At 44.0% G+C, this 271,727-nt stretch overlaps 2 protein-coding genes across 2 annotated transcripts in view; both read right to left on the minus strand.

Moving 5' to 3' along the window:
* Nucleotides 1-51,155, minus strand: part of QSOX2 (quiescin sulfhydryl oxidase 2) — a 188,063-nt gene extending 136,908 nt beyond the window's left edge. Inside the window, exons 1-2 of the mRNA XM_030207617.1 lie at nucleotides 50,877-51,155; nucleotides 27,807-27,907 (exon numbers count right to left, since the gene is read on the minus strand). Of these exons, the coding sequence (XP_030063477.1) occupies nucleotides 27,807-27,907; nucleotides 50,877-51,153 (378 nt within the window). The 5' untranslated portion in view covers nucleotides 51,154-51,155. The remainder of the gene's footprint in view (nucleotides 1-27,806; nucleotides 27,908-50,876) is intronic.
* Nucleotides 51,156-78,321: 27,166 nt separating this feature from the next.
* Nucleotides 78,322-239,360, minus strand: LOC115473023 (centrosome-associated protein 350-like). Its single transcript, XM_030207618.1, has 32 exons — nucleotides 239,277-239,360; nucleotides 238,498-238,645; nucleotides 238,255-238,340; nucleotides 235,686-235,729; nucleotides 232,054-232,156; nucleotides 230,881-231,016; nucleotides 227,898-228,493; nucleotides 225,667-225,795; nucleotides 222,839-222,937; nucleotides 216,488-216,625; nucleotides 206,800-207,419; nucleotides 203,036-203,130; nucleotides 200,441-201,147; nucleotides 198,245-198,341; nucleotides 194,865-195,025; nucleotides 174,816-174,913; nucleotides 174,261-174,371; nucleotides 169,074-169,207; nucleotides 161,648-161,718; nucleotides 152,178-152,317; nucleotides 149,350-149,537; nucleotides 147,668-147,755; nucleotides 142,751-142,897; nucleotides 117,251-117,419; nucleotides 113,408-113,508; nucleotides 106,973-107,079; nucleotides 105,590-105,675; nucleotides 101,792-104,706; nucleotides 95,996-96,337; nucleotides 90,055-90,198; nucleotides 82,656-82,781; nucleotides 78,322-80,939 (listed from the first exon to the last, which is right to left on the minus strand). The coding sequence occupies exons 2-32, from the start codon at nucleotides 238,506-238,508 to the stop codon at nucleotides 80,784-80,786; spliced, it is 8,145 nt and encodes a 2,714-aa protein (XP_030063478.1). The 5' UTR covers nucleotides 238,509-238,645; nucleotides 239,277-239,360; the 3' UTR covers nucleotides 78,322-80,783.
* Nucleotides 239,361-271,727: the final 32,367 nt, after the last annotated feature.

Below are 271,727 nucleotides of genomic sequence, written 5' to 3' on the forward strand. Positions count from 1 at the left end.
TCAAGTCCAGAGAGCATAGCCAATCGTTTTGCTGAATCATGGGGAGAAGGGTGCCCAGGGAAAGCATCCTGAACTTTTCTTTACGAGATATTTGTTCAGGGCCCTTAGGTCTAGGATGGGACGCATACCCCCTGTTTTCTTTTCCACAAGGAAGTACCTGGAATAGAATCCCAGCCCTTCTTGCCCGGATGGCACGGGCTCGACCGCATTGGCGCTGAGAAGGGCGGAGAGTTCCTCTGCAAGTACCTGCTTGTGCTGGAAGCTGTAAGACTGAGCTCCCGGTGGACAATTTGGAGGTTTTGAGGCCAAATTGAGGGTGTATCCTTGCCGGACTATTTGGAGAACCCACTGATCGAAGGTTATGAGAGGCCACCTTTGGTGAAAAGCTTTCAACCTCCCCCCGACTGGCAGGTCGCCCGGCACTGACACTTGGATGTCGGCTATGCTCTGCTGGAGCCAGTCAAAAGCTCGCCCCTTGCTTTTGCTGGGGAGCCGCGGGGCCTTGCTGAGGCGCACGCTGCTGACGAGAGCGAGCGCGCTGGGGCTTAGCCTGGGCCGCAGGCTGTCGAGAAGGAGGATTGTACCTACGCTTACCAGAAGCATAGGGACCAGTCTTCCTTCCCCCGAAAAATCTTCTACCTGTAGAGGTAGAGGCTGAAGGCTGCCGGCGGGAGAACTTGTCGAATGCGGTGTCCCGCTGGTGGAGAGACTCTACCACCTGCTCGACTTTTTCTCCAAAAATGTTGTCCGCACGGCAAGGCGAGTCCGCAATCCGCTGCTGGAGTCTATTCTCCAGGTCGGCGGCACGCAGCCATGAGAGCCTGCGCATCACCACACCTTGAGCAGCGGCCCTGGACGCAACATCAAAAGTGTCATAAACTCCTCTGGCCAGGAATTTTCTGCACGCCTTCAGCTGCCTGACCACCTCCTGAAAAGGCTTGGCTTGCTCAGGGGGAAGAGCATCAACCAAGCCCGCCAACTGCTGCACATTGTTCCGCATGTGTATGCTCGTGTAGAGCTGGTAAGACTGGATCTTGGCCACGAGCATAGAAGAATGGTAGGCCTTCCTCCCAAAGGAGTCTAAGGTTCTAGGGTCTTTGCCCGGGGGCGCCAAAGCATGCTCCCTAGAACTCTTAGCCTTCTTTAGGGCCAAATCCACAACTCCAGAGTCATGAGGCAACTGGGTGCGCATCAGCTCTGGGTCCCCATGGATCCGGTACTGGGACTCGATCTTCTTGGGAATGTGGGGATTACTTAGTGGCTTGGTCCAGTTCGCAAGCAATGTCTTTTTCAGGACATGGTGCAAGGGAACAGTGGACGCTTCCTTAGGTGGAGAAGGATAGTCCAGGAGCTCAAACATTTCAGCCCTGGGCTCGTCCTCCACAACCACCGGGAAGGGGATGGCCGTAGACATCTCCCGGACAAAGGAAGCAAAAGACAGACTCTCGGGAGGAGAAAGCTGTCTTTCAGGAGAGGGAGTGGGATCAGAAGGAAGACCCTCAGACTCCTCGTCAGAGAAATATCTGGGGTCCTCCTCTTCCTCCCACGAGGCCTCACCCTCGGTGTCAGACACAAGTTCACGGACCTGTGTCTGCAACCTCGCCCTGCTCGACTCAGTGGAACCCCGTCCACGGTGGGGGCGTCGAGAGGTAGACTCCCTCGCCCGCATCGGCGAAGCTCCCTCCGCCGACGTAGTCGGGGAGCCTTCCTGGGAGGTGGCCGCGGTCGGCACCGCACGCGGTACCGACGTCGGGGACCTCAACCTGGGCGATGGGCCAGCCGGCGCCACGCTCGACGGTACCGGAGGCGCAAGCACCGCCGGTACCGGAGGGGTAGGGCGCAACAGCTCTCCCAGAATCTCTGGGAGAACGGCCCGGAGGCTCTCGTTTAGAGCGGCTGCAGAGAAAGGCTGAGGGGTCGATGCAGGCGTCGACGCCAGAACCTGTTCCGGGCGAGGAGGCTGTTCTGGGCTGTCCAGAGTGGAGCGCATCAACACCTCCTGAACAGAGGGTGAGCGGTCCTCTCGGTGCCGATGCCTGCTGGGTGCCGAATCCCTCGGCGACCCAGAGCTCTCGGTGCCGACACGGGGAGGAGACCGGTGTCGATGCTTCTTCGACTTCTTCCGAAGCATGTCACCGGAGCTCCCCGGCACCGACGAGGAGGACGTAGAATCCATCCGTCGCTTCCTCGGGGCCGAGACCGAAGAGGGTCGATCCCGGGGGGGCTGTACCGCAGGAGCCCTCAGGGTAGGAGGAGACCCACCCGAAGGCTCACCGCCACCAGCAGGGGAATGGACAGCCCTCACCTGCACTCCTGACGATGCACCTCCGTCCGACGACATCAGCAGACGAAGTCTCGGTACCACCGACGTCGATACAGTCGCCCGATGCCTCGGCGCCGATGCAGAGGTCCGATGCCTCGATGCAGTCGATGGAACGGCAGCCAAGGAAGATGGTCCGGACGCTGACGACGTCGATGCACTCGATGCCTCCGGTGCCGATGCCGACGAAGAGCCCGAGAACAAAACGTTCCACTGGGCTAATCTCGCTACCTGAGTCCGCCTTTGTAACAGGGAACACAGACTGAGTTCTGAGGGCGGTGCTGGGCCCCTAGACACTGAAGACACGCAGAGTGCCTATCAGTGAGCGAGATTACCCGGGCGCACTGGGTGCACTTCTTGAAGCCGCTGGAAGGCTTCGATGTCATGGGCGGAAAAATCACGCCGGCGAAATCAAAAGCCGAAATGGCGAAAATTGAAGCACCAAAATTTAGAGGGAGAAAAATCTCGACCGAGGCCAAAAGAGGCCTACCCCGACAACGAAAGAAAACTTACGGGGCAAAAACTGGAAATACGGGAAGGGCAGAAAACCCGAAAGGGTCTTCCGGAATACTACCGGAGCGCTTCCCGAACTTTTGCAAGGTAAAAAAAGGACAAAAACACGTCGAAAAGGACGCGCGAGGTCGACTCTCTGGGGCACGAACGGCGTAACACGACCGTACCGAGTGCGGACGAAAGAAGACTTGTTCGGCTCGAGCCGGTTTCGGGCGGGAAGACGGCCGCGCATGGGCGCGCGAGGACTAGCAAAGGCCTTTGCTAGTAAACTTTCCGATGGAGGGGGCTGCCGAGGACATCAACCCATCAGTGAGAACAAGCAGCCTGCTTGTCCTCGGAGAAAAATAAGTTTGGACAAGTACCTGGAGGAAAAGTCCATAGTCTGTTATTGAGATAGACATAGGGGAAGCCACTGCTTGCCCTGGGATTGGTAGCATGGAATGTTTCTACTATTTGGGTTTCTGCCAGGTACTACAGGATATTGGGCTAGATGGACCACTGGTCTGACCCGGTATGACTACTCTTATGTTCAAAGACTAAAATCAATTTGTTTTTACCTGTTCCACTCCACTCAGGATTTTGCAGACATCATACCACCACCCCACCACCCCAACCGTCTATTCATCAAGTTGAAGAACTCCAACTTTTCTTTCCTCATATGTGAGTTGTTCATCCCCTTAATCATTTGTATAGAGAAGGATAACAAATGATTAAGGGGATGAACAACTCACATATGAGGAAAGAATTGAAGGTATACTTTTCTAACCCTGCTACAGCTTTTTCATGATGCAGCGACAAGAACTGCATGCAAAACTCAAAATTCGGTCACACTATAGAGTGAAACAGGAATTATTAGAAAAGGAATAGAGAATCGAACAAAGAATATCAAAAGTCTTTAACATTCTATTTGTTTTTTTGCTATTGCTGTGAACCAAGCAGTAGATTTCAATATATGGTCCACAATGACACCTAGATCTTTTTCCTGAGTGGAGACTCCTAATGTGGAGTCTGCCATCATGTAGTTATACTTTGGGCTATTCTTTCCAATGTGCATCACTTTGCACTTGTCTGCATTAAATTTTATCCGCAATTTGTTACAGTCCACATATGACTTAACAACTTTCAATAATTGTGATCTGCAAATCTGATCACCTTACTCGTCATTCCCATTTCCAGATAATTTATAAATGTGTTAAAAAGCACCGGCCCCAGTGCTGATCTCTGGACTCCAGTAATCATCCTCCTTCATTGAAAAAAAACCACCATTTAACCTTATTCCTTGTTTATTTTTTTGTCTTTTAACCAGGTCTCCTTCCCATGGCTTTTTACTTTCCTCAAGAATTTTTCATGAGGTACTTTATCAAATGCTTGCTAAAAATCTATATACTCTAGATTAACTGTCTTACACCCCATTAACTAAGCTGCACTAGCGGCTGCCATGCGCTAATGTCGACACAAACCATTAACTTTGAATATGCTGTGTTGGTATTGCTGTGTGGCTTAGTAAACCGGGGGGGGGGGGGGGGGGGTTAGCTATTTACATATTCATTCATTCCTTTTAAAAAAAATGGTAGGTAGGCTGTTAGATAAATATATTAGAGGAAAAATTTAGTTTGTATTAAAAAGGAGGTTTTTTATTTTTTGCTTTTTTTTTTTTTTTCCAAGGGACAGTCCTTGAAACAGCCTTAGGGCTATACATGAGTCATGTTGGTAGAGATCCCCAGACAACAAACTAAGGGCACTGTGTACTAAGCCATGCTAGAGGCACGGTAGTGTTTTTAGAGCACTAAGCATTAGCATGCGCTAACCGTGTAGATGCCCACAATATTCCTATGAGCATCTACACAGCACGCACTAAAGCGAATGCTACATACCTGTAGAAGGTATTCTCCAAGGACAGCAGGCTGATTGATCGGAGGGGCTGCCATAGACATCACCCATTCGTGAGAACAGAGATCTTCATTAGCAACAGCGTTTGCTAGCCCTCGCGTGCGCATGCGCAACCGTCTTCCCGCCCGAACGCGCTCGTCAGTCCAGTACATAAAGACATAGACAAAGGAAGACACAACTCCAAAGGGGAGGCGGGCGGGTTGGTGAGAACAATCAGCCTGCTGTCCTCGGAGAATACTTTCTACAGGTATGTAGCATTCGCTTTCTCCAAGGACAAGCAGGCTGCTTGTTCTCATGAATGGGGTATCCCTAGCCCCCAGGCTCACTCAAAACAACAAACATGGTCAATTGGGCCTCGCAACGGCGAGGACATAACTGAGATTGACCTAACTTATTCAACTAACTGAGAGTGGAGCCTGGAACAGAATAAAAATGGGCCTGGGGGGGGGGGGGGGGGGTGGAGTTGGATTCTAAACCCCGAACAGATTCTGCAGCACCGACTGCCCGAACCGACTGTCACGTCGGGTATCCTGCTGTAGGCAGTAATGCGATTTGAATGTGTGGACAGAAGACCACGTCGCAGCCTTGCAAATCTCTTCGATAGTGGCTGACTTCAAGTGGGCCACTGACGCTGCCATGGCTCTAACACTATGAGCCGTGACATGACCCTCAAGAGTCAGCCCAGACTGGGAGTAAGCGAAGGAGATGCAATCTGCTAGCCAATTAGAGATGGTGCGTTTCCCGACAGCCGCTCCCCTTCTGTTGGGATCAAAAGAAACAAACATTTGGGCGGACTGTCTGTGGGGCTATGTCCGCTCCAGATAGAAGGCCAATGCTCGTTTGTAGTCCAATGTGTGCAGCTGGCGTTCAGCAGCGCGGTTATGAGGACGGGGAAAGAATGTTTGCAAGACAATTGACTGGTTCAGACGGAACTCTGACACCACTTTCGGCAAGAACCTAGGGTGCGTACGGAGGACTACTCTGTTATGATGAAATTTGGTATAAGGAGAATGAGCTACCAAGGCTTGAAGCTCACTGACTCTGCGAGCCGAAGTAACTGCCACCAAGAAAATGACCTTCCAGGTCAAGTACTTCAGATGGCAGGAGTTCAGTGGCTCAAAAGGAGGTTTCATCAGCTGGGTGAGAACGACATTGAGATCCCATGACACTGTAGGAGGTTTGATGGGGGGCTCTGACTAAAGCAAACCTCTCATGAAGCGAACAACTAAAGGATGTCCTGAGATCGGCTTACCTTCCACACGGTAATGGTATGCACTGATTGCGCTAAGGTGAACCCTGACAGAGTTGGTCTTGAGGCCAGACTCAGACAAGTGCAGAAGGTATTCAAGCAGGGTCCGTGTAGGACAAGAGCGAGGATCTAGGGCCTTGCTGTCACACCAGACAGCAAACCTCCGCCATAGAAAGAAGTAACTCTTTTTAGTTTAATCTTTCCTGGAAGCAAGACCCGGGAGACACCCTCGGAGAGACCCAAGGAGACAAAATCTATGCTCTCAACATCCAGGCCATGAGAGCCAGAGACCGGAGGTTGGGAAGCAGAAGCGCCCCCTCGTTCTGAGTAATGAGGGTCAGAAAATACTCCAATCTCCACGGTTCTTTGGAGGACAACTCCAGAAGAAGAGGGAACCAGATCTGATGCGGCCAAAAAGGAGCGATCAGAATCATCGTGCCTCGGTCTTGCCTGAGTTTCAGCAAAGTCTTCCCCACCAAAGGTATGGGAGGATAAGCACACAGGAGGACTTCCCCCCAATCCAGGAAAAAGGTATCCAACGCTAGCCTGCCGTGGGCCTGAAGTCTGGAACAGAACTGAGAGACCTTGTGGTTGGCTCGGGTAGCGAACAGATCCACCAAGGGGGTGCCCCACACTTGGAAGATCTCGTGTACCACTTTGGAATTGAGCGACCACTCGTGAGGTTGCACGATTCTGCTCAACCTGTCGGCCACACTGTTGTTTACGCCTGCCAGATATGTGGCCTGAAGACACATGCCGTATCGGTGAGCCCAAAGCCACATTGTGACGGCCTCCTGACAGAGAGGGCGAGATCCGGTGCCCCCCTGCTTGTTGATGTAATACAAGGCAACCTGGTTGTCTGTCTGAATTTGAATAATTTGATGGGATAGCCGATCCCTGAAAGCCCTTAGAGCGTTCCAGACCGCTTGTAACTCCAGGAGATTGATCTGTAGACCCTGTTCCTGGAGGGATCAACTCCCTTGGGTGTGAAGCCCATCGACATGAGCTCCCCATCCCAGGAGAGACGCATCCGTCGTCAGCACTTTTTGTGGCTGAGGAATTTGGAAGGGATGTTCCAGAGTCAAATTGGACCGAACTGTCCACAACTGCAGGGATTGAAGAAAAATGGTGGGCAGCTGGACTACATCCTCTAGATCCCCAGCAGCTTGGTACCACTGGGAAGCTAGGGTCCATTGAGCTGATCTCATGTGAAGACGGGCCATGGGAGTCACATGAACTGTGGCCGAGCAATCTCAATATCTGCCGAGCTGTGATCTGCCGAGATGCCCGCACCTAGGAAACGAGGGACAGAAGATTGTCGGCCCTCGCTTCCAGAAGATAGGCACGAGCTGTCTGAGAATCCAGCAGAGCTCCTATGAATTCGAGTTTTTGAATTGGAAGAAGGTGGGACTTTGGATAATTTATCACAAACCCTAGTAGCTCCAGGAGTCGAATAGTCATCTGCATGGACTGTAGAGCTCCTGCCTCGGAGGTGTTCTTCACTAGCCAATCGTTGAGGTAAGGAAACACGTGCACTCCCAGTCTGCGTAGAGACGCCGCTACGACAGCCAGGCATTTTGTGAACACCCTGGGCGTGGAGGCAAGACCAAAGGGTAGCACACAATACTGAAAGTGCCGTGTGCCTAGACGGAATCGAAGATACTGTCTGTGAGCTAGCAGTATCAGGATATGAGTGTAAGCATCCTTTAAATCTAGAGAGCATAGCCAATCTTTTTCCTGAATCATGGGAAGAAGGGTGCCCAGGGAAAGCATCCTGAACTTTTCTCGGACCAGATATTTGTTCAGGGCCCTTAGGTCTAGGATGGGACGCAGTCCCCTGTTTTCTTTTCCACAAGCAAGTACCTGGAATAGAATCCCAGCCCTTCTTGCCCCAGTGGCACGGGCTTGACCGCACTGGCGCTGAGAAGGGCGGAGAGTTCCTCTGCAAGTACCTGCTTGTGCTGGAAGCTGAAGGACTGAGCTCCTGGTGGGCAATTTGGAGGCTTTGTGAGCAAATTGAGGGAGTATCCTAGCTGGACTATTTGAAGAACCCACTGGTCTGAGGTTATGAGAGGCCACCTTTGGTGAAAAAATTTTAACCTCCCCCCGACCGGTAGATCATCTGGCATGGACACTTTGATTGCGGCTATGCTCTGCTGGAGCCAGTCAAAAGCCCGACCCTTGCTTTTGCTGGGGAGCTGCAGGGGCCTGTGGAGGCACACGCTGTTGACGAGAACGAGCGCACTGGGGTTTGGCCTGGGCAGCAGGCTGGTGAGGAGGATTGTACCTACGCTTATTAGAAGAATAGGTAACAGTCCGCCTTCCCCCATAAAAACGTCTACCAGTTGAGGTAGATGCTGAAGGCATCCGGCGGGAGAATTTGTCGAAAGCGGTGTTCCGCTGGTGGAGCTGTTCTACCTTTTCTCCAAAAATATTAACCCCCTGGCAAGGAGAGCCCGCTATCCGCTGTTGGAGCCTATTCTCCAGGTCTGAGGCACGCAGCCATGAGAGTCTGCGCATCACCACACCTTGAGCAGCGGCCCTAGACGTGACATCAAAAGTATCGTAAACACCCCTGGCCTGGAATTTATGACACGCCTTCAGCTGCCTGACCACCTGCTGAAAAGGCTTGGCTTGCTCAGAGGGGAGCTTGTCCACCAAGTCCGCCAACTGCCACACATTGTTCCACATATGAATGCTCGTGTAGAGCTGGTAGGACTGAATTTTGGAAATGAGCATTGAAGAATGGTAGGCCTTCCTCCCAAAAGAATCCAAGGTTCTAAAGTCTTTGCCCGGGGGCGCCGAAGCATACTCTCTAGAACTCTTGACCTTCTTAAGGGCCAGATCACCACACCAGAGTCGTGAGGCAACTGAGTCCGCATCAACTCCGGGTCCCCATGGATCTGATACTGGGATTCGATCTTTTTGAGAATGTGGGGATTATTAGCGGCTTCACCCAGTTTGCCAGCAATGTTTTCTTGAGGACATGATGCATGGGTACAGTGGACGATTCCTTAGGTGGCGAAGGATAGTCCAAAAGCTCAAACATTTCAGCCCTTGGCTCATCCTCCGTAACCACAGGGAAGGGAATGGCCGTAGACATTTCCTGGACAAAGGCCACGAAAGATAGACTCTCGGGAGGAGAAAGCTTCTTTCAGGAGAGGGAGTGGGATCAGAAGGAAGACCGTCAGACTCCTCATCTGAGAAATATCTGATGTCTTCCTCTGCTTCCCACGAGGCCTCACCATTGGTGTCGGACACCAGTTCATGAACTTCTGTCCGAAGCCGTGCCCACCTCGACTCCATAGGAACATGGCCACGGTGGCAGCGTCGAGAAGACGACTCCCGCACTGGCGGCGATGGAGCTCCCTCCATCAATGTCGTCGGGGAGTCTGCCTGGGAGGCAGCCGATGCCGGTACCGTATGGGAGACCTCACCACGGACGAGAGCCTAGCCGTCGCCTCAGTCGTCGGTACCGGAAGCACACCCAGTACTGGAGAAGGGCGCAACAGCTCTTCCAGGATCCCTGGAAGGATGGCCCTGAGGCTCTCATTCAAAGCGGCTGTCGAAAGAGGCAAGGAGTCCGGTACCGGCGACGAGCTGCGAATCTGTCCAGGATGCGGAGGCGGTACCGGGCTGTCCACGGGGGAGCGCATCGACACCTCCTGAATGGAGGGTGAGCGGTCCTCCCGATGTCGACGCTTGGGTGCCGGTGGCACAGGCGACCCAGAGCTCTCGGTACCACGTCTGGAAGGTGACCGATGACGATGCTTCTTTGCCTTTGCAAGAAGCACATCACCGGTACCTCCCGGTATCGAAGAGGAGGACGTCGAATCCAAACGTCTCCTGTGGGCCGGGTCCAAAAGAGGTCGATCCCGGGGGGCCTGTACCGCAGGAGCCCTCGAGGCAGGCGGAGACCTACTCAAGGGCTCACCGCCACCAGCAGGGGAATGGACAGCCCTCACCTGCACTCCGGAAGACGAAGCACCCTCCGACGACATCGATACCAACGATAACCTCGGTATCGTAGACGCTGGATCACCGGCAGAAGAGCTGGGTACCGCAGACGTCGACGCACCGATGACCTCAGTACCGAAGACGTCGAAGCACTGGACGAGGCCCTGAACAACAGATTCCACTGGGCCAATCTCGCCACCTGAGTCCGCTTCTTCAAGAGAATGCAGAGAGTACAGGCCTGGGGGCGATGCCCGGCCCCCAGACACTGAAGGCAAGAAACGTGCTCGTCAGTGAGGGAGATAATCCGGCTGCACTGGGTGCACTTTTTGAAGCCGCTGGCAGGCTTCGAGGACATGGGCGGAAAAATCACGCTGGCGAAGTCAAAATTCGCGATGATGGCTAATGGCACCAAAAAATTTAGAAAAAACCCGTATGGGTGGCGAAAAAGGCGGCGCCCAACAACGAAAGGAAACTTAAGGGAAAAAACTCGACGTAAGGGAAGTTTTTTTTTTTTTTTTTTTGAAAACTAGAAGACACGACGGAAAAAGAGAAAACTGGACACTTCCGAACGGAAGAACGCGGCGAAAAGACGCGAGGGGTCTCCTTGGGACACAGACCAACCAAAAAACAGCCGACCTGAGCCGCGGAAAAAAAAAAGACTGACGAACACGAGCGCGTTCGGGCGAGAAGACGGTCGCGCATGCGCACACGAGGGATAGCAAACGCCGTTGCTAGTGAAGATCTCTGATCGGAGGGGCTGCCGTGGACATCACCCATTCGTGAGAACAAGCAGCCTGCTTGTCCTCGGAGAAAAACACTAGCACACCTTAGTAAACAGGGCTCTAAAATTCAAATGAGTATTGAATTTTAAAAGTTTTTGAAAAAAAAACCAACAAAAAAACCCATTAATGATTATAAAGTTTGAGATATTGAGTTTAATATGATTTAGGCTGGGAAGAAAAGCTTTATAGATCAATGATAAGGAAGGTGTATTGATCCCAATAGCAATAAAAATGTTAAGCTATTGAGTGGCATCGCAGAGGTATTTTATTAAGGATTATTTCTCTAGGGGCCCTTTTACAAAGGCGCACTAGCATTTTTAGTGCATTGCTAAAAATTCATGTGTGCTAAACGCTAAGATGCCCATTATATTCCTATGGGCATCTTAGCATTTAGCACATGTAAATTTTTAGCAATGCACTAAAAACTCTAGCGTGCCTTTCTAAAAGACCTACTAGGTGTTAATACGGTGGAGACTAGATTTTTAGAAGAAGTAAGCCTTAAACATCCTGAGTTAAAAAAATAAATAAATAAAAGTAGCATGTTGGTGATGCAAAACTTCCCTTGGCTAAATCCATGTTGACTTTGTCCAATTAAGCCATATCTATGTGTTCAGTAATGTTGTTCTTTATAATAGTTTCTACTGTTTTGCCCAGCACTGACATCAGGCTCACTCCCAGAAGCATTGATCACTTTACAATTTTCAGGTACTGTGGACAATTTTAATAATGGGTTACAGATTACTAATAGTAGAGCTGCAACTTCATTTTTGAATTATGTTAGTTCTTTGAGGGTGTTATGTCATGTGGTCAAGGTGATTTACTAAGGTCTTTAGTTTGTCAGTTTGTTTATTACATCTTCCAGGTTCACCAAAATGTTTCAGTTCCTTTATTTTAAATTCCATTTCTAGCATGGGTAGCTCCCTAGCATCCTCCTCAGTAAGCTGAGGGTGGGGGGGGGGGGGGGGAATGTGAGCCTATGGAACGGTGAAGGTAAATGAAAAGGTTGGCAGGAGACAGAAGGGAAGAGGTGGAAAGAAAAAGAAAAAGCAGGGTGAGAGTAGACTGAAGGGAAGGAAAGAGGCGAGATACACCATACCAGTTACATATATCCCCTTATGTTCACCGATATATAAACAGATCCCAACTCTGCACTTGTAGACACTCATCTCCCTCCCCCCCCCCCCCCCAACTCAAAAAAAGTGAAGATACATACCTGTAGCAGGTATTCTCCGAGGACAGCAGGCTGATTGTTCTCATGATTGGGTCAACGTCCGCAGCGGCCCAGGAAACTGGCAAAATTTTGCAAACAAAATAAAAATCTCTCTAGACCACTCCGGCGCGCGGGCAGAGCGCACCACGCATGCGCAAATGGCTTCCCACCCGCGGCACGAGCGTGACATCGTCGGTTTAATAAAAAAGCAACCAGAGAACTAGAACAGCTCCAAAGGGGAGGTGGGTGGGTTTGTGAGAACAATCAATCAGCCTGCTGTCCTCAGAGAATGCCTGCTACAGGTATGTATCTTCACTTTCTTCGAGGACAAGCAGGTTGATAATTCTCACAGTTCCCTTCTTTTGGCACTCTATGTAAAGAATAGCCAAAAAAAAAAAAAAAAGGCAAAATATGGGTACAAGGAAAAATGTTTTATTTTAAATCTGAGTTCTAAGAAATTTTGGCTGTCACACAAGTTCTCTCAATATTCTTCCACCCTTGCTCTAAGGCAAATACATTGTCAAGCAAACACAAAAGGCGGTACTTGGATGTCTTGAAAGACCCTGGGTAAGTAGACGGTCACAAAGGATCATACACTCCCACAGGAACTATTTCCATCCCCATGGGATTCCTGCACACCCTATTCCCATGCAGCTTACTAGACCACGACACAGCTGGGGAGGAAGCTGCAGTACAGCACACTGGTTGAAAATGCTGGTCCATACTTTGGAAAAAAGGCAAAAGAGCAGACATACAAGACATTAAAATATTTCCATGATGACCATATGAAGAAGGCGGGTTGTTTTCAATGAGGTGTCACAGAGAACTAAGAAAATACTTCTTCACAGACAATGATGGTAGATAGAAGAGCCACCCAGTGGCTGAATTTGAGAAAGCATTAGACATGTATAGAGGATCTCCAAGGGAGCAGAATGGATTGTACTCAGAAGTTAATTTAGACATGTGACTGAACAACAGGTCAGATGGTCTTTAGCTGCTGCCATTGTCTATTTTTAATTTATGTGAATACTTTCAGTTAAAATATGCACATACTTCTGAAAATTCAAAAGTACACAATGAGGGGCATAAAAGAAACGGGGACGACCATCTCTAAGGGCATCCCAGCGAAGGGGCGGGGAAATCCGTATTATCGAAACAAGATGGGTGTCCATCTTTCGTTTCAATAATACGGTCGGGGACACCCAAATCTCAACATTTAGGTCAACCTTAGAGATGGTCAGCCCCGGTTTTCGGCCACAATGGAAACAGAGGATGTCCATCTCAAAAATGACCAAATCCAAGGCATTTGGTCGTTGGAGGAGCCAGCATTCGTAGTGCACTGGTCCCCCTCACATGCCAGGACACCAACCGGGCACCCTAGGGGGCACTGAAGTGGACTTCACAAATTGCTCCCAGGTGCATAGCTCCCTTACCTTCGGTGCTGAGCCCCCCAAACCTCCCCCAAAACCCACTCCCCACAACTGTACACCACTACCATAGTCCGAAGGGGTGAAGGGGGGCACAGTGGGTTTCGGGTCGGTTTTGAAGGACTCACACATTTAAGCACAAGTGTAACAGGTGGGGGGGGATGGGCCTGGGTCTGCCTGCCTGAAGTGAACTGCACTCACTAAAACTGCTCCAGGGACCTGCCTACTGCCTACATTTTTTAGGGTGGGAGGGGGTTGGTGACCACTGGAGGAGTAAGGGGAGGTCATCTGGTCAGTTTGGGCAACATTTTGAGGCTTGGTCATGAAAAACAAATGTACCAAGTCGAGCAAATGCTCGTCAGGAACGCCCTTCTTTTTTCCATTATCGGTCGAGGATGCCCATCTCTTAAGCACGCCCCAGTCCTGCCTTTGCTACGCCTCCGACACGCCCCCATGAACTTTGGTCGTCCCCGCAACGGACTGCAATTGAGGGCACCCAAAATCGGCTTTCGATTATGCCGATTTGGGCGACCCTGAGAGAAGAACGCCCATCTTCCGATTTGTGTCGGAAGATGGGCGCCCTTCTCTTTCGAAAATGCCCCTGAATGTATTTCTAAACTCCAACTCTAGAACACCTGCCCCTACAGCCAGTAGAAGTAGGTGCAGAATGAGCTACTCTACTAAAGGGTAGGCAGTTTTATAAAGGTCATTTCCTAGGGTAATATAATGTACTCCATCTTTACCAGTTGACTATATTAAAAAAAATCATTAGTATGGGATGGCATCATACTGCTGCATCAACTTATTGCCTACCTATTAGGAACCGCAGGTTTGATTTTCTGAGAAGCACTTTGCCCATGAATATTAGTAATTTGTAAACACAATGTAACCCTAACCACACCAGTACTATTTCACAGCTACCTAGACAAAAGTAACCCTTCAAAATTACATTTTTTTGAAAGGGAAAAAAATCAATTTTTAAAGCAATACATAAAACTAGGGTTCTCAAGTGGGAAACCACTAAACAGATTCTTTGCCATCTACTACATCAATCTTATTTATAGAACTGTACAGGCCACCTTTTACCTAATACAAAATGGCATACAAATTACAAAAATACAAAACAAAGTGATATAGAACATTATAGGCTACGGTGAAGCAAAACTTTCCTAATCCGGCCCTGTGAATTTGTCTTAGACATCATTGTTGATCTTGGCAATTATTTAATTGCATGCAATTAAGCTCCTATTAACGGTAAGAGCAACAGGTTTAGTTACGTTGACAACTGCACTGTAGTCATGTGCTTTGTGTTTGCTGACAATGTATTTGGCCTTAGAGCAAGGGTGGAAGAATATTGAGAGAACTTGTGTGACAGCCAAAATTTCTTAGAACTCAAATTTAAAATAAAATATTTTTCCTTGTAACCATATTTTGCTTTTTTTTTTTTTGGCTATTCTTTACAGAGAGTGCCAAAAGAAGGTAATTGGGATCAATGAAAACCAATCTGTATCCTATTTCTACTTATCTGCATAACTCAACACAGAGGTAAATTTTATAGCGGGGCATCTATTTTATAACGGCAACATAGGAGACTAGCAGGCTCATTTTCGAAAGGGCGTCCAAAAAGCGACACAAAAGGTACATGGGCGCCCCCGTGAAAGAAAGTCACCCAAATCCAAAAATCGAAACAAGACCATAAGGGCGTCCTCAGCGCGAGGACGCCCATCTATGGTCGTCCCCTCAGGGGGCGTGTTATGGGCGGTGTTACAAGATGGGCGCCCCCAGCGTATAACGGCTAGCGAAATGGTTTCGCATGGGTCGGAACATGGGCGTCCTTAGTTAGACCTGAAATAAAAGTGATCAGGGTAAGGGGGAAGTCTTTAGACCCATTAGCGATTTAGTGCAGTTGGAGAGTGGCGAGAGCATTGTTGGGAGAGAAAGCTGAGAGTTTGTTGAGTACCTGTTACCTTTGTCTGTGTGCCGTAGTCAGAACGTTTTCACCCTCACCTGCCTCATTTATGTTTTACCTTTTCAGCTTTCCCTACCCCTTCTAGCCCCCAAACCCAGACACCACTACTCCTTCCTCTATCGCCCCCATCCCCTCTCCCTATCCCTCTCCATTCACTGTCCCAAAGTTCATAATTCATTCCTTTACCTGTTTGTAGTCTCTGTTTGTCTCTTTGTCCTGTGTACTGCTGCAGTGTGTTTGTGAAGACTGTGGTTTGCTGCTTGGAAAGTGAGTGGCTAGAGGGTGTGGCAGGAGAGTTTGTAGTGGGTCAGAGAGTGCTTGCAGTGTGGCTCTGCTGTGTGTGACCGCATTGTTTGTCGGTGGTGGGAGAGTGAGTGTCAGCTTCTGTTTGTTGCTGCTGTGTTTCACCAAGTTGGTAGGGAGAGGTGAGCACTGGTGGCACTGCATTGCATCTGTAGTGTGGGGAAATGGAGGCACTAAATGCACATGTGGCTTACATGTTGGAGGAAGCGGGGAGGCACCGGAGGTACTCACGCCCCAGTTTTCAGGCCCCATAGCAGTTTCCTAGACCTCACTGACCTGCAGTGTCTCACTAGGTACCGCTCTGATAGGGCTGCCATTCAGCACCTTTGTGACCAGCTCAAACTCCTCCTGCAGCCCAAGACCTGTAGGAACAACCCCATCCCTGTGCACCTAAAGATCACTGCTTATCTTTTCTGGCCACTGGGAGTTTCCAGTCTGTCCTATCTGTGAACACGGGTCTCACCCAGACTTCCATTTCTAACTGCCTCACCCAGTTCCTTGATGCCTTCCTTACCCACACCTCTGAGTAGATCACATTCCCCACCACCCCCCAGGCCCTGCAGAACAACATGGCTGACTTCTACGCCGTAGCTCGCTTCCCCTCGGTCATAGGCACCATTGACTGCACACATGTCGCACTCAGACCCCCACCCCCAGGCACGAGAGGCCACTTAAAGGAACAGGAAAGCACTCCATTCACTGAATATGCAAGTTGTGTGTGACGCCCAGGGGGAGATTCTAGATGTGTGTGCCCGATATCCAGGTTCCACCCATGGTGTCTATATATTGCAGCACTCGGGAATCTTCCGCAGGTTTGAGCGAGGGGAGATCACTGGCTGATGGCTCCTAGGTAAGTGCCGCATGGATCTGCTCAAACTATACCTCCTCCACCGGGCAACCCTCAGCACTGTCTCCCTCCAGCTCACTCCACAACCCACTATTCCCCCCCCCCCCCCCCAACCTCAACAAGGTACCCGCTCCAAACAATACACACTCATCTTTCTCATCCTGCTTCTCCCCAACGGTGACAGAGGCTACCCACAGCGGAGTTGGCTCATGACCCCCATAGTGTACCCACAAACAGGGTCAGAGGAGAACTACAACAGAAGACATCGGACCACCCGTAGCATCATCGAGCACATCTTCGGACAACTTAATAGGTTCCGATGTCTGGACCATTCTGGAGGGGAGCTCATGTACAGCCCCCAAAAGGTGGCAACGATATTCCTGACCTGCTGCATGCTACATAATTTGGCAATGCGCAGAGGACAGGCCCTCCCAGAAGAGCCACAGCCACCACAGCAGCAGGCCCCAGATGAACAGGATGAGGAGCCCCCTCCACCTCCTGCTCACAGAGCAGAGTGCACACCAGCTAGGGGTCAGAGCCAGGCAAAGACTGACAAGAGACAAGTTTTGTGTGAGAGTAAGTTGACATTTATTTCTATCACATAGTATTTACACACCACCACCACCACCATCACCCGCTCTGTACATATTCCCCTCCCTCCAACCCTCACCTCCCACCCCCCAGCATGTCCCATCACTTTCCCCGCCCCTCCCCTGGCCCCGTCCTACCGTGTTCCTTTGCAGCTGCTGCTGCAGGGGAACTCTGTTGAGAGTCCTCTGATGAGCTCCCACTCTCCTCCTCTGTGTCCACAAGGCAGCCTGCTGCCTCAGCTGCCCTGTAGAAGTCCGGCCACCTTGCGCTCTGTGGCTTGCCCTGCAACCTGGGCACAGGACCCAGAAGGGGAGCTGGCGTGGTGGCTGCTGGACCAGTGGCTGGGGAGGCTGAAGATCTCAAGCTCCTCTTCATAGCGGGTGGTTGCTGTGCAGTGGTGAAAGTGTAGACGCCAGTTGTTGCTGCATCAGGGCTGTACTAGGTGCTTTTAGGTCACGGCGTAGGCCCTCGATCGATGCTGTGCTCCAGCCGTTGGAGCTGCTGTACCACTTCACGTTGGGCCTGTACCACTTCCCATTGCACCTGGAGTGCTTCCCGTTGCAGCTCCAATTTCTGGCGCCGGTAGTCTTTTATGTGCACATTCTGGCCCAGCAATTGTGTGGTGAGACGCAGTAGCTGCCTCCTCTGGCTGGATGGCCTCTGCTGAGGAGGTGCCCCTCCTCTTCTGCATCTTCTTCTTCTTCAGTGCCACCATCGGCAAAGGCTGCAGGTGGTGGGGAGACAGCCTCTGCTGCAGGTGGTGGAGGGAGAGCCGGAGCTGCTGCTGCTGGGTCCTGTGTGGTTTCTTGTGCAGGTCCACTAGTTTGCTGTTCTGTGTGCTGGAGCTGGTGGCCACTAGGGCCAGCTTCTTCCTCTAATTGGCTGTCATCACCTGCATAGCAAAAGGGGAGGAAGTGTGTTGGTCAAAATAACCCACTTTTGTTTTTCAGCATTCATATACATAGCCCCACATGCAAAGACCCAGCAAAGAGATGGTGAGGAATGGGATTGGCAGGTAAGCCACAAATATCATTGTACATGGTACAGAGCTGGAGACGAGGAGCGCAGTGTACTACAGAGACTGATGTGGAAGAGAGCCACACAGGCAGGTGGGTAGACATAGAAATGTGGAAGGAGTAGCAGAGGACACAGTGGCTACAGCACAGAGGTGTGGAAAGGAGATATGCAGAGTTTGGTGATGGGGGAAAAGAGGAGGGAGTGGGGAAGGCCCCCAAAGCTGTGAAACAGTGGAAACCTACACACACATTGCTGGAAACCCTCCCCCCACTCCCCTCCCCCCAGCTACTCCTTGTGTCATGGTCTGTAATGAATAGTGATTTGTATTGCATTTGGTGTTCTCACCCCTTCCCCTACTGAGGAGCACCACACTGTCCCCCACTTGTGTTAAACAGAGTGTAGTGCAGCACAACACAACAGATACCCCAGCTTCCTAATGGTGAACCTACCTGAGCCCTCAGTCTGTACTGATGTGTCAAGGGACCCAATGCCATGGATCCCCTTCTGGGGCAAGAGCCCATGAATGATTTGCTCAATGGGGGTCAAGTTAGCAGTGTCATCTGCTGGGGGGGTTGGCACCAGCCTTCCTCCCAACATCACGTCTCAGCCGGCACCACTTCCGTTTGCAGTCTTCCACATCCCTGCTACAGTGGAAGACCACGTTGAGCCAGTCACTTACCGCCTCCCATTCTCTCTGCTTCGTTGTAGCAGCCAGCCTCTGGCCCGTGGGAGCAAAGAGATGTGTGCGCCTCCTCTGGATTTCCTGAACCAGCAGCTCAAATTCAGGGTCGCTGAAATTACCCTTGCGGGTGGATGGCAGCTTTGGTGCCATTGTACCAATGCGATGCAAAGAATCGAAAATACAGAGAAGGGCGCTTAAATACTCTCTCAGGGACGCCCATGTAAGAACACGATGGGCGTCCTCATTTAGATTATGGCTGGGGAACTATGGGCGTCCCCAGCTGCTCTTGTGTTTTGGGCATCCTCATTTCGATTATGGCTGATAATGATAAACTTCCCCAGCTGCTATTGTCGTTTGGAAGCTTGCATTTCCTTTATTGGCGCCTCTTTGAAACGGCTTTCTCTGTGATTGCACTTTAGAGGTTTTTCTTTAGATTATGGAGTGGTATTTCAAAGCGTTTTACTTTCAGTTATAGTAAACCTTGTTTTTGCCACTTTTTGTACACCTGTTTGTATTTGGGGGAGGGGGGACTTATTTGCCAATTCTTGAAAGATAACTGGTGTGTGGGCTTTGTACCTATCCTTTCCTAAAGATTTAAGGCTAGTTGGTAGCTTAGCATATACTCTCCATTCTCTACCCTCCAGGAGCTGCTTGCTGTGTGCGATATGCTCCCTCACTGCCCCCCATTCTCTCTCTCCTTTGTTGAAGCAGGCAGCCTCTGGTCCCTTGGAGCCAACAGATTCTTGCACCACAAGTTCAAGGTAAGCTCACACCTCTTCCCTTTCTGCTATGTAGGTGCTAAACAAACACTTCTTGCATCTTGCAGGACAGCTGGTCAAGAGGATTGCAAGAGACAGCAGTGGACTTAATACACTGCACTCTGAGAGCCATGATTGTTTCTACCCAATTCATTGTACAGATGTCTTGTTCTCTATTGGACACACTCAGTTGTGGCTGCCTGTGGGGTGGGGGAGGGGAAGAGGCCCTGAGAATGGATGTGTGCCATCCCTCATGGTCAAGGGCTCCCCATTCTCTGTTTGTTCTCTGCATTCAAATCTTACCTCTATTTTAACCAGGTTCACGGGTATCCACAGCTGATAGTTTTTCTCCCGCTTTGCACCTCATGTGTCTCCCCACTAGGTTCGATCCTTCTTTATGTGGTGAACCCCAGCCCCCTTTTATGAAGTGCCCACCCATTCTCAAGGTTGCTGGGGGGGTGGGAAGCATATATGCACTGAATGTCTTTTCCACATTATTCAACACAGTCCTACAATCCTCCACAGTTATGGAACAACAACATTTCTAAATTCTATCCTGCAAACTATTTCCAAGGTGGCCACAAGTGCGTGCCTACCACGGCCTTGAGCCCTTAAGTCATGGTGAGGGAGAGGGGTTCTGGTTACAGTTCCTGTTCTAAATTACCTGCAGGTGGCTATAGCTCGGTGCCTATATAATTGCTCTAGCCTGTGCCCTTCTGTACCTGATGTATTATATTGCAATTGTGATGAAGTAAACATCCATCTAATGCTTTTACCGTTGTTTTCCCTTTTCTCCTCAGCACTATATACCATTGCTGATACATTCAATGTGAAAAGATGACCCAGCTGTTTGTAGCTCATTCCTGGCCCTCACCAATGTGGTTTAGTTGTGGGTAAGGGTGTCTGGTGATCAGACAGCAAACATCGTCTATGCGCTACTTGGCAGATCACTAGTGGTAGACAACATATCTATTATTTACACAACTCTGTGCTGTGGGGCTCTATGGTAAGGGAGGGAGAGGCTGGATGGGCATTTCTGTTCCTCAACAGAAATGCCCACCCAGCCTCCCCCCTTACCATACAGCCATGCAGTTTGGAAGGAACAGGTGGCCTTCTGTATAGCCCACTTATCACACATATGTACCAAAGTTTCTCTGTCACAGTTCACCTGTCATGCAACCCAGATTGCTGACTCCTCTCACATCAACCCCAGCATTTGATAATACCACATATGCAGTGCACAAAGTACACACATAGACCCTGGTCAGTGCCAAAAGTGTAAAATTGTATTTAAACTATATACAAAAACAAACTATTTACAATTCCCCACCCCCATCATTCTCCACTCTCCTGTCCCTCCCATTGCCATTGCAGCAGCTCTATCACCAGCAGCATGAGCCAACTACAAGTCTGCTGGCGGTCCTCGACAGAGTGCCGCAGTGCTGCCACCTCCTACAACAACCAGTTGCTGCAGGAGTTGCAGTACTGCAGCACTGTTGTCCAGAGCTGGTGGTGTTGGTGGAGCTCGTGATGTTGGTGGGGGTGGTGGGTGCTGCTCCTCCTCCAGAGGAGGCATATCTGCCTATTGGTCCGCCTCTGCCTCCTCCTCCTGTGCCACCGCCTTGTGTACGTAAAAGGATTGTCTTTGAGATCATCAGCACATCCAACATGGCTTGCATAGTGCAGGAGCTGGCTGGCCTGAGGAGGGGGATGGGTAATGGTGTGTTGAGCCCTGGGCGTGCGAGGTGCATGAGATGACATGACAGGGAACCCTGGAAGCACAGAGTACACAGGATATGTTGGCAGACCACAGTCATTGGTCAGCAGCATATTTGCATTATGATTTGCGACTATGATTGGCTGACCAGTTTTTTTGTTTGTTTTTTTTTTTTGGGGGGGGGTTCTTTTGTTTTGTTTTTTAGGGGGGGGGGGCAAGCACATAACTTTAATATGAGGCAATGACATCCACTAAAAGTAGGACCTCAGGCAGGAATACCATGAAACTGTATCCACCCCAGAAAGGGGGATACAGAAGTGAGGCATGTCATCTCATTCATCGCAGAGGTTAGTTGGAAGTTGCAGCCACACTCATGGGAGGGTAGCTGCAACCTCAGGCCTTGATCTGGGACAGAGGTGCTATGACTTACTAGTTGCCTATTAGCCACATGGAAACTGATATTGTACACAACATTTGCATTATTAAATACATTTACAACTGAGTACAGGTGCCCTGTTTATAATACTTACGTCGAGCCCTGAGGTGCCGTCTCACTGCCCTTATCATATGGGGGAAGGGAAAGGGAATGGGACTTGATATACCGCCTTTCTGTGGTTTTTGTAACTACATTCAAAGCGGTTTACATAGTATATACAGGTCCTTATTTGTACCTGGGGTAATGGACGGTTAAGTGACTTGCCCAGAGTCACAAGGAGCTGCAGTGGGAATCGAACCCAGTTCCCCAGGATCAGAGTCCGCTGCACTAACCACTAGGCTACTCCTCCCGCTTGATTTGGCGGAACCTCCGCTGGAGGGAATTGAGGTCCCTCCGAATGCCAAATCTTCTGCAAGATATAAGTTTGTATACCAGGGGATGGACCTTCTTCCCTTCAGCACACAAATTCATTTGGAAATCAAATAGGAGAGGCACACAACACTGATGGGGGAGGGGGGACATTACATTGGTACAGGTGATGTCATTGAGGTGGACATGAGGACAGAGAGTACCGTTTGTGTGCAGTATTGTAGGGATGTGGGAATGGTTTTTCTTTGTAGTACATAGATTAATGAATGTGCATGTGGACATATCACCGATTACCCTTGAATGCAGACTACAGTTAGTGCTTACATTGCTGAGGGAGCTCTTATATGTGTAGCTAAAGGAGGGGGCCCTGATAGCCCAGGAGGAGGGGGGGGGGGAAGCAAACACTTACCTTTCCAATTTGTCTCTTATTTGACACCAGGCATGAATCGAGACAGTCCTGGGGGGCAGGTGGTGGTGCCTAAAAAGAATGCGCCGGTGCTTCACGCAAAGGTGCACTAGGCACAAATGAAATTTGGCTCACGCCTCAGAGCCATGTTTCTCAGTGAATAACCGTTGGAAAAATGGATGCCCATGCATGATGGACGTCCTTACATGCACAGTTACATATATGGACGACCATCCCATATATGGACGGGTCAGAACTAGGTCAGCCGAAGGACGCCCCTAGGCGGGCCTAGTAAGATGTACGTCCTTCAGCAGTGCTGCAAGAAACATGTCTTTGTTATTGTATTTTGCACATTAATACTCTTTATATTTCCCGTACCTGGATGTCTGCAACTACATGCACTACTACTACTACTACTATTTAGCATTTCTATAGCGCTACAAGGCATACGCAGCGCTGCACAAACATAGAAGAAAGACAGTCCCTGCTCAAAGAGCTTACAATCTAATAGACAAAAAATAAATAAAGTAAGCAAATCAAATCAATTAATGTGATCGGGAAGGAAGAGAGGAGGGTAGGTGGAGGCGAGTGGTTACAAGTGGTTATGAGTCAAAAGCAATGTTAAAGAGGTGGGCTTTCAGTCTAGATTTAAAGGTGGCCAAGGATGGGGCAAGACGTAGGGGCTCAGGAAGTTTATTCCAGGCGTAGGGTGCAGCGAGACAGAAGGCGCGAAGTCTGGAGTTGGCAGTAGTGGAGAAGGGAACAGATAAGAAGGATTTATCCATGGAGCAGAGTGCACGGGAAGGGGTGTAGGGAAGGACGAGTGTGGAGAGATACTGGGGAGCAGCAGAGTGAATACATTTATAGGTTAGTAGAAGAAGTTTGAACAGGATGCGAAAACGGATAGGGAGCCAGTGAAGGGTCTTGAGGAGAGGGGTAGTATGAGTAAAGCGACCCTGGCGGAAGATGAGACGGGCAGCAGAGTTTTGAACCGACTGGAGAGGGGAGAGGTGACTAAGTGGGAGGCCAGCAAGAAGCAGATTGCAGTAGTCTAAACGAGAGGTGACAAGGGTGTGGATGAGGGTTTTGGTAGAGTGCTCGGAAAGAAAGGGGCGGATTTTACGGATGTTGTAAAGAAAGAAACGACAGGTCTTGGCGGTCTGCTGGATATGAGCAGAGAAGGAGAGAGAAGAGTCAAAGATGACCCCAAGGTTTCGAGCTGAGGAGACAGGGAGAATGAGAGAGCCATCAACAGAAATAGAAAACGGGGGGAGCGGGGAGGTGGGTTTGGGGGGGAAAATGAGAAGCTCGGTTTTGGTCATATTTAATTTCAGGTGGCGTTGAGACATCCAGGCAGCAATGTCAGACAAGCACACTGAAACTTTGGTTTGGATGCAAGGTGAGATATCAGGGGTAGAAAGGTAGATTTGGGAGTCATCAGCATAGAGGTGGTAGGAAAAGCCATGGGATGAGATTAATGAACCAAGGGAAGAAGTGTAGATAGAAAAGAGGAGGGGACCAAGAACAGAACCCTGAGGTATGCCGACAGGCAGAGGGATAGAGGTAGAAGAGGATCCACCAGAGTGAACACTAAAGGTGCGGAGGGAGAGGTAGGAAGAGAACCAGGAAAGGACAGAGTCCTGGAATCCAAGTGAGGACAGGGTATCGAGAAGTATGCTGTGATCGACAGTGTCAAAAGCAGCGGAAAGATCAAGAAGAATGAGGATGGAATATTGACCTCTGGATTTAGCCAGTAATAGGTCATTGGAGACTTTAGTAAGCGCAGTTTCGGTTGAGTGGAGAGGGCAAAAACCAGATTGTAGTGGGTCAAGAATAGCATGTGAGGAGAGAAAAATCAAGGCAGCGGCGGTGAACAGCACGCTCAAGTAATTTGGAGAGAAAAGGAAGGAGGGAGATGGGTCGGTAATTAGAGGGACAAGTAGGGTCAAGTGAAGGCTTCTTAAGGAGAGGTGTGACCACAGCATGTTTAAAGGCAGCAGGGACAGTCGCAGTAGAAAGTGAGAGGTTGAGAATGTGACAGATAAAAGGAATAAGAGTAGGAGAGATGGCATTAAGAAGGTGGGTGGGAATGGGATCAGAGGAACAGGTGGTACATTTTGAGGAAGAAAGGAGAAGTGTAGTTTCCTCAATAGTAACTTCAGGAAAGGAGGAAAGGGAATGAGGGGAAGGAGAGAGAGGGGAACGGACTAGTGGAGGGAGAGCTGGTGAGGTAGAGAAAGCAAGGTTTATCTTTTGAACCTTGTTGTGAAAGAATTCAGCAAGGGTCTGAGGAGATAATGAGGGGGGAGTTGGAGGAGGGGGCACCTTGAGGAGAGAGTTCAATGTGGTGAAGAGAAGTCGAGGATTAGAGCCAAGAGAGTTGGTCAGTTGGATATAATAATCCTGTTTGGCACGTAAAAGAGCAGATTGGAAGGAGGCCAGCATGAACTTAAAGTGTAAGAAATCAGCAAGGGCCCGAGATTTCCGCCAGAGGAGTTCGGCGGAGCGGGTACAGGAACGTAGGTAGCGGATATTAGAAGTCAGCCAAGGTTGGGGTTTTGTACGCCTTACAGGGCGGGTCATCAAATGTGCAAGAGTGTCTAAGGCAGAGGATAGAGTATGCACTGTACTTGCGGACAACCAGATACATCAGAAAAATCCATAGTAATAAGGACGTCTTTCTCGTAAAGCTGCCGAAGGATTATATGACAAATGTTGGCAAGAGTGAATGTTGGGGGCGTCCTTTGGTGATTCTGGAAGATGGGCGTCCTTTTTTGCTATATTTTGGGCATGTCGCATTGCGATAATGTAATGTCTAAGGACATCCATACTATTTTTCGATACCTACCTGATTTTGGCCAAGTTCACGAAGGCGTCCTAATTCATACTTGTACCTTTCGAAAATACCCCTCTATGTGACATGCCATCATTTTCTATGTTTCCATTTAATAAAGACTCATCTGCACTAACTCCTAAGCTTTACAATCCCTCTCTCTCCTTCAGAGATCCTCTGAGCTTGTCTCATGCTTTCTTGAGATGCTTTCAGATACTGTCCTCATCTTCACCACATCCACCACCATTTATATAAAAGAAACATTTCCTTTGAATACGCCCGAGTCTATCCTCTCTCATCCTGTGACCAACACTTCCTTTCAATTGAAAGAGACCCCTCTCCTGTGCATTTACATCATGGAGATATTTCAATGCCTCATATCTCCCCCTCACTCTTCGCTTTTCATTTATTTGTATGTTTTGTTTGGAACCTGCTTAGGATGTAAGCAGTCTATAAATCCACAGAACAAACATACATACATTTAGGGGGCATTTTACTTAGACGCGCTGGCGTTTTTAGCGCGCGTTAAAAATAGGCACGCGCTAAACGCTAAAGACATCTTTAGCGTTTAGCGCGACTACTTTTAATGTGCGCTAAAAACGCCAGCACGCCTTAATACAAGACCCACCTAAGATCTTTAAGAGGCCCTATTACTAAAGCTTAACATGCGCTAAGTGCCACGTGGCTCATAGATATAAAACAGGACACGCAGGACTTAGCGCTACTAAGCTTTAGTAAAAGGGCCCCTAAGTTTGTCCCCATTGCACAAGTCTCATGTAAAATTTACAACCTGCTGCAAAAAAGGTGTAAATATGTGCCTGTTCTCTATGCATGCATACATCTAGTTTATAAAATATGTAAAATAGAACTCCACCCAAGCTATACCCTCTGGGAACACCTACTCACGAGCTGCATAAAGGATGAACTCTCTTTTGGGCCTTTGCTTTTAATGCACATGTGGGTGAGAGCACTTTTATAACAGCCCTTCTCCACATGTAAAACATGCTTTATACAACTACCCCTACATATTTACATTATGCACTGGAAAAACATGCGCTAACCTTAGTTATATCGAAGTGGTAAGATGATATCCTTTCCACATGCCCATGCACGAGTCTTTTTCCTATGCTGCAAAACTCACTCAAACTGACTAGCAACAGAATACTACATATACGCATACACAAACACACTCACAAAGACATAACAGTGAATCTTAGATACTGAGAATCTCCAACTTTAAAAGCAAGGTTCATTTCTGTCATGGTATATGCAAAACTAAATACACAAATTAAGCACTCTCTTAAATATCACATGCACAAATTAAGCACTCTCAAATACAAACACTCTTCCTTCTTATACAAAACCACCCACAGCTCTCACCTGTTACACATATACCCCCACCCTTCTCAAATCTCACACACACAAATCAATTTAAAAAATGATTCAGTTTAAAAGGTCAGCTTTCAAAACTGTGTACTCAACTGACTGTACCTTTCAGATCCAGTTGCTCTATTTTTAAAAACTGTTGCCTTTTTGCTATTTTCCCTTCTCTTGTGCATCTCAGATTTGTTTCATTTACTCTTTCAACCCAACAGATATTGAGTGGAGAAGTAGCCTAATGGTAAGCGAAGTGAGCTGAGATTCTGTGAAACTGGGTTCGATTCTCAATGCAGCTCCTTGTGACTTAACCCTCCATTACCATAGGTATAAAAACACTTTAGGTTGTTAGCCCACTTGGGAAAGAGAAAGTACCTCCGTATAATGTGATTAGTAGTAGTAGTAATAGAAAATGGTTCAAGAATGAGGATCTGTCTAGGAGCAAAATAATTCTGAAAATTTAAGAGTGGGATTAAGTTTGGCATAGAAAAAAAGACGCAGTGAACAGACTCACTGAATTTGAATATGGGTTCGATCAGACTAGGTGTTTTGGGGGAAAAAAAGTGCCTCCAAACATATACTATACATCTCTATTGGAAAGAAAGCTCTAGCACCTATAACAGAGAAAACTTAGATTACAGGGAAACATAGCACTCCCAGCCTCCACAAACCCTCCAAAAACTACACCTAGCCTCCCAAGTACCCCACTGATGCCAATCCATGCCAGAAAAGAAACCATATGAGCCTTGTTCTATGCTTTTCCCATTTATTGCTTTTGCATTCTATTTTGTCTTGCTTTAAGTGCATGTGCTCGTAAGGGGAGCTGCCACCTTTTTTGTTTTGCATATTTGTACTTTGTATTCACTTTTTTTTTTTTTGCTCATTTCCACTCCCCCCAGTCTCTCTGTGCTAGAGGGATGAGCCAATGCATAGAGCAGCACCTTCATGGACCACCCTTCCATCTCCTACCAAGCCAATAGTTGCTGTTCTTCACAGATAGGTAAATGGCAGATGTCAAGTTTTAGATTCTTGAGAATTTTCAATCCTTGCTTTAAAAAAATTTTATTTTATTAAAAAAAATTTTTCTACCTTAGGCCCTTGAAATAGAATTCAAAGCAAGATGTTTTGTTTTTCACAACATGTGACTATTTACCTTGAAGGAGGGATAGAGGTTAACACCAAAATCCCTGCAGGTCTCATAATTCCCTTCTTCAGCACAATCCAGTACTCCAATCCTAATGATGGCTTGCCAACCTGCAAAATGAAAAACAAAAAGCAGAACATAATAGTCATTCATGGTCCAGAAGACAACTCAAGTTACAGGAGAGAAAAGAATTGAAAGATGCTACTAAACAACAAAAAGTTTTCATAATGAAGCACCAAGGGTGAGAGAAAAAAATGACATGTTACCCGATAATATTCTTTCCTTTAGCCACAGCAGAAATCCAGAGACTTGTAGATTATGACCATCTATCAGCAGGTGGAGATAGTACCAAACTGAACTCTGCCACATAGTATGGTATAGTCATTCATGGGCAGATGATCAGAAGCAGGCGCTAGAGGCTATTAGTGCTACACCAGAGCCTACATTTGCTACTGTCCCATGATCAGAGCCCCCGAGCGCATGGAACAACACGCTCGCGGGCTCTGAACGTAACTAGCATGCAAATACATGCTAAACAGGGCTCTTAGCACAAGTAACATGCAAATGCATGGTAAAACTATTCCTCCTCAATGATCAGCGAGCAATGCGCCAAACATTGGTGTGCTGTTTGCTGCAAACCCTACGCCAGCTCCAAGCTGGCGTTAGAGTTTGCAGGCCATTGGGGAGGAATGGTGAGACCTGTCCAGCATGCATTTGCATGTTAGCAGGCCCACCCATTCCTGTCCCCCCCTGCAGGAGCAGGAATTCTAACCCCCCCCCCCCCCTCCAGTGCCACAGGGGTTGGAGGTCTGGTGGACCTCCAGTCCCCCCCAACCCAAGTTCAGGGGGAGGCTGGAGATCTGGTGGGTCTGCAGCTCCCCAAACCCCAGTGGGCCACAAATCAAATCCCCTTGACCTGGAGGTCTAGTGGCCCTCTTCCAGCAGCACCGCCTCAAAAATAGCAGCACCCAGCCCTGCCCAGTGACTTGTTCTTACTGGGCAGTGCCTACCTGCCTGCTGCCTACCATTCCAATTTTAAGCCTCTAATCCAGCTCTGCCGTTCTATCTATCGCTTAACACCTCAGTCACTACATATATACCCATAACACCTCAGTTACTACTTATGGCCCCTTTACACATTCTCTTCCTTGCCCTGTCCCTTCCTAATCTTTTTCCCCTCCCCCTACCGCTGTCTACCACTGGAACTCACTGCCCACCCATGTCCTCTCCCATCTTGATCACTACTGCAATACCCTACTCACCCCCCGTCCCTCACCACCTCACCATCTCTCCTGTCCCCCTCCTCCTTCCTAGCTCTCAACCTTCAACACTTCCTTCCTGCCATTAACCCATCCCCATTCCTCCTAAGCGCATCCCGTCTTCGTCGCCTTCGTCGCCCTACCTCCCCCACCCTCCTCCGCACTCTCTTGCTCCTCCTCCTGCTATCCGCAGGAGACATCAATCCCAATCCAGGTCCCCCACACCTGTCTTCGTCCTATCCATGCAAACGTTTCCGGGATGTCTCCAATCTCATATCTATTCCCCTCCTCCCCCCCCTCTTCCCTCCCCTTCTCATGTGCACTGTGGAATGCCCACTCGGTCTGCAACAAACTTCCCTTCACCCACGATCTCTTCATCTCTCATTCCCTTCACCTGCTTGCCCTAACTGAAACCTGGCTCTCCCCTGACGACTCTGCCTCAGTTGCGGCTCTATGCCATGGAGGCTCTCTCTTCTCCCATACTCCCCGCCTAGTTGGCCGTGGAGGAGGCGTCGGGTTACTACTCTCGCCCTCCTGTAGCTTCCAACCCCTCCTCCTACCACAGTCTCACTGCTTCTCATCCTTTGAAGTCCACTCCATCCGTCTATTCTACCCGTTGCCACTCAGAGTGGCAGTCATTTACCGCCCCCCTGATAAATCCCTCCCTTCCTTCCTCACCGACTTCGATGCCTGGCTTTCTGTTTTTCTTGAACCCTCATCTCCATCCCTCATTCTCGGAGACTTCAACATACACGTTGATGACCTGTCCAACTCTCACGCTTCTCAGTTCCTCACTCTAACATCCTCCTTCAACCTCCAGCTTTGTTCCACCACCCCTACTCACCGTGATGGCCATTGCCTTGACCTCGTCCTCTCCTCTTCCGGCTCACCCTCCAATTTCCACACCTCAGCTCTTCCTGTCTCTGATCATCACCTGATCACCTTCACACTTCTTCACCCTCCCCCTCAGCCCCGCCCAACATTAACCACTACTTCCAGGAATCTCCAGATTATTGACCCTCCCACCTTATCATCTAGTATTTCTAATCTCCTCCCCTCCATCATGTCCTCCGAGTCTGTTGACGAGGCTGTCTCCGCTTACAATGCCACTCTCTCCTCTGCTCTGGACACCCTTGCACCATCCACCTCCCGTCCCACAAGGCGTACTAATCCCCAGCCCTGGCTGACCCCTTGCATCCGTTACCTTCGCTCCTGCGCCCGATCTGCTGAACGCCTCTGGAGGAAATCTCGCACCCATTCAGATTTCCTTCACTACAAATTCATGCTATCCTCCTTCCAGTCCTCACTATTCCTTGCCAAACAGGACTATTACACCCAATTGACTAATTCTCTCAGCTCTAACCCTCGTCGTCTCTTCGCCACCCTTAACTCCCTCCTCAAAGTGCCCTCCGCTCCCACCCCCCCGTCACTCTCTCCTCAATCACTGGCTGACTACTTCCGCGACAAGGTGCAAAAGATCAACCTTGAGTTCACTACCAAGCCACCTCCTCCTCTTCACCCTTCAACCCTCTCCCTCAACCAACCAACCCAGACCTCCTTCTCCTCCTTTCCTGATATCTCCGAGGAGGAAACCGCCCGCCTTCTTTCCTCCTCAAAATGCGCCACTTGTTCCTCTGATCCCATCCCCACCAACTTACTTAACACCATCTCTCCTACTATCACCCCCTCCATCTGTCATATCCTCAACCTCTCTCTCTCCACTGCAACTGTCCCCGACACCTTCAAGCATGCTGTAGTCACGCCACTCCTCAAAAAACCATCACTAGACCCTACCTGTCCCTCCAACTACCGCCCCATCTCCCTCCTACCCTTCCTCTCCAAGACACTTGAGCGCGCAGTCCACAGCCGCTGCCTTGATTTTCTCTCCTCTCATGCCATCCTTGATCCGCTTCAATCCGGTTTTCGCCCTCTTCACTCGACAGAAACAGCACTTTCTAAAGTCTGTAATGACCTGTTCCTTGCCAAATCCAGAGGCCACTACTCTATCCTCATCCTCCTGGATCTATCCGCCGCTTTTGACACTGTCAATCATGACTTACTTCTTGCCACACTGTCCTCATTTGGGTTCCAGGGCTCTGTCCTCTCCTGGTTCTCCTCCTATCTCTCCCACCGCACCTTCAAAGTTCACTCTCATGGATCTTCCTCCACCCCCATCCCCTTATCTGTTGGTGTTCCCCAGGGATCGGTCCTTGGACCCCTTCTCTTCTCAATCTACACCTCTTCCCTGGGCTCCCTGATCTCATCTCATGGTTTCCAGTATCATCTCTATGCTGATGACACCCAACTGTATCTCTCCACACCAGACATCACCGCGGAGACCCAGGCAAAGGTATCGGCCTGCTTATCCGACATTGCTGCCTGGATGTCCAACCGCCACCTGAAACTGAACATGTCCAAGACCGAGCTTATCGTCTTTCCACCAAAACCCACTTCTCCTCTTCCTCCACTTTCTATCTCAGGTTGATAACACCCTCATCCTCCCCGTCTCATCTGCCCGCAACCTCGGAGTCATCTTTGACTCCTCTCTTTCCTTCTCTGCGCATATCCAGCAGATAGCCAAGACCTGTCGCTTCTTCCTCTTTAACATCAGCAAAATTCGCCCTTTCCTCTCTGAACACACCACCCGAACTCTCGTCCACGCTCTCATTACCTCTCGCCTGGACTACTGCAACTTACTCCTCACCGGCCTCCCACTTAGCCATCTATCCCCCCTTCAGTCTGTTCAGAACTCTGCTGCACGTCTCATATTCCGCCAGAACCGATATACTCATATCACCCCTCTCCTCAGGTCACTTCACTGGCTTCCGATCAGATACCGCATTCAATTCAAGCTTCTCCTTCTTACCTACAAATGCACTCAGTCTGCTGCCCCTCACTACCTCTCTACCCTCATCTCCCCTTACGTTCCCGCCCGTAACCTCCGTTCACAGGATAAATCCCTCCTCTCAGTACCCTTCTCCACCACCGCCAACTCCAGGCTCCGCTCATTCTGCCTCGCCTCACCCTATGCTTGGAACAACCTTCCTGAACCCTTACGCCAAGCCCCCTCCCTGCCCATCTTCAAGTCTTTGCTTAAAGCCCACCTCTTCAATGCTGCGTTCGGCACCTAACCCTTACCGTTCAGTGAATCCAGACTGCCCCAATTTGACTGCCCCTATCGGACCGACCGTTCACTTGTCTATTAGATTGTAAGCTCTTTGAGCAGGGACTGTCTCTCTTTGTTAAATTGTACAGCGCTGCGTAACCCTAGTAGCGCTCTAGAAATGTTAAGTAGTAGTAGTAGCTTCACATCACATAAGGTCTCACAGATCTCCATCCCCCCCGAACTTGTATTGGGGGGGGGGGAGGTGTTGGGGGATTGAAAGCCCACCGGACCTCCAGCCCCAGTGTTGCTGGCTTAGGGTGGGTGTACTAGGCCACCAGGGCCATGCTGTTTGGGGGTCTGGTGGTCTCATGGACCTGAAACCCGCTTTTGACAGCCCAGACCTGTCAAACAAATGTGGGAGGATTGTGCCTGAGCATGCTTCCTGCACTTTACCCTAAGATCAGAAATAATAGAACACACAAATTTTCATGCTATTATCTCTGATCATAGGGGCGGTAAAACCCCACACTAGTCCAGCTCTATTTTTAGAGCGGTTTGGAACAGCACAGGGTTTTCAATCATCTGGGTATCAATATTCTTCATGTCCAGCAGGCGATGAACGGTCTCTCACAAGCTCCTGGTTTCTCCTGCTTCTGTGGCTCCTGTTTCGGGTTCCTTGGTTCAGTTGAGCTTGGGGGTGTCTAGGCGAGTAGAGGTGTCCGACTTGGGTACACCTAGTGGTGTCAGGTCTCTCCTGTCACTTCCTCCCTTCTCCTCCTCACAGAACTATGTGTGTGTGGGGGGGGGGGGGGAGATAATGCTGGAAAAGAGCAAATGTGACATTCTGGAGGAGAGGGCGTGTCTCTGTGCTCCTGCAGCTGTCTGGATTTAGCCACCTGATCATAAGGCCTATGGGTGCTGGTAAGGCTGGCAAAACAGAGTATGAACTTTCACTCTTCCCCACTGTCAGGTTTGTGCTGTTCAGGTTAGTGACCTGCGGCAGTACACGCCTCCAATCTGAGCAGTCTGTATGTGGATTTTCTTGTGTTTTAGGGACAGTACCACTAGACCAGGGCAGGAGCAAATTTGGTGCACTTCTTTAAAATACCTATCTTCAGTCAGTGGCAGCCATTTTGGTCACAGGCTACAATAATGGATTGCTCTATTTCTCCTTTTTTCTTCTTTGCATGCTTCCGGGCCATTGTGGTGGAGATGGTGCCGGTTCCCTTGATTGGCGGAGGCTTTTTGTCTGCCTTTGTGGTTTCAGGTTTCTCACATGGTGAATTCCCGAACAGAAGCCTGGACCTTGCTGATCCCAGGTCACTCTCGGCTGTGCTTTCAGTCTGCAGTTCACTTCTCTTTGAGGCTTTGGCTATACTAATGTGGGCTGTCCTCTTTTCCTGGGGGGGGGGGGGGGGGGGGGGGGGGGGGGGCGGAGAACGTATTTCCTTCTTACCTCGAGCCAAGGAGTGTGTTTCCTTGCGGTTTCCTGGCCTGCCTTTTCCTGGCTGCATAGGCAGCCTTTTGCTTGTGCCAGCACTTGTAGGGGTGTTTGCTGCCCTCTGCTGCATTTACTCCAAGTGCTGGATTGCAAGGACCCTTGTCTTGGTAGCTGCGGCTCTATGCCACTTGGACTGCTTGCTTTTTTTTCCTTCCTGAGGCATGGTCATTTTTTCTCCTATCTGATGCAGGGGCAGCTGGTGGCCCATGTCCACGTGAGCATCTAGTGGTGTACTGCTACAGCAGCCGCCATCAGGGCACGTCGGTCATCCTGGCATGGCTTCCCTAAGGCGGTGATCCCATGCATGTTGGGAGCCTTATACTCATGGTTGGGACCTGTTTTTCAGTCCCTTGCAGCATTGTCAGCCTTCAGCTCCCAAATGCATTCAAGGACTGAATTCAGCATATGGCGGCATTTCCACTTCACAGTTCTCTGCACCTTTAGCCACCTTTGGGCCATTCCAACATGAGCAACTGCCCTTTACATTATTTAGCATTCGCACTATTTGGCCTTTGGGCTGCTGTAGCCTTGCGGCTTAGAGTAAGGGCTGGTCTCTCTCAAGAAAACAAAAAGACTAATTGGGTATATTGATGTTATTTCAGTTGCAATAGTTATGCGCTTAGTGCTCCAATCTAACGCACTGCCTCTTGCAAATTCTCATCTTATGTATGATGTCTGTAACTACATACAGACAAACCAAAAAATCAAATACTACATTCAAGAGGAGAGTAAAGCAGAGCAAAGAATGAAGCCTTCCTTCTCTGCATCTCAAGGACTTCACCATATCGCCCAATTGCTCTGGCAAATGATGGCCAGATCAAACATAGAAAATGACAACAGATAAAAATCACATGGTCTGGGCAGACTGCCCATCCCTACTATCCTTTCCTCTCTCAGAGATCATCTGTGCTTGTCCAATGCTTTCTTCAATTTAGATAGTTTCCCCCACCTCTGCAGGGAGGTCATTCCATGTAGGCACCAGCCTTCCATAAAAGTAATATTTCTTTGAATTACTTCTAAGTCTATCTCCTTCCACCTTCATCCTATGCCTCCTCATTTCAGTGTTTCCTTTCAGTTGAAAGACTAGCCTACTGTGCTTTTATGCCATAGAGATATTTAAATGGCAATCATATCTACACTCTCTTTTCTTCCAAAGTACATGTATTACGATCTTGAAGTCTGTCCCCATATACTTTATGATTGAAACTACTGATCATTTTAGTAAACGGCCCCTAAGCTGATTCCATTCTGTTTATATTTTTTGAAGGCATGGTCTCCAGAACTGTTCATATTACTCCAAACAAGGTCTAACTAGAAACTTATAAAGAGGCAATATCTATCACCTTCTTTTTCTTGCTGGCCATTCCTCTCCCTATGTACCCAAGTATCCTCCTGGATTTTGTTGTCTCATTTTCTACCTACTTAGCTAACTTAAGATCAGATATGATCATCTCTGAGAATCAACATACCTGGCATAGCAATGAGGTTCATTTCTGCCATGGTATTTGCAAAATTAATTAATTTTGAGGCATTATCCTGTGAGAAACTGGAAGACATCACCCAGAAAAATATCATATGAATTGTTTCTCTGGTTGACAAATTTTGAAAGTTGCTCTTATAAAAAGCAGAATATTTCAATGAAAGGTCTTCACCCAATTTGGAAAATGTGACCACCACTAATTACAGACATCAGTAAGATGAAGTATGACCTTGTACAACATAATGTGAAACCAAACCCCAAATTACTTGATAAAGACTATTTCAAAGTCAACAAAACTGAAAAAATATGATACTGCCTGTCCTAGAATCACAGATCAAATTTCTCTGGCTTCTGAAATTGCATTTGATCGCACAGGTACAGTTAATACACCCTCTCCCTCTGTCCCCTCCAGCCAACCGAAAAGGTTATATGACATGTTAATGAGCAACAAGAATATTCTCTGCTCTACTGGAACCGCATGAGATCACATCACTCACTGGTAGCCTGGTCAGACAGAGTTTGATTTAAAAAAAAAAAAAAAAAAAAAAAGGAAACAATGCATTGGCGGTGAGAATATTTAAATCAATTTAAAGCAGAATTCTTATTTCTATTACAAAAAAAAATCTTTAATTTGGAAACTCAGTTATCAGGACAGCAGAAGAAGGACTCAGGGTTTCTTAATCCAGGCCTCAGGACACACCTAGCTAGTCTGGTTTTCAAGATAGTCACCATGAATATGCATGAGATATTGGCAAACAATGGAGACAGTACATGTAAATTTCTCTCATGCATATTTCATTCTGGATATCTTGAAAACCAGACTAGCTTAGTTTGTCCACAGGACTGGGTTAAGAACCTCTGAACTATGAAATCTGAGAGCATAACAGACACACAGGTATTTTTACTTGTAAATTTACTATAATTCAATTACTGATCAAAACTGTCAGCCAAACAAAAGTCACATGCATTATTTTGAAAGCGTCCTCAATTTTGTAACGCAAGTCTTTTCTCTCCTGTCACTGAAGCAAGAAACTGTTTCCATGCTTCATTAAAAAGGATCAGATAGCCAAGAGACCCTGCAAAAATAAGTCAGAAGGCTGTCTTAGACTCACTAACCATGTAAGCCTTGAGAGATCAGTGAAAAAGACCTCAAAGTCTAAAGTCCGTTACAATACCTGATGTCACCCAGAGATTCACATCTGTGGACTCCACTATAACATAATCTTACAATTCACTTAACACTGCTTCCCGAACATCTGCTACAGAACTAGTCGTATGACATTTCATAAAATTATATCCTCTTCCAAATTAAATTAATTTTGCATATAAACTCCTAGTGTAGCAAGGGTGAAGCGGTGGTGGTGATTCGACAACCAGTCGCACAGCTGCCGGCTCTGCCGGTCCTCTGCCCCAGAACAGAAAGTTGATGTCAGAGGGGGCATGGGACCAGCAGAGAAGACAGCTCAGCACACCCACCTTACTTGGAAGGAGTGCTCCGCCCTGGGTGGCAACTATGGCAGGTACACCACTGTATATAAAAACTCATATGTATTTTATTGTTGTGCATTTATTGGAATGCACATTGCTTAGATCTCTAAATTAAGCAATTTATATATAAAAATAAGTAGGAACAGTATGCAAAAACCATGTTCATGATATTTTTTCTAATCTCTTTGCATGCACGTGTGTGTGTGTGTGGAGATGGGCCAGTTTGTATGGTGGTGGAATATTAGTACAATTGCAAGGACCAGTTTGCAGTCTGCTGGGCCAGGTGTGGGTTTGGGGGGGAGTAGAGAACAGGGAGAGGCAGTTTGAGAAGAGAATTCTTTAACCACTGTGTTTCACTATGTAAAAAGTTTCTATGCTACAGAAACCAGAACTCTTCCCATAGAAATGCATCGAGTCATTTTTTTTAGGGGGAGGGGAACCATGTCTTTTTACTGGGTTTTCCCATATGCCTAAATTTCATTTCATGGGGGGGGGGGGGGGGGGGGGGGGGGGGCTTATTTTGCCCCCAGATAGATGTTAACCCATTCTATAGAATCATTTCCAGCTTCTGTTGGTTTGTGAATATATATATATATACATATATATATATATATACATACACACACACACATATCAAACATATAAACGGCAAGTGACCGACTCACCTGCAAATGCGCAGTACAGACTTCCCTCTCTGTCCCGCCCTCGCGTCAAGACGTGATGACATCAGAGGGCGGAACAGAGAGGGAAACGGAGTCGGAGTCCCTGTCGGACGCTGCCACCTGGAAACGAACATCGCGCGCACCAACCTCCACCCTCCCCCCCCATCCCCACAACCGCTCCCGCCCTCCTCCGTATCAGGCCCCCTGTACTGACCTGACAGTGCCTCTCACCTCCGTGTGGAAGCTCTGCAGGCAGCAGCAGAGCGCTCTGCTGCTGACTGCAGCACTTTCACACGGAGGTGAGAGGCGCTGTCAGGTCAGTGCAGGGGGCCTGGCATGGAGGGGGGAGGGAGCGGCGGCGAGGAGGGTAGCTGGAAATCTCGCCCGTTTTTACGGGCTTAACGGCTAGTATATATTATATATATATATATATACACACACACACATATATATACATACACATACAGACGTTTCCAAGCATCAGAGAAAATAAAATACGCATAAATACCATCTGTACGCACAGAAACATGTACATCTTGTATACCCCAACTTCACATGCCTATATGAAGAAGGGAATCTCTACATGTGCTTTGAACTTATCTGCTCAGTATAATCACATCTTTGACTGGCAATCTTGCTGCTCATAAGTGAGCCCGTCTTAGACTCACAATCTTGCTGCTCATGAGTGAGCCTGTCTTAACTCTGAAAACACCAATCACAAGAAAACTGAAACCAGCCACAATCTACCATATGAGACAGTATTATCAGTTATAAGATCCCAATCTGACAACTGGCTTTATGCTTGAGGACACTAACGAATTGTTCAGTCTGCTCTGCTTTTGATTTGTTATCCCCTAATATTATGAAACCTAGCAAGCCTTCCACCACCTGCTTAAAAGGCACAGTCTAACAAACTGGGACTCTTCGAAGGTCAGCCATAAAGAAACACAAATAGGGTTGGGTGACCATCAGGAACTATAACACACAAGCCAGCCACAGTCAGAATGTGATCGACGGGAAGAGGGAGGGGAGGGGGAGGAGGAGGAGGAAGGATGAGAGACATACCTGTATTTTAATTGCAGCTTGACCTTATTGCTTGACTTCTAAAAAGGTTTCTGCATTTTTTTTTTTAAACCAGGAGGACGGGGCAACCAATTTTGCACTGCAGCTGTAAAGCAGGATTGCCAACAGTAGAGCAGGCACTGTGGTAACTGAGTATCCAGCAGCAGATGGACACGTAGCTATTGTGCTCCAGTGAATAAAACAATCTGTTGTAGCAAACAAAATGTTCAAAAAAATGATTTGGCTGCAGGGTATCCTGCTTCATTCTGCTTCCAGAACGCCCTCCTCTTTTCCACCTGTCCCAATCCCTGTATATACAATGAAAGGAGACTATAGAAGCTCATGCAGATGTCTTCTCCCTCTGATAATGCAAAGCCATCTCTGTTTAAATGCTCAGAGGGTTAAAGAGCAGCAGCTGGTATGCGGCCTGAACACTGCTGCTTCCTCAGTGAAAGTAAAATCCCTGTAGTAGGTCAGCACCCACAACCCTCCAACTTACACAAGTTTTTGTTTTGTTTTTTTGCTGTGAATCATCTAATCTATTTAAATTAAGCTACTTTCAGACAACAGATCAAGAGGACTCCCCTCCTTGATTCATCTGTAGCAGAATGAAGGAGACTGGTTTGAAGAGGCATGTCAGTAAGCAGTGAAGATAACTCACCCAAACTTGGGAAGGGAAGGGGGGCAGCTGCTACTGTGACAGCTCCTGCTTTGGCAAGAAAGTTACCTTCAGCTTCAACCAGTGAAGGAATCTAATTTAGTCCAGCCTGGTTGTGTTTTAGTTAGGGGAAGGAGAGGTAAGGGTGAAGTCAGACAAAAAAAAAAAGGAACCGGAAATAAAAATAGTAATCAGGGACAAGAGTATTGGTTAGCTTGCTGCAAGGGAGCTTTCTTTTAAATGCTCAGCAATTCAGTATCTTTATTTTTAAAAGATTTATAGTCCAATGATCCAGAACACTTCATTCAAGCATATCAAAGCACCTTATCGTATTGATACGCATATGATCCAGCCACAAGTAGAACACGCACAAATTGCGTGCCTATGTAAAAAAATAAACTCATAACACGTGTATGTTACAGGTGTAAGATATGACAGCCTTCTGTCAGCACCAGGGCCTTGCCCCCCTCTCTCAATGTGCATCCTGCATTTCTTCCTCCCCCTCATCCATAGTACTAGCATAATAGCAGCAATCCAGACAGGCAGTCTTCTGCCAACATCAAGGCATTTCCTCCTCTCCCTTCCTCCCCTTTCCCTGCATCTTACCCTCTATCTTCCTCTCCTCACAGTCCCAGGGGCGTAGCCAGACACCCAATTTTCGGTGGGCCTGGAACAAGATAGGTGGGCAGATGAACCCCTCCCCATCAACCAAGGTGATCTGGTCTCTCCTCCATTCTCTCACCTGCATACCATATGGTCTCTCAAACATACCCTCTCTCCCATATACCTTTTAAATAGGATTTTCACTGGCAGCAAGCAGCAACTAATACACACTGCTCATGCTGGCCCCACAGCCTTCCCACTGATGCAGCTTCTTGTTTCCGCATAGGTGGGAATACATCAGAGGGGAGGCTGTGGGACCAGTGCGAGCAGTATGTATCAGACACTGCAGGTGAAGACCTGCTATTTATAACGTATGCAGGAGGGACAGTTGTTGGGAGTTTTCAGCTGGTGGGACTTGGGAATTCCTGCCAACCACATCATAGGTGTGCTGCTACTGGGTGGGCCCGAGACCAAAGTAGGTGAGCCTGGGCCCACCCTTGGCTACGCCACTGCACAGTCCTCTGCATATGGTTAAACAGACTTCATTATCTCATGGCAAGGATGTTCTCCTATTAACAATTCTGTATTAATGAAGTAAATGTAACAAAAGAGTAAGAACTATCTGCAGAGGTGTAGCTAACTGCACTGCTTTATCTACAGTGCAGTTAATCCAAGGCTAATGTTTTCTCTGCGCTAACTGCAAGGTAAAATACTAGGGCGTAAGGTCTCCAAATGGATTAGTTTTGCGCATACCATGACAATAATGAACCTCACTCCCAGGCCAAGGTATGCAGAGTATGATCTCAGTCTCGCAAACTTACTTCTAACACTTACCATAGTACTTACATTGTGCCAAACAGAGCTTCCTTCTGCAGTAGAGAGATGCATGGGAACCTGCAGGATTCTTTGGAAGAGGCTTGGAATGCTCATTGGTTGAATAGTGAATACCACCCAAAAATCCATGGGAGGCTTTTAGGGCTGGGAAATAACAGGGGGTGAGAACAATTAAATAATAGCGTCAACTCCTTGAGGTGCGGGGGTTACGGGGGCGGACAGAGATGGAATGAATCTTAACAGGAAGACTCTCAAATATGAAATAAATGCACTCTGAGACCAACACCTCTATGACCAATGCCATTCTGGTATTTTTCACTTTTACCACTACATCCTGCTTCCTTGCATCCAGCTTTTTAACTGTGTTGGGATGGGGATGTCCCAGGTTATAATAACCTATTCATTCTCCACAGTTATTGATCACAATGCTTTTCCATTACAATGATGCTGTAATGTTTACAAAAAGTTTCCAATAAATGAGACGCAGCACCTTGTTGTGCCTTTCTGTATAGAAATTTCACACTATCAGCACTTCACAGCCAGCTATGAGATTAAAAAAAAAAAAAAGCTGGAGTTAATGATTAACACAGCCTACAGTTGTCTGTTGTACCAGACTTTTCTATACTTGCTCTGAAGCATTTCATCCATAATCCGCTGCCCTGGGCTGCAGGCATCACTCTGTCATCCTTAGGTTTCAGTTCTCCTCTCCTTAACCATACAGTTCTTCTTGGAGTAACACTTTACACTTCCTTCTGCATCTGTGCATTTGCCACTTGTTTGTTGATTTAATTCTTTAGAGAACTTTTTCTCCTGTTTTGCATACTCTGTTAGTTCCTTTCCTGTGCTTACAAGCCGATTTTCACTCATTCCTTCTGCTCATTAGAATGCCTGTTCCAAGTTTAATGGTGGAACTGGATTCTGAACACTTGCTTTCATACTTCAACACTTTTTGTGCATTTATATCCGCTGATACGGCTAAATAGGCCCAGAAGCCTATGATAGTAGCTCTATTATGTATAATCTCTTTCTATAAGGCTCATTCCTCCTTCAGCTCTAGGAATGTACAAGTCTTGGCATACACTGGTTCTTACTGGTTCTTGAATTTTATTCTGAAGGAAATTGTATCAAATAATCTTTACAGAGGAAGGGCAATACTTTTCTATGCATTACAGAACTGTTTAACCGTTATATTTTGTTATTTGAAGATATTCAATAGTAGATTATTTCAGACCAGTGTACAAGGAACACAACAGTCGAGATTCAAGAGAGCAGCATGTAGTAGGGTCCTAAAACGAACTGGGTCAAAAAGAGATTTAATAGCATGCACTTGTCATTAGGCATGATATGAGACAAAGAGTAAATGGGAATAAGGTACAATCTAAATTCTTCAATGAGGATATCAATGTGATGGGGTGACTTAGAAATGGGGCTGCAGTTGGTTGTGAAGAATACGATGATATCCATATTGTCTGTGATTTGTTCAGATTGAGTTTCAGTTTGATGTAGCTACCCATTAACTTCAGGACATCAAGGCAGCCATTCAAGGTGTGAAACCTAGTACTGAGAACAGAATATCTACAACCACCAGAAACTTAATGCCATCTGCAAAACAATGACTGAATTAAGGTTTCCAGGGGGCCGAGGAAGATACTTAATAGCCAAGGGGCAACAACTAACCCCTCACAACTCTCCCACTATCTTGCAAACTGCCCCACAAAGGCAGAACACAAAACATAATATAATGGTTGCTATGTGTACTGCCAACTAATATCTGTTGCCATGAGCAAGCCTGCGTTAAGTCATGGGCAAACTAAAAACACACCCAGAGTCCAAAATTTTGAGAATCCTTAATAAGATGTTCTCTGGACTCAGGTTAGGATTCACTACTTTTTTTTCCCCTCCAGTATTTTACAGATTTTTAGATTTATGCCCAAAAGCTTTAAAGATGGCTAACGTGTCTTGCCCATTTCCACAATAACCAGCAGCAGAAACTGTGAGCAGGATCCTGCAAACGGGAAGGCTGTAGGGGCAGAACATTGAAAGGCAGCACTAATCAGAGACTGAGTGGGATCCAGCCAAGGAAGGTAGCTATAGTTACAGAAAGGGATGTGGTCTTGTAATGCAGAAATTAAATTTCTGCATGCGATGAAAAATGAAAGAGAAGCAAAGCCACTCTCAAATGGGAAAAGCAATTCTAACAGGTGCAGCACAGCAATTATGGAATTGCACTTTTTAACATTCCTCCCTCATCTCTTCTCCCAGACAGAGTCAGCACAAATACACATGTACACAGTAGACAGACATGCAAACATACATGTACATACACAAAACAAACTTTTTTAAAAAAGGAGGACACACACATACAGCCAAATACATATTCATGCGCGCACACAGAAGAGTTGGAAAGAATTTCAATAAGCCATTCTGTATATGCTTTCCTCACTTGTTTTGAAAAGTTTCTTAATAAAATAGATCCACTCTGTATATGCCAGCACTTAACACATGTACTACTACTACTATTTAACATTTCTAGAGCGCTACAAAGTGTACGCAGCGCTGTACAAACACAGAAGAAAGACAGTCCCTGCTCAAAGAGCTTACAATCTAATAGACAAAAAGTGAAGCATTTAAATTTAAAATATTTAAGCAGTCAAGCACAAGAGAACAGTCACAGAAGGACTGAAGATGTTGAAGGGTGGTCAGTGTGATTAGGTGTAACTCTGGTTGGAGTAGTGGGAGAAGGTGATAGAAGAATAGAAATGGGTGAGGTAAAGTAATGAGTGGGTTAATAGGGAGGTTACATAAGACATGTCACTCTAGGGGTGGGTGGGTAGAGGGGTAGGGTAGGCGGGATTAAGTCTAAAGCAGGAGAAGGTATTCTCTGCAGCCTATCTGTGAGATGGAAAATGCTCTCTGAAGCTGCTGCTATAAGTTGTTAGTTTTCTCTCCCTGAAAGAGATCCAAGCCACACCCACGAAGTTCAAACTGTCAGTGGGGAGGGTGAGGGGAGGAAATGGCAGTGCTTGATGAAAAAGAGAGCTCAGTTTGATAGGAGATATACTATAGGATGTCATTCTATAGATAGAGAAGAGAAGGGGTCCAAGAACATGTATTCCCCAGTATCCCTATATATATTTTACAAAAGGCTCCGCATTCAGCAGCCTTCTGTAAAATACTCAGCATATTGTACACATCTCATCCTGGACATCTTATTTCCCTCCTAAGCCAAAAATGTACAAGTAGTCCCCTATATCATGTTCTCTATGTAATACCACTTGTATCTCTCATTCTGGAATGGCGAATGCCATGACGGAACAATGTAAGCCACATTGAGCCTGCAAATAGGTGGGAAAATGCGGGATGCAAATGCAACAAATAAATAAATATCAAGTTGTGAATGGTCTACTGGAGGTTGCCATGACAGAACAATGTAAGCCACATTGAGCCTGCAAATAGGTGGGAAAATGCGGGATGCAAATGCAACAAATAAATAAATATCAAGTTGTGAATGGACTATTGGAGGTCGCCATTTGCTTGACACGAGTATTACTAGGAAAATGAACCCCTAAATTACTTAATACAACTAAACTGGCACGGGTCCAAAACTCCATGATCAAACAGGAAGGTATTATACTTGTTCAAACCAATACCCACTCATCAGTTTTTCTAAGAATGGGAAGTTTAGCAATAGTCTACTGTTTTCTAATTTGGTGCGATCTAGAGATCCATCCTTAAAAGGTCCACAAATGATCTCATTAAGTAAGGCATTACTTATTAATGTACGACCAGCCAGTAACATTTGTTTAGCAGCCTCGATAAGCACAAAGGCCAAGGATCTGAAAAGCAAGTTGTGCATTTAGAACTCATCAGAATCTACAGATTGGAAATTAATGAAGTTCACTTCAGTGTATTAAATCCGAATAATCTTTCCAATTAACTCATCTTCAGTTATCATTAGCTTATTTCAAATGGCTTATCTTTCCAAAGAAAAACAGATCCATTACATCATAAATTATTTCTGGATCTTGTGGACAATCCCCAGGGCACATAAGCAGACTGGAAACCATCTGGAACAAATTACCTGGCATTAATACAAAATAAACTCTTGTAGTTCTAAAGTTCTACTTTATAATTAATCATCTGGGCTAGACAGATTTTTACCTGTACCCAAGTTAGATTTTTACCAGCATATTCCTAGCCTCTTTCCCTTTCAAATGTATAAACCTTTTCAGTAAGTTAAGGAGCATTTTTCACTTTCTGGGGTCTGTTCCCAAAAATAAGTTAAATTCTTCTGCTTGTGTTCAATGCTGCAAAAGAGCTACATTCCACAAAGAGTGCAAAAATAACATACTTGAGCCATTACTAGAGAGCTGCATGGGAATGGGGATTGTAAGAATCCCACGGGTAAGGAAGAAGCTGACACGGGATTCCCACAGGGATGGAAGAAGCTGACACGGAATTCCCACGGGAGTGTATCTCTGATGGCTCAAGACTGAAGCTTGGAATGCACAGAGAGGCATCTGGAACATCAGACCGAAGCTTGGAACATTCATTGGTTGAACAGTAAATACTATCCAAAATAAAACACAGAAGGCTGTCGAATTTAGGAGGAAACAGAGGGCTGCAAGTAGTACGAGTGGAGATAGAGGAGATTAAACTTGTTTGGGATGTGGAATACAAATGTCACAACTAAAATAATTGTGGGGATGGAACAGATCTTAGCAGGTGCGGGTTAGATTGCACTGGGGATGGGTGAAATTTCTGTCCCCATGCAACTCTCTTGCCCTTACCACCTACAAAACAGGTGGCAGTAAGGGCTCACATGCTAATTTTTGTTAATGGCCGAGTGCTAATGGCAACATTACCTTAACGGCTATTAAAGCGGAAAATGAAAAAAAAAAACGGCCATTTTCCAGCCATGGCAAAAAGTGGCCTTAGAGCTTTGCTACAGCTTAGTAACAAGACCCCTAAATCTAAAATCCAAACCCTACAATCAAGACACCTCTGTGCTCTGTACAACTCCACAAAAACAATTTCAATTTGATATGTTCCATGGGGAATTTACCTCTTGCTCCTTTGCATTTCCAGCTCAGAGATAGAGATGGTATCTGGCATAATACACTTTTGTTAGCAGTGGAGTGGAGCAACCTAATGGTTAAAACAGCAGGCACAGAACCAGGGTTCAAATTCCACTTACTCACTTTATAATCTTGGGCAAATCACTTAACCCCCCAAACACCTTCTAATATTGTGTATCTGGATTTTCAGAAGGCGTTTGACAAAATACCTCGTGAAAGACTGCAGAGGAAATCGGAGTGTCATGGGATAGGAGGTACTGTCCTATTGTGGATTAAAAACTGGTTAAAAGATAGAAAACAAAGTAGGGTTAAAATGGTCAGTATTCTCAATGGAGAAGGGTAGTTAGTGAGGTTCCCCAGGGGTCTGTGCTGGGACCTCTGCTTTTTAACATATTTATAAATGACCTAGAGATGGGCGTAACTAGCGAGGTAATTAAATTTGCTGATGACACAAAGTTATTCAAAGTCGTTAAATCACTGGAGGATTGTGAAAAATTACCTTATGAGACAGGGGGGTCTAAATGGCAGATGACATATAATGTGAGCAAGTGCAAAGTGATGCATGTGGGAAAGAGGAACCCGAATTATAGCTACATCATGCAAGGTTCCACATTAGGAGTCACAGACCAAGAAAGGGATCTAGGTGTTGTCGTTGATGATGATATGTTGAAGCCTTCTGCTCAGTGTGCTGCTGCAGCTAAGAAAGCAAATAGAATGTTAGGTATTATTAGGATAAGAATGGAAAACAAAAATGAGGATGTTATAATGCCTTTGTATCGCTCCATGGTGCGACCGCACCTTGAATATTGTGTTCAATTCTGGTCGCCGCATCTCAAAAGATATAGTGGAATTAGAAAAGGTGCAAAGAATGGCAATGAAAATGATAAAGGGGATGGGACGACTTCCCTAGGAGGAAAAGCTAAAGCGGCTAGGGCTCCTCAGCTTGGAGAAAAGGCGGCTGAGGGGAGATATGATAGAGGTCTATAAAATAATGAGTGGAGTTGAACGGGTAGAGGTAAAGTGTAGGTTTACGCTTTCCAAAAATACTAGGACTAGGGGGCATGCGATGAAGCTACAAAGTAGTAAATTTTGAAACGAATCAGAGAAAATTTTTCTTCACTCAAAGTGTAATTGGACTCTGGAATTCGGTGCGAGAGAATGTGGTAAAGGCGGTTAAGCTTAGCAGAGTTAAAAAAAAAAAAAGGTATGGACGGCTTCCTAAAGGAAAAGTCCATAGACCATTATTAAATTGGACTTGGGGAAAATCCATTATTTCTGGGATAAGCAGCATAAAATGTTTTGTACTTTTTGGGGATCTTGCCAGGTATCTGTGACCTGGATTGGCCACCGTTGGAAACAGGATGCTGGGCTTGATGGACCTTTGTTCTGTCCCAGTATGGCAATACTTATGTACCTCAGGTACAGAATGTAAGCCCTCCAGGGATTGGAACAATACATACTGTACCTAAATACAACTAGCCTTGAACAATGACAAAGGCATGAGCTAAATCCAATCATCCATAGATTTTTCCCATATTTTAAAATCAATCATCCCCCTACCAATGTACTGAGTCTGGTCATTGGAATAACACTCCAAGGTCGAGGATCAAGTGTCAGGACTCCATTCATGCCAACCACGACAATAAATCTTGTCACAGTTGGTGTCACTCTTGCACAACAGGTATGATAATCACTCCAAGAAGACTTAGCTCTATTGATTTGTCCTTTGAAATGGGAAAAGTACTATATACTTGTAAACTATTTTGAATTAATTTCTTCACTAAAATTACAAACAAATTTTATAATAAACTAGTAAAAGAAGCCCGTTTCAGAGCAAATGAAACGGGCGCTAGCAAGGTTTTCGTTGCCAACACCCTCCTCCCTCCCTGGCCAACCCCTTCGTTGTTCTGGCATTGCTCCGCCCCCCGCGTCTTGACGTTAGACGCGAGGGCGGGGCCCGGAGCGATTTCCTACCCACCCCCACCTCCCTGCCTGCCAACCCCTTCGTTGTTCTGCCATTGCTCCGCCCTCGAGGGCCGGGCCCGGAGCGATTTCCCACCCCCCCGCCTCCCTCCCTGCCAACCCCTTCGTTGTTCTGCCATTGCTCCGCCCTTGAGGGCGGGGCCCGGAGCAGTTTCCCACCCCCCGCCTCCCTCCCTGCCAACCCCTTCGTTGTTCTGCCATTGCTCCGCCCTCGAGGGCGGGGCCCGGAGCGATTTCCCACCCCTCACCTCCCTCCCAACCCCTTTGTTGTTCTGCCATTGCTCCGCCCTCGAGGGCGGGGCCCAGAGTAATTTCCCACCCACCCCCGCCTCCCTCCCTGCCAACCCCTTCGTTGTTCTGCCATTGCTCCGCCCTCAAGGGCGGGGCCCAGAGCAATTTTGGTGGCTTCACCACCACGAACCTTCGAACCTTTTTGAAGGAAATCAGAGCTTGGCTTCACTGACGTCAGTGTCCTCAGAACGTTGAGGGTGAGTTTTATTATAGTAGATATGTATCAGTGGGTTCAACTTTTTAAAAGCTGCTTTCATATTTTTTTAAAAATTAGAAAAAAAATGGACTTAGTTTTAACAGCATATTGTGCATTAGTTATTTATGGTTCAACAGGTTTCTTATTCTTTGAAATTAGCCTATAGTGCCACAACACCAGGATCTTTCATTCATTACTCTCCAGGGCTTTTCCACATATTATAACCCCTACCTTCTCTTCATAAGCGCTGACTCCGTGGGTGCTGTGGGTGCTCGAGCACCCCCAATATTTTACGGACAGGAAGTTCCCTTCCAGCCCAGCCAGAATTTTAAAACTACTATACTACCATCCGAGTTCCAAGGCCACCCCTCCCTCTGAGTCCAGTCCATCCGAATTTTAAAAGCCCTCTTCTTACCTCGCGTCAGTGAAAAGCGTGCACTGCAGTCTCATCGGCGCTTCAGCCTTCCCGTCTGTCTCTCGGCTCTGGTCCCGCCCTCATTTCCTGTTTTCGCAAGGGCGGGACCAGACCAGAGCCGAGAGACAGAAGGGAAGGCTGAAGCGCCGACGAGCCTGCAGTGCACGCTTTTCACTGACGCGAGGTAAGAAGAGGGCTTTTAAAATTCGGATGGACAGATGGAGGGGGGCCTTGGAACTCGGAGGGAGGGAGGGAAAGGAGAGAGGGGGGAGGGCTAGCGGGTGGGCCTGGAACTGGGAGGGGGGGGGGCTGGAACGCAGAGGGAGGGGTAGAGGGGCAGGGAATGCACCACCTGTAACATAGTAACATAGTAGATGACGGCAGAAAAGCACCCCCAATCATTTTGAAAAGTTGGTTCCTATGCTTCTCATGTAATCCAGTTATGATCAGAAACACATTTCTCACAAGAGCTAAAAAGTGCTTTTCAGCGAGCTGACCTTAGCAAGGGCTGTCCTCAAGAACTAGAAGGCCAAAGGGTGTTTCACAATCTGTCTCTTGCCACTGTTGCGGACATCTGTGTATACTCTAACATACCTTTTTACCATACATGTTCTTGAAATGCAGATCTTGGGCATAGCAGCAATTTAGACTCTTCCAGGTAATTTACTCCTGCTTTGCAGGAAAACTGCTCTGTTGCATCCAGCAGCAAAATCTCAAGTCACACCCATCACATCTACTAATAATAATTTACATAGCGCTACTTGATGTACGCAAAACTGTACACATTATATGCAGGTACTTTGTGTCCCTAGAGGGCTCATAATCTAAGTTTTGCAGGCAACTACAAGTGGGACACCAATTTCTTTCTGCTGCCTTGAGAAACATCCAATCTTTTCCTACTATTCTGATAATGCCATTTAACCAAGTACTTGATTGGGTTCTACGGACCACACCACTGTATAAAACCCTGTATGCACGTTTCCGAAGCCTGGCCAGATTTGGGCAATGGTTGACTTACTATGAAGCATCCTCAGATCCAGCCAGTAGCGAGAGAAGTAGCCAAGTGCTGCAATCAAACTAATCTCCCCCCCCCCCCCCCAAAAAAAAAAAATCAGCCTGTTATGGTTATTATTTTGTTGCTTTGTCAGATCAGGTTTGCCACTTCTCCTTATATCTAAATAAGGTTGACTGCTTGCTTATTGGCGATGTGTTTTAAGACAATAAGGCAAGAGCAAGAGATACAATTCAGTAGCATACCATGCATGCTTGACAGCTGGGGTGGATCGCCACTGTGGTTCCCCCCCCCCCAGGCACGTCACGTAACACCCCCATGGTGCATCACCCCACCACCCTTCCTCCTAGCAAGGAGGTGAACAGAGCAGTTGTGTGGCTGTCAGGTCTGCCGGTCCCCCACTCTGGGGCAGGAAATAGTGTCAGAGGGGACCTAGGGTCTCTTTTAGTGTTTCTGAAGATGTTTTGGAATAAAGTTTCTTAGACACCATCTGAAGGTTCCTTTTTTCCTCCACTGTTTTATATGTGATATACTCTATCCATGGAGGTGCTTTCCTCTGTTTTGTGACTGTCTTTCAAGTGGATTCTCACAGCAACCTTATCCAAAGCATGCTGGGAAAAGAAAAAAAGTTAAAGCCTATACAACTGTTTCCAAGCACAAAATACCTAGTCTTCAAAACATTTTTTTTCTCAGATGCAAACTATCCTTATGTTTCCAATTAAAAAAAGATAAAAATTACATAAACAAACCCCAATAACAAGCAATTAAAGCAGATTTTTGATGCACAGCAAACCTGTTCTTGTTTGTAGTCACTGTTTGCTTAGGAGCAGGCTCCTGCTGGACAAACACAGACAGTTCTCACATGCAAGTCGTTATAAGCTTTATGATTTGATAGCTCAACATCAGTCACACAGTCATTAAAAGCATAGATAGTTCAACATCAGTCAACAGCTTTATAAAAACATGTTCTACAATCAATCAACTTGGACTACTGGTAAAAACATGGGAAAATGCCTGTCTTTGCATTTTTAAAACCATTTGTAGTTTCCCCCCTCTGTGTGCATCCAGTTAGAAACATGTTTTTAAACAACAAAAGAAAACCACTACTACAAGATAACCCAGAGGGAGAAATCCAAAATACTGTAAATGCTCCAAACTATACTAAAAGGTAAAATGATAAAGGACCTCAGGAACACTAGTTAAAAATTCTAGTCGAAAATAATTCCCACATTCCATCATTGATCTGCTGGCCTATTGTTATGCTTCAGCTAGCTATCCCGCGGAAGTTTGAGGACGTAAAGCACAATACTTCATGTGCCCCCCCCCAGTACTACCCCATGGCTTCTGAGATGCTGAACGCAGACATATAGAGGAATGATAGATGCACACACTAGTGCACAGGGAAAGCACCCCGTCACTGCCACGGCAAGACCAGGACCGTCATAGCTCACCTCTCACGTCGTCGGCCAGGGCCTTCCAGGTGGGCGCGTAGTTGATGCAGTGTCCGCACCAGGACGAGTAAAACTCCAGCAGCCAAGCGGTGGGCGACTTAAAGAGCGCCTGTCTGACACTGCCGCCATCCAGGATGGTAAGCTGGTCCTCAGGGCCGTAGAGTTTCCGGCCCTCACCCCAGGCCACGGGGACAAAAAGAATGAAGAGAGGGAAAAGAACCGGGCTCAGACGCCGAAAGAGATACAAGGAGCAGCAGCCCCCGGCACTGGCCGCCATACTTGTTACTATGGCAGTGAAGAGAGGCAGCACCGCAGCACGGTAGCGAGCGGTGACCTTTCACCGGCCATGACGTCACGGTTTTGTAGGCGGGGCTCCAAATTCGACTTTCCTCCTTTGTGCCAAGCTTGAGCTGGAGGCGAAAGGAGGAGGGGGGTTGGTGCCTTAAACTACTTCAGCCTACTGCGGGGTCACAGGTTGGGGTTTTAAGAGAAGCTGTAAAAGGTACTGGCACTAGCACCACACACGCTCAAAAAACAGTCCTCGCATGCTTTTCATCACAACTTCCGTTAGAAACGATTTATTTATTTTTCTCCCAGTTACTACTTATGGCTCCAGTACACTTTTTCATCATGGTACTGTCCCTTCCTAATCTGTTTCTCCATCTGAAACCACTGTACGCTGCAGGAACACATTGTCCACCCTCTGTATTCATTATCTTACCATCTCTTTTTTTTCCTCTTCCTTTTTCTCAGCTCTCAACCTTCAACATTTCCTTCCTTCCATTCATCCATCTCCTTTCTATCAGAGTACATCTCGCCTTCGTCGCTGTCGTCATACCTCTCCTACGCTTCTTGCTCCTTCTGCTCTCCACTGGGGACATTAATTCCAATCCTGGTCCTCCACATCAGCTCTCATCCTATTTGTGCAGGTCACACCGTGATATCTACTACTACTAATTAACATTTCTACTAATTAACATTTCTAAAGCGCTACTAGGTTACGCAGCGCTGTACAATTTAACATGGAAGGACAGTCCCTGCTCAAGGAGCTTACAATCTAAAAGACAGGTGTACAATCTAAAGTTTACAATCTAAACAATCTAAAGACAAGTGTACAGTCAAAAGAAAAGTGTAGAGTCCGTCTGATAGGGCATACTATATTTCACGAAAGGTTAGGTGCCGAAAGCAGCCTTGAAGAGGTGAGTTTTCAGCAGAGATTTGAAGATGGGTAGGGAGGGGGCTTGGCGTAGGGGTTGAGGAAGATTGTTCCAAGCATAGGGTGAGGCAAGGCAGAATGAGCGGAGCCTGGAGTTGGCAGTGGTGGAGAAGGGAACTGATAGGAGGGATTTGTCCTGTGAGCGGGGGTTACGGGCGGGAACATAGGGGGAGATGAGGGTAGAGAGGTAGTGAGGAGCCGCAGACCGGGTGCATTTGTAGGTAAGGAGGAGAATCTTGAATTGTATGCGGTATCTGATCGGAAGCTAGTGAAGTGACTTGTGGAGAGGGGTGATATGAGTATATTGGTTCTGGCAGAATATAAGACGTGCGGCAGCGTTCTGAACGGATTGAAGGGGGGATAGATGGCTAAGTGGGAGGCCGGTGAGGAGTAAGTTGCAGTAGTCAAGGCGAGAGGTAATGAGAGCGTGGACGAGAGTTCGTGTGGTGTGCTCAGATAGGAAAGGGCGAATTTTGCTGATGTTGAAGAGGAAGAAGCGACAGGTCTTGGCAGTCTGTTGGATATGCGCAGAGAAGGAGAGGGAAGAATCAAAGATGACTCCGAGGTTGCGGGCAGATGGGATGGGGTGGATGAGGGTGTTATCAACTGAGATAGAGTGGAGGAAGAGGAGAGGTGGGTTGAGGTGGAAACACGAGGAGCTCGGGTTTGGACATGTTCAGCTTCAGGTGGCGGTTGGACATCCAGGCAGCAATGTCGGATAAGCAGGCCGATACCTTGGCCTGGGTCTCCGCAGTGATGTCTGGTGTGGAGAGATATAGCTGGGTGTCATCAGCATAAAGATGATACTGAAAACCATGAGATGAGATCAGTGAGCCTAGGGAGGAGGTGTAGATTGAGAAGAGAAGGGTCCAAGGACAGATCCCTGGGGAATTCCAACAGATAGTGGGATGGGAGTGGAGGAAGATCCATGAGAGTGTATTCTGAAGGTGCGGTGGGAGAGATAAGAGGAGAACCAGGAAAGGACGGAGCCTTGGAACCCAATCTCCAATCTAATTTCTGTTCCTCTCCTCCCCCCTTCTTCCCTGCCTTTTTCTTGCACTCTGTGGAATGCCCGCTCTGTCTGTAACAAACTTTCCTACATCCATGACCTCTTTATCTCTCGTACTCTCCATCTGCTTGCCCTGACTAAAACTTGGCATTACCCTGAAGGCTCTGCTTCAGTCGCGGCCCTATGCCATGGAGGTTATCTTTTCTCCCATACTCCTCGCCCAGTTGGCCACGGAGGTGGTGTCAGTCTACAACTTTCACCCTCTTGTAGATTTCAACCTCTTCTTCCACCTCAGTCTCACTGTTTTTCTTCCTTCGAAGGCCATTCCATCCGTCTATTTGCTCCTCTGCCTCTCCGAGTAGCAGTCATTTATCGACCCCCTGATAAGTCCGTTTCTTCCTTTCTCACTAACTTTGATGCCTGGCTTTCCTTCTTTCTTGAACCTTCATCTCCTTCCCTCATTCTTGGGGATTTTAAAATTCATGCTAATGATCCCTCTGACTGTTATGCTTCTCAGTTTCTTGCTTTAACATCCTCTTTCAATCTTCAACTGTGCTCCACTTCCCCCACTCACCAGAATGGCCAATGTCTTGATCTTATCCTCGTCTCAAACTGCTCACTCTCCAGTTTTTGTGCCTCAGTTCTTCCCCTCTCTGACCATCATCTGATAATTTTCACACTTAAACACCCTCCTCCCCAGTCCCGTCCAATCTTAACCAATACATTTAGGAATCTTCAGGCTATTGACCCTTCTACTCTGTCCTCCAGTGTTTCAAATCTCTTCTCTACCACTATGTTATCCAAGTCTGTCAATGAGGCTGTCTCTTCCTATAATACTATTCTCTGCCCTGGATACTCTCACTCCTCCCATTCCCCGTTCTGTAAAACATACCAAACCCCAGCCTTGGCTGACCTCTAGAATCCGCTACCTACGTTCCTGTGCCCACTCTTCCAAATGCCTTTGGTTAAAATCCCGTGCCCATGCTGACTTCATACATTTCAAATTTTTGCTGACCTCCTTCCAGTCTGCTCTTTTACTTGCCAAACAGGACTATTACATCCAGTTGACAAATTTATTTATTTACATAGCAGATGACAGCAGAGACCTGCCCGGTCCATCCAATCTTCCAAACAAGATAAGCTCATTACATATGGTATGTGTTACTTCGTATGTATACCTGGTCTTGATTTGTCCTTGCCATTTTCAGGGCATAGACCAATGTGTAATTAAACTGTGGAATTTGTTGCCAGAGAATGTGGTAAAGGCGGTTAGCTTAGTGGAGTTTAAAAAGGGTCTGGGCGGCTTTCTAAAAGAAAAGTCCATAGACCATTATTAAAATGACTTAGCACATAAGCACCGCCATACTCGGAAAAGACGAAGGGTCCATCAAGCCCAGCAGCGGCAAATCCAAGAACCCGGCACCCCCCCCCCCCCCCCCCAAAAAAAAAAAAAAAAAATCCACTGCTTATTTCTGGGATAAGCAGCATACAATGTATTGAGCTTTTTTGGGATCTTGCCAGGTATTTGTGACCTGGATTGGCCACACTGAGACAGACCAAGGATCCATCAAGCCCAGCATCCTGCTTCCAACAGCGGCCAATCCAGGTCTGCCCAACACTGTTCTTGTTCTAAAGTTTCTGAAGTTAATGTCAAAGTCCCCGGAAGGCTTCACTCCAGCCCATCCAAATCTATTCAGCCACAATCAGGGCACAGACAGTAGAAGTCTGCCCATCACTGGCATTGTTCTCCAGATTCTGAAACTGAAGCTGAATCTGTCCAGCCATGATCAGGGTGATTATGTATTCACTCCAGTGCTCAGAAGACTCTAGAAACTAACATCAAAAACACACTGCCAGGTCAGAGATGGCATTCAAGTTTTAAGTAGAGGATTTCTTCTGCATTTTTTACATTAAATTGCAGGTTTTTGGCTTCTTTTCAAAGGTGATAGAAGCCCTGTAGTGCTGATAGTGAGGTAAAAATAACATGTCTGCGAATCTGAGCAAAGCCGGGGACAAGAACAGGCATTGGTGCCTGTTTTCCTGCGCTTGTTGTGAGCCTCTTAGGGAATTTAAACTGGGAAAAAAATTGGGGGGGGGGAGCTTATATTTCATGGCACGGGGGAAGGGTGCTGATGTGCTCTTGCACTTCCTGTTTTGCTTGGTGCATGCACACAGGAGTTTTGCAGTAAGTTACATCAGTCACATTCCTCCTCCATGCTTTCGCTTTACTAGCATTCATAAAATTTACATAATTTGCTTTGGGCATTGGGGGGGGGGCTAGTTTTCTGCACTGTTCTTGTGCTATGGGATCTGCAGTCTTGCCTCTAGCGCTGGAGTTTTGAGCATCGGGCCCATAAGGTTAAAAGCATTACAGTACAGTTATATTTTACTGAAACTTTGATTACATAGCATGTATTAATTGCTGCAAAATGTCATTTTGATGCAAGACTACATGTTATTGAAATTACTCAATAAATTAACTAATTTTTAAAATCTAGAAATTGGGATTTGAGTCCCTAGGTATGAACACATCACTTGAGGGGATTTATTTCTTAGCCACCTGCAGCTCCTAGTAGGGGGTCCCTCTCTAAAGATGTTCTCTCCCCTGCAGCACACTGCTTTCATACTAGAACCTGCAACCTCCTACATAGGCACCCCGTATAAGAGGCCTGGGGAGGCTAAGCCTCCCCAGCCCAATCGTGGACTTCCCTTGGCTGCTGGCCGGGGCGCAGGTCTTTAGAAGAGATGGCCTCCTCCCCCCTCCCGTGCGAGTCTTGTACTTCCCCCCACTCTCACCCATCCGCGTGGTCATGGACACTCCGGCCTGAGGCGTTCTCCCTCCGATGCCGGCGATTCACATAGCCAGCCTTAATCTGCCTGTGTCGGAGCCTCTCCCTCAGATGCATCCCACCTCTGCGTAAGACAGGAAGTTGCATTAGAGGAGGCGGGACGCGTCTGAGGGAGAGGCTCCGATGCAGGCAGATTTGGCTATGTGAATCACCGGCGTCAGAGGGAGAACGCCTCAGACTGGAGTGTTTGAGGACAATTTATATGCAAGAGGGCAAAACAGGTCAGCAGAAGTGCAGCTGCTTTGCATGGGGTGGTTAGAACTTTGCAAAATTTGAGCCCTGGCTCTAGCTGAGAAGTCCTGATCTTTCTAGAGCTCAAACATTTTGTTTCCTTGCTAGGAAATTACTAGCAGACAGCAAAAACTGAGGCCTGTGAGATTCTAGAATGTGAGATATTCTGCTTCACAGTTGTTCAACTTTCATTTTAACAAACATGTTCTTTAATTTAAAAATATCTAATGGAAAGTGTTTGCAAAAATCAGACCTCGACCCCTGAGGTTTTAATCTTTATGGAGCAATGCCACCCTCAGTACATTTCAATAATCTAAAAGCAGTGATTTGCCCATCAGACTAGCAGATGACCGATCTTCACCTTCATTTTTTCCCTTATTTATTTATTTGTCTTAGTCCTGCATGATAAAAACCCCACGGCAGTGACAGTATATGGAAAGTCAATAATCAAGCTTGACAATCTATTTTGCACAGTGTTGCAATGGTGTCTTTTCATTAGAGCTTATAAAGTAAACAGAAAAACAAAGTCACCAGACAACAAAGGTAGAAAAGATCATTTTATTTTCATTATAGTGTTTGGAATATGTCCACTTTGAGAATCAGGTGCTCAACGTTAAAAGTTTATACTTATTTACTTATTTATGGCATTTTATCCCACAATGTTAACAAATCTATGTAAGCCACATTGAGCCTGCAAATAGGTGGGGGAATGTGGGATACAAATGCAATAAATAATAATAATAATAATAATAATTAAACATGAATTAGGCTGTTTTGTGGCTGTACATGAGAATTGTGATATGATCCCTTGTTTCATATTGTTGATGGTCTGCATTTTCCATATGGGTGGTATATTGGTGTATTAGGTTCTGCCCAGTGTAATATTTATGGTACAATAAGGTTCTGAGTGTGTTTTTGCACAAAGTTGTGCATAGTGTTTTGCGTTTGAGCGATTGTGGTTAGTATATGCTTTGAGCAACCACTGTATTCTTTGACATATGATACATATCTAATATCTAAATTTAATAAAAGGTATTAATTGTGACTTTTAGTTTTATTTTTTTTCTCTCTGTTATCAAACAATTAAGGATTTAAGCTCCACCCCTGGCCCCACCCCTAACCCCGCCCCCTTTAGCCTCCTCAAACAGTTGGGCCACCGACCGCCTATGACCTCCTATATTTGATAAAAGTTCTCTAGTCACTAGGCCACTTTTTTTTTTTTTAGACAATTTCTTCTTTCGAAAATGAGCCCCATAGTAAACTATGGAAAGTCTAAGTGCTTTGAAAATGAGCCCTTTGTAACTTTGTAAGTCTAAGTGCTTTGAAAATGAGCCCCATAGTATGCTATGTTACAATGTCAACCCAATATGCAATAAAACATTTTAATAGCCAGCATAGGGTGTATAGAAAAGATAGAGTAACTGAAGTTAGAAAATAAGGGGACTAATTTAAAGGAAGCTGCATGTGAAGTCAGAAAGGTGCTAAAATGTAATCTCAGCTTAGGTAGGAGTGGATAAACAGGTATATGCAGCCTGTAATTTTTTATTTTGAAACACCTGATTCTTGTCTGACAGACAGAATAAAAGGCTTGGTTGGTTGACTCAGTGGGTTAAGATCCTGCTCTGTAGAGAAAGGCTCCAGGTTTGAATCCTGCCGTTGTTGCGTGTTTTAAAATGTGGAACGAAGGAAAGAGCAGTATAAGGGGAAGAAAAAATGAAAGGGGGGTGAGAGTTGTTTTTCAACTCTGCCTTGACCGACAAGTGCACTCGGGGTCTGTATTTTTGATTCAAAGTAATTCGGTTTGTGTGAAAGATAAGACATAGCTCTAATTAATTTGGTATGTGAAGGGAGAGGTAGAGCCTGTTTCGAGTTCAGACTGGCCACCTGGACTGAGAAACATGTGACCACATTCCCACAGTATGGCTTAAATTCTCAAGCATTCTGTAATTTTCCTTAGCTCTGAACATGAGTTCTAAGCCTAATAAAAAAAAGGGAGTTTCTGTCAGTGAAATTGGGATCTCATCTGTGAGTAACGTATGTACTGCGCAGAGAACCATATTTCCTGGTCAAAGAAATTCCTGGCTTTTGCTGTGAACAGGGCCCCCCCCCCCCCCAGCTGATGATAAGAGCCTGGATGATGTAAGGACCAGTGATGTATGTATGTATAGATATGATGTATGTATAGTGTATTATTGCTTCTTTCCCTGGTCTAGAAACTCCTAGCATTGCTTGGATGTAGGGACCAGTGATGTAACTATTGTTTCTTTTTAACTATAAATAGGTATTGTAACATAGCATACTATGGGGCTCATTTTCAAAGCACTTAGACTTACAAAGTTACAAAGGGCTCATTTTCAAAGCACTTAGACTTTCCATAGTTTACTATTAGGCATATTTTCAAAGCAGTTTGGGAGGCTAAGTTCCATAGGTTTCTATGGAACTTTGGGAGGCTAAGTGCTTTGAAAATGAGCCTCTATGGGGCTCATTTTCGAAAGAAGAAATTGTCTAAAAAAAAAAAAAAAAAGTGGCATAAAGCAGCATTTGGATGTTTTTCTCACAAAAACATCCAAATCAGTATTTTTGAAACCTATTTTTATACATTTTTCTATGAAGTCCATCAGATGGGCATTTCGAAGGTGGGATTGAAGTGTGCCTAATACTAAGACATTTTACAGCTATAATGGAACAAAACAAAAACGTCCAGTACTAAAACTAAGACGTTTTGAGCTCGACCTCTTTTTAGAACAAAAAAGGTGCCCTAAAATGACCAGATGACCACTGGAGGGGATCAACTGACCCCCTCCCACCCCCCAAAGATGTGAATAAAAATATGACTTACCAGCCAGTATGACAGCCTCAGATGTTAATGTCAGGTCTATTAGAGCCAGGTTCTGACAAAGGAGGAGTGAGTGGGAGAACAGCTATAACATAAATCTGCACCAGTGATAAATAATAATAATTGATGTGATTTTGGAGTAATCTCAGAGTATAGTCTCACCCAAACGAGACTACACAAAGACAATTGGTGTCTCTACAGGTGGATAAGCTTCTCAATCATTGAACTACTCCACTGTTTTTAATTTTTATCTTGTGAGCAAACACCCTGTGCTCTGTGTTTGAACATAAACTGCGTGCAAAATAACTATCTTAAAATAGCTGTTCTCTCATTCTCTCCATCCATAGCATAGCACTCACTAACACCCAATTGTCATACTATGGAGGTACTCTCTCCTATAATGTTATCCTTTCTCCAATCACGAAAACAACTGATGTGCCAAAATGCCTCCGCACTCTTAATGGGATGGAGAAAAAATATATATACGTCATACTTCAATTAATAGGCACTTAGCTTGTGTTACAGTGGTCCACTTCTGATTAAGTACATAAGTACATAAGTAGTGCCATACTGGGAAAGACCAAAGGTCCATCTAGCCCAGCATCCTGTCACCGACAGTGGCCAATCCAGGTCAAGGGCACCTGGCACGCTCCCCAAACGTAAAAACATTCCAGACAAGTTATACCTAAAAATGCGGAATTTTTCCAAGTCCATTTAATAGCGGTCTATGGACTTGTCCTTTAGGAATCTATCTAACCCCTTTTTAAACTCCGTCAAGCTAACCGCCCGTACCACGTTCTCCGGCAACGAATTCCAGAGTCTAATTACACGTTGGGTGAAGAAAAATTTTCTCCGATTCGTTTTAAATTTACCACACTGTAGCTTCAACTCATGCCCTCTAGTCCTAGTATTTTTGGATAGCGTGAACAGTCGCTTCACATCCACCCGATCCATTCCACTCATTATTTTATACACTTCTATCATATCTCCCCTCAGCCGTCTCTTCTCCAAGCTGAAAAGCCCTAGCCTTCTCAGCCTCTCTTCATAGGAAAGTCGTCCCATCCCCACTATCATTTTCGTCGCCCTTCGCTGTACCTTTTCCAATTCTACTATATCTTTTTTGAGATACGGAGACCAGTACTGAACACAATACTCCAGGTGCGGTCGCACCATGGAGCGATACAACGGCATTATAACATCCGCACACCTGGACTCCATACCCTTCCTAATAACACCCAACATTCTATTCGCTTTCCTAGCCGCAGCAGCACACTGAGCAGAAGGTTTCAGCGTATCATCGACGACGACACCCAGATCCCTTTCTTGATCCGTAACTCCTAACGCGGAACCTTGCAAGACGTAGCTATAATTCGGGTTCCTCTTACCCACATGCATCACTTTGCACTTGTCAACATTGAACTTCATCTGCCACTTGCACGCCCATTCTCCCAGTCTCGCAAGGTCCTCCTGTAATCGTTCACATTCCTCCTGCGACTTGACGACCCTGAATAATTTTGTGTCATCGGCGAATTTAATTACCTCACTAGTTATTCCCATCTCTAGGTCATTTATAAATACATTAAAAAGCAACGGACCCAGCACAGACCCCTGCGGGACCCCACTAACTACCCTCCTCCACTGAGAATACTGGCCACGCAATCCTACTCTCTGCTTCCTATCTTTCAACCAGTTCTTAATCCATAATAATACCCTACCTCCGATTCCATGACTCTGCAATTTCTTCAGGAGTCTTTCGTGCGGCACTTTGTCAAACGCCTTCTGAAAATCCAGATATACAATATCAACCGGCTCCCCATTGTCCACATGTTTGCTTACCCCCTCAAAAAATGCATTAGATTGGTGAGGCAAGACTTCCCTTCACTAAATCCGTGCTGACTTTGTCTCATCAGTCCATGTTTTTGTATATGCTCTGCAATTTTATTCTTAATAATAGCCTCCACCATCTTGCCCGGCACCGACGTCAGACTCACCGGTCTATAATTTCCCGGATCTCCTCTGGAACCCTTCTTAAAAATCGGAGTAACATTGGCTACCCTCCAGTCTTCCGGTACTACACTCGATTTTAGGGACAGATTGCATATTTCTAACAGTAGCTTCTCAAGTTCATTTTTTAGTTCTATTAATACTCTGGGATGAATACCATCAGGTCCCGGTGATTTACTACTCTTCAGCTTGCTGAACTGACCCATTACATCCTCCAAGGTTACAGAGAATTTGTTTAGTTTCTCCGACTCCCCCGCTTGAAATATTCTTTCCGGCACCGGTGTCCCCCCCAAATCCTCCTCGGTGAAGACCGAAGCAAAGAATTCATTTAATTTCTCCGCTACGGCTTTGTCCTCCTTGATCGCCCCTTTAACACCATTTTCGTCCAGCGGCCCAACCGACTCTTTGGCCGGTTTCCTGCTTTTAATGTATCTAAAAAAATTTTTACTATGTATTTTTGCTTCCAACGCTAATTTCTTCTCAAAGTCCTTTTTTGCCCTCCTTATCTCCGCTTTGCATTTGGCTTGGCATTCCTTATGATCTATCCTGTTACTTTCAGTTGGTTCTTTTCTCCACTTTCTGAAGGATTGTTTTTTGGCTCTAATGATTTCCTTTATCTTACTGTTTAGCCACGCCGGCTGACGTTTAGTCTTTTTTCCCTTTTTTCTAATACGTGGAATATATTTGTCCTGAACCTCCAGGATGGTGTTTTTAAACAGCATCCACGCCTGATGCAAGTTTTTTACTCTGCGAGCTGCTCCTTTCAGTCTTTTTTTCACCATTTTTCTCATTTTGTCGTAATCACCTTTTCTATAGTTAAACGCTAGCGTACTTGATTTCCTAGTTTCACTTCCTTCAATGCCAATATCAAAACCGATCATATTATGATCACTGTTATCAAGCGGCCCTCGTATCGTTACCCCCTGCACTAGATTATAAGCACCACTAAGGACTAAGTCTAGTATTTTTCCTTCTCTTGTCGGCTCCTGAACTAGCTGTTCCATGAAGCTGTCCTTGATTTCATCAAGAAATCTTATGTCCCTTGCGTGTACAGATGTTACATTAACCCAGTCTATATGCGGGTAATTGAAATCCCCCATTATTATTGTGTTGCCCAGTTTGTTTGCGTCCCTGATTTCCTTTAACATTTCCGCATCCGTCTGTTCGTCCTGGCCAGGCGGACGGTAGTACACTCCTATCACTATCCTTTTCCCCTTTGCACATGGAATTTCAATCCACAGTGATTCCAAGGAGTGTTTTGTTTCCTGCAGAATTTTCAATCTATTTGATTCAAGGCTCTCGTTAATATACAATGCTACCCCTCCACCAATCCGATTCACCCTATCACTACGATATAATTTGTACCCCGGTATGACAGTGTCCCACTGGTTATCCTCCTTCCACCAGGTCTCAGAGATGCCTATTATATCTAATTTTTCATTTAGTGCAATATATTCCAACTCCCTCATCTTATTTCTTAGGCTCCTGGCATTCGCATATAGACATTTCAAACTATGTTTGTTGTTCCTAAGTACATCATGCTTAGTACTTGACAGTATTAATTGGCAATCTTTTGTCTGATTTTTATTGTTATTTAAAGATACCCGATCTACTACAATCTCTTTTGCAACCTCACTATCAGGATACTCTATCTTCCCTGTTATGGTGATATCTTTGAAAGATACCTTATCCCGAACCATGCTCTTTTGAGCGACTGTCGGCCTTCCCCCCATTTCTAGTTTAAAAGCTGCTCTATCTCCTTCTTAAACGCCGATGCCAGCAGCCTGGTCCCACTCTGGTTAAGATGGAGCCCATCCTTTCGGAATAGGCTCCCCCTTCCCCAGAATGTTGCCCAGTTCCTAACAAATCTAAAGCCCTCCTCCCTGCACCATCGTCTCATCCACGCATTGAGACTCTGGAGCTCTGCCTGTCTCTTGGGCCCTGCGCGTGGCACAGGTAGCATTTCAGAAAATGCTACCCTGGAGGATCTGGATTTCAGCTTTCTACCTAAGAGCCTAAATTTTGCTTCCAGAACCTCCCTCCCACATTTTCCTATGTCATTAGTACCCACATGTACCAAGACAGCCGTCTCCTCCCCAGCACTATATAAAATCCTACCTAGGTGACGCGTGAGGTCCGCCACCTTCGCACCAGGCAGGCAAGTCACCAGGCGATCCTCACGTCCACCAGCCACCCAGCTATCTATATGCCTAATGATCGAATCACCAAGTACAACAGCTGTCCTAACCTTTCCCTCCCGGGCAACATTTGGAGATATATCCTCGGTGCGAAAGGATAATACATCCCCTGGTGGGCAGGTCCTGGCTACAGGAGTACTTCCTACTTCACAAGGGTGATGCTCTCCTTCTAGGAGACCTCCCTCCTCCAAGGTAGCACAGGGGCTACCTGACTGGAGGTGGGACTTCTCTACAACATCCCTGTAGGTCTCCTCTATGTACCTCTCTGTCTCCCTCAGCTCCATCAAGTCTGCTACTCTAGCCTCAAGAGAACGGACACGTTCTCTGAGAGCTAGGAGCTCTTTGCATCGGGCACACACATATGACACCTCACCAATTGGGAGATAATCATACATGTGACACTCAATGCAAAAGACTGGATAGCACCCCTCTCGCTGCTGGACTGCTGACTCCATCTTAGTGTTTTTTGAGTTTTTCCGTAATTTAAAACTTGCTAAAGTATTAAGGATATCAGCCTATCACTAACTTACAGTTCCTCCTTTAAACCCCAATCTTCAAGTTCCGAAAGCACAAGCAAAATTTGTTCACTTACCAGAGAAATATCCTCTTCTCCCAGAGGCCCCGAGTGGATCGGAACGGACCTGGGAGTCACTCCGGCGAAGGCTATTCAATCCAGGATCCCCTCTTTCAGTGGCATCCCGTGGTCCTACCGATACTGCTTTAAATCGTACAGCATGCGCCGATGAAAAATTGCTGTCTTTTAAGCATTCCAACGCTCTGCTGTCTAATGACTTAATAATCTACGCTCTTTGTGAAAACTTGATAGTCCGCACTAGACCTCTGCAAGTTCGACTCTGCAGGGTTTTGAGTTAACTTTGTCAGGAACTTCAGAGATATATTCCAACAAAGTTGAGCTGGAAAAACGTGCCGCTCCTAGATTTTAAGATAGTTATGCTTTTGATTATACTGATTTGGGCGCCTTTGCAAGATGGGCGCCTATCTCCCGATTTGGGTCGAAATCTGGGCGCCCATCACTTTCGAAAATAAGGCTGATAGTAACCTGTGGAACTTTGTAAGTATAAGTACTTTAAAAATATGGCTCTATTGCCATACCTTGTACTGTTATTTGAATACTGTTTCTGCTGTAATTGTCTATTGCCTATGTTTGACTTATTCTTGTTATACACCGCCTTGAGGGAACACCTTCAAATATTATTTGGATTTGGATTTTAGACTCTCTAGTTTTCCAATCCCTGTTTAGAGGGGGAAAGAACCACAAGTATGGTAATGTGCAGAGAAGAAGAACTTATCCCATTTCCAAGAAGGAACTGATAGCTACAGTCACACTCCATGCCTAAGAAGTACATTTGTAGCAATGCGATCGCAGTTGCATTGTAAGGTCACTGAGCAGTGGCAGCTCATGCTGATTGGTTCCATCTGATGACTTCATAGGTACTATTGCATGGTATCACTAGTCACATGATGCACAGCAAAAGCTTATTCAAATAGCCAAGTTAAGGACATTCAAAAATTTTAAATGTGATGTGCTGAGTAAGTTGTTTGTAGCATACTTTATTCTGCAAGTAGAGGACCATCGAGAATACAGAACTGAAAGAGACAGATTACAGGAAAAATAAATGTAGTGTTTAACTGAGAAATAATCATTTTCTGTGCACAATAATGAGGTTAGTATCAAGATTTATTGACCCAGGAGGTTAATATTGATCAAAGCAATGCCAAGTAAAATATTAGACCTTGAAGTAGAGTAATCTGGAAATTGAAGTTTTACAGCTGGCTGAATAGGTCAATACATCTGAGTGCCAGAGGCTGCAACTCTTTTATGCATCACCGTTTGATAGGATTAAATAAGTCGGTTGTGTCCTGTGGATGCTTTTTATGCAGTAACTGTGGTACAGCTCCAATAGGCTCAACAGGGGGAAAACTACTTCTCAATCCAATAAAGCAATCAGCAGAAAAAATAGAAAGAATGATGGAGAAGAATGACCATCTAGCCTGTATACTCCTGCAAAGTAAGCCCACGCGTGTCGTATGTGATTTATCCTATGTGTTGTTGAATTTGGTATGATTTAGGATGTGCATTCATTTTCAAACAAAAGGAAAACGTCCACTGAAACCAGCTTGTTTCAAAACAAAACAAAAATGATTTCTTGCTTTATTGCAAATTGTTTAAATTTGTTGTGCATGTGTATAGAAATAAAGGTTAATAAATGAAAACAAAAAAGCATATTTGTGAGTAATCAAAACAAAATAAAATGGAAAATCCCAAAGCATGAAATGAAATAGGAAAATATAATGTTTGCACACCTGTTACAGTTTGGCTTCTACATTCTCAGCTGAGAGACTGATCTAGGTATGTAAATAATTATTTCCTTAAGTAACTCCTAAGGTCTGTATAGCTGTACAGCACGACTACCTGCTTTACAGCTTCTTTCTATTACAATCATAGTGCATATAAAGAGAATCCAGTATTCCCTGAATGGATATTATTTTAGAGCAAGTATTTGAATTCTAATCTTCTCTAATTCTATCAATAGGGCTGTATCTCTGAAGGTTCTACAGTTGTGGCCTCTTAAAAGGCTATTGTATAACTGGACACGTGCAAAAGTACATAAGTAATGCCACACTGGGAAAAGACCAAAGGTCCATCGATCCCAACATCCTGTCCACGACAGCGGCCAATCCAGGCCAAGGGCACCTGGCAAGCTTCCCAAACGTGCAAACATTCTATACATGTTATTCCTGGAATTGTGGATTTTTCCCAAGTCCATTTAGTAGTGGTTTATGGACTTGTCCTTTAGGAAACCGTCTAACCCCATTTTAAACTCTGCTAACCTAACCGCCTTCACCACGTTGTCCAGCAATGAATTCCAGAGTTTAATTATGCGTTGGGTGAAGAAACATTTTCTCCGATTTGTTTTAAATTTACTACACTGTAGTTTCATTGCATGCCCCCTAGTCCTAGTATTTTTGGAAAGCGTGAACAGACGTTTCACATCCACCTGTTCCACTCCACTCAATATTTTATATACCTCTATCATGTCTCCCCTCAGCTGTCTCTTCTCCAAGCTGAAAAGCCCTAGCCTCCTTAGTCTTTCTTCATAGGGAAGTCGTTTCATCCCCGCTATCATTTTAGTCGCCCTTCGCTGCACCTTTTCCAATTCTACTATATCTTTCTTGAGATGCGGCGACCAGAATTGAACACAGTACTCAAGGTGCGGTCACACCATGGACCGATACAACGGCATTATTTGTTTTGTTTGTTTGTTTGTTGCATTTGTTTCCCACATTTTCCCACCTATTTGCAGGCTCAATGTGGCATCCTCACACCTGTTTTCCATACCTTTCCTAATAATACCTAACATTGTATTCGCTTTCCTAGCTGCAGCAGCACACTGAGCAGAAGGTTTCAGTGTATTATCGACGACGACACCCAGATCCCTTTCTTGGTCCGTAACTCCTAGCGTGGAACCTTGCATGACGTAGCTATAATTCGGGTTCTTTTTTCCCACTTGCATCACCCTGCACTTGCTCACATTAAACGTCATCTGCCATTTAGCCGTCCAGTTTCCCAGTCTCGTAAGGTCCTTCTGTAATTTTTCACAATCCTGTCGCGAGTTAACGACTTTGAATAACTTAGTGTCATCAGCAAATTTAATTACCTCACTAGTTACTCCCATCTCTACATCATTTATAAATATGTTAAAAAGTAGCGGTCCTAGCACAGACCCCTGAGGAACCCCACTAACTACCCTTCTCCATTGTGAATACTGCCCATTTAACCCCACTGTCTGTTTCCTATCCTTCAACCAGTTTTTAATCCACAATAGGACATTTCCTCCTATCCCATGACCCTCCAATTTCCTCTGTAGCTTTTCATGAGGTACCTTGTCAAACGCCTTTTGAAAATCCAGATTCACAGTATCAACTGGCTCCCCTTTGTTCACATGTTTGTTTACTCCTTCAAAGAATTGAAGTAAATAGGTCAGGCAAGTACACTCCATGCTATTCTATATAGTAACATAGTAAATAACGGCAGATAAAGACCTGTACGGTCCATCCAGTCTGCCCAACAAGATACTTTATATGTATACCCAAATTTGATTTGTCCTTGCCTTTCTCAGGGCACAGACCGTAGAAGTCTGTCCAGCACTGTTCTTGTACTAAGTTCTGAAGCTAACGTCGAAGCCCCTTAAAATGTACACTCCAGCCCATCCCTAACTATTCAGTCACGATCAGGGCACAGACTGTAGAAGTCTGGCCCGCTCCCATTTGTTTACCAATTTCTGGCGTCACCACCCAATCTCCGCTAAGATTCCGCGGAACCATTTCTTCTAAACAGGATTTCTTTGTGTTTATCCCACGCATGTTTGAATTCCATTACCGTTTTCATCTCCACCACCTCCCGCGGGAGGGCATTCCACATATCCACCACCCTCTCCGTGAAAAAATGCTTCCTGACATTGTAATGGTATCAGTTTATTACTGAAATATGTAGCATATTTGCTGGATTATATATACACCAATATATTTGTGTATCTTTTAAAAATATATATTTGACACTGCAGCAGAGAAAATAGTCTCATTCCAAAAGCCCTCTTCCCTCCCCCTTTGGGGCCTCACCTTGCCTTTTCTCATTCCTCAAACAAAAGACTTAAGACTGCTTTAAAGTTTTAAATTGACTCTATTCCTCTGTCCTCCCACCTAACAAAAGATGGACTAAGGTGGGCACCTGAATAAAACAAAGAACTCAGAGGAGACCATAAACAGGACATTTGGTTGTCAAAGGTATACCTGCCCCTCCCATCAGCTTCCAGACATGTGCAGAAAGGAAGGACTTGTAATGTGTATCTGCCCCAGAGACTGAGCAGGACATCAAAAGAACATCCAGACTGTAAGTCTCGTGATGTCATAAGACATGGGACCAACTCAGGGGTCGTGTGCAGACCAAGATACCACAATGCTTTGCAAATGCTCAGGGGTCGTGTGGAAACCAGGAAATCAGAACAAAGATCCACATGGCATATGCTCCTGCAGATTGCAAGATATAAAAGGACAAGCTGTTTCCCAAGACTCAGATTCTCTTCAACTGCAAGCAAGACTCAGATTCTCTTCAACTGCAAGCAACTCAGATCCATTCACTGCAGAAGCCTTGATGCCTTGCTCCTGAAACATGTGCTCATCAACCAGCTGGACCACAGCATGCTTGTAACAAGGACTTGTGAGTAACATAACTTTTGATCTAGACCTGCTACTTTGTTCTATTTTTATGCACAGATTACCTGTAAAGATTCCTCTTAAAACCTACCTCTCGTGTGCAATTGTATATTAAATCAACCTTTTTTGAAGCTAAAAATACGGTCTCTTTGTGTTCTGAGTATATTGAAGCTATATATATATTTAATTTATTTAATTTATTGCAATTATCACCTTTGGTGATTGGTGGAGAAATTAATATCCTAAAACTTATAAATACAGCGCTTGCTCTTAAATTATAAGCAGTGGCGAGTTGCTCTCGAGCTATTTTCCCCAAAAATAAATCATTTCTTCCAACATATTAATTGGTGGAGAATGAACTGGTAACATATTAATTGGTGGAGAAAATACTGGTAACATATTAATTGGTACAGAACGTGGGCAGGTATTCTGTGCTTATAGAATGAGATAGCACTGTTCTTAAATTATATTTTTGTATTTTGCTGCTTTATAGAGAACTGAGTATCAGGTTTCATTAATTAAATTTCCGATTGATAAATTGATAAAGTTTTCAGGGCATTTAGAATATTTAGAATGCTGTGCTGGATGGATGTTTGGTCTTATTTAGGTACTTATGCACTCATGTACTTTATGTATTTCATAATCAAATCTTTAGGCATGCTCTGGCATAAAATAAAAAACAATTTTGCAGTTTCTGTTGAGGAGGACATAGATAACCCTACTTTGCCTAAGCAATGCGTAGAATCCTCGGGCCCCAATCCATGGACCCCTAGCGTAGTGCAGGACATTAGTAGCATCTCTGATATGGAGAGCAAATTCGAAAAATATTGTAATTTATATTCAATTAAGGAAGGGAGCAAGAGAATTTCTGCATGCACTTGGTTAATGTGGGCCATGTGTGAGAAAGCCTTAAGGGAACATGCAGAATTGAATGAGAAATTACTAGCCAAAGAGAGAGAATGTATGCAGATAGAGAATGAAAAGGAGTTCTTAATCACAATGACTAGTTGCTTAAGTTATCAAATAGATTCTCTTAAACAGCAAGTCCAACAGCAGGTAGCCCAAGAAAATCAAATGCAGACCCAAATTTTAGCTTTAGAAATACAAGCCAGCCAGGTTCCAGACTTGAAGCATTTAATCAGAGAATTAATACTGCAAACGCCACATATAGATGAGAATATTGATCATGTACACTGTCACAAGGAGATAGGAACCTTAAGACAAAAATTACAGGATGCTCGTATGCAGGTCTCAACCATTACGGGTCTCCCATGTGCTCCTCCAGACCCAAATACAGCTACAGCCATGCCTGTTTCAGCTATGGTAACAGTATCACAGTCCACACCCGTAGCAGGAGGTTCAACTAGAACCATTAGTTCTCAGACCCCCTCACAGCATCCAAAACCTCAGCACATATATGCACAACCTGTTCTGCAGTCTAATTTAAATGCTCATGATTCAGCTCCTCAGCACACTGGGCTGCATTCTGATCTAAGCTCCCATAGAAGGGAACCTCTAATAAAGAAATCAGCTCCTCAGTATGTAGCTACTGAAAACCGCCAGCAAGCATGTGACATTTTAAACTCTCATGTAGCCTTGCAGATATTGCAGATAGCTAACAATAAAAAGAGAAATTTGCCGCCAGATAAACAGAAACTTATAACTGCAAGTCCTGCTGGACCAGAAACTGACATTATTCTGTCAGCTCTTCCTGCAATTTAATTCCTAGAAACATGAGGAGATGCATCCAGCCTGGACTGGACTTCTCCACAGCATGACCCACTCTGCAGATGGCAGGGAAATCCAGGTGCTAATTTTTAAAATATGTTGGACTGGAAAATAGAAAAAGTTTTTGCAATGGCCCTTTGTAACACTGATAAGAATTAAAGATGTAGCTTCTATTGTTCTTTTAATTTTAAATGTAGCTTTTATTGTTCTCTTGATTTAAAATGTAGCTTCTATTGTTCTTTTAATTAAAAATATAGCTTCTATTGTTCTTTTGAACATTTAAGATTTAGTAATGTCTCTTTGCAATAAGTCAGATTTAAAATGTCTCTCTGTGATAGCTTCTGTTGTAATTTGTTTTTGATATAATATTGTTTAAGGATTTAGAAATGTCTTTTTTCTGATGAGTGACTCCCACTGGAGTTGAAACTAAAATACTGGGTAAGAAGTTTTAAAAATGCCTCCTTATAATAGGTAACTCCCGCTGGAGCTGAAACTTAATATTGTGCTTTAATGTGAATTAACAAGATATGCTTATTTTTATAGAAAAGAAACTAAAGCTTAAGAAAGTAAAGCCTGTCTGCTCTGCACGCTGCTGCTCGCATACAATGATATAAGATTATGGGAAGGAACTGTGAACAAGAGAGGGATCCCCCCCCACCAGAAACGGAGAGCCATGTGACCTGCTAAATTAATGTATAATGTGTTTTTCTGTCTTTTTCAGAGTTCGAGTGTAAATCTAAGATTAAATCTAAGATTTAATGGTGCTAGTAACTAATATATATATGGCTATCTCAGATATATTTCTAAATAAATAGATCCGATCCTGTTCTACTTATATTTTAAAAATAAACGGATCTATGCTGTTCTACTTGAGATAAAAACCATATATAATTTTGCTAATTGTTGCTTATTTCTAAATGAATGAGACTGCGGTGGTAATCCAGATGGATGCCGCAGGTGCTGCTCTTGATGCTTTTGTGCTTTATTAATTTTGCTAATTGTTGCTTAGTTCTAAATGAATGAAAATGCTTTGGCAAATCCAAGATGGATGCCGCGTACGTTGCTTTTGTGTTCTTGTGCTTTATTTGCAGGTTAAGCTCAATCCTGGATCTGGAATGGACGATCGGAGACCTAAAGGCCTAATAGAGTTCTTTGTTTGTTTGTCATGTGGTCTCCATGTTACATGTTTGTTTTATGTTATGGGGTACCAAGAAATTATACACAGACATTCATAGACCCTCCCTACTAACAGTCCCTCCATTAGTTCACATTGTCCAAGAAAGAAAAAAAAAGAGACCATTTTCAGTGGCAGAAAAGCTACAGAAAAGATTATCATACAAGCTACAGACATATATTAAGTTCTACCAATTGCTATCTAAGGTTATATATTCACAGGTGTATATTTGAAAATATGAGCAAAGGTTTCTCTTTACATGATCTATCAGGTACAATCAGTACAGGGAATATTTCTGACCTTTTTAGTGTACACAGCCAGTACGTGCAAAATGCTCTCTCTGGAATGAAATATTGGCTGTGTGCAAAGCACAATTAACATATCTTTTCTACATTCTTTACAACATTAAACACATGAGTATTGTCTATTAATTTGCTACATTAAACACTGCTAAAGCAGATAAATATGGCAACGTTTTACCACACTCATTACCCATAAAAGGTTTCTCTCTGAACAATAAAAAGTTTCTCTCTGAAAGGTAGTTCATGGCACTATACCATGACTCTGTTTTTATTTGGTCAATGATTAAGTAAATATTATTGCATAGGATTGATAGGAATAATTGTTTTGTGTGTAAATTATTATAATTGCATACATGTGTCTTTCTTGTTTCTAATGAAACAGTAGTATAATAGCTCCACATTTACACTCTTGCTTATCACTGCCGTGAATACCTCAGTTAGCCTCTGAAATAGAGAATATAGGGAAACATTCACAGTGTTAGGAAACATTCATAGAATATTTTTCCTTGGAATGTCAAACGCTGAAAATATGACTGAATAGATTGTTCCACCCCATTGCGGTGGTAAATTGGTCAATTGTGCACTCTCATGCTATTGATCTGGCTAGCATACTGGGTAAGATATCCTGTGGCATAAACTTGGGAGCAGCCTATGCCCCTGAGCAGGTGACACAAAAAGAGGTGGTCTCTGGAAATAGAGCAAAATGACACTTGTGTGGCTGAAGTCATATAAAGTGTACTTGCAATCCTATTTTAAACCAGAGCAAAGCCATACTCTGCCACCTGACTGAATGGAAGTCTAATGAAACTGACCACAGAAAACTTAACCCTAGCTACCTAAATGTAAGTCATGAGCAAACAAAGTAATAATGATGAGTCTTTTTGCTTATAACAGTCATATTCCAGCTAAGGACATATTCCAAGATTCATAGTGATGTGACATAGTAGATGACGGCAGGAAAATACCTGCACGGTCCAGTCTGTTCAATGTCCATTATTAAAAGATTCACCTCTTCCAGTACACATGCCCATGTAAACAGTTCAGTACCTTTGCTATTGTTCTTTTGATATTATGCTACTGTACAAGGTTAGAGTTGTTTTTTTAATTTTAGCTTTTATAGTTCATTTTATGGCTCTTCATTCCAATATATTAAAAATTTATTTTCACTCGGAGCCAAGAGAGGGAATGTAATGGTATCAGTTTATTACTGAAATATGTAGCATATTTGCTGGATTATATATACACCAATATATTTGTGTATCTTTTAAAAATATATATTTGACACTGCAGCAGAGAAAATAGTCTCATTCCAAAAGCCCTCTTCCCTCCCCCTTTGGGGCCTCACCTTGCCTTTTCTCATTCCTCAAACAAAAGACTTAAGACTGCTTTAAAGTTTTAAATTGACTCTATTCCTCTGTCCTCCCACCTAACAAAAGATGGACTAAGGTGGGCACCTGAATAAAACAAAGAACTCAGAGGAGACCATAAACAGGACATTTGGTTGTCAAAGGTATACCTGCCCCTCCCATCAGCTTCCAGACATGTGCAGAAAGGAAGGACTTGTAATGTGTATCTGCCCCAGAGACTGAGCAGGACATCAAAAGAACATCCAGACTGTAAGTCTCGTGATGTCATAAGACATGGGACCAACTCAGGGGTCGTGTGCAGACCAAGATACCACAATGCTTTGCAAATGCTCAGGGGTCGTGTGGAAACCAGGAAATCAGAACAAAGATCCACATGGCATATGCTCCTGCAGATTGCAAGATATAAAAGGACAAGCTGTTTCCCAAGACTCAGATTCTCTTCAACTGCAAGCAAGACTCAGATTCTCTTCAACTGCAAGCAACTCAGATCCATTCACTGCAGAAGCCCTGATGCCTTGCTCCTGAAACATGTGCTCATCAACCAGCTGGACCACAGCATGCTTGTAACAAGGACTTGTGAGTAACATAACTTTTGATCTAGACCTGCTACTTTGTTCTATTTTTATGCACAGATTACCTGTAAAGATTCCTCTTAAAACCTACCTCTCGTGTGCAATTGTATATTAAATCAACCTTTTTGAAGCTAAAAATACGGTCTCTTTGTGTTCTGAGTATATTGAAGCTATATATATATTTAATTTATTTAATTTATTGCAATTATCACCTTTGGTGATTGGTGGAGAAATTAATATCCTAAAACTTATAAATACAGCGCTTGCTCTTAAATTATAAGCAGTGGCGAGTTGCTCTAGAGCTATTTTCCCCAAAATAAATAATTTCTTGTAACAACATTAGTCCTAAGTCCAGGGCCGGTCTTAGGTAGGGGCAACAGGGGCGGTCGCACAGGGCCCCATGCTCCTAGGGGCCCCCCATCTCTGGAATGTCTGTCCTCCTGTCTCAGAACACCTTCTGGCTTCGTACCTTAATGTGCATCCACATTTCAGTAGAAAGCATTAGGTAGTGGTAGCGATTTTCATATCCTGTCAGCTGCCGAACCCAGAGCCTCCTACCTGCTGTGTCCCACCCCCTTTTGATGTCACTTCCTGCTTCTGCAAGGGCAGGATGCAGCAGTGAGGAGACTCTGGGCTCGGCAGCTAACGTGTATAAAAATCACTGCCGCTGTCTGCCGCTTTCAACTGAAACATGCTAGATGCACATCAAGATATGGGGTGAGATGGGGTTTTGAGAGCTCTAAACCTCCTTTTAATCTGATAAATTATGGCTTATGGTGGCGGGTGGGGCAGGCAGGGCGGGGGCCCCCATTGAACTGGTCTGCACAGGGCCCCACAATTGCTAAGACCAGCCCTGCCTGATTCTGCCCCCCTTCAACCTCAATTCATGTCCTCTAGTTCTACCGCCTTCACATCTCCGAAAAAGGTTCATTTACGGGTTAATACCTTTCAAATATTTGAACGTCTGTAAGGGGCCCTTTTACAAAGGCATGGCAGGCCTAACACTGGCCTACCGATGGTAAAAGGACATCCTGCTGTAGTTTGGCCATCAGCGTATGCTACTCCTGCAGTTAAAAATATTTTGTATTTTTTTGCCACAGGAGGTGTGTCTGGGAGGAGGAGAGTAGGTATGCATGCACTAATTAGATAGCATGGGCACATTAGCGCGGGAGTAGCACAGAAGCCCTTACCACCTCCTAAATAGGTGGTGGTAAGGGCTTCTGGCGGGAATGGCCATATACTGATGGGGAAATTAGAGCACAGCCATTACAAAAAAAGCCGAACACGACCATTTTGCTGCCATGCTAAAAGTGACTACAGCACGCAGGAAACCCATGCACTGATAGCAGCACCAGCCATTTTTTAGCTCGGCTTAGTAAAAGGACCCCTTAGTGTTGTAACATTTAACTGCAAGTCTCCAACATATAGTGGAGGATTGGCCTAGTGGTTAGCGCACCTGTCTTGCAATCCAGAGGTGGCCAGTTCAAATCCTGCTGCTGCTGCTCCTTAGATTGTGAGCCCTCCTGGGACAGAGAAATATCCAGTGTACCTAAATGTAACTCACCTTGAGCTACTACTGAAAAAGGTGTGAGCAAAATCTAAATGAATAAATAAAAAATATACATGCAATTTACAGAATTTTATAAGATGCACAGTGCATTTAGGGGTCCTTTTACCAAGCTGCAGTAAAAAGGGCCCTGCAGTAGCGGTGGCGGCTGCGGCTGTTTTTGCCGTGCACCTGGGCCCTTTTTGCCACAGCAGGTAAAAAGCCTGAAAAACCCATGACTATATGGTAAGCTTGCACTTACCACACGGGCAAGTGGGGGAGAGCACCTACTGCCACCCAATGAGGTGGTGGTAAAGGCTCCGGCGCTACCCCAATGGTATATATTTCTTTAAAATCCAGCAATGCCAGAAATGGCATGCGCAGGAGGCGGAACTACCGCTGGTGGCTGCGTTGGACCGGCGGTAGTTCTGGGTTGGCGCACAGCCACTCTTTAGTAAAAAGACCCTTAGGTGTGCCCACTCCATGATGAAGGGACCCAGCTCTCCCTTCCATTCCTGACTTCACCTCAGCCCAAACCAACATGCAATCATTTCCTAACAGACACCATTTCAGAATGAACTCAGCTTTTCTGTTCTCAATTCTACTTTATGCCTCTCTTGCTCTATGTCTATGGAATCCCCATCTCTCATGTCCCAAAATGAAATGAATCTGAAACTGAACTCAAGTCTAAATTGAACCGCTGTGGAGGTAATTTTATAACAGGGTACTTTTCCTCTTTCAACAGCTTTGGGAATAGTTCTGGAGTACTCTCCTCCGATGGCATGAAGTTGGATCTTGAACATTTGACAGCCAGAGCGGTCCCCATGCAGTGGGGATGGGATGGGAGGGGAGGGGGGGTGGGCTGAGTGTTGGGAAGTGGTTTTTGTCTTTATCTTGAAATTCTATGGTGATGTGAGTACCGTTATTTGTGGTTGTTCTTCAATAAAAATGATTTAAATATAATAGGGCACATATTAATATTTCAAAAAATGCACCTGTTTTATACATATTTTATAAAGGCAATTCAGTATACTCCCCCAACTTTTCCTGTCGGACTTTCATATGGTGAACACGGCATTCAGTAATGCTTTCTTTAGGTACCGGTCAGACACCCAACTCCTCATAGGTCCAATCATAGTAACATAGTAGATGACGGCAGATAAAGACCTGTACAGTCCATCCAGTCCACCCAACAAGATAAGTTCATAGCACGAAATATGATGTGATACTATATATTTATACATGATCTTGGTTTCTCCTTGCCATTTTCAGGGCACAGGCCATAAAAGTCTCCTGGAACTGGCCTTGTTCTCCAACTTTTGAAGTTGTCATTGAAGACCCACTCCAGCCCATCCAAATCTGTCCAGCCACAATCAGGACAGAGACCATAGAAGTGTGCCTGGCACAGCCCTATATGTCCAGCCATGATCACGGCATAGACCATAGAAATCCGCACAGCACTTGCTTTGCTTTCCCATTACTGGTGTTGCCATCTAATCACTACAAAGCTTGTTTGGTTCCATGCCTTCTATACAGAACTTTATAGATTTTTTATAAACTCAGTAACGTTTTCTTCATAAATGTGTGCATGTATTCTGTTCATGCCCGTTAATTTTATACAGTGCACATATACATCACAACTCAACCCCACTCCACCCAAACCACACCCCTGGGAATATCTACGCATGGATCATATAAAAGAGTTGTCTTGTATACAGATATTCAACTTTGCAATTTAATAATAGATATTTTCCACATGTAAAACATACTTTACAGCAGTGTCATAGCCAGATGGCCAATTTTGGGTGGCCTGAGACCAAAGCGGATGAGCACAACATTTCCTCCCCCCCCCCACCCTCCCCATGGTTCAGCTTCTCTCCCTCCCTCCCTCCCTCCCTCCCTCCCTCCACTGGTGATCCACCATCTCTCCCAATCTCTCAAGCCCCTCTGCCCTGTGTACCTTTTTAAAATGTAATTTCTGGAAGTTGCCAGTGGCAAGCAAGCAACTCACATACGCCGTTCACACCAGCCCCAGAACTCTCCCTCTGACAGAACTTGCTGTGTCCATATAGGTGGGACCGTGTCAGAGAGAAGGCTCTGGGGCTGGCACAAACATCATGTATGAACTGCCACTCGCTGCTGGTAACCTCTGAAAGTGACGCTTTTAAAAGGTACACTGTGGGGGGGGGGGGGTTGAGAGAGTGGGAGAGATGCTGGATCACCAGTGGGAGGAAGGGATGAGAGGTGCTGGGAGTCTTCAGCTGGCAGGGCTTAGGGATCCCCACTAGCTACAGTAAAAATGTGCCACTGCTGGGTGGGCCTGTGCCCACCTATTGCCACCCATGGCTTTTGAAACTGCTTTACAGATGGAAAATATTTCATTAACATTACCCTCTTCTTGTCCACAAAAGGAAGATAATTATTAATGAAATGTTGGAAAATCCAATAGGATCAGCTAAATGGGTCCAAATGATGCTAGCAGAGTGTGTGTTATCCAGTATTTATTAAGTACTTAGAAAATTAACAGAATTCTGTATATGAAGTATGAATATCCATGTTCACATTCTGAATATGTACAAGTTCCAAATATATTATATTTTTATTGTGTACAAGAACACATATAAATAGGTATTCTTATGATGCAATAAATAGTTATAAACAAAGAGCTCAATTCACTCAAATTTATTTTGGTTTCTAGGGGGCACAGAGCAGGAAGTATTTGGGATCTGCCAAGAAATATTCACCAGAAAACAAAAATTACCCACTGCAGCCTGAGAAAAATGAAATATTCAAGAATGGGTAGAAACGCAACCACAGATATTCCATTAATACCCATCGCACTGCCCACTGACATGCTCTTAAGACCTAAGAGGGATGATAACGAGGGTTATGCACAATGGACAATTTGCTTACGATTCATGGCCAGCCTGAAATCCACATAAAGTCTGTTTGCTTTATGTGAGTCACAGAGCCTCTGTATTGCATTATTATTATTATTATTTTTGCCTTAGGTACAAAAACTTAGAGGGGGTCCTTTACTAAGGTACGCTAATGTTATTAGCTCATGCTAAAAATCAGCTGGCACTAAACAATGAAGACGCCTAGCGTGAGCTAAAAACATTAGTGCACCTTAGTAAAAAAACATCCTTAGATTATGAGCCCTCTAGGGACAGAGAAATTACCTGCTAATAATGTGTGATTGTTCTCCACCTTGAACTTGATGGTTAAGTGGATTATAAATGCCAGAATTAAATTACTGACATAGGATGTAGCTGTGTGTATGTGATGAAATGGGCAAATATGATTCTATAAACATTTTTAAGCCCTGAAGCTGGGCAAAGCCATCCTAAAATTATTAAATTATGCTTCCTCGAATGCACAGGATTTGAATATATTAGTTAGGCAAATGGGGGTTTTTTCCTTGTTCATTGTTCCTGATTCACTATCATTGAGTTGCTTCTTGCATGGCACAACTACCTAAAAGACCATAATAGCTGTCCTTTGAGATGGACCAATGGTTCAATCAAGCCCAGCTCATCTCTTACAGCGGCCAGTGTGAGTCACTTGGAAGTAACAGGAATAGTAACTACTTTAATCATGGATTCCCCATGTTCTTTATGTGCTTGACCTCATTTGTGACCTATTTGAGTTATAATCCTGTTGTATTACCAAATGAAAGCATCCTGTTGCAGACTCTAGCTTTTTTGTAACACAAGTTCAGAGTTTCAGTTGGAAAATCATGTAGCAAATAAATTGAGGCTGACGTTTCTGATGATGTTGATGAAGTAGTGGTTAGAGCATCAGTCTGACAACCAGGGAAGCACAGTTCAAACCCCACTGCTGCTCCTTATGATCTAGAGCAAGTCATGTATCCTTTCATTGCCTCAATCACAAAATCAGATTGTGAGCCCTCCAGGGACAGGGAAATACCTAGTGTAACTGAAAACTCGCCTTGAGCTACTACTGAAAAAGTTGTGAGCCAAATCCAAATAAATAAAGTCCATTCCCTGTTGCTTAGTCCTGGAAGTATGAAGTGGAGACACCCAAGTCCAATCTGGCATTATTTACGGATCTGTCTTCAGAAACTTCTCTGAACCTTGTAACATATTTAATGATGGCAGATATAGATTAAATGGCACATCTGGTCATTTTGAAGGGCTGCAAATGATACATTTTACTAATTGTGATTGGCAAAGAGGGGCACCAACATTTAGGCGCCTAGAATGCACGTAGGACCAGAACAGTGCAGATCTGCACACATGAGTGTGCACATACCTGTGTGCAAACACCAATAGTCTGGCTCCATGCTATTCTATAAAATGGTGACTAAATGTGATGGCATGGAGCTTGCCATGGGCGGCTTAATGGCTGCTATAAGAGCTTGCGCCCAAAATATAAGCATATAAGTGCCTTGCTATTCATCAGTATTCTATAAAGAGAAGTAGGAACCAAATAATAATTACATTATGGAATATCATTTCTTTTTTTGTGTGTGTATGAGTTGATGTCTGCTTATGCTATGCTGGAATAAAAAGTTTGCTACAGTGAATCTGGAAGCTGAAGGATTAAATTAAAAGAAAAAAGGAAGCATGTTTGGGTTTGGGATGTGGAGATTTAATTCTGTGTGTCAATTTTTCACACATTTTCAGCTTTTGGAGAAGGACTTAGGAAACGTTTGGCTATCATGCCTAGTGTATAAAACAAAAAGACTCAGTATGTCAGCAGATAACTTCCTTCTATAAGTTAAGTCATGCTTCCTCCAGTGGGTGATTTTCTCTGGCACTGGTTGTAAAAGGGCTGTACGGTTTTATCTGACACATCAGCACAAACGTTAATGCTTTGTATCATAAGAGACATCACAAGCACTGCCAATTAACTCACTACAAGGCAATGCTGAATTTCACATTTGTAGCAGATTTCTTTTTTATCTTTTATTCTGATTTAAACAAAAAGAGAAAGAAAAGGGAACTATATTCTCAAATCTTGCAATTCCTAAACAGTGTAAATGCATTCAACAATCTGAGCTTTCTGGGGTCTTTCTAGTTGCTGCATTAACATGATCTCATAGTGATCTTTGGTAATTTCTATGATTACAGTGTATCTTTTAGAGGTAGTCTGTAATCATCAGCATGGATTTTGTTCTACCATTAACCAGGGACATGGGTTTGTCATTCAGGGGTCCTGTTACCAAGCTGTGGTAAATAGGGCCCTGCGGTAGCGGTGGGGGCCGTTTTTACCACAGTGGGTAAAAAGCTCCTAATAAAGACATGGCCACGTGGAAAAATTATTCTTACCATGTGGCCATGCAGGGGGGAGCACTTACCACCAACTTAATGCTACACTAAAAATTATATAATTATTTTCCATAGCGCCGGAAATGTTGCGAGCTTGAGGCAGAACTACTGCCAGCGGCCATGTGCCAACTCTTTAGCAAAAGGGCCCCCAGTGTGGTAGCACTTCACCCTTGCTCCTCAGACCACATTTCCATTTAATCATATATCCCATATATGCAAAAGAACCTCAGATGCATAAGATGAAACAAACAGATACCTTTATCTGAACAATCTCAGTCATAATTGTGTATGGTTGTAGTTCTTTTATCTACAGGATCACATAAAGTTCTTGATCTTTAAAATTAGTTTAAATGTGTGTTTTCCTCAGATATATCTTTTTCAGAATCTCAATGGTATCTGCAATCAGAGACTCAAATATGTCTTCAGTTATTTTCATCTTTACTGCTAGTTCATCCTCTGAGTACTCAGTCCATTCAGCTTCTTCTTTCTGAAGCTCTTGGATCTAAATGATATGAAAATACAGTAAATTTGCATGAGGGATGCTCAGTTTCCATTGGCTAGATAAACTGCACATGGAACCAATGGCTAGAGAGCTGGTCTGCTTATAATGTATTTCTGACTGCCTCTAATAGTAGATGACGGCAGAAAAAGACCTGCACGGTCCATCCAGTCTGCCCAACAAGATAACTCATATGTGCTACTTTTTGTGTATACCCTACTTTGATTTGTACCTGTGCTCTTCAGAGCACAGACCGTATAAGTCTGCCCAGCACTATCCCCGCCTCCCAACCACCGGCCCCGCCTCCCGCCACCAGCTCTGGCACAGACCGTATAAGTCTGCCCAGCACTATCCCCACCTCCCAATAGGGTTCAATAGTCATCAAACTGAATTAAGAAGTGCCATTTCTTCAAAACTAACCCCACCCATAACTTGAATGCACATATACAGGTGTTTGGAAGCAAGCTAAATGTTGTGGGTCACAGTTCAGACCACCCTGGGAATGCTCAGTCTCATCTGATGTTGCAAACATGGTAGCATATGGCCTGATTGATCAAAAGACCACTTGGAAATATCAAACACATGGTTATATTTATCTGTGTGTCATTATCTGCTGGTCAGTAGAACCCAGTCATTTTGCACATGCTATGTGCTAGGATCCAGTTTCAGCTATGCCAATAAGCACAAACCTGCTACCACTACTTTTTCCCCATAAATGTTAAAAATGTTTAGACTTCGAAAAACATGAGCATGCTTCCAAACTTGGAAACATGGAACCATAGGAGCCAACTTTTCAAAATGATTGGGGGTGCTGAAAATGTTTTTTTTTTTTTTTACAGGTGGTGCATTACCCCTCCCCTCCCCCCTCCTCTCCCCCTCCCTCTCCCCCTCCCTATCCCTCTCCCCCTCCCCCTCCCTCTCCTCCGAGTTCCAGGCCCCCCTTCCTCTCTTCCAAGTTCCAAGCCCCCCTCCCTCCCTCCCTCCGAGTTCCAGGCACGCCCTCCCTCCCTCTCCTGAGTTCCAGGCCCCCTTCCCTCCCTCTCAGGCCCCCTCCCTCTGAGTTCTAGGCCCCCTTCCTCCCTCCCTTCGAGTTCCAGGCCCCCCTCCCTCCGAGTGCCAGGCCCAACCCCAGCCCGACCTCTTCTCCCACAACAGTCCTCTGCCCTTGCCTTCCTGCGCGCCGCCCAGAATTTTAAAAGTCATCTTATCTCGGGATCCCGGCGGCAGCAGTGAAAGGCGAGCAGGCTCGGCGCTTCAGTCTTCCCTTCTCTCTCAGCTCTGGTCCCGCCCTTGCGGAAACAGGAAATGAGGGCGGGAGCAGACCTGAGAGAGAAAGGAAGGCTGAAGCTCCGAGCCTCCTCGCCTTTCACTGCTGCCACCAGGACCCCGAGGTAAGATGACTTTTAAAATTCTGGGTGGCACGCAGGAAGGCGAGGGCGGACCGGCGGAGGACTGTTGAGGGAGAAGACAAGAGGGCGGGCACCGGGCAGGTCAGGCTGGCTGGGAAGGGAACTTCCAGTTCCGACTTCCTGCGGGTGAAAATATTGGGGGTGCTCGAGCACCCACGGAGTCGGTGCATATGCATGGAACTTTTTTGACTTTTAGAATCACCAAAATGTCACTGCCTTCCTGACTAATAATCATAGACAAAGCATGATGTTACACTGTTTGCTGTAAATTACATAGCTTTTGAATTGGCATTTTACAGCAGTATCTTACCAGCAAAAGGTCCACTCTGTCTCTTCTATAGTTTTCAAATTTTGTAATCCGTTGGAGCTTTCTCTTTGTCTCTAAATCATTCCCTTCCAGATTCAAGATCTTAACAACTTCTTCCTGAATAAATGACTGAGTAAGAGAGTTGAGTTGTATCTTCTAACACAAAGACTAAAGGAAAGTTCTTACAACAGAGACTCAAGTACAGCAAAACTTCAGCTTTCATGTTTTTTAATTAAAAATTTTGGCAATAAAATAAAATTATATATATATATATATATATATATATATATATATATATATATATATATAAGATTACATTGGTCTATTGAAGCCAGAGTATACTTTAAGGGCCCTGTTTCCTAAGCTGTGCTGTAGGCACACAAGAGACATTCATATATTATGGGTGTCTCTAGCGTGAGCGCACGCTAAAAACAGTAGCGCACCTTACTAAACAGGGTCCTGAGTTAGATTGTTTTCTCTTTAAGGTTTTGCATGGTATAGCACCTGATTATTTGTATGATCATTTTTTGTTTTTTGTCGCTCCGAGAACAAGACGAAAAGGTGATGTTGGTTATGCATTCCCCTCGGCTAAGGGAAAGAAGAGATTACATTTATTTGAATTAAACCTGGCCTTTCAGGCAGCTAGGTTTCAGAATGATATTGCTGATATTTTTCATTCTTCTCAATTATATTTTGTTTTTTAGGAAAAGGATGAAAACCTTTTTGTTTCAGAAATACGTTTTCCGCTCAAATTTTTTATTTTATCTAATAGTGTTATTTTCTTCCCAGATAACTGATTCTGGTCTCTTGTGATTGTCTAACCAACTTTGAACTGTGAGATATTAGTGGGATATAAGACCAGTTTATTATTATTATTAAATTGCAGTTCAGTCATTAAGCTAATTGTAAGGCACATTTTAGAAAGAATGTACAAATCAGAAACTGCCTGCATCAGGAGTATAGGCAAAAAAAACATTTATAATGTAAATGTCCACAAACATACTTTGGGGCCCTTTTATTAAGCGGCGGTAGGCTCTACGCACGTGCAGCATGCGCCAAAATGAGACTACCGCCAGGTCAGCGTGCCCTCCTGGTGGTAATTTCAGATTTGGCACGTGCCTATAGCGCCTGGATGAATTATTTATTTATTTCCTCCTAAGCGCGCCGGTTCCAGCGGTAATCAGCACTTAGCACGCGCCAACCAGTCACCGCATGTGTACCACGTGAGCCTTTACCACTAGATCAATGGGTGGCGTTAAGGGCTCAGGCCGGTATTGGGTGCGCACTGGTTTCATTTTTACCACAGGCCTTTTTCCCATCCCATTAAAAAAAGCCCCATTTTTTGTAGATGCGGTAAAAACTGGCCCGGTGCGCACCCAATACATGCACCTACACTACCGCAGGTCACTTTTTACCATGGCTTAGTAAAAGGACCCCTTTGTAATTTAGCTCATCTGTTCTGTTCGGTTGTGCTTTGGATTCCCTCTCTTCTACTCCTAGCTATTGTTAGTAATATGTAATTTATCCTTAAAATCGAGCGTGGTACCGGAAGATTGGAGGGTGGCAAATGTAACGCCGATTTTTAAAAAAGGTTCCAGAGGAGATCCGGGAAATTATAGACCGGTGAGTCTGATGTTGGTGCCAGGCAAAATGGTAGAGACTATTATTAAGAACAAAATTACAGAGCATATTCAAAAGCATGGATTAATGAGACAAAGTCAACATGGATTTAGTGAAGGGAAATCTTGCCTCATCAATCTACTACATTTCTTTGAAGGGGTGAACAAATATGTGGATAAAGGTGAGCCGGTTGATATTGTGTATCTGGATTTTCAGAAGGTGTTTGACAAAGTACCTCATGAAAGACTCCAGAGGAAATTGGAGATTCATGGGATAGGAGGTAGTGTTCTATTGTGGATTAAAAACTGGTTAAAAGATAGAAAACAGAGAGTAGGGTTAAATGGTCAGTATTCTCAATGGAGAAGGGTAGTTAGTGGGGTTCCCCAGGGGTCTGTGCTGGGACCGCTGCTTTTTAACATATTTATAAATGACCTAGAGATGGGAGTAACAAGTGAGGTAATTAAATTTCCTGATGACACAAAGTTATTCAAAGTCGTTAAATCGCAGAAGAATTGTGAAAAATTACAAGAGGACCTTACGAGACTGGGAGACTGGGCGTCTAAATGACAGATGACGTTTAATGTGAGCAAGTGCAAAGTGATGCATTGTCACGTCCCTTACCTGTGCCGCTCTGCCTGCAGGGATGCCTCGCTCCACGAGCAGGAGAGAGCGGGGTATCGCTGGCTACGGGCGGCATGGTGGGGGAGTCTTGGCTTCCTCCTGGACGGCTCCGGTCCGCCGCTATGCAGCAGTAGCGTCTGGAGAGCGCCGACGCTGCCAAAATGGCCGGCGCACTCTAGCTGGAGAGTCTCTTCCGGGTGCGGGACCCAGGAGCATGGGGAACGCCTCTTCTGGGCTCGGATTGGCTGGTCGCGCCTAGGCTCCGCCCGCTCCTTGTGACCAGCCTATCCAGAGCCTCTTGGGCTGGTTGTTGGCCACGCCTTCCGGACAGCTGATGGTGGTTTCCCTGATGGAGGGGGCTACTTAAATCAGACTCTGACAGAACTCTTTGCTTCGGCTTCTGCTAGTGTGGATTCCTGAGTTCAGTGTCTTTGGATTGTGTACCTGCTTTGAACTTCTGTTTGGACCTGGACTTTGCTTTTGCCTGCCGCCTGCCTTGAACTTCTGTTTGGACCTGGACTTTGCTGTTGCCTGCCGCCTGCCTTGAACTTCTGTTTGGACCTGGACTTTGCTGTTGCCTGCCGCCTGCCTTGAACTTCTGTTTGGACCTGGACTTTGCTTTTGCCTGCCGCCCGCCTTGAACTTCTGTTTGGACCTGGACTTTGCTTTTGCCTGCCGCCCGCCTTGAACTTCTGTTTGGACCTGGACTTTGCTTTTGCCTGCCGCCTGCCTTGAACTTCTGTTTGGACCTGGACTTTGCTTTTGCCTGCCGCCTGCCTTGAACTTCTGTTTGGACCTGGACTTTGCTTTTGCCTGTCGCCTGCCTTGAACTTCTGTTTGGACCTGGACTTTGCTTTTGTCTGCCGCCTGCCTTGAACCTCTGTTTGGACCTGGACTTTGCTTCTGCCTGCCGCCTGCCTTGAACTTCTGTTTGGACCTGGACGTTGCTGTTGCCTACTGCTTGCCTTGTACCTCTGCTTGGACCTGGACTCTGCCTCCTGCCGCAAGCCTTTGGTTGGTCCTGGGAGTGGCCTTTTGCCATCTGCCTGCTGCACATCCTGCGTCCAGCCCTGTCCTCCTTGGAGGTTCCAGCCCTGATTCTTCAGGTAAGATCAGAACTGTCTGGCTGCCAGACGTTGTTTGGCACAGGGGCTCACAGATCGTGGTATCAGCCTGACATGCATCTGGGAAAGTGGAACCCAAATTATAACTACATCATGCAAGGTTCCACGTTAGGAGCCATGGACCAAGAAAGGGATCTAGGTGTCGTCTTTGATGATGCTTTGAAACCTTCTGCTCAGTGTGCTGCTGCGGCTAAGAAAGTAAATAGAATGTTAGGTATTATTAGGAAAGGAATGGAAAACAAAATGGGGATGTTATAATGCCTTTGTATCGCTCCATGGTGCGACCGCACCTCGAATATTGTGTTCAGTTCTGGTCGCCACATCTCAAAAAAGATATAGTGGAATTAGAAAAGGTGCAGAGAAGGGCGACAAAAAATGATAAAGGGGATGGGACGACTTCCCTATGAGGAAAGGCTAAAGCGGCTAGGGCTCTTCAGCTTGCAGAAAAGGCGGCTGAGGGGAGATATGATAGAGGTCTATAAAATAATGAGTGGAGTTGAACGGGTAGATGTGAAGCGTCTGTTTACTTTTTCCAAAATTACTAGGACTAGGGGGCATGCAGTGAAGCTACAATGTAGTAAATTTAAAACGAATCTGAGAAAATGTTTCTTCACTCAACATGAAATTAAACTCTGGAATTCGTTGCCAGAGAATGTGGTAAAAGCAGTTAGCTTTGCAGAGTTTTAAAAAGGTTTGGACGGCTTCCTAAAGGAAAAGTCCATAGACTGTTATTAAATGGACTTGAGGAAAATCCACTATTTCTGGGATAAGCAGTATAAAATGATTTGTACATTTTTGGGATCTTGCCGGGTATTTGTGACCTGGATTGGCCACTGTTGGAGACAGGATGCTGGGCTTGATGGACCTTTGGTCTTTCCCAGTATGGCAATACTTATGTAATTAAGTAAGTTACACACCATTTATAGAATAGTGCTTAGAGTCGATTTCTGTGCCAAACTTTGGGTGCAAGGATTTACACCAACTGAAACCTGGTGTAAATCCTGGTGCATAAGTTAGGTACGGATCCCCTGTATTCAGTAATACTGCATACATCTTTGGTGAACAACCTTGACCTGCCCATGCCTCTCCCATGGCCATGCCCCCCTTTTGAGTTGTGCACTATAAGATGTATGCATGGATCTTTATAAAATAACACATAGCACGATGTGCGCAAATCCAAATTGTCAGTTAAAGCCAATAATTGTTAGAACCCATTTATTAGTACTAATTGGCTCATTAGCTAACTTAGTTGTCCACGGATCTCAAGATATTGCACAATTTTGCATGTATAAATTTGCACACCATTTATAGAATCCTGGGGTTAGTGTCGTATGTTTGCCATTTTGGAAACGTATGGGCTCTGTTCGGTAAGTTGCACTGTAGGCACACAAATTTTTTAGCGTGCCCTAAAAATTAGCATGCATTAATGCTAGAGACACCCATAGGAATATAATGGGTATCTCTAACATAAGCATTCGCTAATTTTAAGCGCAAACTAAAAAGTTAGCGTGCCTGCAGCGTGGCTTAGTAAACAGGGCCCTATGTGTCTACATTTCCCCAATTAGGTACAGAGCCCACAATCATTCAGCACCCTCAGTTTTAATGGGGGGGGGGGGAACATTGGAGGATTAAAAAAGAAGACCTCTCCTAATTCTTCCTGTACAGCGCTGCCCAAAACAAGCGCTTTTGCAAAACCTAGGGATCAGCTGTAAATTACGACGTTGTTTTCAGAGCCCACAGATGTGCCTTCCTCATATGAAATGGGAAATACCATTTATTTTTTCTCCTGCCCAAATCATACCCAAGTCATATTGCATATTAAAATTTTGCACAGGTAAAATTGTGGATACAGCTTGTAAACTACCTAACCTTTACTGCCTCCCCCCACCCCCCTCAAGCAGCACAGTTAAAATATTTTCAGGCAATTGCTAAATAGTCAGTGTCAGTCATTAGGGGCCAGATTCTATATAAGGCACCTAAAAAATCTGCATGGTAAGCAATTCCACCTAAGCGTATTCTATAAGCAGCACCTAGATTTAGGCACAGTATATAGATTACGCCTGGTTGATATCCCAGCTCCTAAAACTATGAGCCTCCATTCAGGGACTGAACCGTGCACGGGGCAGGGCCGCCTCCACCGCCCCCCTGGATCGCAGCCACCCCACACACACAATTGTCGCCACTGCCCCCCCCCCCCCCCCAGATTGCTGCCACAAAATACCTTGTTTGCTGACGGGGATCCCAAGGCCCTGCCAGCAGAAGACATCTTCCTCCAGCGCTGTTCTTCTGCTGATTGCCTGCCCCTGTGGCTGCTTTTCTCTCAGGGCATGCTTGGTTTCAAAACCGAGCATGCGTCCTGAGAGGAAAAGCCGCCATTCAGCTGGGCAGAAGAGCAGCGCTGGAGTTGCTCCTCCAGGTCCATCCCAGCCGCCAAGGGGGGCCTGGCCACGGCGCTAAGTTTTCTCTCTCCTGCTCCTGTTGGGACATGATCACTCGGATCCCAGCAGGAGAGAGAGACCCTGGTGCCAGGCCCCCCTTGGAGGCCCGGGTCCGGGGAATTTTGCTCCCCTGCCCCCCCTCTTGGCGGCCCTGCCTCCATTTACACCAACAAAAATGTGGCATAAATCCCTGCACATATATTTCCACACACTGGGCTATATTCTATAACAATGTGCATAAATTTAGGAACACCCACAAAATGACCATTTCTCTACCCATAGCCATGCCCCTTTTGAACTGCAAGCATTAGAACTTAGGTGCAACTCATTTCAGAATACGCTTAGCAAGTTGCACACGCAAATTCTAATTATCGCCAATTAGTGCTCATTATTGCTTGTTAAGTGCTGTTATCAACGCTGATTAACTTGTTAAGCCAATTAAGTTACACGCGTTGTTATAGAATATGCCTGGATTTCAGCACGGATCTCTAGGCCTACTACATAGAATCCGGCAGTAGGTGCCTATTTTTTACTATTTGTAAAAAGTCTTTTGAGACTCTGGGTCTCTTTTACTAAAGTTTAGCGCACACTAACAGACATTAACACATGATAAATGCTGCGCATCCTACTTTTTACCTGTGGGCCACGTTAATGTTCATAAGTGCACGCTAAGCTTTAGTAAAAGGGTCCCCTCTGTTATGAATCGGAACAGAATTTCTCTATTTATTTACAAAGTTTGCTTGCCCACCTTTCTAACCTAAGGGGCCCTTTTACTAAGCTGCAGTAAGCACTTGCGCATGCTTAACTCGACTGAAAATGACTTGCTGTGGGACTCACTCAGACGTCCTACAGTAAGTTCCAAATCAGCATGCACCAATCCAGGCACTAATAATTTTTTGCATTTTTTTTTGTGGGAGGGGGCAAGTCAGGGGGCAGAGAGTAGGCATATCTGTTCTAATCAGCACTGCTAACCTTACTGCACACTAACTGGTTAGCATGAGCTCATACCACTTATAAAATAGGTGTCAGTAAGTGCTTATGCGGTAATTCATTTCAATTGACGCATTCTAATGACAACATTAGCACATGGCCATTAATAGAAAAAATAGAAAATTGGCCATTTTCCAGCTGTGGTAAAAATGGCCTTAGCATACGGGGAAAACCCCACATAAGGGCTCGCTAAAGCCACATTTTACCACAGCTTAGTAAAAGGACCCCTTAGTTAATCAAAGTGGTTTACAAAATAAAATGAAAAATAGGATAACAGTATCTGTACTGAGACTATTCAGAATCCACTACAAGCATCACCATGGTTATAGCACAAGGAATTGAACTTTGGGCTTGGAGAAGAGGCATGGCTATAATAACAAGTGCTCATCTTTTATTTAAAAAGAAAAAAAAAAAAAATTAAAAGAAGCAGATGAAAATATAAGATATAAAGGGCAAAAGGTTTCTCAAATTCTATATTTAGAAAAGAAAGACTTAAGGCAAATATTAGATCAAAAGAACAGAGGCAAGAAAGAGGCAAGTCAACCTTTTAACAACTCTAGCCAGGATTGCTAAAGTAAGAGTCATATGATAAGCGAAGGCATTCTGTACCTTAACTTCATTAACATCTTGTTTTCTGAGAATGTGCTTAGAACACTGGGTACTCATCTTATCTTTCAACCATGGCTGTACGCTTGAACTCCTAGAGGGCTCAGATCGAGATTGCAGCAGCTCATACGTCAAATCAGATATGACCTGGGAAAATAAAAGCAAGAATGACTGCAGTGCTCCCAGCCCTGACGTCTCACCACGCACAATTTACTAGTATTTTTTTTTATAATTTGTGGCACATATGATTTGATTCACCCAGGTGCTGAGATGTATTTATGCTTATATTTATTATGTCTGATATACCGCTTAACTTGTTTAGAACAAAATGGTTTACAAAAAAATTGTAAAACAAGAAAGAAATCAGAACACCATTTTTGATAGAAATACCAAACTTATTTACACAAGATACATACAGGGTGAGGCAAAAAAAAAAAGTACCCCCCTGACGGTTTTTTTTTTTTTTTTGCTGTTTTCTCAGCAACCTCTTGGAATTTCAGTGTGAAATTTTACAGCTTTATTTGTTGTTACTATCTACGTGTATGTGCCAAGTTGAATAAAATTATCTTGAAACATGGCAAATTTACAGACTTTTTAACATGACCACATAGCGATTTTCATGCGTTCAAAAAATGTTTGCACTGTAAAACTATTAAAATGAGCTACAAGATTACTGTTAATAATGTCACAGTGGTGTAGACTTTTGTGTGAGGAGCAATGCTGGAGGCCTTTCACAAGCTTCACCCAAAGGTACAAACAATCGCTGAACTTAAGGAAGCAATGCAGATGATCTGGGACGACCAATCAACAAGGCTGTTAAGAACTTACCAAAAGTGACTGAAGGCCTGTGTTGAAGCTTGGGTGGACACTTTGAGCATTCATAGTGACTGTGAAATTCTGACACATTGTTAATTGTATTATTTGAATGACATTATTTTACTGTGTTTTAGCTTGAACATTTTTAATGCACTAAGGGCCCTGTTTACTAAGGTGAGCTAGCATTTTTAGCGCGTGTACAAAATTAGCACATGCTGTGTAGGCACCCACAGGAATATTGTGGGCACCTACACAGCGCGCGCTAAAAGCACTAACGCGGCTTAGTAAACAGGGCCCTACAATCGCTAGGTAGTAACACTAAAATGTCAGTAACATAGCTTAAGGTAATTCATATGTTGTTTACTTACGTATTATGATTAAATAAGTACATAACCCCTCCGAAGGGACACCACCTTGTAGTGGTGGAGGGGATTCTGTGTTTCAATGACTCAGAGGGCTATGCTGAAGGGTTACCCATATCAGACAGGCCTCTGAGGAGAAACCAGACAAAGAGTGTCCCAAACTGGGAGAGTGGTAACATGGCGACCTGAAGTTCGTATATCCAATGGCCCAGTTGCCCTCTGAAGTTTCGTATTCTTTACGTAAATTTCCTCTCTGCAAGTTACCATAACTGAGAGGAAGGGGACAACTGGCGGTCAGCCAGCATTTTGTCCCCTGAGCAGCAAGTGCGGGACCGCTGCGCGACCAACTGGGATAATCAGGTTAATACCACTTTTTTTTCTGTTTACTGTTTAATTGATCTCCTTGTCTTGTTTCACTCTCCCTATTTAGTGGTCTAAGGAAGAGAATAGAATTACCTGACTGAAATAATTCCTATATATTATTTTCTCTGTATTTCCGGCAAGTTGTTTTATCACTTGTAAAAATTTAAATGGTTATAAATAAAAAATTTAAATAAGTACATAACATTTCTTGTTGAAATTCAAAGAAGGTGCTGAGAAAATGGCAAAAAGTTGTTGGTTTTTTTTTTGCTTCACCCCATATATACTCACCTCTTCAATGCTGCCTTCAGCACCTAACCTTTTGGAAATCTAGACTGCCCCACTTTGTCTGTACACTTGTCTTTTAGATTGTAAGCTCGTTCAGCAGGGACTGTCCTTCTATGTTAAATTGTACAGCGCTGCGTAACCCTAGTAGCGCTTTAGAAATGTTAAGTAGTAGTAGTAATATACCAATCTTTCAAGTTACCATTTATTTGAATGTGTCTTGCAGAACCAAATTTCTATTGGAAATTTGTTCTACAATCAGCGGATAAAAATATTCACATCCCATGATAAAAAGCACACAGCTTAGACAGCTTTTATACCATAAAGAAATGGAAGAAACCACTTTTATGCAGTTATCAGGCAGGGTCCCACTTGGCATTGTATAATATTTTATCAGTTTCATTACAGTCCATCTATCATCATTATCCCCATCCTCTACACAGAGTTTCCTACATCACCAACATCTGGAACTGGATATAAGTCATCCACTGAGCATGATCCTGTCTTCACTTCAAACTGAGGGCAATAAGCACTTCAACTAGCTTGCTACCCCATTTAAATATAGTCAAAATCAAAATACTGATGTAGTCATATTCCACAGAATTCAAGAGGCAAACAGCAAAACCAAAGAAAATTTAAAATACTTCATTCTGGGTGAAAGCAAAGATAACTCTCAGAGGGGTCCTTTTACAAAGCCGCTGTAACAAGTAGCCTGCAGTAGTGTGGGCATGTCTTTTAGGCATGCACTGGGCCATTTTTTACCACAGCTCGGGGAAAAGGCTATTTTTTTAATGGGCCGGGAAATGGGCCTTATCACAGAAAGGGTGGTGGACACGTGGAATGGCCTCCCAGTGGAGGTAGTGGAGATAAAGACTCAGAATTTTAATAAGCCTGGGACAGGCATGTGGTATTCCTTAGGAAAAGGAGGAGATAGTGGTTACTGAGGATGGGCCGATTGGATGGGCCATTTGGCCCTTATCTGCCATCATGTTTATATATTTCTATCTATATCATGTCCCATCCCCTTTCCTTTTCTCCTTTCCCTTTCCCTTTTATGGCAACCACTTTTTGGCAACCCCCCCAAATTTGCCCTCCAAAAACTAGCTCCCTGATATTCAGCACTATTTAACCAGTCCGAACGTCTGCTGACCAGTTAAATAGTACTTAACTGGCTATCTGCTGATATTCAGCAGGGGAAACTAGCTATCCCCTGCTGTATATCCCTGGTTAGCAGCTAGCCGGTTATATTGCACAATATAATCGGCTATCTGCCGATTTTTAAAGCGAGTTTAGAGGCCATATTTAGCCACGTGAAAACATGGAATATCTTTGGACAGTTTCAAGATAACCGGTTAACCCCCCCTGTTTGCTAAGCTGTGCTAGAGGCTGCTGTGCACTCATGCCGACACAGCTCATTCAAAGTGAGTGGGCTGTGTTGGCATTAGTGCACAGCAGCCTCTAGCATGGCTTAGTAAACAGGGGGGGGGGGGGTAAGTCTGAATATCTATTTTGCCGAATATCTTGAAACCGACCAAAAATAAATTGGATATTCAATGCCGGTCACTGGAAATGGCCTGGCATTGAATGGGCTCAGCGCTGACCGCGGGAGTTAGACGGTCTAAATCCTGCGGTCTAAAAATTGGCCTCTATATACCTAATCATGTATTTATATACATCTTATTAACCCTTTAGTGTCTAAATGGCTTATTACGGGAACATTAGACACTAAAGGGTTAACTGCCTATCCAGTAAGTTTCAAAATCATATAGAAAATTTTTTTAAAAAGCCCAAGAAATTACACAGCATATAATAACAAACCACACACACATAACAGAACAAGCGACACAAATTTGAGTGGACTGAGCCGAACTGTCTGGTCACATGAGGTCAGATATAAAGGGGCATAATCGAACAGAAACGCCTATCTCCATGGGCATTTATCTCCGAGAACGGGTCCATGAAGGGGCGGGCCGAACCGTATTTTCGAAAAAATGGATGTTTTTGAGCTGGGCGTGGGAGGGGCCAGGATTGGTAGTACACTGGCCCCCCTGCTATGCCAGGACACCAACTGGGCACCCTAGGTCAGTACGGTGGACTTCAGAAAAAGCTCCCACATGCATAGCTCCCTTACCAAGGGTGCTGAACACCCAACCCCCCTCCCCCAAAACCCACTACCCACAAATGTACAACACTACCATAGCTCTTAGGGGTAAAGGGGGCACCTACATGTGGGTACAGTGGGTTTTGGAGGCCTCCCATTTACCAGCACAAGTGTTACAGGTGGGGGGGTTGGGCCTGGGGCCACCTGGCTGAAGTGCACTGCGGTACCCACTAAATGTGCTCCAGGGACCTGCATACACGCAGGCCTCTAGGACTGGTTGCTGCTATATAACATTGGCACACCAGTTGACACCTGAAGACTAATCTCTCCGAAAACGTCCTTTATTGGAATAACCGCCTTTACTCACAGTTAACTGTAGATCAGAGGTTGTGCCCCACTGGCAACTAGTCTCCCTGGTACTGAGATGAGCAGTAGGTCAGAGCTGGCAGAATGCTGTACAATGCCCTCTTTCAGCCACATTCAAGGGAAGAACTAAGTTCTCTAACGTGGCTAACACAGGAAAGGGAACTAAAACTGGCTTACAAAAATGGCCACTACTGCATGGACTACAACAGGAAACACAACAGGGCACACTCTGACCCAGTAGGCAGGGGGAAAAGCACCATGGGAGAAGAGCCTACCAACTACCAACATCGTGAGACTGTAACACAAGCTAATGAAATCACGGAGCCCAATACCCTACACCCACCACAATGCAATGCTGATGTGATTTCTCAGGAAATCTCAACTACCCCCAACTTGACATTTCGTTCTTTAGATTGTAAGCTCTTCTGAGCAGGGACCGTCCTTATTCGTTAATTTGTACAGCGCTGCATAACCCTAGTAGCGCTCTAGAAATGTTAAGTAGTAGTAGTACTGCACCCGAGAGCCACATCTGACCCAGGGAAAGGCTGTGACAGGATCGAACACATTCTGCTGTCATGGAGGTGGGTATGGCATTTGAGGCTGGCATACAGGCTGGAAAAAAAGTTTTTAAAGTGGGGGTTTTTTGGTGGGAGGGGGTTAGTGACCACTGGGGGAGTCCGGGGAGGTCATCCCCAATTCCCTCCAGTGGTCATCTGGGCAGTTAGAGCACTTTTTGGGACTTGTTCGTGAAAAAAAAAGGTCCAAAAAAAGTGACCCAAAACTGCGGTAAAAACATCTTTTTTTTTTTCGATTATCAGCTAAAGACGCCCATCTCTCCTTGGCTGATAACCACGCCCCAGTTCCACCTCCACCACGCCTCCGACATGCCCCCGTCAACTTTATTCGTTTCCGCGATGGAGTGCAGTTGGAAACGCCCAAAATCGGCTTTTGATTATATCGATTTGGGCGCCTTTGCGAGACAAACGTCTATCTCCCGATTTAGGTCACACTATAGGCGTTTTTCTCTTTCGAAAATAAGCTGGATAGTGTCCTGACTTTGACTTTGACTTTATCTCGCTTACCCTTCACAATGTAATCCATAACCTGAATTGTAACAAACTGTATTTCCATTATTCATAATGTATTGTAAGCCACACTGAGCCCGCAAAAAGGTGGGAAAATGTGGGATACAAATGCAATAAATAAATAAATAAACTACTAAATCCCCAATGCACTGCAAGAAGAAGTCATCCTTTACTAAGAGTATAAAGATAACCTCTAAAAGTATGCAGTTTAACCATCTGTTCTTATTATTTCCTCTTTTGAAATGAAGGCCAGCTGTAGCACTAATGTTTGCAAATTATAACAACCCCAGCTGCTCTTTAATCCTGCAGGAATCCAGAGTGTCCCCTCTAGAAACTACTTAGTTTTTCTGCCCTCCATCTCCTGTTGAGGTTAGGCAGGCTAGTCAGAATACATTTATTCAGTTGCTAAAAACTTTCTTTATTATAGACAAGCCTTTAAAAAGAACAATTTTAAATAACACCCAAGCTATATTCAAAACTGCAGTTCTGGTTTCTGCATGACCCTACTTTAATATGGAAAACTATATTTAAAAGGACAAGGAAAGTAGAAAGCATGTACACCAAAATACCTGACTATAAACCCTCTTGCTTTCTGCATTCCAGCAGTCCTCTGTGATTTCCTCCTGCTCATGGTCCTGTGGCCTGGAAACTCTTTCAGATCTTGAAATGCCAGTCCGACAAGACCACAGGGCATCTACCATATGTGCCACCAGCTTCTTCACATATGAACTCTTATGGGGCACCACAAAGGCCACTTCCTCTGTTTTCTTCCATGGGGCTGACTGCCAGTGGTCTAATCGATACAAATTTTGCCTTTGAGTTATTATTCCTTCAGTGGACAGCACTGAACCCATTTGGGCAAAGTCTCCACTCCCTCCAAAGATTCCTGCATCAAGTAATTTCCTGAGGAACTGGGAAAAAACAGAGATACTTTTCAATATGTGTTACAGTGAAGGTTTTCCAAGTACACAAAAAACTTTTTTCCACTCTTTACCTATAAAAGCATTTTATTGAATAAGGTCCATAGAATTTATTCAATCATTATAGTATATTTTTAAGCAACAAATGCTGAAACCTGTAAAGCAATTAACTTTTTATGACATGCTTGCTGTTTATGCCAAACGAAATACTGCTTTAACATCTCAAAACTTAAAAATAAATAAATATAATTTGCTCTAGTCATTGCTTATATCACAATACAATGACATAGCATAATGGTAAACAGATTGGGGCTGATATTCAGACTGCAGGAGTTAGCTGAGCTGCCTCCCGCGGTTGGCAGCAAACCTTGAAATTCAATGCCAGGCTGTATTCTGTGACCAGGATTGAATTTACAGGGTTTTTACGGCCGCTATGCACATAGCCGGTTAAGCCAATAGCTGACAGGCTAAGTTATAATGGTCCTAGACAGACCTGTTATTTATGTAGGTCTGTCTGGCTGCTAAAATTAGCTAGTCAGCCAATGAATATGGGCACTAACCGGATACGTTGCACGATATAACTGGTGACCGGGCTAGCCGCTAAGGGGGATGTTCTATATATGGCGCCTATAAAATCCAGGTCCGCCAAGAGGGGGAGGCAGGGGGGACAAAATTCCCCATGCCTCCAAGTGGGGCCCGACGCCGTGGTCTCTCTCCTTCTCCTGCTTCCAGGCCACCGGCGCTGCAGTCCCCGGTCTCACCTGCCTGCCCTCGGCTCCGTCGACAGCCCCCCTCCGTCTGCCACCGGGCCCCCTGCTTCCAAATTGGCAGGGCCTCACCTCCGTGTAAAAGCGGCAAGATCACCTCCCTTCGGGCCCTCCTTCACTGTGTCCCGCCCTCATCTGATGTAACGTCCTGTTTCCGTGAGGGCGGGGCACAGTGAGGGAGGGCCCAAAGGGAGGCGATCCTGCCGCTTTTACACGGAGGTGAGGCGCTGCCGATTTAAATGCAGGGGGCCCGGTAGCTGACGGAGGGGAGCTGTCGACGGAGCCGAAGGCAGGCAGGTGAGTCCGGGGACTGCAGTGGTGGGGGGGGGGTGGCAGCGGCCCCAGGCGGGCGGGCGGCAGCGGTGGGGGGGGGCCCTGGGGGCAGCCTTGCCCTGGGCCCTGCTAAGTCTCTCGGCAGCCCTGATAAAATCGGAGCGGAAATCAGTGCCTACTAAGCGAATTCTACAAGCAGCACCTAGATTTATGTGCGGTACATAGAATACGCTTAGTTGATACCTTAGCAACTAAAACTACACACATCCATCTACTGTGACTCCCCCCCCCCCCCCCCCCCCCCAGTTCCGTTCTGGCTAGGTGTAGTATAGCAGGAGACCCAGAGTACTCACAATCAGTAGTCGGCTGTTACCCTGGGTTAACTCCGGGAACAGGGGAAGGAGCAGCAAAATACACTAACCTCATCTTCCACTCCGAGAGTAATTTGATGGTACCTTTTGTATTTATCAGCATTTCTTGTTCCCTAATATTACAAATTTCATAACATTCTAATATAAACCCAACTTTTAAGCTTGCATATCACTTGGATCTGACAGTTTTTAATTATCTTTCTTTTTCTCTACAGAAGTGCTTTCCCAGCAACCGCTATCCGGAATGCTATCAGATAAGTATCCGTTCTTAGCAATTCAAAATATTCCACTCCTTTCTAAATTTTCAAAGTTATTTTAGCTGTAATGAACTGATACTTTGTGTACCCTTTCTGTTTCTTTCACAGAACTTCAATGAACCCAACTCCAGCTCAGGTAAGTATGTGTTTCCCCTTTTTGTCTTGTAACTAGTTACAACTTAGCTGAAGTTTCAATTCGATGCTGTTTTCGCTTGATCTTTCTTGCATGGGGGCCCAAATGCTCCTTCCGGATGCATCGCCACAGTAGTTCTCCTCCGGACTAGACTTCCCCCTACACCTTTCTTAATTAACATAAAAGGAAGCAAGACCCTATCTTCCTGTCTTGATCAAATGTCCCTCACTTGGTGACACTTATATTTAACTTATCAATACTTTGGCCAAAACTAACTCAAACTGAAAGTAAACAAAGTATCCTTTACCTTTAACCTGTTTTTACGTTCCCTAACCTAAAGAAGGAGTGTCAGGATTAGTACAGGAACCCGAACATCCTCTTTCAGAACACTTTCACACCGAATTCTATCCTGGCAGTTCCTTCCTAGTTTCTATCAATACTATATAGTACATTCACTACCCAAAATCATTTAAAATATTTAGTACACAAATTCCCCGGTGTTAGACAACTCACTCATTCAAGCCCAATTAACCATTAATCCAGTCCCAACCCCTACTCATTCCATAAACTACCTAACAAACTTTTATTCCCAACAACAGCAAGATAATCACCCTTCCCCCTTCATATCCCCTCTCTAGGCACTCACTCATAGGTATTTACCCCTTTCCCAAACCTATCTCAGCATATACATATCTTTCTCCATTTCAATCAGCACCAGCCTCACCCACACACAACCTCTCTCATCGCAGCACTAACTCCTTCTGGCAACTGCCAACGACGCCATATCCTAGGTTACGGAACCTCCGGCAGACTTCCAGAGACCCCCCAGCCAATCCTAAGCCTCTTTCAAGATTCCAAGTTTCACTGCTGACCAACGGAATGTTGGTCAGCAGTGCTAAATCTCCATTTTAATCAATGATTTTCCATAGGATTTAATGGGAAAATCATAAAATTAAGCAAAACCCCATTTAGATTTTAACCCAATTACCCCAAAATTTCAATAAAAATTAATCTCCCCCTTCCCTACTGAATTATATTTTTAAAATTTAAAAATACCCATTTTTAAAGCCCACCTACAATTATTCCACCTAAAACCCCTCTAAAAATTACAAATTTATTTAAAACCTACATTAAAAATTCAAATACCTTCCCCCTACCTGCTACGTCGAATAAAAAAATTTAACCCTTAATTAACCCCTTAAAATCAGCCCCCCAAATACCCCCCTAAAAAATATTTAAATTTAAAATCCAACCCGCCAGAAAAATCAAGAAAAATCTCCCAATCACAAATCTGAAAACAAAATTCAAATCCCATTAACCCTTAATTTTTTAAAAATCAAAAACCCGATTTACACATTTTTTTAAATAAACCAATTGGAATTTCGGGCCAAATGACCCCTTACCTTTACCAGGAATTTCTTCTCTGGCAAAGACTTCCCTCGAATCCAGTCCCGCTGCTCTAATTTCCAAAACGGAGCAAAAATAAAAAACGAGGCCAATAACCACCATTCTTCTGGAGCTCCGGTTTAAAATCGAGGCCCAGGCTTCTAGGCCTCACCGGAGCTCCAGCGATTTGCGCGCTCCCAATTAGTGCATGAGGCCGTGCACGCGGCGTGCATGCGCCCACACCAATCTTCCTGACGTCTTCTCTTCTCCTCTCTCCTTCAGCGCAGGGGCCACCTGCCAGTCTTTTTCCACGCCGGGATGCAGGCCCTCCATCTTTGGCGTCCCTGCGCAATCACGACGGACGCCAAAACCCCGCGCTTCCCTCACCAGGACACCATAGCGTCCTGGTCCTCCATTGGCCGTCTCCCCTTTGAAAACCGGCCACTAAACTGGCCGTGAAAATGGCCGCGAAAAGCCCCGAAGACACCGAGAATTCCCAGTGTAGCTCGCCACAGGCCCGGGGACGTGCCCGATCGTCCCCCGCCCTCCTAAACGGTGGCACTACCCCCCCCCCCCCCCCCCCGCAGCACTCCTGACAACCGCCACTGGCCCTGAAACGGCGCCAAAAGACCCAGCCGCATTTCGCCGCGTCCGGAGACGTGCCGAAACGTCCCTGGACATCAAAAACAACAGCGCTGTCCACCCCAACCTCATGGGCCGATGCTGCCCGGCCCCGGAGCGCTCCTCCAGCACCCCCACTACCAGAACGGCCCCACAAAACGGCCCAAGAAGCGGCCAGAGCTCCAAGATGTCCCCCAGATAATAAATTTTTAAAAATATATGTATATTTTTCCCCTTGTTTTTATCCCTAGGTTACATTATATCTTAGCACCTAAAACTACACACATCCATCTACACCAATGAAAACATGGTGTAAATCTCAGCACGTAGATTTATGAGCACTGGGCCATATTCTATAACTATGTGCGTAAATTTCAGATCACCCACAAAACGTCCATTTCCCCCTCCATAACCATGCCTCTTTTTGCCTGCACACATTAGAAGATTGGCACACTTCATTACAGAATACACTTAATGAGTTGTGAGCATAAATTCTAATTAGTGCCAATTAGTGCTCATTATTGCTTGTTAAAAGCTGTTATCAACGCTAATTAGCTTGTAAAGCTTGTTAAGTTGCATGCGTAGTTATAGAATCCACTTGCATTGCAGCACAGATCTCTAGGTGCGCTATATAGAATCTGGGGGTAAGCGCTAATATTCAGCCAAGATAGCTGGCTATCTTGAACTGAATATTAGCGCTTAGCCGGCTTAAGGCTATTTAACCAACCAGGAGGCATTCCTGGCTAGTTAAATAGCACAGAATTTCAGACAGATTGTTACTTATTTTCAAGTAGTAAAAAAGGCCCGTTTCTGACACAATTGAAATGGGTGCTAGCAAGTTTTTCCTCGGAGTGTGTATGTTTGAGAGAGTGTGTGTGTGAGAGTGACTATGTGACAGAGAGAGTGAGTGAATCTGCAAGTGTGTATGTGTGACAGAGAGAGTGAGACTAGGTGCGAGTGTGTCTGTGACAGAGAGTGTGTGTGCCTGAGGCCCCTCCCTCCCACCCAGTTCCAGTGTCCCCCCTTCCTCCGTGATCCAGGGTCGTTGTTCCCCCTCCCTCCCTCCGAGTTCCAAGATCATCCCTCTGTTTTTTGGTTTTTTTTTAGTTTTTGTAAAGGTGGTGCATTCCCCCCCCCCCTCCTCCCCTCTCATCCCCTCCTCCAAGTTCCAGGACCCCCTCCCCCCCCCCGAGTTTCAGACCCCCCTCCCTCCCTCCGAATTCCAGACCCCCCCTCTGAGTTCCAGACCCCTCCCGTTCAGTGAGTTCCAGACCCCACCTCCCTACCTCCCTCCCTCCGATTTGCAGACCCCCCTTTCCCCGATCTCCCGACCCCCCTTGGAGTTCATGACCCCTGGACCCCCCTGCCGCGACCCTCTCGAGCTCCCCTTCCCACCGCCAACCCTCGGGGCTTTGGAGCCCATCTGTGAAGAAAGTTACGGACACAGGCAGGCAGATGCATAGAATGCTGGGGGTGAGAATTATATAGGACACATCATAATGGGTCTAGTGACATCAGCTAGGGCTTCAGAGCCCATCTGTGAAGAAAGTTATGGACACAGGTATGCAGACGCATAGATTGTTGGAGGTGAGAATTATTATATAGGATGCAACTAAAGGTTGCTATTGAGTACTTACTGGTAAAGTTGCATGAGCCATTCCAGAAGAAACCAGCATATTATTTTCTAATTTCTGGCCTTGTCTCTTTGTAATCTTCTTATATTCTTTCATGGCATCATCTATAAGTTTTGCTACTATTTTGTCAGTTATATTTTTGGCTTCCTGAGGAGTCAACTTTGGGTGGCTTTTCATACAATTTTTGAAAGTGTTTAGGTCACTCATTGACCAATCCAACTCTTCAGAGGATTGCTCAGAACTGTCACTGTACATCTCTTGGAAACGTTCCCATTTGTGTTGGTGTTTTTCACCAAAGCATTTGGAAGTTTTAATGTTGTTTCTTTTCAAAACACGTTTACATTTCTTTTGCGATGTTTCAGAAAATGCCATCAGAGCATCACATAAAAGGTTCCTGGTGAGATTAGTGCAGATATCTTCAGCCAGCTTGTCTCTTTCTATCTCTTGTAAAGATTGAATGTTTCTTAACTTATTTTCTTGCCTTTCAAAACTGTTTGCTTTCTCCACCATTGAAAGTGCAACTTCTAAATAAGATTCTGTTGCATCATCCTTCATTTGTGACTTCTCTGCTGCACCACGTACAGGCTTTAAATGCATTGAGAATGACTGAGGAATAGATCCATTGCCAACATACTGACCTGTATTGGAAGGTATTTCTTTAATTTCCACTCTTGTTTGCACAGATGTGTATGAACTAGAATTGTTTTCTTTCCAAGTTGAAGGATTCCTAGTCTTGTTATATTTTTCTTTTCTTTTCTGCTCCTCAAGTTTTGTTCTCTGTTGGTCACCATATTTGTAGTCTTTTGGGGGTGATGCATCATCATCCGGATCTTCATCTGTAGAACTACCTGAACTATTTTTAGCATAATTCAAAAGATGTGAGATTTCATTAGGTCTAATAAATATACCACAGTTTTTAGTGCACTCAAAGTATCTTATACCTTTGTATGTCCCATCATGGTCTCCCTCTGGTTTGTCAAGTGCCACTCCAGCCCAGTAACCTTCATCAAAGGATGTATACCCTTTGTATTTTAGGGTACCTGGCTGAGTTTGCTTCACAAGCACTCGGCATCCAATTTCATAAAATAACATTGGATCACTGCTGTCTACTTCAGCTTCAGACAATGTTAAAAATGGTTTTAGTTGTTTTGTAAATATTTTGGTCTGTGTATTTCTAGAACTTAGAAAATCAGTGTTAAGTATAGAGGAGGAACCCATCTGTTGACTTTCTGGGTCTTTTTCCTGGAAAATATTTTTTACACCAGTAGGCCGTACTATGGCATTCCCATCTTCACCCGAAGGCCCAAACATTATGTCTGAAGGGGGTAGAGGCAGATCATCAGACAAAAAGGTTTGCTCTTCAAGGAACTTTCCATTTAAGGTAGAGTCTAAACCTTCATTCTCAGATTCCATCATTTGTTCTGGTGGGGATGGGAAGTCTTCAGTGATATCATTCATTTCATCACTATTTATGGAGGCTGCTTGTTCAGGGGGAGAAGGGAGATCTTCCCTAGGAAATGAGAAATCCTTTTCAATAGAAAACAAGTCTGCAGTTTTGTATGAAAGCACTTCATCAATTGGAGACAATATTTCTGATAAGGTATCTTCATCAATGGAAATTAGACCTTCATCAGAGATAAATGTAACATTTTCTTCACTCTGAGTTTGAAAGCTGTGAATCTGAGGTAACAGATTTTCAGTGGATTGAATAAGAAATGGCACTGTCTTGATTTTCTTTGAGGCTAAGTCTTCTGTGTGAGATTGATCTTCATTATCCTTTCTCATTCTTTGCGGTTCATTAATACCAGATGAGCAGGTTTCTGTTGTATTAAAAACATTTTTGGGATTCATCAGATTTGACTTCTGTACAGGTGCCATTGTATCTGATTCACTGGAAACTTGCCCTTCAACTGAGTATTTTTCATTATCAGTTGCATTATCTGAAATTGATGAAACAATGGCTACTGGTACTTTCTCACTTGATGTAGCATTTTTAGGTTGAAGTGAAAAAGTGCTTTTTAACTCTTCAGTAACTGGACTTACAGTCTTCGCACAGTCTTTGAATACATATACTCCCGTACACTGGCCTACATCAGACTCCATTTCTGTTTTATCCACTGGGGTAATCGGACCCTGCTCTAGATTCTCATCAACATCGGTGAAGCTTTCACTGTAGGACAAAGAGATGTTCAACGAATCCGAGAGCTCCAGTCTCTCCTCTGGATCTGAGTCTCTTTCAGATACAAGCTGGTTTTCTTTGTAGTCCTCCAGGCAGACTTTGAGAGTTTCATTAGGTAATACTTCTACTTTTTCAATAGACTTTTCACCTTGAAATAAAATTGTCTCCCCTTTCAATGGCATTTGAGAACCTCTGTTTGATAAAGTGATGACATGCAATTCAGGTACGATATAATGTGCAGAAACATTACTTTGGTCTTCTGAATATAGTTTAAAAGCTTGCAAAGCAACATTGTCATTGGTCTCATAGTTCAGTGGTTCTTTGGATTTGGTACTAAATAATAATTGATTCTCTTCCTTTACTGACTCCATCTTCCTCAGTGCTTCTGCCTGTTTTTCTTCAGTGTCAGATACCTCAGGTTCACTGATGTCCGTATCCTGTATGTTCTCTCCTTCAGCTTCAGACAAGGAAACAGAGCTCTCGGAAATATCAATCAGGACTGCAGATACTTTTTGAAACTCAGGGAGAGAAGTATATGAGGTGACATGAGATCCATGAGATGAGTCATTGGATTCTGTTGAAGAGATGGAAGATGGGTGTGCCTTTGGCACTGATGCTTTCATAAAGGAGTTAGATTGATCACTGCTTGCATGTAGAGCTGGTTGCTCGCCTTCAGCAAACCTTTCCTCTACCTGTCCTGAAGTCTTTTCTTTTTCTTGTTTGTTAACCGCTGTAGCATCTGCAAAAATAAGGATGGAGGGTTTAAGTTTAGCTGGAGCCTGGATATGACTCTGTGCTGCTGACACTCACAGCTGCAGTGCTTGTGTCTCATCAGCAAAGTGCTGAAAATAAAGCTTAACACTTTGAATTGGGAACAATTATCTCTAATCAACTAAACTGCAATTGTACCAAGCCTTTAACAAATATACCATATATAATGTCTAAAAGGATAAGATGCACAAAAAGAATATAGTATTACAAGAGTTAGATAATATTTGCACGTTCTCTGTCAAACACTGCATATATTACACGTGTGTGTACAGGTATAAATGCGTGGAAGAGTAGCGGCAGTGAACCCTTTCAAACTCCTCTTCTTCTGTTGATGTTCTTTCTGACCTTGGGGAAGTCACTTTACCTTGTAATTGGGAAACTGGGTGGACCAATTGATCCTTCCTTGGCAACATTTACTTTGTTGCCATGTTATTATATTCTTAACAATGGACTGTAAAATTCTACCTTCCCCAAGTTAAAATCATATCAAATGAAGCTGGAACAGAATGAAATTGAAAATAAATAAGGCCACCTCACTGACTGCATTAATTCATTAATTTATCATATCTATCTATCTGTCTGTCTATCTATCTATCCAACCACTGAGCAAAAAGGTACCAAAAATGGGATATGTAGCCCCTCCCCCTTCACCATGGAGAATCCATCACTAGGCTAAGAGAAGCTTATACTGATAACTCTGCCCGGTGCTGAATATGGCCCAGCATAATCAGGACAGACCAGAGACGGAGTTTACGTATAAGAAAGTGTTTCTGCTCACATTATTGCTGATACCCCACAAGAAAAATCAATTTGTATAAACCCAAAAGCTTTTTTGACCAACATAGGTTTACCTTGCTGAAGAGGGGTTGGAAGCTCCCAGATTTTTTGTCCCTCAGCAGGAGTTTTTCCTTCTTCGTGTGTCAGATCCAGATTTCCCCTGCAAGCAAAGCAAAAACTGGTGGGCAACTGAAGTGGATTAACAGGTTTGCAATCTATTTGTATCAAACTTTGCATTGATGAATATATGATACACTTGCATATTGAAATTATATTGTATATTGTCCTCTGAAGCATATGTTTTTAGCAGAAGACTCTAACTGTTTTAGTATTCTGATACATGAATCACCTGTCTCACATTCCATTCTAATGTATTAATGCAAGAAATAGTATTTGTCTAATCTTTTTCTTATTATATAAACACTAACCGGATAATCAGAATATAATTCCAATAAGAGTATATAATATTTGCAATGAATCTGTGCATTATTGCAAGGAGTAATTCTATTAAGAAAGACTTAAAATTAGATTCATTTAGTTGCTGTATATCTACCTGGAAGAATTCAAAAAAGAAAAACAATGGAATAAAATCTTCCAAGCTTAATAATTGCTCAACTATGAAAAGTTTCCATGGTTCCCACATTAAATAACATCTCTGCAATTTCTCATCAAAAGACCAATCTTTTGTATCATTACACAAGAAAGATTCGATATTGGAGATTTCAATATACATTCATTTAATAAGACTCCTGAGGCAGGCCAGTGGCCGAAACACAGTACCGTGTTGAGTCTTTGATCAATAAATTTTCTAACATTTACGATTATTTCCTCGATCTCTTCAGTTCATGGTCTACTTCCCACTACCTCCTCACATTCCCATTCTCTCCCCCTGCATATGCTTCATGTTACCATACGAGGTGCAGGGCAGGGCCTGCCAGCTTATACCAGCTCATAAGCTCCATGCTGACTTTCTCTCCTGTTGTCCCTGGAGATTCTGCTTGAAGAACTCAAGTTGTAAGCTGGATCAGTACTGGCAATAGAACAGTAGAACCCATGTGGCATGGTTTACCCCATTTCTGACCCTCAGTGCCCTGAGGCAGGGCAGCATGAGTGATATGGTCCAGCTTTGCTGATTCCAGGGAAGATGTAGGCTGGCCAGACTCAGTACATTGGCTATAGAGAGATTGAATTAAGCTGAAAAAGGAGGAAAAAATACTAGAAGAGGGCAACAGCACAGTTCTCATGACATAGTGCAGCTAGACGTGTGACTAGTCTGCCTAATGAATAAACCCAGCCTGGCTGCAGAGGCTTTTGCAAGTCAACTTCTCTGACTCAGGAAGGGCCACTGCTGTACATACCAACAATATCAACTATGGTATAAAATCAAATGCGCAGAAAAGACAAAACCAAGTGGCAACAAATTGTCCCAATGTCATTCAACAATCCAAAATGCATACCTCATCTCTTCTGATGAAGCACTTATCTTCTCAAGCTCAGCAGCTGTGTTTATGTTAAGATCGAGCACTGGATAAGAAGTACTTTCACGCTCAGGGACATCACCCACCTGCATTCAGAGGACCGTATACATTATTGTCAGAGATTTTCTTTTGGGCAGAGGGAGGCAAGGGGCAGATGTTTAATGGAAAAAAAAATCCAAGTGCAAGTCCTGGTGAAATCCTACCACATATTAGTGCCTTGGTTCTCAACTCAGTCCTCAGGGCACACTTAGGCAGTCAGGTTTTTAGGATACAAACAATGAGCATACATGAGATGGATTTGCATACAAATTTATCTCATGCTGGTCAGGTGGATATCCTGAAAACCTGACCAGCTGGGTGTAAGACTGGATTGAGAACCCTGTATTAGTGTGAAGTGGCATTGGAAAGATGAAAGCTACAACATTTTACAACATTTTACATTTTTATCCCACATTTTCCCACCTATTTGCAGGCTCACTGTGGCTTACATAGTACTGTAGAGGCAATCGCCAGTATCGGTTTGAACAAATACAGTAAGGTAGTGATAGAGCAAAGGTCAATGTGTGATAGACACATTGGGAATCGTAAAGAGGAAGAGTTAAATTATGTCCTTCTAGCTTTGGTTCCGTTATGCCGCTGGGTTAAGGCATCTAGGTTGGATCGCTAGGGTATGCCTTTTTGAACAAGATAGTTTTTAGTAGTTTCCGGAAGTGTAGGTGGTCATATGTTGTTTTCAAGGCGTTTGGTAGTGCATTCCATGGTTGTATAGGAGAAGCTATATATATATATATATATATATATATATATATATATATATATATATATATCTATATATAGATAGATAGATAGATAGATAGATAGATATATATATCTATATATATATATAGATAGATAGATATAGATATATATATCTATCTATATGTATATCTATATATATCTATATATATATCTATATCTATCTATATATATATATATATATATATATACCCTGTATATAGATAGATAGATAGATAGATAGATAGATAGATAGATAGATAGATATATTGTAAGAAGGAAGAGGCTGTCCTACCCTGGTTAGGCCCCTAGAGGGCGTAGATCCCCTAAAATGTCCAGGGAAAAGGGCTGGGTGAGTTGCTGAAGGGAGCCAGAAAGGGGAGGTATAGCTGGAGGTCGCTAGGACCGGGGCGAGTCCTGGAGGATAGCTGGAGGTCGCTAGGACCGGGGCGAGTCCTGGAGGATAGCTGGAGGTCGTTAGGACCGGGGAGAGTCCTGGGGATAGAAACAGGTGCAGCAGGTTATGGGCTGGGTCCTGTTTGGCTATTAACTACTTATACTCCTCCTGAGTTGTGAAGGGGGGAGAAAGAGGAGCTAAGAGCTGAAGAAGAGAGCTGGTAGCTGAAGCCAGGGAACCCCCATGAGAAGTACTGGCTGTGCCCTTTGGCCTGGTGGTAGAACTGTGTGTGTGCAAAGCAAGGAAGCTGGCTGGGGTAAGAAGGCCCTAGAGTGCCAGGAATAAGAACTATGTGTTCAAGGAGGTACTGTGTGTCCAGGAACTGAGTAAAAGACTGTCTGTCTAGAACAGTGAAGAGGGACTGTGTCCAAGATGAAGAGACTGTGTCTAGAGCTGGGGGCTACAAGGAGGGACTGTGTGTCCGGGGACTGAGTTAGTACTGAGCCCAAAGGCCTGTGTGTCCGGGGACTGTGTGTCCGGGGACTGTATGTCCGGGGATTGAGTTAGTACTGAGCCCAAATGCCTGTGTGAGAGGGCTCAGGGGGAAGAAATCTATGGATATTGAACTGTGCAAGAAGAAATGTTCAAAAGGGAAGATTGCCCTGAGTAGGAAGAAATGAAATGGTTAAGCTGGAAGAACTGTTGAAGCTTGTAGCTTGTGAAAGTGTTTTAAGCTAAAAGAAGTGTGCCCCAGAGGCTGGAATAAAGTTGTGTATGAAAATAGCCTGATTGGGGAAACCTGACTATGTTTGCTTTTTGAGAAGCAGGTCACCCTGAGCAGAAAAGGGTGGTAGATTAATTTGCATAAATCTGCATACTGAGAACCAGCTCACCCTGAGTGAAAGAGGGACCTGGGATCCTGAGGTGGGAGCTTCATCATCATCACAGTAGCCTCATCATTTTCACAATATATAAAACTCACCCTCAGCGTTCTCTTGTCTGCTGACGTCACTGAAGCCAGTTCGTATGTTCGAAGCTCTGAAGCCACGAAAATCACAGTCTGTGGGCCCCGCTCTTGCATCAAACGTTATGACGTTGAGGGCGGAGCAGATTCCAACGATCTACTCAGGCCACAAACTCCGGATTTCCACACTGTAGCTCTGCTCCACCCTTGCGTCAAAACGCGATGACGTCGAGGGCGGGGCACGAAAACACAGAGCTACAACGGAAACAGCAGCGGTGCATGCCACGAACCAGGTAAAACCGCGACGAGCCATGCAGCCATGAAACCCTTGCTAGGGCCCGTTTCATTGCGCTCAGAAACGGGCCTTTGTTTACTAGTATATATATATATATGATTTAGTTTCCTTTGTTGTTTACAAGCATTTTCATTTTCTTTGTTTTAATACTTTTACATTTAGAAGCAATTTTGTTTGTAGTGTACACTGTTCCAAAAAAGTGTGCACTATTTATGGCACAGGAAAAAGCCTGAAATTTCTGGAGTATTTTCCTGTTGTTCTAGAAGACAACAACAACACAAAACTGAATACGAGACAAAGAGCACATGAGACAAAGAGGCAATTCATGTTGACATGTTTAAATTGGCGGAAGAAAACAGTAAGGTTGATATTCAAAGTAATTTAATCATCCAAAAACGGCTCCTGGCCGGTCAAATTGCATGTTCAGGGCTAACCAGTCATATTCAGTGGCACTTAATCAGATAATGCAGCTGAAAATGACCAGTTGGCACCCAACGTGACACCGGCTATTTTGGAGGCATTCTGGGGGTGAAATCAGCACTTTTTCCTGTTAAGTGCCAATATTCAGCACTTAACTAGCCAGGTTAACTGCATAAATAGCACCTGATAAAAGTCAGTCCTATCTTTATGCAAATTTCAAGTTTATTAAAAATTTTGATATACCATCCAATCAGAGGACCTTCTAGGTAGTAAAATATAGGTAAAATATAAATATAGGTGGTACAATATAAATGGTTTACCATGGCCAGTAAAGTGCTAAATGTTGCATTTAACTGGCTATCAGGGGCATTTTTGAAAGAGAAGGGCACCCATTTTCTGACACAAATCGGGAGATGGGCGTCCTTCTCTCAGGGTCACCCAAATCGGCATAATCGAAAGTCGATTTTGGGCGTCCTCAACTGCAGTCCGTCGCGGGGATGACCAAAGTTCACGGGGGTGTGTCAGAACCATAGCGAAGGCAGGACTGGGGTGTGCTTAAGAGATGGGTGTCCTTGGCCGATAATGGAAAAAAGACGGACGTCCCTGACGAGCATTTGGTCGACTTTACTTGGTCCATTTTTTTCACGACCAAGCCTTAAAAAGTTCCCCAAACTGACCAGATGACCACCGGAGGGAATCAGGGATGAGCTCCCCTTACTCCCCCAGTGGTCACCAACCCCCTCCCACCCTAAAAAAATTTTTTTTTTTAATTTTTGCCAGCCTCTATGCCAGCCTCAAATGTCATACCCAGCTCCATGACAGCAGTGTGCAGGTCCCTGGCGCAGTTTTAGCAGGTGCAGTTCACTTCAGGCAGGCGGACCAGGCCCACCCCACCCCCCACCTGTTACACTTGTGCTGGTAAATGTGAGCCCTTCAAAACCCACCTGAAACCCATTGTACCCACATGTGGGTGCCCCCCTTCACCCCTTAGGGCTATTGTAGTTGTGTACAGTTGTGGGGAGTGGGTTTTCGGGGGGGGTTGGGGGGCTCAGCACCCAAAGTAAGGGAGCTATGCACCTGGTAGCAATTTGTGAAGTCCACTGCAGTTCCCCCTAGGGTGCCCAGTTGGTGTCCTGGCATGTGAGGGGGACCAGTGCACTACGAATGCTGGCTCCTCCCACGACCAAATGGCTTGGATTTGGTCATTTTTGAGATGGGCGTCCTTGGGTTCCATTATTGCCAAAAACCAGGGACGACCATTTCTAAGGTCGTCCATCTCAACATTTAGGTCGACCACCTCTAAGGTCGACCTAAATGTTGAGATTTGTCGACCATCTCTAAGGTCGACCTAAATGTTGAGATTTGGGCGTCCCCGATCGTATTATCGAAATGAAAGATGGACGTCCATCTTGTTTCGATAATAGCGGTTTCCCCGCCCCTTCGCCGGGACGTCCTTAGAGATGGGTGCCCTTAAAGATGGTCGTCCCCATTCGATTATACCCCTCCACGGTTCCACCAGCACTGTATACCTAGAAATTCAATGCTGGAGCTTGGACATGGCTGGCATTGAGTTTCCAAGGATAACACCGGCTGTGGTCAGCAAAATGCTGATCGTTGCTAGCTGAATAACTGGTCCACTGTGTGTGTATATATGATTTTCATATGTTCATGTGCTAATTTACTTCACCTCCTTCTGCTGCACATATAACCTAAACAAAGTGAGCACATGCCTTTATCACATGTACTTTGCACTCAGCTGCTTTGCTTTTGATGCTTACTTACGAGGAGCTTCTAAGTCTATAGTATGGTCACCATCTGAGTTTTAAGGTAACTTTGAACAACAGTTGGATTGACCTAAAAGCACAAATGAGATGTTGCTAAAATATAATAGGTCAGGTATCCAAAAGCACTTATCTGTGAAGCAACAGTCATTAGAAATAAGGTCCTATCCACCAATTTTCAGCAACACTATCCAGATACTGCCACTGAAAATTCTTACAGACCAGGTCAGCACTATCCAGATAGTGCCAGAATGGAACAAGGGCCATCACTGTCCATATATACTTAGTGTCACTCACTATCAAGATTGTGCCACTGAAACTTCTTACAGACCACGCCAGCACTATCCAGATAGCATCTGTCACGATTGTGGTCGTGACCCCTCTCAGACTCACCTTATTTCTGGCGGTCAGTTTCTCAGCTGGCTTCTGTCTGTTCTTCCTGAGTTAGTTCTGTCTCTGTCTCTGTGTGCTGGCTGCTTCCAGCATGGCTCTGATTACTCCACTATACTGTACCTGTGTGTGTTAAGCCTCTCTGTGCTTCAGTGTGCTTTCTGCCTGTGTCTTGGTTTGTTTGTGTTCCTCTCACCCTCTGGTGGCCAGAACCGGTGGCTGCCATAGACTTTCTTTCTGGTCCGGTCCGGTCCAGATATTCCAGCCCTCCAGACTGGGTTTGAAGTTTGGCAGCTAGCCTCACCCGTAGCTGCCTCATGATTCCTGCAATGAGTTCAGCTGCTGATGGGTTTATTAACCACCTGGAAACCTTCTGAGTTTGCTTTTGCATCATCTAAGGTACCTGGTTTGTTGGTGCTTTGTTGCACTTCTGCCTAGTCTGGTTTCTTGTATAGTTCCTTGTCTGATTCTAGTTAGTCTGTGTGTAGTTTAGCTTAGGTTTATTTGCTTATTTCCCTAGTCTTGTTTCTGGTCTGTATTCCTTGTCTAGTTTCTGTTAGTCTGTGTCTCTTGCTTAGTGGCTGCTCTGCAGCTTTCAGTCCTGTCTCTTGTCTGTCAGTATTTGTACCCTGTTTCAGTGGCTGCATGGCAGCTTTCAGTTCCTGTCCTTTAGCTTGTCCATTTCCTGCTTTGTATAGTATTGTCTGTGAGTCCTAGCCCAGTTTCCTGCCTTGCTGTCTATGTATATTCCTTTCCCCTCTGACCCTCAGTCCCTGTTCAGCCTAGTTGGTATCCAGTGCCTGCCCTGTCCGGTAAGTCCTGCCGGCTGCCTGCACCCAGGGGCTCAACTCCTGGGGAAGGGCGGTCAAGTGCAGGTGAAGTCTAGCTTTTTCTGTCAGAGTTCTGCCTTGTCTCTGGTGTGGGGTGGTTTTGCCTGCCACTGCTGCTCCACGGCAGTGGCCCAAGGACTCACGAACCTAGTTTCTGCCTTGAAAACGTGACAGCATCAGGGTGGAACAGTGGCCACTGCTGTCCAAGTATATTCAGTGCCACTTGCATCCAGATGATGCCACTAAACAAATGGAATAGATTTGAACACTATGGGGCCCTTTTACTAAAGCTTAGCACGTGCTAAATGCTAAGAAGCCCTCAGAGCTTCTTAACATTTAGCATGCGCAAATTCGATTAGCGCACGCTAAATGTGTGATAAGCTTCAGTGTTTTTAAATTTTAAATTCTATTCCTGACAGACCATCTTCAAGTCTGGAGAACTCTAAAAAAATTGCATGAAAAGATTTTGGTGTAAGTGAAAATGACCAGTATGGATAAAAGCCAAGCACAGTGTGGCTTTATCTCCCCCATCGTGGACTAACATTTCTCCACTCTGCTCTTACTGTATCTTGGCAGCTGTGGTCCTCTGTTGGTTTATCTAGCAGGACTGCAGGCTCTGTCTGTTCAAGATGTTCCAAGAGAACGATGAGTTGGCCATGCATCTCTGAAACACAGTACATCCATTATAAGAACAAACAAATCATCTTAATTGGCGATATAAACAGCAGATGGAAGGGCCCTGGAACCATTCCACCCCAATAATAAATATTAGGCATCTCCTGTGACATTAACATGGCAAAGTAGCAGAACCTGACATATTTGTTTAAAAGATGTACATGAGAAAAGTAGTTTTAGTATAGCAGATTGTACAATTTTCAGCCTTGACTCTTAATTAGTGCAAGAGACATTTTAAAAGGCTGCCTGTAGGAGACCAGTGAGGAATCAAGACCATTGATTGTACATTTGTTTGCAATGATCACTTGATGAATGCTGTATAAGGCCAGAGCTTTTTTTGAGGGGGTACTTGGGGGTACTGAGTACAGGCATCTTTTCCATTGTCTGCTAAAATTGACCCATGGTCCCCAAGTTTTAAATGAAAGAGCTCAGGCTCTACACACCAATTCTACCTTGTCATAGATTCTGTGACTGGTTGTAGTGGGCCTGGCTATTTTGGGGTGGGTCCCTCAGTGATCACCCCACTCCTGAAGGGTGGCCTAGCATTTGAGTACCGGCACCTTTTTTGCTAGAAAAAACACACTGTATAAGGCAATTAGAATCTGATAAATGCAGAATTAGGGTGAGAGTGGACAAATCCTTAGGAAGATTTGGCAAGAGATGACCTACACTGTGGTTTTGGAAGGAAGATTGGAACAATGGCACCATTTGTGTCCAAAAACACAGTACCCGACCAACAGAAGAGCTGGCATAGGTACTCCTAATAACTAGGAATTGTTTTTGGATCCCACATTTATTTATTTATTTATTTACTACATTTGACATACCTACTTTAAGCACAATTGGCATCTAGGCCACAACAGAAGAGGCCTTACCAAGGCCCAAAAGTTCAGTAGTTGTTACAATGGTTCACAACAAGAGGTCAACAGCATCTTGGCTTAAACTAGTTATGTTATCTCTTCTACAGCTGCTAGGTCTCCACAATGTGAAAGAAGGGATATTTATATGCCAATGCCAGTTGAATAATAAAGTGGCTGCCATTTGCTCACAGTGGTGATATGTTGGGCTCTGTAGAATCATCAAAAAAAGAAGGAAGAAAACAAGCAAACCAGAAGAAAGCACCAAGGGCCTCCAAGAATGGGTAAACATCAACCAATCAGTGTGACTCAAGAGACACTATCACATGTCCATGTTGTGATTGCCTTATTTAAGGTACTTGACAGTATCTCACTGAAGGTGTATTAGAAAGGCTGGTCCCTGATGCAGGTGTTACACTGAAATGTGACCTACGTCGGGTCCTTCATTCAAGGTTTGATGTTTACCCATTCTGGAGTCCCAGGGTGCTTTCTTCTGGTTTGTTAGGCTCTGTAGAATGCCATGAGCTAGTCTTAAATTTGCAGCTATGCACACATGACAGCCTTTCCTGTTTAATCAACCTAGAACATAATCCTTGTAATTTAATATAACCTACTGAAATTTGGCCATATTACTATTCAAAATGAGGGGCCTTTGTGGGTGAAACTGAATTATTTTTCAATTCAAACCTGTTCTTTTTCTCAACCTGGGTTCTGCTGCACCTAAACATAACCTGAAAATAAGGTTGTAAGAGAGAGATAATGTAACTAGATACTGTACTTAAGTGAAAGTTTTGTTACTTTTACTTGTAAAGAAGTACAGGAAAAATTTGTTACTTTTAGTGAAGTAAAAAGTTCACCGATTTTTACTACTTTTACCTAGTGATTTCTGAAGCTTGCAGAAAGTAAAAAGTAAATGTGCAGAGAGACCTAAATGATGATTCCTCAATAAACCAAATGAAACAGCAAAACCTGGAACAGGATTTTGCAATTGCAAACCTCATCATGCAAACAGTGGATCATCTCATTTAAATTTTGGTGTTCAGGGAATATAACCTATGAGAACAGTAGAGTTGCCTGTGCTTGTTGAACTGGTTACTAGTCTCCAGCCAAAGACAACAGTGATGAGTTCAGTCACTTTGAAGCAGAGATGAAGCTGAAGCTGGTTGCAATTCTTGGTGAACAAACATATGTCTCTCTCACAACAGACTGCCTGATACCCCATGGAAAATTTTGCATTGTCGTGACAGTTCACTGGATTGATAGTCTGCTTGTCTGGCCTTAAGACTGAACAGTTTCCATACAATTGACATTCTTGCATCAGTTTTTGAATATATTCAGAGTTTGTCATCAGACAAAAAATAGGACAATAACAGACAATGATTTCAATTTTGTGAAAGCCTTCTCTGTAATTGGACAGCATGACAATGATAACAAAGATGAAAATGAAGGTGCAAGTGATGAATTAGCACTGCTACTAATCAGATGATAATGACAACAATGCTGATAAAGTATTCTTTGCTATAAGGAAGTCAAGTGATTCAGACAGAAATTCCTTTGATCAATACCTGCAGACCCAATTAAAAGGTATCGGTAACAATGCCATAGCGAGGGCGGCTACCACCCGGGGCGGTTCGCCACGGCGCACCCCCCCCCCCGGCGCGCACCCCCCCGCCCGGAGTGCATTATTACCAGTGGCGTAGGAAAGGGGGTGGGCGGGAGAGCCGGTCCGCCCGAGTGCACGTCGCTGGAAGCTGCGTCAGCGCCGCTTGTTCCCTGCTGTCTCTGCCCGGAACAGGAAGTAACCTGTTCCGGGGCAGAGGGAGCAGGGAACCAGCGGAGCAGACACCCCCCCAGCGGTGTGCACCCGGGGTGGACCGCCCCTCCCGCCCCCCTTCCTACATCACTGATCAGTAATATTGCAGCCAGTGGCATTCCTAGGGGGGCTGACACCCAGAGCGGATCGCCGATGCGCCCCGCCCCCGGGTGCAGCGCCCCCCAGAACAGCGCGATGCCCCCCCACAGGCGAACCCCCCCGATCCCTCGGTGAAATAACCCCCCCCTGGGTGCACGCCTCTGGGGGGGGGGGGGTGCCACGTGCCTGCCGGCTCTTCGTTTTCATGCTCCCTCTGCCCCGGAACAGGAAGTAACCTGTTCCAGGGCAAAGGGAGCATGAAAATGAAGAGCCGACAGGCGTGCGGCACCCCCCCCCCAGCGGCGTGCACCCGGGGCGGACCGCCCCCCACCGCCCACCCCCCCCCCCCCCCCCTTGGTACGCCACTGATTGCAGCCTGGCCTGATTTGAAGGAACTTTTTTTTAGACTGAACAATCCACTCCTGATAGTGCAGTTGTTGAACTTCTTTTTATCTGTAGTGGATTAAAGACTCATAAGCGCACTCACAAGAGTGACAATCATTTTCAAAATTTAATTTTACTAAAAGCAAAGTAGATTGAATTGTACAGCAATACAATTGTTGGGATAAAATGTTAACAATAGTTGCATTCACTGTTAGTTACAGTGTTTTTACTTTTTACTCAAAAGGTATTATATTACCCCCGTGTTTACTAAGCCACACTAGCGGCTGCCATGCAATAATGCAGACGCAGCCATTCACTTTGAATGGGCTGTGTCGGACACTGCCGTGCGGCAGCGCTATCGTAGCTTAGTAAACAGGGGGGTAGGCAAGTAACTTTTTTACTTGTACTTAGTACATTTTTAATGTGTTCTTCGTTGTACTTTTTACTTAAGTATTAAAATATACATTTATTTCACTTTAATTTAAGTACTTTAACCTAGCACTTTGAACAACACTGATTGTGTTCATGCCATTTTGCTACCTTCACTTTACATTACTGATCCTAGCACAGTGCAGTACCTCCGTTTTCAAAAGAGTGCTCTCTGAAAACTTGCTCTATGGTGTCATTGTTAGGATCAACTGGTATTATGGTTTCCAATTTTAGAACATCCATATCTGGACATCTGACCCTTGCCGTTCTCCGAGTACACTGCATTCTATTCTTGGTTCTTCTTTCTGAGTGCAGGGCCTGTAACCAGAAAACTGGCAATGAATTACTCTGATACAATTAGCCATCCAATTATTTGCTTTCAGTGGATTAAAAACAAACATATGTCTTTCTCTTTTTTTTTACACTTTTGTGCAAATGGACCAAACAGTACCAATGGATTTCTTCATTTTATTTGTTTATTTAGATTCTGCTCACCACCCTTTTTCAGTAGTAGCTCAAGGTGAGTTACATTCAGGTACACTGGATATTCTCTGTCCCAGGAGGGCTCACAATCTAAGTCTGTACCTGAGGCAATGGAGGGTTAGGTGACTTGCCCAAGATCACAAGGCACAGCAGTGTGATTTGAACTGGCCACCTCTGGATTAAAAGAGCGGTGCTCTAACCACTAGGCCACTCCTCAACTCCTATGCTCACCTTTCATCAAGTTTCTCTTTTCTGAAAGCTGTTGATTAATGTTTTAGGCCCTTTTACTAAAGGGTGTTAAGCCCTAAAGGAAAAAAAAAAAAGCTACCACAACATGCATTAATCATTTTGCAGCATTTTGCATTTTGTGCTTGCTAGGACAGCATTAACTTTAATCACAAAAAAATATATATATTTTTTACAGGGGGTGTGTCATGGGCTGAGAGTGGTCATTCCCATATTATCCCGCTAACACATTTGCATTAGCACTCAGTAACTCGACATCGCAGGGTTAACATGGGAACATTTAGCACCTCCTAAATAGGAGGCAGTAAGCACTCCTGCATGTTTGTTTTGCAGGTACTGCGTACTACTGGGAACATTTAGTGTATGACCCTGCAAAAAAGAAAAAGAAAAAAAAAAGAACGTCTGACTTTAATGCCACAGTAAAATCTGTGCTTAGCAAGTGGGAAAGTCGTGTGTTAAAACTCACTAACCCCAGAATTCACCACATCTTAGTAAAAAGGCCCCTTAGGGATACAGCAACAAAAGTTAGTAGCCCAGTATTCAAAAGGCATTGAGTAGCAGCAGCTGCCACATGGATTAGTGCTGATGAACCGGGCAGTCTGAGATTTTCAGCAGCAGCATTATCTGGATCATGCACTGAAAATGGTCCAGAGATAGAGCAAGAGCAGAGTGAGAAAACATCTAAATAATGGTAGCATTCAGCACCTCTCTCCAGATAACTCTCTGAACAATTTAGAATAGAAACACTACGAACACAAGCATTGCCATACTGGGACAGACCAACGGTTCATCAACAGTGGTCAATCCAGGTCACAAGTACCTGTTCCTTCTAAGCTGAGCAGGAATCCTCCCCCTACAGTGCTACCAGTAAGGGGTGCTGCTGTTTCACAATCACATTTTCAATAGTGAGGGACAGGCAAGTGCTGCAGGACTTCAGGTAACCTGCTTATCTCTAGTGATTGAAAACCATATTGAAACACCGCCCCCCCACTGGCAGCAATGCAGTTGGAGGACTCCTGCTCAGCTTAGAGTAAACAGTGCTGGTAAGATCCTTGTACTATTGTCAGTTGCTTGAATAGTTTTCTAGATCACAGTGCTGGTTATCCATTATATGAATAAGGGCGGCAGTCTGCAGCATACCCAGATATAGCAGCCAGCACTGCACAGGGGCGTAGCCAAGACCTTGCAGTGGGAGGGGGCCAGAGGCCCGAGGTGGAGGGGCACATTTTGGACTACTGCCCCGTCGCTGCCCTGCCACTCTACACCCACTGCTGCAGCAAATTCCTTGGCTGGCGGGGGACCCCAACCCCCGCCAGCTGAAGCCTTGTCCAGTGTTAGTCTCTGGCCCTGCTCTCTCTTCCCCTCACATCCTGCACGATCCTTTTAGTGAAACTGAGCATGCTCAATTTCATGAAAAGGAGTGTGCCAGACGTGAGGGGAAGACAGAGCAGGGCAGGCAACGTGGTGGCGCCGGAGACTGGTGCTGGACAAAGCTTCAGCTGGCGGGGGTTGGGGACCTCTGCCAGCAAAACCAGGGGCCCAGAGGAAATTTGGGGGGACCAGGCCCCCGTGGCTCCACATAGCTACGCCACTGTCACTAAATATCCAGAAATATATTTAAATGCCACAGTTGGCATTTAATAGAAACGCCGACCATGGAATTGTAATATTGACCTGATATATTCAATCATCAACTGTGTCTATTGCCGATATATCTTGTTCAATGACAAACGTACACCTTTTGTTTTCCTGTCCTAACCTGAATATACCCCCAGAATTGTCTCTTTTAAATGGAAAAAAGTATGCGTGATGTGAAATATACCTAGTTACAGAAGTAAATCCCTTTCAAAATCTGATTCACTAAACTTTACCCGCATAAACCCAGAATGGGAGAAAACTCATGAGGCTGATGGTCTGAAGACTTCTGCGAGCAAAACCAGCTTGGACATGAATAAATCTTTGCCATGAAAAATATCCCTATTTGTCCGGGTAACTTTGATCACACAAAATTGCTATGCGGACAAAGATTCCCAAACAAAGAGAGGCCAGGCAGCATTATTGAGCATTATACTGGTCTGCACAAAATTTGTCCAGCTGTCTGCACAAAAAGCAGGGAACAGATGTGTCTTGTCTAATCACATTTATCTGAATATTCAGCAGTGCTACTACCAGAACAAAAGCATCTAAATATTCACATTTTGTTTGCTCTCCACCAGCTCAGTGTTCATCTTGTAGTGAACCAGGGCCTATATATGATTAGAAAACATTTTGGGATATACAAAATTGTTAAGGTCCATCTAGTGGACCCAATTTTCTTCCTGGTATACTGCTATAGACTCCCAGTTGATATCTGGCTTCTTCTCATTTCTTTGATACTAAGGATTCTCTGTGCTCATCCCAAGATATATTAATTTTATTCCCTTTCCACGAAAGGTGACCATACATAAATACTTCTTGGCATTATAGTTCTTTCCATTGCTGCTAGTTTGACTACATATGTGAAACACCACCTATGCAAAGGCGCCCAATTAATTCTTCTCCAATTCGATATATTGGCAGTGTTCGATGCGGTTGACCACACATTGCTACTTGAACACCTGGACCAGATAGGAATAACAGGGGCTGTGATCAAATGGTTAAGTGAATTCCTTTCAAATCAAAGCTATTCTGTCAAGCAAAACAACCAACTTTCCAACTACTGGTCTCCTAACTGTGGGGTCCTGCAGGGATCTCCCCTCTCACCAATCATGTTCAATCTCTTTATGTCATTCCTTGCCTCAATACACCTAGGTCTTAATGAACTACTATTATCCTACTAGTAAAAAAGGCCCGTTTCTGACACAAATGAAACGGGCACTAGCAAGGTTTTCCTCGGAGTGTGTATGTTTGGGAGAGTGTATGTGAGAGTGACTGTGTGAGAGTCAGAGTGAAAGTGTGAGTGTGTGTGTGTGAGAGAGAGAGTGAGTCTGGGTGTGAGTGTGTTTGTGAGAGAGTGTGTGTGTGAGAATGAGTGTGTGTGCAAGTGTGTAAGTGAGACAGTGTGAGAGAGAGTGTGTGTGTGTGTGCGAGAGAGAGAGTGTGTGTGAGACACAGATTCTCTGTGAGAGTGAGTGTATGAGACCAAGCGAGTGTGTGAGTGACTGTGTGGCACATAGAGAGTGAATGTGATACCGTGTGAGACAGAGTGTGTGAGAGTGAGAGCTAGAAAGACATTGTATATGAGAGAGAGAGTGTGAGCCTTGCCCTCCCAATCCATGCCCATCTGTCCCCTGCCCCCTCCATTCATCCTTTTCCAGCAATTCCCCTCTCTCCCTGAGCCCTGCCCTCCCAATCCATGCCCATCCATGCTCCTCTGTCACCTGCCCCCTCCATTCATCCCTATCCAGCAAGTCCCCTCTCTCCCTGAGCCCTGCCCTGCAATCCATATCCATCCATGCCCATCTGTCCCCTCCATTCATCCCTATCCAGCAATTCCCCTCTCTCCCTGAGCCCTGCCCTCCCAATCCATGCCCATCCATGCTCCTCTGTCACCTGCCCCCTCCATTCATCCCTATCAGCAATTCCCCTCTCTCCCTGAGCCCTGTCCTGCATCCATATCCATCCATGCCCATCTGTCCCCTCCATTCATCCCTATCCAGCAATTCCCCTCTCTCCCTGAGCCTGCCCTCCCAATCCATGCCCATCCATGCTCCTCTGTCCCCTGCCCCCTCCATTCATCCCTTCCAGCAATTCCCTCTCTCCCTGAGCCCTCCCCTCCCAATCCATGCCCATCCATGCTCCTCTGTCCCCTGCCCCCTCCATTCATCCTTTTCCAGCAATTCCCCTCTCTCCCTTCCATGACCCCCCCCTCGCATCCATGCTCCTCTCTCTCCCATGTCCCAGCCTGGCCCGCCCTCTTCTCCCCCCCCTTCGCATCCATGCCCACCCCTTCGCATCCATGCTGTCGTTTCTCCACTGCCCTCCCGCTCCCATTGTTCAACTTTACTGCCCACCCTCTTCTCTCCCCCCAACATCCCTTTTTTTTTTTTCTTTTTAATTTTACCTCTGTGGCGGTTCTGGCAGCGCAGCGTCAGGGAAGGAGGCGGCGCTCCTGACGTCTAGCCTTCCCTTCGCTTTGTTCCGCCTTCTTCTGACGTCATCCTTGACATCAGAAGAAGGTGGAACACAGCGAAGGGAAGGCTAGAGACGTCGGGAGCGCCGCCTCCTTCCCTAACGCTGCGCTTTGTTTGTTGTTTTTTTCCGCCCTCGACGTCATGACGTTTGATGCGAGGGCGGGGCAGAGACGGCTGGCAGCCTGGCTGGCTTCACACCATGAATCCACGAACCCTACAGCCAGGGAGTGTTTGAGTGGCTTCAGAACGTTGTCTTCAGAACGTTCACGGTGCGTTTTATTATATTAGATGTGGATGACATCCTGCTTCTCTTACCTGTGACAGCATCAAACAAAGATACAACTCGGTCTGTACCGAATGGCATGACTACTGTTAGCACCTGGGCTCTGAACAATAAACTGTCTATTATGGGTATTATGCAGGCCTGACATCCTACTTTGGTTCAGGCTCTGAATTTACAGTAAAACTGGCAAGGCCCAATTCTAAGTGACTTTCAGCTGAACTCCAGGGTGAGTCAAGAACTCATGATCTGTTGAGACACAATGTCACAAGTGGAGGTGCAAGAAAATAGCTGACCACAGTGTCACAAGCCATATGACGAAGAGTGGAGGTGCAAGAAAATAGCTGACAACAGGGGTTTAGTAATGTGACTGCTAGTGACAGGTGACAGATGTTCAAGAGGAAAAAAGAACAATGTGGTTTCTCGGGTAGATGACAGGGCTTACAAGAAATGTTAGCCACTTTATTGTCATACAGCCAATTATCGGTAACTAATTCATTAACATACAACCTATCAAATGTAACCAACCAATTACCATATAGCCAATTACCTGTAACCAAGATATTAACATATGCAACTGAAATTACCTGTATAAAAGTGATTGTACCAGGAAATCGAGGTTGGAGTGACAGATATGGCCAATACTCTTGTATAAGCAGTTCTGTACTCTCATGAGAAATTCCAATTTGTTATCTGTGCTTGGTGAGTAAATAAACAATCACATTTCTCATTCCAACATAGCCTTGGTTTATTTATTCCACCTATTAGGAGGTGGCTGGTCCATACATTTTAGTAAGGGATAAATAAACCTAAATAAATTCAAAACTGAAATTGAATGCGCAAAAAAACAAGGTCCTATAGTTCCGAAATCAGGGAGTTGAGGTCCCATCATCAATATCTTTGTCCAATAGTCAAAGCTTTACAGTTGAGTCTGAAACCAGAGTACTAGGGGTCTTGCTTGATTCTTCACTCGCCTTCTCTTCCCATATTAACCAGCTATGGAAGAAAATGCTATTCAAAATGAGACAGCTACATCTAGTCAGATCATTCTTTAATCAAAAAGCCTTTGCACTACTAGTACAAATGTTTGTCCTACCTCACTTCAATTACTGTAACATTCTATTTCTTGGTATTAAGTGTCAATATTTAAAAAAGCTTCAAATTGTACAGAATACAGCTAGTAGACTAATATACAAATTGAATAGATATACTAGTGTTTCAACTCATCTTAACAAACTGTACTGGCTTCCCATAGCAGAAAGACTCAGGTTCAAAGCTGCTTGTTTAGTTTTTCAAATCTTACAGGGTTTCACCTCTGAACTATTGACTAAGACCACTTTGTTATGTCAGTCTAATAGACTGAAAGAACTGCTGATGCTAGTATCACCGTTTCAAAAGACAATTCAAAAGCAGAAGATTTTCAGATCTCTGTTCCTTATACTTGGAGTTAAAATATGAAACTCTCTACCTATTGCCATCAGAAGAGGAAACAGCTACCTTAGCTTCAGGAACAGGCTAAAAACCTTTCTCTTCCCAAAGACTGCTTCATAGCAATCCATTGACTTCTATCTCCTAGTATCATCCATTATCCTTTCCTATATTGTTTTTGGTTTCATGCATTACACCAATGGTTTCTAATTGTTCTCATACCTCACACTAACATTATCCTTTCCTATAATGTTTTTGGTCTCCTGCATTACACCAATGGTCTCTAATTGTTCTCATACTTCACAGTAACATTAGCAACTTTTGTCTCACCTAGAATGTAAACCACACTGAGTCCTAGAAAGGGGATATTAGCGGTTTACAAGAAATGATTTCATTTCTGTGTTCCAGAAGAGTAAAGAGTGAACATGCTACTCACATTCAAGAATCTACTAAGGTAAATGTATATCTAATAATTTAGGCTACCAGGAAGCAACAGCAGTAACAGCCACATTCAGCATTTCTAAGCACTGAAAGCAACAGCCTTATCAAACACCTTAGGCTCTGATACTCTCACAGCATCAGCATCCCCAGAATAAGAACTGCTGATGATAAACTTATTTAAAGGGGTAGTAATGAGGTGGTTTGCAGGTCTGCAATTTCCCTTGAAAATTCAAGATGTGTGCGTATTTTCACTCACTCAACCCAGCTCCGTCCCTTTTCCACTGAATGCAAAAGTTCCTGCACTGAGGTGGGTGGAGCACTATTCAAACCACATTTACTGAGCTGCCAAGTTACCCAGTTCCAAGAGGGAGGCTTTTTGGCCAGTCTTGGTTTTAAACATATCCCAGAGTATGTGGTATTTGTAGTTCCTGATCTATCCACTGAAATCAGGACTGTAGGTCTCATAAAGCATCAGAATGGGGCTGTCAGAAATCCAGGACTGGTCTAAAATCTCCTTCCTGGAACTGGGCAACTTGGAAGCTCTGCAATGATTTACCCCATGAATACTTATCATTAGTGCCCTCCAAATAGCTGATGCTGTTTGCTGCCCTGTACGGATGATTACAATGTGTTCCCCTCTCCCTCAATGGATTCCAATGGAGCCCATTAGAAACGTCTCTTTTGTCCCAACAATAACTTTATGAGACACTTAATGTGAGCATGGAGTGGGGTTAAAGTAAAGACATCAGATTTCCAGGTACACACAGTGGATCCAAAAAGAGTCCTCTCTCATGTGATGTCTTCCCAAACAATGTCTTTATTAAAATCAATAAGAACCAGACACGAATCGTGTTTCGGCCACACCGGCCTACATCAGGGGTTTATCAGCTTTAGTTGAAACAGATGAAACAGCTGAATTGCAATCAAATTGTAAAAGGCCAGGATGTCATCAATCGTCGGCTAAAAAAGCTTCCCATCTCTCAAAATGACATACCTCATCGACCTCCCTCATTTGTCAGCATCAAAACTTCCTGACATCCACCCACTGGGTCACTGCTAGAAGACTGTTGTCATCTTGCTCTCTTTCCACCGGTCAGTCTCCCATCTCAGAGCCCTCAGCAGACACCTCCATCTCCTCCTCCCTGTTCCGGGGCAGAGGAAGCATGGAACGAACGAAGGACAGGTGCGCGCGGCACCCCCCCCAGTGGCGTGCACCCGGGGGGTTCTTTCACGGGTGGTCCTTTCGCCGGGGGGGTCGCTGCACCGGGGGGGGGGGCGCATCGGCTATCCACCCCGGGTGGCAGCCCCCCTAGGAACGCCACTGGGTATCTCTCTCTCTCTTCCCTCTTCTTTCTCCCCACTTTTCACAGCATCCCTCCACCATCCTTGTTCCCCCCACCCACAGAAAGAGTCTGGCATCTATCCAGCACTACCCCTCCCCCACACTCTGCCATCCCCAGATGCACAGCGGTTACTGACAGAGGCAGCCCACTTCTCTGATACAATTTACTGTGGCCAGGAAGCAACACAGGAAAGGCCCAGCTGAGGCCAGTCTGCAGGCAGCCTGTTTTCACAGCTGCCTCTGCCAGGAATCATGTGCATCTGGAAATCTGACAGTGGAAGTGCTGGAGAGGTGTCAGACCTGCGTGGGGTGGGGGTGGGGGGTGCAGAAGAAGGGAGGGATGTTGGATTTGGAGGTTTTAGTTGGAGGCAGCCTCTACCAATGAGTGTCCCTGGGCATTTAAGAAACTCTCTGACTTCATATGCAACTTTCTTTAAATTAGTCCCCTTATTTTCTAACTCCTCTTACTCTCTTACATATCTATATGTTCCATCTTTGCTTATACCCTATGCTGTCTATTAAAATGTTTTATTACTTTTTGTGTTCACATTGTAAGTAGTATACTATCGGGCTTATTTTCGAAAGAGAAGGACGCCCATCTTTTGACATAAATCGGAAGATGGGCGTCCTTCTCACAGGGTCATCCAAATTGGTATAATCGAAAACCGATTTTGGACGTCCCCAACTGCTTTCCGTCACAGGGATGGCCAAAGTTCAAGGGGGCGTATCGGATGTGTAGCGAAGGCGGGACATGAGCGTGCCTATTACTTGGACGTCCTCGAACCATAATCGAAAGAAACAAGGACGTCTCTAACAAACACTTGGACGACTTTACCTGGTCATGTTTTTCTTACGACCTAGGCACAAAAAGATGCCCAAAATGACCAGATGACCACCGGAGAGAATCGAGGATGACCTCCCCTTACTCCCCCAGTGGTCACTAACCCCCTCCCACCCTCAAAAAATATCTTAAAAAATATTTTGTGCCAGCCTCTATGCCAGCCTAAGATGTCATACTCAGGTCCATGACAGCAGTATGCAGGTACCTGGAGCAGTTTTACTGGGTGCAATGCACTTCAGGCAGGGGGACCCAGGCCCATCCCCCCCTACCTGTTACATCTGTGGAGGAAACAGCAAGCCCTCCAAAACCCACCACAAACCCACTGTACCCATATCTAGGTGCCCCCTTCACCCGTAAGGGCTATGTTAGTGGTGTACAGTTAGGGGTAGTGGGTTTTGGGGGGGGTTGGGAGGCTCAGCACATAAGGCAAGGGAGCTATGTACTTGGGAGCAATTTATGAAGTCCACTGCAGTGCCCCCTAGGGTGCCCGGTTGGTGTCCTGGCATGTCAGGGGGACCAGTGCACTACAAATGCTGGCTCTTCCCATGAACAAATGGCTTGCATTTGGTCGTTTCTGAGATGGATGTCCTTGGTTTCGATTATCGCCGAAAATCAAGGACGACCATCTCTAAGGATGACCATCTCTAAGGTTGACCTTAATGTTGAGATTTGGGCATTCCCGACCGTATTATCGAAACGAAAGATGGACGCCCATCTTGTTTCAATAATATGGGTTTCCCCGCCCCTTCGCGGGGACATCCTGCGAGGATGTCCTCAGGAAAACTTGGGCGCCCCGTTCGATTATGCCCCTCTATGTCACGTAATATAGTCGGTTAGCAGCTAGCCGCTAAATGGGATATTCAGCAAGTTATCTTCCGCTGAATATTTATTTTATTTATTTATTTATTTATTTATTTATTTATTTATTTATTTATTTATTGCATTTGTATCCCACATTTCCCCACCTATTTGCAGGCTCAATGTGGCTTACATGGTCTTGTTAACATTGTCATTCCAGGATATCTGCGGTTAGGTACTTAAACCCTATTTTACTACTACTACTACTACTATTTAGCATTTCTATAGCGCTACAAGGCATACGCAGCGCTGCACAAACATAGAAGAAAGACAGCCCCTGCTCAAAGAGCTTACAATCTAATAGACAAAAAATAAATAAAGTAAGCAAATCAAATCAATTAATGTGAACGGGAAGGAAGAGAGGAGGGTAGGTGGAGGCGAGTGGTTACAAGTGGTTACGAGTCAAAAGCAATGTTAAAGAGGTGGGCTTTCAGTCTAGATTTAAAGGTGGCCAAGGATGGGGCAAGACGTAGGGGCTCGGGAAGTTTATTCCAGGCGTAGGGTGCAGCGAGACAGAAGGCGCGAAGTCTGGAGTTGACAATAGTGGAGAAGGGAACAGATAAGAAGGATTTATCCATGGAGCGGAGTGCACGGGAAGGGGTGTAGGGAAGGACGAGTGTGGAGAGATACTGGGGAGCAGCAGAGTGAATACATTTATAGGTTAGTAGAAGAAGTTCAGGAGCCGTTCCTGGCAAATCAAATAGTTTTGAATATCAGGGGAACTTTGTTTTGGACTTTTGCTACAGGCTTGAAAATGCATCCAAATGTTAAATGGCTTCCATATTAAGAAATACACAGTAACTACAGGACATCTGGCAAGTTAGCTTAGTTTTGAAAAAAAATTGAGTTACTGTGTTATATATTTTTTCAGGACAGTATAAAGGAATAAAGATACCTTTGCTCCTTCATAGAATAGGCTTGTATCATGCACCCTCTCGACACCTAATTCTAGGCTCCCTTCTATAAAATTGCCCTCTAAAGCCCCTTCATCATGGTATTTCAGAAGGAGGGGCTCTTTACCAACCGACAGAAAGGCTACCGCCAGGGTAGCATGCAGCAAATCAGCCTTACCACCAGGCTGCCCCAGGAGGCTGGCGGTAGTTCTGGTTCTGCTGTGCCATTTCCAGCACTAGAAAATAGCTTTTAATTTCTAGCATCGGTGGGAATGGAGTAGGCATGTCTGGCAATAATCAGACAGCACTGCCTGATTACCGCCAGGTTACCTCCAGGCTCCAGCAGTAAATGGCCACGCACCAAATTTTTAAGTAGTGCATGGCCATTTACTGCCTCTATTGGGAAAATGCCCTTTTACCCACTGTGGTAAAATGTGGCATTGGCACACAGCAATCCCACATGCTGACACCACCTAAAAGAGCCCCTTAGCCCTTGTTCCCTCTCAAAACTATATTTACAGCAAAACTTTTCCATCAAGATACATGAGCAGGCTATATATTTTAGAACACAGTTCTCAGAGGAATTTATCCAGCCAGTTAGGTCTACCCAGATAGATTGTCCTGAGTTAAAAAAAATTCCCCTCCTTGGTTGCTGAAAGAATGTATGGGTTTTCACTGCATCTGTTCTTTTAGCATGATTATAAAGGAGCATTCTTGGGGGGGGGGATTAATTGGGGAGTAAAAGATAAACCCTGAAGCTGCGTTGAGAGTGAAACAGGGATCCCTGTTGGAATATGTTAAGATTGGACATGTTGAGATCGGCAATGAACTGAGATGATAATATGTGGTGACAGGGAGTATACACATTGAAGTTTTGAGATAAGTAGCAATTTCCCTCAATATGTTGATTAGGAATCCTTTTGAGATCTGAATTTTCATCCGCTTACTCCAATGGGTGGCTAAACAATACTTGGATATACAAATTACTACATGTAGTGGAGGTTTTTTGATCAATGATTGATGTTGAAGCCTGTATTGTTTAGGGCATTATGCTCAATTGAACATGTACTACTGAGGTCTTTTTCTCTATAATTTTTATTTTAATATTTCATGAAAGCCAATTTCAGGAGAAATGGTTCAACAGCAGATTTTTTATAATTATTTAGGAGAAAAACAGTACCATATGTGCACATACAGGATTTCCAGAAGGAGAAGGAAAAAGAACATGAGCTGATTAGATTTTCAAATATATGCATAACATTTTACCCTGGCCTTGAGAAACAGCAGATGCAAACACATCCCAGTGCTTTTAACAAAGTCTTCTTGTGGGCAGTCTTCAACAAGAAACCATCTAGGTCATTCCCCATGAAAAATTAGCTACAAAGAGTGAAGTACACAGACTTCACAACAACATGTGTTATTGAGCATTGTCCCCTAGAAACACAAAATATGCTGTGTTTTAGCCCAAACCCAAGATCATTGCTTTGGACATACAGAGGTTGATATTCAACTGCAAGTATTTGGTTCAAGTCAACTGGATGATCTATCGAAGTAACTGGATAGTCAGCCAGCATATCTGGTTAAGTTGGGCCATTGAATGTATCTCATCTAACTTTAAAATAATGATTTTCCAATCATACTTACCTGGAAAACTTGATCCAGACAGTGCTGAGCATCAGCACCCTCCAGGTAAATTTTAACCATAACCCTTACATGTTTACTTCCCCTCCCATTTATAAATAGTTCAATTTTGACTGCCAAACATTTTGTGAGGGGAGAGGATTTGAAATTCAAAGAGTTCTCTGGGAAACTATTGAAGTTACCCAGATAAAATCTCTGAATATCAACCCTTCAGTCACCCTTCAATGTTTTAATAAGAAAGGAGCAGAAATTTATATGAGACTAGATACTTTTCACAGAAAGATACTCAACCATGAAACTGGTGTCTCTAGTCTGGTGAAAAGAGCCTAGGGTTCTTTTACATCAGGCTGGTCCTCAAGAGCTGCAAACAAACCAGGTTTTCAGGATATCCCTAATGAATATGTTTTTAGTATCAAACACAGGGTTAGATTCTCATTGAGCCTGCCATGAGTGGGAAAGCACGGGGTACAAATGTAACAAAAGAAAAAAAATAATAATTAGTCCTAATGCATCAAAATACCAATATTTCTTGGCTAATTCAATCGCAAAACAAAATAACCATACCAAAACCCATTCACACATGCATGTGTGAATGGGTTTTGGTATGGATATTTTGTTTTGAGATTGTATTAGCCAAGAGATATTCGTATAATCAATATATGAGAGAGAGATTTGTATACAATGGATATAGTGGGCATGTAAATCTTTCTCATGCACATTCATTAGGGATATCCTGAAAACTTGCCCTATTTGTAGAACTTTGAGAACTGAACTTCAACAAGCTTTTTTTTACATCCTCACAGTTGAAAGAGCACACAGATCAGCAATTGTGAAGACAGATTTTAGAAAGAATGTACAAATCAAAATTGAGATTTCCAGGTCAGGATGTGTCAATTTCTGCAGGTGTTTTAGAAAAGGATCTGCCAACATAGAGCCTTTTCTAAAATACATGCAGGAATGGATGTGTATAAGCCAGCTCCATGCAATGGCAGCACCCATTTTGCAATTGTCGATGTCTAAAATATCAATCATGTCAACACGACAACATACAGTATATATGTATGTCAGCCATTTTGGAAACATACTCATCTGTGTTTCCCCTAGCTGTCACAGAACCCAATATCATCTGCCAGCATTGCTCTCAGGAGGGACAAGAAACACTAGCAGATTAAGGAAGTGACCTTCCCTAAACCTTCCAGCAGAGTGCTGCAGAACACGAGCACCTTTATATAACCCAGATATCCCTAGGAGCAGATATAAATTCCAGCGTTTATCTCAGGAGGAATAAACATGAATTCCCCTTCTAAAATGAGGAATGTACATGGTATTTTAGCCCTGCCCTAATCCTGCTTAAAAATGAAGGAATAGAGGCTGGTCAGGGACAATCCAACACAGGAGGTAGTGCTGTAAAAGATGCTTTATTCACTGCTTGGACAGAAAGGACCCAACACGGTTGGCGTTAGAGAACGCCTGCCTCAGGGGTCACAATAGTGTTCAGAAAAGGACACTAAGAAACAAACAAAATCACGGGGTAATCAGTTTAAAGAAAATGCTGACCAAAACATCTGTTAAAACACCACCTCCTGTGTTGGATTGTCCTTGACCAGCCTCTACTCCGTTTCTGTACTGTACACGTAGAGGTTCTTCCTGTTTGCTGTGCCTAGTCCGGCTCAAAACATCCCCAGACCACGCCTCCTTACAATATGTATGTAATTGTGATTTGGACGTATATACCCCAGCTTTCTAAAATCAGGATTTAGATATCTATGTGATAGATATGTCTGCATGCTAGTTTAGGGCTTCTAAACTAGCCACCTCTGGATATTATTATCTCAATGTGCCAGTGATTCTTCTGGGCAAGAGCTCTGGGCATGCACGTTCCACAGTCTCTGCATATGTTAGGTACTAAGGTTTTCTCCCCTGGTATATTAATCCCCTTGGTCCTTGAAATTACTATGTACACATGTGAAATTACAGAGACCCAGGCCATGTCTAATGTGCCATAAATCAGGCTTTTTTATGTGATGGCAAGCTGAGAGTCATTTCAGTTTTATGATGCAATCTGTCATGAGATGAAGAGTCCTGGGTGTAATTAAAGGTCTTTTAGAATGAATGCTATTTATTTATTTGAGAACATTTATATTCTACCAATCCATATTTCTTGCTCTTGGTGGCTTAGAAAATTTACATAAGGCAAACAGCAGGAATGGGGTATTTAATGGAAGATGCAGGCCAGCAGTTCAGTGGATTTTCTGCATATGTGAAATGCAAATAATTCCAACTTGACCTGGTGTCTTGTTAGCAGCTGAAGTCTGCTCATGAGGAATAAACACAGCCAGATTGCTTGTATTTTGGTGGTTGTTTGATAAATTTCTTTCAAAAATGTACAAAAAAGTGTGCTATGATTACATACGGTGGGACTACATTTGAGACTGTTCTGATCTGTGAGTGTCCTTTGAAGATTTTATGAGCACACCTAAAAAAAAATTTTATCTGTTATTTAAGAGTTTCACTTTGATTGTTAATCTCTATGGATTCATATTTTGTATGTGAAAGGCAAAGGCATACAGTCAATCTCAAATGCATGTGGACCAGATGGGAAAAATCAAGGCTCTTGAAAATGTGTTAACTGTTTGAAATGTAGACCATATGCAGAGACAGTCTACAACAGTGTTTCCCAAGTCCAGTCCTGGAGTACCCCTTGCCAGTCTGGTTTTCAGGATATCTAAAATGAATATGCATAAACTTGATTTGCATATACTTTCTCCATTATATGCAAATCTGTTTCATGCATGTTGATTGTGGATATTCTGAAAACCTAACTGGCAAGGGGTACTCCAGGACCAGACTTGGGAAACACTGGTCTACAATACATCCATAGCAGTGTCTGTGTTTTGATTAATATTCCTGCACTCACTATTTGGCATGAAACAATGGCAGGACAATTCTGTGATCCTAGGGGACCTTTAAGCAACAGAGAGGGCAGCTTCAGCCTATAGTGGTTCCCAACCCAGTCCTCAGGGTTCACCCAGCTAGATGGGTTTTCAGGATATCCACAATGAATATGCATGAGATAAATTTGTATACTAAGGGGGCAGTATATGCAAATCTCATGCACATTCAATGTGGATATCCTGAATACCTGACTGGCTGGGTGTGCCCTGAGGACTAGGTTGAGAAGGACAGCTATAGAGTGCGTCTGAGACTTACTGTAATCTAATCAAGTCAGTCCAGATAACTATTGAACAGATTTAATAGACTGCAACCTTCATAGCTATGTACTCCAGGAAATAATAATTTGCCCAGGCAAAATGGCCTGTCTGAAAATTGCTCCTTCTACCCAGCTAAAAGTACATATGGGCTTCAAAGCTTGAGACCATCCACATGGCTGATTGCTTCAGATACTTACCTTGTATTCTTTTCGCTCTGGTTTAGTTGTAAATGGTTATCACCCTTTTCCCTTAATGGTGCAGTAGGAATGGATGGCTCCTCATGTGGCGGTTTGGAAGTCTTAGCACTCTTCCGCCTAATAGATCTCTGCCTGCAGAAGAACTGAAACAACCAGTAAAGGTAGAACCATCTCAATTATTTAATCAAACACAGGCCAATAACAAAGCAGAAGGATCATCACTGTCTTTTTCTTAGCTCTTCTGAACATCCTGTATGGCTGATACCACACGTCTTCTACAGTCAACCCATTCAAATCAATGTCTAGCATGGCATGCTCAATGGACCATGCAGAAAACAAGAAAAGGGGTGGAAAAAAAGACCAGCTCCAAAACACAAACTTTATTCAGACCCTACACGGTCCGTGTTTCGGCTTTTAAAAAAGCCTTCCTCAGGGGTCGATCAGTGAGTGCACAGTAGTATACTGATTGACAGAGGAACACATAAATTTCTGTATTTCGAGACATCAATTTATGTGTTCCTCTGTCAATCAGTATACTACTGTGCACTCACTGATCGACCCCTGAGGAAGGCTTTTTTAAAAGCCGAAACACGGACCATGTAGGGTCTGAATAAAGTTTGTGTTTTGGAGCATCTTATTCTGGTATTCTGTTTGATCTCTTGGAGTTGGTCTTTTTTTCCATCCCTTTTCGTGTCGTTAGACTTTTGTGGAAATTGTGAACCCTACTGCCCCTATCGGTCTGGCTGCTCACGCGTCCTTTAGATTGTAAGCTCTTTGAGCAGGGATTGTCCTTCTATGTTAAATTGTACAGCGCTGCGTAACCCTAGTAGCGCTTTAGAAATGTTAAGTAGTAGTAGTAGTGTTTTGTTTTGCCATGCAGAAAACAAACAGTGGTGACCCACAAGAGCCCCCCCCCCCCCCCATCAGGGGGCAAACTGAAACAAGAACATAAGCATTGCCATACTGGGACAAACTGAAGGTCCATGAAGCTTAGTATCCTGTTTCCAACGGTGGCCAATCCAGGTCACAAGCACCTGGCAGATCCCAAAAGAGTAAAACAGAGTTTATGCTGCTTATCCTAGAAATAAGCAGTGGATTTTCCCACTACGTATCTACTACTTATTTCTGGGATAAGCAGCTTAAAATGTTTTGTACTTTTTCGGGATCTTGCCAGGTATTTGTGACCTGGATTGGCCACTGTTGGAAACAGGATGCTGGGCTTGATGGATCTTTGGTCTGTCCCAGTATGGCAATACTTATGTACTTATGTAAGTCCATCTTAATACTAGGTGGACAATTTTCAAAGCCATTTACCTGCATAAAATGACTATCTGAAAATGGCCCTTCTTGATGCTATTAAAAGTATATTTGTTTAACTACACACGTATGTTCAGTTGCAGTAAGAGGAGCCCCCCCCCCCCCCCCACGTGTGCATATTCAAGTTGGCAGAGGAAAAGCATGTACTTAGCTTGTATTTAATTTTATTTATTTATTGCACTTGTATCCCACATTTTCCCACCTATTTGCAGGCTCAATGTGGCTTACAAAGACCTGTTATGGCAAAGTCATTCCAGGGTCGCAGATACAATTTTCAGATCTGTACACTGTACTTTCCATTTACAAAGCAGGTGCAAATGCCCCCAGGTACACATATGCTTTCAGGTAATCTGCACCCACAGACCTTTAGTCCTGAAGTACATAACTTGAAAATTGTGCTCTAATTCTCAATCACAATCAGATCATGAGCCCTAGGAAGAGCAAGATTCATGGCTCTTGTACATTGTAATATCAACACCAATAAAACTGAAGTGTTTGTCTAGCTAACTTTTGTGGTTAGTCAGAGAAAAACAAAGATTTTAAATTTCCCTCCTCCCCTCTCTGCTATCTTGTAATCTCAAAAACTTTAGTTGGTAAAAAGAGGCAGAACTGAGGACAATTATTTATTTATTTATTTATTTATTTTAACATTTCTATACTGCACCATCCAAAAGTTCTCAGCGGTTAGCAAAGTATACATACATAAAATCATAAATAGACATTTGTTCTTATAAACATAAAACTTCAAACAAATTAAAACATACTAAAGCAAGCTAAAACAAACTAAAACACATCAACATATTAATTAATAGGCCTGGGCTTCAATCTAATTATTCAATGAGGAGTAGATAACACAGTAACATAGTAAATGACAGCAGATAAAGACCTGTACCGTCCATCCAGCCTGCCCAAGATAAACTCATTATACATGGCATGCGATACTTTATATGTATACCCAAGTTTGATTTGTCCTTGCCATTTTCAGGGCACAGACCATAGTAGTCTGCTAAGCACTATTCTTATACTAAAACATTTGAAGGTAACGTCGAAGCTCCTTAAAATTTACACTCCAGCCCATCCATATCTATTCTGTCACAAAGTAGCCTAATGGTTAGAGCAGTGGGCTTTAATCCTGACAACCTAAGTTCTATTGCCACTGCAGCTCCTTGTGACCTTGGGCAAGTCACTTAACCCTCCATTGCCCCAGGTACAAAAAAAAAACTTAGATTGTAAGCCCTCTAGGGACAGTGAAAGTGCCTGTGTATAATGTGTACAGTGCTGCATAAATCTAGTAGCCCTATAGAAATGATTATTATTAGTAGTAGTAATAATTATTTCCACCAGCTTAATCTTGATCTTCTGCTACCCCATACACTTCTATGAAGAGATAAGTTTTTAACTCTCATTTAAACTGGTTTACTTCCTGAATATTTTTAATCCTGAATAGTAAGCTGTTCCACATAACAGGTCCTGCTACATACAAAATAGTCGCTCTGTACTCATTGAGTTTTACAACCCGAAGTGATGGTACATCTAAGCACAACTGTTGTGCAGATTTCAAAGACCTCGAGGATTGATACACATTCAGTTTTGCTGCCAGGACTTCTGACCAATTAAGATTATGGGGCACAGCGAAACTTTGTCCCGGTGGTGCCAATATTTAACATCATCTAGCCAAGTGAAGCCACCAGACTAGCAGGCCTAAAGTTATCCAGATAATTTTAACTGGATATGTTCGGTGACAGATTTATTCGAATATGACCTGCTGAATATCTGATTAAAGTGATCCAGATAACTTTATCCATCTAACTTTACCACTTGCCACCTCAACAATATTGGCTTCCTTATTATTAAATGCTACATCTAACTTTGTTGACTTTTCCATATGTGAAAATTTGTTCACTGAGTGAAACGTTCAAGAAGTTTATTGTGGTCTGGTTAAAATTGCCAGTTGTTGTCACGCCTGGATATGGTAAAGGTATGGTAAATGAATTGAAATAGTTAGTGATTACTTAGTGGGGGGCAGTAGACTCAAGGATTAGGAAAACCTAGTACCAAACTGATAATAATAGTAATATCCAACTGACCGCAGCAGTGACTCGTTTCACGCTGAGACACAGTCCAGTGGCTCATTGTAATTGTCATTGGTCATGAACTCTCTAGAAACTTTTTATGATTTTTAGAGGTTTTTGTAATTTTTCAATCTTTATATGAAAAACGCTACTTAGCTTATTCAGCAGTTTTTGTTTTTCATATAAAGATTGAAAAAATTACAAAAACCTCTAAAATCATTAAACGTTTCTAGAGTGTTCATACAAAGTATTAGTGTTATTGGGCTTAGTGGGTTGCATCTGTGGTGGTGGTGGGACACCTGCACACTAATCATGGATGTGCTGAATGCTATTGTGGCTGATGCTTTGCTGGATATGGAGGGGGGGGGCCCAAAGAAGATATCTGTAACCCAGAGTATTTAGGCCCAGGACCCACTTCATGGACCTCACTGACCAGCAATGCCTTACTAGGTACATCTTTGATAGGGCTGCCATACAGCACCTCTGTTAGCAGTTACAATCCCTCCTCCAGGCCACAACATGCAGGAATCCAGTGCCAGTACACTTTAAGGACACTGTCTCCCTCGCTTTTCTTGCCACTGGCACTTTTCAGTCAGTGCTAGCAGTCAATGCAGGCCTCACCCAGCCCGCCATCTCCAACTGTCTTGCCTAGTTCCTCAATACCTTCCTCACCCCACCTCACACTATCAGGGCTGCTGAGAGATAAAACCAGGCCTGTGTGCCACCCCCTCTGGGCCTGTGCACCGCACCCCCCAAGGCCCGTGCCCCCCTAGGTGTGCTTATTTGCTTATCTTCTCTCCTGCTAGCTCCACTCTGCTGCACAGGTCCTTCTTTCTGCCATGTCAAAACAGGAAGTACTTTACACAGGAGACGGGACGTGGCAGGAAGAAGGACCTGTAGCCAGCGGCACATTAGGAGCAGGAGAGCCATGCTAGTGCCGGGTGAGCACTGGGCTCCCCTTGGAGGCCAAGCCCTGGGGAACTTTTCCCCCTGCCTCCCCCCTCTTGGTGGTCCTACACACTATATTACCTTCCCCACTATCGCCCAAGTCCTCCAGAACAACATGGCTCAATTCTATGACTTAGACTGCTTCCCCTCAGTCACTGGCATCATCAACTTCACACACATCACACTCAGACCCTCTCGGGTACATAAGGAGACCTATAGGAATAGAAAATCATATCACTCCATGAATATGGAGGTTGTGTATGATGCCCAGGGAAAGATTGTAGATGTGTGTGCTCGCTACCCAGGGTCCACCCATGATACATATATCCTGTAGCATTCTGGAATCTACCACAGGTTTGACCAAGAGAAGATCAGAAGCGGCTGGCTCCTAGGTAAGCAGTACTGGGGATTCCCAACCCCCATACCCACTTCCACCGTCCCTCCCTCAAGATGCCCCAAGAACCCACACCTATGACCTGCACTCCACAAATATACATCCATGTCTGTGATTCCTGCTCTCCCCACAGGTGACAGAGGCTACCCCCAGCAAACCTGGCTAATGACTACCATTGTCCACTCCCAAAATGAGGAGGAGAAGGAATATAACAAGAGTCATGAGAACACCCACACCATCATTGAGTGCACCATTGGTCAACTCAAAAACAGATTCAAATATCTTGGCCATTCTGGGGGGAAGGGGAGCTCCTCTACAGCCCTGAAAAGGTCGCCAAGATATTCATGGTCTGCTGCACGCTGCACAACTTTGCACTGCAAAGAAGACAGCTCCTGCCAGAGGACACACACACAGCAGCAGCAGCCAGAACAAGAGGAGGATGACCTGTCCCCTCAGAACTGACCAGGAATCACACCAGCCAGGGGTCTGCGTCAGACAGACTCATACAGACCAATTTTCAGAAAGTAAGTGTGGTATTTGTGTTCACCATATCTTCTCCTCCATCTCCACCACCATCCTTCCTCCCTACCCCCAGTGTTGCCAGTGCCTGCACATGCCTTTCAGACAGATTCCTTGGGCATCTCCTCAGGTGGTCACTGGCATCATCGACTTCACACACATCACACTCAGACCCTCTCGGGTACACCAGGAGACCTATAGGAATAGTGACCCCAGGACCTGTCAGTGAACTATCTGGCCCAAGGTATCGCCTCATGAAAGGCCCCACTCACAGATGCCCTACAGCCATGAGTTGGGAGAAAGGACTGGAAAGGGAGACTGCAGTCAAGTGTGCTTCCAGTGTGGAACAAGGTAGCAGTTTCAATATACCATACACCTGTGTCAGGTCCTGGAGTGGGCAACCTATGTTTAAAGGTTATTGCTCTGGGGCAGCCCATTACACATTCCCTGTCACATCTTTTCTAGCTACTGGAGGCATGGAATAATGGTTTGGATGTGTTATGGGATGGCAGGTTCAAGCCCCACTGGGCCTTCTTGTGATGCAGGACACATTGGATCCCTCTCAGTTGAAAAGCCCTCTGATTAAGCACTTCACATGAAGGAGGAGCTGCTCTGATGTGTACAGTGAAGGCCCTTGGGACACCTGTTTCCCCCCCCCCCCCCCCCACCCTACACACACACATCCTACAATCTCCCTTTCCCAGGGCTTGCCTAGTAATTGTCAGCCTTGCATATTAGGGAACATACATATTTTTTAGAGAGTGGAGGCAGAGACCTTTGTATGCAAATAACTACAAACTACAAACATTGTATTTATGACAAAAATAAAACATCAAACTATGTAACAAAAATTAGATCCACTGGTCCTCATGGACTATCCTCAACTCTGTGAGGAGTTTCCCCTGTATGTTGCATAGGGTTCCCAGTTCCTGCTGCACATCTCTCAGTAGGCCTGTGACTTGCAGCAGGAGCTGGCCTAGGGTGGCTGTATGAGTGGGCTTGCTGACAGGCATGGCAGTCATTTCCAGGGGGACATACTATGTTGCAGGCTGAGGGGGGCTTTTCCTCTGCCCTTTCTTCCCTGTCCAGTAGGGGCATGTCCCTCCAGGGGTCCTCCTCCTTCTCGTCCTGGACATCCCCCTGCTAGGTGTGGCTCTGTTGTGAGGTGAGGGGCACCTCCCAGGGGCCATTATCACCTCCTCCCAGGTCCTCTGGAACTGGCTGGTCTGGAGCTGGCTGCTCTGGGTCAGGCTGTGTATCAACTGGAGGGTTTAAAGGTTTGTAATTGAGATCGACACATCCTACATGGCTTGCATAGTGGTACAGCTAGCTCTTGGTAGGCATGGACAGGGACAGCTGGGGGCTGCTGGTTGTTACCTGGGTGACATCTCTGATCTGTGGCACCAATGAGATGGCATAGAAAGGAACCCTGGAGCCACTGATGTGATATCTGTTTGTCCACTGAGAGGGTTGACTCCCTACGGGCATACAAGATGAGTCCTGGATCTGCTGGAGAGCCCTGGGTGACAGGCACTGGCTGAGAGGTAGTATGCCTCAGTGCATGACTGGGTCCATTATTACAGCTCTTGTCTGGGATGTGAGTATTTGTGCATCACCATGCCTGTGTAGTCTCAAGCTGGCTTGACCTCACAATGCTATATACAAGGGGTCTGAGCCATGAGAGGCCATCCATTTGGGTGGCAACATGTGCTCTCAATGGTCAGTGTGCTGTCCTCCTTGCATGCTCCAGGTTCTTGTGCGGTGTAGGGGTTAGGGCTGTGGCCTTTCAATGGGGGGGGGGGGGGTGGAATGTGAGTTTGATTCCCACTATGGGTCTGGCATTGTCTTATTTATCCTGCCAAAGTTGTTGCAATGGTCTAAGTAGCTGTGTGTGATATGCTGGCTATTTTTGTTTTGGTCCCCCCTCCCCACCTCCTTTCCATGTCATCTCATAGATTTGCAATTGACTGCAACACATTCTAGTGGATATAAGTGTTGTGGGCACACTGTAATGAGGGTAGTTGCATACTCAGGCCTTGATACAGGACAGTGCTGTTATAGGGGTACTTACATCAGGCCCTGAGGCACTCCCTCATGCACCAGATGAGACCTGGTCTTCTTGCCATATCTTCCTTTAGCAGCTCCTGAGGGCCTCAAGGTCCCTGTGGATGCCGAATCTCCTACAAAAGTTGATGGAGACAGGATTCAGTTGATGGGCCTTTCTGACATCACATACATATTTTTTAATGACATGTGCAATGCTCCTCACATAGCCTGTGACAGATGGCTACAGCCAGATGGGGGGAGGGTGAGGGGGATATGCAGTACACAATCCCAGGTGCTGTGTGAGCTGAAGTGGCCATATAGACAGAGGGTGGCATGATGGCCTTTCTGTGGAGCATGTGCACTGGTGCTAGGAAGTGAGAAAGGGCAGTGGGTTAAACCAGGTGTGCCGTGGGGTGGTTCAATGTACTTTAGGGAGCTGATGCCAACATTCTGTGTGGGGCAGCAACTTTACACTGGGGGAGGAGGAAGGGGGCCCTCATTTCTGCATTCAGTTGTTAGTTGAGGGGCCCCCATAGTTAGTTATTATTGGATAGTCTGATGTCACCTATGTTTTATTTATTCATCCTTATGAATATTTCAATAACACGTATTTGCAACAACAAAGGGAACTCACTCTATGTGACCTTGCCTATGTATTGGTGCTTGCACATGAGTGGTGCTGTGATTCTGAGAGGCAGTGCTTGACACTCACCTTTCTAGGCTGCCTCTAATGGATCTCCACACCTCATGGAGATGTTGTAGGGTGGCAGGTGGTGCTTGAAAATTTAGAACCAAGAGTTCTGTCTCTGGCACACTAAAGTTAAGCTCCCTACAAAGAGACACAACTGGCCACACCGAGGAACATTCCTCCATATGCAGGAGGCATGTATGCACGTTTTGCACATGTAGATAACGTGCTGCTATTGTCATAGATGTTTTCTTGACGTGGGGACTAGTACCACCATTTCACATTTTACATAGTTTATTTCCGATTGACGGAGACATTTATCTCAAAACGTCTATGAAGTTTGCAGTGAGTCCTCTTTCTAGACCTTTTTTGTGTGTATTTTCAAATATCGGAACACATTTACTTATTTTTTCCATTATAGACTTGCATTATTAAACATTTTCTGGTAAACCGTTGTCATTTGAACATCATATTGAAAATGCCACTCCACATTATCTTCCTACTACTAGAAGATCTGCTGGGAGACTTGACTTTAGATTCATTGGAAGTCTCTATAATAACTGATAGAGAAAGTGAACCCACTTGTAAAACACTGATTGTATCATTTCTAACAAGTGCCAACCGTGATTTAGGGGGTTGTTTACTAAAGCTTAGCTCGAGTTATTAGCAGCAGGGCCCCTAGGAATAAAATGGGCCCTGCTGCAGATAACTTGAGCTAAGCTTCAGTAAACAGGGGAGTTAGTTTTTAAGTATTATTTTAGATTGAAGGAAAAGACTTTTTGGGTGCAAGAGTTATGGTTTTTCCTAATGTTTCTCATGAACCACAAAGGAGAAGGCAGTTTTTGCTGCTTCACCCCAGAGTGTTTCAGTTGGGAGCTGTTTTTCCTTAAATATTCATGTAAATGTATAATTCATTATTGTTCAACAAAATATATTATTTGGGATTCAGTATACCTAAACACCTTTTTGGCTACTAAGAGATCCTCAGCATTGGTTTCTGAAGTGGGGGTAAGGGATATGAAAGGGAGATCAAGAATTATATATGTCTTTGGAGCATGAGTGAAGATTTTCTTTCTGAAAGTTTATAGTCCTCCTTTTCTTATTCTTGGATCCCATTATTGTGGACTTGAGCAGACTTAATTTAAAATATGAATAGTTGATTTCCTTAAAGGGTAAATCCCAGCCCTTATAATTATAGGAATAGGGTGATATCTATGCTTTATTAGAAGATCTCTGTGTTATTACCTCTGCTTCTCTGTACAAGTTATACTTCTTGGTTATTATTTTAAAAGCAATAAAAATAACATTCTTTGCATTGTTAGAAAATTGTTAGAAAATGATACCTTGCAAAATAAAGGGGGATGAAGTGACTTGTGCTTCTTCCATTGCTTTGAACAGGGTGGGGGTCTGCTTATGCCCTCTGGTACTTGATCCCATGCTGTCAAATATGTGCCAATTTCTTTGGCTATCGCTTTCTACCCTCTAGCCCCCTGGTTCTATTTCTGCATGGCCCATGAAGACAGAAAGCTGTCTGATACAGCACCTGCATTAGTGATGGGAAATAAAAATAACTAGAGTCCACGAACTGCACAGGTACTGATTTGGAAGGATTGTGTCACCATGCTGTGAAGAAGAAACATAATCTGCTGTGCACTGTACTTCAAACACTCAACATAAAGGCTCTTTCTAACCTTCTGTCCTTTTTCTGAACCGTACAGTTTCTGCTGCAGATGAACTGTGGACTGCTGTATCCGTTCAACGGACCTTTGCTGTTTCAGTAAGAGTTTTCGTTCCTGATGGGCTGCCCTGAAGATGTTCTGCAGGTGGCTGATCTCTGCCTGTAGGTAGTGAGGTGGGAAGAGAATGAACATTGAAGTCACTTCACATCAAAGAGGAAAGGTCACCTAGAAAGTCTACTGAATGATCTGTAATATGCAATGACCAAGGGTCCAGCATCGCTCCATGGTGATGAACAAAGAGTACAGGTGGCTGAGTGTCTTCTTATACCAATGTTATCCTCACAGTGGAAGTACATACATAAGTACATAAGTATTGCCATACTGGGAAAAACCAAAGGTCCATCAAGCCCAGCATCCTGTTTCCAACAGTGGCCAATCCAGGTCACAAATACCTGGCAAGATCCCAAAAAAGTACAAAACATTTTATACTGCTTATCCCAGAAATAGTGGATTTCCCCCAAGTCCATTTAATAATGGTCTATGGACTTTTCCTTTAGGAAGCTATCCAAACCTTTTTTAAACTCCGCTAAGCTAACCACCTTTACCACATTCTCTGGCAACGAATTCCAGAGTTTAATTACACGTTGAGTGGAGAAAATTTGAAGACTATGCGATAAAAAAAAGTACATTGTAGGGATGTGCATTCATTTTACATATTCGGTTAATTTAATGCGTGCAAAAAGTAAATGCAAAATCAACTTATGAACCAACAAGCATAAAGTTGATTTACATGTGCACAAAAACGTTTGCAATGAACCATAAAAGCATCCAAACATCAGCCAAGATGTCCATAAGTGAACCCAAAAGTTTTTCCACATACATATATGTCTAGTAGCGCTACAGAAATACGTAATTGTTATAGTTGCACCGTACTGCTTTGATAAATCAGTTGTTTTACTATATGGGTACTTCCTAATTCTATAAACTTGCTTGCACAAGTTGTGCACACCAGATATAGAATAGTGCCAGTTAAGCATGTAACTTAGAGCCAGATGCACAAAACCTAACGAGCCCACAACTTGCGTTTTAAACTGGTTCCAGGCAGTTTAAAACGCAAGTAGTTTACCGGGGCATGCACCAAGGGCATTTTTCCTGTCATGGTAGCAGGCAACGAAAACGAAATGCAAATTGTCTAAAGGCTATTATAATGAGCTGCACTACCGTTTTTCCGATTCCCTTACCGTGGGAACCCTAACGGAAGGTCTGCACCTCTCGTTAGGGCTCCTGTGAGGGAATCGGAAAGAAAAAGGCACCAAAAAAGGTAAAAAAAAAAATTTTTAAAGCAGCGAGCGCACGTGAGGGGCGTCCTTTATGGACGTACTCTCCCTGCGCTTGGTCTTTTATTTGTTTTTTCACCGTTTTGCTCACAGCGGATCTCCATCCCTACCGCCTGCCCTCACTTTTGCATCCCTTCTTTGCTGCTGTCGCGGTGGACAGATCTCCCCCCCCCCCCCCCCGCACTCCTCCGGGCTCTCTGATCCCCTCTCCTGCTCTCATGACGGCAACATGGCTGACCCGACAGAAAAGGAAAAAAAAAGACTACCCCAAATTATTTGCGCTAGAACTAAAAAAGTTCTTTTATGCTCCTCTTCCAGGTCTCTTCAGCCAATCAGAGTGCGTTTAGCTGGCACCTGCAAGCTAGACGCGCTTTGACTGGCTGAAGAGACCTGGAAGAGGAGCATAATCAAAAGGGACGTCCCAATTCTCCGACTCAGGTACCGAAGGAATAGAGAATGCAAATGAGCTACAACGAGTAGCTCATTTGCATTCCCTTTCCTTAGTGAATTCCCGTTCCCTATCGATTCACTATGAAATCGGTAGGGAACGGGAATTACCGACGACTTTGATGCATCTAGCCCTTAGTTGTTAAATTAGCTATAATTGGTGTTGTTTGGCACTAATTGGCACTAATTTTCAGTAACAGGTATAGCTTCTTTTAGTTGTATTCTACAGATTGAACACACAAAATCTAAAATATGCAAGGGGGGCATGGACCTTGGAGGGGCATGGGTGGGTCAGGGGCAAGGGTGTGCTGGTAAATTTTTAACAACAGGCTCTTTCTCTGGACGTAGCCAGCCCTGCAGTTGGAAGGGCCAGGGGTGGCCGGAGTGGGGGGGGGAGCAACACTTGCCTCTCTCTCCTCCCTCCCTTCGTGTGGGCACTCTAGGCATACCTTTGCTGGCAACCAATAAATAGACTGCCACCACTCCCAACGTCTTGCTCTGAGCAGCATGCTGAAACTTCTCACACATGCTGTTGAAGTCTCAGCCTTCTGCTCAGAGCTGGAAACAAGGAGCTGGGAGCAGCAGCAGTCTATTTACTTGGCTGGCAGGGCTCAGCATCCCCACCAGCAAAGTAAAAGAGAATTCAGCAGGGGGCCCAAGCCCACATTTTGGGAGCCAGTTGTTAAAGTAGCAATGGAGGGCCTTCTTTAACAACCGGCTCCCAAAATTCTTAAAAACTTAACAACCAGCTCTTGCGAGCCTGTGAGAGCCTGCTCCAGCACACCACTGGTCAGGGGTGTACCTAACGCTTATGTGTGCGGGTTATAGAATACTATCAGTTAATGTGCCTGACAGCAGTTAGGTTGATCATTTACACCAGCCATTGAGCTAGCACAAGTGCTCGCACTTAAAGTTAGGTGTGCAAATGCAGACTTTTCCTAGTATTATATAATGGTATTAACAGTTTTCACCAAAATCATGGCAGTACCTGCCATGACTGATACTTAGATTTATAAGGGCCAATATTCAGACCATGGGAGGGAGCCCGGCTAACTCCTGCAGTTGGCGGTCAGCCCAGATATTCAATGCCGGGCCATTTCTGGTGACCAGCATTGAATATCTGGTTTATTTTTAGGTGGTTTAAAGTTGACCAGCTAAGTCAATATTCAATTATAACTGGTTAACTTTAAGCTGGCCAAAGATATACCAGCTATTTAAGTGGCCTAATGTGGCCGCTTACAATAGCTAGATATGAATTGAATATTCAAGGGTAGCCGGTTACATCATGTGATATAGCCAGTTATCTCCTAGGCGCTAACCGAGACTATTCAGCAGGGGATATCCATCTATCCCCACTAAATATCACTGGATAGTCGGTTAACTGCCATTTAACGGCCAGGTGCAGTTCCTGGCCTGTTAAATGGTTTTGAATATTGGAGGGATAGTCTTGTTAAAGACTATATTATTTTGAATTTACGAAGCATTTTTGTCATGTTTCATCTGAATACAGACTCCTGGGACAGGCCCTTGGACTGAAACACGGTGCCATGTTGAGTCAATATATTTGGAATAAACTTTATGCAACTTAACATCTTCCTGGTGTGATTGGAAGTGTCCTGTTGACCACATTATTTCTTTGCTTGACCTTTTTATTATTATATAATGAATACACTGTATGGCAATAATCTTGCACAAGAGAACCCTCTAATCATAAATAGTAGCAAGCTTATACGATCTCACGTTTCTCTATGAAAGGAGGAAAATAATTCAGATGCTCGGCTTATCATTGTGAATCTTTTAACAAAACTGCCATGCGAACTTCCTCATTAGTCAGAAAAACCTCCATTCAATATATTTTTATTTTTTATTTTATAGTTTTTTTACTTGATTTTCATATTGGTTACTTTTTGTTATTGCTTCATATCACAATATTTCTCTATTTATTCCATATTGGGAACCTTAAAACTGTAGGACCTATGTTTACTAAGCGGCACTATGGGTGCGTTAGCGTTTTTAATGTGCGTAAATGGTTTACGCGTGTTAAACGCTAACGTGCCCATAGAAATATATAGGCGCGTTAGCATTTTAATGCACCTTAAATTTACAGGCACGTTAAAAATGATAACACACCTTAGTAAACATACCCCTAGGACACTTATCTCAGTGTAAATGTAGTAGCAAACCGATTTGAACTACATTTACACTGAGATAAGTGTTCTAGAGTTTTAAGGTTCCCAGTATGGGAGAAATAGAGAAATATTGTGATATGAAGCAATAACAGAAAGTAACCAATAAGAAAATCAAGTAAAAAGTAACTGTAAAATAAAAAATAAAAATTTATTGAATGGAGGTTTTTCAGACTGATGAGGAAGTTCACATGGCAGTTTTGTTGAAAGATTCAGAACAATAAGCTGAGCATCTGAAGTCTTTTCCTCCTTTCGTAAAGAAAAGTAAGATCGTATAAGCTTGCTACTATTTATGATTAGTGTATTATATCATGGCAATTCAGCGCATAACTGCTGATATAGAATTTCTATTTAGCATGTATCATCCCTGTGCCTAACTTTAGGCAACGTGCAGAGAATTACCCTTCTAGTGGGTTATTCTCTCTTTCCCATTGCATTAGCAAAAGGCACATCTTAATAACACTAAGAAGCTGCACAGCAAAACCATAGCTTTTCCCCAAAATACTGCCGTAACACTTTGACTCATTTTTTCAGCAGGACAAAATTACTATATAAAATGATCAATAAATGGAATATGTTAGTCACTGTTTGTTTTTTGTGAAGTTTTCTCTCTATTGTAGAGTTCTCTTTATATGTAAACTGCCGTGGATCCTTTTTTGGAAAATAGGCAGTATATAAGACTCCAACAGAATAGAATAGAATATCCTTAATAGGAATCATTTTAAAGCAAAAAACCTACAACGTTGACAGAGGGCTCTCAACCTCAACCACTTATGTTAAAATCAAATCTCCCTCAGCCATCAGCAGTAGTAACACCACAGGTGAGTCCGACAGTGGTCCTATTGACTTTGAAAGGATCCTTTTTTAGCCTGAGGGTAACACCTTCTACATTTAAAGGTTTTTGAATGGTTTTGCAAGTAGATGCCACAGAGGATAAGAGAAGGGAAGGCGAGGGTTACCTGCTCTTGCTGTAGGCGGCTGAGGATTTCCTGCTGCTGCTTGACAATGTCAGCTACTTTCTGGTAGTCTCTTTTAACATCTAAACGCCTGAAGAACAAATTACAAATAACAGAAATGATAAAGATCAGGGCTGTCCGGATGGCTGTGCAAGAGGCCACTCAGGGCACAAGGAAAATGGTGGCACATAAATCACTCTCTGTCCACTGTCTCCCCTGAGGTGGGTGGGGTGGGACTCTGGAGGGCATTTCACACAGAGTGGGATTCTGGCCTGGGTCACTCCTAATAAACATATCTTCAAAGAAAATAAACCCATGGAGATTTCTGTGAAAGCCAAATGTTTTCAAATATTGTACATAAAACTGCCATTCCCAACTGTTCAGCCCAGACGGATTTTTTTTTTTTTAACCTAGTGATCTCTTGCTGTTCCTTTGTGCTTTATATAAGAACACAAGAAGTACCATGCTGGGTCAGACCAGTAATGTGGATCACAAGGTAGAACCTAGCAGAACCCAATATGAAAGTATGGTCCACACTGCTGCCCTGCTAAGCCTTTCCTCCTAAGGAGCTGTTCCATTTCTGTTATCATTTTTGTTGCCCTTCTAATGCTGCAATATTTTTCTTGAGATGCAGCTTTCAAATCAGTGGGAACAAGGGCTAGAATCTCTGCTCTACTTGCTGCCTCAGGATCGCCTTCTGAGGAGCTCCGAATAATACATTACTAGGGATGTGTAATCATCTGAAATATCATTTCCCATGTCATTTTGTGTCGATTTTTTTGCCTACAACAACAGGAAAAAAAGCCAAAATTGGGGGGGGGGGGGGGGGGTTGTGTGTCATCAATAGTGTGCATTCTTCCAAAAGAGTGCACTCTCTTTCAAAATAGAATGCACATATGCACACATATGGGACTAAATTCTATATATCATGTCTAAAATTTTGGCGCCGAAATGAAATTCACCTAAGCAAGCGCATTCTACAAAGTACACCTCAGTTTAGGCATACGTTATAGAATAAGCTTAAATTTCTATGTGGTTTATAGAATATGATAAGTGCTCGTACGTGTGACTAAACTTAGTCATGGGCAGTTACACCAAGTACAACCTGATGTAAATGCCGATGCCTAAATTAGGTGCAGACTGGGTATATTCTATAACAGCATGCATATATTTTAGAAATGCCCATGACCCACCCATTCCACGCCCATGGCCACACCCCCTTTTCAACTATACAACTTAGAATTTACATGCAGCACATTATAGAATATGCCTATAAATTGTATTTAAAGCTCATTAGTGTCAATAATTGCTTGTTAACTGGCAATTATCAGCACTGATTGGCTTGTTATCCAATTAGGTTATGGATAATGCTTTGATTTCCATGAGGAAATCTTGGCGCGATGTATAGAATCTAGGGACAAGGGTACACACTTTCAGAAAAGTGCTCACTGCTAACAGTGTTGTTCCAATAATTAATTTTTTTTTTTAATGAACAAAACAAAAAGTTTGGGGCTGCACTCTTGTATACTAGTACAGCCTTGAGAAGACCAGGGCTTAAGGGATAGGAATAAATCTGGGATATCATAGAGGTACAAGAGGCTAGATCTGGTCATTGATCACTCTTGTGGTTGTATGGTCGACATCTGGTCAACATGTTTTTTGATACAGACAGAATAACATCCTACATTTTTTGATGCTCCAGCCAGGATAGTTCAGCCTTGGTTTTCTCCTGGAGTGCCTCCTCTCGCAGCCTGAGGAGGGCACTCTGGTGTCGCGCACGTAATTCTTCATCCCTCAGACACTGCTGGGCCATTTCCAGGGTGAAGCGGCTGAACGTGGGGGGTCCTCCATAAAGCTGACTGATTTCACTCCACTAGAAGAGAGCAAATCATTACTGTATCCTACAAATTCTCAGAACTAAAGTCAGATTATGTACAGTATTAAAATTATTATGAGAACTTCAGAGATATATCAAATCTGTTTATGTGACTGAAAACCCAAAGTGACTCAATCGAATAGCAGACTTCCCTGGCGTTCTGAAGATCATTCCCACCAATACATACCGAGAAACAATGCTTATTGTGTAGGATCCTGATTAATTAATAAAGCTGAACCTCTTTCCTCTCCCCAACCAATTGCTGTTATTAAGCTGCTCAGTCCCATTGTCCTCATCATAACTTGTATTTTTCCTGAACTAATGATTATTGTTGTGTGTGTGTATGTATGTATGTGTATGTGCACATGTATCTCTCTCTCTCTCTCTCTCTCTCTCTCTCTCTCGATCAAAGATTTATTGAGTAGAAAGACTCGACATAAATGTTGTGTTTCAGCCGCTAGGCCTGCATCAGGAGTCTGTTTAAACAGTAGCTGGTTGTACGCTGATGCTCTAGGGTGCAGGATTATCCATCTGCATGCAATAAATATCCAATCTAAAAGTGGATTGAAATGCTTTCTTTACCAAAGGTCTTTTTAAAGACCAACATTTCAATCCATTTTTAGACTGGATATTTATTGCGTGCAGATGGATAATCCTGCACCCTAGAGCATCAGTGTACAACTAGCTACTGTTTAAACAGACTCCTGATGCAGGCCTAGTGGCCAAAACACAATGTTTGTGTCGAGTCTTTCTACTCAATAAACATTTGATCTCAAGTACACGTCTTTCCAGTCTTTGGCATCCGTGGTCAAACGCCCACTTTTTTGTCCTATTTCTCTCTCTCTCTCTCTCAAAATGCCCTTCTATGTAGAGGGCAGTTCTAAAAGCGATTGCTGTGGGTTAAACTGTGCAGGCATACAGTCCCATTTTAGCTAGAATGCAGACATCAGAATTGAAATGTTCAGACTGGGATACTTATCCCATCATTCAATATATAACCAAGCGCTTAAAGTTAGGTGCCAATTGCATGGATAAGGTATAGAATACTAGGACTTATGTGCATATAACTCTTGATTCTACAAAGGTCACCAAAAATTGTGTGCGCAAATTTAGGCTGTCACGATTGTGACTGTTTTCTTTAGCTGTGCTCACCTCGCCCTCTGGTGGCCAGAACCGGTGGCTGCCATAGACTGTCTTGCTGTCTCCCTACACATTCCAGACTTTCTTTCCGGTCCGGTCCGGTCCAGATATTCTAGCCCTCCAGACTTGGTTTGAGGTTTGGCAGCTAGCCTCATCCTTAGCGGCCTTGAGATTGCTGCAGCTGAGCCTCAGCTGCTGATGGGCTTTATTAACCACCTGGAAACTTTCTGCTTGGCCTTTGCAATGCCAAAGGTCATGGTTGTTTGTTGCTGTTAGGAGCACTTCTGCCTGTTTTGCTTGAGCTTCTCTGACTTACCCTTTTGGCTTCCCTGCTTTTCCCTTTTGGTGCTGTTAGGAGCACTTCTGTCTTGTTGGTGTGCTGTTAGGAGCACTTCTGTCTTGTTGGTGTGCTGTTAGGAGCACTTCTGTCTTGTGGTGTGCTGTTAGGAGCACTTCTGCCTCGCTTTGTCTGAGCTTCCCTGCCTTTCCCTTTTAGCTTCCCTGCTTGTCCTTTTGGTGCTGTTTGGAACACTTCTGCCTTGCTTTGGTTCGTGCCTGTATGCCTTGTCTTGGTCCCTCTAGTGTTTGTCTGCCTTATCTGTCTTGTATTGTTTCTCTAGTCCCCTCTGCCTTTACCTTCAGTCCCTGTTTAATCAAGCTTGTTGCTGTATCCTGTCACCTGAGTCCTGAACAGGGTTGCCAGGTGGAAAATATTTTTCCAGCCTAAAGGAGCCCAAAATCCAGCCCAAAACCCGCCCAAACTCAAACCCCGCCCCTGACACCCCCGCCCCCACGTCATCACCCCCGCCGTCATCAACCCGCCCCCGCCGTCATCGGCCCCGCCTTCCCCGTCACTAACCCCGCCTCCCACGTCACTAACCCCGCCTCCCACGTCACTAACCCCTGCCTCCCACGTCACTAACCCCGCCCAAAAACGTCACTAACCCCGCCCACCGCGGCCAAAAAAGCCACCTAAAAAAACCGCCCGAAGCACAAAAACCAGCCCAAAAAACCGCAACCCGCCGCGGGCAAAAATTTCCCGCGGCGGGTCGCAGAAAACCGCCCAATTGGGCGGTAAAACCGCCCACCTGGCAACACTGGTCCTGAACCCTAATCCTTTTTAGTCAAGCTTGCTTTAGAGTCCTATACCCTGTGTGAGTTCCTGTATCCAGTAAGTCCTGCCAGCTGCCCGCACCTAGGAGCTCAACCCCTAGGGAATGGCAGTCAAGCGCAGGTGAAGTCCTGTTCCAGTCACGCTAGTTCCTGTATTCTGCTTGTGTTTCCTGATTCTGGTTCCTGCCTCGCCTTCTTGCAAGTCCTGTTGGTCCAGTCCTGGTTGGAGGGTTTTGCCTGCTGCTGCCGCTCAACGGCAGTAGCCCAAGGGCTCACATACCTCTACTATCCGAGACCGTGACAGGCACATTCCCAATTTGCATATGCAACTTAATAGAATAAATAAATAATGAGCCAATTAGTGCCAATAATTCAGCTACGTACCATGCTGGTGGAGTCTGTCAGTTGCTCACTGCTATCTCCTGAACCTTCTGCAATCTGTCTCTCAGAATTTGACAGCTCCGATAAGGGTGACATAGAATGAAAAGGCCGAGGTTTATCGTCGCTGTTTGTAGACAGTGGATCTAGGAGAGGGAAAGAAAATAGTTACAGGTAAACCAAATTCAGAAGATATCCTCAGTGCTCATTCACCTATTGGTAATATTTTATCCTTATAAGCACTGGCATCCATAATGGCATATTGTTCCTTGCTGAATGAGAATTAAGCATCAGTTGTATTGCCACATGTGCCATCTAAAAAGTGGCATAAAGCAGCATGTGGACATTTTGCTTGCCAAAACACGTTTAAATCGCTATTTTTGAAACCTATTTTGCAGACGTTTATCTATACATTTCATCTGCAGTGTGTCCAAATCACAAGGGGGCATGTTGCGGGCAAGATTCTTAACACTTGGACATTTTTCTGTGATAATGGAACACAACAAAAATGTCTAAGACGTTTTGAGCTAGACCTGTTTTAATAACAACTAAGCCACAAAAGAATGCCCTAAATGAAATAAAGGAATGATTCCCCCCTTACTCCCTTAGTGATCACTGACCCCCTCCCACCCTAAAAAAATATGAAAGAAACAGAACATACCAGCCTCTATGACAGTGTTTCCCAAGTCCAGCCCTGGGGTACCCCTTGCCAGTCATGGATTCAGAATATCCACAATGAAGATCCACGAATTTGATTTGCATACACTGTCTCTATTATATGCAAATCTCTTTCACACATATTCATTGTGGATATCCAACCTGACTGGCAAGGGGTACTCCAGGACTGGATCTGGGAAACACTGCTCTATGACAGCCTCAGATGTTATGGTCTGTCCTAGTAAAGCAGCAAGTAGGTTCCTGGAGTCACCTAGTGATCAGTGCAGTGCATTGTAGAGAAGGGGACCCAGGCCCATAATCCACTCTAACTGTGGTGGAAAATGTCAGCCCCCCCCCCAAACCCCACCAAAAACCTACTGTACCCACATATAGGTGACACTTGCAGCCATAAGGGCTATTGTAGCGGTGTGCAGTTGGCTACAGTAAGTTTTGGGTGTGTTTTAGAGGGCTCACCATACAATCTAAGGGGGTAAGGGTGAGATGTATACTTGGGAGCTTTTATGTGAAGTCCACTGCAGTAACCCTATGGTGCCCCACTGCAGGGCTGCCAAGAGGGGGGGGGGGGCAAAATTCCCCGGGCCCTGGTCTCCAAGAGGGGCCCAGTGCCGGGGTCTCTCTCCCTCTCCTGTTCCCAGACCACTGGTGCCGCAGTCCCCAGTCTCCACCTGCCTGCCCTCAGCTCCCTCGACAGCCCCTTCTGTCTGCCACCGGGCCCCCTGCATTTAAAAAAACAATCTCTAAATCAGCAGCACAGTACCAGCGAGCAGTGCCTCATGTCTGTGTGAAAGTGACAGATCGCCTCGGACCTTCCCTCACTGTGTCCCGCCCTGTCTGATGTAACTTCCTATTTCCATGAGGGCGGGGCACAGTGAGGGAAGGCCCAAGGCGATCTGCCGCTTTCACACAGACGCGAGGTGCTGCTCACTGGTGCTGTGCTGCCGATTTAAAGATTATTTTTTTTTAATGCAGGGGCCCAGTGGTAGACAGAAGTGGGTTATCGAGGGAGCTGAGGGTACGCAAGTGGAGACTGGGGACTGCAGCGCCGGCAGCCTGGGAGCAGAAGAGGGAGGCAACAGCAGTAGTGATTGGGGGGAGGGCGGCCTTGCCCCGGGCCCGGCTCAGTCTCTTGGCAGCCCTGCCCCACTGCTCTGCTGGGATATCTGTGTGGCCAGCCTACTTAGAATTCTGACTCCCAATGGCTTGATTTGTGTGGGGGGGGGGGGGGTTTCACTTGGGCCAAAGAGATAAACACACAGAGCACAAAAACATCTAGCAAGTGGCCATTTTTGAGAAAAAAGATAGACGTTTTGCTGTTTGGAAATTGCTATTTTTGCTATTCAGATTCTGGATGTTTTGAGCAAAATGTCCAAAGTTGGACTTAGATGTCATATCAAAAATGCCCCTCCACATCTGGATTTGCATATGTTTAGCCAATGGGAATGTTCTAGACCAATTATACATAGCAGGGCACATGAATTTCAGTACTATCCCTAGCGGGCCACACACAGAAAATTAACAAATGCGCCATATAATTCACTGCCAACAAAACTCAAATATGATGACTGAATGGACATAAATTAGTACCAGAATGGTCTGTTACCCTACACTTCTGTCTTTCCAAACAGTTGCTAACACTGTCAAACAAGTTTTGTCTTATTATCCTTTAATGGTTCCACTGACAGCAAAACTCTGGTTAATGATGTTTGTGCGGGATGTTTTCTATGTACAGTGCAATCCGCTTAAGTGCAAGGGTCTGGGAGCAAAGAAATACATGCAGTTAATCGGAGCGTGCACTTAACCGTTGTGACCCACAAAAGAAGCTTGACATCTGATAAACATATGTACAGTACTGTTTATTATATGTACAGTATACAGTCTACGTTAACTGATGTTAGGCTTACTTGAAGTAATCAGTCACAGTCCTCTGTACACTCTTGTGTCTGTGAGTTCCATAGACTACATCTGCCAGATGGTAAAAACTGTCATAGCACTGACATCCAGTGGCCTCCAGATAGGCCTGCACAGTGTTGAGACTCTCCAGCGCTCTTGCAAAAGTGACAGGAGGTTGTTGAATTTCGTCAGCATGTGCCTCGCTGCTCATTTCATCATCTGTTTCATCATCAGCCGTTGCCTGCATGTAGGCACATATCTGGACATCAGTGCTGTCATCAGCTGTTTGTAAATCGTAATCAACAGCTATGTAGTGATGAAACTCCTCTTCAGTAACACCGGCTGGGATGTCAATAGCCTGTTCATCTGACGCGTTTGCAACAGCTGCATCTGTTTCGTCCCTCTCCACATCCTTAACAAAGCTTGCCCGTTTGTAGCAGTTCACAATGGTTGCTTGTGTAGCATGATTCCAGGCTTCTTTCTGCATATGTAGGAAATCCAACAGTGATAGACTACGAGCCAGTTCAATAGCACGTTTATCCTTGCCAGTCTGGTCATCCATAACGCTCATCAAATGACGTAGCACAAGAGCCCGATAATGTTGTTTGAAATTGGTTATTATGCCCTGATCCATAGGTTGGATCAGAGAGGTAGTTTTTGGTGGCAGGAAGACCACCTTGACTTTAGACAGCCTGACATCATCACTGTGTGCAGCACAATTATCACAAAGCAACAAAATCTGACGCTTTTGTGCCCGCATTCTAGTGTCTAACTTCTTTAGCCATTGCTTCCAAATTTCCCCAGTCAACCATGAATTTGCATTAGTCTCGTATGACACAGGAAGTCACTTAACATTCTTGAAGCAATGGGACTGTTTGCTCTTTCCAATGATGAGTGGTTCCAACTTTTCACTCCCATCCATATTGCAGTAAAGGAGGATTGTCAATCGGTCCTTCAACCCTTCCTGTAGTTTCGGCTTGTTTGAATGCAAGTGTTCCATCAGGAATCGCTCGCCAGTAGAGTCTGTTTTCGTCAGCATTGAAATTGTCACGAGATGCAAACTCGTTCAAGATGGTAGGAAAAATTGAAACAACCCAATTTTCAGCACCAAAGTCATCAGCATCTTGTTTTTCACCATGCTGTTTCTTGAATTTTATGTTGTTCCTCTCCTTCCATCTTTCCAACCATCCAACAGTGGCTTTGAATTCAGTTAGTCCAAGACTTTCAGCTAGCTGATTAGCTTTCTCCATAAGCAGTGAACCACTGACAGGAAACTGTCTGCTCCTGACTTGAGAAAACCATCGAAGAAGAGCATCTTCTACCTCCTCAGCTTTTCCCGCCCGTTTTCGTTTCCGGTGTGGATTTGTATTGATTTGCCAGTCTTCCAGAAGCTGGTCTTTCTGCTTCAAGATACGTGAAATTTGACTGGGATTGACACCATATTCTTTAGCAATAGACACTTTACTTTGTTTGTTTTCTAATTTTTTAAGAACTTCTTTTCGTTCAGCCAGTGTTAAAGTCTTACAGTTCCGCCGCGACGACGACGACCTCAGTGTACACTCTAACAACATTCTTTCACTTATTCTGCCTGTGGCAGTTAACCAACGAAATTTCAAATTTACCGCCCCTTTGTCACGCGACAATCGGCTTCCATATTCCGTGCACGTGTTAATGCGGAGTCTTTCCTGCAGAGGAGCGGTCTTAAACCTTGCATATAAGCGAATCTTGCACTTACCAGTGGTCCGCTATACCGAAGTTTGCCCCATTAGAAATTGATGGCGCCAAAAATGGGACCAAAGTACGGCATACAGTTAAACAGAGCATGCGCTTATCCGACGTGCATTTAAATGGAGTGCACTGTACTTCTCATGGACTTGCAGGCTGCATAAAATCCAGTGGTGGGCTGCATACACTCCATGGGCCGCAGGTTGCCCACCCATGTTCTAGACTGTCATCTGTCTCTGTTTTTCTCATCCTGCTTGCTTCTTAAGAGCTGGCAAGGGATGTATTTTTGGGAGCAGCTCTATGAGTCTTGCTTAGTTTTTATTTGCTGTGAAAAGCTGGCCTTACAAACCAGGATTTTCCTCAGTAACTAAGGAATGGTAATGGAAAATTGTACACACAGATAGCCAGGCTGCACACATAGGGCTAGATTCCATATATGGCACTGAACCCCCCCCCCCCCCCCCCCACTTCAGCTATATTCTATAGACAAAACAGAGCATGTTTGATGTAAGAAGACAGCCCCATGTTTCACAGATGAACTGTGGATACCCAAATATCCTTGCATCTCAGTGGGAAAATCAGGTGCAAGCCAAAGAGCACTCTTGAAAACAGTGGTGTGCATGTCAAAAATGATTATTTTGTTTAGTCTCCAGTTTTATTTAGGTTTCTAAAATATTTTATTGTTTCAAGAGCAGTGTCATCAGTAGTGCGCACTATTGATTAATAGTGCAGGCTATTGAGCAACACAGTGCACACTATTTATCGAAAGACATGCTACTGAACAACAGTGCTCACTACAAATGATAAGGCACACTACTGATGTTACAATTGATTTGGGTTTAAAATGATATGAAATGACATGGAAAATGTTGACATTTTCCATATCGTTTCAAGTGAATGTACATCATTACTTGATAAACACGGTAGTGCCCAACCCAAATAATACAGGTTTAAAATCCAAGTGGCTGTAAAGAACTTTCAAAATTGTCTGAAGATCCAGTAAGGCATTCCCATGAAATTTTCAGTCATAAAGACCTTTTCCGATTTCTCTCAAGGTGCACTGGACTATTTGAGGCTGCACCTGGCGTGAGATAATCTAGCTTATTACTTCTATGAAAAGGCTGAAAGTGATGTTGGCCAAAGTTGAAATTGAAACCAAAATCTCAACTTTGGTTGTGTGAATATGAACTGGTGAGGACCACTGTGGATTGTCAGAGTTTGTAGCGTGTATCCTTCTGCTAAAACCACAGTATCCAAGCCAGAATATAATAATTAAAATAATGAAAGTCTGAATTTTATTTTCAAGCAAAACAGCCTCCATACACATGGACTGCAGTTACTAAAAACTGAAACTAAAAGCAATGGTGCTTTGACAGTAGCTGACTGAGCCACACTTGGAGAGACAGAGAAACTAATTCCTAAGGAGCAGTGGCGTAGCCAGACCTGAGATTTTGGGTGGGCCCAGAGCTAATATGGGTGGGCACGCACTGTCTATATAAGTATGAGCAGTGTCTCTTGGGATCCTACAAAATAATGCCTTAGAATTCACTTGATGATGGATTTCTAAGTAGTCTGCCCAAAAGCTGCCCTGCATCAGTATAACCACATACATACTTAATGGAAAAATTGATATTTTTAAATATAATTACATTATCCCACAATCGCTCCACTGCAAAATGCTATACACAAACTTGTGCAAAAACACACTCATATCCTTACTAAACCATAACAGCACTAATTCCAAGGACAGGACGAGCTACAACCTTATGCTTCAAAAGGCAGAACTGTAATTACACTGGGCTCTAAAACACCAATACACTACCTCGTGGAAAAAAAAAAAGCAAAACAAAAGGGGCTGCAAATACTACACGCAATCAGAATACTGCACCTTGATCACACATGAACAACACATGACACAACGGACATGACACAAGGAACTAGAAATCAAAAAATATGAAGGCAAAATACTGAACTGGAAAGTTAACTCAAGAAGTTAGACTTAGCATGCAGCAATACCAGAAAAATTGAAACCTACATGCAAAATATCACAGATGTACATTTCCAAAAGCTGACATATTCCAATTAATAAATTCTGAATAAAATACTTTTTTCTACCTTTGTTGTCTGATCTATTCGCTTTGGTCCCAGTGTCTTCTGTTTCATGCAGTGTCTTCTTTCCATCTGATATTTTTTCTCTCACCATGTCCACCATCCTCTTGTGTCCTTATGTGTCCTGTCTACCATCTGTACCCCTGTCCCTATCCTTCCTCAACTCAGCAGTTTCACCTCCATCCATGTCCAGCATTTCTCCTCACTCCCCTCCATCCATGTGCATCTACTTCCTCTGTCTTCCCTCTCCTCCATCCATGAGCATCTCCTTCCTTTGTCTTTCCTTCCCTCCTTGTCCAACATTTTTCCTCTCTTCCCTGCCCTCCACTCCATCCACGTCCAGCATTTCTCCTCTCTTCCCTCCCCTCCATCCATGTGCATCTCCTCCCTGACTTCTTTCCCCTCCCTCCATCCAGCAACTCTCCATTCTCCCCTGCCCTCTCCTCCATCCACCCATATCCAGCAAATGTCCTCTGTCCCCTGCCCCCTCCATTCATCCATCCATGTTCAGCAAGTCTCCTCTTTCCTTTCCCCTGCCCTCCCCTCCATCCATCCATGTCCAGCAACTCTCCATTCTCTCCTGCCCTCTCCTCCATCCATCCATATCCAGCAAATTTCCTCTCTCCTGCCCTCTCCTCCATCCACCCATATCCAGCAAATTTCTTCTCTCCCCTTTCCCCTCCATCCATGCATGCCCAGCAATTCTCCTCCTTCCCCTGCCCTCCGCTCCATGTCCAGCAACTCTCCATTCCCCTGCCTTCTCCTCCATCCAACTCCAGCAAATTTCCTCTCTCCCCTTTCCCCTCCATCCATGCCCAACAATTCTCCTCCTTCCCCTGCCCTCCGCCATGTCCAGCAACTCTCCATTCCCCTGCCTTCTCCTCCATCCATCTCCAGCAAATTCCCTCTCCCCTTTCCCCTCCATCCATGCATGCCCAGCAATTCTCCTCCTTCCCCTGCCCTCCACTCCATGTCCAGCAACTCTCCTCCATCCATCCTCCATCCTCCATCCATCCTCCATCCATCTTCAGCAAATTTCCTCTCTCCCCTGTCCCCTCTAGCAATCCCTGTTGTCCAGCAATTCTCCTCTCTCCCCTGCCCATCCTGTTTCTATCCATCCCCTTCCCCATTCTATCCAGCATCTCCCTCCCCCTCTCTCACCCTTCACAGCATCTCCCATCTGTCTGTCTCAAACAACGACAACGTGGATGCAGCTTGCAGCAGCTCACAGGTTTGCCTGCTTTAACTTGCCTCAGCGACGGCTGCGCAGGGGAGTGGAATAGATAGGCTGCTGGCTCACTTCCACTCCACTCCCCAAGTCGCAGCGGCGAACAGGCGGCCCTAAAAGCAGCAAGCAACCAGGCTCGTCAACTCCGTCCTTCCTTCGCTTCCTGCCCTCTCTGCGTGCGTCCCGCCTTCCTCTGATGTCATTTCCTTTCGAGCGGGCGGGACGCTGAGAGGGCAGGAAGCGAAGGAAGGACGGAGTCGACGAGCCTGGTTGCTTGCTGCTTTTAGTGCCGCCCGTTCGCCGCTGCGAGTAAGAAAAAAATAACATCAGAGCTGCGAGTGGCTCGCAGACTAGGACTGGGTGGGCCTGAGCCAAGAATGGGTGGGCCTGGGCCCACCCAGGCCCACCCGTAGCTACGCCCCTGCTAAGGAGTTTATCATCCCAAATTTTATAGACTTAAATTCCTGCTTAAACTATGTATCAAAAGCATTTATTTGGAGTACTCAATTTACCATAAAAACTATTGTGCACAATCATAACTCCATTACTTGCAACTGTAGTAAGAAAAAAACAAAAATACAAAAAGTAGCCCCTTCCCCCCCCCCCCCCCCTTCCAGGACTACCTTACAATCCCGGGTGGTCTAGTGGTGTAGTCAGGGCAGGAACAATCCCCTACTCATTGCAGCCATTTTGAGAGTGTGAATCTGGCAAACTTAAGAAATTGTCTTCAGAGAGTAATTGACAGTTGTAAAACTCAGTAGATTTCATTGGACATTATGAAAAAGGGCCAGTACCAAACTACTGTGCAAAAATTGAATAGTTTCTGTTAACCACAAATGCTTCTAAATCTATACTAACAAGGGGCCCCAAAATGGAGGAAGTGAAATAAATTTGTAACCGTTAGATGTTTCTTTTTCAATAGTTGAAAAATACCATGTATTATCTTCCTTTTTTTCTTAAACATCTGCATCCTACCTGTCACTCAAAAACCCCTCCTTTGTAATTTTGCTGATCAATTGATCTCCTTGAATAGAATTAATTGCCTCAAGATTAGCCAACTCAGTAATGTAAGCTGTTTTTGCCTATATAATTCTGTACCCTCTCCTTTATTAAGAAGCTCATGAGAACTGACATCTGATTGCCAATGATCAGTCTCATGAAACTTCTTCATTTCCAACAATTATATTTCTGAATAAAATAAATCTTAATTGACCACTTTTTCTTTGCAGTGTTAATTAGCAGCCTGAACCATAAATTTTCCACAATTAATTTTGTGACCTTGACAAGATTGCTATCTTCAACTGCTGGGAGCAAGCTCTACTTTGAGATTCGTCTTGAATTATTGCAGTTTACAGAAGACAACTTCACTAGGTAAGAGCTTTTTCTACCTTGTTTCCTTTCATAAATAAATATTGATGAGAAATTCTCTCAGTGTAATCCTAGTTGCTGAAGCAGAGCCGGAATGCGCAAGAGTAACTGGGGATCATTCCTGCCTCAACTACATCCCTAGACCACCAGGGATTGGGGGAGGTACTCAGGGAGGTCTTGGAGGAGAGGCCTGTTCAAGGGGGAGGGGTGAGAGAGGAAGGGAGACAATGGTAGACCAAGCACAAATCTTCAGCTTCCACCAAAAACACTTGGCAATTTTTGGCTGAAACCGAAAACATGACCAAAAATTAGAGTAATCTTTCTGACAAAAATGAAACTGAAACCTGACAAAAAATAGTTTTTGGGCCAACTTCAGCACCATAACCAAAACCAACATTCAATCAGCCTCTACTCACTGATTCATTACCTTGTCCAAAAGAGAGAGAGTTTTGTTTAGCATTTGCAGACACTGCATTACCTTTGAAGTTGCTCCATGTCCCCATGATCTGCAGAGATTGCTTTGGACAAGGCTTTTTCTGACTTTCCATTCTAAAATTTAAAACACAAAGGCAATTGTCATCTTGGATTCCAAAATATCAGTTCATAAGTTGAACACTGGGTAACTTTGTAAAAAGAGCTCTCACTTTGTTTTATCTTCCTCATATTTTACTACTGATTATTGCTTAACTGGAATGCTGCATTAGAAATAATCATCTCAAATATCCATAGGGATAAGGATGATCAAAAACTATTTATAGGGTTCTTTTTAAGGTGAGGAGGGGTTTATCGGCCAGAAGACACACACAAACCTCTAAAACAAGACTAGCATTTTGCCCTTAAATTATAAAAGCATTAAGGTGCACATTTAAAATGGCACGCATCACTGAGATGCATGGATATTTCCACTATCCCAGAAAATCTATGTGCACATATTTACAATTACTGTTTGGAGTATTCAGTCTTCCTGGGTAAAAATACATGCAAATGTTTGAATTTTTGAAAGTATGCATGCAAGTCCTAACTCCTTCTCAACCCCACCATTGAGAACATCAATTGAAACAGCAGATAAAGTTTCACATATACAAGCCATTCACATGTAATTTAGCCTGCATAGAAGCCCACTTCCATGGACAAAGTGTTGCTTTTCTTGTGGAAATGGTTTTGAAAATTATTCTCTAAAATATTAGTTTATGGAATCTCCGAGTACAGATGCATAGAAAATTCTCAGTCAAATTTGAACCAGGTAAATTTCAGTCTATATCAAGTCTAAAGGAATTTTTTTATGTTTTCCAGATCTGCTGACTATATTTAAAATCAATTTGCTGTAGATTTGTCAATTTGCAAGAATTTATACTGAACCTGCTTGATTTGGATTCCTCAGATTGGATGAATCTGCTCAACATCAAAGAGAGCTTTACCAAATTAAGGATTCCATATTAGAATTTGTTTGATGAACCCAAACATTTTCAGTGAATTCAGTGAATTCGTTTGCAAATATTTACTTAAAAATGCAGGGAAATGATGGCAGATAAAGACCATGGAGTCTGTTCATCTACTAACTAGTAGGATCTACAATCTTATCCTCTCACTTTATACTTGTTCCATGCATTCTTGAATTCAGATACCACCTTCAACTCCACCACCTTAGCTGGGAGGCTGTTCCACACATCCACCACCCTTTCCATAAAAAATAGTTCCTTATGTTGCTCCTAAGTCTACCTTCTTTCACTTCATCCTATGACCCATCTTGACAGAGCTTGGCCTCATTGAAAGAGGCCCACAATCTGTGCATTTATACCAAAGTTACATATTTGTCCTCATATGCTTAAGGTTGTAGACCAGGGGTGTCCAACCTCAGCCCTTATCCAGTCAGGTTGTCAGGATTTCTGCAATGAAGAAGTATGAGATCTGCATATAATGGAGGTAATGCATGCAAATAGATCTCATGCATATTACATAAGAACATAAGAATAGCCATACTGGGTTAGACCAACGTTCTATCTAGCCCAGTATCCTGTTTCCAACTGTGGCCAATCCAGGTCACAATTATCTGGCAGAAACCCAAATAGTAGCAACATTCCATGCTGCCAATTCCAGGGCAAACAGTGTCTTCCCCATGTCTATCTCAATAGCAGATTATGGACTTTTCCTTCAGGAACCTGCGGACATCCTGAAAATCTAACTGGGTTGTAGCCCTTGAGGACCAAAGTTGGACACACCTGTTGTAGACCATTGACCATTGTAGTAGCCACCCTCTAGATTGTATCCATCTCATTTATATCTTTTCAAAGGTGTGATTTCCACAATTGTACACAGTACTCCAAATTAGAGGCCGACTGAAACCAAATCTGTGGCTGAAATTTGTTGCTCAGTTTCAGATACTACTACCACTGCTATAAATCATTTCTATAGCGCTACCAGATGAAGCCAAAACTGGCAGCCTGACCCACCCCCTGCACAGAACAATCCATCACTCCTCCCCTCTCCTTCCTGTGCACAGACTGAGTCCTCTCCATTGCCCCCACGCATTAGAGGAAGCCTTCCCTCCCCACCATGCACAGCGCGAGCCCCCCTCACCTCCTATGGGCCTACTGTCCATCCTTGATGGTCTTTGAAGGTGGTCAGGGCAGGAGTGATACCTAGTCGCTCCTGTCTGTGTCCTCTCTACCGCCAAAATGGTTGCTGCGATCTCTAGCGGCACTCATAAGACTGCCACTGGAGGTCATGGCAGCCATTTTGAGCTTGGAGCCGGCGTGGCCTCTACTCCAAATAAAGTCTGATGAGAGACTTATACAGAGACACTATCACCTCCTTTTCCTGCTGGTCATTCCTCTTCCTGTGAATCCAAGCATTTTATTACAAAGCCTGAAGGCTGGTTATACTTTTGGGAAATTTTCAAAGGAAAAGTATGTATAAACTTTGCACCTGGCAAGACTCTTATGGAGCAGGTGAGTTCTAGCACCACACTGGAGATTGTAATAGAAAGGTAATAATGAATAATGACAGATCTGGATACAGTGGAATGAAGTTTTGTGCTTGAAAATGAATTAAACATTTTAATTGTTACTTTGTTTTTCCAAAAAATAACTGGATATTTTTAGAGGTTGTGATATCCAATCTTTCATTTGAATAATACCAAAATGTACATAGATATGATTGTCTATAACCAGTCACAATAGCATGCAAAGTCTGATGGATACATTTATACCTGCTCCAAGACCGGTGTAAATGTGTGTATGCACTCCTACCAGCAGAGGGAGACTGAGAACACTAAAACTGTAACAATGTATAAGCCACCTGCCAACCCCCAAGCAGCCAGTAAATCAGTAACAAAGCAGAAAAGAACAATCAAACACATAAAACGAATACATAGAACCCTGTACTCAGAACTAAAAACAGGCACGAATGTGCTTCTGTCGACCAAACGCCAAAGCGCTGCGGTCCACCCCTGACAATGCAGAGGCTGCTACCACTGAACTTCAGAAAACGAGAAGTTCAGAACTAAAGACCTATCAGCCATAGCAACCCTAAGGCACAAAACCAAAACCAGTCTGCAGACCACACTAGACTAAAACATACCGGGTGGGTTCTTGACCGGTCTGGAGGGTCTAGAGCAGTGGTGTGCTGGAGCCAGCTCGCACCGGCTCGCAAGAGCCGGTTGTTACATTTTGTACCGACTTGCAAGCCGGTTGTTTCCTACTGCGAACCGGCTCTCCTCCCTCCCTCCCGCCAGCCCGATCGATCGATCAATCGCCCGCCCGATCCCTCAGTGTAACCGACCGTCACCTGACTCTTAATTCTTCGGCAAGGCAGGCAGTCTTGCCTGCCCGCTACCAGCGCTGACTCTCCCCTGCTGGTTTGCGCTTTAAAAATGGTCACTGAGACTTCCAGAGGAGGCCTCGCGAGACTTCTACTGAAGTCTCGGTGGCCATTTTGAAGCGCGAACCGGCAGGGGAGAGTCAGCGCTGGTAGCGGGCAGGCAAGACTGTCTGCCCCACCGAAGAATTAGAAGAGTCAGGTCGGTGAGGGACGGGACGGACCCGGAGGGAGGGAGGGAGAAGTCGCTGGTGAACATTTCGGGAGGGGTGGCAGGGGAGAGAAGGGAGTCCCTGGGCATGAGTGGATAGAGGGGAGAGAACTAAGGGTCGCGCTGGACATGGGTGGATGGAGGACAGGGGAGAGGAGGAGGGTCACTGGGTATGGGTGCATGCAGGGCAGGGGAGAGGAGGGTCACTGCTGGATATGGGTGGATAGAGGACAGGGGAAAGGAGGGTCACTGCTGGACATGGGTGCATGCAGGGCAGGGGAGAGGAGGGGAGAGAGAAGAAATGCTGGACATGGATGGAGGGGAGAAAAGAGTGAGGAAGGAGATGAGATGAAGGAAAAGGAAGAGAGGAGAAAATCTGCACATGGATGAAGAAAATAGGCAGAAGCTGAGGACCAGAAATGAAGAAGAAAGGAGGAAAGGAAAGAAATAAATGGAAAGGAAGCCCTGGAAACGGAGTTAAGAGGACAGATAGCAGCAGAATCAGATACTGGGCCAGCATGATCAGAAAAACAGTCACCAGACTACAAAGGTAGAAAAAAAAATCATTTTATTTTCATTATAGTGTTTGGAATATGTTCACTTTGAGAATCAGGTGCTCAGCATTAAAAGTTTATATTTATTTACTTATTTATGGCATTTTATCCCACATTAAACATGAATTAGATTGGAACCTGGGATCATTTAATTTTTTTTCCTGGAGGAATGCATTGCCACCCCCCCACCCCAGGCTCTCTCCCCGGCCATAGCCAGCTCTGCAATTTGGGGGGGCGCAGAGGGGGGCCAGGGGGGCACAGAGGGGGACCGGGGGGCACAGAGGGGGACTGGGGAGCGCAGAGGGGGACCAGGGAGAGAGCCTGTTATTAAACATTTACCAGCACACCACTGGTCTAGAGGAAAGAATATTAGCAGGTAAGGCCTAATTTCACCTTCCTCAGTGACCCTCCAGACCGGTCAAGATGCTTGGGTTATGCACTCCTACCAGCAGAGGGAGGTGGCTTACTCCTGGGCTGAAAGTAGTTTGATTCCTCCTCAAGATATTTGCAGAGCGGCTGTCTGGTCCTCTCTGCACTCTTTTGTGAAGCATTATAGGATTGATGTGCAGGCTAGAGAGGATGTGAATTTTGGTGCATTTCCAAGGTTGCTAAGGTATAAGACTCTGGTGAGATGGAGACCGCACCTTCAAAAAGATATAAACAGGACTGAGTCAGTCCAGAGAGCAGCTACTAAAATGGTCAGTGGTTTTCCTCATAAAGCGAATGGGGACATATTTAAAAATCTCAATATGTATACTTTGGAAGAAAGGTGGGACAGGGGAGATATGATAGAGACATGCAGCATAAATGCACAGGAGGCGAGTCTCTTTCAATTGAAAGGAAGCTCTGGAACGAGAGGGCATAAGATGAAGGTGAAAAGAGACAGACTCAGAAGTAACCTGAGGAAATTGTTCTTCACAGAACGGGTGGTGAATTCATGGAATGGCCTCCCAGTGGAAGTGGTGGAGATGAAAACAGTTTCTGAATTCAAGAGAGCTTGGGACAAGTACATAGGACCTCTAAGGGAGTGATAGAGAAAGTAGATGGCATGGATGGGCAGACTGGATAGGCCATATGGTCTTTATCTGCCTACATATTTCTGTTTCGATATAAGGTCCTCCCAAGGAATATCCCTAACCACACCCTCCTAAGGACAGCACATGATGTGACACCTGCCATTGAGCCTTCTCCTGGAATGCACTTCCTGAAAGGCTTCACTTAATGCAAGATTTATTTATTTATTTATTTATTTATTGCATTTGTATCCCACATTTTCCCACCTATTTGCAGGCTCAATGTGACTTACAGAGTTTGGTTATGACATAATCATTCCACGATATCAGATACAATTAGTAAAGTACCAAGACTTAGGTGAGGGAAGAGAGAAGGAATGTGTTAGGCAAGATATAGGTGGACTGTAGTGGTTGGGTGAGTTGGTGAGGTAGTTTGTAAGGCTATGGATTCTCTTTGTAGGCCTTGTTGAATAGATGTGTCTTCAGAGATTTGCAGAAATTAGTTATTTCATCGATAGCTTTCAGGGCTGTAGGTAGTGCATTCCACAGCTGCGTGCTCATGTAAGCGAAGGTGGTGGCGTGTATCAGCTTGTATTTTAGTCCTTTGCAGCTGGGGAAGTGCAAATTGAGAAATTTGCGGGATGATCTCATGGCGTTTCTGGGAGGCAAGTCCACGAGGTTTAGCATGTAGAATGGGGCATCTGCGTGAATGATTTTGTGTACAATTGTGCAGATCTTGAATGCAACTAGTTCCTTAAGTGGGAGCCAGTGAAGTTTCTCTCTTAGGGGTTTTGCACTTTCATATTTGTTTTTTCCAAATATGAGTCTGGCGGCGGTATTCTGGGCTGTTTGGAGTTTTTTGATGGTTTGTTCTTTGCAGCCAGCGTACAGTGCATTACAGTAGTCCAGATGAATTATTACCATAGATTTACCAAGGTACGGAAGATATATCTCGGGAAGAAAGGTTTTACTCTTTTGAGTTTCCACATGGCGTGGAACATCTTTTTCGTTGTGTTCTTCACGTGAGTATCAAGTGTGAGGTTTCGGTCGATGGTAACTCCTAGGATTTTTAGATTTTGTGTGACGGGGAGAGAACAGTATGGTGTGGTTATTGTAGAGTACTTGTTTTTGTTGTGTTGTGAGGTGAGTACGAGACATTGTGTTTTTTCTGCAATGAGTTTCAACTGAAATGCATCCGCCCAGGAGTGCATGATTTGGAGGCCTTGGTTGATCTCGTTGGTAATTTCATTTAGATCATGTTTGAATGGGATGTAAATCATGACGTCATCTGCATATATGTAGGGATTAAGGTTTTGATTGGCTAGAAGTTTGGCTAAAGGTATCAACATTAGGTTAAAGAGAGTTGGTGATAGTGGGGATCCTTGGGGAACTCCACCTTCAGGTGTCCATGGGGCTGATATGTCCGCATTCGTTGTTACTTGGTATGATCTTGTGGTCAGGAATCCTTTGAACCATTTAAGAACTGTACCTCCTACTCCAAAGTATTCTAGTATATGTAGTAATATTCCATGATTAACCATGTCAAAGGCGCTGGACATGTCGAATTGTAGGAGGAGTATGTTGTTACCAGTTGCAATTGCTTGTTTGAATGAGTTCATTGCAGATTAGCTCTACTTAAGGAAGCAAATAAAAGCTTGGCTCTTCTCTCAAGCTTTTAATGGAAGATGTAACTAAATAGCTAGTGATATACAGAAGGACTAACACCAGCTGCACATACTATAGCAGGACTTGCTTATCCACTCCTACCTTAGCTGAGATCATAATTGTGCACCTTTCTGTCTTCATATGTAACTTTCTTTAAGTTAGTCCCCTTATTTTCTAATTCTACTCTGTCTTATCTCTCTATATGTTCCACCTTCACTTACACCCTATGCTGTCTTTTATTGAGTATTGTGTTGACATTGTAAGTAGCACATTATGCCATACTATGTACTGTTGTTGGAACATTTTTACTGCTGTAATTGTCTATTGCCTATGTTCAATTTATTCTTGATGTACACCTCCTTGAGTGAATTTCTTCAAAAACGTGGCAAACAAATAAACACACTCCACCCCTATCACCTACATACTGATCTTTTCACTGTGGGTACTTATAGGCCCATATTTGGCAGCACAATTTTATAAATCCTTATACCACATTTAAAACAGGCTTTTGACATGGAAAATGACCCCCAATGTGTGTATTATTATCTATGCATAGTTCTTTAATTAATATAGTAAAGCATATCACAATCTTCAATGTATCTGATTTGAAAATGAAAACAGCAGTTTATATCAGATATCACCTACCTATCTCCAGAAGGTATATCTGAGGCACATGCGAGGTATTTTGTATCATCTAGAAATTGCTGGTTTTCCAAATTTTCTTCACAATCTACTGCTGAAGGCTCAATAATATCATTCCTTTTGGAGTCACTCAACCACTGTAAGATACAAATGACCGTCAATCACAATATTGTGAAGTAATTTCCAACATTTAATGATTCTGAGAGATAATGTTGACAGCAGGAGGCATTCAGGCCCTCTACTCTCTCACCAGTCTCTCACCATGGGTATTCTACAGAATACAGCGGATCCTAATTTTCAGCTCATGCAATGGAAGACCCCACCTCTGAAATGCCCATCCCTTTTATGAGCTACAAAACTCAAGTGCAGACAAAAAGAGTTTTCCATTCAACTCAAGTTTAGATTTTCTTTGGGGAAGTCAGGCTCCAAAGCAGTTTACTAAGGCAAACTGGTTATCTGAAAATTGCCTTCCTTAGCTGTATCTAGAAGGATGTACAATAACCCAACTGTAACAACATTTTTTAAATCTTATGTCGTTTATAGATATATCTTGTTTGTAGGTAGAAAGGAAGAAGATGTCCAACTACACTGTATAGCTGAGCAAGTTTCTTCATGAGGGTGAAGGATTTCTACTTCATACAGTTGAATCCAATGTCTTCTATGATGACAAAGTGCATAAAACATTGTTCTACAAGGTCAAGTTGCTTATAAAATTACCTCGGGGGGGGGGGGATTTTATAAAGCTTTTTCCACAAGTAAAGCATGTTTTATATGTGGAAAAGGGCTCTTTTAACACTGGGTGTGTGTATACAATCATATAAACTAGGAGATGGAAAGTCTGACCTACTTTTACATGACTAAAGAGTTTCAAATGTGGAAAACCATACCCAAGCCCAATGTAATTCTTTAATAAAAAAATCTTTCTAAGGTGCTTTACCAAAAGCATTTATCACCATTTAATACTTCATACACTTCCTCTTTCTATTTTTATTATTGTTTTTTATTTTCTATGTACTATTTTTTTTGCATAAAATGGAGGAAAAAAGTCTCAGCAGTCAAAGGTTCTTGCTGTGGAAAAAGGTCACACTTGACATGATCCACTCAATATCATTTTCATAAAAACCACAGCACTCAATCACTGGCCAAAAACCTCCAATAATTTTTATCTCTTTAATACTACTTTGATATTTTGCTCAAAAATAAATGTTTTAATTTATTTCTGCCTCTAAAACTTCTATCACAAAGCAAAAAAAGAAGCAACTATCTTACCCCCCTCCCCCCTTTTTTTTACAATGCCACACTAGCAGCTGTCGGTGCGGTAATGCTGACACTGCCCATTCAAAGTGAATGGGCAGTGTTGGAATTGCCATGCGGCAATCGCTAGCAAAGCTTTGTAAAAGGGGAGGGGGTTAATGAATTAAAACATTTTGAGCAAAATATCAAAGTGATATTGAAGAGATACAAATTAAAATTGATTGAAGGTTTATGGCCAATGATTGGTCTTAGTCACAAGGTGCTGTGGTTTTTTGAAAACGATGTTGAGTTGGTTATGTCAAGTGTGATCTTTTTCCACAGCATCAACCTTTGACAGCCGAGGACATTATTCCCCCGGATTCTATATAGTGCAATCAGAGTTGCGTGTGCAAATCAGGTCGTATTCTGATTAGTATGCACAACTTAATTATCTTAACAAGCCAATCAGTGCTGATAATTGATAACACTAATTGGCAGTAATTAGAATTTACATGCTGAAATTGCGAAGCGTATTCTGTAAAGTTCTACCGAGGCCTTTTTTCCCCCATTTTATGCACAAAAATAGTACATAGAGAATTAAAAACATAACAAAACAATAATAAAAATAGTAAGAGGAAGTGTATGAAGTATTAAATGGTAATGAATGGTTTTGGTAAAGAACCTTAAACGTATTTTTAGTAAAGAATTACATTGGGCTGGTGTATGGCTTTCCACATTTCAAACTCTTTAGCTACACTATTACTGTGGAATACTTCTTTTACTTGGATCACGTGTAGGCATTCCTTGGGGCATAATCTGGGCATATAATATTTTTAATGTTATTTTTTATTAAATTTTATATTACAACTCAATAAGATGCATCTTGTTCACAACATCAGGAAAGAAAAGAGGAAATAATATAAAATAATAGAACACTTTCCTGAGACCAGTCCACCCACATTGTGGGAGGAAGAATACACAGTATTGGAAAAAAAGGACCCTAAGTCCCAAACAGGAAAAAAAAAAAACAGGTTTCCCACTTAACCAATAGCTAACTCTTCACAAACACAAGCTAGTTTTCTCCATTGGGAGGTGAAACTTCCACAGGCTTAATAACCATTCTGCTATTTAACAGATTGATACTTGATTACATGTTTACATGGGAAGTTCAATCAGAACAGTCCTCCTAACTACAATGCTCTGTCTCATTGGGGAAGGGGTTTTGGATTTAGCTCATGCCACTTCAGTAGCAGCTCAAGGTGAGTAACATTCAGGTACAGTAGGTATTTGTCTATCCCCAGAGGCTTACAAACTAAGTTTGTATGACTTGCCCAAGGCTACAAAGGAAGAATTTTGATGGATGGATGTACTTTATAAACTATGCCTGTATGTGCATATGTTTACACCTTCAGAGCAAGTTCAAATCAGCCTAAAGGCACGTAGACATCTATGTTGCCTTCACAGACTAAGCACTTTTTAAACCACCTATGGATGCCCTTTTATAAAATGTACCTTTGTAGTATATATTTATGGTTTTAGTTTGGGGCCTGGATATTCATAAAGTCCCTCATGAGCAACTCTTCAGGAAAACAAATTCATAAGATAGGAGGTGATGCCTTATTATGGACTAGTAAATGGCTAAAGCATGGGATTATGGATGTACATAAGATATAAATAACCATGCTACACAGAAACATAGACATATAGGCCCCGATATTCTGACCGCAGGAGATAGCCGGCCTGTTTTCCATGGTCCGCGCTGAACCCAGAATTCAATGTCGGGCTGTTTCTGGCAACAGGCACTGAATTTCCAGTTTAACTTTGGCCTGTTTCACCTTAACCAGCCAAGCCAATTTTCAGCACTGGCCGGTTAAGTTGGAGCAGGCCAAAGTTATTCCACCTATTGTGGTGGCCAAATATGGCCGCCAAACTTAGCCAGCCCCGCAACGAAAATCGTGAGATAGCCAGTTATATCACTTGAAATAACCGGCTATCTTTAAACCACTAACTGGTGATATTCAGTGCCGGACAGCTGGCTATCCGACGCTGAATATTGCCAGAGAGCCGGTTAGGTGCTGTTTCGGCGGTTATTTCCCTTTAAATATCAGGTGGATAGAAAATGATGGTGGATAAAAGCCATATGGCCTTTCAAGTCCGCTCATCCATAGCGACTACTAAGTTCTGCAATTGTTTCCTCTCTCTTACAGATTCTCTGTGCTTGTCCCATGCTTTCTTGAATTCATCTACAGTTCTTATCCAGTGGCGTTCCTAGGGGGGGGGGGCGGTGGGGGCGGTCTGCCCCGGGTGCATGCCTCTGGGGGGGGGGGTGCCACATGCCTGTCAGCGCCGCTCGTTCCATGCTCCCTCTGCCCCGGAACAGGTTACTTCCTGTTCCGGGGCAGAGGGAGCATGGAACGAGCGAAGCCGACTGGTGCACGGCATCCCTCAGCAGGTAAAAATACACCCAGGGGGTGTCGTTTCGCCGGCGGGAGGTGTCATTTCGCCGGGGGGGGGGGGCGCTGCTCCTGGGGGGGGGGGCATCGACGATCCACCCCGGGTGTCAGCCGCCCTAAGAATGCCACTGTTCTTATCTTCACCATTTAGGCTGTTCCACGCATCCATCACCCTGTCCATAAAGAAATATTTCCTTAGACTACTCCTGAGTCTATCCACCTTTATCTTATGGTTCCTCATTCCATAGTTTCCTTTCAATTGAAAGAGGCCCACTTCCTGTGTATCTATGCAATGGAGATATTTAAAAGCCTTTGTCTTATTGCCCCTTTCCTTTCTTTCTTCCGAAGTATGTAGATTGAGATAAATATGCTTTTTGATGAAGCCATTGATCATTTTGGTAGCTACACTCTGGACCATCCTTTTTGTATCTTTGGTGCAGTCTCTCAAATTGTGCATAGTACTCCAAATGAGATCTGGCCAGAGACTTATGCAGAGGCACTGTCACTTCCTTTTTCCTGCTGTTCATTCCTCTCCCTATGCACCCAAGCATTCTTCTGGCTTTTGCTGTCATTTTTTTTTCTATCTGTTTGGTCATCTTAAGATCATCAAATATGATCACATCTAGGTCCTGTTCTTCTTTTGTGAATAGAAGTACTTCACCCCCATATTGTACTGCTCCCTTAGGTTTTTGCAACTCAAATGCCTGACCCTTCATTTTTTATCACTAAATCTTAGCTGCCAAATTTTAGACCAAGTTTTGCTAAATCCATCTTCATGCTATCTACCCCTTCGAGAGTGTCTACCTTCTTGCAGAAGATGACTTGCAAAAAGGCAAACCTTACCAGTCAGCCTTGCATAATATTAATTACAAAATTGTTAAAAAGAACTGAACCAAGGTACCACTCTTACCCTCAGAGTGAACTCTATTTACCACTACTCTATGTTGCCTCCCACTGAACCAGTTTCTAACTCAGTCACTTTAGGGCCCAATACCAAGAGCACTTAGTTTATTTATAAGTCAGCTATCGTGAACCATGTCAAAGGCTTTGATGAAATCTAAGTATAAAACATCTAGTGTTCACCCTCAATCCAACTCTCTGGTCACCCACTCACTCACTTCATAATATCCAATTGTCGAATTCAAAACCATAAAAATGATGCATAGTATTAACACTAATACTTCCTCAAAATATCTGAGGGATTACAAAAAAAATGCACCTGTGTAACTGGACATGAAAGTCAAGATGACAATTTCTTTTATTGATTGATTTACAAAGGCTAATAGCCCGCACTATCCACAACTCTAGGCGGGTAACAAATGAAACATACACAAATACATAATACACAAAAACATAAAACAATAAAAGGTTAAAAACAAAACCAAGACATAAAAACATTTTTAAAAAAAACCAAGAATACCTGCCATTGCTACATTAGTAAATATCTTACGAGATAGAATAAATCGAAGGGGATACACGTGAACTGTGAGTAATAAATAATTACCTTTAGCTTTTGAGTGAGGAATTCATCAAAAGACTTCTGAGTCTCTTGGGCTTCCAGCTCTGCTCTGTGCCTCAGGGTTGCCAGCTCTTGTTCTTGATGCTGCTGATGGATCTAGTCATGGCAGAAAATATCTTGAGCTGCACCTTCACTTCAAGACTGGGCAGTATAATTAAGCCACAGATTTGCTACACTTCCATGGGTTAAGGAAGCTGTAGCTCTATCACCAAATATAATCCTCATGGTTGTTTCTCTAACCTTGTTAGCAAGTACTGGGTTCAGCAAAAAAAAAAAAAAAAAAAGGTCTGATGTATCAAAAATGCACTTACAGTAAGAGGCAAAAAAATGCTCACACAGAGACACTTAAAGCATGCTTCACAGCTGCCCTTAAAATTCTTTTCTCTGAGAGCTTCTTTTGCATGGTTGGAAGTTGAGCCCATTTTGGCAGTAGCCTGGTGAGGCCACTTTCTTTGTCCATGCAAAACTCTTTCCAATAGTAAAGTTTAAAAAGGATTGGTTGTGACCCTTTCCAAATCAAATGACACTAGACACACATACCTTCAGTTTTCTGATTAGATCAAGGCTTCTTTGTTGTACGTTGTGCAAACAGTCTCTATAGTTCTTTTCAGGATATGTGTAGTTTTCATCACCGTTACCTATCAATAGATTTTTTAAAAGGCATGATCATAAAATACAATGAATTTGAAATACACTGGTAGAACAGATAGTTGATAACCATTGTTATTTCTGTGAAACATAAGAACATAAGAATAGCCATACTGTGTCAGACCGATGGTTCATCTAACCTGCTTCCAATAGTGACCAATCCAGGTCACAAGTACCTGGCAGAATACAAAACAGTAGCAAGAGTCCATGCTACCAATCCCGGGCAACCAGTGGCTTCCCCCATGCCTATTTTAATAGCAGACTATGGACTTTTCCTCCAGGACCTTATGCAAAACCTTTTTTTAACCCAGACACATTAACCACTGTTACCACATCCTCCAGCAATGAGTTCCAGAGCTTAACTATTTGTTGAGTGAAATATATTTTCTCTTATTTGTTTTAGAAGTATTACCATATAACCTCACTAGGTGTCCCCTAGGCTTTGTACTTTTTGAAACAATAAACAATCTATTCACGTTTACCCGTTCTGCTTCACACAGGATTTTGTAGACCTCTATCATATCCTCCCTCAGTCATCTCTTCTCCAAGCTGAACAGTCCTAAGAAGCCTTTCTTCATATGAGAGAAATTCTATCCCCTTAATCATTTTGGTTGCCCTTCTTTGAACCTTTTCTAATTCCACTATATCTTTTATGAGATACGGTGACCAGGATTGCACACAATACTTAAGATAAGGTTGTTTCTTGCAGCGATACAGAAACAATATGAAGGGGCAATTTCGAAAGGTCATCTGAGTGCCAGAAAAAGTCTAGCATAAAACGTACAAAAATAACCCCATCCATCTCACAACCATTTTTGAACAGGAAAAACCTTGGGGTTTCCTGTTCAAAAATACTTGAGAAGGATGTCTTTATGCTGGAGACATCCATCCTGATCAACCATTTTACAAACTGAGGGGTCTATTACTAAATCTTAGCTCAAGTTATCTGTAGCAGAGCCCATTTTATTCCTATGGGCCCTGCTGCAGATAACTCGAGCTAAGCTTTAGGCAAAGACCCTATGAAACATTTAAATTGTAAACGGGAGAACACAAGGCATTTTATGAAAATGGCCATCGAGATATCTCGTGAGGCGTTTGGGCCTTCATTTTATTTCCTTATCACACAAATACCCTTGCAGAGCAGAAGAGTAGCCTAGTAGTTAGTACAGTGGACTGTAAAGCAAGGGACGCAGGTTGAAATCCCACTGCAACTCTCTTTTTTCCCTCTAGGACCAGAAAAATACCTACTGTACCTGAATGAACACCACTTCAATAGCCTTCAGGCTTACAGGTGTCCTATATCTTTTGGTACACTAAATATTTTTCTATTTCTGGAGGGAGTCCCAGAAAAAAAAATTACTAGAGTTACAATGGGATTTTAACCTGTGTCCTTTGACTACACTGCATTAACCACTAGGCTACTCCTTTGACTTGCTTGCTGCTTTGTTCAGAATGGCCATAATACTTGCAACTTGCACAGAGCCTGGTTTTCCTTTCTGGTTTAATTTTCAGGGGAGAGGGAGAGGGATAGCAACCACTGGGAGATTAAGGAGAGGTCATGCCGTAATTCCTCCAGGGGTCAGCTGCTGAATCAGTGCACTTTTTTGTAACTTGGACATGACTGAAACAGGTCTAGATAAAAAACGTCCTTCTTTTCTTCCCTTTTGAAAATCACTGGTGAATGTCCTACTTTTGGGCCCTCCCTAGTCCCGCCCCCCCCCCCCCCAAAAAAAAAAGTCCCCTTGCTATTTAGACTAACTGCATTCTGAAACTTTCAAATTCCAACTTTCCAAAATGGGATGTGAATGTTTTTAGCAGGTGTACATCTGCTTTGAAAATAAGCACCATACTCCACACTCCAGATTTTGTAACACATGTATAGGTGATGTAAATGTACATCTGAACATCTGTGCAGATTAATAGAGGACCAAAGAGGGAAGACAATATATCTAACTGGATACAAAGTGATATCCTGCAGATGGTAAAATGTGCAAGACTGACAGCTTGATGATATTCTTGGCAGTGTTGGTTTTTATCTGCCATTATCTACACTGTTAGTTTGTATCTATTATTATAATTATCAGTTACATTGATAGTAAAATCAATACACAAATTGTAATTGTTGTTGTTTTATGTATGTATGATATATTATTGTGAGTGTTAGCCTGTAAGCCACTTAGAAATGTATGAATAGGTGGATTATAAATATTAAATGAAATGAAATATAATGCTGTCATGAGAGTGTGCTACTTTACAATAGTGAAACATTGTTTCTTAGGGTTCTCTTACACATTAAAAAGCAGCAGTAATAATAAATCCAGATACTAAAATGCAACTTCACAGGCAAAATGCTGTGATCAATAGGCTTGTCTGTTTGATCCCAATATATTACCAGCCTATTGGGTTAAAATGTTAAGAAGACACATGACAAACACGAGTTGGAAGGGTCTCCTTATCCTGCCCTCTCTCAGCTCACATCATGACACATTCTTTCCACATCTGATCACTATGTAAACAATTGCTTCTCGCAAAATGAATCACTCACCATGCTGAACAAGAAATACAGCAAACATAATCTCTGGTCATATGCCGCCTTTCATTCCAGCATATTGGAAAATAGGAGGCTGTGTTTAAGGACAAGGTCCTTTTGGATATTTCGCTTCATTTTACTGTACCATTAACCCACTTGCTGGCCAAGATACTAAAAGAGCCTTTTCAGTATCACTGGTTGAAAGGTGGCAAAGCTGAAATGTCTACACATGGTTTGAAAGAAGCACAGCAATAAAACAGCTTGACCATGGTAAGGCATAAGTACATAAGTAATGCCACACTGGGAAAAGACCAAGGGTCCATCGAGCCCAGCATCTTGTCCACGACAGCGGCCAATCCAGGCCAAGGGCACCTGGCGAGCCTCCCAAACGTACAAACATTCTATACATGTTATTCCTGGAATTGTGGATTTTTTCCAAGTCCATTTAGTAGTGGTTTTTGGACTTGTTCTTTAGGAAACCATCTAACCCCTTTTTAAATTCTGCTAAGCTAACCGCCTTCACCACGTTCTCCGGCAACGAATGCCAGAGTTTAATTATGCGTTGGGTGAAGAAACATTTTCTCTGATTTGTTTTAAATTTACTACACTGTAGTTTCATCGCATGCCCCCTAGTCCTAGTATTTTTGGAAAGCGTGAACAGTTCCACCTGTTCCACTCCACTCATTATTTTATATACCTCTATCATGTCTCCCCTCAGCCGTCTCTTCTCCAAGCTGAAAAGCCCTAACCTCCTTAGTATTTCTTCATAGGGAAGTCGTTCCATCCCTGCTATCATTTTAGTCGCCCTTCGCTGCACCTTTTCCAATTCTACTATATCTTTCTTGAGATGCGACGACCAGAATTGAACACAATACTCAAGATGCGGTCGCACCATGGAGCGATACAACGGCATTATAACATCCTCACACCTGTTTTCCATACCTTTCCAAATAATACCCAACATTCTATTCGCTTTCCTAGCCACAGCAGCACACTGAGCAGAAGGTTTCAGTGTATTATCGACGACAACACCCAGATCCCTTTCTTGGTCCGTAACTCCTAACGTGGAACCTTGCATGACGTAGCTATAATTTGGGTTCTTTTTTTCCACATGCATCACCTTGCACTTGCTCACATTAAATGTCATCTGCCATTTAGCCACCCAGTCTCGTAAGGTCCTTCTGTAATTTTTCACAATCCTGTCGCGAGTTAACGACTTTGAATAATTTTGTGTCATCAGCAAATTTAATTACCTCGCTAGTTACTCCCATCTCTAAATCATTTATAAATATATTAAAAAGCAGCAGTCCTAGCACAGACTCCTGAGGAACCCCACAAACTACCCTTCTCCATTGTGAATACTGCCCATTTAACCCCACTCTCTGTTTCCTATCCTTCAACCAGTTTTTAATCCACAATAGGACATTTCCTCCTATCCCATGACCCTCCAATTTCCTCTGTAGCCTTTCATGAGGTACCTTGTCAAAGGCAGAGAGAGAAATCTAGATACTGGGATTGCCTTAACTTTAATCTCAGTTTTATGCCCACTATAGTCCATTCTCCAAAATTAAACTACAAAATAGTAAATTTCACCTGCCACAAATTTTATCATTGATGAAGGCATGTACTTGGGTTCAAATCCAAGCAATGTGAAATTATGGTAGGAATCACAGAGAATGGTCTCAGATCTAGCAACTTTGTGGCTATTTATTCATCGCTGATGTAGCTTGCATGGTGTGTTTCCTCAAAATCTGATAATAGGAGGGTCATTTTCAAAAGTCATTTATCCATCTAAATGGCAGTTATACACTTAGAAGCTACACACATTCTGGCCAATATTCAGACAGTGGTGGTCAGTGTTTTTATGTCCGCTGCTGGTTGTATTCCTGGATAATCAATGCCGAGTAATTGCTGCTAAAATTTGTGCAGTTAACTACAGTATTCAGCCCTTAACCTCATAACACAGTAACATGGTAACATAGTAGATGACGGCAGATAAAGACCTGTATGGTCCATCCAGTCTGCCCAACAAGATAAATTTGTATATGCTACTCTATATGTATACCTGACCTTGATTTGTCCTTGCCGTTTTCAGGGCACAGACCATAGAAGTCTTCCCAGCACTAGCTTTGTTTCCCAATTACCTGTGTTGCCACCCAATCTCTGCTAAGCTTCTGTGGATCCATTCCTTCTGAGCAGGATTCATTTGTGATTATCCCATGCATTTTTGGATTCCGTTACCGTTTTCATCTCCACCACTTCCCGCAGGAGGGCATTCCAAGTATCCACCACTCTCTCCGTGAAAAAATACTTCCTGAAGTTTTTCCTGAGTCTGCCCCCTTCAACCTCATGTCATGTCGTCTAGTTCTACCGCCTTTCATTCTCCAGAAACCATTTGTTTGCAGATTAATATCTTTCAAATATTTGAACGTCTGTATCATATCACCCCTGTTTCTCCTTTCCTCCAGGGTATACGTGTTCAGGTCAGCATACATGAACCGCATAAAGACGGGACTGCTTTTTATGCAGCCCAATTTAGGCAGTTATCTGTGGTCAAGGACTGAATATTGGTACTTAACTGTATAAGTGCCGACACAGCTCCTGGAATGCCCACAAGTTAGCTGGTTTCGGATTGGGCACTAATTGCACATATTCAGCAGCAGTGACTGGTTCAGTGCCAGTGACCCAGTGGCATAGGTAGGGAAGCCCACGGGTGCCTGGGCCCCCCAAATTGGCTCTGCCCCCCCCCCATTTTGCTGGAGGGGGTCACACATGCTCAGTTTCATTAAAACGAGCGTGCACGGCATGACCGAAAATAGGACAGACAATGCGAGACCAGCACAGCACAAACACTTCTGCTAGCAGGGGTTGGAGACCCCCGCCAGCAAAGGTACTTTTGTGCAGCAGCGGTGGGGGGGCAATGGAGGTGAGGGGGGCAGCGGTGATGGGAGGCAGAAGCAGCGGCAGTGGGGAGGCAGGCCAAAATGTGCCCCCCCCCCCCACACACACACTTTTGGCTCTGGCTCCCCTCCTGTCGAGGTCTAGCTACACCCCTGTGCTGAATATTCACAGTTATCCCTGGACAAATGATTTAAATAGCTAGGAGCCTCTCCGGGCCATTTAAATCATTTTGGGGTCCTTTTACAGAGCGGCGGTAAGCCCAACGCAGGCTTACCGCACACTAATCTGGAACTTCCGCTGGTCGAACATGGGAGCTGATGGTAGTTCCAGCCTTAGCGTGCACCATTTGCCATACTATGGAAAATAGCCAGATATTTTCCAGCACGGCGCTAACCCAGCGGTAATCAGTCATTGCCGAAAGCTACCCAGTTACCTCTGGGTTACCATGGGAACACTTAACACCACCTCAATGGATGGCATTAAGTGCTCCCCCCCCCCCCCCCCCCCATGGCTATGCAGTAAGAGAAATCTTACTACATGACCGTGCCATTTTTTGGCCTTTTTACCTGCTGTGGTTGAAAGGACCGCAGCGCACAGCAAAAAGGGCCCCTACCGCTAGCCCCTTTTTGCCACAGCTTGGCAAAAGGACCCCTTTGAATATCGAGTGGACTGTTTTTCAAGCAAAAATTATTATACATAAAAAAGCAGGCAAATTTTCCCCGAGCAGTCTGAAAGAGAAAACAGGCTCACACTTTTCCCTTTGAGAACTAATGCAAAGTCTTGGATAAAGGTACTTTGCAGCTACCTGCTGTGCTTTGGAAATTGTCCCCATTCACCCAGCCATGTGGAGGTTACATGCTTTGCTGGTGACATCACAGTGAATGACAGCAATGAGAGTACAATTTGAACCTTGACCTCAAGCTTTCACACAAGTGCTCTACTGGTTAGCACACTGGGCTAAGACTGGAGAGAAGCCTTCTGGGGTAGGGGTTTAAGACTCCCCATGGACTTGCTCTTACCCCTCTGGAATGCAGTTGACATGCTGATATTAATTCAGTTTTCCCTATAAGCAACTTAACCAGATTTTTAGACATAGGCACTGTTGTCAGTTCAGAGGATTCCAGCTCTCCACCTAATAACGTTCCTTTTAAACATGCCAAAATCCAAATGGCAAGCAGATTTCTGCTATATCAAATAGCAACAGTCTAACAGATAAAGCTTTGCCATAGTTTGCACAGGAGGAAGTACCTAGCATAAAGGACATTTGGAAAATTAGAATTAACTTGTTTTAGAAAATAAATTTTTCCAAACCTGGATCAATAGCTGCTGACCCTTAAGTCTCATTCTCCAGATGCTTATTGTGGATTGTATGTACAATTACCTGACCCCTCAAAACAGCAAAGATAAAAATATGCACTCAGGTCCTTCTCACTCCTGGAGAATAGTCTTGTCTCTGGTTCCTGCCTCCTCCCTTATGACAGCTTCTCTGTATATTACTTTATATGTAAAAGGTGATGTCATGTTTAACTATTATAATAATGTCTTGGCTAAATGCAGCTTACCTGCTGATCAGTGAAAACTGATCAAACAAGTTCCCTGTTTACAGGGCTTAATTTACAGACAAAAAGCAAGTAGTGTGGAGACAGGGAGGGGTCAGGAGCAACAGGGGAAAGTGGTCTGGATTAGGGGGACTGTTCTCTGCTCTGCTCCACATGCACCCCCTGTCTCCCTCCACTCCTCTTTCCTGCAGGCTGCCTGGGAGGGGCTGAAGCAAAACACACCCTGCTGCAGGAAAAGAAGTGGCTCAACTAAGTTCCAGGCCCTTCCCCCAGAAATTAAGCCCTGCCCCGTTTACCTCCTCAAAAGACAAGGACAGGGAGACTCACAAGTATGATGTTTTGCAGTTCAGTACAGTAGTGAAAGAGGTGGGCTCCAGGACTGGCTCTGCCTGACATTTCTGATTGACTGAGTTTAGGGCAGCACTCAGAAGCAGATGATCAGAAGTCCCATGCTGTTCCAAACAGTGCTCTAAAAACAGCACCGGACAAGCGAGGGGCTATACCGTTGGCATAGGATTTACAGCGGTAGTAGCGTGCTAATTTGGCATGCTGCCCACTGAGCATTGGAGAGGAATAATAATGTACCTGTTTAGCATGCATTTGCATGTTATTAACGTTCAGAGCTGGCGAGCGCATTGTTACAAGTGCTCGCCAGCTCTGATCCTGGGACGCAAGCAAATGCAGGCCCTAGTCGGGTACTAATGGCATCTAGCACCCGTGTTTGATTTTGATCATATCTGGGCATCAGGCAGGCTGAGGCTGATAAAAATAGTACTCACCATCTGAGATTATTCATCCATTTTGTGAAACTGTCTATACTTCTGTTTGAGGCAGTGATTCCCAGACCTGTTCTAGTGACCCCATTAGGGCTTTGTGCAGGTTACGAAAAATAACAAACAAAAAATGTGGTTTGTTTTTGATGAGCTTTCTAAATTTTGCCTGATTTTCAGATTTTTATTTTTTAAGTATGTCTCACACATTCCTTTCAGTAGAAATAGATGACGGACCATGAGAGATCCCTGGATCTGTTTTAAAGTAGTTGTGGGGGGGGGGGGGGTTGAGATAGGGGACATTTACTTACTTACTTACTACTTAACATTTCTAAAGCGCTACTAGGGTTACGCAGCGCTGTACAATTTAACATAGCACAGTCCCTGCTCAAAGAGCTTACAATCTAAAGGACACGTGAACAGTCAGTCTGATAGGGGCAGTCAAATTGGGGCAGTCAGGATTTCCTGAAAGGTAAGAGTTAGGTGCCGAACGCAGCATTGAAGAGGTGGGCTTTAAGCAAAGACTTGAAGATGGGCAGGGAGGGGGCTTGGCGTAAGGGCTCGGGAAGGTTGTTCCAAGCATAGGGTGAGGCGAGGCAGAATGAGCGGAGCCTGGAGTTGGCGGTGGTGGAGAAGGGTAATGAGAGGAGGGATTTGTCCTGTGAACGGAGGTTTCGGGCGGGAACGTAAGGGGAGATGAGGGTAGAGAGGTAGTGAGGGGCAGCAGACTGAGTGCATTTGTAGGTAAGAAGGAGAAGCTTGACCTGAATGCGGTATCTGATTGGAAGCCAGTGAAGTGACCTGAGGAGAGGGGTGATATGAGTATATCAGTTCTGGCAGAATAAAAGACGTGACATGCTGTATTGAGGGGATGGAGGAAGAAATTAGTCCCAAGAACAGAGGGAAGAGAGAGAAAGAGAAAGATGACAGACAATGGGATGAAGGGAGGAAAGAGAGAGGGAGAGAAGTTGGATCCGGGGTGGTGGGGAAGGAGGGAAAGATACAGGATGGGAGGGCAGTCGGGAAGAAAGAGAGATGTTGGACCTGGGGATAGAAGGGAAGGAGGGAGATTGAGGTGCTGAACAATGGGGGGGGGGAGGGAAAAAAGATGCTGACTCATGTGGGTAGGAGGGAACAACAACAGGAAAGAGAGAGGGAGCAATGTTGGACCATGGGAGGGGGAGGGGAGGGAGAGAGGAGGAGAGATTAAGAACCACTGGGGAGGGGCAGGGGGAAGAGAGATGGGACAGGAAGATGATAGGTGAGAGTAAAATGAACAGGGAGATGTCAGGCCATGAGGTGGAAGAGGGAGAGAAAGTACTGGGCAACAAGACTGGAAGGAAGGAGAGGGCAGGGAAATACTAGAAATGGTGGAACCATGTGGGAGAGGCCAAAAGGGGTGGCAAGAGGAGGATAGTGAAATGCAGAGGTAACAACTATGTTTCAAACATTTTGAACAAATGTTTAAAAATGTTAACTGTTAGAAAAAAGTTTTAAAAAAGAAATTTGGTAATGGGGAGTAGATGAAAGATGGAAGAGAATAGGCGGGGGAAGGAGTGAGATGGGATATGGGACAGCTAGGGAATGAGAGAAAAAGACAGCAAGTTGATAGCTGAAAAGTTAAAAGAAGAAGGGTGAGAAAGAAGGTGAAAATTGAAGTGGACAGAGAGGCAGAAAATAGTTGAAAGGGAAAGATCAATATGTCAGAGATAGGTGTAGTAAAGAAATAGGACAAGACAGAAGAGAGGAAAAAAGACAAATGGACAGCAGCCATTGGAAAGAGAATTAACAGAACACAGGCAGGAAAGCAGAAAAGAAAAACTGGGACCAGCACGACAGAAAAATAAAATGTCCAGACAACAAATGTAGAAAAAAGTGTTTTATTTAAAATGTATTAACTGGAATATGTTAACTTTGAGATATGTACACTGCGGATGTCTTTGTATTGTGTTCAGCGGCATGACTATGGTTGACTGTGGGGAGAGACAGTGCTGAACCCAAAAGTGGGTGGGCACCAAATTTTCTTTCTATCCCCATTTAATTCAAAATATAAATACCTGAGCTGGCAGAGATCTCCAGATCCATCCAGATGAATACTTCCTCCTCCTTTGCCGTTTTGACAGCCAGAACTCTCCAAGCTCTGCAGCCAGCAGCAGTGTCCCTGAGCTGCTGCTGCCGCTGCCAGCCCACTTCTGTACATGTTTATACACGGGTGTGAAAAATGAGCATGCATGGGAGGAGGGGGCAACAGTGGCTGCAGCTGCTTGAGAACACAAATGCCAGTTGCAGAGCTTTAGAGAGCTCTGGCTGCTGGACCAGGGAGGAGGAGGAGGTGGTCTCCAGTTGGCATGGCTTGGGGATCTCTGCCAGCCACATCAAGAGTGGCAGCTAATTTTGGGGGCCTGAGCCCAAAATAAGGGGATCCATGCTCCCTCCCTCCCCCCTCCCCCCCCCCCCCCCCCCCCCCCCCCCCCCATGGCTCTGCCACTGATTGCTTTCAGCACAAAAGGAAGTGAATTTCTGTTATATTTCTTCAGTGTTGCAGTTTTAACTTTTCGGGGTTCCCAGTTCAATTTTGGTCTTCATATTTCTAATTCTAATTTCTGATCCCTTGTTCTGTATTTCATGAAGGCCTATCTGTGTTTTGTATGTAAAGAAGTCATTTAGTTGTTGTATAATATGTGGTAGTAATGGTGGGTGGGAAGATCGGGGGATAGGGGATCGGGGAGCCCCTCCTTAATTTCTGCCCTGGGCTCAGCATGCCTAAAACCAGTCCTGTATAGAGGTGATCTACAATAACAAAGCCCTTATTAGTCGCACACACATTCTGAAGACCCTTCCACCACCAAACACAGCAACAAAAATTCCATAACAACTCAGAAATTGTAAGAAATGTAAATAATATTTATTTGCTTTTAAACAGAGGAGCCCTTTTACTAAACGGTGTTAAGCATTTAATGCATGGTTAGCGCATTGTAACAGGTGACTGCACAAATGCATTAAGGTATGTGGTAATTTACCTGCTATCATGCATTAAACTGCGCATTATGCCATTTTTTGAATTTTTCTCTTGAGAGGGAATGGCATGGGTGGAGAGTAGGTATGGAAGCCTTAGCCAGCCAGCACATTTAACTTACAGTGCACAAACTGGCTAGACCAGTTAATGTGGAAGTACTTAGTGCCTGCTAACCTTCCTGCAGGTAGCATGTGAAAATGGAGTGGAGTAGCCTAGTGGTTAGTGCAGCAGACTTCAATCCTGGGGAGCTGGGTTTGATTCCCAGTGCAGCTCTTTGTGCCTCTGGGCAAGTCACATAACCCCCCATTGCGCCAGGTACAAATTAGTACCTGTATATAATATGTAAACTGCTTTGAACATAGTCCCATTCTGTAACATGGCATGGGTGGAGAGTAGGTATGGAAGCCTTAGCCAGCCAGCACATTTAACTTACAGTGCACAAACTGGCTAGACCAGTTAATGTGGAAGTACTTAGTGCCTGCTAACCTTCCTGCAGGTAGCATGTGAAAATGGAGTGGAGTAGCCTAGTGGTTAGTGCAGCAGACTTCAATCCTGGGGAGCTGGGTTTGATTCCCAGTGCAGCTCTTTGTGCCTCTGGGCAAGTCACATAACCCCCCATTGCACCATGTACAAATTAGTACCTGTATATAATATGTAAACTGCTTTGAACATAGTCCCATTCTGTAACACTTACATGCAAGACCTGCAATTAAAAAAGGGTCTAGGACTTGAAATATCCCCTCCACTCAAAGCTATTACATTAAATCTGGGATTAGCACATGGTAATATCCTGCATGTTCAGCTCAGGTTTTAGTGCACTTTAGTAAAAGGGGCCCCAGAGTGATGAGGAGGGGCATAATCGAAAGGGATGCCCAAGTTTTCCTGGGGACGCCCTCGCAGGATGGCCCCGTGAAGGGGAGGGGAAACCCGCATTATCGAAGCAAGATGAGCGTCCATCTTTCATTTCGATAATATGGTCGGGGACGCCCAAATCCTGAAATTTAGGTCGACCTTAGAGATGGTCATCTTTAGGCTTGGTCGTTTCTGATTTTCAGCGATAATGGAAACTGAGGACGCCCATTTCAGAAACGACCAAATCCAAGCCATTTGGTCATGGGAGGAGCCAACATTCGTAGTGCACTGGTCCCCCTGACATGCCAAGATATCTCACCGGGCACCCTAGGGGACACTGCAGTGGACTTCACAAATTGCTCCCAAGTGCATAGCTCCCTTACCTTGTGTTCTGAGCCCCCAAAACCCACTACCCACAACTGTTCACCACTACCATAGCCCTTAGGGGTGAAGGGGGGCACCTAGATGTGGGTACAGTGGGTTTCTGGTGGGTTTTGAAGGGCTCACATTTATGACCACAAGTGTAACAGGTAGGGGGGGATGGGCCTGGGTCCGCCTGCCTGAAGTGCACTGCACCCACTAAAACTGCTCCAGGGACCTGCATACTGCTACGAGGGACCTGAGTATGACACTTGAGGCTGGCATAGACGCTGGCACAAAATATTTTTAAAGTTGTTTTTTTGAGGGTGGGATGGGGTTAGTGACCATTTGGGGAGTAAGGGGAGGTCATCCTCGATTCCCTCCGGTAGTCATCTGGTCAGTTCGGGCACCTTTTTGAGGCTTGGTCGTAAGAAAAAAGGGACCAAGTGCTCATCAGGGATGCCCTTCTTTTTTCCATTATAGGTCGAGGATGCCCGTGTATTAGACACGCCCAAGTTCCGCCTTCGCTACGCCTCCAACATGCCCCCGGGAACTTTGGTCATCCCTGCGACGGAAAGCAGTTGGGGACATCCAAAATCGGCTTTCAATTATGCCGATTTGGGCGACCCTGGGAGATGGACACCCATCTCCCAATTTGTGTCGAAAGATGGGCGCCCTTCTCTTTCAAAAACAAGCCTGCAAGTGGCTCAATATGTTTTCTGAAATCAGCTGCAGAAACCTTGCCTTAGAGCTGTGTGCTAACGCATTGTAGCCGACTCTGTGGGTGCTGTGGGTGCTTGAGCATCCCCAATATTGAGAAAATTCCTTATATGTGTCCAGGGAGGGGTTATTTTCATTGGGCTTATCACCCCCAATAATTTTGAAAAGTTGGCTCCTATATGCTAACGCATTGTGCACAGTACACACCTTCGTAACATAACAGTAATGCTAAACTTTTGCTCCCCGGTACAGTAACCAAATAGTAGGTACATAGGTTCAGCACAAAAATGCGTGCTTTCATGGATGCATGTGTACACAGGTCTACACCAGCAGAAGATGTCTTGTGCACGATTTTGAGCACAAAAAAATTGTTGTGGAACCTGGAGTTGATTGTGCTGAAATCTTTGCAATTCCAATATTTATGCACAGAATAACATTGCAGCACATGTGCAGATCTATGTGCATGCAACTCTGGGTTTTGATTCAATATTTGTGCTCAGACTTGCACTTGCATGCAGCTCTTAACAGTCAAGCCCACCTCCCTCTCTGTTCTTTTTCAACCCATGGTCTTTATGGAACCCAGAAAACTGTTGCAGGTCTTATGTGCTGGCTGTAAAGAGAAGAAACAGGTATGAAATCTCCACTAATGCTGACAACCTAAGAATGAGCCAACCTTTTACACCTCCTCAGACCTAAGGTGAAAGACCTGGTGTTGTGCTCAGCCTTCTGGTCTCCTGCACATTTCTCTGTATCTGGGCAGAACAGGTCATGGCTTCATTTGCATTTGCTGTGCACTGTTGTCTAGATGATGCTTTGTGCACAGTTAGATTGGTGCAAAACCTGTTTTTACACTGGCCACCCACAAAATTGTGCGCTGTGGCTGAGCTAACCAGCACACAAAGCCTAAGCACTTTATTGCATCAACCCTCTGTTCTAGTTTTATTCCACTGAACGAAAAACAGGAGCGTAGCCAGACCTCGCAGTGGGAGGGAGCCAGAGCCCAAGGTGGAGGTGCACATTTTGATCTGACACCCCGCCGCTCCCCACCCACTGCTGCAGCAAATACCTTGGCTAGCGGGGGTCCCCAACCCCCACCAGCTGAAGTGTTGTCCAGTGCTGGTCTCCATCGCCGCCACATTGCCTGCCCTGCTCTGTCTTTCCCTCACATCCTGCATGCTTCTTTTAGTGAAATTGAGCCTGCCTATATTATGTGGTGTGCTTATTAGGTGTTTCATTGAACAACGGCTGCTTGATGGAAATATTTTTGATGTGTTTTGAAATATTGCTTGTGTAATGATATGTTATGACTTATTATGAATGTTTTGTTGCAAGCCTCCAAGAAGTTTTGAGATTGAACAGTTTATTAAATAACTAGTGGAACCATGCCCGTTTCCTCAACAATGATATGGGCCCTAGGAAGGCTGTCATGTAAGGTTTTTTTTTCTCTCTCCCCTGCCCTCCCCTCCATGTCCATCAATTCTTCCCTCCCCTCCCCTCCAAGTCCAGCGGTTCTCCTCTTCACTGCCCTCCCATCCGTGTCCCGCGATTCTCTCCTCTACTGTCCTCCCATCCCATCCATGTCCATCAATTCTCCTCTGCCCTGCCCTTTTCTCCCCTCCCCTCCCCTTCCCTTCCTTCCTCCCTCCCTCCCTCCCCTCGATGTCCCGCGATTCTCTCCTCCCCTCGATTTGTACCTGAATGTTCTCTGGCTGGCTGGCGTTGGCTTCCGTTCCGTTTGTAACATCCCTCCTGACGTCAGCTCACCTCCAGCATTCCCTTCCCTCTCACTGTTCCGCCCTCTGACGTCATTACTTCTTGACGCGAGGGCGGGACAGTGAGGGGGAATGGAACGCTGGAGGCTGGCTGACGTCAGGAGATGTTACAAACCCAGGCAGCCAGGAGATGTTACGAACCCAGGCAGCCAGGCATGGAACATTGGAGGTGCAAATTACTATATAGGATTTAACTAAATTAATAAATTTGAATGTTCTTCCATGCTGTCTACTATGGTATTGTTTGTAATGTACTGACATTTATCACGTTTCTGTTATATGGCTGTTCTGCAGTGCTGTTAATTGTGTATATTTTTGATACTGTTTCACAGTAGTTCTGTTATTAGGTTTCAATTTGCTGTTTTCAAGTTTACCTCATTTATTGTATTTATGGTTATACTTGGTCATTTTACTATTGTTATGCTGTTAACAAAATTGTAAGTTTTATATTAAACTGTACCTACTGTATGCTGCCTTGGGTGAATCTCTCTATAAAGATGCTTAATAAATCCCAATATATAAATAAATACGCTAGCAAGATTTATGACTACTAAGAGAATCAGCAGAAAACAAGTTTGTTTGTCTAAACAGGAAGTTGTGAACAGCACTTATGATAACAGTAAATCAGTGTCTGTCATCTTATGGATAAGCAACTTTGAAAATGTGATCATGAGACAGAATAATGATGCATATTAATGAGATTTTGCCATCTAATTATAGTTTGCAGTTGAGTAGCTCCATCTACTGACTCATAAAATAGCAAACTGCCTCATTTGTTTGATTAGATTGTGGCACAGGATTCATGATTTTAAAGTGTGCTACATGGCAAGGAACTGCAGTAATCATTCAACATTCATGATGCAATGCTTTAATCATGGGAAGGTGAACAAGGTCCGGGCATGGAGGGGTGTTTTTGATGTGCATCTAAGTCAGACTTTGGGCATTTTGCTCTAAATGTACTAAATCTGAAAAGAAAATATATCCATTTTTGAAAAAAAGAAAAACATCTTTTTTTTTTCAAAAATACTGTTTCGAACAAGGTTTTGTGCTTTGTGCGTTTATCTTTTTAGTCCATTTTTGAAAAAAAAATGTTAAAAAAACATACAAAATCAAGCCATTGGGATGTAGGAGGGGCCAGCATTTTTAGCAGACTGTTCCCAAAGACATCCCAGGAGAGCAATAGTGTACCCAAGGGGGGACTGCTGTGGATTTCATATAAATGCTCCAAGGTACACATCTTACCATTGCTCCCTTATCTTGTCTGCTGAGCCCTCCAAAACCCACCCAAAACCCACTACCTCCAACTGTACATCACTACAATAGCCCTTGAGTGAATTGGCACCTATATGTGGGTGCAGTGGTTTTTCTTGTGAGTTTTGGAGGGCTCACGGTTTCCACCACAAGTGTAATAGGTAGGAGAAGATATGGGTCTGGGTCCACCTGTCTACAATGCACTACACCCACCAGTACACTACTCCAGGGACCTGCCTGCTGCTCTAATGGACCTGGCAATAACATCTGAGGCTGCCACAGAGGCTGTTGAGTACTATTTTTATTCACGTTGTTAATGTTTTTGCCCTTAACATTTTGGTTTTGTTCTATTATGGCTGTAAAACATCCAAGTGTTGGGCATGTGCTATTCCCACCTTCAAAATGCCTCTAGCACGCCCCCTTGTGATTTTGACACACTGCAGACAAAATGCATAGATAGATGTTGTCACAATGGCATCTTACTTTCCCCTCCAGACACTCCAGCTCAATTTGGCCTCAGACCCGGAGCTGCACCACTTCCCCAGCTGACCACCGACATCGCACCATCGACTCTCACCAGCATCTGATCAGCTGAGAGCGGCGTTTTCCACACCTCTGTTCCTTTCTTGCTCCGCCCTCAACTGCAGCTACATCACTCCGATATCAGACGCCGCTCCCTTCTTCTGGGCTGTGTTTCCCCTGCTCAGGGCTTCAGCTACTATTGTTCATGGTGTCGGTTGCTGTTCATGCCTTGTGTTCTCTGTAGTGTTGGTTGCTCCTCATGCCTTGTGTTCTCTTGATTCCTTGCCTGACCTGACCCTGCTTGGACAATGGACCTCTTTGCTTGCTGACTGCCCTGACCCTGCTTGGACACCGGACCTCTCTTCTTATTACCTGCCCTGACCTTGCATGGGCATCGACCTCTCGACTCGTGGTCACCCTGATTCTGCCAGGTCGCTTCTTCCCCGCCTGCGGCTTGCTGGCATCCGAGACCTCCATATCTCCTCCTGCCTCCAATCCAGCTTGGAAACCCTTCTGCCTCTACCCACTCATTGCTGGGAAGTCCTGGAGGCCACTTGAACCTGGGGGCTCAACTCTTGGGAACAGCAGTCGACCCAGGTGAAGATACTGGGCTGTACGACTGTCTCTCCATTGAGAGAGACCTAACGGCTCACCCTCCTTCTGACTGAGCCTGACAAACATCTACAAAACAGATTTCAAAAATGCCAATTTGGATGTTTTGAGAAGAAATCCATCCAAATGGTTCTTTATGACACTTTTTGGACATTTTTCTCTTTCGAAAATGAGCCCAACAGTGACCTACTGATGTTTTGCTGCAAAGCTGCAACATTGGAAAACCAATTAAACGTGAATCCTGTAGGGCTTGTAAACAGCGATCAATAAGCCTTAGCACATTCACCAAGTGATGACATGCAAGATACTACAAACAATGGAGACATCTCCTTTAAGAGAAAGGTCTTTACTAAGTACCCTAACGTTGAGAAAAGATCTTCTGTCCTCCTATGGAGAGGCCTTCAAAACAAAGTACCATCTGTAACTGATACAGCCAAGCCTCCTATTTTTCAAGCAGTAACCCTTTTAAGAGCACATGCCTCGATTTTATTTGCACTCACCGCAGGTCATGGGCAAAACAGATATGAGCTTGTCCTTTCTAGCGATTCCAGCTCCTAGGCAGTGAAACAGAGTGGATCACCAGGACCATGGCCTGATGAAATTCTTGCCTCATACAGCGTCAGCAACTAGGGATCTTGAGAGTAAGATCTTATTAGACCTCTTCCAGCCAAAAAGGTACTCCCTGTCAATGTTGCAGCTCAATACTATTATCTGCACCTATAACTGAATTGGTAATGGGTAGTCGTGAACATTTGCAATAGGACTTTGAGCAGATTTGCCTAATTCATGTGATCCACAATAGACAGCTTCAATGTGAACTTTCAACAAAGCTAGTCAAATTTCTCCCAGACTTTCTGTGGATATTTGGGTTACAACTTTCACAGTACATTTGAGGAAATACTAAAACTCTGTCAAACTTAATCCAGCCTGAAATTTGCCTATTCAGATTCAACCTCGAATATTCCTGTGGACTTTTCTTTTGTGCTTGTGAAGTTAACCATAGCACAATTTAAACATGGACATTCTAGATATACAATGATGGCAGGGTATGAATTCCTTTTTCCCTGCACGACTAATATTCCGCCAGTGTCGTTATGCTCATATTAACCCTCTCCTCAAGTCACTTCATTGGCTCCCTATCTGTTTCTGCATACAGTTCAAACTCCTCTTATTGACCTATAAGTGCATTCACTCTGCAGCTCCTCAGTACTTCTCCTCTGTCATCTCTCCCCACATTCCTCCCCGGGAACTCCGTTCACTGGGTAAATCTCTCTTATCTGCACCCTTCTCCTCCACTGCTAACTCCAGACTCCGTTCCTTTATCTTGCTGCACCATATGCCTGGAATAGACTTCCTGAGCCGGTACATCAAGCTCCATCTCTGGCCGTCTTCAAATCTAAGCTAAAAGCCCACCTTTTTGATGTTGCTTTTAACTCCTAACCCTTATTCACTTTGTTCAGAACCCTTATTTTATCATCCTCACTTTAATATTCCCTTATCTCTTGTTTGTTCTGTCTGTCTCTCCTAATTAGATTGTAAGCTCTGTCGAGCAGGGACTGTCTCTTCATGTTCAAGTGTACAGCGCTGCGTACGTCTAGTGGCGCTTCAGAAATGATAAGTAGTAGTAGTTCCCATAGACACCTTGGGGTAATTATGTACAGGTTATCTAAAGTTGGGTGCTAGGATGCTGCACACTAAGTGTGAATTGTTTAATCATCATCTTTGTCCTTATGAAAGGAAAGATATAGTGTTATGTCATCTGTGTAGGAGAAGCAGTTAATTCCCTTTCTGTCCATATAGAAACCCAGGGTGGATATCACATAGGATTGGTGACAGTGGGGATCCCTGAGGCACCCCAGTGTGTGCTGCCCATTCCTTAGATAGGGTTATACCCTGATTCACACTGTAAGATCTGTGAGAGAGGAAACCTCTTATCCATTCAAAAACTATGCCACTAATTCCTAGGGAGTGTAAGATTTCCAGGAGTATCTGTGGTCTATTATGTCAAAGGCACTTGAGAGGTCAAACTGCATCAGGGCTATTTGATGGCCCGTACTCACAGTTTTTCTGAATTCATGAATTAAGGTCCCTAGTAGTATCTCTGTACTGTAATTTTTTCTGAAACTAGATTGGTTTCGATGTAATAGATTGTAGTGTTCCAGAAAGTTTGTTAATTGTTCCACAACTATACCTTCTAAGATTTTGACATCAGTCTGTAGTTGGCGACACTCCTATTTCTCTTTTCTGATTTTTTTTGGATGGGGATAAGTATGATTTTGCCAAGTTGTCTTGGAAAAGAGCCTGCATTTAAGGATTCTTTTATCCATGTCATTCCTAGCACGAGATATCTTTCTGAGGTTTGTTTGTTTTTTTAGTAAGTGGACTAGGCAGGTATCTAATTGGCATTGGGACTTTGAGCATTTTTGAAGATTTGAAAATGTAATACACTTGCACATTTTTTCTCCCCTGACTTAGAAGTTCCGCCAGGAATGATTCATATTGTATTTTGTGAACTCTTAGCCACATTGAAAGAATGCAAGTTTCAGGCAGCCGACTGATGTGAATAAACTGTTGGGTTTTATTGCCCACAGAACTCACTTAGTAACTCAAACCCTTAGTGAATTTTCCACATGATTCACAGTTATACTTCTGGTTTTACTGGTGGGAAGATTTCAGTAAGTGTAGAGAAACCTGGTTTCAATTAGTCTTTTATCTTTCACTGTCCACAAGGTGGCACCTTATCTGGTGAAGATATGGAAAAAGAAAGCTATGAATTAGGAGTTCCAATACGATGATGATGATCAGAACCTCTCTATGGCTGAGCTCTTCGGCCCTCAAGTCTGAGTTAACAAGTCTGAGTTAGAAATTGCTATAGCAATTACCCCACATAGTTGGGTGCTTTGGAATTTACTGAAAATTTCCACATTAAGAGACAGTCCATTCAGCGTGCCTGTCCAGTACCCTTCTAAAATATTCTGCAAAGCATATCACCTACCAGCACCATAAAATAATTCTAAGTGCAGAACCTACTAGAGACTTTAGATCTTTATTTTCTCTGCTGTGTTTTCAACCTTACCTAAGTTTTCATTGGTATCCTTTACTTTTCCAGATCCTTCTAATTTCAGAGAATAGAGTTTGGTCCCAGGAGGAGATTTAATAATACTTTCAGGATCCTTGGATTCTCCAGATGCATCAGTTTTCCAATGGTCTCTATGTCTTAGTCTTCCTTCCTGAGGACTACCATCAAAAGAACAAGTCAGCACTATGGAGTAATTCTATGAAGGATTTTCAGCATATAAACCCTGTGGTACACATGTTTAAAAGGCCTCTTATAAAAAATCATGTTTATGTTTATTCACAGTTAATATGCTGCCTTTTGTGCCAGGCATACCAAAATGGTTTACAGGAAGTAGAGGAATAGCCTAGTGGTTAGAGCACTGGGCTGATTATCAGGGAAGCCCAGTTCAAATTCTTGTGACCTTGGACAAATCACTTAGCCGTGGTAGCATTTTTAGCTCCTGGCAAACAATAGAAATAAAATAAAACATGGAAAAGAAAATAAGACGATACCTTTTTTATTGGACATAACTTAATACATTTCTTGATTAGCTTTCGAAGGTTTCCCTTCTTCGTCAGATCAGAAATAAGCAAATGTTGGTAGATGACAATATATATAAGTGAAACATCAAAGCATTTCAGTGACAGTCTAACAGGATGGGGGTGGATACGTGAGAGACAGGAAGAGTCAAGTGGATGAGGGACAGGGCAATATGCATGGAGACAGGAGGGTGACAAAGGAGTACAATTTTATGGTTTATAATGGGCTAGAAAACCCAGATCTTTGTTAAGTCCTATCTGGTGGGTGTCAAAATATTTAATCATTCTGACTTCAAAGGTCTTACATTCCTGTATTGTTTTAAAGTTCTCTTTCAGGATTCTTACCATGAAATCATTGGTACAGTGTTCTGGTTTTGTAAAGTGCTGCCCCACAGAGGTGACATCCAGAAGGGCAACCTTCGAAAGCTAATCAAGAAATGTATTAAGTTATGTCCAATAAAAAAGGTATCATCTTATTTTCTTTTCCATGTTTTATTTTGTTTTATTTCTATTGATTACCTTTAAAAGTGGACTAACACGGCTACCACACCTCTCTAGCTCCTGGTAGAAATCAGCTGGCATTAAATGCTGAAATGCCCATTATATTCCTATGGGCGTCTCAACGTTTACCACTAGTTGATTCCTACTGCAAGCTAAAAATGCTACCACAGCTTAGTAAAAGACACCCTTAACCCTCTGTTGTTTCAGGTACAAAACTTAGATCATAAGCCCTCTGAGGACAGGAAAATACCTAGTGTACCCAATTATAATTCACCTTGAACATATAAATAAATATAAAAGAATCAGATGGAAAGGAACTCCAAAATTCAAGAGATAAGGAGAAAAACAGAAAAGACTCCAAAATACAAAAAGATACAAGAAAAGGTAGACATGAACAGAACGGAAGAGCACAGCAGCAGGCAGACTGCGTCTACCACCAAACACCTAAATAGAGAGATGGGTTTCTAAGGTCACTTTGAACTTCTTGTAAAAAGGTTCCAGCTCAATAACGGATAGAAGTGCATTCCAGAGTAAAACTGCCATATAGAAAAAGGCAGTATGTCTAGTAGAGTCCAGATGTGCATATGCTAGTCATGGGGCTGCTGATCTGTAATCTCTGGAAGAGCAATCAGATGAGGTGGGTGTAGGGAATAATGAGGAAACCTAAGTAGAATGGACTTCCGGGGTAAAGAGATCTATGCACCAAGATCAGAATCTTAAACAGGATTCTAAATTGGACTGGAAGCCGATGATATTCAAATAGCAGGGGATGCTATGGCTGAATTTCCAATATACAACATAAGATCTGATTGGCAGAATTTGGACAGATTGTTAAAAAGCCGATTATCAGCACTAATTAGCTCATTATACAATTAATTTGTGCACACAAATTGGGTGTAAATCCAAATTTGCACACGCAATTTTTAGCAACTTTTATAGACTTAAGGGGATGATGTTTAATGTTTGTGTATATACTTTGATTTTCTTCATGAGTTTATGGCAGTTGTGACCTAGTCGGTGGGAGGAGGGTATTAGTGTAGAGTACAAGTGGCAGGTACAGGCGGACCTGAGCTGTAATGGGGACAGACCCTCTAAGTGGCCGCGGAGAAACCCCAAGTGGGTGGCTAGGCGTTTCTTGACAATGTTTGTGTATATACTTTGATTTTCTTGCTGAGTTTATACAAGCAATTGTTCCTTCTTTTTTTAATGAGTTATGGTTTGTGTATTTTGTAGAGAATTCTATAACTCCTGATGCAGGCATTGTTTGCCGGAACATGGCCATGTCAAGTCCCTTTTAACTCTGTGCCATAGATCTTTGCAGATGAGCATAGTATTCACTCATTAAAGAGTTTTTAGAATCTTTGACTTCTGCTTAATGGATCTTTGTAGATGAACACAGCATTTATTTATTAAAGACTTTTAAGACTGGACTGTCTTCATTTTGGCTATTTTTCTCACTTTCCACTCTACTGTTGTAGGTATTTTATCCTTCTTGTTTTATATTGTCTTTGTTATTTCATAAACCCATAGGTGTCTATTTGGCCACTTACAGATACACTGTCATTGAGTCAGGACTACTTGTTTCAGTGTCACAGTCCCGACTCTGAAGAATAAGGGAAAGGGGATAGGACTGTAGTTACAATCAAAGTGGTTTGCATGCTATATACAGGGACTTATTTTCTACATGGGGCAATAGAGGGTTAAGTGACTTGCCCAGAGTCATAAGGAGCTGCAGTGGGAATTGAACCCAATTCCCCATATTCTCGTGCCACTACACTAACCACTAGGCTACTCCTCCACTCCACTGTAATCCACTCTACCATTGAATCAAGTGAAAATTCATTAAAGAATTTTAAGGTGATGATTAAGACCCATTAGTTTAAGCAAGCCTACAAGCCTATCCAAGTGCAGCTAATACTGGGCCCTTTTACTAAGCCACGGTAGGCTCTACGCACGTGGAACATACCGTGGTTTAGTAAAAGGACCCCTCAGGAAGCAGATGCCCTGATGAAGGCTAAGCCAAGGTCTCTTAACATCAGTGCAGACCACTGGCCAGTTGGCTATCCAGCTGAGAATGACCACAGGCTCTCACAATCTGCTGAGCAGTAACTTTTCTGAGGGTGGACAGAGAAGGGTCAAGATCTATCCAAAATAGAATACATTTTCCATCTCTGAATAATATTTAGACTTTCTAAATATGACAATAATACCATAAAATCAAGTATGGTGGGATCAGATATAAAGGTCACTGTTACAGACAACTAACCTGAGAACCAGTACAGCATATTATATTTATACAAATGTGTTCTATATGTACAATGAATATTTCTTTGGAAGTAATGTCTGATGTTACTTCACCTTGTGCAGAAGAGTCCAGAACGTGGGCTGGTTGCTGTACTTCCCCATTTCTCAGTTTCCTGCATGAGTGTTGCCTTCCACGAGTGCTTTAACCCTGCTGAATTGTTATAAAAGAAAGCAAAAGAAATATATTAGCCATAGAAATAACATTTAACTAGAGATGCTTTCTTATTTCTTTTTTTCTGTTTTGGACAACTTATATCCCCCATAGAGCTGGAAAATAATAAATTGCCATTTACTTTTAGAACCCACCTCCCTCCTCTCCAGCAAAAGCCAGAAAAATAAAAAGTTGCACAGCTGGTTACATTATAATCTGGACTTTTTTCTTTGCTTTCATACATTCAAACAATGCATTGGCAAAATGTTGTAAGCAAACCTCATTTTTTATGTTCTATATACATTACCTTTCAGACACAGTTCATATGTAATTACCCTGCCCATAGACCATATATTGATCTACAGCCTATATGTAATGTGGTTTATCTGTCACATTTTGCATACTTCTTATATGTTCTTCTGGCAAAAGACCTCTGGACATTTATATATGTAAACCATCATACATTATTGGTTTTTGTTGTCTATTGTGTATATGAAAATCATACATGGAAAATATACCACAATTTACATGATTTTTTATATATATTCTTTTATGGTTTCTTTTATATGCAATTGTTTTTGTATTATTCATGTGTTCATTTACCTTGCAACACCATTTTATTGACATTTGATACTTTTAGACACTAATTGATATTAGTTGACATTATTTATCTTTATTTTTTATTGATTTGAATATGCTATGTTTTTGTACTTATGATATTTTATGTATGTTTACCTGTTTTTATTCATTTATGCTTTCGAGATGTGTATTTGAGATTTAACATATATACACATAGATATATTTCTTTTGTTCGCAATATTTATGTTTTATATCTGTTATTATATTTGTTTTTATAGACTCCTGAAGAAGGCACTACGGCGCCGAAACACGGCTGTGTTGAGTCAACCATTTGCAATAAATATCATTGTTTAATTAAATTATATGTCTCCCCCATTGTTTGGATAGAGCCTATCTTCCCCACCCTTTCTCTGTTCCCTCGTTATTGGGGATACAGTCATGTATTCCACCATTACAGATGTCTACTAGGGCTTTTTTTTCTGTTGCTACTTCAGGTTATTTAGTACCTGTACCTCTTTTTCCCTCACTCTTAGTACCTGAGAAATGGCAGGATGGGAGGTGATGAAACAGTCCCCCCCCCCCCCCCCCCCAATGCTTTTCCCAGGTCTTAAAGGCAACAGAAGACGGATCAAAAGATAAGAGCTCTCTCATGATGGGAATTAGAAACATCCTACTGGGACTGAATTCTAAAGCTGGTTGTAGAGTGTGAGGTAACTGTAGGTATGCAAGGCAGTGGATGGTCACTCCTACTTTTCCCTTCCTCCAAGAGCAGCCCTGAATCTGAGCACCAACATTTTTCTTTGTAGAAAAACAAAAGTACTGGACAATACTATGGGGCTGCGTAAGCCCAACGAGTATCAAACTAGAGTTACCGCATGACTACCATGTGGCTCTTGCGGTAATTTCATTTTTGGTGTGCATACAATATGCGCGTCCAAAAAATAATATTTTTGGACACGCATATCGGACACACACACCAAGTGGTACTTGCCGTGAATAGGTCATTACCACCCAGTTACTGCGTGAGTCTTTACCGCTAGGTCAATGGCTGGCAGTAAGGTCTCAGTCCCAAAATGGACGTGTGGTCATTTTCATTTTGCCGCACGTCCATTTTCAGCAAACATATTACAGGCGCACTGAAAAATGGGTTGGCACATGCTCAAAACCCATGCCTACACTACCGCAAGCCATTTTCAAGGGTGCCATTTAAAAGGACCCGAGACTTGCACATCATGACCATTAAGAGAAGTAAGCTGCTGAATAGCAACAAGTTAAAAACTGCAGAAAGCCAAATAAGCTCATTTTAAGGAAATGTAAGCAAAAAGTCCTATGCTTCTTTCCTCAGAAGGGGTGCCAGTTTTTGGTACAATTAATCTGAATCTGCTTACTATGCATGGCCTATGCCAGAAATTGGGAATGACCCCCAATGAATTCTTAGATATCAAAGTACTGAGTCTATAACAAGTAACTGAATCAGCTTAGCAAACTGATATATTTCTCTTCTTCAACTGTCAACCAACCTCCACTTTGGTTTGCATTCGTATCCTTCATTTTCTTCCTCTCCTCAAGGCCATCCAATATTCCCAATTCTGAGTTCCATGGAAGTTCCTCGCTTACAGTAGTAGAGTTGGACAGGACTCCGCCTACTATATTCTCCCTTTCAGCCTCAGTTTTTTCACATTCCAAATTGCTTTCACAATCATCTTCTTTTCTGGCACCCTCGTGAAAAGTTGAACCAGATTTCCCTTGCACCAGGTCGGCAGGCAGAGGGAAGCTTTGTAGACTGGGAACAGTGAAACATGGATTGATATTTAACATTCTATCAAGTTTGTTCTTAAATTCATCCTTACTTGAAGAAGAATTACGGAAGTTGTCTGGGTCAGTGTCTCTCCTTTCACCACCCTGAAGAGCACTAAGTCTCTGGGCTTCCAGGTCAATCCTGTCTTCAAGCTTTTTAGCTATGACCTGGATGGCCTGAACCCTCTCCTGTTTATTTTTATACTGAGGAGACTTGAGAGTTTCTTCAGTAAATCCCTGCTTGATGTCAGTATTTGTGTAGCTCCTTTTATGGAGATAGTGTTTGAAAAGTGGGTATCTGGAACAGCAGCAGTTCAAATCTTTGAGCTTTAAGGGGCTGAAGCTATCAGTTTCAAAGTCAGGTGTAGGAGAGTAACTTGACATATCCCTTATGTTGGTTATATGGTTTTTCCTCTGTGGATGGAGTGTGCTGTTGAATAAAACAAAAATCATAAACAAAACAAAGAGAGAAACAGCATAAGCAAGTTTAGTTTTGCATGAGTTCTACCAGCACAGTTGAAGGTAATTTCACATACTGTGTTGACACATGAGTTTTAACCAATTTTCACTTGGGTTCTGAGGGTCCAGTGTACAAAGGCAGCTGTAAAATACAGCTGCCCTGGTAAAATTTAGCAAGTCACAAACAGCGACCAATACACAAAGGGGATCGAATGCAAATGAGCTGCATGGATCCCTCTTTGTGAATCGGTCACTGTTTGTGACTCTAAGCTGTCAAATGCATTTGACAGATTTTGATGCAGACCTGACCCAGACACCTTCCACTGCCCATACACACCCAGACAAGGAATCCTCAGAGGTCCAGTGGACCCCTGACCCCCCCCCCCCAAAGCAAAAGTGGACCTGGTGGTCTAGTGATTCCCCTCCCCCTGTACTTGGAAAAAGATGGAGTCAGGAGAGTAGGAGAAAAGCTTCCCACCTTCCTGCCTTGGGGCCCACCCTGCACAAAATGTCAGAGCTCAGCCCTGACCAGGTGCATCCTTTTTGTGCAGGACAAGCCTTGAAGCGAGGGTAGGAGGTGTTGCTCCCATCTTCCTGCCTCCATCTTTTTCCAGGTTTGGAGGAAGGGGAAGGGAGGTGGGAGGAGAGAGGAGGGGAGGGGGTCAATAGACCACCAGGGCCACAGTGGAGTCAACAGGAGGCACGGGGGGGGGGCAGGTCAGGGTTACTAGACTATGAGGGCCATTCTTGCTTGGGGGCATCAGGAGGGGGTCAGGGATCCACTGGACCTCTGGGGATTGCTTGCATAGGGGGCTAATAGGGGGTGCAGGGGGAGTATGGGGTCCACCAGACAACAAGGGATTTGTTACTTGGGGGGGGTACAGGCGTAGGGGTGGGGTCAGGGTCCACTAGACCACTAGGGAATTTTAACGACTCAGGGGGGTCATCAGGGGGGTTGCCTGGGGGGTCAGGAGGGAAGAGGTAGGGAGCACAAGCACGAAACCTTTGCAGCTGCCTGTTTGTGTTTCCTTCCTCTTCTGACAGCTCCAGAGCAGCCGTAAAATTAGCTTGTTAAAGCTAGGTGCTATGCATCACCCGGAATGCTCATTAGAATACTAATGAGCTCATTGTAATACATTTGCATAGGTTTCTTGGTGGCTGCTAACAGCACACCTTAGAGCCACAGAAAGCCCCCTTTGCGCATTACTCGCTAAATAACGTTTGCTTTAAACTGGCTAGAACCAGACTAAAGCAAACGTTCCCAGCACAGTAAGTTTGTGCATCAGGGCCTGAGTACTTAGGAGCTTTGCTGCTCCTTTGATTGGAACTGACCTCCTTCCACCTCTCCCTAGATGTGTGAAACTGGATCTGTTGTGGCTTTAAAATACTGATTTAAAATTCCCACTTTTCTTCAGGTTTTACAAGCAATTAGCCTTGCATATAGTCCTAATTGGGTAAAGTGTCTAAGAAATGTTCTCAATGGCAGAGCAAAGAATTGTAGTTGCTGTTTTAGTCCACACAGATCTGTTGACCCTTATTTCAAATGAAGAGTAATATAGGAGAGAAGTACCAGTTTGGCTTATTTCCTCACAGCAAGCTTCTGAACAGCAGAGACCACTATAATATAAGCTTAACGCAAACATTATTGCAGCTGAGCTGATTTAGAATTAAAAATAATAGACAGACATCTCAAACCTCTGTGCACATTAATGCATGTTATCAGTGCTAGTTCTATATTATCTTAACATGCAGGTATGCATATGCTAATTTGGTGACAGATGCAGATGGGGACCAAATTTCAAGCATTAAAGAGATGCTGTGGATAAACAGAGATGTCTTTGATTATTAAGAATACATACCCATTTCCTTTGTCTTCATCTGCCAACAGAGAGAGGGATGTTAGCAGAGCCCATGCCTCAGGAGCCTTCTTGTTAGAGCTGACAGACTCATCCTCCTGGGGAGAAAGAGCACAATCAGCCTTTACATTCCACTAATCAGCCTTATGTGGCTTCACAGTTTGCCATTCTGAGCCTTGTTTTTCTTGGCCCATAAGAATGAAATATGGGTAAATCCTTTTGAATACAAGACTAGCACCGTCTTAGTTTAGATCTCAGGTTTTAAATGGCTCTGACTCAATAAGCTCAGGTTAAGCAGAGCTCAATAAAGTCCAAGTATCTATTGAACATTTCAAATGACTTACAAGCAGATTCATAATTCTTTATTATATGTTACACTTCATTTAAACAGTAAAATTCTGATCAAAGGGGAATTCATTTCCTACTAGATAAGTGACAGACAGAACAGCTAAGAGCCCAAAGCACAATTAAGTCCTAATCAGAGGTCTAGAGACCAACATATTTCACAAGCGTAATGGTTTTCAGTTATTATTGACCCAAGTCAAAATTAAACTAGTGACCCAAAGACAAAAAAAAAAAAATCTTGATCCTTGTGCCAATCTAGTGAAGTAGTTGTCTCTGCTTTCACATGATACCGAGCTAAACTGGATTAGGTTAATATCTTTGATAGTTGCATTTGCCATTGGAGTGGAAGTGTAGGCAAGTGGTTAGAGCAGTAGGCTGAGAATCAGTGCCCCAGTGCTCAGAACCAAACGCGGGCACTAGAGACCATTAGCACTGGACTAGCACCTGCAGTAAGGAGCTCAGAATGCTCAGACACTGTAGTACGGGAGAAAACGAGTGCGCCAAAAATGAGAGCAAATAGCATACTAATACAGTCAAATGGTTGTTAATGAGGTCATTTCCTATTCCTTCCCAATACTCAAAGAACAGCGCACAAAACAAAGTCACCTTACTGCTGAAAAAGTAATGCCAGCTCAGAGCAGGGAGGATTTCTCAAGATTCTTTCTTTAAAATCTGCCAGTTTTATATTTGGAAGCAGAAGGAAGCCCATGCAAGCCCCTAAGTGCTGGTAGTGAGAAACAAATGCGTGAGAGTCGGAGCAAACCCAAAAGTGAAAGCACACTTGTTTCCTGCATTTAAATATAAACATTCCAAGTTTTAAAAAAAATTGAAATACTTATATTTAAAGGCACAGAAAACAGACGCCAATGTGTGCTTCACGCTCAGGTTTTCCAGGTGCACGTGCACAGGAACTGAGTTTACCACAAAACTCTTCAGCACATGCACCAAGCACGTTCCCTCTTGCTTTCGTTTTTACAGCATGCATATAACTTGAATCTCATTTCCTTTGAGCATTGGAGAGCTAGGTTTCTGCGCTGGTTTGGCGGTATAGTTTCTGTGCTGCTGGCATACCACGGGAATTCTGAGTATCGGCCTGCAGGAAACCCGGGATTCAAATTCTTCTCGCTCATGGGCCAATACTCAGAAGTCCAGCGCTATAGTGAAAAAAAACCAGGAATAGCACAGAAAAGTCATCATCTACTATATGTATATATATATATATATATATATATATATATATATATATATATATATATATATATATATATATATACACGGACATATCTAAATCTGCACTACCCAAGCTGCAAAGGATTTAAATACAAATCAACTTACGCATCCAGTTTTTCCTACATAAGCACACAACTGTGGAACGCATTACCGAAAGCCTTGAAAATGACATACGACCACCTAAACTTCTGGAAAACACTAAAAACTAATCTTTTTAAAAAGGCATACCCTACCGATCCAACTTAAATGCTCAATCTCTGCAACACAACAAAACTAAAGTACGTAATGGACATAATACAACTCTTCCACTGTACAATTCCCTAATGTGGCTGTGGCACACGAACTTTACCTACCACAACATCACTTTGTATTTGTTCACACCAGAGTCAGCAAACGCCTCTCCGGTACTACGTAAGCCACATTGAACCTACAAATAGGCGGGAAAATGTGGGATACAAATGTAAGAAATATATATATATATATATATATTTCTTACATATATATATATATTTCTTATATATATATATATATATATATATTTATATATATATATCTTCCTGATGCTTGACACTAATTACATGCAAATAATATGCATGCTGTGAGGCCAAACGTAAGGGGGAGGAATGTGTCTGGTGCATGGGCACAAGAGTTTTACTGTAAGTGCGGCTGTTGTGCACATGCGGCAGGCAAACCCAGAAGTGAAGCATACATTGCTACTATTCATCTGGTCCTTTAAATATAAGCCTTTGAATTGTCTTTTTTTCATGAAAGGCTTATATTTAAGTGCAGAAAACAGGCACCAATGTGTGCTTTCACTTTTGGCGTTGCTCAAACTTGCGCTTGTGTGTTTCTCATTCCCAACACTTAGGGGCTTTCTTCTGCTTCCAAATTCAATCACAACCAGCAGATTTTAAGGAGAAAATCATGGGAAATCCTCTCTTCAATCACCCTCAGCTCCAGATTTGTGTTAGGTTTCCAGTGGTAAGGGCGGCTTTATTTTGTGAGCTATTCTCTGAGCATTGGGGCGCGAATAGGAAATGACCTCATTAACATCTATTTGACTACAATCAAATACTATTTGTACTAATCTTTGGCATGCCCATTCTTTCCCACACTACAGCCCTCTGAAGATTCTGTGCAGATTAACGTCAGCGCTAGCCTAGCAATAATTGACTCTAGCACCGGCGTTAGGTTCTGACCATTGGCCCATCCATTAGTCATGCTCCTCTTGACCTGGTAATTAGCTTGTAAGCCTTCTGAGGCAAGAAACTACCTCACTTTATGGCAACTCACCTTAAACTCAGGTTTGCCAAGGTGAATCATTAAATCTAAAATGCAAATCAGTTTGTAAAGTAATAGTGGCATTAGAAAATGTACGGAGAAGGGTGATGAAAATAATAAAGGGGATGGGACGACATCCCTATGAGGAAAAGCTAAAGCAACTAGGGCTTTTCAATTTGGAGAAGAGATGGCTGAAGGGAGATATGATAGAAGTCTATAAAATGCTGAGTGGAGTGGAATCAGTGCTTCTAAAGAGCAAATCACTTGTTTATTCTTTCCAAAAATACTATCCAAAAAAATACTATCCAAAAAAATACTTTCCAAAGAAGCTACTAAGAAAAGTCCATAAGCCATTATTAAGATAGAAAATCCACTGCTTATTTCTAGGATGAGCAGCAGAAAATCTTTTACTGTTTTGGGATCTTGCCAGGTACTTGGCCACTGTTGGAAACAGAATACTGGACCTGATGGACCTTCGGTCTGTCCCAGTATGGCAATGTTTATGTTTTTATGCTTTTGGGCTTTGTGACAAAAAGAAAGGTAGAAACTATGCACCACCTTGATTGTCGTAATAGGTTACGGAATACCACTAAAGAATTAAACCTTCTCTGTTACTCTCTTCCACTGAATCCTGCACGACCACCAAAACAAATGGAGGAGAACAAGAAGGAAGAGGTGACGGGGTTGAATAAACCCTCCCAAAAAAAAATAATAACATCATTTCAACAAGCAGGTGCTGTATCACTAAATAGTGGTTTTATGCAAGTATGCTGACAGCCCAAGATAATAAAGCAAAAGTTATTAAGAATACAGAAAATCATCTTTAGAAGGATCAAAATTTCACCATGTTGGGAAACATTTGATCCTGAAATACTCAATGCCAATTGAGCCTCTGAATTTCACCTACTCACTCCATTGCGTTCAGACTTCACTTTTGATCCTGCAGCTCTTGGGTTTGCTTTTCTTTGCCTCTGTTTTCTCAGGAATGCATCTTTCTGTTTCCTGAACACCTCTTCTAGCCTCTTCTTCTTCAGCTCCAAGGCTTTCTTTACAGACTTCTTCTCCTCATGATCCTTCATCTGCCTCTGAGCCACCTTCTTGCTTATATAAGCACGGACTTCTTCCACGCTGTAGCCGTGACTCTTGCAGCTCTTTCCTTTCTTGCCTCCAAGAAGCTTGTCATTTTCCTTGTCAGATTCCTTCACCGGTGGGCTGCTGGATGCTGTCTTGCTTCTCGGGGGGGATGCACCTTTCCCCCAGCTCTCTTTGCAATTCCTTGAGTTTTTCAGCAATACATTCCGAGAGCTTCTGTTCTGTTCTTGCTCCTGGGTACATTCAGGAGTGTTAAGGACCATCAGACTTGATCTTCCATTGGGCTCATCCCTGATTGGCTGCTTATCAGCAGTTCTCACAGGGTATTCTTGGGCTGGTTGGCAGCTCTTTTTCCCTTCTGGAGTGTCATTTTTATCGATAACACTTCCCACTGTGTTTACTGTCTCCTCTTGTGCTGTCACCACATTCACAACAGCTTCTGGAAAAGCAATGGAAATAACACTCTCAGTACAACTACATATCAAGCTGACGCCAGATGGTATTAACATGTTTCTGTTTAGAGTAAATGCTGCCTGATTTTGTGTTTTTTTTGAAACTGAAAAATGGTTTCTCATCTTCGGTTTAGTGGTTCCCACAATTAAGATGTTTGCTCTATATACAACCGACGTACCTTTGTTAATATTAATTGCGTTACCTTTGGTCCCATATTTTATCATTTAATTTGGGGGATTTTCATTAGAGATCTATTAACATATTGTAAATCAGAATTCTGGTCCTCAGCTAATTTACCTCCACTTTTAAATACCTCAGCTGTGCACTAAAGGGCCCTTTTACAAAGCCGCGGGAGGGCCAATGCACAGGTAGTGCTGGGTAGCATGTGCACCTGGCAGTAATTCTGAGTTTGGCATGTGCCAAATCCTGCAGTAGAAAATATTTTTCTATTTTATACCATGGGGCATTCCTGGTGGTAATCGGCAATGCAGCCACATTGGTGCACACTGCATGGTTACAGTGCGGGTAGCACGTGAGCCCTTACCACTAGGTCAATGGCTGGTGGTAAGGGCTGAGGCCGTAAATAGGCTCACGCTAGTTTTAATTTTTATGCATGCCCATTTCCTGGCCCATTAAAAAATGGCCTTTCCCCCAGCTGTGGTAAAAAGTGGTCCAGAGTGCGCAAAAAAGACACACCCACACTACAGCAGGCCACTTTTTACCGCAGCTTTGTAAAAGGACCCCTAAATTTTCTGCAACTGCAACCTAGGTCATTTTTCAATCAAAGAAATTAAAATAGGTACACCCTGGATTTTAGCACCTAGAGATCTGCGCAGTGTGTTTTTTCTAGCAAGCAAGGTGCCTGTACTCAAATGCCAGACCACCCTTCAGGAGTGGGGTGATCACTGAGGGACCCACCCCACAACAGCCAGGCCCCCTGCAACCAGTCACAGAATCTATGACAAGGCAAAATTAGTGTGTAGAGCCTGAGCTCTTTCATTAAAACTTGGGGTCCATGGGTCAATTTTAGCAGACAATGGAAAAGGTGCCGGTACCCCCAAGTACCCCCTCAAAAAAAAGCCCTGGATCCGCGCCAATCTATAACAATCCACACAACTTAATTGGCTCAACAAGCTAATGAGCACTGATAATAGCACTTAACAAGCAATAATGAGCACTAATTAAAATTTAGGCACACAACTCATTAAAAGTGTATTCTATAACAAAGTGTGTCGAACTTCTAACATTCGCGGGCAAAAGAGGCATAGTTACAGACAGGAAAATGGGCATTTCGTGGGGGTTCTGAAATTTACACGCGTAGTGATAGAATATGGCCCAGTGTGCATAAATCTATGTGCTGGGATTTACGCCACATTTTCGTTGGTGTAAATGGATGCGCTTAGATTTAGACGCCACAACTTAAACATAGGTTTAAGCTCATGATACACAAGTTAACTGTATACTTCCCTATTGCAAGCAAACTCGAGACATTCAGCAAATTATTTTGAAGCACTGGCCAACTCTATCGATACATCAAAGTTTGGAGGTGAAGCCACGATTTGCTTGTAATCGGGGCAAGAATATGGGGGAAATTTTATCTCACAAACGTTATAAGATTGTAGAGGGTTACCAAGAAGAGCGTTGCCATAAGCCATGTAATTCTTGTGTATACTGTAAACATGCTTTAAATACCACTCACATTTGGGTACCATCAATAAAAAAGTTTTTTTATTTAAGATCCTGTACCGATTGTAATATTTCAAATGTAGTATATGCCATATGTTGTCCGTGTCAACTATGGTATATAGGTGAGACTACACATAAGGTTAAGTTATGTATAGCTCAGCATTTGAGAAATATCCGGCTACAGAAGGTTGATACACCTTTGGTAAGCCATTAGCTGGAATTAGGTCATGTAGCAGATGATTTGCGATTTGTGGTTATTAACAGTTTACAAGGAGGGTATGGTAATATCGAAGCAGAATTGGTTCGGAGGGAACAGCGTTTTATCTTTAATTGGAAAACCGTTCAGCCCCTGGGTTTAAATAAAGAAATAGATTGGGCATTATTGTTGACGGTATAAATGTATAGACTAGAGTAAAGTTTGATCATTCAAATTTGTAGTGACGTTAGTCACGTTTCTCTTCTGAGATTCCCGGTAGTGAGCTCAGCGCTCGATTGTGGCTGGTAGGTAGCTTGTAATTTAACCTTATGCCAGTATTGGTTGTAAGATATGTGATGTATTGATTGTATTATATATATTCTATTAAGGATCTCCTGAAGAAGTAATGATTGAAACACAGCCTGTGTTGGGATCCAGGATTTTGGTTGGAAAGATCGAGACATGTTACAGATATTTGCAATTGAAGATTTGAAGTGAATCACTGGTTTTTCGACTATATGTGAATGAAAACGTCTGTTGACCAGTTTTTGGACAATATTTATATAATTGAAAGTACGGACAGTTAACCACGAATCTGATAGAAGAACTGATATATATACTGTTCGGAGAGTCCGGAGAGAACAAGAGTTTGGCATTTTTTGCCAATGTACGGGCTGGGATTAGAATGAACAATTTTTTATATTGGTTGATTTTTGAATTCTAGTCGAGAACATTTTGTTGTAAAGCAGATAACTTGAATTGCTCACAAAATTTAATCTGTTCATGTTTCTAAAGCAGGAATAAATAAAATGTAATAGATTGTTTATGTGTTGATGATTGGTAATATTGAGGATGTGTAATGGTCATTAGAAAATTGTAGATTTAGACGCTGAGATATCAACTAAGCATATTCTATAATCGGCACCTCAGCACCTAAATCTAAGGGGCGATTATAGAATACACTTCATTGGCACTGATTTCAGTGGTTACAAGTGGTTACGAGTCAAAAGCAATGTTAAAGAGGTGGGCTTTCAGTCTAGATTTAAAGGTGGCCAAGGATGGGGCAAGACGTAGGGGCTCAGGAAGTTTATTCCAGCGTAGGGTGCAGCGAGACAGAAGGCGCGAAGTCTGGAGTTGGCAGTAGTGGAGAAGGGAACAGATAAGAAGGATTTATCCATGGAGCGGAGTGCACGGGAAGGGGTGTAGGGAAGGACGAGTGTGGAGAGATACTGGGGAGCAGCAGAGTGAGTACATTTATAGGTTAGTAGAAGAAGTTTGAACAGGATGCGAAAACGGATAGGGAGCCAGTGAAGGGTCTTGAGGAGAGGGGTAGTATGAGTTAAGCGACCCTGGCGGAAGACAAGACGGGCAGCAGAGTTTTGAACCGACTTTCCATAGCTCTGAATATGCGCTCAGAACCTATTAAAAAGGGAGGGCTTGTCACAGCAGAGTGGGGGTTCATCTGTGGGCAGACGTGTCGTGCAGAGGGTCTGTTCCTGGTCTGAAGCTCCTAGCTCTCGCTGTGAACGGGGCCCCCCCCAGCTGATGATAAGAGCCTGGATGATGGAGACCAGTGATGTTGCATGTATAGTGTATTATTGCTTCATTTCCTGGTCTAATAACGCTTTGCATTGCTTAGATGTAGAGACCAGTGATGTAACAATTGTTTAGCTAATTATTGTGTGTATAGAGCTAATCATTGTATATGTGCTAACCATTGTATATATCTTAATCATTGTAGAATTTAGTTCCTCTAATAAAGGTTTTCATTTACTTATTATGAATCTAAAAGAATCCACGGTAATTATTGAGCAGTCTGTGTTAGTGAGACAGGCTGTAAATCCATAGCATTACAAGTACAGACATATTACTGTTATTTTCTTTGGATAAGATTGGGTTAGGTTTGGATTCAAAGCAGTGTTTTTGTTTTGTTACTTTGGATATCTCTTCTGCTTTTGATACTATGGATTGTAAGATGATGTTGGATCATTTATATGCCTTTAATTTTAGGAGGGAAGTGTAGATGATGCAGGTGAAAGGTGTTCAGAGTGTGTATGATGTGTATGCTTTGTCTATGGGGGTGCCATGTTGAATGTGTCATTTAGAATTTATGCGGGCAACATCCAATATTTTTTACCCCATGGATAATCAGCTTATAGATGGATTGCAGAAATTACATGGGTGCTTGTCTAGGATCCTCAGCTAGATGGGTGAAAACTAAAACTGAAGTGATGCTTACAAAACCACTGGGGATAACAATTGGCTGTGAATGTTTTGATTTTCAGGATGTGGCAGTTCTGTTAAGGACTAGCTGTTAAGTTTAGGTGAGGTATTGGATGATGGTTTGACGATGCAGGCTCAAATTTTGAGGACGGTTCAAGCTACATTTTTCCAGCTTCATACATTTAGTAAAATCAAATCTATTTTGCCACATGAGTATTTTTCGGGTTGCTGTACAGAGTCTAGTGTTGTCTAAGCTAGAGTACTGTAATTCTCTGTATGTTTGTATTTCGGCAGCATGATGTAAAACTTTACAGTTAGTACAGAATGCTGCTTCTAGGCTGATTGTAGGACAAGGAAAATTTGAACATATCACACTAATGTTAAAATCGTTGCATTGGTTGCTGGTATTTTTTCACATTCATTTTAAATTGTTGATCATGGTTTTTCAGGCAGTTTTTTGATTGATTTCTGTTTATTTGAAGCAGGCTATTGAATGCTACCACTCTGTCAGAGCATTACGTTCTGAGCACCATGGTTTGTTATTGATGATACATCATTCTCAAGTGTATTACGCAAATACTAGAGATGCTGTGTTCTCTGCTATTGGACCTTATTTATAGAACCAGTTGCCAGAACAGATGCATCTTCCGTCAGAGTCTTCTCATTTTAAGAAACAGCTAAAGATATATATTTTTTATCAGGCCTTTTTAGGATGAAGGAAGTAGTGATGTGGGTTAATTGAAAGTGGAGTTTTTATTGACGTATTTTGTGTTATATTATGTATGTATTTTTGTACCCTACCTAGATAGGTGGGTTAAAAATGTTTAAATAAATAAAATAAATAAATAATCCTGACTGATCAGTAGCCCAAGTTGATAACTTCCTCCCTCACTCTTCTGAAAAGATATTGGGGTACCCAGGATGGAGGGGTGCTTACAGTCTTAAATAGTAGTGGTATAGCTGTATCAAATGTACAAGACAGCTGGGGGTAACTTGCATGGAATGGCGAAATGCTTGAAAGTGGATATACAGGATTAAAGTATCTTGATTTCTAGCACTTAAGTGACCAACAGGCTCATTTTCGAAAAAGATGGAAGTCCATCTTTCGACATAAATCGGAACATGGGCGTCCATCTCCCAGAGACGTCCAAATCAGTATAATCGAAACCCGATTTTGGACGTCTCCATCTGCAGTCTGTCGCAAGGACATCCAAATCTCAGGGGGGTGTATCGGAGGCGTGGTGAAGGCGTGACTTGGGCGTGCCTAAGACTTGGATGTCTTTGAGCCATAATCAAAAAAAGCAGGGACGTAACTTGGACGTTTTCACCCGGACGTGTTTTTATAACATAAGGCACAAAAAAGTGCCCGAAATGACCAGATGACCACCGGAGGGAATCGGGGATGACCTCCCGTTACTCCCCCAGTGGTCACCCTCCCACCCTCAAAAAACATCTTTAAAAATATTTCGTGCCAGCCTCAGATGTCATACTCAGGTCCATGACAGCGCATGCAGGTCCCTGGAGCAATTTTAGTGAGTGCAGTGCACTTCAGACAGGCGGACCCAGGCCCATACCCCCCCCCCCCCACCTGTTACATTTGTGGAGGAAACAGCGAGCCCTCCAAAAGCCACCACAAACCCACTGTACCCATATATAGGTGCCCCCCTTCACCCATAAGGGCTATGGTAGTGGTGTACAGTTGTGGGTAGTGGGTTTTGGGGGGCTTTGCACACAAAGTAAGGGAGCTGTGTACCTGGGAGCATTTTATGAAGTCCACTGCAGTGCCCCCTAGGGTGCCCGGTTGGTGTCCTGGCATGTCAGGGGGAACAGTGCACTACAAATGTTGGCTCCTCCCACATCCAAATGGCTTGCATTTGGACGTTTTAGACATGAGCATCTTTAGTTTCGAAAATCTCTGAAAGTCAAAGATATCCATCTCTAGGGACGTCCAAATCCAAGGACGTCTTTGGTATTTTTGAAATGAAAGATGGACGTCCATCTTTTTTCAAAAATACGCTTTTCCTCACCTCCAGATTTGGACGTTTTGTGAGGACGTCCATATCAAAACAAGGACGTCCCTTTCGAAAATGCCCCTCCAAGTGTTAACTCTGTACCCCAGAATGCCTCCAAGATTTGTGTTTGACACTAACCGCAAATTCAGCAGCACTTAACTGGTTAAGTGCCCCTGAATATTAGTAACTAGCCCCAATCAAGCGATTTAACTGGTCAGCGGTCAGCTAAATCATTTTGAATATCAGGCAGAGAAATAGTTTTTAGCTCACAGTTATTGTGTGCACATTTGGAAGTTATGGCAGGACATGTGAGGGGAAGACCTCCTCCCTCTCCCCCCCTCCACAGTCATAATATGTGTTCAGTGCTTCACAGACTTTTAACTTGTATCCATCTGCAGTGCTGGCTTGGTGATGTAATCATTCTTGCACTGTGCCCAACGCAACATAGTAAAATGACCCCTATGTTACTACGGGTCCCTTTACTAAGCCCCATAGGCGCCTACGTGCATCCAACGTGCGTCAGTTCGGAACTACCGCCCGGCTACCATGTGGCCAAGGCAGTAATTTTATTTTTTACATGCATCCGCTATCAGGCTTATTTTCAAAAGAGAAGGGCGCCCATCTTTCGACATAAATCGGGAGATGGGTATCCTTCTCCCAGGGTCACCCAAATCAGCATAATCGAAAGTCGATTTTGGGCGTCCTCAACTGCTTTCCGTCGCGGGGATGACCAAAGTTCACAGGGGCGTGTCGGAAGCTTATCGAAGGAGGAACTGGGGCGTGCTTAACACATGGGCGTCCTCGGACGATAATGGAAAAAAGAAGGGCGTCCCTGACAAACACTTGGCCGACTTTTCTTGGTCCTTTTTTTTTTACGACCAAGCCACAAAAATGTGCCCTAAATGACCAGATGACCACCAGAGGGAATCGGAGATGACCTCCCCTTACTCCCCCAGCTGTCACTAACCCCCTCCCACCCTAAAAAAATTAATATTTTTTACAGCCCCTATGCCAGCCTCAAATATCATAGCCAGCTCCATGACAGCAGTATGCAGGTCCCTGGAACAGTTTTAGTGGGTACTGCAGTGCACTTCAGGCAGGCAGACCCAGGCCCATCCCCCCCCCCCCCCCCCCCCACCTGTTACACTTGTGGTGGTAAATGTGAGCCCTCCAAAACTCACCACAAACCCACTGTACCCACATCTAGGTGCCCCCCTTCATCCCTAAGGGCTATGGTAGTGGTGTACAGTTGTGGGGAGTGGGTTTTGGGGGCTGGGGGTTGGGAGGCTGAGCACACAAGGTAAGGGAGCTATGCACTTGGGAGCTTTTTCTGAAGTCCACTGCAGTGCCCCCTAGGGTGCCCGGTTGGTGTCCTGGCATGTGAGGGGGACCAGTGCAGTACGAATGCTGGCTCCTCCCATGACCAAATGGCTTGGATTTGGTCGTTTCTGAGATGGGCGTCCTCAGTTTCCATTATCGCCGAAAATCGGGGACGACCATCTCTAAGGATGGCCATCTCTAAGGTCGACCTAAATGTTGAGATTTGGGCGTCCCCGACCATATTATCGAAAGAAAAGATGGACGCCCACCTTGTTTCGATAATACGGGTTTCCCTGCCCCTTTGTGGAGACATCCTCTGAGGACATCCTCAGGAAAATTTGGGCGCCCCTTTCAGCGGTAATCAGCATTGGATGCGCGTTGATGATTACTGCCCGGTTAATGTGTGAGACCTTACTGCTAAGTGAATGGGTGGTGGTAAGGTCTCAGACCCAAAATGGACGCATAAGTCAGTAGGGCAGGGGCATAGCCAGACTTCGGTGGGAGGGAGGTCCAGAGCCCAAGGTGAGGGGGCACATTTTAGCCTCCCCCGGTGCCGCCGACCACCCCCCCCCCCCCCCGCCATTGCCGAACCCCCCCGCCGCCGCCGCCACCACCACCACCACCACCACCAACAACAACAACAACAACAACAACAACTTTAACCCCCCCCCTGCCGACGACCCTCTCGACCCTTCCCCGCCGTCACTGTCACCATCACCTACCTTTGCTGGCAGGGGGCCCCAACCCCTACCAGCCGAGGTCCTCTTCTTCCTTCATTCTGTTTCTGAGTCTGACGGCTGGCGGGGGTTTATTTATTTTATTTTATTTTATTTTTATTTTTGTTACATTTGTACCCTGCGCTTTCCCCCTCATGCCAGGCTCAATGCGGCTTACATGGGGCAATGGAGGGTTAAGTGACTTGCCCAGAGTCACAAAGAGCTGCCTGTGCCTGAAGTGGGAATCAAACTCAGTTCCTCAGTTCCCCAGGACCAAAGTCCACCACCCTAACCACTAGGCCACTCCTCCACTCCGTTGGGGTCCCCCGCCAACAAGGGTAGCAGACGGAGACGGTGGGTTGGCAGCGGGAGGGGGGTCGAGAGGGTCGTCAGCAGGGGGGTCCAGGGCCAAATCTACAGAGTCCCAGGCCCCCGTGGCCCCACGTAGCTACGCCCCTGCAGTAGGGGCTTGTGTAAAAAATTAAATTGCTGCACTGTAGGTCTGACCCTGGACCTGGTGAATACAAATTAGTCCTTGGTATACACTGTGTGGCCTAGTGATTGGAACATTTGTCTAAGCCTAGGCTCTACTGCAAAGTCTCTGTGTGACTTTAGGAGGGCCAACATTAGTGGGGTGCAAATAAGTTGCCCTCGGCCCCATGCTACAGGGGGCCCCAAACCTGCCTACATCTGAAGGAGATAAAGCCTGCCGATGGGCCCTGGGCCCCACCCCCAAAATTTCTGCCCTGGGCTCTAGAATGTTTAACATTAGCCGTGGACCTTAGACAGGTCACCTTGTCTCCCACTGCTTCAAGAACCCAGCAACAAACAAGGTATGTCTTAATCTGGTTTTCCAGACCAAATTATTATTTATTTAAAAGTAGGTCTTTCTATGGTATACCTGATTTATTGTCAGAAGTTTTATCCTCATGCAAGGAAGCAGCCGTTTCCAGTTTTGGGCAGGTAGGAGGAGGGCCAAGCATCTTTCTGATTAATTTCTGTCCTTCTCGCCATGCAGAAGCACTGTACAGTTTAGAGCCTGCACACAAAATGTAGGATAAGAGCCACAATGGAAATCTAAGGGTGAGTAAGTAGTAAATTTAAAACAAATTGGAGAAAACACTTCTTTACTCAACATGTAGTTAAATCTCTGGAATTCGTTGCCAAAGAATGTGCTAAAAGCAGTTAGTTTATTGGGGTTTAAGAAAGGTTTGGATAACTTCCTAAAGGAAAAGTCTATAAACCATTATTAAGATAGAATAGAAAAATCCACTGCTTATTCCTAGGATAAGCAGCATAAAATGTACTGCACTGTTTTGGGATCTTTGTGCTTGTAACCTGGATTAGCCACTGCTGGAAACAGGATGCTGGACTTGATGGACCTTCATTCTGTCCCAATATAGCAACACTTATGTTCTTATGATTTATTCCTGCCTGGATTTGTTTCTGAACCATGAGAGAGGCAACAGGAGGGGGTTGGCCTGAAAATCCATGCTACCGTCAAATGCTGGCATGGGCAGGAATGACTGGAGATTGCTCCTGCTCATGCCGGTTCCAATTTCAAGAGGCCTTGGCAGCCATTTTGACTGTAGAGTCAACATATACAGGAGCGACTTGGGATTACTCCTGCACTGACAAGGCCACGAGACCACCAGGGTTTCTAAAGTAGGCCCCGGGAAGGCCTATGGGTGGTGAGAAGGCAATGACGTTTGGTCAGGGGCCAGCAGCGGCAGCATTTGGTGAAAGGGGGCTGGGGTTGGAGGCGAGCTTTCTGTCAGAGAGGTCATGCAGCCCGCTTTTGGTCATGTGGAGTTTTGATTTCAGCAGAAAATACACCGGCACTTTCAGCCAAAACCAAAACCAGATTTCATGCTGGATTCAGCAGCAAAGCTGAAACCAAAGCTGAAATTTGGTCAGCCTCTATATTCAGTTCATTAGTGCTCCTTAGAAAATCTGGTGCATACTAAATTGGTTTAAAATGTTAACCAACTAACATGCACAAAGTCAATTAGTGCATATAAAAAGTTCTAACGTAAAACATTTTAAAATTAAAATAAATGTGTGAAATAAACTGTAAAGAGTCCGAAAATTGGGAGAAACCCCAAACAAACTGAAAATGTTTGTCTTGTGCACCTCCCTAGTCCATACCCTTAGCCATGTATAGGGTGAGAAATAAATGAAGAGCATTTTAGACACAAAAATGGTTTTCATTATTGCCCTCTATGCTTTTTGATCCTGCAACCCAGGACTTACAAATTCAGGGGCGTAGCCAGACAACAAATTTTGGGTGGGCCTGGGCAAGAAGTGGGTGGACACCAAGTGTTCTCCCCCCTCCCAACCACCACCAAAAAAAAATATTTCAGCTGGCGGGAAAATGCTTCTTTCCACCTTGGCAGTATGCAGCAGGCATGCGCTGAAAACTGAGCGTGTGCAGGTGCCAGTATCGTGGAGAGTAGCGTTTTTGCTACCATGAGGGGGAAGTCTTCAGCTGGCCGAGCTTAAGATCCCCATCAGCTAACGCTAAATGTGTGCTACTGTTGGGTGGGCCTGAGCACTAAATGGGTGGGCCCTGGCCCACCCAGGCCCACCTGTGGCTACGCCACTGCTTACAATTCACCAACTCTCCTGAACTATGACAAATGAAGGACAGGGTTCACTTCTAATTTGGTTTTTAGGCTGTTAATGTAAACTGCTTTGGCTATGCTGTTGTGTATTTTTTTTTATTTTGTTGCTCATTTCTCAGGTTTTTACTGGTATAAGTTGTGTCATCCTACTTCTTTTCTATCAGTTGCTTTTATGCTACTGTAAACCCGCTTTCATTATTATTCTGTTTTATTGGTATAGGCCAAGGGTTCTCAACCCAGTCCTCAGGACACACCCAACCAGTCAAGTTTTCGGGATATCCACAGTGAATATGTATAAGATAAATTTGCATGCACTACCTCCGTTGCATGCAAATCTATCTCATGCATATTCACTGTGGACATCCTGAAAACCTAATTAGCTAGGTGTGTCCCAAGGACTGAGGGGCACTTTTACTAAGCCGCGTAAGTGTCTACACGCATCCAATGCACGCCAAAATGGAGTTATCGCCCAACTACCATGTGGCTCTTGCAGTAATTTCATTTTTGGCGCGTGTCCAATACGTGCGTCCAAAACATTTCAGACACGCGTATTGGACACATACCAAGTGGCATTTGACGCGTGTAGGTCTTTATTGCCCAGTTGCCATGTGAGATTTTACCACTAGGTCAATGGCTGGTGGTAAGGTCTGAGACCTAAAATGGATGCGCAGCAATTTTCATTTTGCCGCACGTCCATTTTCACCAAAAAAAGTTTAAAGGCATTTTTGGCAGGTGCGCTGAAAAATGATTCTGCGTGCGCCCAAAACAGGCGCCTACACTACCACAGGCCATTTTTCAGCGCACCTTAGTAAAAGGACCTCTGAGTTAAGAACCCCTGGTATATGCCATTATTTTAGAAATGTATCCACATGTTAATAGTGGCATTGCAAACATATGTAAATATCGATTTCAAAAAAGCTGCTATTTACATGTTGAGATTCACACCACAGAGATTTCAAGGGTTTAACCTGCTCAAAGGCATATACAGGTTTTTGAAACATGCTCATTTCAGCCAGGGCTTTACATGAGGAATTAAGAGAGTCATTCTCTTTTAACCCATGTAGTAAATGTCCACCTCTGAAAGTAAACTACATTAAAATTACAGCCTCACTACTCAATTGGCGGCACTTAGATGTGTAGGTTTGTAAAATGGGGTAGCTATAATAGGTGGAAGTTGCAAAATCACCAGTTCCATGTGTAAGTGCTGACACCTCCATGTGGAAACTTTCAAGTCCGTATTGTTCCTTTTTTCAACGTGTGTATTTGTAAAATGGCTGTTCCCACTGCATGTTCCGGCAAATACACACTGCACTCCTGCAGGTATTTCAGAAAAGGCTATATGTTGGCAAATCTTTCTTCTAAAACTCTGCTGGACCTGAGCTTCTCACAACCTGGACATGTCAATTCATCAATTTTGATCTCCACCTCCTATGAAGAATGTGATTCATAGTGCTGTAAGACACAAATCACAGGTAATACCATAGTTGATTGAAATAAAAGGTAGTCTTTATTAAAATATCGGATGTGCCCTCTGGCTGCATCAGAGGTAAAAGATATACTATTGCAACAATCAAGCTTGAAAGGCAACACTTCTGTCATGTTTCTGGGTGAGTGAGCCCTTGGGTGGATCAGCATTGCCTGCCTGCCTGCCCAGGAGACGGACTGTAGCAGGCGGTAGGCAAGTCCCTGCTAAAGGGATTGCTCCAATAGAGATGTCGAAGGAAGCAGGAACTGGAAGCTGAAACTGTGCTGGAAGCAGTAGCGTAGCCAGGTTGAGGGCACAGGTAGGGTTACCATTTTTTGTCCTTAAAAAAAGAAGACACTTGCCCCGCCCATGCCCCGCCCCATTTCATACCCTCGCCCCACCCCTTTCACACCTTCTCCCCGCCCCTTGTCACACCTCTCCCCACCCCTTGTCGCACCTCGCCCCGCCCCCCTGTCGCATTTTCCCCTCCCCCTGGTCACCCCCTCACCTCACCTCCCCTCCCCCCGGCCCCGTCACCACCTCTCCCCTTACTCACTATCTTCCCTGGTGGTCTAGTGACTTCTTTGGGGCAGGAAAGAGCCCCCTCTTTCCTGCCCGGAGCGCTGTTCTGCATCCTGTATGCTGCCTGTGACGGTCTCGGCGAGATTAAAAATGGCCGCCGAAAATTGAAGCGGCCTCGCAAGACTTCAATTCTCAGCGGCCATTTTGAATCTCGCCGAGACCGTCACAGGCAGCATACAGGATGCAGAGCAGCGCGCCAGGCAGGAAAGAGGGGGCTCTTTCCTGCCCTGAAGTCACTAGACCACCAGGGAAGATCGTGAGTAAGGGGAGGGGAGGTCCACCGCACGCACGCACGTCAGCATCAGCCCGCCCATTTGTCCAGAAATCCGGACAAATGGGCAGGCTGGCCAAAACCCGTCCAGACGCCCGGACATGTCCTCAAAAAGAGGACATGTCCGGGTAAATCTGGACGTATGGTAACCCTAGGCACAGGGGGAGTGGGAAAGCGGACTGCCAATGGTGCCGGCGTGTATTTTAAACTTGATAGATCGTGTGAAAAATAGGCATCATCGCCGTTGAAAGTCCATTTGGGGAAGTGGTCGGAAGCAGAAGCTGCGCTGGAACCAGGACTGGAATCTGAAACTGTGCTGGAAGCAGAAGCTTTGCTGGAAGCTGGAACCAGGACTGAAAGCAGGAGCTGTGCTGAAAGCTGAAGCTGTGCAGGACACTGGAACCAGGGATGGCCTGTTGCAAGGCAAAGAGACAGAGAGCAGGGATTGCAGAAGAAGGCCCAGAATGAAGATGTCAGCAAGGGGCAGGCCTGAGCAGCATCAACCCAAATCCAGCCTCCCCCAAACAAGCACACACAGCCATCTGCAGGCCAGAGGAGGGAGCAGCCCTGGAAGCAGCAGAGCATGTCACACAGGGCCCCAAAGCAGAGGTAAGGGAGCATGGAGATGTACCATGACAACTTCAGCTGAAACTACATTCAACAAATAGGTACTAGTAAATCAGAACACCAGCTGTAGGAAAAGGAGGGGAAGGGGAGAACCCTGTACCTATTTCCTGAAAGTACTTTCAAATTTTAATTGTTGCAAGAGTATATGTTTTACCCCTGATGCAGCCTGCAGGTGAAACATGGCCATGTCGAGTATTTTAATAAAGGCTACATTTTATTTCAATTACTTATGGTACTACCCTGTGCATTTTTTCTAGCGAAAAGGGTGCCGGTACTCAAATGCCGGGCCACTCTTCAGGGGTGGGGTGATCACTGAGGAACCCATCCCACAATAGCTAGGCCCCTTGCAACCAGTCACAGAATCTACGACAAGGCAGAATTGTTGTGTACAGCCTGAGCTCTTTCATTAAAACTTGGGGAACATTGGTCAATTTTAGTAGGCAATGGAAAAGGTGCCAGTACTCAGTACCCCCAAATACCCCTCAAAAAAGCCCTGGTACTACTTGTGGTTTGTGTCTGTTGGACTTTGGTACAACCAAGCCTCAGTGTTTATCTTCATAGTGTTATAAGCCACACTGAGCTAATTCTCAAAAAGCAGTCTAAACAATTTTCAATGAATATAAAGGTTGATAGAGGCTTCTAGCTGAATACAGTTTCACTGCCCAGGACTACATCTGTCTCTTGATGAAAGAAATCAATCAATGGACACTTTAAAAAATTTTTAGGATGATTTTGTGTTTGTTTATATATGTGTGTAGTTTGATTCAATCTGCTAATCATCTTTGCTAAATTTTATTGAGGCTCCCCTGCTGTGTGCAACTCTCCAAAACATGGCAGTTTGGGTTGTTATTAGCTTTTTAAGTCAACAGGACTTAAAGTTTTGCTTATTTTCTTGTATTTGTTTTGCTGGTATTTTCTATATGCTTGTTTCTAATTGGCGTTTCATTGGATCCAGTCATTAGAGTCTGATCGTGATTATACGTGCATTGATTACAGATGTGAATCAAGGGCTCAATGGAATGCTCCGGAACAGACTCAGTCTTTAGCACCTGAGCCACTGTCCTGCAACGGACCACAAATTAATTTTTAGTTAACTGCAGCAAATTTTCAACTCATCAGATTCTCAAGTGCCGCACTACTGACCTCTGAACCTTCATTCATCTCTTTCCTGCCCTGCCCTGCCATCATCTCTGACAGAAACTAATGACCAATAAAGAGACCCTGACACCGGGCTCTTACAGTGATAAATGCCCCTTATGGCCTGGTCTTCTGACTGAGTCTCAGAGGGAGAGCGGACCATTTCTCAAATAATCCAGTCAAGCAAAAATAACAAAAGAAAATGCATTATTTTTTATTTCCTGGATTTTATTCAGCATTTTTGCCTGTGCCATTCCTAATTTCATATGAAGAGATGCTTGCTGAGCTGATAGCACAGACTTTTGCCCCTCTTATTAAACAACTTCATTTTTTTTTTTACAGACTCAGCAAGGCTGTAATGATATATTGAATAGCAAAGACCAACCTTTCTGTATACCTCTTGGCAATCTAAACTTGCTACTGATGCTATCTTAATACACCTGATTCTTCACAGATCTGTCTATATTCTGCACATCAAATAGAAATAGCAGAACTGCAAGATCAAAATCCATTCACAAAGGGCAATTTAGCCATTTGCTCATGTACCTGGAGTTGAGAGTCTTTTCTTGGGGCAAGTTGAGCGGGAAGAACCTGATGCTGGGTTCGGAGTCTTGTTTTTGGTCTTTATCCGGCCTTCTTTACGATCTTCTCAAGCAACAGAAAAAACAAGAATGGATGGAATTAGATTAGAGTGTAATGCAGGCTGGTTGGTGTTCAGGGGGTGAGGGTGAGAGATTCAGATCTTTGGAAGTGGAAAACTACTGGGGTCAATATTCAAAGTGAGTTGACTGGTTAAGAAAGGCTCTTATCTGATCAATTCAAACTGACTGAGCCTTGAGGGATATTCAGTGGGATTTACCCAGCCTTTGTAGAATAGATTCCACATAGGTGCCCTCTAAGTGTCCTCCACAAGGGTGATTTCATAACAGGTCACCTAGAGGAAGTCCAGGTAGGTACCTATTTTGGAGCTATTTTATAAAGACAACATAGCCTCACAAACCTGACTCCCAGGTCCACCCTGTCCCACTCGGGCCTCTACTACCCCATTCACCGGTTGCCAGCAGATAATGTAAACATTTCAATTTATGTAGCACCCTGCATCCAGACAAGACCCCAGCACTTGCCACCCATCTTGTGGGTGGTAAGGGCTCATATAGTATCCCTGCACTAACCAGTTACTATGCAGTAATGTAGATGCACTAACAGGTTAGCATAGGAATGTCCACTCTCTGCCCCTGACACACCCCCCAAAAAAAACTAGAAGCATTTTTAGTATGCAGTTACTATGCACAGATTTCAGGGTTACTGCAGGATATCTGAGCACATCCCATGGTATTCCATGTTTTACTGCATTAAGGGCCTCTTTTACAAAACGGCAGTAAGCCCAGCGTGGGCTTAACACTCGCTAAAAAGGAAGTACCGCCACGGTAGTTCCCACCCCCCAGCTTTTCATTTTGTCTGGCATCAGAAAGCAGCAGCAGGACTTTACATCTAGTTGGAGACAACTGGCAGAATTCAGGTATGTGAAAAATAATGAACCTCTCCTAATCACCCACCTTCTTTTGGTGCCTTTCTTGATGTGACCTACAGAAAGGCATCAAATTAGCAAAAGTTTGAAATTTGTGAGCAGCACTGTCAATCATCAAGGCTTTGGCTGTGAGTACTGATTGTAACCAAAAACTTATTTTTGTTTGGTAGCTGGGTCTTGAGCAGAATGTAAGCTCTAGGAAACAGGAACTATCTATTATCTTTCACTGAGTCTACTACTAGGCTGTGACTTAAATCCACTGTTTTCTTCTAAATCCATACCTATAAACTGTGTTCTGACCTTCCCCCAGGAGCTCACAGTTCCATGGTATATATGTCTTCAGGATATATGATATTTCTTTCCATAACTTTTTTTTCAAGTGGCCTATGTTTGGGGTCCATTTTGGACTTCTTAACACACTCCCCTGTATTATTCTAGTCATCCTACTTACAGGCAATACAAGGGGAACAGGCGCCCTAAGCAAACCTACAGCCTTGCACCCTTCAATTAACTTTTCAGGTCCTGTGGTCTCCCTCCCAAGATTATAATAACTGAACTTAACAATCAGTCAAACAAGTGCAGATAGGAAGAAGGAGGAGGAGAAGGAGGGGGGAATGCACCACCTGTAAAAAAAAAAATTCAGCACCCCCAATCATTTTGAAAAGTTGGCTCCTATGCCCACTTATGCCATGTCAATAGCAGGCATAAATGTGTGCACCTAAATGCAGCACTTTAGTGTGTACCTTACAGTATTGTATAAGTTATGCGTGTGAGAGCCCCGCCTACGCCCTGCCCATGTTCTTACCACTTGTACAACCCCTGTATTTATGTGCTAAGTGAATGTTGCACCTAAAGAACAGAGTAGTTTTGAATGCTGATCTCACGCATACACAAATAGTATACTGCTCATTTCAGCACATCTGTGGGGCTGGATTTATTAAACGGTGCTCAAAGTTGGGTATTGAAAAGATCCATACTAAACTAGTGTTCTACAAAGTGTGAGTGCCCTTTGCAGAATACTAGCTTAGCAGGGATGGGGGGGGGGGTGGAATGGGATGGGACTTGATGCACTGCTATTCTGTGGTTCCAATCAAAGTGGTTTACATATTATATATAGGTACTTATTTTGTACCTGGGGTAATGGAGGGTTAGGTGACTTGCCCAGAGTCACAAAGAGCTATAGTGATAACTGAAGCCAGTTCACCAGGATCCAAGCCTGTTGCACTAACCACTAGGCTACTCCTCCACTGCATCTCATGACTAACTACGGGCACTGGATTTACACCTGCTGAAACCTGGAGTGATGCCAGCGCCCAAGTTAGATATGGAAATGCCATAATTCTATCAGATCGTGCTTAGTTTCTGAGAACACCCCTGACCCACCCAAACCCTTCAAATGACCACACCCACTTTTGAGTTGTGCGCCCTAAAATTTAGGCACACTTATTATAGAATAGGGCACAGGGCAGATGCATTTGTAACTTCAAATGAGTGCTAATTAACACCAATTATTGATTGTAATAGCATTTATTTATTTTTTTATTTGTTTGTTTATTTATTTATATTTTAGCATTTCTTTACCACCTTTTTGAAAGAATTCACTCAAGGCGGTGTACAGTAAGAATAAATCAAACATAAGCAATAGACAATTACAGCATTAAAAATATTCAAATAACAAAACAAAGTGTGGCATACTTTATTACTTGTACACAGTTCTGGCATCCAGCCCAATTTTAAGGACCTATATAGAATCCAAGGCATAGTGATTAAATTTAAGCAACCTGTAATACAATGAGGGAGATTATATGCAAACATGTATTGTATATGCAAATTTATGAGTTCTAACCTTGTGTCCCAGGTTTAAAATCCTTACGCCACAAGTACTCTGGTGTGGTAATCCTTAGGTTTTCAGAGTCTGCATTTTCACCTTCATCACAGGGAAGCTTAACTGGCTTCACACTAGGAGAACTAAATCCTACAGGAGCAATAATTTAACACAGTATAATACTTGCAAAGCTTTGCAACAAAGCAGAGACCCCTACATTTTGCTTAATAAAGAAAACTGTAATCCTGGTCCTATGTTTCTCTGTGTTCAAAAATACATTTTCTAGGCCTTGGCGTGCTTTCTGAATTATGGTGCAGAATATGCAGGGCCTAACTTCTGAGGGAACAGCCTGGAATCCAAATCTGCCACTTCAGATTCCAGAGCAGCAGGGTGTGATCTGCTCCAGATGCCCCCTTCTAGGCAGCTTGCAGGAAAAAGGAGGAGAGGGGGCAAAGGAGCCAACTCTGTGGGTGCTTAATATTGAGAAAATTCCTTATATGTGTCCATTGGGCTTAGCACCCCCAATAATTTTGAAAAGTTGGCTCCTATGGGAGGGAGTGAATCTGGAGCAGAGCAAAGAACTCCCTAATCCAGGTTCTCCCCCACTTCTGCTTCAATTTGTGGAAAAATGAAAATTCATTTTACGTAGAAGCATAAAATATCCAACTGATGCCATACAGCCCTCCAATGGTTAGTCTCATCTGACCAAACATCCTTACATGGCTCAAATCCCGAGAAAGCAGGAACAATATGAAGAAGGGAGAAGGGAGAAGGGAGTGGGAACTTTTCCGGACAGTGTTACTTTAATTGTTGTTATCATAATCGATGATAGCCTAGGAGGCTAGAGCTTGACCCCATCTTGGTTGTCAATGCCCCCTAATCAAAACATTTGCAAAACTAGAAGCAAGCAGAAGAGCACATGGAGAAATGCAGAATTGTATGCTAAAACAGAAATGTGTGCAAACATGGACAGAAAAAAAAAACGCCTTTCAAGAATTCGAAACATCTTGAGCACTTCGCCAGCGGCAGTCAACGTTTTGCTGACCACTGCTGGTGTCATCCCCGGAAATTCAATGCTGGACCATGTCCAGGCTTCAACATTGAATTACCAGGTATTCCGAGGCAGTGAAAACATAGGAGTATGTTTACCAAGGTGCGTTAGCGTTTCTAATGCATCCTTTCACTTAAGGTGCATTAAATGCTAATGTGCCTATATATTTCTATGGGCGCATTATGTGCATTAAAAACACTAAAGCCCGCATAGCACACCTTAGTAAATATAGGCGATAGCCACTTAAGTGCAATATTCAGCACTTTACTAGCTATTGTGAACCACTTAAAGATAGAATTTACTTTTATGCGGTTTTATTTATGAGGTTATTTTAGCCAGTTAAATGCTGAAAATTGGCACTTAATCACAGAGCCTTAGCGAGGAGAGCTGACACCCGGGGCAGGTCGCCGCTGCGCACCCCCCCCCCCCCCCCCCCACGGGTGCAGCACTGCGCACCCTCCTCCCGCTGGAGCGCACCCCCCGGAGCGCATACCTGTGGCGAGGGACAGGCGGGAGGGCCGATCCGCCCCGACTGCACGTTGCTGGGGTGTGTCGGCTCCGCGCTGATTCACTGCTCTCTCTGTCCCGGAACAGGAAGTAACCTGTTCCGGGGCAGAGAGGGCAGTGCACCAGCGCGGAGCCAACACCCCCCAGCGACGTGCACCCGGGGCGGACCTCCCCCCCCCGCCCCCCCTTCCTATTCCACTGCTTAATCAGCTAAGTGCCAACTCCACCCCCCCAGAATGCTCACAAAATAACCAGTTTCAGCATGGCTGCTAACCGAGCATTTTCAGCTATATAAGTGGCCAGGTGCCCTCTCCTGGTCATTTAAATTTGTTTAGAATATCAGGACCATGGAGTATAAATTAAAGAATTAGAGCTGCAAAGTTACTCAGTTCAAGGAAGGAGAGTTTTTCATCAATCCAATCCCAAAGCAGTGGGATTTGTAATCCCTGATTCTACCATTGATATCAGTGTTGAAGGTCCCATAATGCATCAGGACGAAGCTGTTAGAAATCCAGAACTGACCTAAAATTTCCCTCCTGGAACTGGGTAACTTGGAAGTTCTGAAATTAAAAGTTAGGTATGAGCTACTTGCTACCGTCCAATAAAATGTATTTTTTTAAAATGAAGTAATGAATGAATACCTTGCATCACACTCATTAGCCTCCACATGACATGAAAAATTACAGTTGCTGACCTTTATAGACGGGTGGTGGAGGGGCAAAGGTCACTTTGCGAAGCTTTTGTTTTGCAGGAATTCTTTTGGCAGGTTGTGGGGCTCTCCAGGGTCCTGGGGAGGTCTTGCTGTACCCTTGCCTTTGCTCCCTGATCCTGTTTTTCAGCATTTCCAGTCTGCTGTCTGCAGATCTGTTCCGGAGACATTCCAGCTTTTGAATGTACATGCCGTCTTGAAGCGAGGGGGGAGAGAGCAGAGATGACGAGGAAGTGTCATGCTGGAAACCCATGTTGTCAAAAGGGGGCATTAAACTATGCTCATGCATTCCAAGAGCATCTTCCATTGACTTTTTAGAACTTCCCATTTTTGTGCTGATTTTAGCTTCATTGCCACGACTTTCCAGACCTATCAGTGCATGGGGTGTCTTTGAAGGAGAGTACACAGAGTGGAATGCACAAACTACAGGTTCTTTATAGCTGTCTTGCAGTAGAATGGAACTGGATTCATCTCTCCTGTTGTAAAGAGCAGTGGCCATGTCAGTTGATGCATTTCTCTTGTCATAATTTTGATCTGAACTTTCCTTTATTGGCCAAGAATGATTACTTCCATTGCACTTCCTTTTTAAAGAGATTAGCATTGGTTATAATAAAATAATAGTCATATTGATACTTCTATATCATACGTGGAGGGGCATAATCGAACGGAGACGACCATCTCTAAGGACGTCCTGGCAAAGGGGCGGAGAAACCTGTATTATCAAAACAAGATGGGCGTCCATCTTTCGTTTCGATAATACAGTTGGGGACGTCCAAATCGCAACATTTAGGTCAACCTTAGAGATGGTCGACCTAAATGTTGAGATGGTCGATCTTAGAGATGGTCGTCCCCGGTTTTCAGCGATAATGGAAACCGAGGACGCCCATCTCAAAAACAACCAAATCCAAGCTCTTTGGTCATGGGAGGAGCCAGCATTCGCAGTGCACTGGTCCCCCTCACATGCTAGGACACCAACCGGGCACTCTAGGGGGCATTGCAGTGGACTTCACAAATTGCTCCTAGGTGCATAGCCCCCTTACCTTGTGTGCTGAGCCCCCCAAACCCCCCCCAAACCCACTCCCCACAACTGTACACCACTACCATAGCCCTATTGGGTGAAGGGGGCACTTACATGTGGGTACAGTGGGTTTCAGATGGGTTTTGAAGGACTCACATTTACCAGCACAAGTGTAACAGGTAAGGGGGGAAGGGCCTGGGTCCGCCTGCCTGAAGTGCACTGCACCCACTAAAACTGCTCCAGGGACCTGCATACTGCTGTTATGGAGCTGGGTATGACATTTGAGGCTGGCAATAAATTAAAAAAAAAATTTTTTAGGGTGGGAGGGGGTTGGTGACCACTGGGGGAGCAAGGGGAGGTCATCCCTGATTCCCTTCGGTGGTCATCTGGTCAGTTCAGGCACATTTTGGAGGCTTGGTCGTGAAAAAAAATGGACCAAGTAAAGTCAACCAAGTGCTCGTCAGGGATGCCCTTCTTTTTTCCATTTTCGGCCAAGGACGCCCATCTCTTAAGCACGCCCCAGTCCCGCCTTTGCTAGGCCTCTGACACGCCCCCATGAACTTTGATCGTCCCCGCAACGGACTGCAGTTGAGGGCGCCCAAAATCGGCTTTTGATTATGCCGATTTGGGCGACCCTGAGAGAAGGACGCCCATCTCCCGATTTGTGTCGGAATATGGGCACCCTTCTCTTTCGAAAATGCCCCGATACTGCCTTTGTCCAAACACTTTATAGTGTAAATATATATTGAAAGTCAGATAGAGACATTTAAATATCTCTATAGCATAAATACACAGGAGGCAGGCCTCTTTCAATTGAAAAGAAGCTCTGGAATGAGGGGGCGTAGGATGAAGTTGAAAGAGTATAGGCTCAGGAATAGTCTAAAGAAATACTTCTTTATGAAAGGGTGATGGATGTGTGAAACAGTCTCCCAGTGGAGGTGGTGGAGACAAGGATAATATCTGAGTTCAAGAAAGCATGTAACAAGCACAGAGGCTTTTACAACCACTTCTTTCTTTTTCTCTTTTCCTCCCATGTGAGATCTTGCTTCTTAATTTATGTATTTACCACTTGTATTCCACAGTTGTTGTTGTTTTTTTAATTTTATACAGGTCTTATAGCCTGAAATACCAATATAGTTCACTGCGGGTTACAAAATTTTAAAATGAACACATTGTTCAACACACGTGTAGTAAACAGCATTAGTACAAATTAATACAATCATACAAAACAACATAAATTAAAAACTCAATTAGAGCTACATATTTCTTAAATAAAAAGATTTTAAGCCACCTCCTAAAAACATAATAATTTTTAATTGTTCTAAGTTCTAATGGCAAAACATTCCAAAAGGTAAGTACCTGATAAGAAAGAGAAGAAGACAAAAATCTTCTCGCACTGAAGGAAAAGATAATAGAAATTGATCACACAGGCAATCTGATTTACCTCCTCTACAGGGAGCCAATGTAAGTCCAATATATAAGGGGTCAAAGACTACTGCCCGGTTACCACTTGAAACCTTACCGCTAGGTCAATGGCATGCAGTACGGTCTCAGACCCAAAATGGATGCATGGCAACTTTCATTTTGCCGCACATCCATTTTCAGCAAAAATTTTTAAAAAGGCATTTTTTGTAGGTGCGCTGAAAAATCTGTGCGCAGCCAAAACACACGTCTACACTACCGCAGGCCATTTCTCAGCACATCTCAGTAAAAGGACCCCTTAGGTTTTTTGTTTGTTTGTTTCAGATGCAGATAACATAAATCTCATTCTTTGGGGATGGGCCACCCCTGGCATTTCTGCAATGATAGTGAATATGAGCTCTGAAAACTTCTTCAGTCCCTTCTGTAAAAGATCCTGAAGCCAATGTAGATGGTTAAAGAGCAATTGAGAGGAATGAAAAGAGTTCCTGCCCCAAAAAGCTTACAATCCAAAGGCAATATAGACAGTACCTGTGTGCGGAGTTCTCCTCTGACTTCTTAAATTGCAGGCCTCTGCATGTAAAGCTGGGATCCCCCTTAGCAGCAGTTGTGGCACGGACCCTCACATTAGAACCTGAATTGTCCTTTTCTGCATTCCTTTCTGCAACTTCCCAACATGATATTTATTTCAGACTCATATTACTGTATCAAGAACAAACACCCTGGATATTCACCATTGGAGTTCATGAGAGAGAAATGTGCCAGACTCTAAGCTTCTGAGCTCAGGCAGGTTTTAACATGCCCAGGTCCACCATGTTCCTGGCAAAGTACGTTTGGTTTTTCTACTTCTTAAATACACAACAGATGACAAGCAAATTTAATTTATTCACTGGATCAGTAAGTAACTGACTTTAAAAACCGCTGTCAACTTGAAAATTTAGTTTTAAGTCTATTTAATCTGTGTACAATTTTTTAAATTGTTCTATCAAAGTAGTAAATCAGTATGACCAATCATGGGTGTTATAATCTTTATTCAGAACTTCCTGGTTCCTCCCCCCCCCCCCCCCCCCCCCAATCTTTTTATGTCCCCTCCCTCCACTCAGTTCAACCATTGCAGCCTCAGCCAATAACCGCACATTTTGTCCCTTTCTAAAACCCAGCTGTCATGGACTATATGGGCATGCCCACTAGGTGTCACTGTTGACTAATGCTTGAGACTCTATCCAAAGAGCTAGGAGTGATGCCTCTACAGTAGTGGTTCTCAACCCAGTCCATTAGGCAGAACTACAGATAGAACTGCAGACAATAGAAATAGTGTATGCAAATTTTTCTAGTGCATATTTATTGTGAATATCCTGAAAACCAGTATCTGTTAAACCACAGAAAGGCAGTATATCAAATGCATTATCTTTACCCTTACCCTAACTGTGTCCTGAAGACTGGGGTGAGAGCCCCTGCTGTACAGTATCCCCAGCCCCAGCTAGCCTGGAGAATGAAAGAATAGAGCCAGGAGCCAACCACAAGCCCCTCTCTTCATGCTGCCACTGAGGCTGAGCTACCAGTACTGACTTATGCAAAATAGAGGGTAACATGTGCAGTAGTAATTAAAGAGTACTGGTGCCACCTCTTTACATTCCATCCAGAAAAGAAACCCATGTAGAAGATGAAAGACTTTTTTTTTCTTGTATCCATGTTTTAACTCACCACCAGAGAGAAGCTGCCTTTCTAAGTACAGCCACCTTCTAACTTTCTGTGCCTGAGTTTGGTGCCACGTCTGAATATCAAGTTTGTTTTCGATCCTCTGCAGCTGCAACAACAGGTATGCATTTCAAGCCAATAGAAATTATATGACTACATTTTTACAAAATCATATGTGAATGTCCCACTTTTATGCTGCATTATGTCAATTAACTGACAGGTGCTTAGGCAAATATAAAGGTTGACATGCCTGAACTTGCTGGACGTGTTTCCATGGCTGAAATGTACAGTATGCAGTTCAATGTCTTGTAAAGATAAATGCGGCAAATCAAACTCTACGTACTGCCTTATTTCTATCGGAGTGTTGCACCTGTCTCTTTTTATTTATTTATTTTTACTTTCTTTTCTATTGGTTTTTTTAATTATCAGAAATTTTTTTTATTTTTATTTTCACCCACTGCTTTTGGTTTACAAAGCACTGTTGGAGGAAATAGTAAATTATGCATTCTGAAAAGCAAGAAAGCTGAACGATCTAGTCTATAAGGGCTGTAAGCTGATCCAGAGCATAAAACTAAATGGGTTTTACAACTGAAAGGGGCCTTTTTACTAAGCTGTGATAAAAGGGGGCCTCTGCTATTCAATGCATGTTTTCGATATGCATTGAGGCCCCCTTTTACTGCAGCGAGTAAAAGGCTGTCTATTTTTGACAAAAAGAAATGGCCGTGCAGTAAGTGAACCACTTACCGCATGGCCATTTCGGTGGGGATCCCTTACGTCACCCATTGAGATGGCGGTAGGGGCTCCGGTGCTAACCGGGCAGCGCCGCACCAGTTAAGGGCCGGCGATACAAAAATTTTAAAATTCTTGCACCACCGGAAACGGCGCATTCTGGGAGTGGGAACTGCAGCCGGGCTCCTGTGGCAGCCCAGCAGTGGTTCCAGATTGGCACATGGAATGCCAAACCTTTAGTAAAAAGGCCCCTAAGTCAGGATCCACCTTCTCCAAAGGGTCTGATTTTATCCTAGGCTTTTCTCAGAAGCACATGCACAAATGGGTCTCAGAAAGAGCAGTGGTTCTCTCACATTTTACCAGATCTGTTGTTGTGGTTACAATTTTTGGTTCCTTCTCTCCTGTGGCTCACTTTGCCCCTCTGGCAAGTCCTCTTACACTAAGGCAAGGAATATACACACACATTTCCAATGGGCAAAATATACAAGTCCAGTTCTAAATCACTCTCCTTCTCTTTTTAATACAGATGCAAGCAGCCTCGTGTGAAGAAATGTGTGTAGTTAGTGGGTTGGAAAGGGAATTTAAGGGGCCTTTTACTAAGGGGAAAGGGAATGGGACTTGACATATCGCCTTTCTGTTTGCAATCAAAGCAGTTTACATACTATATACAGGTACTTATTTTGTACCTGGGGCAATGGAGGGTTAAGGGGCCCTTTTACTAAGCCGCATAGATGCCTTTGCGTGCCCAACGCGCATCAATTTGGGATTACTGCCCAGCTACCGCATGGCCCGGGCGGTAATTTCATTTTTTATGCACGTCTGATACGAGCGCCAGAAAATACATTTTATTTTCTGGCATGTGGCGCTACCAGACAGTAAAAGGCATTCTATGCATGCAGACCATTGCTGCCTGGTTAACGCGTGAGACCTTATCGCTAAGTCAATGGGTAGCAGTAAAGTCTCAGACCCAAAAATGGATGCATGCCAATTTTCATTTTGCCGCACGTCCATTTTCAGTCAAAATTTTAAAAGAGGCATTTTTACAGGTGCGCTGAAAAATGGATCTGCACGCGTCCAAAACATGCACCTACACTAACGCAGGTCATTTTTCGGCGCACCTTAGCAGAAGGACCCCCAAGTGACTTGCCCAGAGTCACAAAAATCATGCTGAAGACTGGGCTTTACATGTTCTAATGCGGGACTTCCCCACATTACATGACACTTTTTTAGGGCATTTTCCAGTTTTTGAATTTCAGGTTGTGCACTAAGGTTCGCATTTAGGAGGCAGTAAGTGCTGATACGTTAAGTCTGCATTAGTTAACGCAAATGCGCTAGCTGGTTAATGCTTCCATATCTATTCTCTGCCCACGACATTCCCCCGTCAAAAGATGTTTTGAAAAACAATAGCAAACAGGAGAGTTAGCAAGCATGAACAGGCAAAATTCTGCAAAACCGCTTTAACACATCTTGAGGTAGCCTGTTTTTCCCCACACTAAGGGGCCCTTTTACCAAATGGTGGTAAACGTGTCAAGACAGAGGAGCAAACCTGCCTCAGTACTGGAGTCCTGGAGGTGCCAATATCTAGTTGTTGCCCACTTGAATAGTGCAAATCCAGAAAAAGCCTCTTGCACTAAAAACCTCGGCAAGCTTCACTACAGTCCCACAGTGACTCCTCCACAAGGAGAAAGAGTGTGTTTAGGCATTGTAAACATAAGTGGGAAATAAGAAAATTGAGGTGCCCTTTTAGGGAAAGGGAAACTGGACTTGATGTACAGACTTTCTGTGGTATTTTGCAACTACACTCAAAGTGGTTTACAAATATACTGGTACGTATTTTGTACCTGGGGCAATGTAGGGTTAAGTGACTTGCCCACAGACACTAAGAGCTGGAGTAAATTGAACCCACTTCCCCAGGATCAAAGTCCACTGCACTAACCACTAGGCTACTCCTCCACTCCTACTAAACTGAGGTAAAAAGTGGACTGTGGTGGTCTGGGCACGTGAAATTGGACCGCGCTGGGCCATTTTTTACCACGGCTGGGAAAAAAGGCTTTTTTTTAAATGGGGGAGTAAATGGCTGTGTGGTAAAATTAAAAGTAGCATGTGGCTATTTACTGTCTGAGTCCTTACTGCCACCCTTTGACCTAGCGGTAAAGGCTTACATGCTACTCGCACGGTAATCATGCAGCATGCGCCAATGTGACCATGCTGCCGATTACTGCCAGGAATGCCCCCCATGGTAGAAAATAGAAAATTATTTTCTACTGCAGGAAATAGCACGCGTCAACTTCAGAATTACTGCCGGGTGCCCACGCTACCTTGGCGGTAGTACCGATGCGCGTTAACCCTACCACTAGTTAGTAAAAGGGCCCCTAGGTCTTTCCACAGTCTCTAGATGAACCACAAGGGCCTAGTGTCTGAATCCAGAACATGGGCGTAGTTTGGGGGGGCAAGGAGGGCAGTGCCCCCCCAAACGAGCTGCCAACCCATCTTCCTATCCCACAAGCCGCCGGCAGCCTCTAAGAGAAAGCAGCACGCATGCTGCTTTAGACCTGCCCCCAGAAGCCTTTCTTTCTCCTTTCCTGTTCCCGTGTAGGCGGGAACCTGTAGGAGAGAGAAGGGCCTCCGGAGCAGGTCTACAGCAGCATGCGTGTTGCTTTTGCTGAGGCTGCTGTCAGCTCGGGAGATTGGAAGACAGAGGAGGGTGATACCGGGTGCTAAGGAGATCAAGAGAGACACGCCCCACCCTTTGCCCCCCCCCCCCCAAATGAAACCTTCAAACTATGCCCATGATCCAGAAGTATAGTGGATAGCATTCAAAACCTGGACCAAGAGATCATTGGACTGAAATGGCTTCATCTCGGGAAATCTTGTCATCAAAATAGAATTAGCTTTAGAACAGTACTCACCACATCCTTTGCTTTAAAAAAACTGTCCCAAGCTAAAGACACATCTAGAAAAGTAACATGCAGGACATTAAACACCCAAAGTTTGTTACAATAAAGATTATCTCAATTTACAGCGCTTTCCACATTCAGATACATGCTGTTGATGTTAATTATAAGTATCTATAACATTGTGCATTAGATTTACTGTGAAAAACCACACTCGCAGTGAAACAGTGTCTATACTGGATAGGGGGAAAAAGTCTCAACCAACTGTGGCAAAAATTCAATGGATGATTGCACACAGTAAAATGTCATCATAGACTTAAAAAAAACCACGGGTCGAGGAAAGTGTGTTCTCCAGCATTGAGCAATCTTAAATTTGGATGTTCTGCGGTGTGGTTCCCTGAGGAAGCAACACGAAATGGAACCATTGGGACCGCACGTTAATTAACACGCAAGCTGGAGTCGACATTGTAAAGATAAGTCTAGTTAAATTTATCTTTTTTTGACTCTATAAGATTTGGAGGATCATTGATGCACAAGACTTGTTTTTCAAGACGTACATATAAAAGAGACTAAAAATACAAAAATTAAAAAAAAGGGGGGGGGGTTCAGTCTGTCATGACTTTTTACTGTGTGCAATCATCCATTGAATTTTTGTCACAGTTGGTTGAGACTTTTTTCCCCCTATTCAGTATAGACACTGTTTCACTGCGAGTGTGGTTTTTTTGAGATTATCAATATTATTTGCAGTAGAATTGATCTGTGTGGAGTACTATTTAGATTTACTGTAGACATAATGGAGTAATTTGTTAAAACATTTCCACCTATGCTGTACATAGGGCCAGTGTTAGAGGAGTGCAAACAGGGCAATTGCGTTGGGCCTGTCTCAGGCTGAAGGCCTGCTGGTAGGCTTTGGGGCTCCCTCCTACATTTCTACCCTGGGCCCCAGAATATTTAACACCAGCCCTGGTTTTCCATGTGGAAAAAGGCAGGTGAATCCATGTGTACAAGTATGTGAGCAGGCGGGAGCATGTGTATATTTACATGTATGTAGGCATTCCTAGGGCACAGTAGGTTGTGTGGAGCAGGGGCAGATTTGTAAAGTACTTTATAAAATATGTGAATATATACACAAAGGGGTCCTTTTACTAAGCTGCGGTAAAAAAGGACCTGCACTAGCATCAGCGTGTATTTTTGACTGGCACTGAGGCCGCAGCGGGTAAAAGGCTGTCTTTCTTCTCAAAACGAAATGGCCATGTGGTAAGTGAACCACTTACTGAACAGCCATTTGGGGAGGGAGCACTTATCACCACCCCTTGATGTGGCGCTAAGGGCTCCCGCAGTGCCATACCACTGAGTAAGCACCGGCGCTATAAAAATAGAAAATATTTTTGTAGCACCAGAAATGGCACGCACTGGGGATGGGAACCACCTTCGGGCTCTAGCAGTAGCCTGGCAGTAGTTCCGGATTGGCACGCATACCCACATACCCACAGGTGTAAATTTGTATTAAGTGTGTTTGCACGCTCTTGGGGATTATTGTAGAAGCCTTTTTCTTTTATAAAGATACAGAGGTTTTATAAAACAGCAAAGAAAAATTCCTAGGAAAATATATATAGCAGTGGGGGGCGCTATAAATCAAAACGCAATCACCAACATCAAATAAACATTACTGAACAGGTAGCTGTACCTAAGAAGCAAACTTTCTAGAATTAGAAAAAGAAGAGTCATAAACAGATGAGAGTAGCATCTAAAAATATTTTTCATTCACATATTAGTTCTATATTTATGCTGTGAGGTTCTCAAATTACATGTTTTCATAATTCACCCATACACGTGTTCAAACCATGCAGGACAATAATGATTAGAGTGTGGATTCAAGGTGTATGAAAGTAAATATGTTTATCACCAATAGTAATAGCAGAACAGTAAACAAAACTATAATAATAGGTTGGTTATAAAGTTGCAGTTTATCTCAGGAAGGACTTTGATCTTTAGTCACCATCTCCGTTGCAGATTCTGCTTTGCGTTACAAGTTGAGGGCTTAGAACATTGTGTAGGTACAGTGAGATTCCTAACATGTCTTGATGCAAATCCAATTCTGGTACACAGTAAAAGTGTAAATATATTGCTTGGAAATTCAGCATCCGCCACTTTCTTGGTTTGTGGAGACACTGGTCTAACAATAACAGGCAACATGAAGACTCCCAAGCTAAACCCAGACCTTGAGAGAATCTCAAAGATTCCAGTCCAAATCCCCTTTCACCACTGAGAATCTCGATCAGCTGTGAGTCAGCTTCTGTAGCCCTGTTTTGTATTTCTTAAACTATCAGACCCCAAGGTGTTATACATGATTCCAAGTTATCAGCGGTACATTCTATTGTTTTGGCATTATTAATAATTTTAGCATGTCCTTAACCAGCTACTCTGATTTGGTTGTAGGCATTGTGGAAGCACCATTTAAGTAGCCAGTATGGTGACAACTGTGTCCATTTGAATTTGTGGCTCAAATATTTATTGAGAATGTATTACAGTTTGACACATGGGTCTCCCAACCACTCGTAGAAGCATTGTAGGCTACACTTACCAGCCAAAGGGCTCTTCTCTACCCAAGTCGAACTGCAGCCCACTCTGGAGGACATATTCCATTTGTCTTCAGTGTTCCCTAGAATGCTGTCAATGGAATAACATGAGAATAGAAGCTTTGACTTTCTGGGAAGAAATCTTAACTGAGTGCTTGTGTTTACTCGCACTGTCACCAAGACAAGAGATCACCCAGGCACAGTGCAACTCTCATAAGTGTCACATACACTACGTAGTTCATCCTTACCACAAGGTCATAGGTATAGTTTGAGGTGGCTGTGGAAGGGGTCAGTGCCCCTCCTCCCCATGTTGTGGTTGCTAACTCTGAATCAGTCCTCCTTCCCAATAAGACTTCCTTGTCCTTAGCCCATCCAAGTAAGCAGGCAACTCCACCTCTGCATAAAATGCAAAGCATAACAAGTCGCTGTTCAACTTTCTTTTCATCTACCAATTTGTTCTTGCTACATCGGGTTCCCAGCTCAATCAGAACCATCAGAGCCTTCAATTGCAACTACTAGGGATTTCATGCCTTATTTTACATCCTCCTCCAAAAGCAGTTTATTAAAGTGACATTCCTTAGCTATGACCGCTGAGCTCAGCTCCCTCCACAGTCTGGCCTCTGGGTATCACTGTTGAGCAATGGACGAGACTCCCTCTACCCAGGATCTGTGAGCACCTCCTCTGCAGTATCCCCAACCCTGGCTAGTCCAGAGATCTTCTCCGGGAATCAAACCCAGTTCTCGTGCATTGGTCTACTGGCTCAGCTATCAACATTGACTTCCAAGCATGCTATCGCAGATAAAATCCCAGTATAAAAATGTTAACCCTGACCAGTTCCAACCACTCATTCATAATTGTTTCAGTCAGTATAATATTGAGGTGATGAGCAGTGGCAGATCAGGGAAAACATGAGTGCTGTAGAAAGTAAACTTTCAGTTAAACTGTGTTTTCTAATGAGGCTGAAGAAGGCTGTGCCCTGTGCAGTGTGTTCCCCCTCCCCCCCCCCCTTTCCAAGTTTGTGGCTACCTTAAGAAGCTTTCCTTCTTCCTCTGCTTCTCTCCTGCTGCCTTTGCTTCTGAGCCAGCCTGCACGGGCTTTCAGACAGGTTGCATACTCCCAGCTGTCTTGCACTGTGTTTTTCTGTCTAAGAAAAATGTCAGTTTGGGGCTTGTCTTACTGAGGCCGCTCCCTGTTCTGGGCGGCAGGAGAAGCGGGAGAGGAGAGGAGAGCTGAGCTTCCTCGCCTGGCAACAACACACCTCCCCTCAGCTACTGCTCAAACAAGGCTCCACAGTCCCCAGTATCCTCTGCAGTGTGTCTCACCTCTCCTCATCAGCTTTTTTGCTGTCCTAACTTTATCCACATACTTAGCTTGTTAATTGGTTGAATATTGTTGCTAACTGGCTACATTGTGGCTTCGCCCAAACTTTGTTCCAGACTGCCCCTAACCTAGCTGGTTAAGGAATGGCCAGTTAGAGTCAATATTCAGCAGCACTACCCATTAGGTGAAGCTGAATATCAGTGGCTGGCCAGCTCAGCAGGGTTTAACCAAGCAGGAGCCTCTCCTACATGGTTAAACCTGTTTGAATATCAGGCCCATCATCCCTGGCTCATTCTGCATTAACCTGATGATGGTACCATAGGTGTGGAAAGCTGATCACAGACATAGAGGGGCATAATCGAACGAAAACGTCTACCTCCATGGGCGTTTATCTCCAAGAACGGGTCCGTGAAGGGGCGGACCAAACCGTATTTTGGGAAAAAATAGACGTCCATGTTTTATTCGACAATTTGTGAGCTGGACGTTTTTGTTTTTCAGCGATAATGGAAAATGAAAGCGCCCAGCTCAAAAACGAATAAATCCAAGGCATTTGTTCGTGGGAGGGGCCAGGAGTCGTAGTGCACTGGTCCCCCTCACATGCCAGGACACCAACCGGGCACCCTAGGGGGCACTTTTACAAAAAAAAAAAAGGTAAAAGAGCTCCCAGGTGCATAGCACCCTTCCCTTGTGAGTTGAGCCCCCCAAATCCCCCTCAAAACCCACCACCCACAAGTCTACACCATTACTATAGCCCTAAGGGGTGAAGGGGGGCACCTACATGTGGGTACAGTGGGTTTGGGGGGCGGTGTGGAGGGCTCCCATTTACCAGCACAAGTGTAACAGGTGGGGGGGGATGGGCCTGGGTCTACCTGCCTGACGTCCACTGCACCCCCTAATAACTGCTCCAGTGACCTGCATACTGCTGCCAGGGAGGTGGGTATGACATTTGAGGGTGAACATAAAAAGTTGTGAAACGGCATATTTTTGTGGTGGGAGGGGGTTTGTGACCTCTGGGGGAGACAGCGGAGGTCATCCCCAACTCCCTCCAGTGGTCATCTGGTCATTTAGGGCACTTTTTGGGGCCCTATTCGTGGAAAAACAGGGTCCAGGAAAAGTGCCCTAAATTCTTGCTAAAAACGCATATTTTTTTTCCATTATCGGCGAAAGGCGCCTATCTCTGATTGGCCGATAACCACGCCCCAGTTCCGCCTTCACCACGCCTTTGACACGCCCCATCAACTTTGTCCGCATCCGCGACGGAGTGCAGTTGAATACGTCCAAATTCGGCTTTCGATTATACCGCTTTATTCATTTTTGTGAGATAAACGTCTATCTCCCGATTTGGGTCGCAATATAGGCGTTTTTCTTTTTCAATTATAAGCTGGATAGTAAGTTCATCCAATTAAAAGGTTTAACCTACAACTTGTTTCATTTAACTAATTCTATATATCCAGGAAAAATAACATTCTAACTGCAGTACTTTATTTTATTATTATTATTATTTATTTGAACTAGACAATAGAAGTTGGATCTAATGAGATCTGGGCAAGGAAATGAAGGTTAACTTATTGCTTCATCAGCAATACACCAAGGTCCATGAAAAGGAAGACTAACAGGCTCATTTTCGAAAGAGAAGGACGCCCATCTTTTGACACAAATCGGAAGATGGGCGTCCTTCTCACAGGGTTGCCCAAATCGGTATAATCGCAAGCTGATTGTGGGCGTCCCCAACTGCTTTCTGTCGCAGGGATGACCAAAGTTCATGGGGGGGGGGGTCAGAGGCGTAGCGAAGGCAGGACTTGGGCATGCCTAACACATGGACGTCCTCGACCCATAACAGAATAAAAGGGCGTCCCTGACGAGCACTTGGACGACTTTACCTGCTCCTGTTTTTTTTACGACTAAGGCACAAAAATGTGCCCAAACTGACCAGATGACAACTGGAGAGAATCAGGGATGACTTCCCCTTACTTCCCCATTGGTCACTAACCCCCTCACACCCTCAAAAAATATCTTTAAAAATATTTTTTGCCAGCCTCTATGCCAGCCTCAAATGTCATATTCAGGTCCATGACAGCAGTATGCAGGTCCCTGGAGCAGTTTTAGTGGGTGCAGTGCACTTCAGGCAGGTGGACCCAGGCCCACCCTCCCCCCACCCCCACCTGTATCTCTTGTGGTGGTAAATGGGAGCCCTCCAAAACCCACCACAAACCCACTGTACCCACATCTAGGTGCCCCCCCTTCACCTGTAAGGGCTATGGTAGCGGTGTACAGTTGCGAGTAGTGGGTTTTGGGGGGATTTGGGGGGCTCAGCACACAAGGTAAGGGAGCTATGTACCTGGGAGCAATTTGTGAAGTCCACTGCAGTGCCCGGTTGATGTCCTGGCATGTCAGGGGGACCAGTGCACTACGAATGCTGGCTCCTCCCATGACCAAAGGGCTTGCATTTGGTCGTTTCTGAGATGGGCGTCCTTGGTTTCCATTATCGCTGAAAATCAGAAACGATGAAGTCTAGGAATGACCATCTCTAAGGACAACCTAAATTTCAGGATTTGGGCGTCCCCGACCGTATTATCGAAACGAAAGATGGATGTCCATCTTGTTTTGATAATACGGGTTTCCCCACCCCTCCATTGGGATGCTTTGCAAGGATTATGTCCGTCCACGTAAGTTTTTCTTTGTTTGGCTTTGGGTTATGTAATTGACTCTGCAAGCAGCAGGTGGCGAGCTTGCCTCATTTAATGATTTAGAGACTAGCAGAATTATCTGAAGGAAACACCAGGATAGTGGTGCACTGAACCTGGGAAACTGCACCACTGTATTTTTATTCACCCAAGGGCAGGGCTTTTTTTGAGGAGGTACTTGGGGGCTGAGTTTTTGAAGGCCCAGGAGTGGCTAGTCTCCACAGAGTCGCACAATATATAATGAATAGAGGGATTCAAGCAGGTAGTTTCATAGTTCTGAGTGATGCCAGTTGGGCCTCCTGTTGTAAGGATTTAATTTCTGTTAGACCAAACTATTAGGTACTAATTTAATTTATATTCATATTTATAACCTGCTTTACACCCTACAAGGGGATCCAGGTGGTGTGCAATACTGAATAAATAAAAACATAAAAATAGCAAACCGAATGAATGGATAATTTCCAAAACACATTCTGAAACCAGCATACTTTGAGATGCATTATTGTGAAAGAATTTCAGAAAGTTAGTAAATTATTATTTATGGCTTTCAAAGTTTTATTATATCATGATATTTATGTCCTAATTTGTAACTGAGATCTTACAGACTGAGAAGCAACATGAGGTGTCAATGGATTAAAAAGTTGATGAACATTCATATCCACCACATCATGCAGGATAAAGAAACAATCATGTGAAACTCATCTGCGGAATTTTCTGCGAGCTCCAGTTATGAGACTCAGTAGTGGTGACACAGCAGGGATAAAGTTTCAGTGTGGGGTATATTGGGAAATGTCAGTGATCAAGGAGGTGTAGTAACTGTTTTGCATTTGGTTAGGGGGACTGTGGAACTCTGACTAGCTTTGCAGGATGCAGACAGAACATTCTGCCCAGGGTGTTTTCCCCAAGGTAGTTGCAGGAACCTTACCATGTAGGTGCCACACTGGGTGTGGTGTGATCTGATTGGCTGAATGTGCCTTGAGTAAGGTCTCTTTCATCAGGCATTTGCTTCTGTTCATACGTGTACATAGCAGGTTGTGCTTGCAGATGTGACAAGTCATGGAACCTACAAAAAACCTTCAGGATATCAGTGTAGAAGAACCAGAGGACCTGGTTAGGTTTCTGGCATTTCTGCTTTGCAATGCAATGATGAACTTTCCTCTTTTGAAGGATGACTTTTATTGTACTGTCTCTTCTAGAAATCCCCAAACCCTAATGCATGTTACCAGGAGATTATAAAAGTCCCCACCTCCCTCACCAGATCTCCTTCTGACCAGCTCCTGAATGTAATACTGTTAGAAAGCAGGTGTTGCTCTGCTGTATTGCTCTGATCTAATAAGACATGATTTCAGTCATTAATTTTAGATTTTTCTTATTTCATTCTTTGGCACATTCTTACTGTTCAGTAGTTTAGGTTGCATAGGTCAGATTGCTTGATTTTTTTTTTTTTTGAGGGTGGAGGAGGGGGAAAGGGAGTTGCCTAACAGAGTACTTGTATAAGGTGTTTTTTTTTAATTTTTTATTTATAAAATTTCACGCCCATTTTACTAAAACATGTGTGCTAAATGCTATGCTGCCCATTATATTCCTATGTCCAGCTTGGCATTTAGTGCATGCTAAATCCACTAGCATGCCTCCAAACAGGATATACAGTGCACTCCATTTAAGTGCACGTTGGATAAGCGCATGCTCTGTTTAACTGCATGCCGTACTTCAGTCCCATTTTTGGCGCCATCAATTTCTATGGGGACAAACCAGTTTAGAGTACTACTGATAAGTGCAAGATTCGCTTATATGCATGGTTTAAGACCGCTCCTCTGCAGGAAAGACTCCGCATAAGCGCACGCATGGAATATGGAAGCTGATTGGCATGTGATAAAGGGGCGGTAAATTTGAAATCTCGTTGGATAACTGCCACAGGCAGCATAAGCGAAAGAAAGTTGTTAGAGTATACACTGGAGTCGGAGTCGTCATTGCACAACTGTAAGACTTTAACACTGGCTGAACGAATAGAAGTTTTAAAAAATTAGAAAACAAACAAAGTCAAACATCTATTGCTAAAGAATATGGTGTCAATCCCAGTCAAATTTCACTTATCTTGAAGCAGAAAGATCAGCTTCTGGAAGACTGGCAAAACAATACAAATCCACACTGGAAACAAAAACGGGCAGGAAAAGCTGAGGATGTAGAAGATGCTCTTCTTCGGTGGTTTTCTCAAGTCAGGAGCACACAGTTTCCTGTCAGTGGTCCACTGCTTATGGAGAAAGCTAATCAGCTAGCTGAAAGTATTGGACTAACTGAATTCAAACCCACTTTTGGATGGTTGGAAAGATGGAAGGAGAGGAACAACATAAAATTCAAGAACCAGCATGGTGAAAAACAAGACGCTGATGACTTTGGTGCTGAAAATTGGGTTGTTTCAGTTCTTCCTACCATCTTGAACGAGTTTACACCTCGTGGCATTTTCAATGCTGATGAAAGCGGTCTCTACTGGCAAGTGGTTCCTGATGGAACACTAGCATTCAAACAAGCCGAAACTACTGGAAGTAAAACATCGAAGAAACGACTGACAATCCTCCTTTGCTGCAATATGGATGGGAGTGAGAAGTTGGAACCACTCGTCATTGGAAAGAGCAAACAGCCCCATTGCTTCAAGAATGTTAAGCGACTTCCTGTGTCATACGAGGCTAACGTAAATTCATGGATGACTGGGGAAATTTGGAAGCAGTGGCTAAAGAAGTTAGACACTAGAATGCGGGCACAAAAGTGTCAGATTTTGTTGCTTTGTGATAATTGTGCTGCACACAGTGATGATGTCAGGCTGCCTAACGTCAAGGTGGTCTTCCTGCCACCAAACACTACCTCTCTGATCCAAACTATGGATCAGGGCATAATAGCCAATTTCAAAAAACATTATCGTGCTCTTGTGCTACGTCATCTGTTGAGCGTTATGGATGACCAGACTGGCAAGGATAAACGTGCTGTTGAACTGGCTCGTAATCTATCACTGTTGGATTCCCTACATATGCAGAAAGAAGCTTGGAATCATGTTACACTGGCAACCATTGTGAACTGCTACAAGCAGGCAAGCTTGGATGTGGAGAGGGATGAAACAGATGCAGCTGTTGCAAACGTGTCAGATGAACAGGCTATTCACATCCCAGCCAGTGTTACTGAAGAGGAGTTTCATCACTACTGATGTCCAGATATGTGCCTACATGCAGGCAACGGCTGATGATGAAACAAATGATGAAATGAGCAGCAAGGCACATGCTAACGAAATTCAACAACCACCTGTCACTTTTGCAAGAGCGCTGGAGAGTTTGAACACCGTGCAGGCCTATCCGGAGGCCACTGGATGTCAGTGCTATGACAGTTTTTACCATCTGGCAGATGTAGTCTATGGAATTCACAGACACAAGAGTGTACAGAGGACTATGACTGATTACTTCAAGTAAGCCTAACGTCAGTTAACGGAGACTGTATAATGTCAGTTAACGGAGACTGTATACTGTACATATAATAAACAGTACTGTACATATGTTTATCAGATGTCAAGCTTCTTTGGGTCACAACGGTTATGTACACGCTCTGGTTAACTGCATGTATTTCTTTAGTCCCAGACCCTTGCACTTAAGCGGATTGCACTGATACAGTGCAATCCGCTTAAGTGCAAGGGTCTGGGACCAAAGAAATACATGCAGTTAACCAGAGCGTGCACTTAACCGTTGTGACCCAAAGAAGCTTGACATCTGATAAACATATGTACAGTACTGTACGTACAGTATACAGTCTCCGTTAACTGACGTTAGGCTTACTTGAAGTAATCAGTCATAGTCCTCTGTACACTCTTGTGTCTGTGAGTTCCATAGACTACGTCTGCTCTTGCAAAAGTGACAGGAGGTTGTTGAATTTCGTCAGCATGTGCCTCGCTGCTCATTTCATCATCTGTTTCATCATCAGCCGTTGCCTGCATGTAGGCACATATCTGGACATCAGTGCTGTCGTCAACTGTTTGTAGATCATAATCAACAGCTATGTAGTGATGAAACTCCTCTTCAGTAACACCGGCTGGGATGTGAATCGCCTGTTCATCTGACACGTTTGCAACAGCTGCATCTGTTTCATCCCTCTCCACATCCCTAACAAAGTATATATATATATATATAAGGACCAAGAATAAGGTAAAGCAATATAAGAAAAGAAAAAAAACTTAATATCATAGAGGCAACAGAGTAAATATAGTAAGCTGGTTAAGGATTAACTAAGGGAACTGCCAAAACATTCAGTGAGCCTTCTTCATAATAAACAATGAATCCTAAAGCTGTTTAGGGGCAAAGGAAAGAACATTATTCACCATATAGTACAAGGAAATTAAAAAAAAATTAATTGTCTCACCCAAAACCAGGACTCAAGGTTTTAAGGCCAATAAGTCCCTTCTTCTGAGTCCAAAAAAGGAATCAGCAAAAAGCACTGAACAACGCTCCCATAAACAGATCCCTCATATGTCCAAGGTATAATTCCAGCATCATAATCCAATCAGGGTCCAGCAGAAAAGTTAACAAAAAAGTTCTTAAGGTCACTAACTCCATGGAATTCTCCAGAAGAACTGTCAAATCCAAAGAGTCATTTACAAATTCTGGATGCTCCCCCAGATCATGATTGGCAGTAATACCATAATTAAGAAGTAGATAATTAAAGATGTCACCTGTAGAGAAAAGTCCACTATCTGAAAGGTGTCTCATAGCCAGTCCAATGTGACCTCAGATCTTCCCGCATCTAGATTCAGCTAACTGGCAGAGGGAACAAGGTGACCCCAGGTCAATGACACTGTTTATTGCACTGAAGCACTCCCCCCATTCCCCTAAACTGGGGAAGAGGCTGCCAGAATGTTCCCCTCCACAGGGGCAGCAAACTGTACTCCTTCTCGGACAATGAGCCCTCCCAAGCTCTTAGCCAGAGTGATTCTGAGTTGTGGAGATGCGTTTCACACGTCAGTCTAGCCAACATATATTCTAAGCTCTGCCCCAACCTCTTGGGGCTGCCCGCAGCCACATTTCCCTCCATTACTGGACAGACTCCACAATTCTCAAAGGCTGGACGGACATTGTGGGGAGGGTCCTTGAGCATGGAAGGGTAAGTCCAGGGTTTTCCCTTCTCTTCCCCATCTCAGAACTGAAAGAACTCTGATGATCGAGCTTTATCCAACACAACCTCTTCTGGCACCAATCTTCGTCCTTCAGCAGGTTTGGGACATGCTTTGTCTGGTTTCTCCTCAGAAGCCTGTCTGATATGGGTGGCCCTACATCATAGCTCTCTGAGTCATGGAAACACACAAGCCCCTCCATCACAACAATGAGGAGTCCCTTCTGAGGGGATGTTTTTTATGTGCATAATTTGTTTACATTTTCACACGGAGCCTAATCACCAATGTGTCACTGCTGTGGTATGAACAGCGAAAATTCCTAAAGTTCAGTGCTGTTAAATCGACTTGATAGTGAAGCTACACACAAGGCTTCCTCATGCCCCTACTGAAGATTTTAACCAAATGTTTTATAGTATATAGAGGCTCTTTGGAAATACTTCCCAGATTCTGTATAGGTCATCCATGTTTGAGTGTGAATCCCAGATCTGCATGTAAAATAAAGCACTAACAATCAATTATTGGCCATAAAAAGCACTTAATTATCAGTAATTAGGTGTTATGCATGCATCTGTCCTATGCCCTATTCTATAAAATACGTGCCTAAATTTCATAGTGCACAATACAAAAGGGTCATGATCATGGGAGGGGCATAAGTGAGTCGGGCATCCCCAGAAATTAGGCACGATATTATAGAATACTTGGATTTGCACGCCTAAGTACTATCAGTTGGGCGCCAACATTTACACTAGCTTTTGGCAGTGCTTGCACCCAAAGTTAGGCACAAGAAACATGCCAAGCTGATATTCTGTAAAGGGGGCTCTATGCAGAGCCCCCTTTACAGAATCGCCTAAATTTGAATGCCATTTACTGATCTGGCCCACAATGTGGAGTAAAAGAATGGGTGGATCCTAGGTAAGCGAGATATTTCAAAGGAGGAGAGACATTCTCTCTCTAGCTATGCAGTTCAAAAGCAAAATGCCAACTTCATCCTCTTCCCTAAAAATGTCATGTTTTCCCCTTGTAGCTCCTAATATTTCTACTATGGTACTTGTATGAACACATGCACCAAACACTGCTGGACTGGAAACACAGTAGTAGGGTTGTAGAATATCAGAGTGTGATGTCTGCAACATTGTCATCTATTCACATCCATATGGGGGAGCCATGAGCCTCCTACTGCACTGCTATTTGCATTAGGAGCAAGCAGATACAGATTTGATTGATGCTGTGGTAATACAGTTCTCCTTTCACAGGCTGTCAACTCCTGACCCCTAGCCCAAGGTCATTTGATAATAATTGACATGTTTTCCAGTAAAGACCAATCCAGTGAAAGAATGACTTACAAATGAAGAAAAGAGCTGCTGCACAGCGATTTATATGAAGCCTGAATGCAAACAATAGAACGTGGGCTGAAAGAAAACATTTTGGAACTATGGTCTATTCAGTATGAAAATGTGAGATATATTTGCTAAAATCCCATGATCAAGATGATGAATGGCAGTTCCAAGTTTGGCATTAAAGAGGTAATGATATAACCTAGGAGCTCATATTTACACATGCCTTATGCGTGTAAATGCTTGTGATACTAGCATTTATGTATATACTAGCCGTTGAGCCCGTTAAAACGGGCTAGTATTGGAATGGGGGTTTTCCAAGCCCCCCCCCCAAGGTCGCCGCTACAGGTACCCCCCCCCCCCCCCGGAGTGACGTAACATCGGCGAGGGCAGGACACAGGCAGGGAAGGAAGGCCGATGGGAGCTCAGCTGACCTGTGTGCTGCGGCGATGTAAGTTGAATAGCGAAGAGAGGGCCCGGGCCGGGTGGAGGGGTGATGGCGGCGACTCCGGTGGGGGGGTACCTGTGGCGGTGACCTCGGGGGGGGGAGCTGTAGCGACCGCGGCGGTTCCCCCTCTCCCTCCCCTTTGCGCAGTTTCCCTCTCTGTCCCGCCCCCGTCATCACGTATTGACGCGGGGGCAGGATAGAGAGGGAAGTCTCTACTGCGCATTTGCGGGTGAGTACGGTCACTCACAATTTATATGATTGATGGGCCCTTTTACTAAGACATGTAGGAGCCTATGTGCATACAATCCAGCTTATTTTCGAAAGAGAAAGACGCCCATATTTCGACCCAAATCGGGAGATGGGCGCCTTTCTCTCAAGGGCGCCCAAATCTGTATAATCTAAAGCCGATTTTGGGCACCTCCAACTGCAGTCTGTTGCGGGAACGAACAAAGTTGACGGGGGCGTGTCGGAGGCGTGGTGAAGGCAGGACTGGGGTGTGTTTATCGGACGAGGAGAGATGGGTGCCCTCGGTCAATAATGGAAAAAAGAAGGGCGGCAGTAGCGAGAATTTGGGCCGCTTTTTTTGGACCCTTTTTTTTCACGAACAAGTCCCGAAAAAGTGCCCCAACTGCCCAGATGACCACCGGAGGGAATTGGGGATGACCTCCCCTGACTCCCCCAGTGGTCACTAACCCCCTCCCACCAAAAAAAAGAAGAACGTAAAAAACTTTTTATTTTCCAGCCTATATGCCAGCCTCAAATGTCATACCCAGTTCCATCACAGCAGCATGCAGGTCCCTGGAGCAGTTGTTAGTGGGTGCAGTGCACTTCAGGCAGGTGGACCCTGGCCCATCCCCCCTACCTGTTACACTTGTGCTGGTAAATGGGAGCCCTCCAAACCGCCCCCAAAACCCACTGTACCCACATCTAGGTGCCCCCCTTCACCTATAAGTGCTATGGTAATGGTGTAGAGTTGTGGGGAGTGGGTTTGGGGGGGATTTGGGGGGCTCAGCACCCAAGGTAAGGGAGCTATGGACTTGGGAGGTATTTTAATTTTTTTTTTTTACTTTTTAGAAGTGCCCCCTAGGGTGCCCGGTTGGTGTCCTGGCATGTGAGGGGGACCAGTGCACTACGAATCCTGGCCCCTCCCATGACCAAATGCCTTGGAGTTGTTCGTTTTTGAGCTGGGCTGCTTTGGTTTCCATTATCGCTGAAAAACGATACCGCCCATCTCAAATCCGTCCAAATCCGATGCATTTGCCCGCACTAACCGTATTATCGAAACAAAAGATGGACGCCCATCTTTTTCGAAAATACGGTCTGTCCCACCCCTTCGCGGACCCGTCTTCGGAGATAGTTACCCATGGAGATGGGCGTCCGCGTTTGATTATGCCCCTCCACGAGTGACAAATTAGAACTACTGCCTGGTAACCGCAAGCCCTGGGCAGTAATTCTAATTTTGATATGTGTCCAAAACACGTGGCAGAAAATAATTTCTATTTTCTACCACGTGGCACTAACCAGGCAATAATCAGCAGTGTATGCGCGCTGATGACTACCACCCAGTTAACGCATGAGATTTAACCGTTAAGTCAATGGGTGGCGGTAAGGTCTCAAACCCAAAATGGATGTGTGCTGATTTTTATTTTGCCGCACATCCATTTTGGGCAAAAAAAAGGCTTTTTTTGCGGGCGCGCTGAAAAATGAACCTGCTTGTCCAATACACGTGCCTACACCAGCACAGGCCATTTTTCAGTGCGCCTTAGTAAAAGGGCCCCTATGTGCACATTTACACCCTAAGGGCTAAATTCTCAAAATGGCACCCAAAGATAGGCGCCAAAATGATGCACACTAACCCTCTAATTCTGTAAAATTCACCAAAAATTGTGCATGCCAAGTTTGTGTGTGTAATTTAATTAAATAACAAGTTAATTGGTGCCAATAATTGTCTTTTTAGCAAGCAATTATTGTCACTAATTAAATTGACCTTTCCATGTATAAATTTAAATGCGATCTGAAAAAGGGGCATGGAAATGGGAGGGTCATGGGAGGAAAGGGGGTGTTCCTAAAATTAATGTGCGTTGTTATAGCGGGGATATGTGCCTAATTTAAGCACGTGCATTTCCATCATGCTTCAATTGGTGCAAATAGCTGTGTCTAAAGTTAGGCGTGATTCCTGGGTTTGGACTATTGTAATATAGTTTATGCAGGTCTTTCAAAACTTAATGTAAAACGATTACAGACAATTCAAAACATTGCAGCCTGCATCATTTGTAGAGCTTCAAAATATGTCAGAATTACTCTACTGTTATATCAACTGCACTGGCTTCCAATAGAAGCTAGGATAAAATTCAAAATTCCTATATTGACACATAAAGCATTTTACTTATCTAGTCCATCATATTTGTCTAATCTTATTATTCCTTATACACCAGCGTGAACACTTCGGTCGTTGACAGATAATAGATTGGTAATTCCATCTCCATCTAAAGCTAGATGGGAATCAACGCGAACATCTGCATTCTTTTTCTTAGCCCCTGCTCTTTGGAACTGCCTTCCCAAAGAACTTAGGCTTGAAAATTCCTTTACTCATTTCCATAAAATTTTAAAAACGCATTTTTTTCTAGATATATTTGAAGATAAAGTTTAATACAATTTTTAATTATTTCAAAACGGAAAGGTATAGGAGAAGAGAAGAAAAAAGAAGGGGGGACAGAGAGAATAGGAGATAAGGGGATTTTTAAAAAGGGAGAGATTACATGTTTCTCTTCTTTTCTTTTCTTTTAGATTTTTAGTAAATGTTTTTATGACGATGGTTATAGTTTTAGTAACTCGTATTGAATTGTTTAATTTGTCTGTCTGGTTTGCTCTGCTTTCCTATTATAAATGGATTTCAGAGTATGGTTTAGAGTATTTTAATGGTAATGGTATATTTTAATGTTATATTATATTGTAAACCGTTCCGATTTACCTTTGTAATAAGTGACAGTCTAATAAATGAATAAATGATAAACACTATTCTATAAACCGCACCTAACTTTAAGCCTGGCTTATAGAATAGCAATGCTGATTTTTTTGGGGTGCCAAATAAAGAATCTAGCCCTAAGTTAGCATTTTGTAAAGGGCGCTCTGTATAGAATGACCTTTACAGAATACTAGTGTACCTGAGTAGTTTCGCCCAGATTCTATATAGAGCAACTTGAGTTGCACGTGCAACTCAAGTTGTTTTCTGAATTGTGCGCACAACTTAATTATTTTAACAAGCCAATCAGCACCGATAATTTCCAATTGACAGGCAATTATTGACACTAATTGGCATTAATTAGAATTTACACGCACAACTTGCTAAGCGTATTCTATAAAGTGATGCACATACATTTTAGTGTGCGCTCCTTAACTGAGTCGCCGGCATTTGCACCAAGCTTTTTTGGCGTAAATTCCCAGAGATTTAGTCTCGTCGATGGGCCCTAGGCGTATTCTATAAACTGCGCCTAAAGTTAGCAGTCTATAGTTAAAGGGAGAGTGTCTGTGGCATTTCTGCGTTAATCGGTTAGCTGAGCAAGGGGGTCTTTTACTAAAGCTGCAGCAGCAGTAGCATTTTTAGCTCCTGGTAAAAATCAGCTGCCGGTAAAGGCCGAGATGCCCATTGAAATATAATGAGTGTCTAGGTGTTTACCGCCAGCTGATTTCTACCATGAACTAAAAAAAAGCTACCATGGCTTAGTAAAAGACCCCCTGTTTAGTGCACGGCCATTAGCAAAAATTTGCATGTGAGCACTTACCAACACCTATTTTGTAGGCAGTAAGGGTTCATGCCATAATCCTGAGCTAATGAGGCTATAAATTGGGAATATGGAAATTCAGCCATTTTCCAGCAGCGCTAAAATGGCTTTAGCGCTTGGGAAAGACCCACATAAGGGGGTGCTAAGGCCACTTTTTACTGTAGCTTTGTAAAATAACCCCTTAGAAATGAAGATGAAAGAAATATCATGCTACTAGAATTTTCTACTGCTGAGGTGTGCCAGTGCTTTCAGCAGTATTTTAGACAGGTTGTACAAATCGGAATTGAGACATCAGATTAGGACATCTCAAGGTCTACTACTATCTTAGAACAGGAACTGCCAATGTAGTGCCTGTTCTAAAAAACATGGAGAAATGGATGTTCCTGCACTGACTATGTATAGCCTGAAAATTCATTTTAGAAATATGAATATGAAAACTAATCAATGGGGAAAAAACGGGATTAAGAACGTTTATCTTCTAAAATGGCAACATAAACGTTTATGTGCCCGAACACAAATATTCATGGGAGCCATTTTAGAAACATAAACATTGTATTTCCTACAGTTGTCACAGAGCCCCATATCCCTTGCCTGTTTCACTCAAGTGTGAACACTGGTTACCATTATTACATTGTCTGATATATAAAATTCTGCTGCTGACATATGAAGTCCAAAATACATTAATCCACTCTTTTTGTCATGTTTTTTGATACCCTACTCTCCAAGTAGATCGTTACGGTCATGCCACCATCAGTTGCTTGTGATTCCCGCCTTTAGGGAAATACGATATGATCACATTCAAATAAAACGTTTTAGTGTTGTTGACACTAGGTTATTGAACACTCTTCCAGTTAAGTTAAGATCAGACACCTGTCTAAAAAGATTTCAGTCAAGACTTACAACATTCTTATTCAGAGATGTCTTCTCAATTTTGAATAATTGTAGTCCTTTCCCTGCAACATGGTGGAGCAAAGGCCTGGAGACCCCGAAAAGCATAGCATTTATTTTTATTTCTCTTTCCATTTTCCTATCATTATTAGAGTTCTTTATCTTTATTTAATAATATTTTTCTTTCCTTCTCTCTCTCTCTCTCTCTTGAACATATTAACAATTATTATACGCCACTCAGTAGGCACCCAATGGGCAGTATAGTAAAACACTAATAAACTTGAAACTTTTGGGGTGGGGGTGGACATCGACCACTGGAGGATGAACTTGGATGTTCAAGGTAGCAGGTCTAACTCCCAATGTCCATCTTTTTGACCTTATACATTCATTGCCCTTCTGAAACGGAGAATGAATGTCTATCTTTTGGGCCTGCCCTAGACCAGCCCAAAACATACCCAGATCATGCCCTCTTGCCATATGGATGTTCTTAAGATTTAGACATTTATATCTGGGCTTTGTGAAATTGGAATTTAGACATTCATGTAATATGAGCATCTACATGTTGGCTGTGGATATCTAAAATACAAATAGTGTTTCTGAAATAAGCTCCTTTGTGTCTCAAGCAACTAAAACTCAACTATAATGTTATAATAGGTTTCTAGGCATAAGGGGGAAATATAACTATATGAATTCCTTCCCATTAGCCACTTTTTATGGAGCAAGAATAATTACTAAGTCTCATATCATATCATTGCTGCTGAACATGAAATCTGTTGTAAAAGTGATGGAGATTATAAGGATGAGAAAGGTGGGAATGACACTAGCATTCTTGCAGATTATCCTACATCAGCCAGAGGACATCATTAATCAGTTTTGGTGTATACATAGTAACATAGTAGATGACAGCAGAGTAAGACCTGTACGGTCCATCCAATCTGCCCAACAAGATAAACTCATATGTGCTACTTTATATGTACACCTGACCTTGATTTGTATCTGTCATTTTCAGGGTACAGACCGTAGATGTTAGTAACTCAAAAACTAAGGAACAATTGAAGCCATAAACAAATGAAAGAAGTTTATCAAACCTGAGGTGATCAGAAGGCGTTCTGATTTTTCAGTGAATCAATTTGTCACTCTTTCAAAAAGTACAAAGATCAGGGGACTCTCAATGAAATTGCATGGAAATTGTTTAAATAGGAGGAAATATTTTTTCACTCAATGAATAGTTAAGCTGTGGAACTCGTTGCCAGAGGATGTGGTAATAGCAATTAGAGTATTTGAGTTTAAAAAAAGGTTTGGACAAGTTCCTGGAGGAAAAGTCCATAGTCTATTATTGAGATGGTCAATGGGGAAGCCACTGCTTGCCCTGGGATTGGCAGCATGGAATGTTTCTACTATTTGGGTTTCTGCCAGGTACTTGGGACCTGGATTGGCCACTGTTGGAAGCAGGATACTGGGGTAGATGCCTGAGGTACAAACTTAGATTGTGAGCCCTCGTGGGACAGAGATATTCAGAATACCTGAATGTAACTCACCTTGAGCTACCTACTGAAAAAGGTGTGAGCAAAATCTAAATAATGAATGATAAATGGTGTGACCCAGTAAGACTATTCTTATCTTCACATGATCCTGTACATGCAACCTTTCCAAAGCAAAAGGTAAAGCTTTGATAGTTTAAAATAAAGAACTAGGGCCGGTTTTAGGCAGGGGCCCCACATCTCTGGCACATCTGTCCTCCTGTTTTGGAACACTTCCCTGCTCCATACCTTAATGTGCATCCACATTTCAGTAGAGAGCATCAGGCTGCGGCAGCAATTTTCATATCCTGTCAGCTGCCAAGCCCAGATCTTCCTTGCTGCTGTGACCCGCCCCCTTTTTATGTCACTTACTGCTTCCGCAAGGGCGGGATGCAGCAGTGAGGAGGCTCTGTGCTCGGCAGCTGACAGGGTATGAAAATTGCTGCCACTTTCTACTGAAACATGGATGCATATCAAGGTATGGGGTGAGGTGGGGTTCCGAGAGCTCTAAACCTCCTTTTAAACTGATATATGAGGGCTTATGGTGGCGGGCGTGGGTGGGTGGGTGCAGGCAGGGGGGCACAGGCAGGGGGGGCACTGAACTAGTCTCCACAGGGCCCCATAACTGCTAAGACTGGCACTGCAAAGAACAATCTTAGCCTGATTCCACCAATGGCTTCTCAGAACCAAAAATGCTTACCTATCCTGCCATTCAGAGTTGTGAACTTTCTGAACTGGAGCTTAGTGCCCTCACAAACAGTTATAAAAGGTATCATCTTTCCCACTTTGAGTGTAATTCTCAAATGTTAGGCTAGTTAGGCTCTAAAATGCTAGGCGGTCATTGCTATTATAGAATACTATGTTTATTCAAGTCCAACTTTAACAGTGGCGTAGCCACGGCCCACCCACTTAGGGCTCAGGCCCACCCAACAGTAGCACACGTTTAGTGGTAGCTCTGGGATCCCAAGCTCGGCCAGCTGAAGACTTCTTCCAGATGGTAACGAAAACGCTACTCTCCATGATACCGACACCTGCGTATGTTCAGTTTTCAGCACATGCCTGCTGCAGACTGCTAAGGTGGAAAGAAGCGTTTTCCCACCCGCTGAGATATTTTTTGGGTGGTGGTTGGGGAGGGGAGAACAATTGGTGCCCACCCACTTCTTCCCTAGGCCCACCCAAAATCTGTTGTCTGGCTACACCCCTGCTTTACAAGCGGGGTAAACATTCAAATACCAATAATATCTCAACACTTTTAAAACAATTATTCAATACATTTAAACATGTTGATTTGACCTATCATACAGTTGGAAGTTTCTAGTCTTCAGAAACCTCAGCTGGTGACTCGTTTCATACAAGGAATCACAACCTCATGGCTCACCATAATTGTCATTGGTTTCCTTGTACTTATATATGACTACAAGGAAACCAGTGACGATTTTGGTGAGCCACAAGGCTGTGATTCCTTGTATGAAACGAGTCACCAGCTGAGGTTTCTGAAGACTAGAAACTTCCAACTGTATGATAGGTCAAATCAACATGATTAAATGTACTGAGAAATTGTTTGAATGGTGTTAGGATATCAGTATAAAACTCACACAATCGGCTATTATTTTATAGCTAGTTGTTGAATAACAAGCATAGAATCAGAAATAATTACAGTATATCCAACTATCAACGATTTAATGTATAACTTCCAAGCCGCTATCACTTGAATCATTCATAATTTAAATGACCTCAGCGATGTCCGTTGCCATTATATTTATTGTAATGGCGACGTTAGACAACATCAATCATCTTCATAGGTCAACTAGAAATTGTTTCCAAGACTTTTATATATAAATTTAACTTAGCTTTTAAATGTCCATCTATCCTCAAACTCAGGGGGTAAAATGCCCGACATATGTTTTGCCCAAGACCAAGCTGTCTCAAGGACCACCCCTATAAACACAAAAAAGACTTGTTAACTCCAATGCAAATAGCCCAATTATACTTCTATGGGATATAAGCAAGGAAAATACTGTTAAACCACACTTACCCTAGGAGTATTTTAGCGCCAGCTCTGCCCTATATAAGTTGAACAAAGATGGTGACAGCGTCTTTTCAATTAATTTAAATACCCTCTCCTGATGATGTATGTAGCTCCTCCCCCTCTGCTCCTATTGGACAGAGCCTAAATCAACGATGCTAAGTTGAATTTATATATAAAAGTCTTGGAAACAATTTCTAGTTGACCTATGAAGATGATTGATGTTGTCTAACGTCGCCATTACAATAAATATAATGGCAACGGACATCGCTGAGGTCATTTAAATTATGAATGATTCAAGTGATAGCGGCTTGGAAGTTATAAATTAAATCGTTGATAGTTGGATATACTGTAATTATTTCTGTTAGGATATCAGTGGCATTTGTTTATAGAATACTAAGCATAAGTCCTCATTTTATCACCTAACTCTAGTCACAAGCACTTACACCAAGTCAAAGGCTGGTTTAAATGCATGAGCCTGACTGCTGTCAGTTACACAAAGTGCTGGACATGCCCCTGACTCCCTCATGCCCCTCCCATGGCCACACCCCCTAGCAGTTGTGAGTTAAAGGAATACAGACTAAGGACATTTACGCACTTAACTGCAAATTAGTGTCAACCAGTGCCAATTAACCAATAATTGGCAATAATTTAAGTTAACACAGTGGTTCCCAAACCTAGTCCTGGAAACACCCCAGCCAGTCCGGTTTTCAGGATATCCACAATGAATATTCATGAGCGGGATTTGCATGCAGTGGAGACAGTGCATGCAAATATGAATATTTATGGTGGATACCCTGAAAACCAGACTGGCTGGGGTGCCTCCAGGACCAAGTTTGGGAATCACTGGGTTAACACCAATTAGCACCTAACTGAACAATTAAATTACACATATAACTGCCATTATTCTGTAACCTCTGTGTGCAAGTTTGCACACTAAACATGAAAATGGGCATGAAAGATTGTAGAATTAGGGGGTTAATCTCTAACTGCTCTTAATGTGAGGCTCAGTTTTGCTCTCATGAGAATCCAATTCTACAACGTCAGTGGAGTGTGGAATTTTAAAGCAGATATGAAGTCAGTCAAAACCAAGGGTTTTCTCCTTCTGTTATTTATTCCTCAGCACAACCCTGCTTTGCATCTAAATGTTTCCTGATCCTTACCACTGAGCATAAAAAAAAGACTGCTCTTCCAGTTAAATCAGACCCTGAAAGAATGAAAAGAAGCACCTACTGTATCTCATCATATTGCAAGAAAAGACAAATACAAAGCTAACACTGGAGAATGGATGAGCGTTGTCATGATTTTTAAGTGAAGTCATCAGTTTCTCCTGCACTGAAGAGCAGTATTGTATGGAAACACCTAAGGGTCCTTATACCAAGCTGCAGGAAAAAGGGCCCCTCGCTAGAAGCAGGGGCTGTTTTTCCCATATGCCCCCATATGCCAGATCCCCTTTTACTGCAGTGGGTAAAATGACCCCAAACATACATAGCCATGTGGCAGAGAGCCCTTACTGCCACTTTGTAAAAGGGTCCCTTAGATTTTGAAGCTTGGAAAATGTTGTCATTATTATGACATTTGTATACCACATTATCCTAAACAGAGTTCAAATTAAATATGTCTTACAATCCAATTATACAATCGCTGTCCCTAGAGAGCTCATAATCTTGGTTTTTAGTATGTGAGGCAATGGAGAGTTAAGTGACTTGCCCAGAGTCATATTGAGCTGCTAGGAGGGGGGGGAATTGAACCCAGGATGGTGGGATCAAAGTCCACTGTACTAACCACTAGGCCACTCCTCTGAGCCACAACATTGTAGGTGATACCTTTACTTCATCTCTTGGTGAATGAGAAGTCTTTAGATTTTACATTAGGCTTGTCCTGCGACCATCCAGATCTCACTGAAGAAGTGGCCAAATAACTGAGAGTGCTAAATAGTAGTAGTAGTAGAGTGGCAACCCTTTAGTAAAAGGGCCCTTAACTAATTAGTTTGGGCACTCATATTTTGGTGACCTATATAAAATTCAAAGGTCATTATGAAAATTGTGCCATGGAGGAGTGGCCTAGTGGTTAGAGGACTGATCTTGCAATCCAGAGATAGCCAGTTCAAATTCCACTGCTGCTCCTTGTGATCTTGGGCAAGTCACCCAACTCTCCATTGCCTCAGGTAGATTGTGAGCCCTCCTGGGACAGAGAAATATCCAGAGTACCTAAATGTAACTCACCTTGAGCTACCTACTGAAAAAGGTGTGAGCAAAATCTAAATAATGAATGATAAATGAAAGGGGCCCCTTTACTAAGCTGTGGGTGGTAAAAGGGGCCTTGCACTAGTGGCAGTGGCTGTTTTTGCAGTATTTGGATTCAGAAACTAATAGTTAGTCATCTGAGCACAACCATCTGATCCCCTTTCTTCATTTTCCCCTCTGTCCTTTGTTTATTGTTTCCCTCCAAATTATCGTTTATTTTTATGCCTCTTCCATTGTTGTATACCTGTTGTATATGTAATTCGATTTTATGATCTTTACCAGTATTGTAGTTATATGTTTGATATCTTATGGTTCTTCTTATGGAATGGCAATTACTTTGTACTTTGTAATGCATTTGGATGGATGTCACACTTAAAACTAATAAAAAATAATTAAATACAGAGTACCTGAATGTAACTCACCTTGAGCTGCTACTGAAAAATGTGTGAGCAAGTTTAAAAATAAAAAAATGATTCCTAACATGTCAAGGACTGAGACCTTCATAGAAGGCACTGGACAGCCATGAGCAAGAAAGGACAATCTTGTCATTAAGATAACCCAATCACAGCTCAGCATATTGCTGGGGCAAGGCCACACCAGTTTTGGAGCCACAGAAGGGATTAATAGCCCTGAGTACTGCTCGCCAGTGCAATTGCTTTAAACATTAGCTCACATCTTCAGCATTAGGTTCTGAGACCTTAGAGTTGCTTTGGAAATAAAAGCAGGTCAGAATAGATGGCACTGCATGGAACATAAATTACAAATTCAAAAGCAAGTTGTGTACATTTTGCAGCCTTAACTTCATGGTTTGTATTTCATCAAAACATATTTTCAAACACTGGGGTGAGAAAAAGGTTGTAAAATCTTTCACAAGCTATGTAGCGTGTATGTTTTTCCTTATTTGGGGATTACGTATGTACATCAAAAGAACTTGATTTTATTTTTCCCTGCTGCCTGCAAATGTTTCCAAGAACCAGGTGACTCATAATCATGGGTAATTTAAGGGCAATTTTGCTAGGCACAAGAGTTTAATAGGAGACTAGATTGATAACCATTATGATCATTTTGGATTTAGAATTGATAAAATAATGTTATTGCTACCTGTTTATATCCCAACAGGCTGATTTCAAATGAATCAGCATTTGCCTGTGGCAGGTCACCTTCCTGAGAGCTATTTGGAAGCATCTGTCTCCATGACAAGGTGAACCTTGTAAAGCAAAGGGGCTTTTTCTAAACTGTGATAAGCAGCTAGCATGGGTTTACCACACAGTAGACGTTAGCACAGATCCACACTAACAGCATCTGCATGTTAAAACCAGCCAGCACAGTAAAAAAAAAAAAAAAAACCATGCTAGCTGCTTAATGTCAGTAGGGGCAATTCATGGCATGACAGAGGCAGAACAGAGGAGTGGCTGACTGTGCACATGAGTTACAAGGACACACTAGCTGTCACGACTGCTGCTAGCATGGCTGCATTTAACACTAACTCAGCCTTCCATTAAACATGAATCTGTGGCAACAACTCCGTCACTTGATCTCCCCTAAAGCAGTGGTGTAGCCACAGGTGGGCCTGGTGGGCCAGGGCCCACCCACTTAGGGCTCAGGCCCACCCAACAGTAGCACACGTTTAGTGGTAGCTGGTGGGGAACCCAAGCTCCGCCACCTGAACAATTCCCCCTGATGGCAATGAAAATGCTAATCTCCACGATAATGGCACCTGCGCATGCTCAGTTTTCAGTGCAAGCCTGCTTCAGACTCCCAAAGTGGAAAGAAGCATTTTCCTGCCTGCTGACATATTTATTTTGGTGGTGTGGGGGGGGGGGGGAGAACTTGGTGCCCACTCACTTCTTGCCCAGGCCCACTCAAAATCTATTGTCTGGCTACGCCCCTGCCCTAAAGATTCCCCCTTATGTTATGATCCCCCCCTTAGAGGCCTCTTCCTAACCAAACTCAAACCCATCTTTAAACCCCGCCCCCAGTGCAAAGACCCTAACCTTTACCCTCACTCTAACCTCATCCCCCTCATGCACCTCCCCCTCCCCCACGTCCAGGAGTAATTTCTGGTTATCTAGAGAGACAGGGTGAGAGCAGTCCCCCGCCACTCCTGCCCCGCCTTTGGGTGTCAAAATAGCACTAAAGATGCTTAGCAGTAATTTCACTAAGGATCAGTTTTCCATAGAAAGGAAATTCTTGACCACCGTACTTACCTTTGGTGAAAGCACAATATTCATTGACCCAACACTAATGTTTCAGCAAACAGCGTTCTGTGGAGGTCTTCACCTTGCACAGGTCATTATTGTTTTCAGAAGAGTTTGTTTTTCAAACAAAGAATGTTACAACCCAACATGAATCTTAGGGCCCCTTTTACTAAACCACACTAGCGATTCTTGGCACGGCAATGCCGCCATTCACTTTGAATGGGTTTTGTCGGCATTGCCACGCAGGAATCACTAGAGTGGTTGGGTAAAAGAGGCCCTTAATTAGGAACAACTTTTCTGATGTAACTTCCGTGAGGGCGGGACACAGGGAGGGAAGGCCCGAAGGGAGGCGAATCCGATCTGCCGCTGCGGCGCTTTCAGTCATGGAGTGAGTTGACAGGTGAGGCGCTGTGATGATTTCAATGCAGAGGGCCCGGCCCAGTGGCAGATGGAGGGGGCGTGTGGGGACTGCGGCACAGCGGCTCGGGAGGGGCGGCAACAACGACGACAACCTCAGGGGCGGGGCCCCAGGGGCAGCCTTGCCCCAGGCCCGCCCAGTCACTCAGCGGCCCTGACTCTGAGATATACTGAACTAGCCCAGGGTCATTCCAGGGTACACTGGAATTGAACAAGAATCAGATGTTCATCATACTAAATGAAATTTAGCTCTTTTATTTACATTGTGATTGCACAGCTGGAAGAGGCTGAACTGGGTCTAACTAAGATCTGGTTAAATGTAATTGAATAACAAGCCACTTAGTATCAATACCTGGATGCTAATAATCAATTATCGGCACTAATTGGAATGAATTAAAATTTACACATGCATTTTTAGGTGCTGGGATCTACGCGTAAATTGTACATGCAGTTCCAGAAAGGGGGACATGGCCATGGGAAGGTGATGGGTGGATCGGGGAATGGGAGCTATTATATAATAAGGGGGATCCTCTCCTAATTTAGGTGTGAGGATTTACACTAGGATTTAGTTGGTGTAAATTCTCACACCTAAAGTTAGGTATGGATCTTAGCACTAAGTGTTATTCTATAAATGGTGCCTAACTTTAAGTGCCATTTATAGAATAGCGCTTAGCATGTTTTTTTGTTGGTGCCAAAATATAGAATTGAGTCCATAGTGTTTAAAATAAAGACTAAAGGCTAGATGCATCAAACTTACCGTGCCAGGAGCAATCGTTTTGAACTGGCTTAGTGATCACGGTATTTAGCGACAAATGCGCAAAAGCCTACAGCGACCTGTTTACTGCACTCACAAACGTGCAATGAAAACGCTATGCAAATGTATTGTAATTATGTGGTTCTCATTTAAATTAAGGCAACGCATAATGCACAGAAAGGTCCACACATCTTTAATGTGATATATTTAACGGGTGTTCAGGGGCTGCCGGTAACTTCAGGGAGCTGTCATCTGCTGTCAACATAAGCATGTCCATAAAGTGCATGCATAAGCGCTGTCATTGATGTGTTATTTATGCGTGCGTGCATACGTGCACATCCATGTCGGAGAAGCCATGGTTGCACATGGTCCCTACAGGAGAAAGCCCAGCTTTTCTGACATGGATGGCCACTGTTTCCTCTTCCTCCCATCGGGGCACACAAGATCCTCCATAGCTTCCTGAAAAAAAGAGATGTTAACTTGAGGGAAAATGCAAGAACAACCACACTTACCACCCACCCATGGCCTTATCTCTCAGCATCCCCCTACATATTCAGCATTCCTATCTGAAATTAGGAACCCCTCCTCGAAAAAATTTGTGCAGCCCACAGAAAAGACAATAGTCACCTCTCTCCTTCCTGCCCCTCTACCAATGTAAAAAATGAACAAAATAGGAGCAATTGAGAAATGAGAAACATCTCACACTCACCAAAGAAAATGTGAAAGCACCTCAAAAAAACGGGATGCAGGCAACGTGGCACAGCACGGTAGACATCTTGGCTATGCTTGCATCCCGTTTTTGCTACACCGCTACCATGGATTTCAACAGGTTAGCGAGACTTTTGTGCATCGACTTTCATATTACCACGCGGCTCATTTGCATGAGATTTTTTTGAGCATCCGTCGTTTTTTTCATAATCAGTATCTTGTAACGTGGACCTTTACGTTTCAGTTCCTCTACGTTTCTTGATGTATCCGGCCCTAAGAAGACTCAGGTATATGACACCCAAATCTTTACAACATTAGAACTTCCAATGAGAGCGTTTTTTGAAGAATCTTTGATCAAGTACAAAAATAAAAAAACGAGACTATTTATTGCCATGCAAATATGGCTGGGAAGGTTCCCAGACACAGTTTTGTGTTTCCATGGCAACAGCTTTTTGATGACTTTCACAGTCTTTGATGTTCAGCTTCAGAATGCAAACTCAGGGCCACAGCTCTGCAAAGGTCTGCATTTATCAATGCTCTGCTGTATATTGAAGCAATGGGTGTACAAGCAGCTAAATGGGCAGGCTTGTGTCTGGTGGAGCCCTGACTGGAGAGGCAGGAATGTTATTTCCTTGTTATATTATTCTCCTCATTGCCCACTTGAACTGAATGATGAATGTTTGCTGGACTCCAGAGTTCTCAACGTAAATCTACACATTTGTTCTTTACGTATAGTTTAGATGTCTGCAAAATCAGTAGAAAATGCTTATTTTGAAATGATCAGAGTTTGACACAAACAGTTGTTTTCATACCAGCAGACTGTCTATTGTCTATTTATCTCTGCCATAGAGGTTTTCAACTATTCAGTATATCTCATGCTCCCTGGACCACTGTATACAACTGAGAAGGGATGTGCTCTTTCCAAAGTCATAAACTCTTCCTTTTCATAGGATTTGGAATACATACATCTTTATTTATTTATTTGTTTGTTTATTTGTTTGTTTATTTATTTTTAAATTTATAACCCACACATTTAGAACCCTGAGCAAGGGACAATTTACAGTCATAATAATAATACACATTTCACAGATATATATCAAAACAATATCTGCTAAAAAATCAGAATCCAACAGTTTACAAACAATCCAGGACTAACCCCTAAGGAGAAATATCAAACGCTTGCTGAAGCAAAACAGTTGTCAAAGCATTTTTAAATTCATCCATATTACGCAAGGCTCGAAGATGAGCAGGTAAAGAATTCCATAGTCTTGGTCCTGCAATGAAAGATTGAGTTCCTGTACTTATCCAAACAAACAAACAAACAAACAAAAAAATAGTCTCGAATGAAGGAACATCAAGAACGTTAAATGATCCAGACCTGAAAGAACGAGAAGGCTGAGGCAAATGTAAACTTGCTGAAATCACTGGAGAAATGTTATCAGCTATCACTTTGAACACCAATAATAAGTATGCCCCATAATTCTATACAGTGCACCAAAAGTTAGGTACCGATTTTCTCCTTTAATAAAAGTACTAGGAATCCTAATAGATTCTAAGTTGTCTTTTGAATTTCATGTTAATACTTTAACTCAAACAATCTTTTTCATTATGCGCAATCTTAGGCGGGTATGCAAATATCATGACCAAGAGCATTTTCAACTCATTGTACAATCTAATTTTGAGTATGTTAAATTATGGTAACATCATTTACTTGGGACTTACCAAACATTTACTAACTAGGCTGCAATCTATTCAAAATACTGCTCTTTGTTTGATATATTCTTTCAAAAAATATGATAGTGTACTTCCGAATTTTTAAAGGAGTCACTGACTTTCAGTTCACGCTAGAGTTTTGTTTAAATTCTTCTGTGTTATATAGAAAGTAGTTCATTGATTAGCACTCATGTAATTATTATCCCATTTTATTTTTTCTCAAAAATCAAGGATTGCTAGATCAACAGCTTTATTTGATTTTCCTTCTCTAAAATCTATGAAAAGATTTAAGGTATTTAATCATCTCTTTTCATTTTAGGCTGCTTGCCTTGATAAAGATATTGAAATTGTATTACTTTCTTCTTCAAGCTATTTTAGTTTGTAAACAAATTAAAACTTATTTAGGAAATTTGTTTTGCAAGAGTAAGTAGACTGGGTTAGTTTTCTTCTTGAATGTTAATCAGAGGTTGGATGATTGTACTTCCTGGAAATGTCCAGCTTCTTTTATAATGTGATCTGCTCTGAACCGTGAGGTATGCAGTGGAATATAAGCTATATTGTTAATGTTAATGTCAAATGGAAATTAACAGAAGTTAAGCACCAAAATGGGGGTGAAAAAGCAGTTAAGGCCCCTTTTTTTAACCAAGCTGCAGCAAAAGGGGGCCGGCACTGGCGTTGGCGCACGTTTTACACACTCGCTGAGTCCCCCTTTTACCACAGCCGGTAAAAGGGAAGTCTCACCTTCCTGCAGGAAATGGCCGTGCAGCAAGTAAAGCACTTGCCACGCGGTCATTTTGAGAGGGAGCTCTTACCGCCACCCATTGAGGTGGTGGTAAGGGCTCACGCATTAACCTGGCAGTAAATACATTTTTGTAGTGCCAGAAATAATGGCGCACTAGGGGTGGGAAGTACCACCGGGCTGCTGTGGTAGCCCAGTGGTACTTCCTATATAGTGATTGGTAAGTCCACTTTGGGCTAACTGCCACTTAGTAAAAGAAGCCCTTAGACTCCTAAATGCACTTAGGTACCAAGTTGTACAATAGCACATCAGTACATAAATATTGCCATACTGGGACAGACCAAAGGTTCATCAAGCCCAGCATCCTGTTTCCAACAGTGGCCAATCCAGGTCACAAATACCTGGCAAGATCCCAAAAAAGTACAAAACATTATACTTTTCTTTTAGGAAGCCGTCCAAACCTTTTTAAAACTCTGCTAAGCTAACTGCCTTTACCACATTCTCTGGCAACGAATTCCAGAGTTTAATCACACATTGAGTGAACAAAGATTTTCTCCAATTTGTTTTAAATTTACTACATTGTAGCTTCATCGTATGCCCCCTTGTCCTAGTATTTTTGGAAAGCATAAACAGACGCTTCACGTCTACCCGTTCCACTCCACTCATTATTTTATAGACCTCTATCATATCTCCCCTCAGCTGCCTTTTCTCCATGTAAGTGTTCAAATGTGTAACTGCAAAGAGGGTGTTCACATGGGAGGGGCATGGGCAGGCCATGGGCCTTCCAACTATTTAAGCACACTTTATCAAATACTGTGAGTTAGACATGCTCATTTACACCTGCCATAGAGCAAGTGTATTTTTATTTATTTATTTATTTATTTTTGTTACATTTGTACCCCGCGCTTTCCCACTCATGGCAGGCTCAATGCGGCAGGCAATGGAGGGTTAAGTGACTTGCCCAGAGTCACAAGGAGCTGCCTGTGCCGGGAATCGAACTCAGTTCCTCAGGACCAAAGTCCACCACCCTAACCACTAGGCGCCTGTATTTAGCTGCCTAATTGGTGACTAATGCTAGTATTCTATAAAACATTAGGTGCACAGATTTGCTGTGATAGAATACTAGCTTAGGGGCCCTTTTACTAAGCTGCGTAAGTATCTATGCACACCCAACATGCGCTACAATGGAGTTACTGCCCGGCTACCGCGTGGCTCTTGTGGTAATTTCATTTTTGACTCGTGTCCAAAAAATAATTTTTATTTTCGGACGCGCACGTTGAGCACGCTCCAAGTGGCATTTGACGTGCCTAGGTCATTACCACCTGGTTACCATATGAGACTTTACCGCTAGGTAAATGGCTGGCGGTAAGGTCTCAGATCCAAAATGGACGCGTGGCAATTTTTATTTTGCTGCACCTCCATATTTTCGTGGAAAATTTTTAAAAGGCCTTTTTTACATGCACTGAAAGATGATTCTGCGCGCGCCCATAACATGCGTCTACACTACCGCAGGCCATTTTTCAGTGTGCCTTTGCAAAAGAGCCCCTATGCACCTAGATTTGGGGCACCTAACTTTTAGCGCCTTTATAGAGTTGACCACTAGGTGTCCCCTTAAGCACTGATCATGATGCCCTTCCCCAAGGACTGCAAAGACTGCATCTACAGCTTCTCTAGCTCAAGGAGCAGAAGAGCAGAGGACTTTTCACATTGAGCCATCAGGTCATCTCCTTTCTCTACTGACCCTCTTTTATGGTTTTCAAATCATCATTGCATCAGGGGCATAGCTATGGGGGCCACGGGGGCCTGGGCCCCCGCAAATTTTGTCTGGGCCCCTGCTTTGGCTGGCAGGGGTCCCCAACCCCCGGCCAGCCGAAGCCTTCTTCAGCGCTGGTCTCCAGCACAACCGCATTCACTGCCTGCCCCTTGCTCTTCTTTCTTCTTGCTCCTCCTGTACACGCTGACACTCAGTGTCAGCGTGCACAGGAGGAGCAAGAAGAAAGAAGAGCAGGGGGCAGGCAGTCAACGCAGCTGCGCCAGAGACCGGTGCTGAAGAAGGCTTCGGCTGGCAGGGGTTGGTGACCCCCGCCAGCAAAGGTATTTGTTTGTGAGGGGAAGCAGAGAGGAGGTGAGGCAGTGGGGGGGGGGGGGGCGAGGAGGCGAGGTGAGGCGGTGGGAGGGTGAGGAGGTGAGGCAACGTGAGGTGGTGGGGGGGGGGCGAGGAGGCAAAGCGAGGCGTGGTGGTGAGGTGGCACTCAAAATGTGCCCCCAACCTCGGCCTCTGGCCCCCTCCCACCGTGAGATCTGGCTAAGCCCCTGCATTGCATCAGAGAGAAACAAGCTGGGCAGGTCATGGGCACTGGAATGGTTTAAGCGTACGCTATATTGAATACTGTCCATTAGACATCTAACTGCTAGGCACCTATTTACACCTGCCATAGAGCAAGCATAAGTGGTGATTCCTATATTTAGGTACTAATTGTTGACTTATGCTAGTACAGTACGACGCTGATTATCCAGACTATCCTCAGCAGGGGGGGTGATCCGGATAATTATAATTCCAGATGATTGGACAAACCTACATGGACATTTGGTTGTGAAATTTAAAAAAACAACAACTCCTTACTGCCCTGCGGGAATGGTAAAAAGCATTTTTCCCATGATAAAACAAAACAAATTTGCTGATTACCGAGCCTCCCTGTTTCCACATCTCTTGTAGCTCCCCCCTTCCAGGTCAAGTTTCTCTCTCCTGCCAGCAATCCGCCATCTCTCATTCTCCCTCCCTCTGGTGATCCTACAAACCTGCTTTTACAGTCAGCAAGCACTGAACACAGACAGTGCTCTCTCTAGCCCGGAGCCTCCCTCTGTAGCCTCCCACCTCCCTGCCTTGATGGCACTTCCTGTTTCCTGCAGGGAGGACACTATGCTTCAGAGAGAGGAAGTGAGCTAGACAGAAGCAGCATGTGAGGCGCTACTGACAATAAATGCAGGTTTGGAGCAAGAGGGAGAATGAGAAATGCCAGTCCAGATATTTGGGCATCCAGTTAATCAGCATTCAGATAACCGACATGATACTGCATTTTATAACACATTAGCACTCAGATTTTGGGTGCCTAACTTTTAGCGCCCTTTATAGAATTGTTTCAAGTTTATTAGTAGCCTGATATACCGCATTATGATAATGCCTTCAGGGCACTTTACATATACAATACAATTATAGAGAGAAGAACAAAAGGTTAGAAATGGAGCCAGAGAGGGAGGAGGAAGTCCATAAATATATAGGAAAGAGAAACAAGAAGGGGAGGGGAAAAAGAGGATCCTGAGCTGTCCAAACAGGAGCCTAGGCCAAGTGTAACAAAAATTGGAGGGGAGGACCACGGTGTGCCAGGATGATTGAAGGCATCTTTAAAAAGGAAGGTTTTGAGGGTAGCATGGACGTCAGGTGATTGATTAGTCAAAGAGCGTAGGGACTGGGGTATGGAATTCTAGAGGGTAGGGGCAAATAAATTAAAGATTTTTGAGAAAGTAGAATCAAAATGAAGTTGGTGAAGGGAAGGGACATATAGTAGGTTGGAGGATGAGAAGCACAGGGATCTAGGCGGGGTGTAAGGGATCAAATGTCATGTAAGGTAAAGCGGAATATTGAAATGGAGAATTTTATGAGCTAAAGTAAGAATTTTGAAGGCCATTCTGTGGCCCATTGAGAGTCACTGTTCATTTATAAGAAGAGGGGTAACATGATTGTACCATTTGGAATTGGATAAGAGTTTTCACAGCTATATTCTGAACTAGCTGAAGATGACATTTTTCCGAGAAAGTTGTACCAATCATAGCAAGACGCTTTGTGCTGCAGAACTTCATGGAAATATTTAACAAAGGCTAATACAACCCTGCACATGGAAAAGTGTCACCTCCAAGCACTGCAGCACTATTCCCTGGATTCCATATAGGTTGTGGAACGTTAGGTACCAAAATTTGGGCGCAGATCCAAGATCCATGAGCAACTTAATATGGAAATTGGCCACTTAACTGGTGCTAACTGATGCTCAATTGAAGTTGTATGCTATTCCATACGAAGCTCAGAAAAGAAGTACTGAGGAGGAGCCAGAGCCAAGCAATGTAACTCAGTTCAAAAGACATCCCCAAAACAATGATAGATTGGCACAAGGCAGAAAACTCTTACTGCTAGGACACTCCATTATAAGAGGCATTAACCTAAGAACACAGTTCAAGGATCTCAGTCTAATGAAATGCCTTCCAGGATTCTCAGCTACCAAAAGTAGCAACCAAATACTGAATGTGATCCAAGAAGAGAATAAGGAACCTAATACTGATATTGTAATTCACCTGGGGACAAATGACCTGGCCAACAATAGCAAGTTTGGAGCACAGAGGGTCGGTTAGCTTAGCGGGGTTTAAAAAAAGGTCTGATATTGCAATCCACCTGGGGACAAATGACCTGGCCAACAATAGCAAGTTTGGAGCACAGAGGGTCGGTTAGCTTAGTGGGGTTTTAAAAAGGTCTGGATGGCTTCCTAAAGGAAAAGTCCATAGACCATTATTAAATTGACTTGGGGAAAATCCACTGCTATTTCTGGGCTAAGCAGCATAAAATGTATTGAACTTTTTTGGGATCTTGCCAGGTATTTGAAACCTGGATTGGCCACTGTTGGAAACAGGATGCTGGGCTTGATGGACCTTTGGTCTGTCCCAGTGTGGAAATACTTATGTACTTATGTGCATTCTCAAAAGTTAGGCACCAAGTTATGGAATAGTGCTGATGCGTGCCCAACATTTGGCACCAGATTTATACCTGTCTCTATCAGACATAAGTCTGGTGCCCAGCAGCGGCGTAGCAAGGGGGGGCGGTCCACCCCGGGTGCACGCCGCTGGAGGGGTGCAGAGAGCAGCCGCATGCCTGTCGGCTCTGCTGTTTCTCTGCTTCCTCTGCCCCGGAACAGGTGACTTACTGTTCCGGGGCAGAGGGAGCAGGGATCCAGCGGAGCCGAGAGCCGCACGGCTGCTCCCAGCAGCCAAGAATGCACCCGGGGGGGGGAGGTTGATGCACTGGGGAGGGTGTCATTGTGCCGGGGGGGGGGGGGTGTCATGCTGCACCCAGGGGGAGGTGCATTGGCGAGCCATCCTGGGTGGCAGCCAACCTAGGATTGTCACTGGTGCCCAGAGTTGTGTGTGATCTGCACGCTATGCTGGTATTCTATAAAGGTTGGGTGCCCTGTATAGAATTTCCCCCTATGTCAGTGATGTTTCTAATCAGACAAATTGCAATCCAAATTTATAAGTGAAAAAATAGATAAGCAAAAGTAAGCCTATGATACAGCAATATTTTTGTATTTTAAAAAAAGCCAAGGACATTAAAGGGAAAGTCAATAAACTGGAGTCATTGAAACCATACCATAACCAGAAAAACAAACATAAAAAGAAATGAAACTGAGAAGTGGAAATATTTGCTTCCAAAGAATTCCTTGTTGTTTGCACTGAGTGAAATGTGAAACTTGTGGTAGAACAGCATTTGGGAATGTTTTTATACATAATTATTTCA

Source organism: Microcaecilia unicolor, chromosome 6 (assembly GCF_901765095.1).
Source record: "Microcaecilia unicolor chromosome 6, aMicUni1.1, whole genome shotgun sequence".
NCBI classification, from domain to species: domain Eukaryota; kingdom Metazoa; phylum Chordata; class Amphibia; order Gymnophiona; family Siphonopidae; genus Microcaecilia; species Microcaecilia unicolor.

Coding starts and splice junctions, on each gene's coding strand:
- LOC115473023 (XM_030207618.1), bottom strand. Junction 195,026..198,244: donor TCTGGACTCTTCTGCACAAG/GTGAAGTAACAT, acceptor TTTTGATGGTAG/TCCTCAGGAAGGAAGACTAA. Junction 82,782..90,054: donor AAGATGTTAATGAAGTTAAG/GTACAGAATGCC, acceptor TCTCTTACTCAG/TCATTTATTCAGGAAGAAGT.